Source organism: Microtus oregoni, unplaced genomic scaffold (genome assembly GCF_018167655.1).
Source record: "Microtus oregoni isolate MIOR12 unplaced genomic scaffold, Mior012 000037F_ref0000500, whole genome shotgun sequence".
Taxonomy (NCBI): Eukaryota; Metazoa; Chordata; class Mammalia; order Rodentia; family Cricetidae; genus Microtus; species Microtus oregoni.
The window spans coordinates 18,807,791-19,051,583 of record NW_024543096.1 but is presented as its reverse complement, the minus strand read 5'-3'; the positions used below and the strand labels follow the sequence as shown (position 1 = coordinate 19,051,583).

At 39.8% G+C, this 243,793-nt stretch overlaps 1 protein-coding gene and 1 non-coding gene across 4 annotated transcripts; both read left to right on the top strand.

The window, feature by feature from the left end:
• Positions 1 to 17,243: 17,243 nt before the first annotated feature.
• Grb14 (growth factor receptor bound protein 14) lies at positions 17,244 to 115,924 on the top strand. 3 transcript variants are annotated; one of them, XM_041631667.1, is made up of 14 exons: positions 17,244 to 17,582; positions 18,828 to 18,960; positions 78,044 to 78,200; positions 91,391 to 91,512; positions 93,338 to 93,412; positions 95,708 to 95,845; positions 98,825 to 98,935; positions 99,160 to 99,255; positions 105,579 to 105,659; positions 111,388 to 111,504; positions 111,603 to 111,672; positions 111,813 to 111,900; positions 113,889 to 113,982; positions 115,521 to 115,924. In XM_041631667.1, the coding sequence occupies exons 1-14, from the start codon at positions 17,398 to 17,400 to the stop codon at positions 115,665 to 115,667; spliced, it is 1,614 nt and encodes a 537-aa protein (XP_041487601.1). In that variant the 5' UTR covers positions 17,244 to 17,397; the 3' UTR covers positions 115,668 to 115,924. The 3 variants fall into 3 exon arrangements, with proteins under 3 accessions (XP_041487601.1, XP_041487600.1, XP_041487602.1); XM_041631666.1 differs by having other exon boundaries at positions 111,600 to 111,672; positions 115,521 to 115,917; XM_041631668.1 differs by lacking the exons at positions 17,244 to 17,582; positions 18,828 to 18,960 and adding an exon at positions 59,039 to 59,236 and having other exon boundaries at positions 111,600 to 111,672; positions 115,521 to 115,908.
• A 43,652-nt stretch (positions 115,925 to 159,576) lies between these two features.
• Positions 159,577 to 159,684, top strand: LOC121433311. Its single transcript, XR_005972303.1, has one exon. It is a non-coding gene; the product is annotated as a U6 spliceosomal RNA (small nuclear RNA).
• The last annotated feature ends 84,109 nt before the right edge of the window (positions 159,685 to 243,793 follow it).

Here is a 243,793-nt window from a genome sequence, read left to right as displayed (position 1 = left end):
GAATCAAAAAATCTACTAGATGCAAAAATAGACAGAAAAGGAGATAAAAGTCACTATATGAAATATATGAAAGGACAATCACAGTGATATATTTCTTTCTATTCGTAATTACTCTAAATTCATAAATTAAAATTTTAAATGATAAAAACTTGTAAGTTTTAAAATTATCTTCAACATATTTGAAGCATGAATATATCATAAAATTTTTAGATCTAGCTCATCAACAGAAACATTACTTTTTATTGTTATCATATTTGTAATAGGACTACATTGTAATGTGTGTGTTCATTAACTGCTGTCATCTCACATATGACAGTTACATCCAAGTGTGTGCCATCTAACTGTAGGTATGTTTTCTTGAGCCACCGTCACCTGTCTGTTCCCACACCTTACCTATTCTGAGAAGCCTTATGAACTTTCTTCATTTTTTTCCATCCCTCCCCACCTCCATTTCCTTCTTTGGTTATGTAGCTTTCTTTAGCCTAACTTTGAGATTAAAGATTGGTCTTCTGATTGATCAATTGGTCTATCACTTGTTGACTTTTGAATTTTACTCATTGTAGTTTTTCAGTTCTAACTTTTTTTGTGATGGATATCTTTTCCAGAGAGCTCAATTGATCTGAACCTAGTGACTTGTATGGTCTGAGTGTCTCTCAATAGTCCTTACAGTTTATATTCTTAGGTAAGGAGAATCCTGGTGAATCTGATTTGTTTCAGGAACTTCCCAAAACTTTTAAGTTGTTTCCTTTCTGAACTTAAGGACCTTCCAGGTAGGACTGGATGCTTCACTTCCATTAAGAACATCATGTGCCAGGCAGTGGTGGCGCACACCTTTAATCCCAGTACTCGGGAGGCAGAGGCAGGCAGATATTTGTGAGTTTGAGGCCAGCCTGGTCTACAGAGCTAGTTCCAGGACAGGCTCCAAAAGTACAGAGAAACCCTGTCTCAAAACAAACAAACAAACAAACAAACAAACAAAACATTAAGAAATATTCATTAAAACCCTTTGCTCCTTTTTATTTTGTTTTTGCTTAAGCTTTTTATTAGTCTGCTTCTTCTCATTTGCTGTATTAGAAAACAGCTTCTAATCCATCAGCTTACTCTGGGGAGTTGGGGGCTAGGGGTATAATTTTTAAAACACGTAGAAATCTGATTTTTTTAAAAAATTAAATCTACTAATATCACCAACATTACTGAAAACATTAAAAGAATACCATCCAGAATTTTTCTGGGTTAAACTGTCCCCCTTCGATGTGTATTGAAGAGCTAACTCTCGTTACTTGTGAGGGACCTTATTTTGATCTTAGGTCTTTGCAGACACAGTCAACTCCAAATGAGATCATTGAAGTGAGGGTACCATCTAGCTTGTCTGGCATAATAATAGATGAGAAGAGAAGTACACCTCGCAGGAACATCTTGTTAAGACCAAGATTGGAATCAAGCCAAGAGCTATGAATGTCAAGGTTTATTTCTGCCTTTGTCTGAAGAGGAGAGGCAAGAAAGAGATATCACAGTGGGACTAAACTGCTGACAGCTGGAACTCTGATGTCTAGTTGCCAGATTTGTGTGAGAATACATTTCAGTTTTAAGCTTCCCTATTTATGGTACTCTGTTCTTTCAGCTTTATGAAATTAATACCAGAGTTAATAAAGTTACCTATGATTCAATACACTTCCAGGTTAGATTACCCTGTGATTTTGTAAAAGTATTATTATTATTATTATAGCTATACTTTTTTTTCCCTACAATTTTACAAGGTACTTTGGTGCCATTATCAGCATCACTCTCTCCTGAGCTGTGGTTGCAAAAGGTGGCTGCAGAATTCAGCAGCCTCTCAATAAGCATTGTCAGGTGCTTATGACTGGATGAAGCACAATAGGCAAAATTAGGGATAATAATGCCTTTCCTCAAGAAAACACCTTACTAATCGATCTTATACAGTAGTATTAAGGAGATACGATAGCACAGACCGCATACCAACAAGAGACCTGATCAAAGTGGCCATCGAAGGACGGAAATGTCAGCTGATTTGTTTGACAGCTAGTGCATACCAGAATCGAGGTGCAGACTCAAGAATATTTGTCTGTTAACCAACTCTGCACATTCCGTGTTTTCCTACCATCTCCCTCTGTCTGTCTCCTTCCTTTCTTTTGATCTGAAAATAGTAAGCATATTGCTTTGTTTTTCTTTTTTCCTTCCTGTCTTTGTGTGTGTGTGTGTGTGTGTGTGTGTGTGTGTGTGTGTGTGTGTGAGAGAGAGAGAGAGAGAGAGAGAGAGAGAGAGAGAGAGAGAGAGAGAGTCTTGCTGTGTAGCCCAGGTTGGCCTGAAATTCACTATGTAACTGAGGCTGGCCTCAAAAATCTCAACCTTCCTGCCTGACCTTTTTAAGTGCTTGGATTACAAGAATGGACCACAGTGTTTTATTCCTCTGTGGGCTCTGAAGGAGAAATTTTCAGGCCTCTCCTCTGGCTTATAATGGTGCCAACATTCCTTGGTATCCAGCATTCTTGGCTTACTAATTCATCATGGAATTGCCTTCTCAGACTTCACATGGGGTTCTTCTTATGCAACTTTCTCTTTTATTCTTTTAATAATATTATTTCTTAAAATTTTCATGGATAGTTATAGAAAACATATGAAGCATATTGCCTTCATGTCAGGTAACAGTGGACCTCAAAGGTGTGTGCCAGAATCTGGCTCTGGTCCCACTCTGCATTCATGGGAGGCTATATTTCCCAGATGCCTCAGTTATGTGACATTACGAGACTGGTGCTGTGCAATGTGTGAAAACACACATTAGCCAGATGTTCATGCTCCCTTCCCTATCTAAGCACAAAGGAAATCATATGTTCTCGATGCTTGAGGTACAATTGCTGGCACTCTGTGAGCTGGGAGCCCAAGAAACTATGTGGAGCAGGACTTCTGCCATGCCATGTTGGAAAGATAGCTTTGTTTTGCTGACCCCTGGAGACAAAAAGAGTAATGTTGACAATATGTATTTAATCTATATCACTGGTCTAGAATGCATACTCTACAAATATCCTTCTTTCCTTCGACATTGAGAAAGATGGGGAAGTAGAAATAATCTTTAAGTTAATAGTATCAATTTAAGCCACGTATTTCCAGACTGCATATAGGAAATCCTGACAGAACCCAAAAGCTGCAACTGATAGCTGAGAAAGTAAGTTTCTTAAGAGGCACTAGCACAAAGAGCCCTCCATGGTCAGAAAGGCACTCACTAAAGATCATTTTTCTCATTCCTCCAAACCATATTATTCCAGTAAAAAATAGCAGTAGGGCATTATAAAAAAATACCACTCATATAAATGCTAAAAATTTCAGCTTGAGGCTTCAGTACTAATCTGAACACACCTACAGAGAGCTTTGATGGTCTTTAGTTCACATAAAAGACAGTTTGGGAGAGATTAGTCAACAATAGAAGTCTTTATTTTCCCTACAAATTGAGATGAAGGGAGGAAGATGACCGCTCATGGAGTTATAATGCTTTTCAGATGGCAATGCTTCTGCCGAGCACTTAGTAGCTCGTATGTTCAGTGTTGCTAAACTACCTCATTTCTGCTTCCACCCAACACACACTCTTTTAATCCAAATGCCTCAAATCAACAGGCAAGCTATGGATGTGCTTCTAAGCCTACTGAATTTGCCTGAAATACTTTTCTTTCTTATCAGACAAAGCCCTAAATCTATCTCTAGTAATGGTAGATTGGATGAAAATGGCCCTATAGGCTCATTTATTTGGATGCTTGGCCCTCAGTTGATGGAACCATTTGGGAAGGATTAAGATGTGTGGCTTTGTTGGATGAGCTGTGTCACTGAGAGCCAGTTTTGAAGTTTAAAACCCCACCCACCCCCTATCTCTCTCTCTCTCTGCTTCATGGTTGTTTTCCCATGGAACTCTGGAGATATGGAGACGTTTTCACTGTTCTCTGGTTTTTATATTTTTAATCTGAGATGTAAGCACTCTAAGAAACCAAAAATGAGGTCTTTGCACTTCACCTCTGTATCCTCAAAATTCTATGTGACAATTTGTCTTTTGAATGGTGCTTGATCGCTAGCTTATGGTGCTCCTGGGAGGTCAGGGAGCCCTTAGGAGATAAAGGGCACAGGGACATTTTAGATTATTGGATGTGTACTTTGGAAGAGGACTGTGTATCCTATTTCTTCCTGTCCATCTCCAATTCTAAGCTATGAGGATGGCAATTTGCTCCTCACTTTTGCTAGCTAACACCTGCACCACAAACCTGAAAGCAAGTAACTGGCTATCAGCTGAAACTGCCAAAGCCGTGAAGCAAAACATACTTTTTCTTGTTTGTTGACATTTCCTGGGTATTTGTCAGAGTAACAAAAGCTGATTGACGCACTAGGCCACAGTGCTGTAATAAATCAATAATTTATGGCTGATTGGTTTGTAGCTCTATGCATAATGGTGTAAGGATGGGAGGGAAATTAGTGCAGTGTTAGTGGAAGAGCTGGAAACTAAAACAGAAATCGGTCTCTGGTAAAGGGAGTTTCCTTATTTATTACTTAGTTTTGGATATGCTAAGATAGTCAGTACTTTAGCTTAGAATCCCTACAAGGAAAGATTGTGGGTAAAGGTACTAGCTTTGGACTAGTACTAGTTGGACTGCCTAAGGGAAGCAGGGAAGAGTCAGATTGATAGGGATGTATCCGGTTGTGCTCACCATTCAGTTGGTTCATAGTTCTTGTGTGCTAGGCACTGCACTGAGTGCTAGGAGCTAGAGGAGAAGCAGGTAGACTTACCTTCTGCAACTAAATGAGGAGAGGCAATAAACAGTGAGGAACCTGAAGCAATGGAGATGGCTGGAAAGAAAATAAAATGCCAGTGGTCACAGAAGCATAGGAGGGTGGTTGATCATAGGCTCTCTAAAATGTGAGCAGAGTAGAAACTGAAGTGATACCAGGGAGAAAGCTTTGCCCTAACATGAGGGGCGGGGAACATCCCAGCACTGTAGTCTGGGGTGGGCTTTGTATGTTTGTGTTTGAGAACCAGTAAGAGACCAGTGTGACAACAAAGAGAGAAGAGCGCCAGGAGAAGATTGCATGGGGTCTGACTGGACAGTCAACAAATGGCATCTGCACATGGGTTTCACTGAACTGAATCTGCCTCAGCTTGAGCTATGAATTATGGTGGTCTGCACACATTTCATTTCCTCTAACTTTCCCAGCTGGTGGGCTCAGGTCCACACTCTCCTAGACCATGGTTCTAAAGGACCACCATATTTCAAACAGGACACTTTTGTTTCTTTGAGGGGTTGTTTGAGGAAAAACACACCCTGGCTTAAGAGCCATTTCTCAAAAGCGCTCACCATCCTTTCATGTGGCTTCTCTGCCATGGTGTTCTAGCCAGGAAGAAGCTGAGTGAGAGCTTTCAGAAGCTCTTTACATCTTTTGTGGTGTGAATGCCATGGTTAATGGTGATGGCACAGTGGAGATAGCAGCTAGGATCCACAATACTTTAAAGATTTCAAAAGATGTTGAAATTTATTTTAAAACCAGGAGAAAATCTGGACTTTCAGATGGAAGAAACCAGTCACAGCACAATAGCCACCTTCGTGGGAATGCAGAAATAAGCATAAATTCACAGCTCCTCCCCTATTGTGGGATTCTATCCTAATGAACATCTCCAAAGGTAAGAATACCTTAAGACAGACGTGAAAACAGTGAACGTTACATTGTGAACATCATGGCAACAAAGTGCTCTAGAGTGGACACACTCTATAATTTCCCCTTGGGGTTGCTTGCTGCCTGGAGCTAAGACAAGAGAAGTAAACTGAGCCTACTCTCCTCTCCCAGGGAAACATTAAACATTCAGATTTGATGTATGGTTTCTACTAAATGCGTACCCCATTCATACCGTCTTAATGTTGAAAATCTCCTAAGTCAAGGGCCATTAGAAAAGCAAATTACACTGCAATAGCTGAGATGACTGTATGCAATTAATTATTTTCAATTTAAAGTTCATCATAACACCCCTTTTTTAATAATTTAGCCTGAAACGTGGCTTAGAAGATCTCTAAATGTGGCATAGGAACAATTTATTAGAACTGAGACTATTTGTCTAGATTTAGCCAACCTAGATTTATTCAAGATGAGGACACTGGAAAAATAAACCACGTTTGAAGCAACATTGGTAAAAAGAAGTTTGAGAGCCAATGGCAACAAAAAGTAATTTCTACCCAGTCCATTGAAGTGCCTTGGCCTAATCCATATTTACCAACTTCTCTCCTTCTAGCTATTTTCTTCATCTTCTATCATTAACTGAGACAGTGGGACTCCGTCTTGAAGCTAGCAGAAATAACCCCTGCGGGAAGTAATGACTACCTAGATTTCTGACTGCGCCTTCTCTGTATACTTTGAGGCCTCTCCCTCTCTGCCCACAGGTATTCCTGCCTAAGGTTTGTTCAGGTCTTTGCTTCTCAGACCTTTGTGTCTGGTAGTTTCCTCTACTTCATTCTTGCAAATATGGCTTCTCTGCTGAAGGATCCCAAATCAGTAATAGCATGGGACTTCACACTATAGCCCATGTGACAGTCCCAACTACCTCCTGCCCAGGAATCTGGATGTCCCCAATGGTGGGAAGTTAGCCAGTAGGGCTGTATATAACATGACCAAGAAAATAGAGTTTTCAGGCATCCATATATATATATATATATATATATATATATATATATATATATATGAAATCATGTGTGAACCAAGTAGTTTAAATAGAGAGTAAGAATTGAGGTAAAGATAGCCCTTGCTTTCCTTGGCTAAGGAACCTGAAGCGGACACATAAAACCCAACTTATTTCCAGGACTCAGAGCACAACCTAAAATTGACTGGGTCTGACCATTACATAGGACTTTGTGACTGATTTATTAAGCCAGTGTAACAATTCCTTTAGCTATGTTGGACATAAAACAGGATGAGAAACGGACTGTCAATATTGGTCTAACCAGGAGCCCCATGCCATTAGCATGAGCAGAAAATATCCACATATACAGGTCTGTTGTTCTCCTTGGTTCTCTTTGGCATTGTCCTGCTCTGGTTTTGCAACAATAATACACAAGAAGTCAAGGGAAAAAAACAAATTAAATCTGGGGGGATTGTTTTTCTATAGAATACAGGCTTTAGGGGTCTTTGGGGCAGCTATAAGAGGACTATAACAATAACATTGACTTTTCTTATGCAAATATTGCAGATCTTTGAAGGTGCATTTTGTTTTCTTTGAACAATAACATTGACTTTTCTTATGCAAATATTGCAGATCTTTGAAGGTGCATTTTGTTTTCTTTGGAAACAACTTTCTTAGAACTTGAAGCGAAAAGAGGAGAAAGGGAGAAGTATGTGAACAGTTCCCTGGACCACTTCCCTGTTTCCTGGGTCAATCACACTGCTTGATGGCTGTTTTCAGAGGCTGCTGCAGATGTTCAGTTCCTGTAGAATGTTTCCTTAGGGTAATGGTTCTCAACCCATGGGTTGCATCCTTTGGACATCCAAAGACCCTTTTACAGTGGTAGCAAAGTTACAGTTATGTAGTAGAAACAAAAATAATTTTATGGTTGGGGAATCACCACAATATTAGGAACTGTATTAAAGGGTCACAACATTAGGAAGATTCAGAACCAGTGCCTTAAGAGATTGCCATTTCCTGATTATCCTGCCACTAATCTGACTATCTTGTATTTGCTGCCTTTGTCTTTCCCTCTGTGCCTTTTTAAGACATCCATTGAAATACTAAGACTTGGATTTACTGACACTGCTAGTAAAATGAGAGGCACAAATTTGGGAATTAAAAAAAAAAATCAGTGACAAGGGAATTAGACCTAGCCATTGAAAGCAAAAAAAGTCGAGCTGTTGAATAGCTTCATTTTGCATCACCTATTCAACATGCTTGGTATGATCACTGGCATACAGAGGTCTAAGAGCAGGTATGGTTTCCATCGGATAAATACAGGCAAGCTCACATGTGCTGAGCCACACTCATGAAGACTTAGGCTGTGCTCTTAGGAAGGGAGGATAAAGCTGACTCCTGGGCTCCCTGAGGTTTTCTCTTCATCAAAGTGTCTGACAGTTTTGAATTCTCAAATTTCTCCTTCCTACAATATAAGAGCTTTTCAAGCAAGAGAATATCTAATTTACTGGAACAGTCTTGGTGTGAGAAGGACTTAAGGTGCCTAATTGGAGCGGTATAAGACTTTATAACCATGTTACAATTTCTAGATCAATTTGGATGATTTACCGGGGGCTGTAGTAGGAAAGGGATGAAGATTAGTAGGAGTAGGATGAAGTTGCCTAAACAGTGAAGGCGGCTGTCAATTTTTGCACCTACAAGTTGAGCTTTTGATAAGGTTCAAAGGTTACTTAACAGAAGCATTCATGGGAGAGAACCACTTGACAGAAAATAATTAATGGGATTCTCCCAGTAGACAATACACCATTAAAATACAACTGTTGGCTGTAGCAAGGGAAGTCTTTAGAAAGCCAAATACTTAGTCTTAAATTGTGAAGGAGCTGTGAGCTGCTGGTGTTTTCCAAGCTTGATAAAGCAAATACAATTCTTTCTAAAGGAAGCTAGATCCAATTATTTTTTTAAATCTAGGTCTCCAATTATTTTTTAAAACTTATCTTATAAATCAGTGTCAAATAAGGAATAAAAAATAAATTATCAAGTGTTAAAGACAACTTGACAAGAATATAGTTTGTCAGAAAAAGTAGGTATTAGGAAAAACTATATGTATTTTGAGACAGGGCTAGTCTAGAACTTACTGTGTAGATCAGGGCCAGTCCAGTTTGCGATGACTATCGTGCCTCTGCTTCTATATTCTAAAAAGCACTATTATTTTCAAATAGATAAGAGGTAAACTTGAGATTTTCTGCTATTCCTTAAAGATGAAAAACAGAATAAACCAATTTACATGCTGAGTAGGCTTATAATTATATAAGCTTAACTGAAGAAAGATATGTTAGGAAAAATCCCAGCTAGAACAAAGTATAATGTGGGATGTCCTTATGTATATGTGTTGCTTTTATGGGTTACTGAATAAAGCTGTTCTGGCTAATGGTTTGGAGAGTAAAGTCAGGTAAAAAATCTGAACCACAGATAGAAAGAAAGTAGGCAGAGTCAAGGAAAGGCCATGTAACTGCCTAAAAATAAGGATACCGGAACCTTACTGGTAGGCCACAACCTCATGGTGATACATAGATTAATAAAAATGGATTAATTTAAGATTTAAGAGTTATCTAGAAATGTGCCTAAGCTATTGGCCAAACAGTGTTGTAATTAATATAGTTTCTGTGTGATTATTTATGTCTGGGCAATTGAGAAATGAATGAGTGGTCTCCTTTTTACAAAACAGTGCCCACAATCTGGGGCATGCAGCCACACAAGACCTAAAAAAGCTTTTTTTTTTTTTTTTTTTTTTTTAAAGGGCTTCTAGACCCACAAAAATGAGGGCCAAGTGCAGCTTCTTGCTAGCTGCATTTTCTCCTGTGGACTCTGTTTGCTAGAGGCAAGCAGAGGTGTGATTCCTTTAAGAGAAGGCTTCCGGATTCAAAGTTAGCAGCAAAAACTGCAAGGCTGCTGTGCACCGCGCCCCTGTGTCTGCACCTCTGTGTCTGCACCCCTGTGTCTGCGCTCTGTGTGCTGGCACCCAGTTCGCAAGCTTCAGACAAGGAAGCTGGAGGTTAAAATACACAAACACACACAAACAGAGAGACAGCGACACGGGAATACAGGTCAGTGGTAGATATTTAACTCCCACAGGTCCTGGTATTTTTATCTCCAGCACTGAAGGGGAAAGAGAGGTAAAATTGGAGGGAGGGAAGGAAATAAAGCAAAGGAAATAGCATGAGGCAACGAGGGCAACAACAGAACAGAACACACAAATGAGGTCGTCCCTAAAAGGCTCACAAGTTTATCATTATTTTCAATATAATCAGGAAAACAAGACAGAAATCACCAGTATTAACTGTTAGGATTTAGAAATGGGATAGCATACTAAAAACTTCAGATATTGAAAAAGCTTGGGGACGGGGTGCTGGAGAGAAGGCTCAGAGGGGAAGACCGCTTGATACTCTTCTAGAGGACCCAAATTCAGTTCTTAGTACCCACATTGGGCCGCTCACAACCCCATGTAACTTCAGTTCCAAGGGATCTGACACCTTCATCTGGCCTCTGCAGGCACCAACCCAGACATAACATTCACACACATGCACACACATGCACACACACACACACACACACACGCACCCATACACACATACACTTAGATGAAAGTGATAAGTTCTTAGAAAAGACCATTTGTTGGCATAAGAATCAGAATGCATAGCTAATAAATATGTTGAGATATTTATTAAAAGTCTCCTGCAGAGAAAATGGTGAGGTCAGATAGGTTTGTATGTACATTTTTATTAACCATTGATGACACAGTAACTGTGGTAAAAGAAGACAAAAGAACAGTCCCCACGTTTTTGGTCTCCCATTGTTATCCCTCAGGATAACACAAGAATAAGAGAATTCAAGGCTGTTGTCACTCATAAACAGGAATAAATTCTCTCAAACAAAATATCAGAAAACATCAAGTTATATAAAAAAGCATAAATAGTATTTCCTTAAAAGTTTAAATATAATTTACTATTAAAAAGGATGCATGATTTATTCCTTGAATGGAATGAATACCAACTTTGATGAATTTGTTCATATGGAAAGTGCTTTGCAAGAGTCAATGCCCATTTGCTATAAAGGTTCTTTCAAACAGGGAAAGTGAGGAGCCCTCTTCCTTTATCTCATCAGGCCTACCCTTGATAAGTCCATGAAGCCATCACATTCATGTGTATCTTCTTGAGATCAGGAATACGATTATGATCTTTGCTATTGACATTCTGCAGTTTACTCAAAGTCCCAGGCAGTGAATAGAAAAACTAGAAAAAAAGTATAAAGGATGCTAGGGAAAAATTAGAAAGACAAAACGGCCCCTATTCAGACAGGAGTTTGTACAGCGAAACCCTTTAAACATTTTATAGATAAGATTTCAGATTCTATATATAAAGGCAATTATGTAGATAAATACCAGTATACCCTGTTGTGGGATATTTTGATTGTACTCTGATACTTCTGAGACAGCCAATAAATTAAACAAAGACAGTGACTAACCCTCTGAAATTAGCCATAGAGAAGCCAGGAGTTTGGATAGAGAAGATGTAAAGGAGGAAAGGGTGGGGCTACAGTTGGGCACTTTTTTGTTTGTTTGTTTTGTTTTATATGACAAGGAGGACACCTCTCTCGCTGGGTCTCTGGCCAAAAACTAAGTTCAACTGGTGGCTTCTTGGCTTCTCTGACCTAGCAGGCTTTCACTCTCACATCTGACTTCCAAGTCTTTGTTAATAAACAGAATGACAGAGACTTAATTTAAATCTTTATATTGCTGAGATGGTAGAGTCAGGATACAAGACTGGAAGGCCCTCCAGGCCTCAGCCTAAGTGGCTGGCTGTGCACTGGCTGGGGGGCATGGGGCCACAGACGGTAATTAAAATATCAGTAAATGTATTTGCAGCTGTTAAGCTGACAGAAAAACTACAATGCCCAATTCAATTATTTTTCTAATTATAAAAATGATAGAAATAAAAATTTAAAGATGTTATTCAAGATAGGAGAGTAATATTAACTGTCACTGTTTGTGGTGTTTGTGGGTGTGTGGTTGCACAAGCATGTAATTCCAGCTACTCAGGAGGCTGAGGTTGAAGCATCCCACCCATGGGAATACATAATGAATTCTAAGCCAAGTTGATAAGCTTAGTGAGACTGTGCCTCAAAAAAAAAAAAAAAACCAAAAAACAAAAAAAACAACAAAAAAAAAACAAAACCACACACACACAAAACAACAACAACAAAAAACAAACAAAAGAAAGAAAAACAAGAAATAAAAAAACAAAACAAAAGCCAATAAACTCCCCAAAACCCAAACAAACAAGTAAAACGAAAACAAAACAACAATGACAAAAAACACCAAAGAATGAGCAGAGTCAGTCAATAGATAACCATGGATCAGGGAAGGGCTCATGGGGCCCTACTCTTCCCTCCTGAACTACTGACAACTGATGGATTCTGGGGGAGGGACAATTCCTAAGTTATATGTCAGAAGGTGAGCCCACCAGGCTCCAGGCTCCAATGGATAGTTCCAAACCTTTAGTCACACGTAAAGTTCATGTTAAAACCCCCAAATCCCAAGACAAAACAAAACAAAAAGACACAAATATGGGAGAGGCCTGTGGGGAAAAGGTAGGGATTATTGGGGTGGGTAGGAGATAAGAGAGGGTTGGGGGTGAGTAAACAGGAATACACTACACTATATATGTGTGTGAAATTGTCAAAGAATAAACCTAATCAATAATGAAATGTTGGGGTCAGGGACGCAGGTCAAAGAATCCCAAGCTAACACCATTTTTTATATTATTATAATGGGCAAACTCACAGAACAGGAATGAGAAGTCTGACCTCAGGTGTGTAATGTGGAAATGAGAAGGAGAGAGAGAGAGAGAGAGAGAGAGAGAGAGAGAGAGAGAGAGCCAGCCCCCGGGCAAGTTGGAGGTTTTCTCTGGGTACCTAAAAGGTCACGTCTTAACTTGTTCCTATCTCCTAAAGGCTGACAGAGGTTCCCCACCAATGAAACAATGGACAAGGGTGCAGTGATTGAAAGCTTACTTAACAATTGCTACAGCATCTACACAGAAGCCATGGTAATCACTGCAACAAATTAAAGACATACATCAACAGAAGGACTCAATGATTATTTATGTAGGAGCTTGTTCTGGTTAGTGTCTTTTTTTTTTTTTTTTTTTTTGTCAACTTGGCACAAGCTAGAGCCATCTCTCAAAAGCAGAACTTTAGTTGAGAAAAACCTCCATCAGATTGCCTGTAGGCAAGTTTATGGGGGCATTTTCTTGATTTCAGTGCGGACCGTGGCAGGTGAACCTGGGTGATTCCAAAATGCAGGCCGAGCAAGCCATGGAAGCAAGCCAGCAAGCGGTATTTGTGGTTTATATTTCAGTTCCTGTCGCTGAGTTCCTGCCTTGAGTTCCTGCCCTGATTTCCGTCAAGAAGCTGTAAGGTGAAATACCCCTCTCTGCCAAGTTGCTTTTGGTCATGGTGATTATTACAGCAGCAAAAGCCCTAATTAAGGTAGAATTCATTTAAAATTATGATTTCTAACCAAATTGACATATAGATCAAATGCAATCCTATAAAACATTTAAATCTGAAAGAAAGGTTATTCCTTTAGTGATTGTGACTGTTTGTACTGAAAAAAGGAAAAGGAAAAAAGCCTTACCACATCTTCTCGTCCTTACACCAAAATGAAAAACAAAACAAAAACTTCGACACGAGTGTATCGTATTTAAATGCCAAAGCTAAACAATAAATTTCTGAACTACATGGGTGAACTCTCTTTGCAGGATATTAAAAATATAATCATGACAAAGACTAATTTGGCTATATTGTAGTTTATTTTTTAAACTTCTGTTTACTTTGAGATACTGGAGACTCTAAAAGAGTGGCGGCTCACATCCCTTTGTGGGGACCTTTCACAGGGTCATGCACTAGATATCCAGCATCTGAGACATTTGCATTACAATTCATAACAGTAGCAAGCTTACAGTTATGAAGCAGCAATGAAAATAATTTTATTGTTGGGAGGGGGGATCACAACACGAGCACTGTATTAAAGGGTCACAGCGTGAGGAAGATTGAGAACAACTACTCTAAATTTTCAGGCCCAGAGAGAAAGATGTTTTGAAATCTTGGAACCGACAAAGACTTAGTCAACTGAGTTTTTTAAGTGATAAGTTGCTGGGGCCAGAGGGCGGCTCAGTGAGCAAGAGCACTAGCTCTTTTATAGAGTACCCAGGTTCGGTTTCCAATGCCCACATGGCAGCTTGCAACCATCTGTAATTCCAGTTATAGGGAATCTGATGTCCTCTTCTGACCTCCAAGGGCACCAGGCCTACACACGCTGTATGCCAATGCAGACAAAACACTGTATACATAAAAATAAACAATCTATTAAACTTTTTAAAAAACAAATAACCAATGAGAAAAATTTGCAAGAGGTTTCAATTGAATCTAAATGGAAAATATGAACAAGACGTTACATGACTTCAATAGTCATCTTTTAAAGTATAATTGTACCCCCATACTGCATTCATGATAATTTTTTGCTGTGAAAATTCTGATAATATGTCAAGCTGTGATGACAACTGTTGCAATGAATTTGGAGACCAGCATTATTGACAGAAGCTGACCCTCACATTCTATGACCTCAAATGCGATTGATTGCTACACGCACACCTCCCAGAATGTGTGCATGAGCACACCAAGAGTACAAGATGAACTCTGGAGTAATGTGAATTAAAGTGAAAAGCACAGAGAGACCAGATATCTATCTGCATTATTCTAGGTTCATGCATTGTGGTGTTTTCATAGCAAAAGAAGTACAAGCCTTCTGTTACATACAAATATGGAAAAACATCACAAACACATTGTTAGGAAACAGAATCAACGGCGAAACGCCTAACTGATTCTGTCCGTATAAAGGTCAAAACCAGACAACCTAATTGATCATGCCTAGGGGTGGATAGTTACAGAGTTAAAGTAAAACTCAGACCTAGTTACCTTGAAAATCTTACTAGGAGGAGGGATGAGGCAGTTGGAGCCTGGTATGTTTCTCTCTGGGGAGTGTATTGTCTTTCCTTACATAAAGGGGACGGGAGAGTGGGGAGGATGAGATATTTTCTTCAAAATGGAGGTTGGCTATCATTTCTCAGGGTAGGAGGTGAAGGGGGTAGGACAGGAGGGCAGCAGGGAAGAGGAAGCCCCCTGTGTGTGTGAGCGTGTGTGCGTGTGTGCGTGTGCGTGTGTGTGTGTGTGTGTGCGCGTGTGTGTGTGTGTGTGAGCGTGTGTGCGTGTGTGTGTGTGTGCGTGCGTGTGTGTGTGTGTGCAGAGACTGCTGCTTCTGCAAACTGACAGGTTCAAGTCCAAAGAGCCACAGCTCACCCGGATCAACCACCATCCCATCCTCTGGTATCAACATATCTGCGTTATTGTCCCAGAAACCTTTGTCAGTTATGAAGAGGGGAAAAAAAACCCTGTAATAATCCCCCCAACCCCATTTTGTACAAAAATTTCTCTATAGTTCCGGCAGTGCCCTGTAACTTTTATTACACATATCTCTTATTTAGAATAATTTCTTGTCATTTTCCTTTAAATGTGTTTGGATAATTCTTGGTACAAATACTCAAGCTGTTAGTGGTAGTTAATTTGATACAAGACAAAGTATTTAGAGGGGAGCAGAGAAAAATGTAGAGCTCAATAAAAAGAAAAAGAATATTATTCTTAGAGATTTATCCCCTTTTCTCTTTCTCTTTATAAGGCCTTGCAAATTTCTACCCACGGGATTACAGGACCAGAGTCTGAAGGTGGATTCTTCCTTGACTTTTGGTGAGTGTAGACTGAAGACACATTTGCAATCCCATTTGAATCAGCAAAGGCTCCTCCTTCCTTCACATTGAGAAGTTATCCTGGGAAGCCAAATAGAGTTCCCCGGAGGATGGTGGTCTTCCCAGGGATTGAAGACATTTATCATCTTCTCTTTAGTCCTTCCTCCACAAGATAATAATAGAGAGCTCTTTTACAGAGAGAGAGAGAGAGAGAGAGAGAGAGAGAGAGAGAGAGGAGGGGGAGGGGGAGGGAGGGGGGAGGGGGAGTGGGGAGGGAGAGGGAGGGAGGAGGAGGGGGGGAGGGAGAGGGAGAGGGAGAGAGACAGAGACTGTGTGTGTGTACTGGGAGGGGACAGATTTTAGCCATTGATTAACTGTACTGTGACAGTGTTCACACCCTACTACTACTTTTTTTTTTTAGAGAGGAGAAACAGCTGCAAAATTTAAATAAAATTTAAAATTTAGGAGGCAAAATTTAGATAATGATAATGGTAAAGTTTATTTTTTCTTTCTTTAGCTGAAGATATCCACAAACACAAACTTTATTTTGATTTTTTCTGGAAACAGCTTCAATATACATTTTCAGTGCTCTTTGCCAATAAGAGCATTGAAACCCCACACAGATAGGCCAGACCATAATTAAGGTAGTTAGATGTGAGCAAGAAACCTGCTTGGCATACATGGTTGAAAAGTTTTGTTCATGACCTGTGATATTAGTTTTATCCTTCAGGAAAGCCCCTGTTTTGTCCTGGGTTGGCCACTGCCGTCCACGAGTTCTCCTGGAAACCACAGTGGCCACATAGCCATGTCCATTCGTGTCCTTTTTTATTATTATTATTCTTAATTTTGACTTTAGGAAAATGAAGAAATTGGATATTTTCAATTTTTTGACTCAGGTGTTCTCAGTTCTCAGTTGCCAGGCTTTAACCATGAAGCTAGTGACCTCTGCTTGTCACCAGTGTTTGGGGCTGATGTCCCCATGGGGGAGGACACCCAGGCAGGGGACCAAGGGCAGCTCAATTTTCCAGGAGGAATGTTTACTTTGCCATGGGCAGAGGTCGCGAAGGTTAACTTAGTGAAACAGGTGCCAAGGCCAGATGATACCTAATTTGGTCAAGGAACAAAGAGCCTGTACAGGATTCGGAAATCCTCCACAGAGCACAGGGATGTGGGACACTTCTCACCAGTTCAAGGGAGTTTTTCTAAGATAGCAACTCCATTCCTTCACCTTTGCACTCCACTCCATCTCTTGCTGTGAAAGGGGGGATGGTGGGGGACACTGGGGTAAACCTAGCCCTATTACCCGCCTGGCACCCCGGTACTGTGGACTCCGCCTGAGGATCCAACAGTTTAGGTGATCTCCCGCGGCCCTACAGGCATGGAAGGATCTAAGGATCAGTTCTACTCTGACCCCTGCAGGTTGGTTGTCGGGTCCTCGGAGCCCAGAGTGGCACTGGGCCCGTGGGACTCCCGGATTCAGCCTTGTGCTCGCTTGCCCACCTGAGAAGGCGGCGAAGGGGCCTCAGGAGCCAGAGGCCGAGGTCCCCGCGCGGCTGCAAAGTGACACCAGCGCCCCCGAGTGCCCGGGCCACGCGCAGGGCCCGCCAGGCTGGCGCGCCATCCTCCCCGCCCCCCCCCCCCCCCGCACCGCTCCTCCCGGTCCCCACCCTCCACGTTCCCACCCTCCTCCTCCGCCCCCGCCCCTCCCCCGCTCCCCGCCCCACAGTGTCCCAGCCGCCCGGGCCGTGAGCGCAGGCGGCCCTGCCACCGCACCTGCTGGGCGCTCGCTCACTGCTCGCACCCGAGCGCCACTGCTCGCACCCAGCCCTTCCCCACTGTCGTCGCGCGGTCGATGACTCCCCAGACCCCTGGCCGACGACCATGACCACATCCCTGCAAGGTGGGCAGAGCGCTGCCGGCCGGGCGGCCTCCCAGGACTCGCCGCTGGCCGGGCAGGTGTGCCGCGTTGCCCAGGGCAGGGGCGACGCCCATGACCCGGCGCGGGTCCCCGGACTGCACGCGCTGTCGCCCGCCTCCGACGCGACCCGCTTCGGTGCTGCAGACAGGTAGGCAGCTTGCAGGGGGGAGGGGGAGAGGGAGAGGCGTCCGGGTTCACAGTCTGCTGGGGTGAGGAGGCGGCCCAGGGGTGAGTGTGTGCCCAGAACCCAACCAAGTTTTGAAAGTGTCTGAAGACAATTCCCATGGAGTCAGCCCCCGCGGGGTCAGCAGGGTCTCAGGAGCTCCAGGTGCCCTGTTATAAATAGCATCGCGGGTCTGTGGAGAGCCGTCTGTCTCACCTCTGCCCTTTAGTGTGAACCAGGAGGCCACACTCCAGACTGACCACAATCAGCTCCTGGGTGACCCTTTTCATACTACACTATGGGCTTCAAAAACCGAAGCGTGAATGCGTTCACCTCCCACGTAGAGTCTTCCGGGGACCCCGGAGACGCAAAGCAGGATTGACATTTGAGCAGTCTTTATGTTCTACAGGAAAGAGCAGAGGCTTTCAAAGGTTTCCCATCTCCACAGAAATCAGCACCAAGTGCCTTCGGAGTTGTCATACTTTAGGAAAGAAAAAAAAGGCGACAACAGTATAAAAAAAAATCTGTGGCCCTTTGCAGGCATACATGCAAATACCACTCTGGCTTCTTTGTCAGGATTGCAAAGTGCTTTGGCTTCAGCCAAGTTAAAATAACTCACCAGCGGGCCAGCGGACATTCATGCTAACACGTTTTATTGACTTACCTTCCCAGAAGGATTGCCTTGGTGTTCAGTATCTATAAGCACTTGAAAAAACGAACAGACTGTGTGTGGGCAACATTGTGAATGAAATTTGAAGCGAGATGAACCATATCTATATTTAATAAATCATAATTTCCAGCAGTGATGAGTAAAAATTCCTGGGAATGAGTTCATTGGATGTAACTTACAGATTTTGTCAATTTAATAGGCGCCAGGCAGTGGCTCATCCCTCGGGGTAATGTTTGCATAAATCATGACGTGGCCTGTATTGGTGTTCAGGAGAATCCTGAGTGCAGGAAATGGAGTGATCATGCCTAGTGAGGTTTTTTTTTTTCTCTTTTTTTGGCCAGGTATGTGTGTATGTGTCGGGGGGTGCTACAGAATTATTTGTGCTAGTCGGCATATTTTCTCTTGCTCCACAGAGAGATAGAGCTTTCCTGTAACTTGTATGGTGTTAGCATTGTCACAGAGTGGGGCCCATTAGCCTTAACAAACGCTCTCTCCCCTGACAGCAGTTATATTTTACATTCGGTTTTATGTAAATGACGTCCTATGTTCTTTTGGTGTAGGAGAAAAAAGAACGATCTGGATGTTCTGGAAATGCCGTCTATTCCCAACCCCTTTCCTGAGCTGTGCTGTTCTCCGATTACCTCTGTGCTGTCGGCAGGCCTGTTTCCCAGAGCAAACTCAAGGAAGAAGCAGGTATGTGCTTCTCGGTTTGGAAATTGCTAGTGTCTTCAGAGGTGTCAGTCCACGCAGACTTAAAAGAATTTGTCAATAAAGCATCAAGAGAGAATTTGTTTGACTCATGCTACATTACCCTTGCTGAAGAAGTTCTCTTGAGATAACCTTCCTTTTGGGGCCTCAGTTTCCTTAACTGTATAGCGCCAATGTCCAAAGGATTCCTTAGAATCTTGGGGAAGAGTAAGAGAGATGTGCACCGTCCTTGTCGGCTACAGTCATTCACTAGGTAGATGGGACAGTTGTGTGTGCTGACAGGTTATCAATTTCAAATCTCAATGTTAAATTGAAAGAATGGGGCAGTAGTAGTGGGTGGGTAGGGATTGGCTGTTTGTTTGCTTTTAACAATATCTTTCCGCTTACACATTTTATCCTATGCTAACCTCAGTTACCAAGGGAGGGAGCACTGTAAAGAACCTGGCAGGAATGGTGGGATGGTTCAGCAGGTGAAGGGTTTTGCTGCCTAGCCTGAGGATCTGAGTTTCATTCCTGGGACCCATATGCTAGAAGGAGATAACTGAGTCCCAAAAGATTTTCTCATACTTCTCGGTGGATCCTATGGCAAGTACATGTGGATAAACACCACACACACACACACACACACACACACACAGAGAGAGAGAGAGAGAGAGAGAGAGAGAGAGAGAGAGAGAGAGAGAAACACACACATGCATACACACACTACCTTACTGCATAAGGTAATTGAAGTACAGGGGCTGAAAATACTTTCCAGTAAGTTCTACATTTTGGAATCTCCAGTTGCAGAAGATATCTGACTTGGAGGTAAGGATCAGAAAATGAATTTTTATTTTTCTATTTTCTTTCTTGTTTAAGTCTAACTTATACAAATCAGATTGCAATGTCCAAGCATCCAAGAGACGATGCCTCATGATTATACATTTTGGGAGAGAAAAAGCAACACACCCTAGAATTATTCATCTCTTCTCATGGACTTATTCCAGTTTTGAACCAGCAAAATAAAGAACAGCTTCGCTTGACAAAATCCACCTGTTCTTTTACAGGGAAGGAACAATAAAATTCAACATTCAGATAACTGTGGTGAGGGGAGGGAAGGAGGCAGGTAGCCATGTTTCCATCTCTTCTCTTTTCTTTCCCCCTCCTTTTTTTTTTTAAACCTCAGATAGGTTCGGTGATGTAGTTTTTCTTAGGGAAAAGAAGGAAATACTAAGGGAAGCAAGCATATTTTTATTGCAAGGCAGCAATAATGGACATAGCAAGAAATGCGCATGCAGGAGTCTCACAGGTGTGCAAGCATTGTGTGATGTGTGCATGGAGAGGCCACAAGTCAACGTCAAGTGTCTTCCTCAAACTCTCCATTCCTTGTTTTTACATTTATGTATTTATCTCTCTCTCTCCCTCCCTCCCTCCTTTCCTTCCTCCCTCTCTCCGTGTGTGTGTGTGTGTGTGTATGTGTGTGTGTGTGTGTGTGTGTGTGTTTATTTTCATGTGGAGGTCAGAGGACAGATTTCAGGCTTGCTATCTGATTCCACCATGTGGGTCCCAGGGATCAAACCCAGGTCATCAGTCTTGGCAACAAGAACAAGTGCTTTTGTCCACTGATGCATCTTCTACCCCATCCCTTACGCACAAAACCTTTTTCTTTAAGACAATCTTTCTCACTGAACCTGGAACTCAGCAATTTTGCTAGACTGGCTGGCCAATGAGCTCCAAGGAACTAAATGCCTCCAACTGTACAGATGCACACTATCATGTCCAACATTTGGAAATGCTTTTTTGGTGGCTGTCTGGTATATACCAGACAGGGTTGGGACCTGGTGTCAGCTGGGAGAGACTAAGAGGGTCCATTCTCATCAGAGTAAGATTTAAAGTCTGATTGCAAAGCTGCTCATAGCTTTACTGAAATATCCCAGCACATTGAGAGTTTGGGCATGGAGTTAGGGATGACAGATTTTAATGTGTGCTCTGTTGCATTGTTTTATCCTGGGTGAGGAACAATCTCAATGACGTTGGCATACTATTCAACTGGAGGGATTTATCAGACAGTTTCTTCAGTCATGGAAGACCACGCACTTCTCACATTATCCTAGACAGTAGACACCTAAGCAGGTAGAGATGCTCTCCAAGGAGTGATTGGCAAAGCAGGTTGTGGTGTATGGCTGGGGTAGAGGCTGGAAAGAGGCAGAATGGTTGAAAGAGTGACCTGGGAAGACATTCTTTTTAATTTTATGAATAAACATAGGATCCTTCTGTCTAAAAGAAATTCTGATAGAACAGGCTGAGTTCAGAATTGAAAGGGAGAATAGGTATTGGTGTGTTCGTGCTCACGGGTGGTGCAGTTAGTGATGACTTTCAACTAGACAAAATCCAGACTCTGGGCGTACTGCAGGGATTATCTTGATTTGGTCTAATCTGATGTGGGAAGATTTCTTCCTGGAGGTGGGACCATTCTCTGAGCAGGGACACCTGACTGGATAAGATGGAGAAACTGAGTGAGCTGAGCAAGCAGGCATTCATCCATTCATTGCTCTTTCCCGTGGATGCAATGTAATTAACCATCTCAAGCCTTGCTGCTGTGACTTCCCTGGCGATGGCAAACTGTAACCTTGAACTGTGAGCTGAACTAAACCGTTTCCTCTTAAGTTGCTTTCATCATAGTATTTTATCACAGAAAAAGGGAAAGAAACTAAGATTAGAAGAGAAAGAGGGTGCCTAGGTCTCAGACCTGGAAGTGCCTTCGGATCAGGCAGAGGCATTGGCAATGGTTTTTCAAGTTAGGAAGATGGAAAACCAGGGAAAAGGTGACTCGTTGCTCACTTCAGCAGGTTTCCTCTCTGCCCTTGCAGCCTGTGTCTGGCCTGACAGAAAACACTGCACACACACAGGAGGCTGAGCGAATTTATGAGCTAGTGCTGGCTGACTTACTGGTGCCAGTTCCTGAGGGGTGTCCCACCGTCTCTGCCTAGGTCCAGGACTGATAACATTTTGTAGAGAATGTCCCATTGTTGAAGAAGAAGATAGGTTTCCCTTTTCTTCTTTTTTTCTCCTTTTTACCTCTCCAAAACTTTGCATTGAAAATTGATCTTTTATTTTAATTACTTTGTACAATCTCAGTTCTTTGGGATGTGGTACTTTGAGTACTCATGGCTCTCTATATCAGTTATTTCCATAGGCTCAGCACCTTTATCACATACAGGCATGGCCCATCCCCTTACAACACAGTACTTCTGGCCCCAATATCTGCAGCCTTTGGATGAGATGATGTATATGATGGTTTGTGGCTACATTGCCCCTCCCAATATGACTTACGGCTGAAACACAGGAACATGACACCTTTTTATGCATCCTCTTTCATTTGTTAAATCATTCCAGACATGCTGGAAGAAAATTCTGTTCTCTCCCTAGGAAAAAGGAAGAAAGAATCGTTACTTGTTATTTACAAATGAATGTCTAAAAGGTTTGAGAGACTCCAGACTAGAAACGTTAAATTTCATTTGACCTTTCAAAGCCACAGTTAAAATCAGGCCACAAGTGTGCTTCCAAAAAAACATCTCGAGATGCTTCCATGGAGTGTGATTGGTATATTACATTGGTGCCACAAATAGGATGGGCTTTATCTCTTTGGCAAGTAATATGTGCCAAAGCATGTAGTGCTGTGTGATTTCAGTATTATTTTAACACAAGAGCTAGGATGGAAATCTCTTCTTTAGTTTCCACCCTCTTTGTTTTAATGTTAACCACATCAAATCATGAGCCTGTTTCTTTGTGTTTGACAGTAATAGCTATTTAAAGTATTCCTTCCTTTAACATATGTGATCTAGGAAAATTACTTTCATTGAAAATGATTTTCATTATGTAAAGAAATGCCTTTTATAATTTCTGATAGAAATTTGCTAGGAAATTATCCTTTACTGATGGATGCCAAAGACCCATTTGAAGACACTCGGAGAATAGGAAAAAAGGAAGAGATTTTGATCTTCACAGCCAAATCATTTCTTGTGTTGCTTTACAGGCCTTAAATAATTTTTGAGCTTGGACACAGTTTGTGTAGGTTTCTGGATGGTTGACTCCCAGGACTGTATAGGGTAGCTAATGCAGAATAAGGTGCCTGAACATTTTCAAGATTCAACCCAGTGAAAAATTATGTCACTGAATACTGGGGTTTGGAGGGGTGCTTGACATCATCTACTGCCCTACTTTCATTGCCATGTAGATTGTATCTAAGTGATGCTACGTGCTTAAAGGTGATGTAACTAGGATTTGGCAATTGTATTTTTTCAGGACTTGACAGTAGTGTTTTTTCAGGAGGTACAAATCTCCAATGACAGCAAGGACCAAGGATCATGTAACTAGTGTAGGTAATAAATTCTTGTGAATATTCTTAGCTACAGCCTTACCTTCAATACATGACAGCAGGTCCAACTAACCCTGTCTGTTAATATTCATCTAAAGATGTGGAATTTCTTTCTTTTTCCCTTTTTAAAAATATAACTCTATGATTTTCCTATGGCTTTGCTTTTCTAAAATTGATATGAAAAATCAATCAAAGAATTAGTTATATCAAATCATATTTGTTAGTATTGTTAATAACCAACTTTCGTATGCAGTTTATGGTCCTTGGTAAACATCCCAGGAGAGTATTAGAATGTAGTTGGTCATTGTAGGCTGCCTTGTCAATCTAGTATTTAGGAGACTGAGTCAGAAGGATTGTGAGTTCAAGGTCACAAGGTATTTATAGTGCATCCAATAGAATATAATATCTTTATGTGTTCTGTGATAGATATATACGGTTTCTAGTCTGTCCTGCAGCATTTTTCTTTCCCTCCTTCTTTCTCTCCTTACCTTCTCCTCCCTCCCTCTTTCTTTCTTTCTTTCTTTCTTTCTTTCTTTCTTTCTGTTTGTCTTTCTTGAGGCAAGATTTCCATGTAGCCCTGGATGACTCAACACTTGCTATGTAGAAGAGGTTGACATTGAACTCACAGAGTTCCACTTGCCCCTGAGTTCTGAATGCTGGAAGTAGTGTGTGTACCATAACTCTCAGCCCCTGTAGTCTCTTCAAATATAGCTCATAAAAACAAAAATGTCTCCCAAATAATTAAGACATTAGTTTTCCATATTCTTTGCCTTGGATATCTTAAGGAAATTTCCTCTAATGTGTTGATGTTGTTCAAAAGATAACTCTAGACAGAAGTTTCTGTCCCACCCGGCCCCACAGCTGTTCAGTCCCAAAGAAACACACAGAGGCTGATATTAATTAAAAACTGTTTGACCTCCTAGCTTGGGCTTATTATTAACTAACTCTTACAACTTAAATTAACCTATAATCCTTGTCTATGTTTAGCCACATGGTTTGTTACTTTTTATCAGTAAGGCATTCTCATCTTGCTTCCTCTGTGTCTGCGTAGTGACTGCAGCTCTTTGTCTTTCATCTCTTTGCCTTTTGTCTTCCCAGAATTCTCTTAGTCTGGTCATCCTGTTTATTTCCTATTTCCTGCCTGGCTACTGGCCAATCAGCATTTTATTAAACTAATATGAGTGACAAATCTTTATAGTGTGCAAGAGCATTGTCCTACAACATATAACTAGATCTCTGTCTTCCAATTAAAAGTCCTCATGCCATTGTGATGCCAATAATTATACCACTGTATATGCTGTCAAGCCTGTATGTGTGGTCCACAGGATTTATGTATGCTATTCTATATTCACTGCTTTAATATGCATAAAACAGAGAAAGAAAGTCTACCCAAAAGCTCGTAGTTCCCATACTCAGCGGTTATCAAGAGTTTGCTTAGTTTACTTCAGCTATTCCTTTAAAAAAATTTAATTTTGTGGGAATATTTTGGAGTAAATCTAAGGCATTCTATCATTGTAACCCTCTGCCTAGTTTTTATATGTGAGCCCTGAAAAATACATTTAAGAACTATAATCCAAATAGTATTGTTTCCTAACAAAAATAATTCCTTTGTATCATTTGAAAACACTCATAATCAAATTTTCTCAGTTGGAACAACACAAGAAATATTCACATTACATATTGATTATGCTTCAAATGTCTGAAAATTAGCTATTTGGAAGTCTGAATTTATCTTCAGATGAAAACAACATTCTAAATTGTATTTAGGTCCTCCAAGCTATTCTACGAAATTCCATTTAATGTGAAATGAAATGCAATATATATACATTTACAAGAAGAATCATAGAAATAATGTTTGTTTCTATTAGGATGTCAAACAACTCTGTTTCCATCACAGTCCTTTGCTCCTTTTGAACGGTGCTACTTGATGAATATCATTGTTATTTTGGAGAATGTAAGAGTGCACAGATATTGCAGCACTGTTAAAGCAGTCTGTAAGAGCCAAGGTTTCTCAATGGGTCCTCAAAAACCACCATTTGTGGAGAATTTTCACTTCTTGCAGAAGTCCTTGATGAAAAACATCCCTGAAAAGGAGAGGGGAAATGGACTCCTTGTGTGTTTTCTTTGCTGTGTGCACAAAATCATCTGTTCCCTTCTCTACCACTTTTAGCGCCTGTCAAAATGGCTTTGAAAAGCTGTGGAGAAAGCACTTTAGTTGAGAGAAGGTGGGAACATTGCAAATGGACTTTGGTTGGTATCTTAGCCGTGTATTGATACCCTGGAAGAAACAGAGCCTCACATGAACTTTTATACAAAAGTATAAAAGTTCACTGGTCTCATGAGAGACTGGAACTGCAAAGTAGAATGTCAACAAAAACCAGGGCAACCAAGATCTCACTCTTTTCTCTCAAAGACATATCACGTAGCCGGTGCTTCTTGCAACTTCACTTTGTTGTCTTAGCTTCTGTGTTCTTCTTCATCAATGGCTGCCCTTTGGTTCTCTTAGTAGTGATTCAGTATGTCATAACTGACAAGAGTCTTTGTCTGCAGAGATACTATCCTAGCCTATGCAACTCTGAAACAGTTGTAGTCAAGGGGACAGAGGGACCTGTCCACTGCATGCTCATCTAGTGTGTGGGAGGGTCTTCAAGGAAGGAAAGGTTCAGCAGGCATGACAAAGAAAAACAGAGAAAAACCCCAGATGCAAAAAGAGCTTCCTTAGAGTGTGTGACTGAGAGTACACCAAAGCTAACTCTTGATAGGCATGTGTGACAGTGGTGACACTAATCAGCTGACTTTGCCTGTGCTCTTTAGTGTCCAGTGGTTTAACTTCTACATTAAGCCCATTTTCTGCTGATGCCACTCTTCTGAGATGGTCAGATTGTCTTGAGCTTCATGAAGCATGCTGGCCTCTGATGATGGGACTGTCAGCCTAGGTCATCTCCGCCTTGTGGAACTGACCTTCATTTACAATAGAAGCCAGATAGCTCGTTACACTCCAGTTTCCCTAGCCCATCACTCACTTCAGAAAATTCTAATTGGAAGTTTATTTACCGCCAACATTTGGTTCATTTTGAGGGCACATTTTTTAGTTCATCTTGATTTTTCACATTTTAAAGGCTTGGCTTCTGTTTTGATTTTGCCTCAGGGTATAGATTATGTTCTGTCTGGGGAAGGAAAATTGGAGTCATTCACTATTCAGTATAAATGTGTATCTTAATATAATAATTCCTCAGACTTTCATATATTGCTTTGGAGAAAATGCTAATTTATATGGATAAGTAATAAATTCTATTGTGTGAATATACACACTTAATAAGTAGAGATTAACAAACTAAGGAATTACCTTTAAGAAACTTAAAGGGCAGGTAAAAGGAGAACCTTGGAAACAGAGACTCTTGGACCTGGCAAAGGAATAGAAAACAAGACTCTGAGGTAATTTAGAAGCTAAATGAGAGTGAACACAGGAAGAAACTTCCTTGCTTTCATGAAGTCTTATATTTAACAATTTTCAAGCCACAGGGAAAAATGAATGCAAACAAAAGACTCCTTAATCTGCTTACAGTGTCTCCATCCCTAGAGGTCACTAGTGAGTTAGTTTGAGGGTTATCCACATGTGTGATTGCATAGACGAAACACTGTTTGTGTTATTTTGGAATCCTTGTAACTCAAGAGCATTGTGAACTTACAGCATCCTGTGCCTAGCATTGTATCTGTGGGATGATGTGAGTCAGTGTGTTGTGATTGAAAGATGTTAGAGTGGGGACCAACACGCCCACAGTATAATAGCATCCTACTGCTTCTGACAAATGTGGTATCAGATCACTGCCCATGTTTCCCATGCTTTGGCGCTGTGCCATTTTGTTTTGGTTCCAGGGCAGGTGAATCCTATGACTTTTATGTCACTCATGACTCCTGTGTAGTAGACAGAAGATTCATAGGAGGATGTCTTTCTTTTTCTCGCTAGACGCCTTTCTGAGCTTCTTCCATGTTCACTATTGCTAAAGAATACATTTGAGGTGAGATGGGACAAGGGCAACAGTCCCTCCTCCACAGAGAGGGCAAGAATAGGAAGTCCTGGTTCAAGCAAACATGGTATAGCAAGTCAAGTCAACTATCAAAAAGAGAACCAGGAGTCATCACATCTGGGAGGCAAAAGGGTGTGTTGCTGAACCAAGGTACTTAAACTAAGAGCTAAGGATATGAGGTTAGATGTGAACATTTGAGGTTGCCATAGGTCCAGTCTACACTTAGCTTGGGTTAGCTTCTTAAGTGTGCATTGGCTATAGTCCAAGTTCTTCTTCAGAATCCTTATGTTCCACCCTCAAACCCTTCATTTGGTTGTTAAGGACAAAATCGGAGGAGACTACTTTCTGTTCTTAATTACTACTGGCTATACCCTTGAACCAGGCAGACTAGACTCAACACAATTTCCTTTGTCTCTGCCCCTAACACCCTATTTTAAGTTTCCTGCAGAGACCTTAAAAGACCCTGGCTACATTTGACTGTCTTTATTCATTTTTCTATGCATTGGTTACTAGGAACTTATAAGTACAACATGGCTCAAAACAGTCTATTGACCCACGTAAACCAAGCCTAGGAGCTTAAATAAACTCAGTAAACCTTTATGGAAAACCAAACAATACAGATCACATCTCTTCCACTGGATGAAAAGGTTTTGATCAGTTAAAGTCAAGATAGCATCTCTTCCTTTGGCCTATGGTACTGTACACAGTTGATCTGTTCTAGTGGCTCCCTCTCTACATTTGCACTTAGCTCATGAAACTGTGCTTGGAGTCCTGTCTGTGAAGAACTAACTATCAAGCTTATTTCTTCTGCCTCAATGCCCTTGGTGTGTCTGCTTTCTGTGCTTGGAGACCCTCCCCTGACTCTTTATACGCTGTTAGGTTTTGGCATAAGATCCTGCAATTGTTGTGGTCCCTTTGCAGTAGTGTGCATGGCAAAGCTTTCTTTCCTTTATTTTCTCTACCCTGTCAGATTTCTCAGTTTGGGTTTTAACTGCACTTCCATGGTCTGACTTGTCTTTCTATCTGTTTGGTCTATTTATTGTTTTTCCATCCAAATGGATTATCGTCAGTTTATTATTCCTAGGTTCTTTGGCTGAAAATGAATGGAATAAATGGATTCTCAAAGGGTAATACATAATGAAAACAGAATTTTATCAAATTGTGTCTTGTCATAGTTCAACCATAATCAATTAGTTTTATTAAAATTTAAAAGTAACTGCAGTTCTATTAGAGTATTCTATTCACAAAAACAGACTTACATATTAGGACTAATTGGACTTGAGAAGTGTAATAATTTACTTTAGTTCTTAGGACTTTTGTCACCTGTAATGAGATAGTGGAGATATTTCTAATACACATGATTCTCATATAAGTGACAAGTGCCCAGTGGACTATTAGAGTTCCTTCTGTCTTACTTTGTATTCCCAAAATCTGCACAGAAATACTTAAATGCAAATATTATCTGCCTATAATTCTCTCAGCTCAAGACAAATGCTTTATTTGTTGACTTTGATAATTTAATTAATTTGTTTAATTTGAGACAGGGTCTTGCCGTGCAGTTGCAGTTAGCCTACAATTTGTGCTGTTAGACCAGGCACACCTCATGCTCTCAGAGATCTGCTTGCTTCAGCCCCATGAGTGATTGATTACTAAGTATTAGTGTCGCTAGTGACTTATTTAGGCCAGAGTTTGTCACATGACAATAAGAAGACACAGACCCCTTAGATACATGACAATAGGCGACTCAGAGATCTGAGGGAATCAGGTGTTTATTTTCTATATAAACATTACCTCCCTAGTGCTGTGGGACAATGGTCTTATACCCTGTAAAGCTTTGTAATTTGTACTGGATTAATAAAATGCTGATTGACCAGAAACCAGGCAGGAAGTTAGGTGGGGTGACCAGAATAGGAGAATTATGGGAAGAAGAAAGGTTCAGTCTACAGTTGACACGGAGGAAGCCAGACACAGAGGAAGCAAGATGAGAACACCTCATTGTTGAAAGGTACCAAGCCATGTGGCTAACACAGACAAGAATGATGAGCTAATTTAAAATGTAAGAGTTAATAAGAAGCCTGAGCTAATAGACCAACCATTTTATAATTAATGTAGACCTCTGTGTGTTTCTTTGGGGATGAACAGCTGCGGGATTGGGCAGAACAGAAACCTCTGTCAACACTCTAGGAATTTACCATGTTCACAATAGCCTTTCCACTTTGTGCCGAAGATAGCAAATTATGGGGTGCTACCTCTTTGGGGCTCATATCAGATATTCTGCCTATCATATATTTACATTGTGACTCATCACAGTAGCAAAATTACAGTTATAAAATAGCAATGAAATAACTTTTTGGTTGGGGATCATCACACCATGAGGAACTGTATTAAAGGGTGACAACATTAAGAAGGTAGAGAATTACTCTCTAGGGCATCACAAGCCATTTTTATTTTCTTTCTGAGATGGGTTGTCATTGTGTTGCTCATAACAGCCTTGACACACTTCTTTTGCCTCAGTTTTCACAGTGCTGGGGTTATAGGCTTCGGTTATCTTGCCCTGTGTTTAAACCCATCTGTCAAGGGTGCAACATGGTTAGAAAGGAGTCAGGCCAGTTTATTGAGATATGTGAGGGGTATGAAGGGGCTGATGACACTTTTCATTTTCCATTTGCTTATTTTCCAATTTTTGGCTTCAATTGTTTTGTGTCTAGACTGATGGGGGAAGACAAAGCCTCGAGAAGAGTGAAGGGCTCGTCTGTGAAAAACACTAAGTGCTTAAGAAGACTGTTGTCATGGATTTCAATGTATTTTCTACTGTGTTAACTATATACTTATAGGATGTAATGCCAGTTGAGAGAAACTGTGCTTAAAAATACCTGGTGTACTGAGGCAAGACTTCCCGGGAAGCTTTTTGCCGAGCACATTTGAAAACAGTACCTGTACTGGTTAGTTTTGGTCAACTTGGCACAACCAGAGTCAGAGTCACTCAGGAAGAGGGAGCCTCATCTGAAGTGCCTCCATCAGACTGGTTTTAGACATGTGTGGGGTCATTTTCTTGATTGCTGATGGAGGTGGGAGGGCTCAACCCACTGTGAGCAGTGCCTCCCCAGTGTAGGTAGTCCCTGTGTAGGAAAGGACTTCAAGAACTGCAAACTGAAGAAACCACACAGAGCAAGCCAGGAAGCTGTGTTCACCTGTGGTTTCTACTTTAGGCTCTTGCCTTGGCTTTCCTGGATAACTGACCATCACTTAGATGCTAAAATCAACTCCCCGTTTGCCAACTTGCATTTGGTTAGAGTTTTATCTCGGCAATCGAAGGCAAACTAGGACAGCACTGATGGGAATGGGCACTGGAGAGAAGCCAGGCTCTCGGGCAGTTGCAGCAAAGCCTTCAGCCCGTTCCTTAGTTACCCTGGAGGCAGGTGGGGCCTACAGAATTGTTGAGAAATGAGTCACAGCAGCTGGGGTGCTTAAGAAATGCCCGGCTTTGGACTGAGTAGCTCCCTTTAGCAGAGTGCAATGGCTGCTCATGGGAAAAATGAGCACTTCGGTCTGGAATATATGGGATGCTGGATGGTCGTCAGCATCCCATATAGTTAGTGATTGATTCTTCTAAATGAAACATTTTTTTTCCTGCAACTACAAAGATTTGAGGATAAATTGGATAAAGGCTAAAGATTAAAATTTATTGATGATTTTTCAATCTTTGTGCCTATTTCAGCTTTGGGATTAACTATATGCTAACGAATTATATTATGAACTGTTTATTCCAGCTCTGCTCAGTTCCCACCCTATTTTGTCACAAAATATTTAAGTATGTCCCATGCCAGTGGCTGCTAGCGATTTTTGCAGGACACATCATTTGCTTTCATCAAAAGCATAAGAGAAGCTCATTAGGACACTTAATTTAGACATTCCTAATTTGATTTTTATTTAATCACACCCAGAGTTGGAACCCAGAGGGGAAATGTGTACTCACACAGTTTCCAGAGCAGGTCTGTGCACTTCCTAGAATTTCAACATAACAGTCAGAAGTCTTAGTCCCTCATGCTTATTATCATTACTGCTTTGAGTGAAGGATGAGACAGGTTCTCATTTGGGGGGAGGAATTGTGCTTAGACCTTATACACAACCAAGATTGTTCTTGAACTCATGATTCTGCTAACTGCACCTCCTAAGTGCTAGGAATACAATCATGGACCACCATGTCTAACAATCTAGTATTATTTCAAAAATTGACTTTTTTTTTAGCTATTTCTATTATTCACTCTAACCCACCATTTATTTATTTATTTTGTCCTTATTTTTAATGTTTTGCTTCAGAATGATATTGATATCTCCATATAAATGAAGAGTAAAGTTGATTTTTTTTCTGATAGATTATCTTCTGTGAGAGGGGGTTAACTTCCAAGTATATAGTTAGGCACTCTAGTTCTCTCTCCTCTCCTCCTCTTCCTCTTCTCTCCCCTCATCCTTTCTCTTTCAACAGTGTTCTACTGTGTGGCTCAACTAGTTTCTGTCTGATCTTCCTACCTTATCCTGATTGCTGTGATTATAGGCATGTGTGCACTATCACATGTGGTCAACATTATCTCCAAACTGAACACACTAAATCATAAGTCCTATGCTTTTGAAGAAAATATACTTGAAAGCATTCTATGAAAGTAAAAAGCTGGGAAAAAAAAACCATGCAAGAACCTTATGAATGCATTGGTTTTGCCAAGGTATGATAAAATCATCCATTTACTTCCAAAATTTTCTACGTATATTAGTTTGAAAAAATGTGTTTATGTAAAAGAGTATCAGTCACTACTGGTCAATCAGTGTTAATGAGCTATCTAGAAGCTAGAAAATGAACGAATCTAGCCAGTATTAATTTAGGAGGCTTGACTAGTTTGCAGCTGACTGATTGATAGAGAAAGATAATTTTACCTAGGTGAATCCAAAGGTTAACATTTTCTCTAATGAGTTCAGCACTCTCTTTCCTCCTTTTTATCGCTCAGATCTTATTACTGTAACACAATACCTGAGATAATCAATGTAAGAAAGAAAAGGGTGTTGGATCACAGTTAGGACGGGTTCTTTTGGTATCATGGCCTTGAGTCTATGGGGAGTCGCATGTCATGGTGGGGAGTGTGGGGTGGAGCAGAGCTCTTCACCTCCTGGTGGCTGTGAAGTTGCACAGAAAAGGGAAGGGCCCCCGTGCCAGGATCCATTTTAAAGCGCTCCACTGTTTCCTTCCTCCTCACATCTCAAGTTTCTGCCACTTCTCAAGGATGCCACGTGCTGGGGACTAAGTTTTCATCCCCAGGCTTTCGGGAGACATTCACAATCCAAACTGCTGTGTTTGCCCAGCTTAAGCTCTCTTCCGAGTGCTTGCTATCTCCCAGTAGGCCTGTTCACACATGTGTGTTTACACATTGCTTTCACTCATAGGAAGTTCTATAAAGGCATCCATGCTCTTGTATTAATATTTTAAAATTTATTTTACTTTTAATTATGTCTGCATGTATGTATGGAGGGCAGGTGCCTATGGCATACAGGAGAGGATACTGGATTCCCTGTAATTGGAATTACAAGTGGTTGTAAACTACCCTTTATGGGAGCTAAAAATTCTGTTCTTTTACAAGAGCATACCCCTTGCCTTAAGTTTTGTACACCCAGTTTCTAGGAAGTTAAAAAAAATTCCTGGCACTTAGTAGTCTCTCAAATTTTTGCTTAATAAATAGAAAAATGAATGCATGAATGACTGGGGGAGCAAACTGGGAGTTTTCGATTCCTTGGAGTGGGTGAGAGTCTATCTGAGATCATACTGAAAATTTAATATAAATGATAATTTATATAAGAAATTTGGAAATGTTAAGTCTACTTCTTTGTCAGAGAGGGTTCTGCTGTTGAAAGAGGCAGGATGAAATCTTGGGCAGGATAAACATTAGAGTATTGTTTTAGCTCTATGAGCACATTCTAAATTTGGATCCCCCTTGCTCAGGGTAAGTCCTGGTCTTTGTCTCTTGGTCTCCTTGTCAGCATTTACATCCTTCCCAGGACAAGTGTGCCAATTAGAAAGCACACCAACTTTCTGGGACTGAATCTGGTATGCTTTTTTTCAACCCCCATTTACAGTGGAAGATTACTTTCATTCTTAGGAAGGGAGACACGGTCATGAGAGGCTCTGTATTCAGATGAAAGGGCCATTTTGGTGTTATTTAACTGTGTTTTGGCAAGACTCTGGCCAGTGTCTGGTTTCTCTTTAGAGCCATTTTGCATTATATTACAGTCCTGTGCTATGCCAAGGAAATTGAGATCAGTTGGAACCCTCTGTTGGCCATTGGCTTAGACTCTTAGGCACTAGGGACTTGATGACCTCATTTAGTCTGAACCTGCCTTTGTTCCCGAGCATAAGGGCGCCTTTACAAAACCACATGTGCACCTTGAGAAAGATATGGGAGAAAATATCATAAAAAAAGATATTCAGAGAAAAATGGCTTCATGGTGGAAGATATTTGGGTCAACATCAAGTATGGAGTGCATAATACATGATGACAACTTAATTGAGAAAGATGAAGAGGAGGCAGAAAGTTCCTTCAACATGAACTTAGTCAAGTGCAGTTATCCTGGAGACTTATTTGGAGATTTTGGTTTCTTTGACTCTGTGTATGCATCTGTGTGTGAGGGTCAGAGGCCAATTCTGGGTGTCTCCCTCAATCCTTCCTATCTTATTGTACTTGAGATAGGATCTCTTACTGAACTTAGAACTCTGATGGAATAAGGCTAGATGGCAACCATGCCCCAGGGATCCTCCTGTCTCCAATGTTTGGATTTGAGGTGTGTGCTGCTGCTGGCCATAGCTTTTCGATGTGGGCTCTGGGGAGTCAAGCTCAGGTCCTGACTCTTTCTTGTCAGTCACTTTGCTAACTGAACGGTCTCCTCAGCTCTGAAAGATATGGCTTAAAGAAAACTAAAAGAAAGAAAGGCTTACAGAGCTGGCAGCTCTTGATGGGTCTTCTGTTCTCTCAAGCTGAGAAGATTTCCAGGGTGAGGCTTTTTTTGAGTAAACGTCCTCTAGACAGTGGGGCTCCTAATGACTATGTGTACACGTGGTGTGTAAGACACTCGTGGGAGAACAATCATATGAGAAAAAGTTGCATGACAAACATGGAGAATCTTTTTAATGACAATGAAGATGATGATGATGGTGATGAATTTTGGAGACAAGGACTCATTCTGTAGCACTGACTGGCCTGAACTCACAGAGCTATGCCTGCCCCTTCCTCCTAATTTCTGGAATTAAAGGCATGAACTCGCCACACCCAGCCTGAATGAGTAAACTATTTCAATTGAAAATATGAAGAAGAGATTTTTCTTTGAGAACGTGGTTGAGAAAAAGGACGGGTCACATGGATTTTCCGGCACAAATTAAACAGCTCAGTAATATTGCTTTCTCTGAGACGCTAAGGGCTACACAACTATTCTTCTTCTAAGTTGGGTGGGTATGGTGGAGACATTTGCAGGTTTCAATGTTTCTCATTCGAGAAGAGCCTGTTTGCAGCCTCATCTCTTTCTTCTCATTTCTTTGCTGGCCAAAGTTCTTCCTCTAGATTTGTTGTTGTTTTATTAGCATCTGTGTTGTTAGTCTTGATGCTACTGGGTTTTGCAGCATTTGAAGAGTACTTTTTCTTTATGATGACAGGCAGTCATTCTCAGCAGTGTGGCTGAAGACCAGCTGATCCCCCGAGACTGGCTTTTCTGCCTTTATTTTGGTGGCTTTAGAGTTTGCTGCACCTTTCTTTTTGGAGACACCTTCTCGATTTCAGTTGCTTACAGAGCTTGTTGTAGGAATTCGATGTCTGTGCACTTTAGGATTTTATCTTTAAATTTGTTTTCATCGTATGGCCAGTGTGGTCTCATTGGCTTCCATGGCTGCCACTGCAGTATTGTAAGCTGGGGCAAGAACTTCATCCTGAACTGTTTGCTCCAGGTGTTGATTGGTGCAGTTTAGAAACTGCTCAAGCTCAGCTTGTTCCAAACGGAATCATGTGTTTTCTGTTGGGGCTTGCTCCTTCCTCTCTATTTTCCTTCACTGGAAATTGAAGATTTTCAACTCATATTGGCCAATCAAGAGTTCATCTTATCCTCAGCTTCTCTGTTCCTGACTCTTCTTCCCCATCTTATTGGTTACTAAGTCCCCTTGAGAAGACAAGTCTTGAGTCATCCACTTATTTGTAACCTGTCTTCCGCTGCAGTGGCTCAGGCCGCATCATCTTTCTCATGAGCATCTGGAGACTCTTCTCACTAGTTATTCTCTTTTGATCTTCTATTTTTAGAAATACAATGTGCTTAAATTTTGTTCTTGATGTTGCTGCTGAGGTCAAGTTCATGCAACACAATAGCTGTTTTACAATGATTGACTTATTGTCATTTAATACATTGACAATGCCACCATTGTATTCATGTAATTTCCAGACCTTTTCATCACTGGAAAGAAACACTATCCCTATGAAACTGTCAGTTCATCTCTTCCTCCCTCTCAGTCGCTGACAGGCATTCATCTGTGCTTTGTACCTATGACTTTACAAATTCTGGACGTTTTATAAAAATGGACTTCTACCCCCTGTGACCCTTTGAGCCTGTTTCTTACAGCCAGCCTGTTTTTGTTTAAATGTAATTCCCAGTTTGTAGAGATGTAATTAGTTTCCCTTTTTAAGAATGAAGAGATTGTCATTCTACTCCTTACTGCTCATTTCTTAATTCTCCGTCTTCTTTGTTCCCTTCTTTCTAATTTGAGGGAAGCACTGTTCAAGGTCGGTAGACATCATCCTTTCCCTTTCAGAAGAATACCCTCCCATATACCATATATTAGTTCCTTCCCTCTCTTCCCAGAGCTTTGGAAACTTTTGCTTATCATGACCACCTTTCTTTACAGAAATAATAGTTTTGAAAGCAAGTCCAATTATAATATTCATTTCTTAATTTTTTTTCATGGATCCTTCATCACTGTTCAAGTACTGATTTCAGTGGGGTCCTTGGGGTGCCAGGGCTGGGCCCACTGTCTAATTCTGTTTCCAACCTGTTCTTGTTTGTATTGTGTGCTGTGGCCACAATGAACCTCTTTGGTGTCCTACTGCCCAACTTCTCTGATAAAGGTAATGAAATTCAGCTACACCTTGACACATGGGGCAAAGGTCAAGGCTTCAACATGACGCCGATGCTTAATCTTTCTCTGTCCCTTTATCTTTAATCTCTAAATAGCTAGTGTGAAGAGCATCTCTGTGAAGGTCAGCTCAGAGAACTTTCTCTTTCCCTGATAGATGGTTATGAGCTGCCCTGATTGGACACCATCCACCTGGTCAGCCACATGGCTCTATCAGTCTATTTACTTAGCAATGTTCCATGACCTGGGAAGCTTTCCCAGGCTACAGGAGTCATGGCTGCCTTTGACATCAATATATTCCTGGGTTCTAACCTTGTACCTGGACACACTCTGCAAATACTTGTTGAATGAGCAGGAGGTTCATAAAGCTCAACAGTGAGTTGGATTTGTTCCAGGATCTGTGATATATATATTCTATTTAGATGTGTGTGTGCATGTGTGTGTGGCTTGGCCAGAAGATAATCTCAAATGCTGTCTTCTGATCAGCTGTGGAAGCCAACCGTGTTTCCTAAGACAGGGCTCTCTGATTCAGTCAGGTAGTCCTGCTGGCCTGTGAACCTCAGAGATCTATCTCCACCCAGGGCCCCATTGCCAGGATTACAAGCAAGTATCTTGCTTTTTTTTTTTTTTTTTGTGGGCTCCAGGAATCAAACTGCTGGTTTCTATGCATGCTGGCAAGCTCCTACCCTCTCTTCCTGTTATTTTTCCCATGGAGTATGTATATTGTCTTTAAGAAATGTAAAAAATTCTTTTTTTTTTTTGCTGTTTCAAGAAATGTCAGAAACCTTTGTCATTGTTTTGCACTGCGTAGGATTTTGAACAAATTTTCAGAGACCAGAAGAGAAACTGGATCATTGTAAGATCAGGATGTATTTTTACTGTGTGTGTGGCTGTGTTCTGGAGTTTAATTTTTATTTAGAGATCATAGTCTTAGATTTAATTAAAATTTATGTCAGGAAAAGAATCCTACTGAGTGCCCTAGGGACAAAACAGGTGGACTGGAGAGGACAGATCCCAGGGCTTCTGCAGAGAGGGTGACAATCTGGCAGTGGACCTGTCTTGTTAATCTACGGTAGTGACTAACAAGCCACGCACATCGTCATTGGAATAAATGTCGCTCTATAAGTATGACAGAGTATAATACTGTTTGTAAAATTAGGAAGCCATTCAGGCACTTAGACTGTGAATCGAATCTTATTTAGCGAAGAAGGTGATAGTCTTTTACTTCTGGATATAACTAGTCTTCCACAGGTTGTTTATATGTGATACTTCATGGTGGCAGTAGCAATCTCTCGCCCAGATCATTAAGTACAGGGTCCTCTGTGTCTCTAGACTGAGGCAGTAGGAGTCTGAACAGGTACCTGCCAGAAGAATCCTCTCTCTCCGATGCAGCTTAACTGTAGGCAACTTTTGAAGGGATCTTGCAGCTACACTGAAGGCTTAGAACAGCTCTTCCCCTTCCAGGAAGCGTTGGGCAGTCTGCCACCCTCACGGGAGGAAGTGGTTCTTTCTCACCATATGCTTGTGACAGATTTGTGCATCTGTAAGTTTTCTACGGACAGTTCTTGCCGAAATCTCTTTACTTTGTCTTAAACTGATTAGCTTTTGCTTGGATTTTAAGGGAGGTCGCCTTTAAAATGAAAGTATATTTACCATTGAATAGGGAACTTGTGTGGCAGAAGGAAGTTGTCTCTGCTCCATGCCTGCTGAGCTCACAGGGGGGCGCTGTGTGAATATGCTTTGGCCTAGGCAGTTCCAGACACACACAGCAGAGGTGACAATGCTTTAAAAATGACACAGGGAGGCTACTGCCTGATTTGATTTGATTATTTTATTCTTCAGAGTAAACTTTCCTAGATCACATTATTAGTTCATTTTGGGATTATTAGAGCAATATAATTTGTTAAAACAAATGGTCTGTTGAATAAAGGATTATGTGAAGTTCTTGTAAGGCAATTACTTGAAGAAAAGTATTTAAAATGTTATATTTGGGAAATTCTCATTCGTGTCATGGTCTCACATTGTATTATGAACACTGGCCCCAGACAGTGTCTCTTTTAGGCTGAGTGTGTGTGTGTGTTTTAATTGTGAGAGTTTAAATTTTGATATGCTAATGGCCTAGTTGAGTATGAAACGATAATTGTCAGATTTCTCCTACAGATGTGTAGTTTATTTGAATAAGCGTTGCGTAGTGTTTTTGCCCGAGAACTAACATGTATCATTAGGCTGTATCATGTCAGCATTATCCTTTCTTCTAAACCTACTGTCTACGCAGACATTTTGTGTATAACTTAGCAGTATCCTTTCTGTAACATCATTCCATAGATGATTTTAAAACATAAATTCTCTGTTAATTATAATGAACCGAAAGGTCTTGAGCTAAGTAGATTAGAAAATGAATACCTTTTTACATCATTCTCTTTTCAATCTGTGAATCCTTTGGTTCTCAGTGTGTTGGATGAGGACGGGGCTGCTCCATATTCGTTGATAGTCTCTGCAGCCCCTGTGAAACTTTGGACCGAGGAACAAATGTTAGTGCCTGTGTCCACACCTAGATGCAGGCTATTGTAGAGTAAGGATGATTAGGGACCCTCTCTTAAACCTCCAGGTGAGGGGAGGAGCCTTAATCTCCTCTGGAATCTTGGAGGGTTCTAATTACCTAGCCTGTAAACCGGATGTACCAGTGTGAGTTTGAAGCTTTGAGGGGCTGTCAGCTTCCTTTCTACTCATTGGAACACTCTCAGGAACTCTGTGTTGCCTTTTCTGAGCCCTGGCTGTACCACACACTCCATGCTGGAGAGTCCAGAGGATCATTAACTTTGCCTGTTGTGGCTGGAGAGCGAAGCTACAGCAATATGGGACACCTGCAGAGTAACTGCCACTTCGGGAAGAACTTCGCCAGTCTCAGACAGGTCACCAAGCAGAATTCATCATAGGCGTAACTAGCCCAGTCATTTTATTTTTCTTGTAAGCTATTGTGCAAAGATACCTTCCAGTGTTTGCTTTATTTGACATGCAGCTAGAGAAAGCTAATCAAGAGCAAACACACAAATAACACATGCCCATGGTATGTGTGCTCGTATATAAACAACTGCAGGCGTTTACATTCTAGACATCCCTTTGGAAACTTTGGATGCACTTTCCCATAGAAGCATTCAGAATTGAATTTCGCAAGTATTATTCTTAAAATACAACACTAGAAATGATCTCTGTCTTTCTCAGTACTCAAGGGGGGAATGCCTTCTGAAGTGCACTTCAGTATCCAAACGCGTGGTCAAGCAGCAGGAAGGAAAGTTCTTGGTGCTCTGTGTGGAGAAGTGTGCTCGACTTCATGATGAAGGAACACACAGCATCATGGTTCAGTTCTTAATCAGATTAATTTCATTGCTTCAAGTAAGCTCCTGGCACATCTCCCTCCCTCTTTGTTTTCAGTCTTATAAGGACTCTTTTCCTTGTGTTCGTTTCTTTCTTCTCTTTCTGTCATCTTCCTCCTAAGAGAAATCGAATGAAGCCTATCTTGTCTCTGTGTTGTGTCTTTTAGAGAGAAAACTGTTTCTCTTTGTCTTTTTTTTATTCTTTCTTCCCTCCTACCCCTTTTCCTCTCACCTCTCTCATTTCCTCTCTCCCCATCCTCTCCTCTCCTTTCTCTTTTTTCCTTTCTCTTTTTTCCTTTCTTCCCACCTTCCCTTTATCTTTTCCTTCTGCTCCTTTTCTCACCTTCTCACTTCCTCCTTACTCAATCCAGTTTGTTTGTAGCCCTGGGAATTGTTAGTTGATATAGTCTACTAGATTCCCTCAATTTACTTTTAGATTTAGGGAATGTGAGGGGTATCACTATATATTTTCACTTACAACAAATTAAGATAAATAATTTAAGGACAAAGGCAAAAAACAAATTGTGTGTGTGTGTGTGTGTGTGTATGTGTGTGTGTATGTGTGTGTGTATACTATTGAGGATGGAACATAGGCTTTTCCTCACACTAAACAAACATCCTTCCACTGGGCTGTACCTCCAGCTCATTGCTTAAACAAATTCTAGGAATCTCTACTAGATTAGAAACTTTTAAGAGGGACTATAATTAGTTCATCATTATAATCACTAACACTTAGCAATGCCAAGTAAAGTGAGCAAAGATTGGGGCTATGGCTTCTGTGTGCAACTGTATATCCGTGACACAAAAGGATGAGTGCACCAGATGGGCATTAGCTTGGCATCTCACAAGCACGTGCAGGCTGGCATGTTTCTAGCCCTGGTGCTGTATGCAGCTAGAGCACACAAGGGTCTAAAGTTAAATTTTGTACTTGGTGTTCCCCTTTACTTCCCTTTCCACTTGCCTTGGTTCGAGGATGCTACTTAGTTCTCTTGTTAAAACATCCTCAGACCCTGGAACTGTGAATCGCTACAGGTCGGTTGTCAGCTCGTTAATGTCAAGGGAAAACTGGACATTAAGCACTCATCAGAATAAGGCGTAAAGGAAGAGTTTACATGTGATTCTGAAGACTAAGGACTCCATAGAGGGATCCTTTTCTTCCGACAGTTTCTTTGGAATAACAAACCACAGTTTTTTTTTCTCAAGCAAAGTAGTGTACACTGTGACAGTTCCAGGTTTTTGCCAAGGATAAGATAATGATTGTTGGAATAGTTCAAGGTAAGTTTTGAGTTTTATGTTGCCTTGAGCCTGATTAAAGTGTAAAAATAAGATTCTAAGGAGTCCCAAGTAAAGAATAAATCATTCCACAAAGTGTTATCTTCCTTTGCAGTTATCAGGGATTTCACTTTAGCCATTCTAAAGTATTTGCTATTTTTATCTTCTTAGACTAAATATACTTCAAATAATTCCTCAAGTCACCTAGAAGGGAAGTGCAGCTATGAGAGAATCCTACATACTAATTTTAAGAGACATTTAGAATATGCAAGAAAATATATGTCAAGGATTTTAGTTTTATTTCCCCTGGTCTCATTTTAAAGAAAATTTGCATTTCAATGACACAAGGGGTATTCATTACTTTCTTTACATGTCATTTGAGTTTGGGGATTGCTCACATTTTTATTACAGCACAAATTAGATAGGAGCTAAGAATTTAAAAGATGAAATTACTCTGGGGTACCTTGGCATATGTTTGTTACACATCCAAGGCGAAGTTTATGTTCTTCGAGACGTGGCAGAATCTCTTACCTCTGAGAAAAGCTAATTTGTATTTTTTACATAGAGTGAAATACAGGACATTGAAAATCGCAGGTTCATATCTAGATATAAATGTAGAATATGCAATCCATGGTTATTCCCCACCCCGCCCCACCAGACACATTCCAATAAGACAATTTTTCTACAGCATTGCTATAGCTTCTAGTGCTAACCACTGCTCAAGTGATCTTAGATTCTGTCTATCTCTTCTTTCCTAAGATACAGCTCCATATTCTCTCTGGATTCTTAATTTTTAGGGTACCATTGTCTGGGAATTCTTGGTTTCTTAGAGTTCTTTTGCTGTGATAAAGATAATGACAAAAAGCAACTTGTTGGGGGAAAGGGTTTATTTCATCTTACACTTCCAGGGATAGCAACAGTTCATCATGGGAAGAACTCAAGGCAGGAATTTGGAGGCAGAAACCAAGGCAGAAGCCATAGAGGAATGGTGTTTATTGACTCTTGAATTGCTCAGTTTGCTTTCCTAACTCCAAGACCACCAGTCCATGGATGGCACTATTCACAGTAGCCTGGGCCCCTCTACATGTAACCTGATGGAGGCATTGTCTCATTTGAGGTTCACTGTCCCTTGATAAGCCTAAGGTTGTGTTAAATTTGCAAAAAACAACAACAACAAACAACCAAAAAACCAACCAGAACACTTGGATTACTTCTTATGACCCATCCAGTGGAATCCAAGGTTTTTGTTGCTTGCCAGGCCTCTGTGATATGAACTATAATAGCCTACCCCTGCATGCTATCTTATTTTATCCATATCTGTCTTGCCCCTTCAGACATAGTTTACCATCCCAGAATGAATAATTAGCCTTCCTGAAGAGCGTGTCCTAATAGCTTCAAGGAAAATGGACCACATTCTCTGTGGTATCCATTGAATTTGTTTTTCAGAGTATCTATAATATCTGTGCCCTTAATATCTATATCTGTGCTCCTCTGAATGAGCAGATCATCAAAGTAGTGAGCTTGTATCTCAGTCATATATAGCACTCAAGTGTCTATGGAATAAGAGTAGGCTTTCCAAACTGAAAATCTGTAATATCTGTCTGACGCTGCAAACACTGATTTATTATAAACTCCTTCTTGGGACCTGGAGGATCTGTTCATGTCTCTCTTGCTTCACTGGTGTATCTAATGGATGTGTTCTTTCTGCTGTGTGCAGACCCTGAGCCGAGCTATGGTGAATGGAACTGACATAGACCTATTAAAGTGCCCAATACTCAAATGTGGTGGCTGAGGAATAAAATTATTTTCATGGAGACCCATTACCTGAGGCCTGGCATGGACTAATTCTGGTGTTTAATATGCAGTAGTACCATGCATCCCCCATTTTAATTTTCGTAAATTTCCCTTTGCCATAGAAGTTTCAAGGAAAGTTTTTAGTGGTTAAGTTAAAACATGTACACTATATTCAGAGGAAAAAAACAAAGCTATACAATCCCTTATGAGGAAATAGATTGCTTCTTCCCATCCTGGATGATGGCTAATTCAATTAGTGTTCCTGGAGGTAGTCAGAATATATATGAACTCGGAGGCATCGGGTCCCTTGAGGTACTTAACATGCATTGTTTAGTGTTCTTGGGTAAACAATCCCACTCAATTCTGATGCCTGACAAAGAAAAACACAGTGGAAAGATACATCTAACAAAAGGCAAGCAAGTTAGCTTTTCAAGTTAGCCCTGATGTTTAGTTGGACTTCATGTTGAAAGCCAGCAGACACATTCTGTGCTTCCACACCAATGGTATGCAGATGGCACTTACTCCACTTATATCCTGCTGTACCATGAAAATTAAATATAATATAGTCCTGTGTACACATACAATCTTTTTATCACTTATCTCCTGCTGTACTATGAAAATTATTAAATATAATATACTTGGTGTAGGAGGTCCTTCTGTCTATGTGTTGCTTTCATTGGTTGAATAAAGAAACTGCCTTGGCCTTTTGATAGGGCAGAAATTAAGTAGGCAGAGTAGACAGAACTGAATGCTGGGAAGAAGGACAGACAGGCAGACACCATGAATCTCCTGCCTGAGACAGACGGTAAGCTACAGTCACATGGTGATACACAGATTTAAAAGAAATGGGTAAATCAAGATGTGAGAGTTAGCCAATAAGAGAGGCTAAAGCTATGGGCCAGGGAGTAATTTAATTAATACAATTTCTGTGTGGTTATTTCGGGTGTAAGCTAACCGGTGCCAGGGCGATTATAGGGGTTCACGTCACACCTGACTGGGAATGTTTCACTCATTATCTATATAATCTATATCTGATGTTGGATTGTGTGTTACCAAGTTCCTGGATTTGTTAGACGTTGAACCTGGGTCCTAGCATCTATAACCAGCTATGCCTGACCTCTGTCCTCAATCAGCCAAGGAAAGAGATGCATCGTAGTGAAAGAGTAGAGAAAGATTTATTTAGTATAGCTACATTAAGAAGAATAAATAAAGAGACACTCCTTCCCAGGTCTGTCTTCAAAACCATGACATGAGATTCCCATGGGCTTTGAGTTCTTGGGCAGCTTCAATGGTATGTGCATGCCATTTGTCTTTCTGTAACTCCATTAATATAAGCGTACACATATCATTCATACTGCATAGAACATTGTGATCGTACAGCTTTTACTAGGAAATCTTTCTGTTTTCCTAAGGTTAAAAGTTGTGTTGTTGTTATATCTGTTTCTTTTCCTCTCAGCTGATCACCAAATCCTCCCAAGGAAACTGATTAAATTCGACACAACCTTCCAAAGGGCGCGGTGCAGGCATCTGTCAGCCCCTTCTCCCTCCCAGAATCTCTCTCCAAATGCCCTGTCCTATTCTGCTCCTCTCCCCTCTCCAGCACTGCTCAGTGCAGTCTGCCTGCTTTGCTCCCCTTAGAATCCCCTTTTCTCTTTCATGTCTTAGATTCCTCATTTTGAGTCTCAGGATTTCTTCCCTTTTCTTTTTTGGTGTTGGGGTATCTTGCTGAGAGGAGATGAGAAGTAATTTATTTAAAATTTTTTTTTGCATGTTTATCAGTTGTGAAGTCAGCGGTAGCTTTGCTTGAGTTTAGAATGATAATCATTTTCACCCCATTGGAGGTATTTTCTTCTTTTATTCCTTTTTTATTAAAAGGTTGTTCTGAGATGTCTCCTTGGGACCTGGACTTTCCTCTTAGGGTTATCTATTTATCAGTGCTACTAGGTGGCTCAGCGTGAGACTTGCTCAGGAATTCATTGTGTTGGGAACGCTATGACCTTTTTAACCTGGAGTTTGTTTTTCTGTTTTTCTGGTGTTTCTCTGCAGCATATTTCTACCCTCTGTTTTGTTTCTTTCCTTCTCATTTTTGAAATTGCATAGATAAGATGTTGGGCCTCTTGACTTAATATAACTACTTTTTACCTTAATCTCTCTTTTTTTTTTTCTGTTTTGTAGGTATTGGTTTACGTTTTCACTCTGAGATAAAGTTTTTGTTTTCAGCAATTATATCTCCAATATCTAAGAAAACAATTTTCTTATTTCCGAGTATGGTCTTCTATTTATATAATCTCTTGTATTATTTCTGCCAGTTCCCTCAGGATTAGCTCTGGTGTCTTTGAAGTTACCTCTGTCCCATTTATTGGTTTCGGTCAGTTACTGTGGTCCTTTACTTCTTGGGTGAAGATATCAGAAACATGACTACCCATTTTATTTTACCCATAAAGCAATGACCAGTTTTCTCAGTTTGGGGGCCAGTATCCTCTAACAGAGGCAATAGGAGTAGGCCAGAGTCATAGGCCAGACTGACCTCCAGAGCACAGAGTTCTTTTGAGAGATCTCTCTACTTCATGAAAGTCAGATCTTTTACTTCACTGCACAAGAGAATTTCAAAATGACCTGGTTTGAAACAGAGAGTTTATCAGAAAGAATACCAAGCATGCCTGCTAGGACTCCCAGAAAGTAGACACTATATTAGAGAAAGCAGTGGGCTCAGAAAATTGGTTCAGAGATTCCCAAGGATTGACAACTTAGCTGCCTGTACCTTTGCAGATCAGCAGTCCTGGGGCTTAGCAGAGGCTGGCTTTCTCTGCCTGTTCTCTGAGGATTACAAAACAACTGGAGTTCTTGTTGAACCTGGTGGGACCTTTGGCTTCTTCTGTTTGATTGTGAGACAGGGCTTTGCTGTGGCTCCCAGCTATTCCTGGTCTAACACGCTCAACCTCCTAGGATCTCCCTATTTAGCCTTGGTTGGCTTTGAACTCACAAAGATCCGCCTGCCTCTGCTCCCCAAGTGCCAAGGGCTGGGATTAAAGAAGTGCACAACCATACCTGGCCCAGCATGCTGTTTCTTTTTCTTTTTGGTTTATTTTATTTTATTTGATGTGTATGGGTGCTTTACCTGTATATATGTCTAGGTACCATGTGCATGTTTGGTGCTCTTGGAGGCCAAAAGAGGGTGCTAGACCTTTCGGATGTGGAGTTAGAAATGGTTGTGAGCTGCCCTCTGAGTGCTGGGAATCAAACTCAGGTACTGAGGAAGAACAGCCAGTGCTCTTGACTACTGAGCCATCTCTCTGGCCCATGGCACAACTTCTTTAATTTTCAAAGTAAAGACAGCTGTGGCACCCTGGGCCCGAAGCTCTGAATGAGGAGATGTTCTCGGTTGGAGGAGTCATAGGGGAATAGAAATTTTTCTCTGGGGCCTTGAAGCTTTGGAAGGCTTTCTCACCTAGTGGACAATTTAGCGGCATGTTAGAACAGGGGTTGGAATCCCAGGTGTTATGATGGCATGGGAGGTAAAAATGCACGTATCGTTGTCTGTTGTGTGCGTCCTCCATCCTAATCTTTCTTAGAAATTTGGTGGTAGAAAGGAATTTGTAATTGCCGGGGTATCTCACTGCAGGGTTGGTAGAAAGTCTCAATTGAATATGAAGAAAGCTGCTCCTATGCATTCCTCACTTCAATGAGCTTTTTATTAGCACTGAAAGCAATTTCTCAGTGTCGATACACATTCATTAGGCTCAGGAATCTTGCTGCGTTAAGAGACTATGCAATTGATATAGGATTACAGCCATGTACTGAGTGCTACTCCACAGGCGGTGTAGCTAGTTTTGAAATAAATCAAGAGAAAGTTTGCAAGTATGGATTAGAAAATGGGACTGGTACAGTTGTACACTTAGAACACTAAATCAAAGTAATGGCGATGCTGTTTTGTGTTTATGCAAAGAATGTGTTTGGATCTTGTCTGTAGAACCGACTGCGAGCCTAGCCACATAGAGATGTCACAGTAGATTGGAAAAGGCTGGTCTTACCCAGTGTTTACAGCTTGCTAGATGCTCTCTCGAGAGGTGACTGAATGTCACTTTTACAATTTTTTGATGTAATGAACAATCATCTGGTTGCTTCTCTTCTCTCCAAACTGTTGGAATTGCTTTATTTTAGGGGGACTTAAAGTTAGTGGTTTATTAATTTGTTTATTGTTTATCAGAAGACACATATTTGGATAAAGACAGGCCCATTCAAGCTAATCGCTGGGAATGGGCTTTGGTTCTGGTGACAGTATTACTACCCAGCAACTCTGGAATAGGTAATTGAGCCTTAGAGGTTAGTAAGCAACTTTTATTTTGCTTACTGAATTGGTGATTGATCTTAGTGCCTGAAGAGTATCTGCTTTAGAGAAAACACACATAGTTGTGGTGAGCTAATTCTGGGAAAGAGATAAGGGATCTATTGGGAGAGAAGGTGTTGAGAATCAGAAGTTTTTCTAGGGACCTTGCAGAGCTCGGAGTTTGCAATAAGAAACATTAGCATGCCTCTGCAGAGGAACACGACGGGGTGAACATGTGATCTCTCCCAATGTCCTCTGTTGAAATCTGTACTTGGAATGGGATGGAGACAGGAGGTGAGGACTGTGGGGGATCAGTAGGTGAGAAGGTCGGAGGGAGGGTAGAATCCTCACAAATGGAATTAGAGTCCTATAGAGGTGAGTGAAGACTCAGGAAAAAGATGGAGATTCCTGTGGAACCCGGAAGTGGCAGCGCCTTCAGTTTGGAGGCTTTGCCTTTTGCCTCCAAAACCCTGAGAGAAACATTTTTATTGCCAAGTAAATGGTTACAATGCAAACTGATTAAGAGAAAAACTTCGTTAGATTAAGAATGCAGACCCTGTGAAATCTTTCTGTGGATCTTCAGTGTGTTCACTTTCTCTAGAACAGTATTTCTTCAAAGCATTAGTATAGTTGTGGTTTGAACCCAATACTTCACAGCAGAGCAATTTCTGGTTAGTAAAATTTAATAACCATATACCTCGGTGAATGGTAATTGAATACTAATCATCCATTTTAGCTTTGTGATTGCATGCCTGAGTGATGGGAAGGCTCTGTGTACTGTGATGAGTACATTGAACATACAGAAACTGTGAATCTTCTCCATCAGTCTTCATGTATCATGTGCTGGACTGAGAGTCATGACTACTACCACCTAAATGTTATCCAAAAGAAGTCCTTTTATGATTTTACTTCATAAGGAAAGAGTCTTGAATATTTAAACAGAATATATTGTTTTTTAAAAAATAACTTGCAGCAAGCTGAGCATTCAAAAATTATTGCATTGATTTTAGAGTCTTTTTACTAAAAATAGTTTGCAATTTTGCCTCATTTATAACATACAATAGTAGCCTTTACTTTGTTATTGATCTGTCAAATAGAAAAGGATGTCCAAAAAATAAAAAAAACCCAAAAAGATAGGTGCATTTGAAACAATTTTGTGTGAAGCTTTGCTTGATGAAACTTGAATAATATCTGAGACAACCACTTTTGAAGAATTTCACTCATTTCCTGGCATCTAGATCTTCCGGCATATTTCAGGTCAGGCTCATTATCACGAAATCATATCTCCTCAATATTTGAACTGGAAGTCTAAACGTCGCATAATCTCCCACAATTACTGTCAAGAACACTTTTTTCTCTATACCTTCATAGAGCTCTATAATAATGTCCACATTTGCTTCTGCCATGCTTCCTCTGTGTCCACTGGCAGAAGCAGCCTAGTAGACCAGATGGTCTGCTGATTTGAGGAGAGCCATTCCTTGGCCCTTGTTTAATTCAGGAGTTTATTACAGTCTGCCTAGGAGCATCTAATGAGAGAGCATAAGGACGCTGCTGAGAAGACTAGGTACTCTGGCAACATTTCTGCATTTTCTGCCCACCCTTGGCTGGGCATTGATTTTAATGGCCTTATCTTAGTAAAGACCACTAAATGAATCATTTGAGCAATTAAAAAAGCATTTTTTTCCACATGACATGATATTTTAGAGATGTGCCTGTAGGTGTAAAACCCATGACTTATAATTTTAGAAGCAGACTCTTCTTTTAACTAGTTATGTTGAAAAGGAATCACCACTTGCATTTGGTTTAATTTTCAGGTCTAAGATTTGAGAAATGTCACTCGTAGGCTCATGAGTTTGAATACTTGATCCCTAGCTGGTGGCACTGCCTGAGGAGGTTGTGGAATCTTTGAGAGGAGTTTAGCTGCCAATCACAGCTGCAGGTCACTAAGTTCAGTCCTTAATGGTTCTAACCAAACCCCAATTCTAGGGCTCTCTGATCCCTGGCACCCTGAGATATGTTGAGGAGCTTCATGCTGCTGCTGCCGTTGACTGTGTCGCCCCAGTCCTGTATCTCTCTACCCCGAAGAGGCAAATGACACCCTCCTTCTTTAAGTTGTTTTTTTAATCAGGCATTATTTATAGCTTTGGAAGAAAATAACTAATAGAACCGCCATGCCCGTGTTGTAGGAAAGAATGAGCAGGGGATCCAAAAGAGTACAAGGTTCTCTTCTGCCATCAAAGATTCTTTATCCACCAAATTCATGGGAGGGGCTAGTTTTTACTTCTGTGAGAAACGTTTTATAGCTGTTCTGTTATTCTCTCCAATTGGTCCTGATATCTAGAATAAACATTTCTTTTGGGAAGTAAGCCTAAGCCTTACTTTTTCTGGTCTTTCAAATAAAAATAAGCAGAGATTTTTTTTTCCCCTGTTGAATATTTTGTTTAAACTAATTAAAAGATACTAACAGACTCCCATTTCCCCTTCCCCTTTCACTGATAATGGTACAATTTATTAGTTCATAGTAAGAGACCTAGCTTATACAGCCAATACAATACTTTATGACAACTTTTATATTAAAGACAATAACCATGGAGACATAGCGAAACCCATTGGGGAATATAGTATTCCAATAAACTAATTTATTATTGCTATGATTAGCTAAAAGACACTTCCCTTACGTGGAGACAGACAAACTGACTTGAGAAGTTATCCTCCAAAATGATGACTACCTGAAACAGTGTCTGAAACAGAATGAGTATTCATTAGTGAGGTGCTGCTTCTTTATAAAGGGTGCCTTTGCGTGACGATTCCTTTCATTTCATTTCGCTGAGTATACAAGTCTATGTTCAAAATAATTTTGCTCTCAGAGCTCTGAAGTTATGAATCTCTTGTCATGTGATACCCAATTCTGTAGATTAAAAAAACCTTGCAATGTGGGTTCCATTATTTTTAAGGTTTATTTTTTTGCTTTATTTACTGATTTTTAAACCTTTCTATGGAGGCCTTGTGGTTTTCACTGGTTGGGATTATGATATTGTCCTTCAGTAGTCTAAAAGTTATTTTTTTTTTAGAAGACTCCAAACAGATTCCTGCTTTGTCCTTGGTAAACTCATTTAAACTCAAGCCTATAGTCTTTCAGCTCAGACAACAAGATGTGTTTTGTTATTTTTCTTTTCTGTTTTCCTCTTCTGGGTCCAAAATTTGCTAAGCGTTATGCTCACCAGTCTTGTGGTTTTGAGAGCATTAACTTCTAACATCTTTGATTGTCAATTGTATCATCATAAAGTGGAAATTAAAATCCCTGGGAGGAGGGGGTCAGGACTCAATATGTCAATCATCCTTACCCTTTCAGATGCTGTGTAGCTCTGAGCCTATCCTTTTGATCAAAGGACCCAAGTCTAAATATAGACCTCAGGCTCCTACAGTGCTGTCTAGGCTGTTTTTAGCATGAAGGTTATTGGACACGACCCAGGTTTTCAAGGTAGCACTTACTCATTCATGAAAGCCCTTTGAACAGTGGGCTATGGGACAAATCCAGAGGTCAGTTCCATGGAAAGGATCAAAGTGTGTGTGCAAATGGGAGAAAAACATTAACTGATGAGGTTACCCTCAGAGCTTGTTTTAAGGTAGGTATCCATAAAATAAACAGTGGGCTTTATGATAATCTCACATAGCTTCAGCTAACGTTTACAGAGGCACAGCTGTGGTCATTTCCCATTCCTTCTTAGAGTCTTCCTTAGATCCTCATTGTTGATAAGGCTAATATGCCTCCTCGGCTTAGTCTTCAAGCTGTGCAGAAGACTGGCTTTACTGAAATGTCCCAATTTTGTTTCCCCTATACCCAATATGGACAAGTTCAACAGAACCGCCATATATGGGTTGCCCATGTATGCTTCAGCATTGCCAGGGTATAAATTTTATTTTTTAAAAAATTGGTTCTCTATAGAGCCCTCCAGTAAAACTCAGTGTACTGCTTTGTTTCCTAGATCTAACCCCCACATTTACCTTTCTCTGAGATTTCTACCTCTTACTTCTTCCAAGGAGATTGTTCTCTTACCATCTGGCTCAGAGGCCTCTTCCCCCACCAAAGCTCTTGCCAGTCTCTGTAACTTCCATATTCTGCTTCTCTTTGTGGGCCAGAGCTGAAAAGTTACTTGTGTGTTTCTTATGACACATAGTTTACTGCATCAAGGTGATTTTTATCTGGAGGGAGGAAAACGCATCTCCTGAATATACCCCCCTTTTTTAAAAAAAAAAAATTTACCATGACAGGTGTTGGCTTATACTTTTAATCCCAGGCCTCAGGAAGCAGAGACAGGAGGATCTCTGTGAGTTTGAGGCCAGTCTGGTCTACAAGAGCTAGTTCCAGCACAGCCTCTAAAGCTACAGAAAAAAAAAACCTTTCTCGAAAAATGAAAAAATAAGAAAGAAAAAATTACTTTGAAGATTAATATAGAGCAGTTCAACCTGCTTTATTATGTTTCTTTCATATTATTATTTTATGAATATTATTATGAAAGAATATTATTATTTTTTCATAAAATGTTTCATGAGAATTATTCTTTCAAGGGTAGTAAGCTGAATGCACCAAAATATGTAAGGGATGGATTTTTCCATCACTTTTTCTTTCTTTTCATTTTTTGAGGCAAGGTTTTTCTATTGTAGCTTTGGAGACTGTCCTGGAACTTGTTCTATGGATCAGGCTGGCCTTAAACTCACAGAGATCTGCCTTCCTCTGCTTCCTGAGTGATGGGATTAAAGACATGCATCACCACCACCTGGCTTTCCCATACCTCTTAGATCTTAACAATCAGATCTTTCTTGATTATTATCCAAAGAGTTTATCTTTAGGAGGATGAAGAAGGAGGCTAAAAGTAAAATCTCACACTAGCTCAGAATTGGGTGTAATAAAGGGTTATTTATTTAGGGGTATACTCACAGATTACAATCCTCTGCATGAATGGGGAACAGAAACCGAATCATGCTCCCAGAAGAGAGGCCAGACCCATGCTTTACATCAACATATATAGTATACGAGGCCACGCACATGTAAACATAAAGGCTACTACTGGCTTTAGGAATTCCTACAGCACCTCCTCCTTTTGTTTAAAGAAGAGAGTTTTAAGCCTAATACAAAATTATACACAATAAGAACAAATACCAGGTATAAAAATTAGAATTACAACCAGCATAAACAATATCAAGCAAGAAACATGATAAATGTTTCAAAAATTATTATATCCTAATGAGTTTAAGTCTTGTATAATAAATAACTTGGCCAAGTTATGAGAGGAAAGTAACTACAATTATCTAGTCTTGAACTCCATTGAAGACCCGAGAAGGAAAATATTATTACTTGAGTAAGCAGAAAGTGCAATCAAGCAGCTTCCAAAATGTGCAACAAATGACAGAGACAACTGGCTACCTGGGCAATCACCCAAAGTCTTATTTGCAACTTTGGAGCAACCATCTTTGGCTAAGGACTAGAGTAACTGACAGACCATTGTCAGAGACAGGAAAATTTTCAAAACTCTCTTACTCTGTCTTGACAAGATTTGACTGTCTTCTTTTTTGTATCCTGCTTGTCCTGTCCAGACATCATGCATTTTGTCAGTGGTCAATGCATAGGCAGTTCTTGCCCAAGGCCAGTTTTGCCAAGAAGAAAACAAAGTCCAAGTAGAATGTCTTTGGTGCTCAACATTCTCTAGGGAATAGATTGGTGTTGCCAGGAGCAATCGTGTCTCACGTCAACAGAACCTTAAATTATTTAAATGCCATATTCTACAACTCTTTGAAGTGGTTGAAGATTACCTATCTATGCAGAATACAATCTCTATGTATCTAAAGAACCTGATTAATCTAACTATAAGTATGACAAACATGGATGACTATTGAGCTATAATTCTTAATACTTATATAACTTAAAGTCTAAGTTTTATTATTTAGAATATCAAACAATCTTTAAACAACTGTGCAACAAATGAGGACAATGACCTCAAAATGTAAACAATGTATAAATATCTTGATCAGAGGTAGAGTTGTATATTGCAATATAATAAATAAATCTGAAAATTTTATCAATATACAAAATGTCTTAAGCAGAGGTAGAAGCATGCATGAATACACTATTACAAAATAAATTTGCCTAAGTATACAAATATTATAGACCAAAATAGGAACATATTCAATATAATTTAAGTTTGTATCAATATAAAGGAATCTAAACCAATGTAAATTGCCTATAAATAATAACTCACAATTTCTATTACTCACTATTATTATTAGCTCACACTAATCTATTATCCCATCTAATTTTCTTTCTTTTTTTTCAAAGAGATCCCTGAGCCTACATAATTTCCCTCCCAACCCCTAACCCTATACCAATTATAATCAGCCCCTAATTGATGTCCCTAACCGTGAGGACAAACTTTGTTGGGAGAGGGGACATTGTCTTTTAGAATTACTTCCAGCTGTCATGGGAGCGATGTTCTTTCTATGGGATCCTGTGAAAGTAAAATGATGGTTAAGTTCCAAGATTATTGTTTTGTATAATTGCAAATAGTCTCTGAGTATTCAGTACAGTTTTTCTGAGATTTTTATTTGGAGTTCTGAATGTTGTAAAAAAAGTGCACCATTTCTGCTATACAAGTTGGAACCATCTGGTTTTAGGGGCCCTTGGGAGTCTCCCTAACCAAGTACTCAAACTTTATGCTAAGATTATATTATCAATTTTTTTCTTATATTAAACTTTTCTGATTATCCTTTACTCTTGTTCTTATTTGCTTCTGTGAAGATTTGTCTTTTAAATCTTTCAGTTTTGGAGTTGGGACATGTGCCATGGTGTGCACATGAAAGTCAGTGGGCAGCTTGTAGTTCATCCTTTCTCTCTACCTTCTGGGTTCTGGGGTCAATCTTAGTGCCAATCTTGGAGGCAATCATATTTACTCACTGAGCCGTCCTGTCAGTCCAGTTCTTACATCTGAAAGGACTTTTTTAAAATAAACAAGTAGGTAATTTTTCTTCTCACTTTGGCTGACTTTTATCTCTGTCACCTCTTTGCCTGCAATTGCAATTTTCTTGGGGGAATTTAATATACTGAAATTGGATCTTCATTTTACTACTGTTTTTCCAGCCAATGTGCTGACACTTACTTGGAAATCTTGGAAGAGGATCTTTGTGTTGCCTTTACTGCATTTCCGTTATGTTAAGTCCTTACTTCAGGCCCTGGGATTATTTTTGGTGTGTGGTTCCAGGATCTTTACCCTGGGGTCACGAGATGGTTGAGGACTACCTCCTTTCAGCTTTCTTCCCTCCTCTTTCTCAAGTGCTTTTCAGTCTCTCCTGAGTTTCTGGACATATCCTGTCACTTCTCATGTGAAAGCGATGGCTCTAATTCTGTTTTTTTTTTTTTAATAAATGCAACTCCAGGGATATTTTAGTTTTAGAAATTGTTTTAGTTTCCTTTCTCCATAAAGCATCATTTTTATCCCATCCCAGAAAAAAAGGATAAAATGTCTTCTTTCCCAGCAAAGATATTATTCCCTCTCCTCTCTGCCCCTTCTTCATTCTGTTCTCTTCATATCACTTGAAGTTCTGAGGGGATGGAAAGAAAGGTAAGTACTTGTTTCACACACTCAGCTTAAATTTCTTAATAATATCCTTAAAAGAAATTACAAATGAAGGTGTTTCATCAAGATATTCATGTCAGCTGGGCGGTGCTGGCACTCGAAAGGCAGAGGCAGGCAGATCTCACTGAGTTTGAGGTAGCCTGGTCTACAAGAGCTAGATCCAGTACTGAAGCTACAGAGAAACCCTATCTTGAGAAAAACAAAAGTTCGCCTTTTTCCTCATCTGGTTATTCTCTGTACTTTATATCCTTAATCTTCCTAAACAGCATTCCTAAATAAAATATTGATCCTCCACATTAAGATAAAAACTATACCATAATGTATATGTTTATTCTGCAGATGATAGTCATACTCTTCAGTGGCATAGCATGGATATTCTATCTGCCTTGCCACATTTTTTCCAGACTTTCTTTGAATAACTGTGTAGATTTTCCTCTAGGATTTACCTTTATTCTTAAATTCTTTATCATTTGGGCAAATTCTCTAATCTTATATTATGTTTTCTTTATTTTACATTCAATTACAATTGTTTAAGTTTGTGTGTGTGTGTGCGGCCACTTAATCCACCTTGAGACAATACCCCCTTGACAGGCTGAGATAATGGATCTAGGAACAACTTTTGGTAGAACAGGCGGGGAAATTTTCAAATAATTGAATGAAGTGCACACTGTGATTCCCATCATCACTAGGGCTTATGTATAAGTCACTCGATTTCTTTTAAGAAGACATTTGCTGTGAGTAGTTAATCTGATGAGATATTCTAGGTGTTCTCCAAGAAAGGAAACAGCTGTTGGAGTGAAGAGGGGAAAGCCCTGTGGGTAGCACTGGGCTCACGGGTGTGAAGCAACAGCATGTGGCAGGCCTGAGAAGCAGCGGGTCTTAGAAGGATGGATGGTGACAGAGACAGAAGTTCTGTTTTTTTCACATAGAGGTAGAGGCTGTGCACGCTGGCTGCTGTAATAAGCTGCTTCTGAAACTCGTGTTTGCAGAACACTGTGCAGATCTAGCGTTCATGCCAATAGCCGTGCCAAGAATGTCATAAAAGAAAGATATGTGGCCGGGTGGGATGGTCCACGCCTTTACTCTCAGCACTCTCGTGGTAAATGCAAATGGATCTCTGTGAGTTTGAGGCCAGCCTGATCAGCATCAACATAGTGAGTTCCAGGCCAATCCGAGCTAAGAAATGAGACACTGTCTTTGTAGCTTTCTTAGGCAGAATTGCCTACAAACTGTGAAAGAATTTATGTTATTAAACCAATGCAATACTAAGCTCAGACCAAAACACAAGCAATGGATATAAAAATGCACAAAGCAATAACTGCTATGACTTAGAAGGAAAGATGACCCCCTGGCAGAGTGACATTTGATGTGGGTCTTTGAGAGAGATGATGTACCTGGAGATTCAATAATTTCCCTCAGGTGGGTAGCTCAGTAGCACCGTGTGTAAGGATAGATGAAGGGGTAGGGAAAACTTGGTTGGCTAAGAGGTTCATGTAAGACTTGGTAAAAAAAAAAAAGCATTTTTTTCTCCTTATACCCACCCCTTTGAATAATACAGTACACTTTGTAGATCGTAATAATTACACTTGAGCAATGAACTATCTGTCAAATGATTTAAAACCTGTAGAGGGTTGATATGTTGGATGTTGGTTGGTAAACTCAAGATCTGGATTCTGTCTTGATACAATGAAGTCCTTTTTATGGCTTTGCACACTCAGTGGAGTAATGCAAAGCAATGCTAGTTTGAGGTCACCCAGAATAAACTCGATACATTCTCATAGATCCCCATTAGTTCTCAAGCTCTGAGCTCTTTTCTATTAATAATTTCCGAAGAAAAGTGTGGCTTCTTCCTTGGAGTCTGCTTTATCCTAATGTGCAGTTTCTTCTCCCATGGTGCAACCCGGTATTGGACATTTAATAGCCATTAGTCTTGCCAGCTACAGAGTGTGATGCTTTAATTTAAAAGCTGATGTCTGTATTTTACTGAGTCAATGATGTATTTTATTTAGTAATATACCTAATGTCTAATAATGTGGGCACACAGTGGGTTATTTTCTTAATTGATAGAGTGAAATAAATGATTTTGGTTTTGGTGAAACACCAAGAAGATATTTAAGACTAAGATAATACTTTATAATATTTATGTTGAAATTGGGGCTACAGTAAAGTAAAATATTATGAATAATGTTCTTGAAATTATGTAGGTATTAAAGATTTTGTCAATATTGGCTCCGGATGATACCAGAATTTTATTTATCTTTTATTTCATAGATGGTAGCCCCATCTCTGCAGTCATTTTCTTTAAGATCACCTGCACACACACATACATACACACACACACACACACACACACACACATATACACACACTCACACACACCCACACACTCCACACGTGGACATCATGAAGGTCTGAAGCGAGTAAGCTAGATGGTTCAACAGGTAAGGGTGCTTCCTGCCAGGCCTGTTATTTGGAGTTTGATTATTTCTGGACCTGCCCAATCAGTTGCAGAGGACAACTGACGTCTACAAGCTGTACTCTGGCCTCTACACATGTGTGGTGGCATACGTGTGATCACAGATATGCACAATAAATACACGTCATAGAATTAGAGGGGATATTTAAGAGGAAGAAGGTTCTAGTCTGGCAGAGTGGGAGACAGAGAGAGGAATAAGGTGAAAATGTCGATGTAGGTTTAGCAGAATGTAAATATTATTGTGGAATCATTGCTTCACGTAATGAATATATGCTGACAACTTTTCTCAGGATAAACCTAACTGAACAATGATCAGGCTGATGTCCCCCATCCGGACCTGTCTGATATTACCTACCTTAAGCACACCTACTGTCCCTGCTCCCAGACACTAAGCTGAGGGCACACTGGGCTTTGGAATTCAGAGTGGGGAGTCTGGATGGGCAGTGCCGCTCTCTCTTGAGAAAAAGGAGCTCAGTTTGTGCAGAAATCAGACTCTGCGGGGACAGCGAGGTGCTCCTCGGGAAGAAGCAGTTTGCGCAGTGAAACGGGAAGTGTGTGTCTGGGTAGTCCTGCTGCCCCCGCGTTGCCCTGTGATGCGACAGCCTGTCATTCCCTAGAGAAGACAATGTGCCTTCATGGCTGAGGGCAGTGCACACTCAGTCTGTGGGCACTGCCGACAAGCACTCAGGGTTCAGCAGACTTTGTCAATGACTGACTTCCCAGCTGGGAAAGCTGATCAGTTTTTACCTACAACTTTTTGGGACATTTTTGAGTGTTTCTTTCCTTCTTAATTGGAAACTTCCTTGTTAAGCATTATTCTTTTTGTTTTGTCTCGTTTCACTTGTGAACTTCCTCTAACCCCTGATTTTATTCTAATTTTTATTAGAATAAAAATTATAGGTATTCTAAGAAAAGTGAAAAGTTTTTCAAGGTTTAAGATAGCTTTAGGAGCAGCCATTTTTAAGTTTTTTTTTTAAGATTCCGAAGTGTGCTAAATTGTGCAAACCTCTGCGTACCCTAAACATGTGTGAAGATCGGACCAGATATCATGAATTTTCCTTTTTCTATTCCACATTATTTCTACTGATTGCTAGACTTGTGTCTGGTAGGTAATATTCAACAGGATATGACCTTGAGAATGGCCAGAAGTTTCATAGTTGAAGCATTTCTGTTGTTTGGGCTATGATCTGTATCGCTTATATTAAAACTAGCCTTAAAACTTAGGGCATAAATTAAAATACTTTGCTAGTTTTCAGCCAGAGTTTTTTTTTTTCTTAGCCTCATAGCTGATGCTGCAGTTGGAGCATTTATTAGTTTTGTGAGTAGCGTAAGTAAATTTGGTTCACTTACATAGTTATATACCTCAACGTTTCTAACTAATGTATGTAAACAATGTAAAGAGTTTTCGTATCGCCTCACGTTGAAATGCTTTGGTGAAACAGCTGTTTAGTCAACAAAGATGGCATTGAGTTGCACTGTTTTGGAAAAAAAAAATGTGAAGGGAACTAGATGCCTGTTAATCTGGGGCTCTTTAAATATCATAAACAAAAGTATCCGAATGAGTCTCCAAGGACAAAGGCGGGGTTCTGGGAGCTGTGATTGGCTACTGCCCTGTCCTGTCCGCTGCCATCCTTAATTGGCTTTGGGTAGACTGGGCTCACAGGGGCAGGGTGACATTTACTACTCCCCTAGAGCTCCTCTCCCTGAGCCTTGAGATTCCCGAGGAGTTACCATCAAGGACTCCTTTCATTTTGTCTCTGAGCACTCAGAGAGGACCATACTCGAAGGGCAAGCATGAGTCTGGGTGCTAGAAGAGTCACTCTGCCTGCAATAACACCACTAGTTCTACAGAAGAGGGTAGGTGGCTTATTTGGCTTTCTCCACCCTTGCCATTTTTCTGCCTGCCTTTATTTTTCGGTTACTGTGTATTTACTGCCAACTTCGAGCCTTACATAACTGTGAGAGAAGACTAGAATGCATTGAGACTACGGGTACTTAAAAAGACATATTATTGGAATTAACCCCGGTGGGGGGAAATGCTGCCAGGACATCACTGTGGTAAAAATACCTCTATACAAAAGCCGCTGGTCTCAGTTACGGTCTGTTGTGATTTAGAGATTACATACAGTGAGCGTTCCCCCTTTTGTTCTTCCCTTCTGTAACTTCAGGCATCTCTGCCCTTAGTTCAACAGGAAATATGCTCGCTGTTGGGGTCTGTGCTTGTGAAGTGACAGCTTCTTTGTTTGCCTGAGATTCGTAATGCACCCACCTCTTCATTGTGGGGAGGGTGGTGTAGCATTTCATGCATTGTCTTCATGTGTCTACCCATTTCTGTGGGGTTTCTGTTTGCTCACGAAAGTTTCCAATAAATTCTCCTAGGAAAGGGCTTTCTATTAATTATTAATACAGTGAAACCCATGTGTGAAAATATTAGTGTTTTTAAAAAGATTCCTTTTGTGTCTTACTTGGGACATTTCATATTGCAAGACTGTATCTGTCCCATGTGATGGAGTCACAGCAGGCTTCTCTTGCCAGCACACCAAGATCCTCCAAACAACTTACAGGGTCACCGTCGTGGTGTAGAGAGTGAAGGCATGGCAACTTCCCTGAATGGTTGTAGTGGCATAAGAAAGCCTAACTTTCCTTTCTCCACTCAGCTTTTTTAAAAGTTAACTGTTAACTATTAGTGCATTCCATTAAGCCAAAGGTCGTGTTTTAACTTACGTGAAACAGGATAGATTGAAAAGCAAAACAAAACAAACTAAAAAATCTTTTTAAGAAAGTTATTTTTTATTGCTTTTAATTTTTAGCTCTCAGCTTATTTTTTTTCAGCTGTTCAACTCCTAGTTACTAAGTCCATTATTCTCGTCATTGGCATAGCTGCATTACAATTTTGCCAATATGTGTAATTTTACTTGATGGCTTTCTTTCCTCTTAAGCAAATTTAATTAAAACCTTTTCCTTTAAGCTTGACTCTTCGTTTTGGCTTAGATTTCATTGCAGTGTGGGTTGGTTTTTTTTTGAGGGTTATGCATGTAGGAAAAGTATATGAATCTGCATGCAATCCATGCTCTGTTAGAGTTTTTCTGCCCAGTTAGTATTACTATATCGGCTCACCATAACTCCATTGCGTGCATATTCTTTGGCCATTAATTGGATTGGTTGCCTGTTGTCTGGAGTCCCTTTCTAGCTGAGCTGTGTTGGTCTATCACATCAGGTCACATTCTGTAGATAAATGGCATCTGCAGGAGGATTTGGGGCTGTTGTTCTGGGACCCTAACGTGTTGCCTTGGTTCTAGTTAGCACTTGAAGTTGTCTATTTTGTTGTTGTCACACTGGATGAAACCGTGGGAAAGGGTGCCGTCATGTCATCTGAGCACTAGCAAAGGCAGAATTGGTAAGAACAAAGCTTGGCTGGAAAGCAGCAACAGCACAGTTGGCTGAAGAGAAAACATGGTGGCTCTGGACAGCCTCACGTTCTTCTGCTTTCTTACTGAGAATTTCTTATCAGATTGTCCTCATAATAACTGTGTGCATCAAAATTCCCAAAGGCCGGCTCTGTGCATGCGTACTGATACAAGGTGGCACACCCTTAATTTTCTCAACATATTTAGGCCATTTAACCCCCCAAAGATCTATTTGCCTACCCGATTGGTTTGATGACCTCAGAGTTTTTTGCCTTTTTAATTTTAGAAAATTCTTCTTTTTCAGACTAAAAGACACCCACCTGCTATGGTCACACAGTTTCTAAGTTTTCTTCTTCTTCTCTGAAGATATGAAAATCTTCCATGCCTGTCATTTTTCATATGCCATTAAATTTAAAGTGATTTTGCACTTAGCATGTGGTTCATTAAGTCACCATTTGGTCCTCAGCACTCACTACCTTCCTCCCCAGCAGATCTGACAAATAAGCACAAGCACGCTAGAATATTGTCAGGGAGTGAAATTTCTCCTCTTTCCCAGAAGGCTCTGTGCACACATTTTTCTTAGAGCTGCTCACCCTGGATGAGTGGTCCTTGCCAGACAATTGAGCAGCTGGAATCCCTATCATTTCAAAAGCCAGGAACATTTCTGAAAAGCCCTTGAGGAGGGGGTCCTTATCAGCCAATGTGTCCTTCTGCTGTGGCCCTGGGATTCTCTTGGAGTGATTAGAGGCTGAATTTGAAACATAATCCTTTATTCAGTACAGGGCCTGTTTATCTCTGAGAGTGGTCTGGTAAATTCTGAGTAGTAGAAGGAAGAGAAAATTTCGACTTCCTCTAATTCTATAAGGATTTGAGTTCATGGATTTCAGAAAATCCGAATTTTAATGATGAAAATGTTTCATCAGACCTCTGACTGACTCTCACCTCAGCATTTTTTTTTTTTAAGATTGACTACTAGGTGGTGGCTTCCCCCTTTTCCCAACTCCTCCTCCTTCATTTGCTCCTACTTTTTTTTGTCTCTTTTTTCAAAATGAGAAGACTGAGTCTCTTGGATGTTTAATACTTTATACAAGGTCACCCAGAAGGTCAATGACAAAGCTAGAAATAGAATTGAGGCTTTGTAACTTCCGTGGTGCTTTTCCGAGATGTGCGGTTATGTCCTGAAACCAACCTGTAAGTGAAATTGCCGTATGGTGTGTACTGTTACCATCGTCCTCAATTCTGGGTTGAGGGAAGGCAAATCCTTACAGTCATCTACGCCTCTAGCAACTCACATATGTTCTAGTGCAGAGCATATTTTATGTAGAAAGTGGTTGTTATGCCCCTCCCTCCCCTTTTCTTTCTGCGTCTCTCTCTCTCTCTCTCTCTCTCTCTCTCTCTCTCTCTCTCTGTGTGTGTGTGTGTGTGTATGGGAGAGAAGAGACAGAGGGACAGACAGAGATACACACATATGTGCACACACAGGCGGGGGGTGGAGAGGATGAGAGAGAGAGGTTTGGGATATTATACTTGTACTAAGACTTTAGATTGGCATATTAATTAAACCAAGAAAGATAACATTTTAAGGTCACAGAATTAATAGTTGAGTATTTTACTGTATAAAATAAATAAAGCATAAAATGTCTGCAAGATCAGAAGAGCCCATTCCATATTTTAATTCTGCAGCTTGTAGTATTTGATGCCCCCTGCTCGATTAATACTGCTTTTCTGATTATGCTTGCAAATTATCTTGCAGTCACTATGCATCTTACCTTTGCAGGAAGCATTCTTAATAAGCGCACAGCGTCTTAAAGTAGTTTCAGAAATGAAACAGGTGGGGAAAACCCAATTTTTACAATATACTTTTTCTTAAGACCCAAGGCATCTGTAAGTGGGTTTTCTGTTTTAATACAAAATAGTGTCTTATTATGTTCTAACCATATTTCTCACACAGTGGGTCATTGCTGTAATTCCAAATCATCATATTACTGTTTTTCCCAGAAAGTTTTGAGCAGATTCAAACCTGCTCAGTGAGCATGTGCTCCAGGTCTGGCTGACCACAGAACTGCCCAGTTTCCCAGGAGCCTGCAAGGGAGCCATTTCCTTCGTCCACATGAGATGATGTTAACCCCAAGGGCTCCGTGCTCCAGTTCCCAGGGTTGCCTCTCTAGACCCCGGTGCCTCCTGCCTTCTTTCCCAAATGCTGTTGTCTAAGTCTTTACCCAAACTGAAGACTTATTCCAGTCCTCAAAAAGTGCGCTGCTTTTCTCTTTGGTGTCTTAATTCTAAATGAAAGGGCATGCCTTTGTTACTCAGCAACCATGTCCTGCGACATTATTTTACTGTTGTCTATTATCATACTCAAATCTTTGTTGCCTTCATGTGTATTTATCCAAGGCTCCTAAACTTTTGAGATTTGGCTTTTTATTCTCTGTGTGCTTTGTTATTATTTATTTATTTATTTATTTGTTTCTTTCAGTATTTGTTCTTCAGATTTCTTTATTTTTTTTATCAATTCAAATTAAATATTTTATTTTGCAGTTCTAATTTAACACTTTGGTACTAATGTGCAAAATTTAACTTTATGTAACCAGAAAGGTACAGAGACATGGCTCGAACAGGGAAGTGATTTGTTTTCTTACACTTTGCTGTAAAGATCAGTCCACAGCTCATCCAGCAGTACCGCGATGTCCTCAGGCAACCAAATTCTCTCTTGCTGAGTATATGCTCCCTGATGTGGGTCCCTTTCCCTTTTATGGAGTGATAAATGTGAATCCCCAGGCGTCCAGTTCACAGCTTTGGCACGGAGGATGGATGCACAGGGCAGACAGGCGGACAGGCTAACAGGCCAGTGCTAGCTCGTGTTAACGTGACACTCAAGAACAAACCAGAGTTTAGGCTTACTGGCTGCTCCTAGACCTTGTTGGGTAACCGCACACAAAGCACCATGGGAAAGCAGGCTTGGAGCTCAATGTGCTCCTCTCCTCACCAGCATCAGCACTGATAATTTCATACATATCTACTGTGTTTATATCATTTTCCTCCCTCCTCTCCTCTAGTCCTTTATATTATATATCACCCCTGTTCCTTCTCAAATTCATAGTATGTTTTTCCTTGATTATTATTGTTTTACACACACACACATACACATGTACACAAGTGCAGAGAAAGATAGAGAGAGATGTACACACATATACACACATAAATAAATATGTATATAGAACCTAAGGAGTCAATTAGTGATACTTTTGTATAGGGCTGACCACTTGGTATTGGATAATCATTTAGGAATCCTCCCTCTTTCTTCCAGAAGTCACTAATTGTCTGTAGCTCTTCATCTAGGGATGGGGACCCATGAGATTTCCCCCATCTACGTTGGCTTGTTAACTGATGATGCTATTGTGGTCTTGTTTAGGAAATCACATTGTTGAGATGTTTATGGGTGCAGCTTCCCCTTTTCTATAGAAATGACTGTCTCACAGCAGAAGTCCTGGTTCTTTGGCTTTTACAGTCTTTCTGATCTCTCTTCTCTGATGATCCTGCGCCTTGGATCCAGGAGTTGTGTTGTAGATTATCAGTTGTGGTTGTACGCCACCACAGGCAATGTGCAGATTTCAATGCAATACTATCAAAATACCTATACCATTCTTTACAGAAATGCAAAACCATCCTAAAGTTCATACATAGCCAAAAAGACTCCAAAGCAACTCTGGACAAAAAGAATAATGCTGGAGAGATGACCATTTCATATTTTAAGTTGTGTTACAGAGCCAGCATTACATTGGCACAAAACAGATATGAAAATAAATGGAAAAAAATAGAAGATCCATACATGAATATGTGTAACTTATATCTGACAATGGTGCTGGGAAAACTGAGTATCAATATGTAGAAGGATGAAATTAGACCCACATCTGTTGTCCAGCACAAAAATAAGCTTCAAACGGATCATGATATAAAACCCCAAACAATGAAACTTCTAGAAGAAAACATGGGCAACATCCCCAAGGCATAGGGATAGGACAGGGGTTTTAGAATAGATCTCCATTTTCCTAACAATGAAGGCGTCCATCAGGATTCTTTGGAGAGGAACAAATGAAGGGTGGCCTTGAAGCCCAGCTAGCCATCCCAACCACAAGTGCCTCCTCTGTCCTTGGCGTTCAGCAAATATTTGTTATGATAGCATGTACCAAGTTTGGTGGTGTGTTTTGGAGGACATTGGTTCTGTGCTTGTGCATGGGTGGTAGGCAGGCTAATTGGGGAGACGGCTGATACCCTGAGTGACCAGGGCCATGGATGTCTACAGGTGGTGTTTTGGTTTAGGTGGAGTCTTGCTTGGCGGGTACAGTCATAATTATTCCAACTTTTTAAATCTTATTTCTGCTCACCCTTGATTTTCTTTCTGCTCATGTCATTTCTATCAGGGTAACTTGACTTTGTCCTGAACTCAGGAGGGTGGCACCCGGAGCACTGTTTGGGTTATATTTACACAGAGTGTTCTCTTCCTTGAGAAATAAGGTTTCAGTAAACATGCCTTCGTGGACATTGTGTGTTTTAGAGGCAGAAAGCCTGGCACCTGAACTCAGCACTCTCCTTAACCCGTGGAGCGACCTTAGGTCTATCCTTTCTTACATGAGAGCCAGTTTCTCTGTGTGGCTCACAGTGCTGGGTTTACATGGACACATGGTGCCCATGACAAAGACAAATACTTAGAAGAACTAACACATAGTAGAAGGCCCACAAATGTGCATCACTTCCCTGACCCAAGCAAAGGCAGGAGCTGCGTTTTATGTTTGTTTGTTAGATTGGTTTTGGTCTGCTGTCATTGTAGTTGCTGAGAGACAGTTCCCCTATGTAGCCTGGAATAGCTTCAACCGCAAGTTCTCTCCCACAGCCTCCTGAAAGCTGAGAGGACAGATATGCATCACTGTGCTTGGTTTCAAAATATCATGTTTTGTTAGCTTCATAAGCAGTATAAGTTATACCTAAAAACTTTGATGCTATCAGGAATTTAAATTTCCTTCTACAGAGGTTACCTAGAACTTTTTGTTGTAGCAAATGAATTCAATAAAAACGTATTGTCCTTGGTATCATGCCACCTGGGCCAGAAGAATGACATACTTTGCCAATTCTGTTCCCACTGCTGACTTTCTGTAACTGTATTTATGAACTTCTGCAGAACTTAAAAAAAAAATGAATTGCTGGTACACAGACTTCATATGTATCTCCCTCTCATCTAACTTTTCTGGACACATAACTTGAAACACCACAAGATCTGCAGTTCGATTTTTCTTCTTGTCAGGGGTTATTAGTCAGGAACTTACAGACTGTGTGCTTGTGCAAGTCAGAGTTGTATGACGGCCAAAATGTTGGCAATGTTTGTAGCCTAACTGTGTGGCAGTGGGCCTGTGTAACCTTTGATCATGACATGGGCAGCAGAGGTACAGTGTTATTCTATACAGGCAGAACACACTTAATCTGAAAATCCCAAATGTGAAATACTCCTAAATTTAAAGCAAAACTAATGTGCACCAAAGGCACTGACTAGAATTGTGAAGTGCAGATGAAGCATGAAAGATTCACGTGTATACAGAGGATTCTTACTTTAGGATAGCACATTGTGGATGCACAAATGCTCCGAAATGAAAGGGAAAGAAAAGAAAAGAAAAGAAGAAAGAACGAAAGAAAGAAAGAAAGAAAGAAAAGAAAAGAAAAGAAGAAAGAAAGAAAGAAAGAAAGAAAGAAAAGAAAGTTGATACATTTTCCACTCAAGCACTTGAAACAAGCGCTATCAAATGGCAGTTACCATTATTTGTGTAAACATGGTTTTTGTGAAAACAAGATACTGGGATTTCTCAACATCAAAACAATGTTGGGATTTCTCAATGTTGTTTCTCTTTATCATTCTTAGAGTTTTATCCCTTAGGGTGAAAAACCACAGGCCAGGGTCTATTCATCATCTTTATCCATCTACAACTTGGTGCTTTTGGTGAGTTAGAAGACTCCCTGCCTTCCCCATAGACCAGGAGAAACCAAAGCAACTGTGATCCACTTAGCGCCAAGTCATTTTCTTTAGCCTTTGTAAGACCCTAACAAGGTTGGTCGCCAAACCTGTTCTGCTTGAAGAAGGTTGGTTTGGAGGAAGGTCATCCCCAAAGCTCCCATTAATAAATGACAGGGGGCCGGGTTTTAAGCTTGGCCTCTCTTCCCAGACAGAAAACTGTCACAGAACAACCTGGACACACATGCTGCACAGCAAGCTTCATGTAACAGCTGAGAAATGCATACTGCATGGCCTGGCTCTGCGAAACAGCCTGGGCACACACATTGTACACCTCTGCTCTGCACAACATCCTAGGTGCACACAGTGCATGGCCTTGCTTCACACAACAGCCTGGCCACACACTGCATGGCTCCGTTCCACTCAACAGCTTCTCCTCTTACCTGTTCTCTTCACATGGGACAAGTCTCACCTCTTTTGCCAATCTACTTTTTGCCCTCTGATGACTGCTCCTCACTGCGGCCTCAGTCTTACAAGCCAGTGACTAAACTAGCTTGTCAGAGTACCCGAGAATGCACTTAGGGATGGAAGGGTTTCTTGAGACTTAATCACTGTAGACTCACTTTGCTTTAAGCATTACAACACTACTGCTAATACACAATACATAACCTTGAGCGCTGTTAGCTCTTTGTACATTTTAAGGTATGAGATGAGGAGTCTACGATATAGAAGATGATCAGTTGATCCTTTCCGGTTTGACCCAGATCAAATTGCAGTATCTCTAACACTGTAGGCACCTGGGCTGTAACTCCATGGGAACAGGCACGGAGCCTCACGTTATTTTGTAAACCACAATGCCTGGTCCATGCCTGGCACAGAAGGCTGATTAAAAATAGCTGGGGTGATGGACAGTCTCAGACTCCTTCTTGGGGCAGTCTGAAGGGTTGGCTCTCTTGGCTGTGCCCCAGCCCCATGAGCCAGAATTTAAAAATAATAATCTCGTGTTGGCAAGGAAATAAGTAGGACTTTTGGTAATTTCAGATACTACCTCCCTGCCCCCAGAAAATAGAAAGATTTCCACCCTGCAGGGCATTAAGAATGCTTAGTCTTCAGACAGTTCCAAAAGAGAAATGGAAAAATCATGTTGGCAATAATCCCATTGTCAGAAAGTGATTATCGACTCATTGCTCTGTTTTACATCATAAGAACTCAGAAGACAATTTCCCTCCCTCCCTCTTCCGCCCTCTTTCTCTGGTTGTAATTTTCAAGATATATATATTTCTTTTATTATTCATTTATTTAGTTTTATGTCTGTTTATTTATTGTGTGTGTTTAGGGTGGAACATGGGTATCCTTCCTGGGGTCAGAGAATAGCTGTGGGAGCCAGTCCTCTTCTTCTGCCCTCTGGGTCAGTATTTTATTTAGGTAGCTGACTTGGCAGCAAGCTGAGCCATCACTCCAGACAGAAATCTATTTGGGGGCAGCAGGGTGTCTGTGTTTGTACCAACTCAAAATAACGACTCCCTCTACTGGCTGTTTCTAGATTTGCATACTTTCTGACCAAAGATTTCTGACCAAAGCAAAAAAATGAAAAGGCAGACAACTCTTTGACCTTTCTTTCTTCCTTCCTTCCTTCCTTCCTTCCTTCCTTCCCTCCCTCCCTCCCTCCCTCCCTCCCTTCTTTCTTTCTTTCTTTCTTTCTTTCTTTCTTTCTTTCTTTCTTTCTTTTCATACCTTTTACATGAGTTTAAATGTTTAACAAAAGCCAGAATTACAGCATGTATATAATTTGATTGTCCCTAGAATTGTCACAGCATGGGAATGTTAGGATCTGAAAAGTAATTTTTTGGGGGGTGCTATTTTAGGTCTATCGAGTAACACGTAAATATCACAGAAAGACTGTATGTAGCATATATAATTGACTACTTGGCACTATATATTACATGAAAATATTATTTCATATATCTCCAGTTAAAATACTATATACCTTTTGTGGTAAGCTTCATGTGAGTTTCTGAGACATTAAATTGTAAACAATATTTTAAAAATCAGTGAAAGCCAACAATTCCTAACAGTGCATGGACTGACACCACATGTCTCAATAAGTGTGATATGGTTGAACGTGTCATGTTTTCTCTCCCCTTGTAGTCCCTTTCTCCCTGTGATTTCTTTCCTCTCTACTCTTCTCCATTTGTCCATTTTACTCTTAGTGTGAACTGACTTTGAACTTTTCACTTAGACACTTAGTGGTTATTCTGGGAATAAATGGTTCTTTAAAAATTAAAAGGAGATAGTTGGATAATACTGTGCCCAGCATAAGCTTGAGCAGTATGTTCCTCCCTTAAGTATGAGTAAGTGTTAGCACTTGAGGTTTGTGCCTTGCAGAGAAAAGTTAGTCCTAATGAATTTCATGTGTTTTAATGTTGAAGGAGGCTGCTTGGTTTTTCTGGGTGCTTAGCCCCGAAATAATCACACAGAAACTGTACTAATTAAATCACCACTTAGTTTATTAGCTCTGGCTTCTTATTGGCTAACTCTTATATATTAATTTAACCCATTTCTATTAATCTGTGTTTTGCCACATGGTTGTGGCTTACTGGCTAAAGCTCCAGCATCTGTCTCTGGCAGGGTTCCATGGCTTCTAACTCCTTCTTTCTCCCAGCATTTAGTTTAGTTTTCCCCGCCTACCTCTATTCCCTGAGCAGGCCCAAGACAGTTCTTTATTAACCAATGGTATTTACAGAGGGCAATCCACATCACTTTAAAGCACTGACTATTCAGAGACATTGTCATGAATGAAGTCGTTGGGTACTTAGTGTGGGATTTGTAACTTAACTCTCTATAGCACACTTTAGATTCAAATGCACAGAAATGTAGTGTGTGTGTGTGTGTGTGTGTGTGTGTGTGTGTGTTGTGTTCATATGTATGTGGGAGTAGCTTAGGGTGAAAGACTAGTTGTGAGCCAGGTCTCATGTGTGGCAATCTGAAATCTCTTTCTAGGTCAACTTTAAGACATCTCCACTACTGAGGCAACATAGGGCCGTTTTTGCCCGATGCAGGAAGGTGAACTAATTCGGTACATTCTAAGTCTTCCCCAGTGCATCTGGGTCTGTTTGCAAAACTAGATCCCTGGTTCTGCAGGTCCTTGAGTCTTGAGTTGGTTGTCGTTGACTAGGCACTCCCTGTAACTGTCTAAATGAAGCAAAAGAAAAAGCAAATGGCTGCTAAGCCAGTGCTCCTTCACAGGAAACTCATTGACCCTCCATCTTGAGGTGGGCTTGAGCATAAAAGATTAGCAGGGAACTTAAACACCCCGTGTCAGTAGAGCCTTGAGAGACCTGCCTACTCAAACTAGATCTTCCAAATGTGATAAAGAGAAGATCTGTAGCAGATCCTCTTTATCAGCTCAACCCTTTCCACCACCATGAGACTACTCAACAGTCTATTCTCTTGCCACTACTGTGCAATACTATACAACACTTGTATTTTTACAAATTATTTCTACATTCCCTTTTTTTTCCATTTTTTTATTGAGAAAAGGAGAAAAAAAAACAAGTTTCCACCTCCTCCCAGCCTCCCATTTCCCTCCCCCTCCTCCCACCCTTCTCCCCCTCCTCCCACCCTTCTCCCCCTCCTCCCACCCTTCTCCCCCTCCCCCCATTCCTCTCCCCCTCCCTCTCCAGTCCAAAGAGCAGTCAGGGTTCCCTGTCCTGTGGTAAGTCCTAGGTCCTCCCCTCTCCGTCCATTCCTAGGAAGGTGAACATCCAAACTGGCTAGGCTCCCACAAAGCCAGCACATTACGTAGGTTCAAAACCCCGTGCCATTGTCCTTGGCTTCTCATCAGCCCTCACTGTTCGCCATGCTCTGAGAGTCCCTGCTAGTTTTGAGAGGCGCCTTGTAATTTGGGTGTTATAGAAATTATCCTCAATTGTAGTGGCACCAAAAGAAACAGGTAGGTGCCCAGCAGATCTAGGTGAGGTCACCCTCCCCTCCGTGGTCTGTCGGCAAGGGTGAAGCTCCACTAGTCATGTGAAGGCAGCCCTGGTGTCTGCACTTTGGACTGTTTTCTGCAAAATTATTATTACTATTATTATATTTGCTTTTTTCTTTCTCAGTACCTTTTCTCATAATATCTTCTCCAACCCCATTTTTCTCCATGTGTTTTAACTTTTCACACACCCCCAAATGTGACAATACACTACTGTCCTCCCTTGCTTGGCCTTTGTTCAGCTGAGAAATGCCATGAAAACTTGCTAATATTTTCTCTTTGGTCTCTGTGTGTGGTTTCAAACTTGAGGGTTCAATACTGCTCCTGTGGAATCCCTCATGCCTCACACAGGGCCACCGACAATGGCTTCATTCACCATGGAATAGCTGTGATAACTGTTTCAATTGTCCACTATGAGCTCTGTGCTCCACTAGCTGCTAGGGCCATCATAGGAGGCAGCTGTAACATTGATGTCATGTGGCATTCTGAGTAGCAAGGGCTTTTGATGCTGATGGCATAGGTACACCAGACATGGGACAGACACTCTGTCCCTAAACTGAAAAGGTCATTGAAACCTCTCTCATAGAAATAATGGCGTGTCTGGATTTTAGAGAAGAAAAGTAGGTTGGAGGGAGAGATGGTTTGTGTAGTGCCAGTGGTATCTGCGCTATTGCAAAGGTTCTGTGTTCTAGAAAGTGCTCTGCTCTTGAAAATAAAGGAGGGGGGAAGGGTCGTTGGGGTGGGGGCTGCACAGGGCCCTGTCTGTCAGTTCCTGAAGGTCAATATTAGTGACATTTACCTGTTTTGAAGTGCACTAACTAATTAAAAATTCACAGCTTGTGCTCAGGTATAATGCTTATTAAATATTTCTCTCAAATGTAAGACTTTATTATGTGTTTCCTCCAAACCATGTCCTCCTTTGCTCTCAGTATTTCACACCTAGGGAAAGAGTACAGTAGAGACATAGAAAGGAACAGCGCTTCCTGAATATCAGGGGCTTTTGGAGCAGAGCCGTTTTAGAGATTCAATGTTTGAAAAGCAGATTTGGATGAATTCATTATTTCCATTCCCTTAAGCAAACACACAGGCTTGTTTAATTCAAAACTCCTACACTGTCTCCTCTTATCTCGGGCCACAGCATTCCTTATTTAGAAGAATGTGAAGATTCAAGGCTTCTCTGACCTTGCTATAAAAAATGTTCGTATAATTTAAATACATTTCCCGATCTGTTAAAAAACAACAAGAAATCACTTATCACATGTCCCACCATTGCTAAAGCCAGTCGGTTGCTATTCTCTGGATCCAAGCAGGATTTCTTTCTTTTGGTGTACAATTTCCAGTGATATTAGTCTTCTCATCCTATTTTCTTCACATTATAAATCAAGCTGGGAATTTGGGTCACTTAACTAGAAATGAATAATATCCTTTTATTAAATAGCATGATTATATAAACTTCAGTCCCTTTTAGCTTTTAGGCTGTAGAGGAAACAGGATACTAATATTATGTTCTAAGGGACCTGAAGAACAGTGTGCTGTTTGTTTTCCCACGATCCTTAACAGTGCAAGCTTGAGTTTTACACACACCAGGCCTGTGGCTTCTGTGAGGAGTCGATTTCTTTTTCTTGGATAGGAAGGTTTTAGTGTAATAATGCTTTATGCAAGAGACCTAACTCTGCTTGAGAGCTGAGGCTTAGGTTATCTTTTCTGTCTTCACATGTTTAAAGGCGATAAATAGACACTGAACAGAGTTTTCAACTGCCCTTCTGCACTAGTAACAGGACAAATGTTGTCTTACTGCATGGGTTCCAGAGACCCCAGGGTTATGCTGCAGGAGAATGCCAACTTAGGTAAAACGGCACCCAACTCTCTCTCTCTCTCTCTCTCTCTCTCTCTCTCTCTCTCTCTCTCTCACACACACACACACACACACACTCCACAAATATATACATGCATACACACAACAACATATGCCCCACAGGTACACAAACACACACACACATACACAAACACACACACGTGCACATGCATGTACACACACACTCCACAAACATAGACATGCATACACACAACAACATATGCCCCACAGGTACACACACATACACAAACACACACTACATACCTTACACATACACACTATACATATACCACTCAAACATGCACACAGGTTTAATCATACCATCCATATACACATGTGCATATACATACAACACACACATACACACACATAAATACATATACACAGAAGTAAAGATTTGAAAAACAGCAGCAGTTTTTTTTCCAAAATCTGGCTTTGAAATAGAATTCAAACCAAAGTATTGTTTCTTTTCAATACATATTGTTTTTTGAAATCAATAACACTTATTCCGTGAATTTCAGTTGCCTTCTGACCCAAGTTCATGAAAAGTTTCTTTTGGCTTTGCTTCTGAAATTTAATTTAGTAGTACTTACATGCTAGTAACAGATGTATTTGATAGGCATAATAAAATAATGAGGCTCTCAGGTCATATGTCTCAATTCTTTACAATCCTGATCATTTGTGACAGTGGAGGAAAGCAATGGTGTCCTGGGTGGGTGGATAAACTGTCTGCTTCCCAGCCTTCTTTTCTGCCCTGTGCTTTTCTTGCCCTCGGTTACCATCGTGCATACCTTCTGAGTGTCTCCAGCTTTTGCATTTCCGTAGCTTCCGTGAAATGTAAGGTGGAAATGGAAAATAAGAAGCAGGCCTCTCTAGCACCAGGTGATGAGAGTTTGCTGTAAGAAAATACACAGGGCAGTCAGGAAGCTGCAGGGGTCTTTGCAGCTCACCCATCCTTCTCCAGGCACCCTGCCTGGGTTCTTGGCTCAGGGACACACCATTGCTCCACTGAATCCGGTTATGCTCATGTGACTGTTGGCAGGGGCTTCTTTCAGAGTCTGGTCAAATACACTGTAGGCACAGCAGCGTGGGCACAGTGGGTGTGTCCGGTAGAAAGTCAGCCCTGGTCTAGTCCAGACCCAGATGTAGGAGGCATGCCCTACAAGCAACAGCCTACCAAGATGATAACACAGCACCGTGAAACTCCACACAAGTCGCCAGACAGGGAATTTCTAAGAGACAGATGATGATGGGAAAGGAAGTTTAGCAACAATCCTGATACTCCATGGCCGCCTCGTTGGCTTTGCAACTCCGGTCTGCCATATTGAATCAGTTCCAACCTGGAATTGTTTTTTTCCCACTGAAAAGTTGTGTGTACCAAGAACGTTCCTCAGCAAAGATTTTTTTGAGTAATTATAATTACTGTGGTGGAAAATAGTTTTAAAATGAATGCCAAGAAGGTATATTGAATGTTGACTGTGTGTAGAATGCGGGTAGCCGTTGCTGTGGATGCTGGCTGCATCTGCTTGACAGAGTTTGATTAAGCCAGGATGACCTAAGGCAGCTCACTGGGATACAAATGTAAATAGTGAATAAAGAGAAACTGCCCTGGGGGTGGGGGCTTGCTAGTACAGGTGGGTAGGATACTTCATGAAGTCCTGAACAGTCAAGACAGTCTTCTGAAGAGGAGTTCATTTGATTTCAGGTGAAATATAAGTAGGAATTTCCCAAAATAAACATGGGGGGGGGCGATGTAGAGCACAGACGTGAGTTCCAGGTGGAGCATCACATGATACAGGAAAGACAGCTTATAGGCCTATGTCATGTTTTCTATCCCCTAGGATCACAGAGTGACCCATTCCGTAAAACCTTGATTGCTACCAAGAGATCCTCTTCCCTACTCTGATCACCCCCCAAAGGCCAGAGCAGAGGTCATCCTACCACTCTGGGATTAGGGTTTCAGCATACGAATTGTGTTGGGCACAAACATTCAGCATATTGCCATGTGACTTCTTCTATTTGGGTTGCATCTACCACTGTGTTTCTGACCAGTAGCAGCTCTGGTCTACATCTCAACACCTACAGCACTGAAGGAAAGAGATCCCATACTGTGATTGTTAAACAGATATCTGTATGAGTTCTGCTGGCTCTTACACACTGGCCTTTCTGGTTCATTTCCATATCCCTGGCTTTCCCAGTTTTGGGGTTCCACCAAATCCAGCCTCAGAACTTAAGTAGAGTGTGTCTGAGCTGGAGAAGGAGTAGCCACAATTGAAAAGATAGTTGATCACGGTGATGGGGAAGCGGGTGGGGGGGGGGGTTAAAAAGGAATGACAGTTATAAAAAGAGGGAGAGGAGGCTGGGAGCCAAGGCTAAGGAAGCTTGTTGTATGCTGTAAATGTTTTAAACCCCACCTTTCAGACTGGCTTCAGACTCACTCTGTAGCCAAGGCTGGGCTTGGATTCTGAATTACCCTGTCTCTGTTTCTCAAGTACTGCAATTACAGCCATGTGCCACCATGCCTGACTCGAAATATTCTTATATAATTTCTTTGGGTAATGTTTTCAAGATTGCCCAAACAACAGTCTGTTCTATGGAGGTATTTTTATTTCCTTTTATTGTTGATAACTCAGGTCATTAAAATTAGGAAGAATGTTTTGTTGGCCTAAAAGTCACTTTCGAAAGTTAGCAAAACAACTTTTTAAAAATATTTTTGCTGAAGTGAAATTGCTGAGTCAAAGGAATGAACCTTTTAATACTTTCGATAAATATCCTCCCATTAATACACAGAAGGATTTTTCACCTTAGGTCACCTCTCCATTGTAAGAGAGAATTTACCTCATTGTAATACAATAAAGGCTGCTTTAAAGACTGAACAGGACGTGCCTCAGCGCAGTAGGTAGCGCGCCAGTCTCATAAAGACTGAACAGGGATATTTTTCTCTATTGCCTTTGCTTGACTTTCTGGCCATGTGTAAATGCTGGTGTTCCTATGATAGGCTTGTTTTCTGGACTGCATATTCTCGTTCTCACTCTGGTCTGTGCACACAGCTCCGCAATGGCTCCATTGCCATGTGTATGCTTGTCTGATTACTAGCTTCATACAGATAATTCTTGATACTGGGGAGTCTCGTGCAGAGCACAGCTTGGTGAATGCCGAGTGGCTCCTTTGTAGGAACTTCTAACTCTGTGTCATTTCAGCTGGACATTGGATGCTCTAGTTGTTCACTCCTAAGTCACAGAGTTAACAGAACATACACTTGCTTCTTACTCACAAGGATACTCCTAGTGGAGAATTGTCCTTGAAGTCATTTGGAGACAAGAATTCCTTCTGTCCATGACCTTAGTCTCCTCAAGGCTGTGCAGTTGTTTTTATTCTGTGGGAGGGTGCTGAAAGACAATCAGGACATGTGGTAGAATTTTATGGGACAGATCTAGAGGCTCACTGTTCCACAGGCTTGCGTTCTGCTGACTAAAACTCAATTCCATGGCCACATGGACTGCAGGAGAGAAAGGGAGTGTTAAAGGGACATGTGAATACCTAGTGAGCCCTTGCCCAAACTGCTGTACTTGAAACGCCAATGTCTGTCTAGATATAGTCTGTTGTATTCTGGGTTTTATGACTATGTCTCAGTGTAGAGCACCCAAATTCCTTGGATTGTTTGCAAAATTTATATATGGAAAGAAAAATGTAGAATACTGATAAGAAGCTCATAGCTTTCAATAGACCTGAGGGTGAGAAAAATGCCAGACTAGCCATCAAGCGGAACTTAGTTTAGACAATGGAGAAAAGAGAGATGTTGAATAATATGGCTTGGTGCCTGGGTGTGGATGCATGAAGGAAGATGAAATACACAAGGAATTTTATGGGGGCTTATGCTCAGTTGGCAAGTTTGATGACTTACAAGAATGACATTTGTTTGAATGGAATATTTTAATGAAGGGCTGCATATAGCAAGGAACTGCCTATATATTTGAGCGTCATATATCTGATAAGGCTGCTATCTCTTTCCTACAACTCAACATCAGAAAGTAATAAGAGTGAGAAATGAGTGACACTGTTTCCCTGCAGTCTAATGGTCAGGTGACAGGGCTGTGAGAAGCCCTGAGCACTGAGATGTATAAATCAGAAACACTATAGGGTGCCATCTCCCAGGGACCAGAGGACGTCACTCTGGAGATGATGTAGCAGAAAGGAGAAAAGCTTCCATTTGGATGCAGGAAGAAGGGCATATTAGTCATTATAAGAAATGGCAGAGATGTTTCTAAGGAAATTCAACAGAGAACTACCACGTGACCCGGTGCACAAGTGTAGGCACTCAAAGGAACTGAAATTGCTATCTGTTATAGGCATTTGTAGCTTCATGCTCATTGTAAAGTTATTAATGATGCCACAGTATAGAAACCACCTGTGTCCCCACAGTGGAAAGATGTATATAGAAGCTGTAGTGTTTATGTGTATATGCGATCATAATGGACCTTTTAGAAGGAGGAGATCCTGAGTCAAGCATAGTAACTTTTGCCCATTATCTCAGCATTTGAAAGTCTGAGGCAAAAGGACCACTGATAATTTCAGGCTAGCCTGAGTTAAATAGTTTGAGGTCAACCCAGGCTATATAGTAAGACTTTCTGTCAAAAGAAAATAAATAATTCTATTTGCCTCATGTCTTAACCTGGAGGACGGTTTGTTAAGTGAAATCACAGACATAGGACAATATTTTATAATATTATTTACTTGTGGAAGTACTGAAGAAAAAATATCAAATCTATAGCTATACAAGACAAGGCAATTGGCACTGGGTTCAAGGGTGGGCAGGTATATGCAAATCAGCAGATATCTGGGAAGAGAAAGTCTTCAGCTTGTAAAGTCCAACATGTGTGTGGACTAGTGTCATGTGGGGTGTGGCAGAGCAGGTGATCTTAGCTCTCTGGCATTAAGCAGAGTGTGGATAACTGGGGCATGATTGACATATTAGTTTGCTTCCATGGTAACCATTTTATTAGTTAAGCCAACCTCATGCTGAATATCTGAGATAGAAAGGATCACCATGGAAACAGAAGCTTTGGTATGTTTGAAGAATTATTCAGGTTGTGATCATTGGCATGGTAAGATTCATGTAAATGTGAGTGGCCCCATTACATGGGCTGGGCCCTGGATTCTGTACCCAAAAGGAAGTGAGCTGGGCGTGAACATCCATCTCTCTCTGCTTCCTGACTGCAGATGCCCTGTGGCCAGGTGCTTCAAGCTCCGGTCACCATGACAACCCACCAAGATGGCGCAAATTTCTTGTGACTATGAACCGAAAATCAACCCATCATTCTTTCAGTTTCTTTTCTCAGGGGTTTTGTCATGGAAAAGGAACCAAGACACTAAGCAGGGTTCCCTGAGCTCTTTCTCTTGTTTCTTACAAACACAGGTGATTAAAGTCTTCAGCGAGGATGAGACCAGCCGGGCGTTAGAAGTGCCCAGCGACATCACCGCCCGAGATGTTTGCCAGCTGTTGATCCTGAAGAACCACTATGTGGATGACAACAGCTGGACCCTTTTTGAGCACCTGGCTCACACCGGTGTAGGTAAGAATATGAGATTACTGTCTAATAGTGTCCCTTCTGGATACACAACCACCAGATGGCAAAAATTTTCTTCCTGTAGACAAAACCAGATAACTAGGTGTTAAGTAGTCTTTCTCTTTCATTTGGTGCCATGGATGGTGGACAAAGAAAGCACAGAATAGGAACAAAGGTAGAAATGGTGTGAATTTGTCACCCTCTTTAGTTAAATCATGATGGAGCTACATCAATTGTGGAACCACGAGATGGAGTTAAATTTCACTGTCAAATCTCATAATAATGCAGGAAAATCTCTCAAGAAGTTAGCAGAAAAAGATTTTGTTTGGTTGCTTGAGTGTTGGTATACACTCTAGATTTTTCTTGAAGACTTAAAAATGTAATCAAAACTTAAAATAGTATCTTTTCTCAAATATTTAATGGGATACTTCTCTGGGTTGTGGATTGTGCAGAGAGTTTTAGGGTCTTCTTCTTCTTCTTCTTTTTTTTTTTACCAAAAAAATGCACCGCTCATGGTTCATTTTTATAACACCCCTCAAAATTTTGACAAATGTACTCAATCAACTATGGCTGAAGACTTTTAGCTACCTAATAGATCTTTTGTTACAGTCAAGAAACTATTTTAATTTTCTGTCCCTGGAAGAATAGATGAAGAAAGTGTGGAATATATACACATTAGAGTACTACGCTGTGGTAAAAAACAATGACTTCTCGAATTTTGCATGCAAATGGATGGAAATAGAAAACACTATCCTGAGTGAGGTAACCCAGACCCAAAAAGATGAACATGGGATGTACTCACTCATAATTGGTTTCTAGCCATAAATAAAGGTCACGGAGTCTATAATTGGTGATCCTAAAGAAGCTAAATAAGAAGTTGAATCCAAAGAAAAACATATAGTTATCCTCCTGGCTATGGGAAGTAGGGTCTTCTTTTAATGAAATACAAACAATTGATTGCCCTCTAGAGTGAGAACAGGGTTTGGCAGTAATTTTATTTTCTACTTTCTTATTCTTGTAGGTGTTTAGGTGGCAAAGCCTGCTTTTGTCTTTAAGTAGATGAGAAAGGAAGGGGTGAGTCCTGGCACGCTGTTTCATGCGTTCCACTGTGCACTGCTTTCACATGGTTGCTGTTACAAGTTACCATGAACTCGTTTGCTTATAACAGGGCTGTTTACTGTCCCACACGCCTGGAGGTGTGAAGTCAATGCCTTTGGTTGAAGTCAAGGCTTGCACGATTCCTTTGAAGGCTCTAAGATAGAATTTTCGCCTTTTTTCTTCTTTTCAGTTCTCATAGCTACCAACATTCCTTGGATCAAAGATGCATCTCTCTGATCAGCCTCTGGTCTGAGAGCCTACCTCTCTTCTGTCGCTATCAAGCCCCCTGTTATTGTCCCAGCCATGTTTAGAGCCTCCCTCTTCATCTACAGCAGTACCATCATTTTAGAATCCTTACTTAATCACACCTGCAAAGTCTTATGTTTATATCTGATGGCAGGTGTTCAATGTGCCACACACATTGCTTCTCTTTTTGCCATATAAATGTTACTGAGCAATCATCAAAATCATTTCTTATAACTTACTATTGACAGCCAAATTACTTCAAGTGATTTATTAAAAGAACTGTCGAGGACTTTTTTATATTCATCATGACAGTCATTCACTTCTGGAATGACTGTATAATTCTTTACCTTTGTTTCATTTGTTCTGAAAAATATGGTGATGACAACAGAATTATTTGGTGGACGTGCTTTAAAAGAATTCTCGAGTTGGGAGATGTCTCCGTTACTAAAGTGTTTGAGGTGCAAACTTGGGGTTCTGACTATGATTCAGGCACCACTTTGAAAGTCAGATGTGGTTACTTGAGTAAGAGATTACTATACAACACCCTGGCACAGATAGACAGACTCTGACAGAAAGGCAGGCAGGTAGGCATGCACACAGTACGCATGCATGTGTACACACACACACACACACACTTCTGAAAGTGGTGTTGGTACTGTTTACCTGCTTAGAAAGTGTTGGTAGACCTTCTCTTGGTCAAGACAGTTGTGGAATGTCTGAATTTCAAAGGAAGAAGAATATGCTTGAAGCCTCTCTGGGAACGATCAGCCGCTTGACTGCTGAGAATTTTAAGTGGCTAAATAATTGAAAGTAAATGTCCTCACTAGGTTTTAAGTCTTTGAATTGTTCAATGGCAGGATATAGTATGACATGGTTCTGATAATGCAGTTTTACAGACATTAAGATTAAAAGGTCTCTGTAGCAATACACTTCCATAGACACGGCTCTGTACTTCCCTTGACAGCCACTGGATGTCACTACAGTTCCCCAGATGAAGCCATTTGCTGTCTCAGTAAGCGGAGCTGCCTCTCTCTCTCTCTCTCTCTCTCTCTCTCTCTCTCTCTCTCTCTCTCTCTCTCTCTCTGTGTGTGTGTGTGTTGGGTGTGGCTTCAGTTCCAACTCTTCTGGAACTTAATGGGATCCATGTTTGTCTTGTTCCCATTTGGATTCCTAATTGAAGCTGTGGTACAGGGCAGTGGCAATTAACACTATACCTCGAGCACAAACCTACACTCTTCAGGAAGAGGGATTAATTGTGTTTTAGTATCATTGCTACAGCAGCGTAGATTTCCATTGTGAATACTACCGTGGAGTGGCTTTAATAAGCAGAATGAATGACCGGAGGCTTTTAATGAAACCAGTTTTACACGCGCAGGCCTGTCCACACCATCTCTCAAAGCCAAGAGGAGTTGCACATTGCCGGGAGCTTGCAGCTACCTGCTCCTAAGCTGCAACTGCAGGTTTTTTTTTCCTTTTGTTTTAAACAGAAGAGGTTCCGTGTTTTTTTCCCTGTTGTCTAGAGCCAGTATGGAGTGAGTCTTTCTGTGCTGGGTATAACTTAGCAGATTTTAGAGTTGTGACCACCCTTGTCACCGTCAGGAACCTCAGTGGAGCCCTTAGGACGTGTTCTGTGCAGAGAATCATGTGCCCTGACCTCCTGTGCTCTCAGATGCAGTATCTTGGTGGCATGGTCAGTCCCTAAGCCAGAAAATATTTTACCAGGAAACAGTAGGAATTGTCTATAAGTAAAACTGCCTCTTGGTTCTTTGGCAGGTCCCCAGAACTGCCTGAGATCCCACTGTTTTCCCCTTCAGGCATTATGGTAGCCTCACAGCTGGCCCTCTACCCCTTGGGTACCAACTTCATCCATCTGGGCAAGAGCCCGAGGCTTGTAGTTTTACCCACAGTCATTTGTAGGACCGGGATTGCCTGCCTACACCTCGGGTGCTCAGCCTGTGTCTCACGCCTCCCTCCTCTACCTGCAAAGTCATGGACACGCTGCCCTTGTTGCTGCTTGATTTCCTTGTCATGCTATTAGGATCCTTAGGTACTTACTTTATCTGGCTACCTGCTTGGTCACCTGGACTGTTATTTTTAGTGCCTTTAGCATTTTCTCACAGAATATGCATGCCAACAAGGTAAATGTGGTATTTTCTTTAGCAGTTGACCAGACTGATGGCAGCTCCCCTAGTGTCACAAACTAGGAGGGAAAGCGAGATAAGGTCATTACCACCATACACTCAGTCTTGTGTGGTATAGTCATCCTCTGTGTCTGAGAGGGGGCAGGTTGTCACAACTGCTTTTTCCTTGTATGCCCAGCTGGAAGTACATTCCTTTTCTGGCCTCCATGGGAACACACACTCTCTCTCTTTTTCTCTCTCTCTCTACCTCCCTCCTCTCCCTCCCTCTCCTGCTCCCTTCCTCCACATATATATGTGTGTGTCACCCTCATAAGTAAAAACTTAACCTTGAAATGACTCATTTTGACAAATATAATATTATGATGACACTTGAATAAAACATGTCCAAATGCATTATTTTCTAAATGTTATGAGAAATGTTTACATGTATAACCTTATGTCCACCTGGGGGAAAAGCCAAGGAGGAATGCTTTCTGATTATCTCTGGTTGGTAGAATTAGTGATGCATTGTGGTGACCAATAGTGTGTGACATCTTCCCTAAAAACTTAGCACAGACACGTGGAGTAGCACAGATGCGTGGAGTAGCACAGACACCTGGAGTAGCACAGACACCTAGAGTATCAAGCAGGGTTAAATACCCATCTTCTTAGCTGCTGTACCATTTTTTTTTTATAACCGTCTTCCTAATGACCCTATCGTTAAAATTAGATAGAACTTTTGTGAGATAAGGGATTCTGGCTGTGCATTCATCTTTGCATCCCACGGTCAAAGACAAATAAATGTGTTTTGAGTGCACTTGCTCTGAATTGTAAGGTGTTTATATCCAGTTATTCAAAGTATTGTCTTATGAAGTCCAGTGAGGAGAGAGACTTGGAAAACATTCCATAGAGTTCCCATGCTCAGATGGATATTTAGTCCATCTCCCAAGGATGTGCCTGGTGACATGCAGTCCATGGAGGCTGTTTATGAGCATGTCCGATCTGCATGCTTTCCCAGTGGACTGGAGCAAGCATAGACACAAGCCTTTGCAGGACAAGAAGTCTTTCTGTGAGTTAAAGTTGCCATCGCGAATCTGAGGTAATGCATAGGTTATTTTGATCTGATGGAAAATGAATTTAACGATCTGTAAGCCTTCAAGGTAAAGTGTCATCATTTCTCCGTGACTTTTCTTGGGGCCTTAATCTGATTGGCAGTTGTCTGGGAGCTCTTGGTGGTGTTAAATAGCATTCTCAGACTAAGGAGCTCTTTAGAAATTGAGCTCCGGTTTATTTTTTGCTTCTCGTGTTCAGGTTTTGTTTTGCTTGGTCTGAGGCTGTTCATTTTGATCTGGAAATAAGATTGGCAAAATATAGGTGGCTTCAACTCAGCTCTGGGAAATACAAGGGACATTTATTTGTTGCCTGGAGTTTTCTGTAACAATGGTGTAGGAAGAACTGTTTTCCAGGTGCATTAGAAGAAAAAGCTACTTTGTTTCTCCTCTTATCAAGCGATGAGAAGAGCAGGGCTTTGCCTTCTATTTGAGCCGAGCGCAGTGCTTTTAGTGGATTCAGGGAACAAATCCAGGCAGAAGGTCACAGGTGAGCACTCCCATTCTCGGTGGATTGAAGTTTCTTAAAAGACTTTGAACTTAAATCAACACTTTCAGAGGAAACTTCTCTTTTCTTTGTTTTCTCTCAAAGAAAAAGTTCTTGAAAATTAAGCAGAAAACAGAATTATCTGGTAACTTTTTTTCTAACAGCAAGACCCTGCAAATACATTAAAAGCAAAAATAAAATTTGAAACAATATGCAGTTTTCATTTTTTGTTGCTGTTGTTGTAAACATTATTAAGACTCCTCGAAGCTTTTCTTCCCATTTCTCATTCTTACTCGTTGTTTTGAAGTAATTTAAGGAGGCCTTCCTGGTATTCTTTACTTATGTATGAGTGATGTTTGATGACCACAATTCACTTTCTGATGTCTGAAAAGAAACTTCAGAAAGCTTATTTGAAAGAGGCTTAACCAGTTCTTCCTTAGGCATCTAAGGGCAGGCAATATGGCCTTGGTGAATAAAATGATTTTAAAAAAACAAAACAAAACAAAAAAAGCATGTGTCCATGTTGATTGTTTTTGTGTGACTCTGATCAAGTGCCCAACTAAACTACCTCAAGCAGGAGGCCTTTTATCTTGGCTCACAGTTCTGGGGGGCATCCATTCACTTGCTCCCACATTTCCGTGCTGTAATTATCAGACCATCATGGTTACTGGGGCGTGTGGAGAACAAAGGGGCCAGAGGCAAAAGGACCCCAAGGACTTGTTTCCTAACGTTGTATCCCACCTACTAACACCCTCAGAGTCTCCCGGAATAACACCACTGGCTGTTCAACGCATGAACCAGTGGGGATCATTTCATAATTTGAACTAAAGTTGCAGCTGGAAAGTTTTAGTAACATTTAACAGAGTATCTAGGTCGATTTTATGAAGTTAAAACAAACAGACAAATAAGCAAACAAACAAGGTCTTTAAAATAATAGAGATGGATTTACACAAATGGCACCTACGGTTCTTTCTTGAGTGGCAATTCAAAGGCTGGAGTTCATTCTCATTTTGAACACAGTATCAAAGAGCTATGTTTTGGAGAATTTTTTGCATTAAAAAATATAGGGGGGCTGGAGAGATGGCTCAGCGGTTAAGAGCACTGCCTGCTCTTCCAAAGGTCCTGAGTTCAATTCCCAGCAACCACATGGTGGCTCACAACCATCTGTAATGAGGTCTGGTGTCTTCTTCTGGCCTGCAGGCATACATACAAACTGAATATTGTATACATAATAAGTAAATAAATATTTAAAAAAATATAGGGAACTGAGAAGGAGTAGTTAGCTGGCTAAAACTTGCTTGTATTTAAAGTATATTGAAAGGAGGACAATTATGAGGAGAATTCATCTGGTGCCAAGGGAGCTGCTGTTTTTCTCCTTATAACCAGGTCTTGGTAGCATGGTTTATGGCAGTGCCTAGGCTTTTACACTGGTGTTCTGCAGCTTTTCACTCCCTCTACACATTACCTGTCTGTCGTCTTCTCAGAAAGATCTGCCCCAGCATTGTGTCTCTTCCTGTTGAACGTTATGCCTACGAACGCTTGTATTTAGTGAGCCACCTCGCTAAAAGCAAACAAGTCACAACAAGCTGTGTTTAGTTGGTCATCAGCTGTCCCTGCTAGGGTCATTTAGATCTCTGTAGCTGTGGCTCCTGGAGGAATGAAATCAGCTGGAGGATGGAATACCTACGTGCCTCCAAATCGAGACCATGATGATGGCTGTGTAAGGAATATCTAATATGATGTAATTTTTCAAAGCCACATTCCGTGCGAAGACAACTTTAAGTTCATTGTCAGACTTGTAGATGATGAGGTAGAAAACATAGTTGTGTTCAGCCCTGTGGACCTTTACTGGATTTATGTATTATCTGAATTATCCATAGATGAGAGACAGAGTATTGCTTTAAATGAGTAGAGCAGATGTATTTTGCTTTCTTAAATAGAGCCTAGGATTTCATAGCCTTTTGAAAGCATGTTTCTTCTTAATATTGTGAGGATATTCTTCTGACCTTACTGTTTGCATTTTTTTTCAAACATTCAGTACTGGAGATCTGTGGAATTTCCTGAAGTACTCCATTGCTTATTTTCCCTTTCCAGATCTGTATCCTGGCTCTGCTGTGTGTGTGTGTGTGTGTGTGTGTGTGTGTGTGTGTGTGTGTGATGTCAACAAAGCACTAGACTGCATTCTACTTGGTAACTACACACACCACACTGTTTTTTTTTATTTTTATTTTTTTATTTTCTTATTCATTGTGACTTTACAAATACAGCTTGATTTTTTCCAAACCATTTTATATTTAATTTTGAACTCCTCCCAGACTCAAATGATCTAAATTACTTTTATGGAAGGTGAAGATTGGATAACTTGAAATTTAGCTGTTACTTTTATTCTCCTTACATTCAGAACATGATTGTTTATTTTCGATAGATTAGCAAATATGGACACATTCCAAAATCAGAAGAAATAGATTATTAAAGCAATAGGAAATAAGAGAGTAACTTATACTTTTCCTGGTTATAGAATTAGGACTTGCGGAGGTGGCTGTGTAAGCACCAATGGGAGCTTCCGTGTAGGCTGAAGCAGTGTCTTGCAGGAGAAAGGCCATCAGTTTGGGTCAGATGCAAGGGCTCAGCCAACCTGGACAGCTTGGGTTAGCTTTAAAACAGAAACATAACTTGCCCATTAGGTTATCATAATCATTTCATAACAGATTACCACGAACTTGGTGAACTATAAACTGCAGAAGTGTATTTCCACAATTCTGGGGGGTACTGCTGATGTTTCTTGGCTTGTTGCCACATCACTAAATCTTTAATTTGTATTTCAATTCTCTTTGTTTTCTATTTCAAATCCCTTTCTGTGTTTTGAAGGATGCTTACAGATAGATTGAGAGACTAACTCTTTATTCCTCAACTCAGTATGTTTGTTGTTGAATGTCTGCAAAGGCTTGTCCTTGGTAGGATAACATTTACAGATTCCAGGAGTTAGGCTCTGGTATCTTTAGGGACATAATTCAACCTATTTAGGGCATTATACACCTGAAATGTATCAATGGCATGCTCACACACTGAGCCACGCAGAGATGCAATCTCTTCCTGTAACTGGAATAGATTTTAGACTCTGCTTCTCCGGATATCAGAAAAACAGAGAATTTAACCTCATGGTTTTTGTTGGCAGTCCAGATTGTGCTGTTGGGGTCAATAATTCAAGTTCTGCGGTGAGCTGCCTTTGGTTTGAAATGTTTATATTCGACCATTGAGACCCCTTTTACCTTTCCAGCATCCTGGTGGGAGACATCATTCTCGGCCAAGGTGTTTATCTTACCCTTGCGTCACTGTCTTCTCCATGTTCTGGAAGCTCCTGCTTGTCTCATTCTTCCTTTATGAAAAACACAAGGCCTTTTTTATTCATTTATTTATTTATTTATTTATTTATTTAGATTTTTCAGCTCTCCCACCTTCCTTCTGAATACATAACACTCATCCTGGTATGCTGTAAGGTTGGCATTGCCACCAACATCTGCTTCTATTTGATGCATGGGTTCTTGAGGACTAAAAAATTAAGTCTATGGTTTTAGTCACTCTTCACATTACAGCTTATAGGGACCATGGCACCCTGAAAGTGCTTCTGTTCCTGAAGGGGAGCAGATAGAGTCCTTGGTTCCTACATGACCCAGGGTCTGACTTGGCTCTCTCTCTCCTTCATTATTCCCTTACCTGTAACTCCCTTTGCAGATAAGGTTGGATCCTTGTCTGAGGCAGCAGAGGACCATGCTAGACGGGATTCTTCCTAAGCAATTTGATCTGCCAAAGATTGATTACATATATCTTGAAGTTTAACCATCAAGAAAATGGCTGTCTGTTGCTTTGTCGTCTCTGTGTTGATATACCTTCAAGGCGGGGCATAAACTTCTTCCTTATTGTTAGAGACAGGCAACTGTACAAAGAAACACAGATCACTAAAAGCCAGGACACAGCTATCATTATTGAATTTCTTCTCTTGGCGGTTGCAAAGAATATAGGTATACACTCTGTGTGCAACATGTGCACCCATTTTAGCTTAGAGGCATGAGCTAGATTTGTGGGAAGATAAACGGAAGTTAGTACTCAGAGATTGCTAAAATGCCGCTCTGCGCTGCAGGCCATTGATCTCTCGGCCGCACTAGCGTGGTCTAAGTCTTCCAAGTTCCTTCTTACTAATTGCAGTCCTTCCAAGATTAGACTGAAAATTGCAGTGGCCTTTTTATGCACACATTTGGAGTCTTTCCTTGGTTCCCACTGCTTAGATCTTCAGATGCATGCAGATTCCTCCCACCTTTTACAAAGCCCACAGCCACTATGTCAGTCTAATCTCTATCATCTAATCTAGCCTGCCCAGGTTAACTCCAATCAACTTCCTAAGTGGACTTCATGTTTTCAGTCCTTGGAATTGTTAAAAATCCACTTTACAGTCAATGGTGAGTGTGATGCTGCTATAACAGTCCAAACCTGTTGTTTCATGTTGTTCCTCTGTTCATTGTACTGTCTCCCGTAAGTCCTTATCCTGGAGGGTGGGGTTCAACACCCCTCTCTCTACGCCTCTAGAATCTCTTCTCCTGGTTCTGTCCTGTCACTCATTCAGCATTACTTATGCCCACCGCCTTGCTGTGCATCACACATCCCAGCCTCATCCTCACCCCGGGCGCAGCCTTCTTACTCTTCAGTGTGTGCTTGGCTCTGGCCTTCTTGTTGGCATCTTTGCTGGAAGATCACCCTCACCACAGGCCCTTCTCTGTAAAGCCACTGGAAATGAGACCTTTCCCTTGCTCTCAGCACATTCTGTCTTCTCTGTGCCATCCTTTCTTGTCGAGTTTATTGCCATCTTTAAAGGGCTTACATTTTATTTATTGTCTGTGCTTTCCTATTAGGGGCTTCACCAGGGCAGTCCTTCTCTTCTGGTTTTGTCCATTTCAAACCCTCCAGATCCTAAGAGGAGCATCTGACTCTTGCAGGCCTTTGGTAACAATTTGAATGGATAGATGGATGGATAAGGTGTCCTTGCCAGCTCTTACAGTTTCATTTCATGAGAAGTATAAATTCATAAGTCTTTTGGGCAGTTATCTTATGGGCAGTGGTTGAGGGTTGACTGCTATGACACCAGTGCATCATAGATACAAAGAGTAACTGGAGGTTTGGGGACTAGCAAAGAGATTCTGTGAGAAAAGATGGGGGCCCACTGGCATGGTGGCATCGGGAATGGGCTGTGGTGGTTTGTTGTTTCTGAGGAGGATGTGGAGAGAGCACAATGGACAGCTGGGACTATTAGGAGTGAAGGACACAGAGTGGGAGGCAGAAAAACATGCTGAAGGGATTTTTAGTTTGACGTTTCTTTGAGAGAGTATGGCAAAATGAGATGATATTAACATTCACGAAAATAATATTTGAAGAAGAACAAGTACTTCTAGGTTTGAAAGGAAGATAATTGTAAGGGTAGTGAAGCACACTATTAAATTGTGGAAGAACAGCATAAATATAATTTAGCATCTTAGCCAATGTAACTATGCAGTTCAGTGGGTGTATACGCCACATAAGCTCTGTAGACCCGCACCTGCCTGTAGGATGCTCTCTTCCCACCCTGAAACGCTTTACTAGTTAAGCAGTAATTCTCTATTTCTCCTTCCCGCCAGCTCTGGAAACTCCTATTTGTTTCTCTGTTACTTTACATTGGAGTATTTTTGGTACCTTTATGGGGTTTTTTATGGGGTGTTTGTCTTTTTTTGTTGTTGTTGTTATTTTTGTTTTTTTTCTCCGTTGCATTGGAGCCTGTCCAGGAACTTGCTCTTGTAGACCAGGCTGGCCTTGAACTCACAGACTTCTGTCTGCCTCTGCCTCCGAGTGCTGAGATTAAAGGTGTGTGCCACCACCTCCTGGCAGTGTTTTTGTGTCTGTCTGATTTCATTTAGTACAGAGTCTTTTTTTAAAAAAGATTTATTTATTTTAGTACAGAGTCTTTAGGGTTTATCATGTTTAGAATACATCATACCTTCATTTCTTTTCTTTTCTTTTTTTTTTTTTTTTGATTTTTCTAGACAGGGTTTCTCCGTAGCTTTTTTTGGTTCCTGTCCTGGAACTAGCTCTTGTAGACCAGGCTGGCCTCGAACTCACAGAGATCTGCCTGCCTCTGCCTCCAGAGTGCTGGGATTAAAGGCGTGCGCCACCACCGCCCGGCTACCTTCTTTTCTTTTAAGACTGATTTTCTATCTTGTTCATTTGTTATTTATTTTATATCTATTTATCTATATCTATTGATTTTAAGGCTGATTTTCTATCTTGTTTATTCATTTTCTATTTTATATCTATTTATCTATATCTATTTTCTATTGTGTTAATTATGTCCTCCACGGGCATGGTATTGTTTTTACCTTCTTTAGGCACAAATATCTTCTGGAAGTTTAACTTTCATTTCTGCAGGACTTAGAGCCAGATGTGAAATTGGGGGTGTCACTGAGTCATGATTCTGATCTATTGTTTTAAAAAAATGATGGTGTGGACCTTGGCTCTTGGCAAATGTTTTTTAAGGGAGTGGAGAATCTCAGCAGTGGGGAGGGCAATTTTAGGCAGAGATTCACTTTGGGGAACTCTATGGAAGTGTCAAAAGGAGCCACTTCATTTGGAGAAGAAAGGAAAGAATGAGGCCAAAGCCTGGGTTCTGGAAACGGAAGCAATGAAAGGAACAAGCCAGTGGGATGGCAACAATGGTATCTGATCCACCTAAGGCCGGAATTTGGCTTGCCCATGAGCAGTTACTACAACTCATCGGTATACATTGAGACGAATTCCTTTAAGAGAACAGGTTTCTGTTTAAGTGTGTTTGCTTACAAGGGTTCCTATAATATGGCCCAGATCATGTCTGAGTGTTGAACCTCTGAGACGTTGCTGCTTCTTTTCAAAGAGGTCCTAGGAACATTTAAAGAACAGAGGAGTCCATATTCCCTTTTTAGCTATTCTAGGCTTTCTCTTCCATATCGGCAATTTCATAATTAAAATTTCCTGACTTTTTGTTGGAGACTGAGCTACACCAAGAAAGGGGAGTTCAACCCATGGGGGCAGCTTCGTGCCTTTTCATACACGGCCTGTTCCCGAGTAGCATCTACAGAAATGAGCAGAATTGTGACCTCACTCAGTTGCTTCATGCACTCCCCACTCACCTTCCATCTCCATTATTCCTGGCTACATGGATGAATTTTCCTCACTCGGAACCTTATGTGAAAGGACTCATGCAATATACATCTTCTTTCACTTTTGAGATTTCTGTGGGATTATTGTAGAATATAGTTTTAGTGTGCTCTTAAAAATCATTTTTATGTCTCCATATATGGGTGTATAGGTAGTCTCCAGTTTGGGATGTTATGAATAATAGAAATACCATCACAGTTTACATTACAATAGATGCTATGCTGATTATGTTTGACTTTTTTAAAGTTACCACTGCTTGGTTCATTTGATATTTTTTCTTTTCTACTAAGTACTTTCCTACTTTAATTATCTTCTTTGTTAATACAGGATCTATTTTCCTTGAATTAGTTTTGAGAGTCTAAAGTGCCACAAGGAATTGAGCTTCACAAAAAATTGTATCCACACGAGTGGAAATTTCCCTTTAAAGCAACTGTTTTAAATTTTTCAGCTACCTAGAATATGAGTCTTAAAATGCACAGTGAACCTGTCAAAATTCTTCATCTCTTAATGAGGTGAATTGTTCAAACCTGGAGCAAATATTTTAATTTTGGCACCATGATGAGTTAAAGAAAGAATAGCTCTCATGTCTTAATACAGATTTGTCATCAAACTTATACTGCAATTTACATAGCAATAGAAGGAGACTGAGAATTAGCAGAAATGGCATTTGTGATATTCTATGTAATTTTCTTTTTAGATGACTGTGTTGGCACAAAAGTCAATATAATAATTCAGAATTGAAAAGAAATCTTGCCAGTGTAGGTATTTAAGAACTTAGACAAAACTTGCTGCTTAATAATGCATTGTGGGTCCTACATAATTTACTCTGTATGTTTGTGTGCTGATGTAGCTGGGTGTATCTCCATGTTTGTCTGCTGAACTATCTCTGTGTCTATCAACCCTCTCATTGAAACATTCTTACAGAAAGAACAATAGAAGACCATGAGCTGGTGGTTGAAGTGCTGTCTCACTGGGGGATGGAAGAAGACAATAAGCTGTATCTTAGAAAAAATTATGCCAAATATGAGTTTTTTAAGAACCCAATGGTGAGTGGACTCTCCATTAACAGTGGCAGAGTGAAATGAGTCAATTAAACTTTATGTGCAGCAGAGCATTATTCGGAGTAAGATAGAGCTAGTTACTTTGGATTTGCGCTCTGGTTACTTATTCTGGCAATGGTGAGCTAACGTGATGCACGGTCGTTTTCATTCACAGGTAAAAAGCTGCAGCATTTTTGACAAAATCTGAATCGAAGTGAATTTGGTTATTTAATTGCAAACTATTGGGAAAACCAATTGGGAGATACTTTCTTAAGACACAAAGCCAAAGAAATCCTGTATTTGCTTTAGAAAATGAATTGTTACAGGTCCCCACGTGTCTTCCAGAACATTACAGTTTAGAACAATTCATAGAATTAAGGGAAGTAAGGCCTTCTCTAAATTAAATTGGTGATTGTTACAAGCACTGTAGCCTTACCAGATACTTAAGACTGATCTATCTCTTTCTTCAAATTACTTCATTTCCAGCGTAGTAACTTCTGAACTAAGTAGAAATGAGATAGAGAACAGCGCATTACCTAGTAAACACTGTGTTCATTACAGTTCTCTTTAAAAGAAAGTAAGTGCATGTCATCCTAATGAAGTCTGCGGATTCAGAGAAGTCAGAATCGCCTCTGGGCTCATTATTTTAAATTGTTTTTGTCTCTGCAGCTGTGGTGTATTTTTATACTAAGTTTTGGATAATTGGATTGAAACAATCCTTTATGAAAAATATATGATACACACCATAATAGAATATTTTCAAACCCTGGAAGACCTCTTATGTTCTCTTTTATTGTAACTTATTAATAGAAACATAATGGGTTGATCTTTGACAAAGAAAACGAGAGTTCTAATAACGATGAAATGAAATTAGATTCAAAAGAAAAGTATTTTCTTGTGGGAGTCTTTATTAAGGCACTCATTTAAAGGTTATATTGAAGGAAATATGGCTTAGAGTACAATTTTCATTTTATTTATTTTTATTTAAATAAAACTTGACATTCATTTTTCTAGATCTGAGTAGTGGTTCTTAACTTGGGGGTGATGTAACAATCTATAGGGGCTTTTTTGTTTGTTTGTTTGTTTTGTTTTTTATCCACGCAGCACGGGTGAGGGTAGAAAGCTGGGTGTTAACCATCCCTAACCCACAGGTCAGCCCCAACAAGCGCTGAAGTTTTCGACCATGGTATTAGTAGACGGCCGTTGACTAACCCGCTCTTGAAGTAAATAGAGTAGAATATATGTTTCCAAACTTTTCTTATCATGAAATTTACCTCGGGGAGCCCCAGGACTTATTTAAAACACAGACTTCGAGACCTGTCCAAATCTACTGAATCAGAAAAGTCAAGAATGAAGCGCTGGGATTTTCTATTTTAAACAACTTCTAGGGGTGGATTTTATGATTACACTAGTCGGGAGAAAGAGTGGGAAGAAATGAGTGGCCTTTTAGCCTTCCAGGTGAGTCCTCGCTGTTTTGTGTTCTGGCCTATGACTTTTGACAAAGCCTTTGCCCCTTACATCTTGACTTTGTGAAATGGGTCAGACCTTCCAGTATCTGGTAGGGTGATTGCGGAACTGAAGGAATAGATTAGAGCAAATTCAATATAAACTCAAGGACTAGGATTTCTCCATTAGTGTGATTGGGGTATCAGCTGATCTGAGGACGCACTGCCACCTGGGTTCTTTAAGAGGCCATTTCTTTAGGTTCAGGAATGGCATTTTTCAAATCATTTTGTGGGAATTTTAGACATGCTGGTTTTAAGATGTTTTGCCATCATGGCATCTTTCCTGGCAAAGGGTTGGGACTGATTTAACTTCTGTCTTTGGTCAGTATTTCTTTCCAGAGCACATGGTGTCTTTTGCAACTGAGACCAATGGTGAAAGATCCCCTACACAAATGCTGCAGGTAAAATGTTTTCCTTGAAATATGTAAGAACACCAAAATGGAAACCTTGCTTTCCTAACTTCCTAAATTTTTGCCAGATTTTGAAATGTTATAGCCTGCAAGATTCACATTTTTCCCTGAAGATAAAAAGGAAAAAAAAACCTGAATAAATAATTTGCTAAATAATAAATTAGCATTGCCCATCCTCATGGTAAAGAATTTTCAAAATTAAAAAAAAGTTTTCTGTGAAAGAAAACTTGCATGCGATTTATACTTAAAAATGAGCATCTGTCAAAAAATGTGCATCTTCTCAGTAAGCTGCAGACATTTGACTGGTATTTGAGAGAAAATGCACAGCAGTTAAATGAATAGAAGAGAAGGGGTGTGCAATGCATTCATTCCATAAGCCAGCACTTGCGGTGCTGTGAGGGAAACACATGCATCAATCCTAAAACATCCTTAGCATCTCCAGAAAGTTGACCTTATGACCACTGGGCTTATTTCTGTTACCCTGTCTGTGGCTTGGAAGGGTTGTTTACTCAGGCATTGTGTTTACAGTCAACTCTTTGGGTAATGTTATTTCCAAGAGATTAAGAGATCTGGCAGCTACGGTTGTTTTTCACAGGTTCATTAGTGCTGTTTAAGCCAAACCTGGGTATTCACAAATTCAATTAATAGTAATGGTCTCTGGTCCAGTGTTTATAGCCTGCCTTTTGATATATTAGGCAGGGGCATTTAGCACACTTTTCTTTTCTGCGGATTTTTAAATAGGGGTGTTTTATTTTTATCCTTAAGGATATTCAATAAATATTGTTAGAGAAATTTTTTTTCTACAAACAGCTTATATGCTGCAGGGTCTCATGGAGGCACCCCTTGGAATAGTAGCGGGGAACCCCAAAGCTTTGCCTGCGGATTCTTCATTGATTTGTGTGATGTGGTGGTGGGAATGAGTTTTTCTTCCACTTCGTTTCCTAAATTGTCCTCTCCCATGATTCTTTTGCCTCAATGTTAAATTATAATAAAAAGGAAAATCACAGGCTTTAGAATCAGATAGTCCAGTGCACGCCCTGACCTCTCTTCTCCACTGAGGCAATGTTTCTACTTTTTAAAAGGTTTCTTCTCTTTCTAGCGTGACCCCTATGACTCTTCTTTAAAAATTTAATTGGTTTGGTTTAATAACTTGGAAAGCACTCAAACTTAAAAAAAAGAAAAACCTAGTTCCCTGTTTTGCATATCAATTAATTAATGGCTCATTGCATCAAAAAATTTTAGTGATTTACTTAAAAATGTAAATATCTCCTATCAGCATTTCCCTGAATGTATTGCAGGCCTTTAGGGTATATTACACCATTCCAGTTAACGATTTCCGCTATTTTAAATTTTCCTATTTTTGCGTCTGTGTGTACTCATAGGGATTTCTGTTTCCATTTAGGAGTCGCTAATGCATTTTCACTGTCTTAATAAGGACACAGCATAGCCACTCATGGCTCTTCTTTGCCTTTTCCCCAGTATCACATGCCCACTGCCTAAACCAATTACTGCTTTGTAACCAACTGGTCCAAATCTGAACATTTTGCCAGTCATTTTGTGGGGCATGAGCTGGGTAAGAGTTTGCTGGTTGGCTCGGTTCTGTAGCTGTTGGACTCAGTGGCTAGAGGCTGAGCATCCCCTTCAAAGCCAACTTTCCACTCTGTCTCTCCACGTGGTGTCTCATTCTCCAGGGCTTTCCCACTTTCATTAGACTTCTTGCCCATGGGGGTCTCAAGTAACCCATCTTTCTCTCTCTCTCTCTCTCTCTCTCTCTCTCTCTCTCTCTTTTTTCTGACAGCTGGTTTCCATGAATCAATTCGTGGAAGCCATCAAGCTAGAACTAGGCAGGCAAACTTGTCTCAGCTGTCTGAGTAAAGAGTGAAGTCAGGATAGTGAACCTACAGAATATTGCATTGCATAATATCTTTTAAAGACAAAATACTTATTTGGGAATCTATAAGTAGAAAAGATGAAACGTATCAGGACGTAATTCTCCAGATAATGCCCAGTTTTGTGTAGACATTCAAATAATTTGTGATTTGGGTTTTTATCTGATTATTGATTACTCTGAGTGTATATTTTCTGAAGACCCCTAATGTGGAACTTGTGCCAGTTATTGATGGAGTTCTATGAAGCATGCATTGTAATCTCTGTACAGTACAAACACCATTGCTACAGTTAAATTTTGTGTGCTCATATCTGACAGGTTTTTACCTGTTTTTACTATTTTTACTATTGCCATCATTGCTCCCATAATATTATGAATGCATCTAATGTGTTTTCCAGGTGTTTTTAAGTTCAAGCACATATCCCGAAATCCATGGCTTTCTACATGCAAAAGAACAAGGAAAGAAGTCTTGGAAAAAAGTTTACTTTTTTCTGAGGAGATCTGGTTTATACTTTTCTACTAAAGGTACATCAAAGGTAAGCCAGTATCTGCGGTATGTTATGAACTATCTATTAGCTCTAAGATATCAAGTTTGACTTCGTTATGGCAGTTTCTTTCTTAGTTGATGTCCAGAGTTGGAAATTTATCTGAATCCTAGTCATCTGCTAAAATACTTTTTAAAAGTCTTTGAACTTACTTTCCACTGATTTTATCTGTCCTGTAGCATTTGTGGAGCCTGGTTGCTCTTATTCCCATATCAAAGGCATTATTTCCTCCCACTACAAACCAATTTTCTGGTTCTCCTTACTCAGCTGAGGTTTCCGATTTTGAAGTCCAATAGAATTTTCAGTTTTTCTTTAAAAAAAAAATATTCATTTTATTTTATACATGCATTGTGCTGTGCGCCTGAGCATATGTCTGTTCACCACATGTATGCAGGGTCCTGTAGTGGTCAGAAGCGTCTGGAGCTGGAGTTAGAGGCAATTGTGTGCCATCACTTAGGAGCTGGGAACTGAACCCAGGCCCTCTACAAGAGCAGTAAATACTATCAACCACGGAAACATCTCTCCAGCCCCTACACCAGTTTATACAACTGGTCTCCAGAGGCAGGCAAAATAAATAAATAAATAAATAAAATAAATAATTACCTATTATAAGACTTGGGGAAATAATATTTTAAATGTTGGCTGTCAATTGATATCATAATATTCTTCTAGTCTACATAGGAGGCAGGCAAAAATAGCTCAGTGAGTAAAGGCATTCACTGCTAAACCTAGCAAACTGAGTTCGAGGTTGTTTGAACTCACATGTGGGAAGGAGAGAACTGACTCCCACAAGTTTTCCTTTGAAATCTCCACAAGAGCGCGCGCGCGCACACGCACGCGCACACACACACACACACACACACACACACACACACACACACACACGATAATATAATTTATGTATGGAGAAAATTCTAAATTCACCAACTTAAAAATATCGATGGAAATAAGAGAACTTCAGTCGTTTTTTAGACCTTAATATTTATGTTATCCGATGTACTACATGGTATGTCTACCTAGTAAAGAAAATGTTTCTCATTTTTGTTCCTTATTTTTCTTATGAGGGTGTCTTGGTTGAATACTTTCACTTCCAAGGAAGGTTGCATGGGACTTACTAATCACTACCATAAAACTTGGCGATATGGCTGGGAATTACATGTTAGTGAAAGCCCTAAGTACCATCTTTCGTTCTTTTTCCTTACATAAGCATACCAATAGATTTTGATAACTACATCTACATAGCCTTTTAGTATGCATTTTTATTATCGAATTAGGTTCTGTCAATGATAATATATATTCCAAAATATCACAACAGTAAGAAAACCTTTCTATTTCAATTCCTCATTTTATTTTATTTTTTATTAAAGAAGATGTATAGCAAGTCTTTTCTGTCCCACCTGCCAGAACCCAAATAACCAAATGAAGACTGTTATTAATCATGATAGTTGGCTGATAGCTTAGGCTTGTTTCTAACTAGTTCTTTTAATTTAAATTAAGCCACGTCTTTTAATCTACAATCTTTTATGTGGCTTGGTTACCCTTACTTTGTAAAGCCCATGTTGCTTGTTCTGCAACTCTGGCATCTCCTACAATCTTGTTACAGTATCCTCTGTGCCTGGAAATCCTGCCTAACTATTTGGCCATTCAGCTTTTTGTTAAATCAATTCAAGTGACACATCTTCACAGTGTACAAAAAGATTATTCCATAACAAAGGTTTTCTTCCAAAAAATATTTTCAGGCCCGGCATGGTGGTACATACCTTTAATTCTAGAACATTGAGAGGATCTTAGTAAGTTCAAGGCCAGCCTGAACTACATACTGAGTTCCAGGATAGCCAGGACTATATAGAGAGACCGTTTCAAAACCCAAAATAAATAAATAATTAAAAATTTTCTGCTTTATTCTCCAAAGAAGTACACTTTTTAGATTAAAATGCTTAGGAATAGTGATACACAATGACATCTTTTGAGTTGGGATAGCTTACTGGCAAATGACAATGAAATGTATTCCAGTTCACACTGCTGAGTGTATTTGTGTGTGTGTGTGTGTGTGTGTGTGTGTGTGTGCGTGCTTGCGTGGTGCGTGTGCTGTTGCTAAACACTGTGCATACGAGACCACCTGGGATCTTGTTAAAATGCAGATATTGATTCAGCGGGCCCCACATGGGCCCTGGGATTTTGCATTTCTAACATGCTCCCGGGAGGAACAGGTCCTGGGGTTCAGTGACCACACCGCTAGTAGCAAGGTTCTGGAGAACAAATGCATTCGGGCCAGTTTTGATTATTGAGTCCACCTCAGAATTAAGCACTTCTCCAAGTTATTAACCTATCGCGGGATGATGTGACCTAGTGATTTCCCATGGCCAGCTCAAATCTCTCGGATTTTCCAGAGGAGAAATAGCCGCTCACGATTTCCCTTTGCCCTGACAGTCAGACACATTCCATCCCAGGTAATTTCCCTCAGCTCGTCTGTGCGGACGCCGCTTCTTTTGTGGAACAAGATGGCCAAGGCCTGTTGCCAGACAGCACATGGATGTGAGGGATGATCCTGTCTGCAAGAAGCAGAGGTTTTCTTTTCCTTTCCCCATTTTCTTCTCAAGAAGCCAAGTTTCCTCCTGTAGTAGAACCTCCGAGATGCAGGAAACACTTTTAAAAGCATTTGAGGTTTTCTCTTTTCTCTGTTAGCTTGATACTATGGTTAACGGTTAACGAGACTAGGAAACTTAAAATGGGAATTTGTCTGTTAATAAAACAAATTGCCATTTGCCAATTGAAATGAAATTGTTTGCAGCTCCTGGTTATTTAAGGAAGTGGCAACTCCCTTCCTTTTGTTTCTATGACGTTGCACTGGCATATTGTTTGAGGTGACTTTCTCTTGCCCAAGTTATAAATCGTGTAACAGGAAAAATACAGAAGCTATTGTGAAACCATTTACATCTATTTCAACATTCACATGTATGTTTCTTAAAGGAACCACGACATTTGCAGTTTTTCAGCGAATTCAGCACTAGTAATGTTTACATGTCACTGGCGGGCAAAAAAAAGCACGGAGCACCGACTGCCTATGGATTCTGCTTTAAGGTACAGGTTTAATGTTTTGGTAGATGGTTAAAGAAAGCCTCAGTTTTTTAGGTAAGCTTGGGCGTCTTTTGGTTTCTGGTTTCTTTCTTCCTTTTTTTTTTTTTTTAAAAAAAAAGAAAAGACAGAGTTCTCTTATGACTAGGAGAATTTTAGTGACTTTTATTTCAACAGGTGTTACCTTCAAGATTTGCATTAACAATAAACCATGTGCTGTGGCCTTCTAGCCTCACAAAGCAGGAGGGCCCCGGGACCTGAAAATGCTCTGTGCGGAGGAAGAGCAGAGCAGGATGTGCTGGGTGACCGCCATTAGATTGCTAAAGGTAATCTCTCTGGAGGGTCGGGGGCCTAGCCAGTGCTCTGAGAAGTGTCATGTTTGAAGACACCTCCCTTTCCATGTGGGAAGAGGCTGTGCTCGTCTGTGTGACTGGTGGAGAAGGAAGAGATGTAATCACGCCCAGATGTGATCACTCTTGAGAGATGACCACACAGCAGAGAGCGTGGCTCTAACCACTGTGTCTTCGGTGTGTGAAATAAGTGTCCTGTTTCTAGAAACGACTTGTCTCTACTGTTGTGAGCTTTATCTGGATAGCCTGAGTGGCTGGATGATGTGTCTCCTGTATACAACTTGGTCTGCATTAGTAAAACGGCCCCAGATCCATAGGGATCGGGTGTCATGCTAGGTGAAGGGAAAGTTTGATTTTATAGTTTTCAATGTTTTTATTGAGTTCAAATTTGTCATTTTACCTTATTATGAAGCATTTCTGTTTGACACATTCAGCATGTTGTGCAACCATAGCTTTTATGTAGGCTCAAAAGCAGATAGTGGTCTCAATAAGTAGATTCTCTCAGGCCCTGGTAGCCACTGATTCGAGCTGTTCTTTTGAATGTACCCTGGGAATGGAATGATGTATGTACTCCTCCACGTTGGCATGTGTTTATCCACTGATGGACATTTGTGTTCTTTCTATATTTTGATGGGTGGTGTGTTTGTTATCCTAACAAACACAAGAGAGTCAGAGACACAAGAGCCTCTGGGACAGGCTGACTGGCTGTTCTAGTCAGTCTAACGAGCTTTGGGTTCAAAGTGAGATGATATCTCAAAAAATAAAATGGAAAATGATTGAGGAAGACACAAGACATGAACCCCTGGCTTCCAAAAACTTAGTCTACATACAAAACCACACACACACACACACAAACATGCACATACACAAAAGCAGTATAGGAGACATCCTTTTGCTTTATGAAAAATACTCTAGATACATAAAAATTTATACCAAGTCTGAGGCTTGTAACAGAGGCTCGTTGCTCTGTATTGTGCTGTATCCTGGCTAAGTGTCAGCTCTTTCCGTTCCCGTCAATTAGAACTCTGCCAGCTTCACTCTCGCTTAGTTTGGTGCCTGTCTGCCCCTCCATGGGACAGGCAAATGTTGAGGTGACCCATGCCCTACCCCTCGGCCAGAGTTAAATGCTTTCTAAAGACCCCCAACAGCACCGAGGCACTGCCAGGATCAGGGACAATACATCTTTGAAGAAAACTGTCTTATTAGTAGGTAGCCGGCTTTTCAATGCTGATAAATAAAAGGTGGCCAAGCAGCGTGTTTCTTGTGAAAGTGTTGGTTTGAGGTTACTATCTGTTCTCTGAAATGAATGGGTCTAGGAATTAAGCTCCTCTACTTTTCTTTGTGAAGATATTGTTGGCTTGGAGTTAAATTTCATTAGGTCCCATTAATGTCCATCAAACTTTAAATTAAAAATTTTTTTTAAGAAGTTGAGAAATAATTGGATAATAGAGTCAGCATGGAGGAGTTTAAATGAGAATGGGTTTATATTCATGTTAAAATCAAAATCTTGAGAACAGTAATTCTCCTCTTTGACATTTTTTTTTCCTAATTACCAAATATATTCGCTTTGTGGGAATTACTTTAGGGAAATAGTTTAGTAAAAAGAAGCTGTTATGGAATTCATCCTGTGGCTAAGATTTGGTTCCTTGATTCTGTTTTCTATTCAGTCTCCATATTGGTCATGACCCCCCACCCTCTCGTTTTTCTATTACTTCAGGAAACAATTTAATGCATGTGATCGTCAAGGCAGAGGTTTCTAAGTATTGTGCTGGCAGACAAGTGTGTCATCAGCTCGCACTTGCCCTGTGGAGGCAACACAAGGCACAAGGAACTGGCCTAGGCAGGCTCAGGGAGTAAAAGTAGGTGATCCAGGCTGGTCTGCAGGAGATCTGCAGCTAGATTTTAAGGAAGACTCCAAGCCAGGGAGGGAGGCCCTACACTCTGGCTTTAGAATGTGAGGTTGAAACCTGGTTAAGGCTTCCCAAGCCAAAGAGGTAGCTGTCCTTTGTCTGGTGGTTGGACTGCTCCCAATGTTGGTCATTCTTCAAAGTGGAACAGACACACAATGATGATCTTCACCTGGAGTTGATGGTGTATTTTGCTTCTCAAAACTGATGCCCTTACATTCCATGCCTCACTACATCTTCTTTTTTTGAGTCTTTCTGCTGCACAGCATTGCTGGCTCAGATGCGGCAAGAGCTGCTTGCTGGTGATGATTGATGTGTAGAAAGCTGGGCTAGAATACGGTGCTAGAACCTACCAGAGGTTTCTTAGCTGTCCATGCAATGGCAGCGTTTGAAGAGTATGCCGAAATAATTATATCAGTAAAGTTGGCCATCTCATTAGTTTTTTTTTTTACTTTAGCACAGTGAAAAATTCAAGGGGAAAGCAACCAGGTACATTTTTAAATGAATTTTTAAAAATTTCATTTTACATTCCAATCACAGTTCTTCCTCCCATCCCTCCTCCCATTCTTCCTCACCTTCTCTCCCCTCTCCCAACTCACCACCCATCCACTCTTCCAAAGGCTAAGGGCTCCCATGGGGAGTCAAGAAAGCCTGGCCCATTAAGTTGAGGGAGGACCAAGCCCCATTCCCCTGCATTAAGGCTTAGTATGGCATCTCACCATAGGGAATGGGCTTCAACAAGCTAGCTCATGCACCAGGGATAGATCCTGGTCCAACTTCTAAAGGCCCCTCAGATAGACCAAACTATACAACTCTCTCCCTCATGCAGAAGGCCTAGTTTGGTGTCTGGGAGACGCCATAGCTGTTGTTCTAGAATTCATGAGTTCCCACAAGCTTTGTTCAGCTGTCTCTGTAGATTTCTCCTTTATGATCTTGACCTCCCTGGCTCATATATTCCCTCCTCCCTCTCTTCAACTGGATTCCCAGGACTCAGCCTGGTGCTTGGTTGTGGATCTCTGCCTCTGTTTCCATAAATTATGGAATGAAAGCTCTATGATGACAGTTGGGATATTCACCTATCTGATTACAAGGGAAGGTCAATTCAGCCACCTTCTCCACTATTGCTAGGAGTCTTAGCTGGGATCATCCTTGTAGATTCCTAGGAATTTCCCTAGCCCCGGGTTTCTCCCTAACCCCATAGTGGCTCTCTCCAAGATATCTCTTTCATTACCTTCATTCCTCTCCTCCCAACTGAACCATCCCATTTCCTCACGTTCTCATGCCCCATTCCTTCTGCTTTAGTGCCCCCTCACCCCCAGTTTATGTAGGAGATCTCATCTAATTCCTCTTCCCAGGGGGATCCATGCGTCCCTCTCAGGGTCCTCCTTGTTATTGTTACCTAGCTTCTCTGGAACTGTTGGTTGTGATCTGGTTATCTTTTGCTTTACATCTGGTATCCACTTATGAGTGAGAACATACCTTCTTTGTCCTTCTGAGTCTGGGTTATCTCACTCAGGATGCTTTTTTTCTAGTTGTTTGCAAATTCCATGATGTCATTGTTTTTTATAGTTAAGTAGTACACCATTTGTAGTAATAGGAGCGGTGGGGCTGCATCCCCAGCACCCCGGCTGCCTGGCTAGCTTATTCCCCTAAATAACAACACACAAATTGTATTCATTTAAACACTACTTGGCCCTTTAGCTCTAGCCCTTACTGGCTAATTCTGATATCTCGATCAACCCATCTCTAATAATCTGTGAGCACAGGTATTACCGGGAAGATTCTAGCCTACGTCCATCCTGGGTTGGAGCTTCATCGCATGTGCCTGGGAGAGCGGAGCATGGCGTCTCTGCTCCAGAGAGCAGAGCTGTCGAGTCTGAGCTCACTTCCTCTTCCTCCCAGCATTCTGTTCTGTTTACTCCTCCCACCTATGTTTTAACCTATGAGGGCCAGCCAAGCAGTTTCTTTATTTTTTAACCAATGACCTTCCTCCATCAGCCATTGTATAAATGTACCACATTTTCTTCATCAACTTTTCTGTTGAGGGGCATCTAAGTTGTTTCCAGGTTCTAGTTATTATGGATAATGTTGCCATGAACATAGCTGAGCAAGTGTCTTCATGGTATGATTGAGCATCCTTTGGGTATATAAACCCAAGAGTGGTATCACTGGGTCTTGAGGTAGACTGATTCTAAATTCTGAGAAACTGCCATACTGATTTCCAAAGTGACTATACAAGTTTGCACTCCCACAAGCAACAGAGGAGTGTTCCCCTTACTCCACATCTTCTACAACATAAGCTGTCCTCCAGATTCTTATGCAGACATCTCCAGAGTGAGTTTGCTCACAGCAGTTTGTATGCTTGTTTCTCGAATATATGATCCTGGCTTACTTTCCCACAGTAGCGTTTTAGTTAATTCTCCATGATACTGTTTCCTGAAAGTAAAGGCACTACCGTTATTTACATTTGGAAAATTGAAACTCTGTGTTGGAAATCTAATTCATTCCCCAGTTCTTTGATGCATGAAGTCAAAAATAAATATTGTAAGAATACTTAAAGAAAAAGTGGCCTGGGAGATACTCCACCTGATGGAGTGATTTTTTTTTTTAAGTGGGAGGACCTGAATCACTAGAGTGATGGAATTCCTGGAACCCATGTGAAAGGAAGGCTGGCTTGAGGGTAGGCATTTGTAAGTTCACCACTGGTCAGCCAGCCCTGCCTACCTGGCAAGTTCTTGGATAGAATGTGGGTTTTTTTTTCTAAAAAGAGGAGGAAGAGAAGGAGGAGGAAGAGGAGGAAGAGGAGGAAGATATAACTGAACTGAGGAATTACAACTAAGGTTGATCCCTGGACTACACACACACACCTAGCCACTCTAGGTCTGTGGATTTTAGCTTGATTTTCCTTTAGTTAACATCTAATATCCACTTACAAGTAAGCACATAACAAATGTGTCTTTCTGGGTCTGTGTTACCTTACTATGGATGATTTTTTTTCTAATTCCATCTATTTACCCCCAAATTTTATGATGTCATTTTTTTAACAGCTGAGTAACATTCCATTGTATAAATGTATCACATTTTCTTTATCCATTCTCCATTTGAGGGGGCATTTGGGCTGTTTCCAGTTTCTGACTCTTATAAATAAAGCCACTTTGAAGGTACCTGAGCAAGTGTCCCTGTGGTAGGATGAAGTGTCCGATGGGTATATGCCCAAGAGTGTCATAGCTGAATCTTGAGGTAGATCTATTCCCAATTTTCTGATGAACCACCATATTAATTTCTATAGTGGCTGAACAAGTTTGCATCCTCACCAGCAATGGAAGAGTGAATCCCACAGAAGAAGGGGAGAAAGAATTGTGGGAACCAGGGGGATGGAGGATATTTGGAGAACATAGCCTGAAGAATTAGGGCTCACAGGGTTCACAGAGACGTGGGAATCACAGAGCCTGCTTGGGTCTGTGCTAGGTCCCCTACACATATGTTATGGTTGTTGTCTTGGTATTTTGGGACGACTCCTAACAGTACCAGTGAGGGTGTTTCTACTGTTTTGTCTGCTCTTGGGACTTTTTTTTCCTATTAGGTTGCCTTGTTCAGTCCTAATATGAGGGTTTGTGCCTAATCTTACTGTAACTTGTTAAGTATGTTCAGTTGATATCTCTGGAAGGCTCTCTCTCTCTCTCTTCCCCTCCTCCTTACCCCCCCCCCCAGGGCAAATGGAAATGGAGTGGATCTGGGGGAGAGGGGAGGTGGTGGGGATCTGGGAGGAATGGTGGGATGGAAAACTGCATTCAGGATGTATTGTACGAGAAGAGAACGTCCAAATCAGGAGCAGAAGGAGACGGAGCACGAGCAAGGAACTCAGGACCACGAGGGGTGCACCCACACACTGAGACAATGGGGATGTTCTTTCGGGAACTCACCAAGGCCAGCTGGCCTGGATCTGAAAAAGCATGGGATAAAACCGGACTCGTTGAACATAGCGGACAATGAGGACTACTGAGAGCTCAAGAACAATGGCAATGGGCTTTTGATCCTACTGCACCTACTGGCTTTGTGGGAGCCTAGGCAGTTTGGATGCTCACCTTACTAGACCTGGATGGATGTGGGGGTTCCTTGGACTTCCCACAGGGCAGGGAACCCTGATAGCTCTTTGGGCTGACAAGGGAGGGGGACTTGATTGGGGGAGGGGGAGGGAAATGGGATGCGGTGGCGGGGAAGAGACAGAAATCTTTAATAAATAAATAAATTAAAAAAAAGAAAGTATGGGGCCTAAAAAATTGTAAAAAAAATTAAAAGGAAATGTGTATTGATAATATATAGCTATGAATGGGTTGACAGTCAGTCAGTTGATATCCTGAGAGCATGTTTTCTTGTGTGTCTGTTCTGCAGTATGGAATGCAGCTGTACCAGAATTACATGCACCCATACCAAGGTAGAAGTGGCTGCAGTTCTCAGAGCATACCACCCATGGTAAGGACCAAGGTTTCAAATCTTGACTTCATAATTATATCGTCTAGTACTTCATTACACTAAACATATAATGTTTACATTTTGACTTTTGTTCTCAAATAGAGTAATTCTCTTGCAACATTTTCATGTAATGTTATAAAGAAGTCTATCTACCTATCTATGTTCAGTCTCTGTAATAAAAAACACAGAATATATAAGAAGCATTCAATGAAAGCCAATAATTTTATTGTTAAAGTAAAAACAATGGAAAGGATTATGTGAGGCATTCAGGATCACTATGACATCTGAGATAAGATCATAATAAGATAATTTATAGAATATTTTTCTTGGCTATGTGGATTATGCCTCAGTAACCATTGATTTGAGTTGTAGATTTATTGATGTCTTTCAATATTAATTTAGTATTGTTATAGACAAATAACATACCGTTATTAAAATATTTGAAGGTACATTATGAATACTCAAGCTCATCTTCATCCTGATATTTTAATAATAATATTTTTTATGTTCTAGGCTATTAAAAAGTCACCTGCTTTCCAGGAAACCATAAAACTGGTCGAAATCTAGGTCATCCATGACATTTGCACAGAACTGCTTCCCCAGCTTCGCCTTGATGTTCATTCGTAGACACACGTCTTGTACTTTCTCGGAACTTAGTTTTAATTCCCTATCCATTAACACAAAACATTTATTTCTGAATGTAAAGTTTCTGCTCTGTTCTTTTTGCTGTACTCCTTGGTATTTGAGTGCATTCAAAATTCAGGTGTATGTGCCTGCATTACAAATTAGTTAATGTGCGTTTCTGAAATCTGTGTCTCCACTGAGGTTAACATACATTCTTCATGGCTGTGACCAAGGAAGGTCCGTGTGTCTCACTGCTCAGCTAGCAGATGCAATGTTCTGCTCTAGGAATCAGGCATGAAATGATGCTGGCTACGGAGTCTGATAGAACTGCAGAGAAAAGGCCCTCAAATTTTGTAGTTATGTTCCTTTAAGTGGTCGAAAAATAACTTTTCATTTTTGAAACATACCCTTATAAGCCTTAAAATAAGGAACTAAGGAAGATAATGAATCTTATAAAAGCAATCTCTTTAAGGTGGGTGTTTTTATACTTTGCCAGCTTACTTTTATCTTTCAATCCCTCGCATATAAAAAAAAACATTGAATTTTATTATCTTAATCTTCTAAATCTCTCCAAATTTCTTTTAGAGTCTGAAGTTATTATGATGAATTTATTAACAGCATCTAAGCATTTGGAAGCAATTATTGTTTAATGGCCTTTTAATCATAAAAAATATTATAATCAAACTCCTTTCCATGCCCATCTCTGTCATTAGCATCCAAACATGGGGTCAACTCTTACCTTTAGAAACTGTTTAATATGGGAAATGCTGGCAGTCAAGGTGTGTGTGTGTGTGTGTGTGTGTGTGTGTGAGAGAGAGAGAGAGAGAGAGAGAGAGAGAGAGAGAGAGAGAGAGATTTCAGTTATAGTGTAACTTGATTATTATGTATAGGAAGACAAACTCCATTGTGACTCTTGCTGGGTCTGGAGACTGAAGAGGAGAAGCAGTTTAAGTGTGTGTATGGGAGAGACCTGTCCCTGGGGTGGCGGTGATGATCCGAAAGGGCAGTGTTTATGACTTTTATCTATGTAGTTCATGATTTATGTGCTAGAGACTTGGAAGCAGTGGGAGACGTTTTGCTTATCCTGGCGTCTGTGCAGGATCTCACTTTTCTAGGTTATTATGGAAGAATTAGAGGCTTAATAGAAGCCACACACCTACCTTAGCTGCTTCTCATTCAGGGACTACTTAATAGGATGTCACATATAAAAGACAGGATACCCAGTTACACATTTAAAGGCATATTCCATAATTTTTTCAACATATACACTTTGAGAAATGATGAAAGCAGTTCATACACCATACGGACCACCATAACTGCATACAGCTACCCCTCATTGACTTTGAGATGGGAATCAGCTGCAGTCATTTCAGGAGGCTGGATATACCTGGTTTTTCACAGGGCAAAGTACAGATTCTTGTGAAAGAAGGGCCTGTTGATAGAGTCCTAGCTGGAACGGGGAGACAGGGGAAATCAACCAGAGTTCCCTCTTTTCTCCACTTTTGACCTAACCTATATATTCTAAACTCAAGTTCTTTCCTGTGCCTCCTATTTGTGTCAGTAAAAGAACCGTAGACAAGACACAGCATGTCAGTTACCCTTTTTACCAGAAACTATCTACATGACTTTGGCTAGTCTCTGGCTTCTTACTGTGCAAAGGTAAAGGGATTATGGAATAGTCTAGGAGGACAACGTGTCTCTACTGTCCTGTGGCTCTGTAGGGATGAGATGAGGTGACAATATAGGAGAAATTCTGTGCCCTTTTTGTAATGAGGGGCTGTGGATTTATTCAGCTCCTTCGAATGGGATGGTGTGCCTTGTAGCTAAACTCATAAAGAGACACGGTGTGCCAAGGGCACTAATAGTGGGTGGATCAGATTTCAGTGTGGGTTGGAAAACCCAACCTAGTCCCAGGCCCTTTCTTGTTCAGAAAGAAGGCAAAGGCTGTTATAATCATGGACTGTTTCCTGGGGAATGTCTCATCCATCTCCTAAGAAGAATGGGGGAGAAAAGGAGGCATATAATTGAGAAATCCAACCAGTTTTGAACGTTATCAGCATTGCTTTCCTATGTGAAGAAAATCGAGCTGAAAATGACCTTTCCAGGCTGTCAAATTCAGCTTCCTTTCTATTTCTTTGTCCACTAAAGGTAAACTATTAATTTTTCATCCACCACCTGCCATTCAGTAGAAAACATTTGCTGTATTACTGTTTTCCCACAGTGTAGTTACCATAGCGAATAAAAATGTTCTTTGCTTGTTGTGCAATCTCCTTACATTTGCCAGGTAATTATGAACATGGGATCTTATTTTACATCCTTGTCTGCCATTTGTGGGGAAGAAAAGAAGAAGAAGAAGAAGAAGAAGAAGAAGAAGAAGAAGAAGAAGAGGAAAGAAAGAAAACATAGAGCAACGAATTGTGTTTATGTCTCTTTCCTAACATCATTTTTATGTTATCAGGCACTAGAGAGTGCAGAACCATCTTGGCATGTGGAGGTAGAGATATTATAGGGATCAAGCTATCATTAGGATCGAGGCCAGTTACTCTGTGTTGGGGCAGGTGGATGATTTTCATTAAGGTCGGCAAAGCAAAGGCATATCCGACTGGTCCACAGCCCGGCACAGAAGATCACGGGGTGAGAAGGGCAAACTAAAGTGTGACAGCAAATAGAGATTACAGAGACAGCATCTGCTGGAAAGAGCAGCCGTCAGTAATAAAAACTCCCCGCAACAGACAGGGGATTGCATGCGGGTCTCAGGAAGAGAGGTGAGCCGTAATAAGGCTGCAACTTCTCTCATGTTTTGAAGAGAAAATAGCAGATTCTAATAAGTAGGGGTCTGTGATGCAGTGATAAAGGAGCCCTGAATTCTTCCTTGTGGATAAAATTTTGTGTGAAGTCCACATGTGACTGTGGGCTGTTGACTGAATCCTCGGGGAGGTAAGAAACGGCACTCTCTGAAGGTTCCCACGTGTGGCATGGCTTCATTTCACCACCATCACGACACTCTGGGTTCATTCTTTTAATAATTAGTGGAGATTAATAATAAGTGTCTTTCTTTCATGCTGTTTTCTTTGGGAAAGTCTTATGTTATTTCCCTGGCTTATGAAAACAGCAAGACTCCTAAACTAGAGACTTTGAAAATTCTGTTTTCTAGATTCTTGACTTTGTGGGGTGATAAACTTTTTAAGAGATGTATTGCCAAATAACACCCTAAAGGAAACTAGGTCCAGGCATTGATTGTTTTCAGAGAATTGAAAACAAAAGAATAAGCATCATAATAAAATAAACAACCAAATCAAAAATTGATGGTCTTCTCGCTTATTTAAAGCAGTCTTCATTTTGTGACACTGTCTGTGGTTCAGGCTCATGTGTGTAGTTTCCGTTTTTTCCATGGGTCTCCCCAAAAGAGGGATACAGATGATGTGTTGAACACAGACATTTGAATATTATGGAAATGTCTGAATTAATATCCCACAAAATTTTGCTTCCTAAATTTAAATTAGAGTTGGTGCCAGAAATTTTCAAAATAGATGTCCAAGTTTGTTCCTCCATAAAACACTAGTACTTTTATTCAGCAACTATGATACATTTTAGAATTATAACAAACAATGAAAAAAAGTAAGTTTCTCAGGATTTTTAAATTCCTGACATGGTATTCTTTAGGTTTGAGGGACTATAAATTACTATTCCCTAGAATTCTTAGAAACTTTGAAATTGTGTCTATTTCAAGGGTACTTTTATACAATCTCTGTACTATTATATTTGGATAACTAAATTCATTTTTATAGAATATATACATCAAAAATTAATAATAAAAACATGAATACTAATTCTAAGTAGATGTTTGCCAACTTAAAGTATACCTTTTGTAGATATGTGTTTTATAAAGAGTGAGTCCAGGCTGGAGAGATAGCTCAGGAGCTAAGAGCACTGATTGCTGGACCTGGGTTTGATTCTCAGCACCCACATGGATAAATCTTCTATAACTCCAGTTCTGTGGAATTCAATCTCTTCTTTTAGCTTCCCTGGGCACTACATGTGCAGACATATATGAAGAAAAAACACACAAAATAAAAGGCTATTTCATAAGTAGTTGAATTTGACATTTAAATGCTTATTGACAAAAAATCTTAGAAGGATGAACTAATAGATCATTTTAACATAATAGTTATGCCTCGCTCAATAGGTATTTTGTCATCTTCCTGGAAAGATGAAGTGCTAGTTTATTTCAAAGTTTTTCTAAATCCATCCATGCAGTATTCACTTAGTTATCTTGACAATTACCCAGTAGCTCACTGGATTGATGAATATTAGACCACCATCTTCACTTATACACAATTTAACTTTTAAATTTCTGATTAACCACATTCAGAATCCTGTAGGAGGCACAGTCTAGAGAAAGCATTGGAAAACCATGAATTGTTAAATAGGCAGGTCTTTTTTCTTCAAAGGAAGAAAATGACTGATGTCTGGTCACCTAGAAGACCAGAGTGGACGTTGTCTAACAATCTGGTGATCATTTGCTATTCTGTGGAGCAAGCCTTCTGGACTCTCCCAATATCCTGAACATTGTTTAGGCCCTCATCCTGAGCTTAATCTCCCAGTGAATAGAACCCATCCTTATGAAGAAGGTCCCATGAACTTTATTAGTAGATAAAATTTATCTACCAACAGACTCCATCCTTATGCTTGTTGAATCCTTCCTCCCTAGGCCCTTACCCTGAGCACTGTCTATCAGTCAATAGAATGGATGCTCATCGTAAAGGTCACAGGTGCTTTGCTACTTTGCAAGGGAGTTCCTATATAACTATGCCTAAAGCTTTGTTAAGATAATTGTCACATGGAAACCTCTCTTCAAAGAATTGCTGTGCTTAAATGTGTAAGGGAAATAAACTGTGAAGTCAGACTCTGGAAGTTTTGACCCAGCGCCTGCTAAAGACACGTGTGGAATCTGCACCTGGCATGGATCATTTCCCTGTTGACCGTGACCTTTGCAGGGTCCCTGACCGAGTGGACACATATGAACAGAAAAACACTGAAGGGTAGTTGGTAAGGTATACATTGATAGCTCAAAAGTTTTTGTTCTATTGTTTGAATCTTTCAGAGAAGCATATCGGAGAACTCCCTAGTAGCAATGGACTTCTCGGGTCAGAAGAGCAGAGTCATAGACAACCCCACGGAAGCGCTTTCCGTTGCCGTTGAGGAAGGGCTCGCTTGGAGGGTAATGCTCTCTTCGTTGTTCTCATATGTTTATGATTTGAGTCATTTTAGAAGATTAGAAGTTGAGATTTTATTTTCGTTCCTTTTTATGCTCAGAAGAAAGGATGTTTACGCCTGGGGAATCACGGCAGCCCCACGGCCCCCTCGCAGAGCTCGGCTGTGAACATGGGTATGTCTCCTCTCAGTGTTCGTCAGCCAGTGGAGGGAAAACTGGATGGATGGTCCTTCAGATTCAGTCCCATGGGACAGGATGGGCAGTGCGTGTAATGAGATCAGGGTCATTTCAGACAAACCTTTGTCTTCCTTCAGCTATCCATCGGTCCCAGCCATGGTTTCATCACAGAATTTCTCGAGACGAAGCTCAGCAACTGATTATCCGGCAGGGGCCTGTGGACGGGTAAGTTTGATATTTGCAGTTTGAGAGATAATGTTTGGATTTTTTCCCTCTATGAAAATGATAACTCGGCACATACTAAGAAATTTTAATTTTGACTCATCACAAATGAGAGGCCCTTTTGTTCCATAAGCATGGTTGTCACTCTGTTATAGCAGTGTTTAATGTTTGTGTGTAAATAATTTATTCTTGACCAATCAGCATTAATATGCATTTTTCATGAATGCTATCATCTCAAATACTAGTGGATGAATGGTGGCATCTAAATCTCTTGAGGTGTCAGCATTTTGTTTTGTAAATATAATAGATATAATCTAAAATATATTTTATAGCATGATGTTTTCATAAATCAGGTTTCTTGATATGTTGCAAAATATATTAATTAAAATTTTTCTTATATATTTTGAATTCTTTCCCCATTTTTTGTTCTTTTTATGCCTTTATTGCCATTTCTCTAAAATAGAATGTGCCTATAAAATTGCTTTTTGGCAATAACCCTTATTATTTTTAATGAGTATAAAAGAAGAAGCTAAATGAATTATCCAACATTTATAATAAGGATTTTATGTTTCACTTAGTATATTTCATTCACTTAGTATAATTTTAGCCGTCTTTCTTTCTCAAATGCACAGCAAATTGGAAGGTGGGGTTTGTATTTGAAGAGGAAAGAAAGCAGCATCCATTTAAGCAAGTAGTGATGGATCTTTTGTCTGCAAAAGTTGGCTCAGGATGTTGACAATATTTAGTTTTTTGATACTGGCATTTAGATAAAGATGCACAGATGCACATCTTAGATTCTAAGAAGAGATATGATTATGTTTCTATATGTCCTAGCGTAGCCCCTGGGGTTCTAAATGTGATGAGCTGCAGAGTTATACAGAGAAGAGACCAAGAAAAAAAATAATAAGCACTTACCTAAGTGTTCTAGAAGATTACAATTCCATTAATTTTTGAATCCAGTATTTGTAAATTAAATGGTATAATTGAATAAAGAATAATATTGAATATGTTTCTTTAATCTTTTTTTTCTTTTTTTCTATTTGGAAAGATGTGTTAATGCCAAGTATACCACTAGGTGGTAGTGCTGATCTTCTTGGGGAAGAGAATTAGAGCTGACTTTACCACTGAAATGCCCTCTGCCCAGTCCCCCAGTGATGTAATTTCTGAGTCTCACACAGTACACAGGAAATGGATGCTTTCCTCAGACATTGGCTGCCACTTGGCCCAGGCACAGTGAGAGTAGTATTGGAGTCAGCGTAGGGACATTTACACAGGGTGCCTCCCAACAATTAATACAAAACTAGATTTGCTCAGCGCTGCCAGGAAATACGAATCCCTGCCTGGTAGTCTTTTTTCCTTAGGCCATTAGGCCACATCTTGCCTGTCTAGCCTGACATTATAAAGGTTTTATGCTGGCCTCTTCAAGGTTAAAGTGCAAGTTGTTTGGTGTTTCTTTTACTTAAAACATCTTTACCTAAACATTTCGGAAACAATTCCGAGATTAATTTGTTAGAATATATTCATTACTTAGTACTTGTGTGTGTGCTGGTAGAAACAGGAGGGCCCACTGCAGGAGAAGGGTAAAAAACTATTTGATTCCAAATAATTACCTCCTTTCAGGGGCCTGTCAGGACCCGTCAGTTAAAATAGCAATGTCCATCCTTTGTGATGGATAGCTGTGTGGGAGTACCTAGGTTCCCAGTGAGAATAGGGCATCATAGTCATTACTGATGCCATTTTAAAGTTACATTGACAGTCACAATCATGCAGCCTGCCAAAGGGTTGTGTATCTACCCTACTACACTCCATTAGTATAATGACAGTTTAGCACTCTTGTTTTCTAAGTTGCATGGTCTTTCTCATTGGTCAACCAGTAAAGGAGGCCCCGAATCTCCCATTTATATGTGTGCTTTCCTGCATTTGAACACGGTGTATTTCTATGAAATCTGAGTGTGAAGAAAGACACAGTGAAATTCCTTCTCTCTCTTTAGAGTTTTCTTGGTACGGGACAGTCAGAGTAACCCCAGAACTTTTGTACTGTCAATGAGTCATGGACAAAAGATCAAACACTTTCAAATCATACCCGTAAGTAACTGTAGTCACAGTCGCATGCCCTGCAATCCATTGGAGATGCACAGATGCATGTATTGGAGATGTTCTTAATGCATACGCTTTGGGAAACTTTGGTTGTCTTTTGTTCCTCTTTGCAAATATAATTTGGAAGCTTGTGTTTTGACTAGAGTTAAGTTTGGCAGAAATGGTTTTATGAGCCTGAATTAATATAAGAAATACAGGAATTGTAAAAAATTAAATTTCCCTCTGTTCCACAAAATGTGATTTAGCAATACTGTGTAACCCTCATGCCACACATTGTTAAAGGCCACTAAAAAGTCCTTCTTCTGAAGGCCACTAACAGATTATTTTACAAAACAGTGCTTGAAAGCCCCTGCTTCCTTCTTCCTCTCAAATATATATACTTTTTTATGTTAACTTCTTCTTTTTTTATTTATTTATTAAAGATTTCTGTCTCTTCCCCGCCACCGCCTCCCATCTCCCTCCCCCTCCCTCAACCAAGTCCCCCTCCCTCGTCAGCCCAAAGAGCAATCAGGGTTCCCTGCCCTGTGGGAAGTCCAGAATTCTACCAGCGATGTTAACTCTTTTTAACAGTGACGAAATCAAAGGTGTTGTATAGCTAGTGGATATACAAATTATTCTTAGAACATTAAGAAAATCCTTTGTTATAGTCTGCTTTGGTGTTCCTCTTGTGTTGCTGATGCATATACACATGTGTGCATGTGTGTGGTGTGCACACTGGGAGCCCCCGAAACAGCAGAGATGTAATTCATCCTCACAAAGGTATTTCTTATGTTGCCAGAATGCTGGTGGTTCCTCCTGAGTCTCTTCTTTCTGAATTTTTCCAGTAGTTGCCTAAAGTGTCCTCCCTGCTTCTTTGATTATTTTTTATTATGTGATCAGCAACCCCAGCAAATATGAAGAGGTTTGTGCCCCAAAGCATGACTAAAAACCAGTCCACAAATCAAATCACAATCCCGGAGAACCTAGACAACAATGAGTACCCTAAGAGAGACATACATAGATATAATCTACATGGGTAGTAGAAAAAGACAAGATCTCCTAAGTAAATTGGGAGCATGGGGACCTTGGGAGAGGGTTGAAGGGGAGGGGGGAGGCAGAGAGGGGAGCAGAGAAAAATGTAGAGCTCAATAAAAATCAATTGAAAAACCGCAAAAACTCTAAATGGAAACAGATGTTTTGTGCTTAGTAAAGACTACAGAATCCTCACTGCTGATAGGCAATTGTTGTGCTATCCTAAATATGCTGAACACTGGGAGAATTAGGAGAGAAAGAACTAGACTGCTTAATAAAAGAATAGATAGCTCCTTTTAAATGCAAGAAATATTACCAGGCAAAGTGACCACGGGGCTATTTTTATTGTCCTTAGTTTTATAGACTTGTTGATTTAGGCTTATGAAAACATAGTGTGCAGAGAACTATATTTGCAGTTCTGGGCGGTTTATCCCCTCCTTTGTTTTGTTTTTAAAATATTTGCTTGTTTGCTTATTGCTGTTCCTTTCACTTGCTTGTTGCTTGTCCTATTGAAGGTGGAAGATGATGGTGAGTTGTTCCACACCCTGGATGATGGCCACACAAGATTTACAGATCTCATCCAGCTGGTGGAGTTCTACCAGCTCAACAAGGGAGTCCTTCCTTGCAAGTTGAAACATTACTGTACTAGGATGGCCCTTTAGCCAAACTGTATGTGACTCAAAAAAAAAATGGAAGAAAAAGGATACAAGAGAAGAATGTTTAAGGAGAAAAATAAAAAATAGGCTGAAAATAAACCATGGTGAAAAAAATTGAGTTACAAGAATGGTCATGCATTGAAACTTAGTGAAGACTTGGATTGGTATTATACTCATTACTTAAAATTTATTAGTTAAAATTAAACCTTAGTAAAAAAAATACTTGCTTGTGTTTTGTGTGATTATACATTCCTATAGTATTTTGTTAAACATGTAACTTTAAGGAACAAATTGTCTTTGTTTACTTTTTTACCACCAGTATTCTCACCATGAAGTATGAAAGAGCAATGGGGGTAGGTGTACAGATTGGGGACACATGCTTCCCCTGAGCGCTGATGAGCCAAAGACTTGACAGGCATGAGCTCAAGGTCTGACTGTGCCATGAAGTGAGACCCTGTCTTAAAGAACAAGGCTTTGGATGTAGCCACGTGGTTCTGCCATTGCTTGAAGTCCTGGGTGTGATTCCTCAGCACAGCCAAAAGGGAAAACCAAAAACTGATTCAGAATGTTTCTTTACACACTGCATTTCAGCTATGCTACCTTAACAATATTAATAATATAATAAAAGCTTGAGTTATCAATTAAATGGAGCTACCTATAACTAGGCTTATATAGTTATAAACTATTTTAATGTAGATATACTCCTGAGTTTAAAATAGTCAAAGCAGGGAAAAATCCAATTCATATTGTTAAGTGGGCTGAATTATTTTTTGGAAAATTGTTTTTTGAGATAATTCATAATGTTTTAAAATCTCTAGTTATACAGTCTCTCCCAGTAATAAACCCTTAGTTGTAGATTATTAATTTTTTTTCATTTATTAAATTCATTCATTCATTCACTCATTTTTTGGTAGAGAGATTTATCTTTAAGGAAATAATCAAAACATAGAAAAGGTTAGGATAATTAACATGTGCTTCAAGACTTATAATCTATGATTTTGTGCCTGGTCACCACTATATTTCACATTTCTCTCATGGTCTGGTTTGCACCATACTTTAGATCCTTTTACTAATAGATCAGTTTCCCAACAGAGCAGGTGAAATTCAAGGTTTCAATTGAAAGATCCAAACAGTTAAACCTGTTTTCTTTGCTTTGTGTGTTTTCCTTTTAGCTCCTCACTGTGGTAGCTAATCAAGTTGCAAACTTGAAACACTGAGATACTAACCTCTCTCATCATCTTGGAGACCTTCCAGAAAGAAGCCACTACCTCCTCCTCTTCCTTTTCTCTGCCCTTCCTCCTTCGGCTCCTCCTCTTTTTCCTTCCTTCCTTCCTTCCTTCCTTCCTTCCTTTCTTCTATGACTCTTTTTTTCCTTTTGGGGGATAGTAATAGTTGTTCTTAAAAAAGGACTAGAAACAAAACACCAGCAAACTTTGATATATCTTTTTTTTTTGTTTTTAAACTGACCTTTGTAAGAACTTTGTGGGAAAGTTAAAGATTTCTTAAAAAATATTTCAGAAGTGCATACTTTATCTTAGATAACAGTGCTGTATTTTGGTAACAGAGCATGGTAAATATTCCCAAGATGCTAATAAAAATCAGTCATCACTGAGATGTAATTATTGTTCAACTTACTTTAATATTGTAAGCTTAACTCCTGAAGTACTGAAACATAGGCCATTTGTGTGTTGTAAAATCCTGGTCTGCTCTCTCTGAAGGCTTAAAGATACAGGATCTTTAACTGTATCAGTCCCTCTTCATCTTCCAGAACAGGTCTGAGTAGATCTGATTTATTTCTAATTCATGAAACACACTTTGTGTTTTGAGTTAGAATACATTTTATCATTTTTACACAGTCCAGATAGATAATATCATAAACTAGGCTGCTCGCATAAATCCTAATCCTAATCAATTGACCCATTTGTGTTTGTCTTTGTTATTTATGTCTCTGACTCTATTTATAATCTAGAGTTATTATAAATCAAAGAAAATTATTGAGGGAAGCTTGGTGAAGGGAAGTCATTAGTTTTTATTCCTTTTGAAAATGTGTGTGTGTGTGTGAGAGAGAGAATTTAATGTAATATTAAGTCTGGTGATGTCAGACTCATTCAATTGCTAGAGGATTTCAATGTATTCCTCAGAAAATATGAATTACCTTTAGGTTATTTTCCACTTTGATTTAACTCTGTTCACTCAGTTTGCACAGTTTGGATAAGGGTGAGGAAGAATCAGTTGCTTTCTTCTCTGTGTGTTAACATGTTGCAGTGTGTTCCACTCTCTTAGAGAGGAGGGGATGGGGTGCAAACACCTGTTCTCCATTCTTTCTCTTCCCCTGATACTTAAGGATAAGAGTATTATCAAAAAATATTTAAATATCCCAGAAAACAAGATTAAAAAGTGTTAGGAGTGTTTTGTTTAAAATTAATTGCTCATTTGTGCCAGAGTATAGGCCTTGTCTTGTTGAGGAGACTAGATAGGTGTTCGGGTTTAGTGTTCTTTCAGAGGGCTTACCATTAGTTAATCAGAATCCTCTAAGGCCTCTGACTTTTGAACAATGATAATTGCAGACATTTTATTTGTATGTTTAGTCCTCAGGTTATAGTGTCTGGGAGGAGGAAGGATTGTTATCGGCAAAGTTACAGAGCAGTTCCCAGAGCTGGCCTCACTATTAAGAAAGATGTTCTCTCCATTGACAGACATTTGTAAGCCCCAAGGTGTTCTGGATACACCCAGTGGCTGGCTGAAGCTTATGGACATCTGTCATGGGATGCCTTGAAATATATGTACAATTGTATAATGTGTATAAATAGACTTGGAGCTAATTGTGTAGATACATACTTCTGTATTCTTCTACATCTAGATGACCTCATTGCAAACCCTGATGAGAAGTTTCTTTCTGTGTCTACTTCCGGAACAGTGTTTTGTGTTTTTCATGTAAATCTTTGAGTTTCTATCTTGTGTTCTCTGGAAGCTCAGTAGGTGACTCAGAGCTCTACTTATACTCCCAGAAGGGCAGAATAATCTTCTTGAATGCCGGGCCCCTCTAACCTTTGTTGAACATTCATCGACAGCTCCATGCCTGCTCTGGGATGTATCATTTTTGCCCATCTTGGCTCTTGCTTTGCCCATCTGTGATGTTTAGGAATGTTCCTTGGGTTATAACTTTGATTTTTGCATAAAAGAAAGGCCAGACTCTTGCTCTTGGCTGAGCATGTAAAAAAATAATCACCTTAAAAATATTGCAGAAGTTTCTCAAGTATGTTTCTCTCCAGTACAAATGCACATTTGTGTAGCTGTAATGCCATGTGATCGAGTCTTCATCTTGCCAGTTGCCTTACTAAGTTCACAAAATTCCCAGCTTTCTAATTCAACCTCACTCAATACAGAGGCAGTTAAGATGACAGCTTGGGTTTTACATTATATGGGTTTGAATTCCAAACCATTTTCTGTAAGTACATAGCCCTAGCCAAATAAGGTTTTTAACTCTTTAGAGTACTCCACCATGGCTACCCTCATTATCATCCTTATCTTCACCATCACCTTTTAAATTGCCTTGACTCTTAATTAAAATCACTCATGCCAGACAGTGGTGATGGACACCTTGAATCCTGGTACTTGGGAGGCAGAGGCAGGCAGATCTCTATGAGTTCAAGGCCAGCCTATTCTACAGAGTGCTTTTCAGGACAGTCAAGGCTACACAGAGAACCCTGTCCAGAAAAACACGCACACAAACAAAAATCATTCACGAAAAATGTTTAGCAACTTGTCAAGAATCTCAACGAAGAATTTATATTGCATTATTGACTGTACATTTCGGTCCCCTGCCTGCCAGAGACATCCCTCTTCTGTGTAGTGGCATTGCTTTGTTGCCCATTCTTTGCGCTTCATGCCATGAACAATGTGCTTCGTATGGTGCGCCTCTACGTTTGGTCTAGGCCTCCCTTTCAAGGCTGTATCTTGGAAGTAGCCAGGAGCACTGCTGCTGGTCCTGCCCCTAACTTCTGTAGAGCCAGTGAGGACGGCCAGACTATGTTTGTACCAGATCCTACAGAACATCCCTAATTGTTTTCACCTGCTATGTAGGACAATGAAAATGAATTTGCTATTCTCAATTGTTGAATCTTCTTCTTTCCTAGTAATGGAAAATACAATAAAAAATATGGAAGGATGAAAACTCATTTTGGGGATATTGAATTGACACTATCGGGGGGGGGGGAGAAGGAATGCCAGGGTAGGTGGGAAGTTGAAAGAACTCTTCCTAGGTGATTTTTTTCAACACTGAGAAATTAGGAAACTGCATACAATCGTCCACCGTGAGACAAAGTAGGATTTGCTTTAGTTAAGTGAGACCACTGTAAGGTAGTTCAGTATTTTTTATTCCATTTTATAAAACTTATTAGTCATTGTAAGTAGGATTTATCCCTTTATTCATCTTTGCATCTCTTTTAAGCATCTCCATTAATTGTGATGGCTGATGAACGTGCATGGCAGAAGCCTGAATAGTCCTTCAGGGAAAAAAAGAAGTTGAGAATTACCTTCTCTACTTAGGCTGTGGTCTTTGTCATTGAGAGGACCCAGAAAATTTCCATTCCAAGGACCTGCTTTCTAGATGTGGTCTCCTCTCCCCATCTTGCACCCCTGTTCCTCTGATACCTTTCCTTGGTTTCTCATAGAAAATTGCTTAGCCTTTCGACTGTCTTGCTCTTGTGTGTCTTATCTTCTTGGTACTTTTTGAACTTGTTCTTCACTCCATGACACAATTACGAACTTCAATTTTTTAAAATGGTGCTTTCATGTAAGTTCCAGAACCCTGTGCATTAGCTGAAATCATCTGTGAAGCTCCTGAAGAACTGGGATTTTAGTCGCTGGATTTATAGAGAGAATGCAGCTGCCGCTCATTCGTTAACTAATATCAAGATTGTTGAAGGTGTCACCCAGTTCTTCCCCACACTCACCAGTCCCCAGAAGTTGTAAGATGTGCGCTTAAAACAAGTCAGAAGAAAGGAAACTGTTGGGACTAATTGAGTCCTGGCCTTGAACTCTCTCAGGAATCCCTGTCTAGAGCCTTCTAATTGAAGCGACTGAAAGCTATGCTTTGCCTAGAGGATCAGAGGATGGGATTTTCACCTGTTGGCCATACGCCTCCAAGGTGCTATTAAAGAAGGACTTTTTGTTACCAGTGTTGGAAGGCCTGTGTGTTGGTCTGTCTCTGGGTGTGTATTCTCAACCTCCAGCCCCTCGCCCGAAGCTCGCGAACTGGGTTCTAGCGCACAGAGCACAGACGGGGGCCGCGGTTTGCGGCAGAAACATCTTTGTGAGTAAAACATTAGACAACATTGGCAAAATCTAATCATTCAGAGTTATGACTCATAGATGGCACACTACTACAAATACTGGTGTTGACAGTGAGAATGCCCTGCGCATCATGCCTTAGCATTTCATGCTAGTTACCCCTCATCTAGCTAAGGTCAATTCATTTTGGGCACGTGACTTGTTTTTGCAAGTAGTCATAAGTGATTACTATCTTATATGTGCTTTGCGCACTGCCCGAAAGATTTGGGAAATGGCTTTAGAAGATTCTGCATGCATGTCTATGTGTATTTTATGTGTGCAATTGTTTGTGTGTGTGTGTGTGTGTATGTACATACAGGTGTGTTCATGCATTTGGAAGCCAGAAGCCAATGTTAGGTTGTCTCCTGCAGTAGCTGTCCACCTCATGTGTCGACAAGGACTGCCACTGAACATAAAGCTCACTGATTTAGTTAGATTTGCTGGTTATTGAACTTCCAGAATCTTTCTGCCTCTACCCCACCTCCCCTCCACGCTTCTAGTCCTGGATCATAGAAACAGGCGATCACACTGACTTTTTATGTAGGTTCTTGAGACTGGGACTCAGATACCCACGCTTCTGCAGCAAATATTTGATCGACTTTGCCATCTCCCCTACCCCTGTAATAAGTTTTGATTGATATGGTGGTGAGGTTTTAGGAAATTGACAGTATAAATATATAATTTCTGAAGAATTTAGTTCCTCTGATGAAGTTGAATCTATGAATGTGTGAACTTCTAATATTGGAACACTGAGGACAATACTGTCAACATTCATGCAATGCTTCTCGAGGTGTACTTTGTGAATTAAATACACGAGAAATTCTCAGAGTTTCTACTATAGATAGGCAATGGTGCCACCAAATTTCTAGTGGCAATAAGCCTTCCAGTTCATTGTTCTTTACTTGAGAGTCAAACTAAACTTTAGACTCAGTTCTAAACTTTGAGAATATTAATTTACTTGATGTCTTCTGGCTCATTGGTTTTTATCCTAATTAGAGTAGCAGGGAAATTCAGCAAATTCCTGGCACCGTGAGATGACAATCTTGATGTCTATTGTGAAACACTAAAACACGCTTTATCTGCTCACTTAGTTTTTCTTATTTTAACTCAGAACAGTAAGAAATTTTATCAGCTCATTTTACACCAGGTGGTTACCACCTATGAGTGATTTACAAGATTTTGAATTCATCCATTTGGGGCACTAAAGGCAATGGAGAGATAGGGAATATGATTTGGACAATTCTCTTTTACCCTCTGTAGTAAGGAGCCGGAGAATCCATGCAATGCTAGAGGACAGCCAGTAGGTGGCAACAGTGCGCCACAGATTTGCAGAACCAGTGTTTTTCCCTAGGTTCTCTCAGGATTAACTGGCTGGTGGTCTTGTACCTCATACCATCCAATATGTTTTTCCCCTCCCTTATAAATTATTGACTGACTCCGTGCCAATTAGTTCTACCAGTTGGTAGGTTTGTTATCAAGTTAAGCTTCAAGACAAGAACCTGGACTCGAACGATTAAAAATTTAGAAGCAGTTGATTACATATGCAGCTGGTCTGTGAAGTTACTTCTTGAAACTATTATATTGTTTTTTAATACTAATGATTTGTCTAATTAATAAAAAAGGCTTGAAAGGGTGTATGATAAAGTGAGGCTTTTGAGAGAATGAGGATAAATGTCAAGAAGTAAGTACGTTGTTAGGATATGTACACTGTGCACAATAGATACAGCTATTTTAAGAAATGATTCACTTCTCAGAAAATTCTGTATTCTAGAATGTCACAATGGTTATGGAAATTTCATGTCCAACAGATGAATGATCTGAGAGCTAATTAGATAGATTTTGTAAATGATATATTTTTTGCTTGAATTAAAAACATTGGTGACTGTTGTGGATTTTGCAACTGGAAGGTCTGCTGTGCTGCCAGCAGCAAGGCACAGAGGCTCCCGTCACACGAGAGCACTGTCGAGACTCCAGCCCCTGGCTTACAATGGAGCTCTATTTTAGTTGACAATAGAGTTAAGATATGTCCCTAAGCAACTCTGATTGCCAGCTTTTAGGTTTTAAAAATGTATGCATGCATCTCTAGGTCTTGACTGCTCTCTGCTGTGGGCAAGAGTTAAGATTCAGCCCCGATCTTGCCACTGTCACTAGCAAACAAGCCACTGAAACCTCTTGCACTTTTCACCCTCCCCTGTGTCACTGAACACATTAAACAAGGGGAGGGATAGCTAGTCGTGGACTCCTTTGCTCCATGTTCTGTCCCATCACTGGTTCTTTGATTAGGTAATTCCCATTGTAAAAAAAAAATCCTGTAAGGGTAGTTGTGCAGTTTTGACACTGCAGAGAAGAAAACAGAAGGGCTGAAGCTTGCTTTCAAGTCATGGGGCGTGTGATTCAGTAACCTTAGCTTTCAAAAGGGTGCTCTTCAGCACATAATGCTGTTGCTGGGCTTTCGAAGGCCCAGGCATCGCATTGAATACACTCCATGGGTAGCACATTCACGAAGGGCTGGAAGTGCATGCCTCAATGTGAGCACCATTGATACCCAAGTTTGATATTACTGGACAGAAAGTATCTGTCAACCCTCTTCCAGTGTCCTTTGAAGTGGGCCCTTCATGTCTGTGCTGATCTGTAGGATTAAACCTAGTAACCCACACTTGAGACACTGTGGAGACAGGGCCGTGAGGAACATTAATGCTTATTGGCTAACTTGTGGAGCATGATTAGAAGACAGGAGAAAATGTTCTCAGTCTTAAAGATGGGAAAAAACCATCAACAGTAAATAGGTGTGATTAATTCTCTCCAGGTTAGCCTGAGTTCTAGTGTTGACTACCTCGTCTCATGCTAATGCATGGATGTGCAGTTGTGTGCAGTGGCATATTAACCCCAACGCTGCTGCAGAGGGAGATGTACAGGCCCACCGAAACCAAGGAAAGACGACCGCTTTCACAGCTAAAGGGATTGCTAGGTTATTCGTAACTCTGTGTTCTAATCACACAATACGATTTGATTTGTGGTAAAGCACTATGGGTAAATAATATGGCAACTATTAAATGATGTTAAATCTTAGGAACCAAGATGTTTTACTTACCAAAAATGTATTGGTAGCATAATTTGTTTTCTATTCTTTAATAATTTAGGATTTGCTTGTATAGTGAAAGGATTTTTTTTTTAAAGTTACATATTTTGTAGTTACTCAAACGTAGTTGCTCAAATTTTCAATGGCCTGATGGTGGTTATCTCTACTTATCTTTTCTTTAACAACCTGGTCTATAAAGTCTTTGAATAGGGGAATCTTGCCACTAGACACTCCAGTGGGCTAGGATTTGTGGGAGCCAGCGTGTGCTGGGGAGAGGAATAAGAAGATCATATGTCTCCGCCCCAGAAAGACTCGGGGCCAAGCCTGCTTATTAACTCTGTGACTTGAGATGAGCAACGTTTCCTTTCACAAAAAGAATTGCCATATGAATCCAGATTAAACACACAAAGCAGAAGGTCTAGGTTGTAGAATAAAATCTTTCAATAAATATTATTTTTGATGTCTTTTTCTTTCTCTTTTGAATACAACAGCCATTCCTTAAGTTCAAAGGATAAATGACCACTATGGTAACCATGTGTCTTTTAAAGCCATGTAAGGATTATTATGTCCAGTCTCACTATGTTTTTTTCAGTGCCATGTATTCTAATTTGTTCCTACTTTTTTTTTTTTAAAGGCAGCTGTAGTAGGAGAGCATTTGCCTTGCATGCATGAGCCTTGGTGTGTGTTCAGCACCAATACCACACTCAAGATAGAATGCAAATCATAACTCGCTTGAGTTCTCTGCAACACTCTGGGCTAGGCTTTTGTGGGTTGCTGTGTTTGTTCTGGGTAGGTTCCTCCCCTGCCCTCTTTTTGAATCCATTCCCCTAGACGTAGACATTTTTCTCACCCAGGGTCTCCTTTGCTATTCATCGTCTGACTGTACTTCAGTGAGCTACAGAAAAGGCACATTTTCACTGAAACCATCCAAGAAAAAAGACAAGTTAGATTTATACGGCAAACTGTTCTCTCAGAGGCTTACATTCCTAAGAACACATTCAAGTGTACTTTGTCAAATTAGTGTGTGTTTGGAAGAGCCTGGATGGTTCTCTTGGACAGGCATTGCATTTCATGTTCTGCTGTCGGGTCTGGCCATGCTGTCTGCCAGGATAGGCAGGCAAATATGGTCTGATTTGAATAATAGATATGTCTCCCACCAAAAGATACAAAAACAGAACAGAATCTTTCCTCAACACTTAAAAATAATTTTGATGGCTGGAGAGATGGCTTGGTGATTAAGAGCATGGGTTGCTCTTGCACAGGATCCAGGTTCAATTTCCAGCACCTATGTGGTGGCTAACAACTGTCTGTGAATATAATTTCAGAGGATGTGGCACACTCTTTGGCCTTGACACATGACATGTACATGGTGCCCATACTTAGGCAAAACACTCAGACACATGAAATAGATATAAATAAAAACTAAGAATTATTTTTGATTATTTCTTCTTTCCTTTGCTAGCATGTTAGCAATATATGAAAATAATCTTCAATTTGTGTATAAGGTAGCTACTGAAGCTGTTTTATTCTAACTCTGACACACCTATTTAACATTTAGTGATCACATCCTATGTCCCAGCAATTGTCATGTGGTGAGAAACTGAAGTATAAAAAAGACAAGGTCTTTGTCCTCAAAGAACTCACAAGCAAGGAAGCCATAAAGCTATGAACAGGTAATTATGAAAATATGCTGTCTAGATAGAGAACAAAATCGCATATACGATGACTCTAATTGGGTAACTTCACCCTGCATTTACTGTTATTGTTTTCAAAAATACATGTTCTCATCTTGTATCTTTTCCTCAAAGATTTTAATGGAAGTGTTCAAAATATTTTATCTCCCCTCATACTATTGTTTCCTACCATTCAAGTTCATAAAATCTTAATTTCCATGTTCCAGAATAAAAATTTTAATATACATATATACACACAAACGTATATACTTCTGATTTTTGAATTGTATTCATAAGCCTCCTTTCTATGCACAAATTTTCCTTTTAGATTTCAATATATGACAATATTTATAGAAAGATTCTATGGCATATACTTACTATTTTATAACAGTAATAGTATGGACAATGTCAGTGAATAGCCACACAGACTACAGCATTTTATATTTCCATATCACTTGATACTTTTCAAAATATATTTTTTAATATCTGAGTCTTTGGATACATGTTTCCCAGAAGAAATGGACCATGTTTCTTACAGACAAAAAGGGGTAGAGTCTATGGCTCCCTCTTTAACACAAAGAAAATTCCAAATGTTTACGTGATCCTTGACTTGTCAGAGATTGCAGATGCACTTCAGATACGGTTGGCTGATTGTATAAATGAGTTTTTCCACTTTTATAGTTATATCAACAGACATTTCGTTAAATTATACTTAAAGATTTGATGAGATAGGTACTGGAGAAAGGAAGTCAGCTCAAATTTCATTGTCACGTTCTGATTAGTCTAGGTGTGGCGGAGTCTGAGAGGGTGGTCTTAATCAGCGCAATCATTTGCAGGAAGTAATGAAACTTAATAAAAAATAATTCCAAGAGACCTCGTTAAGCTGGAACATTATTATCAAACAGATATATGTGTGGAAGACTGTACCAATAAATTTCGGAGCTGTGGACACATAACCACATAAAGAAATGAAGGTCAGTGAAGAGGAACCACTTCTCTTGTACTGGGAGAAAGTGTGCTTCCTGGTTTTGTTTTATTTCTCTGCTAAAAAGAAGAAGAGGTGCTTTTGGTTTTCCACCCTGGCGTGTTTGAAAAATCCAGTATGTCTGCATGCACTGCGTGAAACACAAATACATTCTAAAAAAATGTATTGGATTATTTCTGCTACCCAAGTTTAAGATCTAGCTGACCACAGCAGTCTCCTGAAGTTTGGGGGTCTTGATACCCTAATAACAGTGCTTTGGATTATAGTCATGAATAGCGATGTAGGATTACTTAATCCAGAGAGTTTGCTTTTGAATGCAGAATTTAGTAAACACTCAGTATTGTTGCAGTGTTGAGCTTAATACAGCTAAAGCCAACAGGTGAATATGCTTGAGAACAGGTTATGTTAGTTTTACAATTAACAACAAATTTAAAGTTCTTCCTTTGACATGAGATAAAGAAACAGATGTGCTTGGTTGGATTTGCTTGTTACAGAACACGTATACACACTGGCATGAAATTGCTGTAGACTTAAAAATAACCGGCTTGCAACTTTCACACTGGAAACTGCCAGCACAGATGACTACAGCTTGGCTGGGCCAGGAGAAAACCAAATCCATTACAGAACACAGGGGATTAATGAATTTTGTAAAGAGACCGAATCAGATGAATTTTAGGTATAATTGTACAAACCCAGGCATCAATGAAGATAAACATTATATAATCCCCTTAAAGATATTTTTTAAATCTGTGTAAAATATCTCAAGAATTTGAAAAATTTTTATTTTTATTTTTTTGGATTTTTCAAGACAGGGTTTCTCGGTAGCTTTTGGTTCCTGTCCTGGAACTAGCTCTTGTAGACCAGGCTGGCCTCGAGCTCACAGAGATCTGCCTGCCTCTGCTTCTCGAGTGCTGGGATTAAAGGCGTGCACCACCACCGCCCGGCTCAAATTTTTATTTCTTATACTGAATCCAATGAAGACTTAGAAGAGCAAGAAGGAGTTACCTTTATTTGATTTTTGTATTTTCCTTTTAGGCATAAGAAGTTAGGAAAGGCCTGACTCCTGCTTGCTGATTGCAGCCTTGAACGGAATTATTTGAGAAGAAAAGTCTGATAATCCTTGAGCCATTTTTGGGTCGGGACACCTTGCATGTTCCCACTCTGGTTCTGCACTAACAACTGCTTTAAAGCTATTCTTTCCCCTAATTCTTGCCTGACAGTCAAATGTTGGTTTTATTCATGTATGCCTTTAGGAAGAGATTTAATAGTCTGCTCTTGTTTTGTGGTTTCTCTTCTCTCTTTCACCTGTGCAGTCCATGTTCTCTCTGGAAGCCTTCTCAAGCCTCCTGTCTTGCACCTTGGCCCTAGGCAGACATCGCCAGTGGCCATTAATGTTGAATTTCTCTCCTGCCAGGTGATGTGGGAGTGTCATATATCAATCTGCTGATTTCATTGGTTAAGCAATAAAGAAACTGCTTGGCCCTCATAGGTTAAAACATAGGTGGGAGGAGTAAACAGAACGGAATGCTGGGAGGAAGAGGAAGTGAGCTCAGAGACGCCATGCTCCCCTCTCTGGGCAGATGCACGCAATGAAGCAAGCTGTCAAGTCAGACATGCTGAATCATTCCCGGTAAGACCGGGGCTACACAGATTATTAGAGATGGGTTGATCAGGATATCAGAATTAGCCAGTAAGGGCTAGAGCTAAAGGGCCAAGCAGTGTTTAAATGAATGCAATTTGTGTGTTGTTATTTCGGGCATAAGCTAGCAGGCGGCCAGGGTGCTGGGGACGCAGCCCCGCCGCTCCTATTACAACAGCCAGGTTCATGGCAGATTGATCTCTAGCCCTGGGAACAAAGCCGTGTGCCACCACACCCTGCTCAGAAGCCATTTCTGCGATTGTTTACCATTTCACTGCTTACATCCCTGTTTCTGTGTCTGGATTCTTATTCGTGTCCATCATTCAAGTTGTGTTTTATACTCTCTAAGCACATGGCGTTCCCTACTAGGACTTTATATAAAGCAAGATCTTCGCTGGTGAAGCAAATATGTACCTTTCTCTTCTTCCAGAATTAGTTTTGAAATGCTGTCCTCTTCTGTGGATTTAAGAATCAGTTTGTCAGAATCTTTGAGGCTGGAGCGGTGGCTCAGTGTTTAAGAAGACGGGCTGCTTTTCCAGCGCACCAATGAGATTCCCAGAACATATAAAGCTGCTTACAACAGCCTGGAGCTCCAGCCTCAAGGGATCTGATGCCCTCTTCTGTTCTCTACAGGCACCACTTTCCGTGCGTGTGCAGACGTACATGCAGGCGCACTATCCATATGCATAAAAATAAAGAATTTAAAAAGAAGAATCAGTTTGTCAATATATGGAATCCCCCACTGTGCATTTGAGTCCAGTTGTGCCGAGTTTACAAATGCCCATGGCGTTTTCCCTTGTCCACGTTCCATTCGTACATTGGACAAAAGAACCAGTGCCTTTAATGCTAAAGCAACAAATAGCGTGTATATATCACTTTCAGATCTAATGGGACTCTCAAGAAATGTGAACCTGTGCTGGAGAGGTACGTTAGCAAGGAGAGCAGGTGGTGTTTAAAAACAGGAAAGAATTTGGAGGGAATTCAATTTAAAAAAAAAATGGAGAATGAGCAAAAAAAGAATCATAACCATGGCAGAGAATGAAATGAAATTTTATCAGGTATGTGTAGGGTGGGAGGGGGCGTTAGGGAGACATCCCAGGAGAGAGGATGCTAGCTGTATTGTTTGATGGCAGTGCTCTGAAATTGGAAACTTTTGAGTGTGTTTCAAAGTGGCAACCTTTTCCCGCAAATAACAAATAAATTAGTTTCACGAGCCATTGCCAAGTTCAAGCTCTAGAATCCGCCTGTGTAAATGGTCGGTGCCAATGCCTTCTTGTCCATCCCCACTCTCCTCTGCCAGCTTCACTGCTGATTGGGTACTGATGGATGGCATTGTTCTGTTCCACGGTGGCACTTTATAAATAACAGAATGTGTGATTCCTACGTTCACAGAAATTGGACCTTATGGAAACAGACGATTTCCCTAAGAGCAAGGCTTTGGATGAATATAGGCAATTTGATCTATCTCTAATAAATGTGTCAACACGGAATTAAAACAAGATATATATGAGTTTAGATTGAGTAGGAACGTTTTGGGTATAGAGCAAATTTGCTATTTAAATGCACTCGTGCAGCCATAAGTGAACAAAACTAAATAAAAATAAAAATAAATTGATACTAGAGAAAATGTCAAGCACGTTTTGCATGTTTGTTTGGCAAACTTCTCTATTTGGCATTAACCAGCATTCATATTTTATTTCCCAAATGTCCCTCCTTACGATTGTTTCTGAAGGACACTTACGTTCTACTCACAGACATGTTTGTACACTATACTATAACAAAACTGACAGTATTGTGGTAAGAAAAAAATGTAACAAAGAGAAATTTGATCAAAATAAAATAAAGGGAGGGTGGCTCACAGCTTCAAGGTTATCTTCTAAGGGGCTACGGACTCGATGACTTGGAATGTTAAGTCAGCTATTTACATTAGCTAATTAAGAGTTCTGCAGTGAAAGTGCCAGTGGCCAGCTAGATTAAAAAGACTCAAGGAAATCTCGCAGAGACGCTTTCCAGCAGAGAACAGGAGTTACAGGTCTCGGGAATTACGCGAGCTGCAAAGAGTGACCATACTGTCTTGTCACATCCTGCCATTGTGCCAAGGACACCACCAAGTGCAAATTCTCTTTTGATTTGAAGGTTACCCACTAGATCATTTTGATGTCATCGTACTGAGTTCCTCTACTCCATCATGAAACAACACCTTCTCCCTCACCATGTGAAGCACCCACAATCACTACTAATCTTAGCTCTCTGAAGATTCCCTTCTGTGTCACACTCTTTCCCTGATGTGCCTTTGCAAGTTCTCCTTCAGTTCAGAATGCCATTTTCCCTCCTACCCAGTCCACACAAGTAACTTCCTACATTTTCTTCGTGATAGTGTACGCCTTTAACCCCGTTACTCGGGAGGCAGAGGCAGGTGGGTCTCTGTGAGTTTGAGGCCAGCCTGTTTTTCAGAGTGAGTTTCAGATCAGCCAGGGTTACTCAGAGAAAACCTGTCTCTGAAGACAAAAAAAAAAAGGCAAAGCAAAATAAAAGGAAAGAGAGAGAGAGACAGATAGACAGACAGAAAAATAAGAACTAGTGACATTTGTTGCGTGTCTATTGCATGCCATGCACTGGCCTAGGCAATGACAGGACTCTGCTCATGAAGTCCTCATACTGAACTGGTACAGTACATTTTATCATTCCTGTTTGGAAGGTGGGAAAACTGAGATGATAGGAGAGTAAGTAAATTTTCTGAGATCCAGATGACAATATTGTATTTCAGCCCAGATGGACGCCCGTGGAACACTGTGATCTGTGTTACATTGACGCTACAGGACTGTAGCTCTATCCTTTCTGAGCATGTACCATGTCACTATCCAGACCCTGTCCTATAGTGACTATAAATAGATTCCACTTTTTATCTCCCCCATCTCTCACAAGATTCTTAAAGGCAACTAGGAATACTATATAGAATTCAGATTTTGGTTCATAATTAGACAGACCTGCATATAAAATCCCAGCTATCGTACATATTTATAATATAACCTTGACCAATTACTTCACCGCTCAAGGCTCAGTTTGTCTTATCTGCAAAATGGAGATAATAATAGTTGCATTATCATCATGTCATTTGAGAAGCATTAAGTACATTACTAGTACAGAAATTAGCTGTGATAAAATTATTATTTGTACCCTCTAAGTTTAGTGTGGAGCAAGTGGTAGATATGTATTTGTTCCTCAAAACAGGATATGAACGAACAGAGAAAAGACAGATTGTACTATAAATCGGCAAGATATTGACACATTTGTTTCATGAGCTTTGAAACTTTAGCCTCTGGTATTGAGAAGTAAACCTTCTTTAACTGTGTTGTCCTGAAGCATAGGGTCCTCCCGTACCCTCCAAAGATGCCTTTGTCGACTTAGCTGACACATTAAAGCAAGCGGCCAAGGATATTATTTAGGACACAGAAAGTGGATTTTTTTTTCATGTAGTGGTGTTTTCTGAGCTGAAGGACGGGTGGACATTGAGAGAATTGAGTCCTTTTAATAGTTCTTCAAGCAGATGGAAGGAGCTATTGTAGACGAGCGATCTGAGCCATAGGGTTACTGTGTGACCTTCAAGGTTTCATTCTAGTTTACCCTTCAGAACAGGAAAACAAAACTACAAAACTCTGGCTTTCCTTCATCACTGTCCCGTGTGTGTATGTACTATGTCTGAGTGTGCACAAGTGGGGACCCACATCATCTTTGTCAATAAGACCCCGGAAAATCAGCTGGGCTCTACAGGGGAGGTAGGCAATGGCTTGTCTGAAATTTCAGTCTTTAAACATATGCCCTTACAGTTAGAAACCTAAACAAATAAAAAAAACGTGAAACAAGGGAGAAAGAGAGAGAAAATAGAGAGCAAAGAGATGACTTCTATAAAAGATGAAAAGTTCCATGATGTTCATTTTTGTATCCACTGTCAGAGCAGGAGAGATTCACCAAAGTCCCCAGCCTCGACTGACCTCTGCACTTAGAAGTGGTGATGAACATAAGAATGGTGTGACCAAATGCCAAGACAGGAGAGGAAGCCCTGATGGAATTTACTGAGAAATTTGGGGAAGATTCCATTTATAAGGAAATTTTTTCTTAGGTGCAACATAACATTAGTGAGTTGCTGAAAGACACCTACGAATCTCCATCTTCAAGTGTTCTCTACTTCTCAGCCAGGAGAACCTCTGCGGATGACTGTGGGACTTGCTCTATCATTTCTTCACCAGTGATCTGCAAGGTTACCCTGGATCCAGGCCTCACTTCCCTTTTCAATCCATTTTAGGCGTGAGCATTTTGTGGGACCGGGTTCTCTCAGTGAACCCGGATCTCATTGATTCAGCTGGGCTTGCTGGCCAATTAGCTTTACGAATCGTCCTGTCTCTGTATCCCTAAGCTGGGACTACAGATGCTTGCTGTTGTGCCTGGCTTTTATGTGTGGCATGAAGAACTGAACTCAAATCTCATGCTTATGTGGCATGTTCTTTACGGACCATGCCATCTCCCTACATCGTTAAATTAATTTGTAGTTGTAGTATAATAATGATGCTATCAGTGTGTGTGTTAGGGGGAGATCTTAAGAGAGGGTATACACCAACCAGCTTGAGTGGGCCTGACCTAGGTCCTCTGGACAATTGCTGCAGTTGGGTAGCTTGATCCTCTTGTGGGATTCCTGACAGTATGAGTATGACAGTATGAGAGACAACTCCACTGCCTGCTTTTTCTACCCTTCCCTACTACTGGGTTGCCTAGTTCAGCCTTAATAGGAGAATAGGTGCCCAGTCTCACTAGAACTTGACATGTCATGACTGGCAGATATACATGGGAGGCCTGACCTTTTCTGAAGAGAAGGGAGAAGTGGGTGGGGGGGGGAGTTAAGGGGAAGGACTGGGAGGAGAGGAGGGTGGAAAATCTGTGATCGGGCTGTACAAAATAAATTAATTATTAAAAAGAGAGGGTTTATAGTATAACGTGGGAGATGTGAAGAGGAAGAGGGAATATTGTGAAAGAGGTAGGTTTAATAGGGAGAGGGTTGGAGAATAGGGATGGGTGGGAGTATCGATAGCTACCACTAAAAATCGTTGTTAAATCTATATGAAAATCCAATCATATATATACATATGTGCATACATATTTATAGGTATATATTTATATAAAAGCACTTATTTGAAGTTATATACACAGGGGTTGCTGCCTCTCCTAGAAGCCACAGGTTGCAAGATGTGGGATACCCTCCTTAAACCTATTGGTCAACCATGTTCTGGAGATTCCCCAGCAAAACAGATTATTGTCATTGCTCTTTGTTGCCCATCGAAACTTTGCGACATGACCTTATTGCTGAAGAAACTCTGGACACTAGACATGGAGAGATCAAGTTGGTACCGCTTATGGTTGCTCCTTTAGCTTAGGCTCTGGGGTGTAAGGAGGACCTTAGCTTCTTTTGAAACCTCTGTGTAGCCAGTACTTACCTTACTACCTAGAACACACAGTGTTGGGTAAGTGCTCAGCCGCACCTGACAGGTGAAAGAAGGAGTGGATGAACTGTGGCGGCTCTGGTGGAGTTCTATTAGGAGAATCAGTCACTTGGATTGGAGCCCCCAGCCAATAGCTTTGTGCGTTTATGAGGGTCATCCATTAATGGCTCAGTTAATGGCGGAGTGTGAAGCCAATTTACAGAAGGGCTGCAAATGACAGTGTGTCTGGATTCTGCTGAAGGTGAGGACTAATTGAATATTTAATGTGCTTTTGTTATGTGTAAGGGACTCTGGGGGAATCCAGATTTGAGCATGATGTGACATCTTTCCTGTAAATCTTGTAATTTAGATGTGAAGTAGTCCTGTAAACAGGTAAGCTTAGGTGGGTGCGGAAGACCGACCTGCACCCTATACTAACTGTTGTTTTGCTACCGTGTGATGTAAGTGTGGTGTGGGGGCATTGATGCCACCTGGGGTTTCCGAATTACATTGGGAAGTCTGTGATTTCACCGTCTCTCCTTTAGCCTCTTCCCTAGAAGCAATGGGCGCTATGTATTCTTGTCAACATGCTGTTTCCAACATCTTACTTGGAACTGGTGAAGTTGTCTATTATTTACTTATCAAGTCAGGGAAACATTGCTGATTTCCTCCAGAGGGTCAAGAACTGGGTCAGCTGTGCCAGGCAGAGGAGAGTGTGGAGGAGTCTCATTGTCCTATCCTGTCCCTGAGAAAACAGATGGTGGGAAAGGATGACGTCAGAGTGGAAAGTGGGAAGGGAGAAACACTGGCCAGGGAGTCACTTTGCGTAGGTAGAGGAGGAGTGGCTTCTCGGAGGAAGGTGGCATGGGTCTCAAGCTTCAAGGATGCATATGAGCTGGAGGAAGTGTCCACCCTTGGAAGAGGGGTACAAGGGAAGGCACAAGGTAGGGCAGGGCTGTGTGTCTAAGAACTAGGGAGGCAGTGTGCTGGAGACCTCTGGAAAAGGGAAGGGAGGAGGTTAGACAGGCAGAGCAGCTAGGACTACGGGCTGTGTACAGCAAGGAACAAGGAGCACTTGAAGAGTTAGAAGCACCACACGGACAAGTCCTTGAATGAAACTCAAAACAAGGGACAGGGGAGATGGCTCAGCACAGAAATCTGACAACCCGAGATATCTCCAGAACTCAAGCAAAGACGGAAGGGAAGACCTGTCATAAAGTTATTCTCTGACCATCCCTGTGTTCTCACCGCCCCCATACTGTGTATTTACACACAACGATAAGATTAAACAACAATTGAGGTGATCTGATTTTTATTGTTAAAGGATTATTAATATTAGTGAGAAGAGGTCATCCTCTCATCTGAAAATGTCCCCAGAATACGTTAAAATGGAATTCTTTTAATGATGGTCTTAAGAGGTAGGTCCTTTTGAGACGTGATTAACTTAGGATCCTGACTGTCACGGATGGACAAGTGTTGAGAACTGGCAGGAGGAAGCTATCATAGACTTCCTTTTGCTATTTGGCTGTAGGATATCCATGGTATGTGAAGAAGAGATTGAACTTGGTGACACCTGTGTTTCCTAGCCCCCCAAAGTTGGAAATAGATCTCTGATTTTTAATAGACCTCATATAGTCTTAACCACCTTTGGGATTGCTACTAGGTTCCACTTCCCGTTTATGGCAAGTTCCAGCCAAAGCTTACCCCAGTGATGGTGCTGAGCGGCTGGGTTTTATCAACAATGTTCCTGGGTTTTCTATAGGGATGGAATGGCCATATTTTTCAGAATTGATTTGTTCATTCATTTTCAATTTCCTTTTCATGATTAGTTAAATCAAAATCAAATGTTTAGGGTCCTTTTAACCTGCTCACCTCAAACCCAGTTTCTCTTTTTGAGCAGATCTGTAATTTCCCAAAGTGGTGCGTGGCTGTGGCGGATCACACTTATCCGGAAGAAGCAGGTTCGGCTGGGGGTTCATGCTTCAGTCCGTTTTTCTTATCTTCCTCAAATGGCCGAAGTTAACTGATTTGAAAGGGCCTCATTTTAAATTACATTCATTCAGTGAAAACAGAAATTAACACTTAGAGACATCTATATGCTAATGATTGTAGCTCAGGGAATTCACTTCTAACCTTTCGAAAAGGCACTGGTAAGGAACCATTTCACTAGAAAGCAACTTAGGAAAACTGGTAGATTAATTAAATACCATAAAATTTCTTTTTTTTTAAAAAATCTTTATTTCATTTATCATGTATGCCATTACTTTTTTTTCTTCCTTTTTAAATGTGAGCTACAGTGATTCAGAGTGTACCGCTATACCGTGTTATTTAGCAGATTGTTCAGCCTGAATATTACAGAGCCCAGGGTGGGAAGGGCGGGCAAGCATGTTGGAAAACAGGGGAGGAACAAAAGATGAAAAGAAAGGAAGTCATATCCTCATGGCCACTCCTCGTTTCTGTTTAACATGGTTCAGATTTTTGGAACGTCCTGCCCTGTTTGGGGGAAGCCTTCCTTAGGAGAGGGTCCTAGTGAGTAGAGGTAGGGACAAGACACCCCTGAGTCCCGCTAGCCGGAGCCCCTGTGCCATGATAATACCACACAGTTACCCAAGCAAAGGCCTGCGGCAGTTCAGGGCTTCTCTCCCTCCCTCCTCTGTGTTTGCTGACCTCCATGTGCTTTCATTCACTCCTTCACACCTGCTAAAATCAGGGAGAAGCAGCTTTTCTCAGTCATCCCTTCCCTGAGGAGGCAGATTCTGTTAAGGGTTCTGGAGGACGTTTTGTTGAGGCAGATAGAGTTGGAGGCCCTATCGTAAAGCAGCACAGCCCCTTCATGGGGTCGACTCATGAAGTCCAAGCAGCTTAATGCCATCCTTACCCTCAGAAGGTTGCTCCCGTCTTCAGAGTCAGCCGACCAGAGATGCACATTTGGGGCCACAGAGGAGCTCTGTGCTATGACCTACTCTGGGATCTGATTTCACCTAGTTAGGGTAGCAGGGGTTTTATTTCAGTTTTTACATCCCTCATTTCCCTACCTGGAAAATGGGCGCAGGAACACTTGGAAAGATTAAATGAGAAAATGCCTGTGAAGTTTTTGGTATAATGATGGGCACAGAGTAAACACTCCGTGGCAAGTAGTGTCTAAAAGGATGAGATTAAGTTGAAGAAGCAAACAGTCTTCCTGCAAACCTTATTTTTCTACAACCTGTAGCCTCAAAAGTGGTTTGCTATCACCAGGGCACCCTGTCAGTGAAGGAGCTAGGGTATGTTTGTTTTTATTTCTCTCCTTGTTTTTAATAATTGTAAGATCTGATGTATTTAACACTTATTTGTAAACCAAACCCTTTCACCACAAATTAGGAACTTGCCCATCATCTTGGAAGGCTTCCTTGTGTCTTTCTTTAGTCCTCTTTGATTCCTGTAACCATTTCTAGTACCCCATTCCCAGACACCTAGGAATCTGCTTTTGGTCTTCACAGTGAGTTTGCATGGTCTAGGATCTGATATAAAGGACACCACACATGGGCATGATCTCATGTAGTTTTGCCTTGACCTACTTTCTTTCGCTTAGTATGACCATTTGTAGTTATAAGAGAAATATTTTGGCTTCAGCAAATAGTTTTGTTGTACATACTAACAATTTATTGCTGCCTCTTCTGGGTAGTAGTTACTATATATAAAAATCACTATTTTTTCAAATATCAATTGTCCAATTGATGGATTTTTGGGTTATTTTCTGTTTTGGGGAGGAACCCTTTGCTCTACTCACTTTTGGTAGTGGCATTTTTGATTTCTTTCAGAGAAATATCTAAATGGAATATTGAGATTATATGGGAGTGGGTGTTTAAGTTGTTAAGATGTCTTTCAAAGACTTCTTCCGGATTGCAGTTTTCTTCTGCAGCACACGAGATTTATGGTTAGTCACAATTCTCAACAATACCAGGATGCTTGGTTTCAGCTATCCTAAGAATGTTTTGAAATGACATCATGTTTTCCTTTTTAATTTCCCTAAATCTGACCACGCCCCTTTTCTCTATCATCACGTCCTGTTTGATGGTCTGACTATGCAAATACTTAGCCCCTCCCTTTTAATTCAGAATACTTGTCTCACTGTTATGGAATATGTTTTACTATTATCGATTTTAAGTAATAACAGAAATTCCCTGTATTACCAAAAAGAAGTATCTAAAATTTGTTCATATGTTTGGGCTAAAAATCTTTTATCGGATATGTGATTTGTAAATATTTTCACCCCATCTGTGTCTGTGTTTTCATTCTCTTTATGGTATCTTTTGAGCAACCAGTCTTAACTTGGATAAGGTTCAATTTATCAATTTTATCTTTCATGAATCTTTCCCTAACTCTATCATAAATTTTATCCATTTATCTCTGTGTATGTGTGTGTGTGAGGGGGTGTCTTATAGATTTCCATTTGATGTGTAGATTTATGATGTGTTGATTAGGGATATTCAATTACACTAGTGCTATCCTTGGAAAATCCTATTTTTTTCTTCTTCTGAATTTTCTTTGCATCTGACCACCAAAATCTACTTCTCATTCAGGCGAGGATCTATTTCTGGACTTTTATCCAATTTGCTTTGTTACTGAATCTGTCTATTTTTAAGGCCAGGTGTAACTTGAAAACAATTTAATTTTGAGACAAATTGTTGAGCTCCATTCCATCGTCCCCTACCCTGATCTCTCCACGGAGCTCAACCAGAGAATTCAGTACAACATTCTTTTTACTTGAACAAAGTGAAGTTTTTCTGTGATTATGACCCCTTTTCTCATTTCTCCACTTTCAATTTCCTCTGGTTTGTATTTGCTTTGAGAGGACAGTGGCTACCTTACAAAGATCTTTCTGTGCGCTGCTCTCTGCTGCATGCAAACCTATGCTGACCAGTGTACGCCATCATCACGGAGGGAGGAGTCGTATGGACAGCTGCCAGGAAGGAAGGAAAACATCAATCAACCCTCTCAGAAGGAATCTTGCTAATAAATGTGTCGATTTTCAAATTATGCCCAGTTTTTCCTCTGTCCTTTGCTAGATACACAGAGGGAACTGTTCACTTCTGCCTCAGACATGACATCAGGGGTTCTCGAAAGCAGAAGCAGGTCACAAATCCCAGGGCAAGATCCAGTTGAGCCTGCTTGAGAGCAGGGCTTTCTCAGGCAGGATTCTACTGTAAATCCCAGCTGTCAAACTGACTGACAGAGACAGCTCGGACAAGGAAAGATGCAGCCTAAGGGAGGAGTCCAGGGAGAGTGTGTGCTGCAAACTGGAAGGCTGGAAAGCGGTTATCAGCCCTTTAATAGGTCTAAGCTGATTGGCGAGCTCCTTGTTGATTCTAATGAGGCTATTTTTATACTGATAACTATATTATTCCCAGCAATTGTCATGGTTACACAGACAAAAGGAGAAGGCGAATGGTAAACTTTCTGAATAAAGGAGATGGCACGAATTGGAATCATTTAATCGCTTATTCTAACAACAAAAACAGGCCCTGTCTGTGCTGAGCTAATGAACTCTGGTTATCCCTGAGGCTCTACCCCTCCGTGGACACCCGTCTCCTTATCTTTAAAAATGAGGGGTAGGACAAAGTCAATGATTTCCTAGGTCCCCTTTATGTTGAAAATTCCATGATTTTGTGGTTATCCCATCTATTTCTTCATCACTGAAGCTTTTCCATCTATTTTATGTGAGAAGGAAACAAAGAGAACTTTACTTGGAAAAATTGAAATTTTATATTATTGAGTCCCAAACTTGATTTTGAGACAGGAAAAGAGGGTGGATCTTTGACTGAAAAAATTAATACTGGTTTCAACTTTTAATTGGTGTTTTGAGTGCTGATGGCCTAATCTGGTTTGTAGGGTCACGGGCTGTGCTCACAACACTGGGAAGTGAAGACAGGCACACGCTAAGAGCACACTGACTTGTCAGCCTCATAGAAACAGCAAACCTCTGATTCAGTGAGGGACCTTTTATCCAGGCAGGAAGCTGGGGAGCTATGGAGGAAGACACCCGATGTACCTCTCTGCTATCCAGATATATGCCTGTATGCACTCGGACCTTCCTAGTCACATGCATGTCCCACATATGTGTGCCACATATCCCCAAAACGAAATTGCAAACAAACAGCAACAAATAAAGTTCTGAGTCTCAGGGAACTAAATGCCCATGCAACAAGCTTTTGACCTGGACTTTGAATCCTGGTGCACCTGATATCTAATGCCTGTATCACTTCCTCTCCACCAGAGATGGTAGCAGACTTCATCCCTCTGTTACTGCAAGTCGCTGAGTTCTTTTCCCAGAGTTCCGTAGTGCCTCTCACTGTTTGCGCACTAGCATGGGTTTTCAATGTTCCCACACTTGGCCAAGCATCTGCAGGTCGAGCTATTGGCATGCCCTAGAATTGCTGGAGGAGAAATGAAGGGGAAGGGGAAGGACAACTTGGTAGGGCCTGCATTATTTGAGGGAATATCTCTCAGAGAGACTTGGAGATGAGCCAGTTATGACAGTTAAGTTGTGTAGATGAATACAACTTAGACAAGTGGGCAGAACACAAACCAGTGTTTAAAACTGAGCATAAGATTCGAAGGTAACCAACGAGCAAATTTTTTTTTTTTTTTAAGGCTCAGACACTTTGTTTTTTCAGGCCATGTTGGCAATGGGCCGATGGAATACGAGTAGATCGTTTAAGCTGGTTCAAAGCCCTTTTGCATTTACACCGCTTGAACAATCTCTCTGTGTTTCATTAGTTGCCAATAAGTTATCTCTTTGTTTCTGCACTCAGTTTTATGGATTCTATGGCTGTAGCGATGAGAGCGCAGGGAAACCATGTAATGACAGAGAGAAGCACTCACTGGGGGAAAGAGAAAACACTTTGAAGCTGTGGGGCACCCAGGCTGCATCTGGGCACAATGCCAGCTCCTCTGCAGCTGAAGAACTTGCCACAGAAACAGCTGGCGATGGCTACAATTCACCTGCAATAAAGACAACGGATACAGGACCACTCAGCACACTAATCAATGATTTAATAATTGTGTCAATGAAACAGATTATTCAATTGGCTCAGGGGCACAGGAATTCCCTCTGCTGTTATATTCAGGCTTTTGGAATGGCCTACCCTTCTGCACTAGACTTGCACATTTTCCTCAACTACTTTTATTTTAAGACCCTTCTGGTTACAGCTTTTATACGAAAATATATTGGAACATCATATGGCCCCTAGACCAGTGTTTATTGACATTTATGGAGGTGCTAGAATTTCTCCCTGAGTGAATAGAGCCTTTCCCACTCTGTCTGTCTAGGTTTGTGGAATCTCTCCCTGGACACAGCATTATCCCCTTGGGGGCCATAGGATGTCTTCTCCGTAAAGAAGACAGTTTTCTGAGAGCCATCACACTTTTCTATGACTGCACAGTTGTGCCGGAAAGAGTATATGATAGACTCCATCGTATTCTGGCTTTTGCTCACCTCTTGTTTTCTCTGCATTATTGTAAGTTGGTTTAAGCCAGCCAATATTTCCTCTAATCTTAAGAACTTCTCACTGAGATTTTGGGGTAACATCCCCTCTCCCCACTTACTGGTGGTCAAATACACATATGTAATAAGGCACAACTCTTCCTGGCTCTCTGTTGGATTGTAGCAATCACTGATCTAATTCCTTAGTCCTTTGTAGGTTCCTTGAATGACCCCTTAGATTACAGGTGTGGAACCAGGATAAGGCATGCCAGAATAAACTCTGAGAAGAGGAAGTGGACTTGGGTTCCCACTCAAAACTAAGAAACAATCTTCAGCTGATACCCCTTGGCAAAGGAAAGATTAGTTTTCTTCAATGAAATCTCACTGGGTCTACTAACCACACTTCTGGTTAGGGTGAATGCCTAGGAATAGATGGTTGACAAAAAATTAAAACAAAAGTCAAAAAGGAAGAAAAGATGCTCAATTTTTTTTTTGTACTTTTGTAGACTTTTGCACCATATTGTTTTGTTTGGACACTGTGTGTCTGTGCATGTCTTACTGGCTTGTATATATTGGTCTCTGTTTTCTCATTTTTTTTTTAAGTTTTGCTTATTGTTTTGTTAAGTAGAGAAAGAGAAAGGGTGTAGGGGTGGGTGGGGTGAGAGGGAGGATCTGGGAGGAGTTAGGGGAGGGGAAAGGTATTCTCAAAATATATTGAACTAAAAGAATTTTTAATTAAAAAAAAATAAGTAAATGGAAAAGATTTGGTCCCACAGCCCTGGGACCAGTCTGTCCTGCCCAGTGTGCTGGTGATGCTCTTTGGAATTTGGTACTTTTTGTCAGGTATTTTCAAATGTAGTACCTGCTTATTTGAAACCCAATGGAAAAATCGTACTCAGCATACCGATACATACAAAGGAGGTAGGAAAAAAGTTTATGTACGGAAATATATTTGTTTATATTATCTTATCTTACAGCGTCCCTTTGTTTACTTTCCATAGTGCTGGTTCATTTCGGAGCCCGATTATTAAGGGTCTGACCTTTGAGAAGACGACGGTTCTTCTAAGAGTGTATGCATTTTGGTAGGCTTGACTAAGGCCTAGACAATGACTCGAAGGACTGAGTCAATAATGGGATGATTTCAGGCAATGTGACAGGTATTGGGGGGGGATATGCTTTTGGTCAGAGGACCTGCCTGTCTCCCTTCAAATTTCATAGAATAGACAGTTGTCTACTCCATAAGCAAATGGACTATATCCTTTTCTACTTTTTTCCCCTTCAGAATTTTGACACGAGCTGTGCAGTGGCAAGCAGGTACTGACTGGTAGTATCCATTATGTATGGGGGCCAATTTTATTAAGGATCTTGGAAATCCCTCCCTGGGTGGCATATTTAGAAAGTACTATTGGCATCCCGTCCCTCCATGTTACCAGTGAGTGACATGTCAATGTCTTGATGCCTCATCTTAATTATTCACTCTCTGTCATTTCCAGAGCCTTGCGCTGGCTCTCGTCTGTGCTGACACATGGAATATAGCAAAGAGCATTTGTGGATTATAAATATAAGCACAAGATCAGAGAGGAAAAGTTAGCTCTATAAAATTACACATATGTATAGAAGCACATACGTGGGTAAAGATGAGGTACTTATTATAAGAACATGCTGGTATCCAGCAGAGGAGGTATGAGTCTATCTCAGTCACCTCAGTGACTTTTTATCTTGATCACCCCTCAGGGAAATGTTGGATTATTTAAATGATACCATTAATATTTATATAATGTTTTCTATTGTACAATTTGCAGAGTGCTCTTCTGAGGCTAGAATAAGGTGACAGATAGGAAAATAAAGTTGGGAAATTAGAGGTTGGAGGATGAATTTTCTACTAATTATGACTATGATTCTTTTCATGCTGTTGTTTGGATAGGAGTTGGATTTTCAGTGTTACTACTAAAATGGCAGTCGTGAACAAAGTACAGTCACTGGGAGGAAGGGAGAATGACTTGGGAGCCAAGGAGCGCGGATTATATTACCAGCCCTGCTGATAACAAACTGAGTGCATTGGGCAAATCTTTCATCTCACGGAGTCTTTGAGAGATCATCTATAAAATGAAGTTGGTAAATCTATTCCGATGTTCAGAAATTAGTAGAGTTTTAACGTATATGACATCTCTTATTTGGAATTTTTCCATGATTAACTATTTCGTTCAATGATGACAAAATGCTTTAGTTTAATCCCCATAATATCGTAGGTTGTAAAGAATTGGGGAAGTTGAAAGATTTTCCCGAAATGTGCTCCGTGTCAGCAGCCTCCTGACAGGATATTATAAAGACTAGTTCAAGGCAGGAAAAAAAGGATATAAATAAAAGTAAAAGCTGAGGAGAAACATTTGCTGTTAATGATATTTTCATTCATTCTGATTTGCATAATCCCAACGTAGTACATAAAACTTCCCCTTTCTTTTAATTTCCTCCCCCTCTTCCTCTCTGGCTACCTCTTTCTCTCCCTCTGTTTCTTCCTTTATGCTTCCTTTTCTTCCTTCCATCCTTCTTAGTCTGATTCCTTTCTGAGAAATGCAGAACCATCAGTCCCAAATGCTAATTTATAATGGCAAACTCTATCAGTTGCTAGCAACTTCCAAGGAACCTATCTTATGCCCCCTCATTATTTGTGGATGATGAAGAGATGGGACAGAAATAAACTGTAATGCATTTTCATTTTCCTTCTATGCTACAGCATTCCTAAACAATGTGTCCATCCTTTGTATTCAAATTATATCAACCCCTGGGTTTTCCTCTGACATGGTGTTATTTTAGCAAACACTTTGAAAGCTTTATTAACTCCCTATTTAAAAATCGCCTTCACAAATTAAATGAATCAGCTGTAGCTGTAGGGAAAACAAATAGGTTTATATAGTATACTTCCCAAAATCTTAGTGGTAAGGTGACAATTGAACAGGTTCTATCTTCAAATAGGTTGGGGACCAGCATCAGGGGTGAGGAGTAAAGAAGTGCAAAAGCCTTGAAGTGCTTCTTGCATAGTAGAACACTGTTAGGCACAGCAAGGGGAGTAATCCCTCTGAAGTCACAGGATGTGAAGGCAGGGGAGGCGATGCTGAAGATGATGAGGGGCGGGCAGAGTTTGCAGGACTTCCTAGGCAGTTGTGTGGAGTGGGGAACACTGGAAGGTTTGTGCAGAGGAGAGAGAGACTTGGAGCAGTGGTGCTGCAGCATCAGCAAGTCATGTCTAGTGACGTGTGTGGCGAGCTGATTAGAGACAATTTGAATGATGCAGATGGCAGACAGTGCTTTGGAATGAGATGACAGACATGAGACTTAGTCTGTAGACATTTTGAACTGGCTAAGGAGAGAGAAACAGGGAGGAAGAGAGGGAGGGAGGGAGGGAAGAAGGAAGGAGGAAGAAAGAGGTATTGCAGCTGGAGAAACTGAAACTGTCCTATTGACTGTAATGGGAAAATGGGGACTTTGTCTAAGAGAGTAGTTTTCCAATTCTGCATGGCAAAGAAAGTATTTTTTTTTTAAAACTTTTAGCTCTTAGTGTACTCGTATTGACTAATTCCTCTCATTCACACTCAAATTTAAGAAAGGAAATTGAGAAGCAGATAAAAGTCCAGGGTGAGGCCATTTTCTCCAGTTCATTTAACATTCAGGTAATATATACTGTAACCTCTTATACATTAAAAGCACTCTGCTAGGTGCTGCAAAAAGTAGGAAAATGATCAAATGAGAATTATGCTATTAGCACACATATAATTTAATAGTGGCACCTGAAGTGTGATTCATTACGGTAGACGGAGTGCCGTGATGCTGGGGCTTATGGAAAAGTGGTTATGAAGGGGTAACATGTGCTAGCCTTAAAAAGCAGGCTGGCATTTTACATTCTAGGATAAACAGCTACATCATCAAAGCTAAGGAGGCTGTGGAAGGCGGAAGGCACCTTCTTATTTGTTAATAACTTTGTGAAATTGTTGAAAGTGACCTGAAAGAACAATTGAGAACAGCCTTTGTGAAAACCTGGGAGAATTAATCCCTGAGACTCTTTCAATGTAATGCATTTCTTCACCTTGTGGGTTTGGAGAAGGAACTTGCTGTTTTCTTTGCTTAGGAGCCTTGAGAAAATAATTCCATGGTTGGAAAATTCTGATCAGTCAGTCCAGGTCCTCAGTTCAAGATTCAATTTGTACGAAATCTAAGTTTAAGATTATATTTAATTAGAGGAGCTCGGTTTCTTGTCAAACTTCCGGTCTTAACCCTGTAAACAAATAAGACGGTGGTGGTGGGGCCCGACGTCGGCTGAGCTCAGTGTTAGGTGCGTGGCTGTAGTTAAGTGGACATAGCAAAAGAAATCAAAGCAATTGCTCTCAGTCTTGCGGGTTCTATAATGTAATTTGGAAGATAAACACAAGGACAAATGCATGCAGTTCCACAGCGGGATCAAAATACTACCCACCCGTACCGGAGTCTCAGAATGTGAGCTCAGGGTAAGGTGCTGAATTGCGTTCGGGAATAATCAAGGCTAGCTGCGTCCTCAGAGAGGCAAGCCTTAAGACACTGACTCAGAAAAAGCACAGGCAATCCATTGATATCGACGCTCAAAAGCGGCGATTTCCTGAGCTAAATGGCTGAGACTGTCTAAAGATGCCGATGGTCCTTGATTTCCAGCATTAATCTGCACGGACAAATTTTTGCTTCAGTCGCCTGAAGTCTGCTGGGTTTTCCTCTCCTGACGGCTGACATCTGTCTAAGAGCTGAGTGGTGACAGTGTCTTTTTGGATAGGCTTTTCCATTGACAGTCATAAAATCTCTGTTTGGAAATCACTGAGTGCTGCCAGCACAGAATGGACATTCTAACATGACAAGAAGTTACAAGGAAAATGCGGGATCCTGTGCACACAGACCTCCACTCCCAGAGTGTGGAGAGCTGCTTGTCAGTCTCTGTACCTCTGGACGAGGGCTTCCTTGACGACTGAGGGTCCCCCCCTTTTTTTTTCTCAATGAGGGGCTTAAGCCCTTGGCATCTCTGCATGCAAGATACCCTATAACACCCCGTGTGCATTCAATACAGCAACACAAGACAATCACATTTTCCTGGGTCCTCTTTGTAGGTCTTGCCTCCAGAAGCCACCCGTTTGCAGTGGTAAACATCTGAGGTAAAACGGCAAAGGTCACACACTCACGTGCATGGAGGAGGAAGGCTGGGCTGACTTCTGGGGGCACATTGAGGGAGGCTGGAGAGAACATGTCAGTGCCCAGTGTTACCTGAGCGCAGCACATTGAAATATCACATAAGTGATGCATAGCATTTAATGAGTCGGGACTGAAAACTTTAATTAGCTTGTAGGGCTTTTTATTATTTTATTTTTTTTTTGTTCATTATATTTCCTGCTCAGTCTCTGTGGATGTTCTGCATTTTCATCATCAAATGACTGGCTGGCTATTTTTGTCAAACAAGAAGCCTGAAACCATCAAGTCTGAGTGTGGAGACAGTCTGCCCGCTCTGTCAACAGGATGAAAGGGAGGCTCGGGCTTTTTTAATTACAAGGATAACATGTTCGCTCATCTAATAATGAAGATGGTTAGCAATTTTAAATTTTAATAATCAATTACTGAAAGTAATTCTCCATTAAACCACAAGAGAGCCATTAAATCTCAAAAGATGGAGCGTGCCGCATGTAACAGTAGCAAGTTTTCTATTTTTAAATATCATTAGGGAATATCTGATTGTTTCATTTCTCTGCATTTCTTTTACCTTTCTCCTCGTGCACACCGTCTCATTTTCCGCAGGAAGACAGCACACGGTCTTATAAATAATAAAAGAAAACCCTTGCAAGGCTTGATCCAGGGGTGTAAAATATGTGCTAAGAATGTAATTTATTTCAGTCTGGCATATTTGGACGGAATAATCATAAAGGTGACTAATTAATATTATACTACAAGGTGGGCAAAGCAGTGCAGTGGGCTACTCGAGGCTCCTTTAACCTCTGGAGACCTGTGCCCGAGCCTTCAAGGACTCACGACCACTGAAAAGGCTTTTGAGGGAGGACAGAGGGGGCCCCCAGATGTATTCCGCTGGATGTGAAGAGCCCTGTCCAAATCCTACAGCCACCCTGAATCAGTCCCTGCTCTCAAGTGACAAGAGAAAAAAAGCCGAGTCCTAGATGGATATGGCAATGGGACAAACTTGTATGTTGGAGGAGAGCTTCCAGGATGCTTCAGCTGCTGGAGCCCTAGCCTGCTTTAACAGTTTACTTTCGTTTCACACACACACACACACACACACACACACACACACACACACCCTGACACCATTTACTCAGCATATTTCTTAGTGTTTAGGTAAGATGCTGGGTGGAGTTATCAGAAAATAACAATAGGCACAAAGCTCCCTTAGAAACAGCTGATTCCACTTTGAAAAGTATTTGTGATTTAGTCCAAAGGCATTTGATTGGTTGGCAGACAATGGGTAGCTCTCAGGAAACTGGAGAGGTACCATTCTTAATATCCCACTCATTTGCTCATCTTTGGGACTCAGGATACTCAGTTGCTTCTAGTGGTACCCTAGATGGGCTCTAACCAGCTTTTACTTGATAATCTTTCAGACGGTAGTATCTCTAAATATCTGAACTCTTCTGGTCTTTTTAATGATTGCTTCCCTTGCAGGGGAATTAAGGCAGGCAGTGTGGCAAGTCTTCAAAGAGGGGTGTGTGTTGGTGGGAGCAGAAGTAGGTAAGGATGACATTATGGCATGTAAAACTAAGATTCCGCTCTTTTCTCCTGTTTATAGGAAAGCTGAAGTTTCTGGATGCTGCGGGATTTCCATTTCTCTCTCATTCTGCTACTTGAAATGTAATTGTTAGACATCACCAAGGAGATACTGAATTGCTGGAGATGAAGGACCTGTACTCAACAGTGCCTAATTCTGATCTGTGGCCATCTGAATAACTGACATAGGGAGGTTAAAAAGAAATTGTTAGTTTTAATCCTGAAGTTAATTTCAAAAGCTTGGTCATGATGGCAAGTTCACGTTTGTGTGTGACTGTGCACAGCTGGAACCGTACATCAGGGATGTGCTTCACCCAGGTTGGGATGACTCCTCCATGTTTGTGTATGACTGTGCACAGTTGGAACCATGTGCCCCTGATGTACTTCATTCAGGTTGGGATGACTCTTCCATGTTTGTGTGTGACTGTGTGCAGCTGGAACCGTATGTCAGGGATGTGCTTCACCTAGGTTGGGATGACGCCTCCATGTTTGTGTGTGACTGTGCACAGCTGGAACCGTGTGTCAGGGATGTGCTTCACGCAGGTTGGGATGACGCCTCTATGTTTGTGTGTGACTGTGTGCAACTGGAACCTATGTGCCCACGGTGTACTTCATTCAGGTTGGAAGGATCCAATACTGGAGCTCACGTAGACAGATTTCAGAAACCGGAAATCTGCTAATGCAGTGAACAGAATCCACGTGATTGAGTTGGGTTTCACTTAGGTAATAACTTTGTTCCTTCTTGCGTTTCCTTTTCTACCCCCAACTTCTACAGAAATACTTTCAAAGCGATGCATAAGAAGAAAACTATACTTCTGTATTTTTCAAGTCTTCACTTAAAGATGTACTCTTGATACAGATTCTGTAGCAGTCCGTCTGGAGATAGGTGTGTTAATTCTATAACAGGTATCAAAATAAAGTGACACAGAGCGTGGAGAATCTTGTTTCATGCTGACTGCTAGCTTTGTTTAGGCTGTTTTATGTTAGTCCCTGGGGTGCATGTAGGTAGCTAAGCAACATGCATTGGGCTATTTTGTTAGAGAGTCAGGTTGTGAATCTCTTTCCCTTGGAATCTTCATTATAGCAGAATGGGAAAGTCAACTCTCAGAAGCTTCCCTATGGAATGTCTGATATTTCACAGACACTTCAGAGGAAGAACAATGCCAAGTCCTCATGGTTCTTGGGAGGTACTTGGGTTACTCAGAATTACTTCCTATGGAGAAGGCAGGAAAGTCATCATCCTGGGGGACTGTTCCAGGAATTCCCTCTTACTTGTTGAGTAGTAAAAACAGAATAAAGACAAAGTTTTAGTGAGGCATCATCTAACCCCAAGAGAAGGGTGAGAAGGTAGTCTTTCTGGGATGCTCATGGGTAGAATCCTAGACACTTGGGCGATGCTCTCTGATGAGAATCTGAATGGAGATAATGGAGATAATGGATGCTGACTGAGGTAGCAATCAGCATCACCTTAAACAGAGGAATTCTGAATCTCACTTTGAGGATTGCCGCATTGTGAAATGATAAGTAGGGGAGGCAACGAGTCTACAAAGAGGCACCAAACAGAATATCTGATAGGATGGGGTTAGGGTTTTGAAATTGTACTGTGCTGTGTTGGAGTCCCAGCTCAGTCCTCTGTTCCTAGGGAGGAGCTGTGTGGGATGCTTACCCTTTCAACCTCAAGTTTCTCATGGGTCAAATGAAGACAATAGGGCGGGGATTCTCAGTTTGCATACATCCCATGTTGGATTGGATAACTCTTTGTTTGGGGCTGCCAAGTGCTCCAAGAGTTTTTATCATTGTCCCTAGCATGTATTTCTTATGTGCCCCACCCCACCCCAGTCATTTTATGTTCTGACAACCTCAAATGTTCCCTGGAGAAAATGACATTCATTGAAGACCACTGCAATCATGTTTTGGAAGGAATAATAAGGCTCCATGTGAAGCACTTAGGATTATAGTTCCCATATAATGTTCCTCAGTAATTAATTACATACGTTTACCTGCTGGTAAAAATGTGAACAATATTTTATTTAGATGTTAAATAAGGTAGATGGGAGATTATGTCGCTCACTGTCAATGTATGAACATCCTTAGCTGGGATTTTCAGGTAGCCTTACTCTGCTTTGATTAGAAGAGGAAATGGGGTTTGAGGAAAGCCTTCTTTGCTGCTTTGCATGTGTTCTCTGCCTCAGCTCCCGAGGACTATGAGCCACAGCTCACCTTGCAGAGGCCTTGCATAACCTCAGCTGCATGATTAATTGATTAAACACTGCAGCGTTCACAGCATATTCTTTCAGACGAATCACGACTTCCCTCCCCATCAAGTTGGTGTTGCCTAGCTGTCCACAGCATTCTCTTAGGAAAACATTCATGGCATGCCCATGTGGGCTCCTAGTAAAAGTTCATTTATACTGCGTCTGCACCACACAGTGTTTGCTTGTTTGGTTGACATTATCTGAATAGGAATGATGGTTTTCATTTCTGTGAGCCATGTATGCCTTAATATCTTACCTTGTTTGCTACTATTCAACTGCACAAAGAACACAATGACTTGGAAGGCAATTCTAGCCTCTCTTTCAATCCAGTAATTAAAAGGCAAACTGCACTACATAGTACATGGAGTTTGGCTTTCCATAAAATTCCCACCAATTCTTCAGCAAGGGCAAACTTCAAGATACCAATGAGAACAGGCATGGCTAACCAAGGCAATTTCTTCCTGCATTAATTGCAAACTCTTCAAGAATCTTCAAAGCTTTATTTATTTGGCTTCGGACTGAACTGTTGCATTTTGCAGAAAGCAATGTTAGCTGTTGCACAAGGAAGATTAAATTTTAATATAAGACCCAACTGACACTATTAAAATGAGTGAGGGAATATTTATGTTTCATACTTTAAAAATCAAAAGATGCATGAGCATACGTGTGTGTATATATGCATATATATATTTTTTTATTTTAAATCTTTTGGTTAGGAATCTATCTTTCAATTTAGATTAGAAATATTTGTCATTATCATCCCAAGTGGCATAACTTCATTTAAACCATATGTGTGTATATTCCATGACGTCTAATTAACTGAGTGATTTTGTACTGGTTTGTACACTGTTTAATATTTCAATGATATTTTAAATTCTTTCCAAAGAGATGGTTGTTTCATGGCCATCATAGACTGTCTGTGACTTTTGTTTTCTTCAAACATTCTACTAAGGAGTTTTAATTGTGTAACGACTTTGTGCTGGACCACTCAATGTTTATGTTTTTCAACCAGCTAAGAACAAGGTTTTTTGAAGGAATTCTTTGAGTGTTAAAAATTATATGATGGTCTGTGTAATAATAGATAACACAACCAGAATAGCTGCTAATATAGAAAAGTGCACATGTTTAGTCCAGAGTCATTTTGCAGACAAGAAACTAAATGCATAAGTAATGCACTTGGCATAATCTCAATGATCAAGTTAGTTCAGTATTTGATAATCTTTCCTCCATTAGTTAAAGTATTGCTAGTAAGAAGTATCGCCAATAAGAAGAGCACTTTAGATTCTCATGGAGCAGCAAGGTAGATAACACTCATTACTAAAGGGCCAAGAAGTACTGGAGCAGCAATAGATAGCATGTTAGACTGAAGCTCATGCTGAGAGGTTTGTCCCTAGGTATCAGAGTCTAATTTGCCATGCTCTACCTGGGAAAATATGATGAAGAATGGATCCTATGCTTTATTTACTCATACAGAAAATGGGTCTAGTCATTTTAGCTATGCCAAGGGACTTAACAGACCTGGTATATTTTACAAGGCATAAAAACAATCCTACTAAATGTTATCTGACATTACCGACACATTAGACTCTCAGAGTTGAAATAAAATTCATTTATTATTTAACCCATTATAATTTACAAATAATATGTGGATAGTATATTATATATTTGACAGGGTGTTTTAAGAGTGTGTATCTTTCTATTCTGTTTTGTCAAGGTCCACAGGAAAATTTAATTTTATTGGTAAATTACTTAGAAAAGGTAATTCTTCTGTGTTTTCAGTTGAGATGATTTTAACGTCATAGATACTTTTGTTTTCATTTCCAAGAGAGATCTCATGACCTTCATTTTAAAATTAACTGTCAATGTCCCTAAAATTTCTTATCATTTTAGCAATATATCTTTTCAAAGAACTTTTGTTTTAGACAGCGAAATGATGAAAAATAATACTGAAGACAGCTTCAAGTTTTTATTATTACATAACCCAATATTTTTATAGCTATCTAAATCTACAGATTGAATAGAATATAAAATGCAGATGAGAACACAGTATGTTTTTCTTTTTACAATTTTATTTGTTTTAATTTCAGCTTACATCCCCTTTGTCTAATGACTGAAGAGATTATATTTCTGGAAATGAATTATATACATTTAAAGGACATTTCCTTTTATCTGAAATCAAACTAGCACAAATGCTTCTCCTTTGATCATGAGCAGATTTGAAGTGTGGCTCTGGCAGGGCAAACTCCAAGTACCTACTCTACATAAATTAATCTCTGAAAGGAAAATGTATTATGCTTATAATTGAAGTTATCATTGCTAATACCACCATTAATGCTGATTGAATCTTAAATTTGTGTTGGGATCATTTATTTGAGGACACTATATCTCTTAAAAATTCATGTCAAGTACACACTATGTAGACTAATCTAGAGTCTTGAAGCTATTTCTTAGGCATTGGCAAACTAGAGAAGGACAGGTTATGAATCTAGACAAAAATAAAAGCCTATACTTTATGACTGGAGGGGGTGATTTACTCACAATTTAGCTTAAGGTTTTTAAAAATATTCATTTTCATTTTACTAAACCAAAAATTCTCATTTTAAAGCATTTCTTCTTTGCTTCCTCTGCTAAGTTCTTGAACAAAGTAACATTTCTGGTTTTCCCATTTCTTCATATTCTTTGCCCTGTTTCTTCACAGCTTTCCCTGCACAGAGAGTGGACATTACCCTCTACCCAATTTCTATTTTTGTAAGTTTGTCAGGAGGAACCCTCTTGAGACCTCCCCTTTCTCCTCTAACTATATCCAGTCATTCTCCAGGTATTGTTCCCTATATGAAGGCACTGACAGAGACCACTTCCATTGTCTTAGTGTAAACAGCACCTGTACAGTCCTGAGGCAGAACCATGTATAACTGGCACTTAATTTAGACAAAGATATACATACTCGATGATTTTTTTAGTAAAATCTAAATTATTTCCCTTTTTAAAAATTTGCTCATATCGAAGTTAGATATATCTTTGAGTAATGCAAATATAATTATATTTTGATCTTGTTTACTGTCTTTAATGGTTTTGAAAACCCAAGATAAGGTCCATATTCCTGCTTGAGCTGTTCTCTGTTGAGCTTTTCTGTATCTCTTTTATTGTGCAATTTTGCTTGTCTTCTGGTTTTTTTGTGAGTGTTGTTTTCTGTACAAGAATTATCTCCACTGCCTCTTTGCTTGGCTTCTTCCAGTTCATTGTTTAGCTTTCTCTAACACCTGGGCACCAGTAGCTCATGCAATATAAGCTCACTCTTGCTTTCCTGGATCTTGCATTCAGTACCTTCCATAGTGGTAAAGGCTCTGTGCTTTTGATGGAACCTTGGACTTCCGGTGGGAAAGCATGAGGTGTGCTCAATGTGTGTTTTGGGCAAGGTGCACACTTATTCAAGTTAGTTACAGTTTGCACACATCAAAGATGAAGATAATGATAGGAAGTGGTAAACTTGGCAGACACCTCTGAAGCAGGACTCACTGGCAGGCTACCCTTGTTCAGACTTTCTCTCACCAAACATTCTTTAATCTGTGTCTAATTTCTGTCGTGTGGGAAGGGAGCATCATTGTTTTGTCCTTGCAGAGAACTTTACTTGGATGATACATGGGGACAAGAGTGAAAGGAGGATCAAGTGGAGCCATCTTTCCAGCCACATAGCTAATTCACATATCTAAGACTAGATTTAGAAAATTACAGAGTAAGAGGCAGAAGTTGGTGGTGCACTTCAGCAAGGCACTGTCGTTGGATAAGAAAGGCAACACAAAGTTCGAAAGAAAATTGTCCTGCTTTTTTTTTTCTTTCTGGGAGTTCATATTTTATTCGCTCAGCAGATTGGGGCCTTGAGTTTGCCAGGCTCAATTTATAGGGATTTATTGTTAAGGCTAAACCTGACAGTTAGAGAGGAAACGATTGTCTCATGGGAATATAAAAGTAGTACACAGAGCATGCTGACTTTGCTGAGAGACCTTTAAAGACATCTAAGGGACTTTTATGGATGTACATTTTTGTATTCTCTTAATGACTCTCCAAGGTATCAAAGTTCCTTGTTTGTTTTTGCCTTCTCCATTTTGTTCTCCCAACTAATCGGAGTGCTTGTTTTGTACTCTCTATTTCCTTTTTGCATAAGTTCTTACTTATTCAATACATCTATTCTGAGTGAAAACTGTCCATAGCAATGTATGGAAGTATTGTCCTGAGGGTTCCTTGAAGTCCCAGGTTCCCCTTTCCTGCCGATTGTTCATTGTCTTCTTTCTTACATCATCTGAAAGGGCTCTGACCTCTTCTCTGGCTTCTATCAGAGCTCTCCCCTGCATCCCATCTTCATGGGAGACCAGTGGTCTCTGTGGCTCAGAGAACTGGGAAGTGAACTTAAGAAGACAGAATGAATGTGAGAATGTCCACATAACGTGCTTGCTTTTAACAGTGGGTTCCTGGCACCCTACCAACCTCACTACAAAGCATGTCCCCTGATTATTTCAACCCTGATGTCTCAGGCTAACGGAGAAGCCTTTTGGTCACTATGAAAATTTAAAAGTAGTCCTTAAATTCTATTAACTACAAAAACCATTAATGGATATTTCATTGAAAGTCCAACCAAAAGACAATCCAGAATCATGTCTATTTTTACGATGACTGTTTGCTTATATCTTAGGTTGTATTTAAAGAGAAAGTACCCCAAATCTTAAATGCTTTGAGATTATTTCCAAACTATGCCCATCCAAAACTTAAATTATAAATATAGGATTTTTCTTGTACTTGACATCATTTAAAAAAAGACTTAAGACATGAAGGTATGACTCCGTGGATAAAATATTCACTTTGCAAATATTTAGACTGAAGCTCAGATCCCCCACAGCTAAAGGAAAAGTCAGGTAGGCATGGCATCTGCCTATAATCCCAGCACTTAAGAGGCACATACAGACCATCTTCACAGCAAGCTGACTAGGCAGACTAACTGAATTGGTGAACTCTGGGTGCAGTGAGAGACGCTGCCTCAACAGACAAATTGCTCCTCCATAGGAGAAACATTGAGGACGACCCTGAAGTCAACTTCACTCCTCCACTTTCAAATGCACACAGGTGTACTTACACACACATGCTCCCCTCCATTTGCAAACCTGTATAGAGAATACACACGTGCATCCACACCACATGTACATACACAGGTAAAATAAGAAGGGATCTTGAGGAAGACCTTCAAGTAAACCGGGTCTATTATAAGGAGATAGCTGTTTGATGGATAGGGAGGCAATCCAATTACAGCGCAGCATCGCCTACCATCAGGCTCTTGCTGTCCTCCTTTCAGCACTGTTTTTCCTTCAGTACCAAGGCACTTATTGCCTGGGACCCCAAGATTCCCCACTCTGGGAATTATTGGTTACTGTGAGGCCAGAGGTGCCTTTAGGAACAATGGGAACGGAAACCTTAGTATTTCCAAGCTGTCATTCTCCTGTCACAGCTCTGTTTAAAAGGGTTTGGGGTTCTCCTTTCATTACATATGCATAAGTTCCATTAGTGTTAATCACATGCTCCATTTTAGAGCTGTTTTGGCCCCTCCGGTTAAATGGGCGTTTAAGCAGTTTTTAATGCATTATATGTACTTATTTTTTAAACGAGTATTATATGCCCAATTGACTGGAATGAATACAAAGTCCATCAGGTGAATACGGATTTATAATTGTTTTTTAAAGCATGTATTATTTACTCAACCAACCATGACAGCCCCTTTGGAGTCATTCCAGCTGAGAGGGAAATACATGTATGTGTCAATACCAAATAAACCCCCGTGAAACCTTCTCGCAGGCTTCTCCCTGCTAAGCTTCAAGCTTATCTGGCTAATGATTTTCTTTCAACCTCTCTCTCCTTCACAAACAAATTCTCAAAACCTTGTCCACTATTTTTAGCTTGCATCATCATTGTCTGTAAACCAGCAGAAACTTCCACAGTGCCTCATTTGATCCAAATGTCTTCATCAAGATCTTCAGGTACACTACGTACATAACGTTAAGACCTAATGTGGAAGAAGAGGGATCTACTTCTGTCAAGCTTGACATAACCAACCGACATGAATAGTAAATATCAATAAATGATTGAATGTTATAAATTAACTGAATTGTCTAAAATTTACAAAAACTAGGAAGACCCAAAAGAAGTTAATATGTATTTTTCTTTTCAGATACAAGTTCTGTTTTGCTCATCTAGATATAGTTAGGTTTCTTTTCTTCCTTATTTGTGCTTATAAGGTTATGATAAATTTATTGTCTGAGCCTTCTGTATTTTTATTGTCTTTATTTTTAAAGTATAGTAACACATCAACTGTATATTAGTATATGGGAATTTGTTTGATATTTTTAAATTAAGATAGATGCATCATGTAATATTTGGCAATGTATTCATACCTAAACCAAATGAAAGATGGATGATGTGGTCCTAATTTAACTCACAGGTTCTGTGGTAGAGTTGAGTCCAGATTTACTTTGAGAAGAAAATGTGTTGCTTATTGTCCCCAAAGTACAGCATATGGAACTTCAGTGTTTAACTGGATGGAATGTTCAGATTTCCAAAGGACTTCACAAAGACCTTTCCACTTTTAGCCTTTCAAAAATAAACATGAAAAAATGATAGTATTCTCTGACCTGGTCAAGGAAACATCAATCCAGTGGTGGATACATGAGAAGATTCTTCTGTGCCTTCACTGTTATCAGACACTGGTGTTGGGGAATATTATTTTAAGGTGTGTAACTTTTGTTTATCCTGCATTTGTTTAACTCCATGAAGCTGTGATTCTTTGCCTGTCTAAAACACCTGATGGTCCTAATTAAGAGCTGAACGGCCAATAGCGAGGCAGGAGTAAGGATAGGTGGGGCTGGCAGGCAGAGAGGAAAAATAGGAGAAGCCTGGAAGAAGAAGAGAAAGCAACAAGAAAACAAAGGAGGATATCAGGGCCCAGCCCCCCAGCCCCCCAGCCCCCCACTCAGCCAGCCACAGGATAGGAGTGAAAGTAAGATATACAGAAGTAAGAAAGGGAAAAAGTCCAGAGGCAAAAGGTAGTTGGGATAATTTAAGTTAGAAAAGCTGGAAAGACACAAGTCAAGGCCAGGCATTCGTAACTAAGAATAAGCCTCCATGTGAGTGATTGATTTGGAAGCTGGGTGATGGGACCCTCAAAAGACCAAAAAGTCAAAAGAGTAAAAAGGAAAGCCAAAACAAAACAACAAAGCCTGCACACTGGTGGTGGTGTCAGCCTTTTCTGGGAGGTGTGCTTGCAGCCTGGGGTTCTTGCCTGAGAGTTTGTCCATGTGGAAGGACCCTGAGCTCAGGTATGACTACCAGATGCTGCTAGATGTATCCCAGACTCTGGTTTTTCATTGCCCTTACATATCTGCTATGAAAGGAGGTTCTAATAGCGTGGATCAGAGAGTAGGCAGTGACAGGTGAAATACTGTTTCTTTATGGGAATGAACAGACATTCACCTTCATAAAATGTGTCTCTGAGAAGTCATAGAGCTAGGACTCCATACTGAATTGTTTTGGTGATCTTAGGCATTGAAGATAGGGATTGGCACATGCCAGGCACAGTCTCCATCTCTCCAGGCTGAAATTCCTACTACTGGGAAATTGTCATCCTGGACATGTTTTATACCTGTATTGCTCAACTGTAGATTATTATTATTGTCTGTCGGTGGTGGAGGCCATTTAACCACCACACATGTACGTTTCCTTCTTTTATTGAACTTCCTCGTCTTTCGTTCCATACACCTTGTAATTCTCCGCCGTCATCTTCCTTCTACGAATACTGACTGCAAGTTTGTTGCTTCTTTCTGTCAGAATTTGGCTCTGAGTAGAAAGCTCAAGTCTTTACAACAGCCATAGTTTAGTAAGAGCCATATCTATATATAAATATATAAAATAAAATACTCTAATTTAATAAAGGTAGTTGGGTTTTGACAGTGGCTTGAATTGGTAAAACTTTGTTTGATGTAGACATGTCTACGTATGTGTTAACCTTTAGCTTAGCTGGACTTTTTCTTAAATTGAAGGAAGAAATTTCCTTGCAGAATCAAAAGTATCCCATTAAAATTATTAGAATTCTTCAGTGCCCTTCTCAGGGAGTAGATTGATTAAATATATTCATTTTAAAGAATATAAAATATACAGTTAATAAATTCCATAAAATAAAAATATTACGTGCACATGCATGCATGCACGCACACACACACACACACACACACATACACACACACACGCTCAGCAGTAAGCCACATTTTAAGTTGGACAGTACTGTTCATAGCATTGCAGAATCTGACCAAGAGCATAATTTACAAAAGAATAAAATAATATTTTATGATACTGTAAAAAGACTATAAAAGTGTTAGCATGGCATTTTCCTCCTCATTTTCATTTTAAGAGATTTTCAGAATTACTCAAAGTGCAGATCTGGAGATGAACAGAACCTGCCATCAATCTTAAACCACATTCCAGCTGCATACTTTGTATTTTTTTCCACCAGCATGCTTTTCCTACTGTTTTATAAACAACTTAATTCCATTTCTATGTTTTTGTCCCATAGTGCAATGCCCTTTGTGAACGGGCACCATACAAATTTCCACAGAGTAATCACACCGATTAACTGACCTAGTTCATTAATTAACACACTCGAAGAACTCTAAGAAGTTTACCAGGGAGGTGAGTACTGATGTGACATCGACGGTGACATTTCCTTTTTGGTTGTTGCTTTTCTTGTATTTTTAAAATTTGTTTTCTATCCCCTGGTTATTTACCTCCTTGAACAGTGATATTGCCGAAACGTTGTATTAGGCAAAAGCAGCTTCTACATTCAGTGATCTCTAAAAGTACGCAAGCATTTCACTAATTGGAATAATCGTTAGGATTTACCGACTCTTGCATTGGGAAGGTGGTGGGCAGCTGAAGGCCCTTCCTCTCCGATGCCTTCCATGCAGCTATTGACATGAAAATAATTAAGTGAAAAGCACCAACACTTAACAGTGTGGCGATTGCATTTCGTAAAAATACAGAGAAAATTGTGACTTTTAAATGTTGATTGCTACTAACAGTTGGAGCTTCTATTCTCTTTGATGCAGATAGAACAGGGATTTCATAAGAACTTCCTCGCAATGGACAGGAACAAACAAATAAAGCCTTGCTATCTATTGTGTGCTTTGCAAATAAACAAACAAACAAGTGCTCGCTTCGGCAGCACATATTCTAAAATTGGAACAATACAAAGAAGATTAGCATGGCCCCTACGCAAGGATGATAAAAAAAATAAAATGATAAATGCATGTTTCTCCCAACTTGCTTTTTAAAGAACATGTACTTGTGATCCATCTATCCTATGCTGCTTTTTATTATAGCTAAAGAGAGATCTTTTTAAAAACTTGCTTTATTCTTACATATTTCTCAATGCTCATTTTGTTAAAATATCTCAAACTCCATCAATTTGATTCAAAGTAAAAGAAACCATCCTGGCATGGCAGAGATATCTTCAGAAAATCATTTTGTTCCTAGAAGTTAGAACGTTCATTCTGGTTTTCAAGCACGACGGAGAGCAGGTGCATTTAAGGAGTCAAAGCATTCTGCCTTGCCCTGGCTCTGGCTCTCAGAAGCCCCCGCTGTCCACACTGCAGCGAGACTGGTCGCATGCCTGGTTCAAAGCTGGCCTACACACAAGCTGGAAGGGCTGTGTGAAGAGATGCAGATCTGTCTGCTCTCCCACATACCACCACATACACACACACCCTGGTTCAGCAATGCTGAGAAGAGCCGGCGAGAGGTCTTAAAGCCGATGCTGCCTTACAGACTCACAGGCTGGCAGACAGTCATGTCTTCAGGCTGCAAACGGTTCACCCGATGTTTAGTTTCACGTGGATTAGAGAAAGCAGAAGGACTCCCTACATCTCTATTGGTTAAATAAACATTCTGTCAAATTTTGTAACTGAAGCAGGCCCATGAATATGATCCTAAAAAGGGGCTAACCCTGGCTTATCTTGCATATCCCATTTGGCAGGTGCTTTCAAGGTTTCTCTGCATGACATAGTGCACTGCTGGGAAGAATCTACTGTGATACAGATACCAGGCTCCGGGTATGCTTATTGATGGCGACACCGTCTAATCAAAGAGGGAACATAATTAAGTGCCGAGGCTCAAAGTGTCTTTGAAGTCAGAATTCTGCTGATTTTTTTTTTATTTTATGTGATTGCTTACAAATTAGTTCTCTATTTGCTCTTAAAGAATACACTTAAACACTCAATCAATGAATAACCTACAGCAGTTTGTTGTAGATCCAATAATGGGAATGGTGCACTGTAGCAGGATAGTCAGATATACCCATAGGGAGTGTCAGTGGTCAAAATGTTTCCATTGCCAGAAGGTGCTCTGAGAATGGTCTGGAAATTCGATACAGCATTGACCCTGCATTGGAGTCAGGATCCACAGTCAGTTTCCCAACTGTATGGGAAGTTTTAAAAAAGAACGATTTAAAAAATACATACATTTTAAGAATATATTTCCAACTATATTTTTTTTTAAAAAATTAATTTTAATTGCATTAGTTCAAATGAACTACACAGCAACACGTAATTATTTTATTATATGTGAAGTGTCTCTAAAATTGTTCTATTTTCAAAGTAGTTTTATCAATTGTATTAGCTCATAGCTATTGATGTTGATTTTTTTCAAAAAAGTTATCAGTGTATTAGAAACAGGATAAGTGGTTAGATGGCTATGTAAACAGACTACAGCAGTTTACGAAATGCCATGTAAGTCTGTTTGCTTTGTACTTTGTTCCCGAGAACTGCCAGCTTATTTTTGTTAAAACACACATCAATTTCACAGTGCATAGCTCTTAGGTCCTTTCATTTGTATCGTAATTCCAAATCACTTGGAGATGACAACTTTGTTAGCCTACCGTTGGAATAAGACTCAAAATTAGAATGTCCAGCATTAAAAAACAACACAAATTGGAATATTCTCAGCTTGGGGAAGTGGACATTTCTTGTGACTTTTATACTCACTGTCTCAGGTATTACAAAATTACAAACACACATTAAAATGGCAGCATAGCAGATAAACTGTGATGCTGTCTTTGGGCATGCTAGGTTTTGTATTGTAAAATGATTTCATTTGAAGAATACATGTTATGGTATTTACTATGGTAAATGTTATACTTATGTGTATAATGCCTCGAAAGACACGCATGCTCATAGAAAGATGTAATTCAGTGGTGAATGTATATGAGACATAAATTTCCTTTGCTTTGAGATGCCAATGCTGAAATATCAGTTTGACATTTATAATAATTTGGTCTAATAATGTGGAAAAATAGAAGCGTTTGCAAGGATGCTGAGCATAAAAGTCTCTGATATGCTTTTTTGCATAGCTTCTTGTTGATTTTTATTTGCTTATTTTAATTAATTAATTTTTAGACAGGGTCTAGACTCAACTCAAATTTCTCAGCCCCAGACATCTGATGGTTTTTTACGCTCAATTTTTGTATGTTAGGTTTCAATAATGCCTGCAAACAGTAATAAAGTAAATAGTAAATTTTTCCACTTTGGTTGACAGGCTTTTTTTTTTTTTATGTAGGAGCTACTTCTCAGGGAAGTTGCACTAAGGCTCATGGCTTATTAATTAATATATAAGTTTATGAAGACCTATGCATAAGCTCTCTATATGTAAATAGTGTTTATCTATCTGTAGTAAAATAGATGCTGGTATAACAAGAGTTTACCAATAAATACAGGAATGAGGTAACTTCACTATCCTATTGGGCTTTTTCTCCCCCCTTGGACTTTCTTCTTTTTGAAGATAGACTATGCTGTACTATAAAATAATGTAGCTGATTGTGATCTGCCCAGGAAAATTGTGGATCTTAGCTCTAAACGCAGTAAGGCTTGCACACGGTGAACTCATCCATACTGGACATACGCGAAGTGCCTGGAGTTGGGGTAGGCACCTCATTAGATGTGTGAAAGCAGCTAAGTCTATTCTGCATTCTATATTCATCGCGAGGATTCTAATATTTTGTGCCTTTTTATGTAGGAAGACGACATTTTCTAATTTGGCCAAACCAGCTGGGAAATTAGAGTGTACCTTAAAAAATAACACAAGGTACAGGACAAAATTTGCATAAGGACTGAGCTCAAGAGAGTTTAAGGACCAAAAAGTACAAGAAAGAAATTTACTTGTTGATTAGCTCATAATTGTAACCTGGCAGTAATGGCCCTAACGCTGAATTTTCAGTTAAAATTATCCAGGCTCCAAGAGGAGAGGGCTTGACTTTATCTTGCTTAGAGTTGTTTATCCAGCTCCGAGCACACAATAGGTACCCTGTAAACATGCACTACCTTCCTGCATAAAGAGGCGTACTTCTCTTCATTTCCATCTTTGCAGAGACGCTAGTTGATTAAGCATTAATTTAAAAGCCTTGTCATTCCTGTTTCTCAGTACTGGGCATTGCATGTAGGGTCTTGCTAGTACAAGACATGCACTGTAGCACCCAGCCACAGCCTCTTACCTTTCAAAAGGCTTTGTTTTGAGACAGAGTCTTGCTAGATTACTTAAGTAGGGTTTGAGGCAATCCTTCTACTTTGGGGATTACAGGGTTGCACCACTAGGTCTGGCTATGGTATGTTGTAAATGCAGACAAAGTGAATGAATTCTCTGATTACTACTCTTCTTTCTAAGACAGAAAGTAAAGATTTAGGTTCCTTAGATTGAGGAGCCCCTACTCTACATTTCTTCCAATCCACTCAACCTTGCACAATACTCCCACCTTGCCAGTGGGACTTATGCAAACTTAAGGTTTTAATATGTGGATATTGATTTTAAAGTAATTTTTTACATTACTAATTAATAATAAATAATTCTTTGTTTGAAACAAAGGCCATCACCATTTTAAATGCAAAAATATATTCAGATGGAACATTAGAAATCACCTTTTTACCTAGAAATTACTGCTTTCTCTGTTTCCACTGACTGTAAATACTTGCCAAAAAAAAAAAATTAAAAGAAGCAAAAGAAAATAACCTGTTTTCCTCCCCACACACTTTCCCCCCTTTTCTGAAAGCCGAAAGCATTTTGTTTCCTAGAGTTCTATAAAGTTCAACACATAAAAGGTTAGGAGCTGGGCTTTTTTTCTGTCGTATACATCTTTGAAAAATTGGTTTATGAAGAGTCATACATCATGTAGGAAGACGTATGGGAATAGTTAAAGATTAAGGTAAATAGACAAATTGAACTGCTTTAAATCATTTTCCTGGTTCCAGCGTTATGAAAGAGCTTATGAACAAAAGCTGACGTTTAGCGATCACAATAGGCTTCTCCTATACGTTGTAGACACTGGTAAAGACTTTACTGTCAGGGAGTGTCGCATCACCAATACTTACATCAATTTGATTGGTGTCCAGATCTCAAAAATGTTACCTTGTCAAACCATAACCTTTTCCAAGTCTTTCATTTGTCATTGTTTTGTAGATTATATCATTTATTTTACATTACCTGTATCAGAAAGCATGAATCATGGATTATGAGATTTTTTTTATTACATATTGGTTTGTTTTTGTTTTTCAAAATAAAATTAATACTGCAAGGCATTTATGTTCAAAAAGGACTAATCAAATATTTTGGAAGCAAGTTGAATTTCATGTAACTTTACCTAGAGAGACCTTTGGTTGCTTTTTGTTTTTTATTTTTAAATCTTTCAGAACCATCAGAAGAACATTTTTTTAATAAATTGAGTAAATATATTGAACTTTTCAGGATATCTGAAGCGCTAGTAGCCTGTGGAGAGAGGCTGGCTGCTGGGCTTGAAGGAAGGTCCCAGGCACACGCACAGTGGCATGGTGGCAAACCCTTCCTTTTCTGGAAATGGCCCAGGGATCTTTAATGTCCCCACAGAAGGGGAAAGTTATGCCATTTTGTGGTCTCATTTGAGAGACCCCTACATGGTAACTGCATGGAACTCACTTAATCTGCGCAGAGAGGAGGTGGCTTTGTAGCCTCCATACCCGCCAATCTAAGAAATTCTGTGACTCTACGCCTTCAGAGTCATCCCGTCCTTACAAATAATAAAAATAACCAAGCCTATGATCATCAGGTTGATGCAGATAAGAACCCATTAACTTTTCATCATTATCACAGCTGGGGTATCAAAGTGCAGATGTCCGTGGGGTGAGCTGGCTTCCCCTGGTGTCAGCGCCAAGGTAGATGAAGCTCTTTTACATACCTCTTTGTTGGTTTGCCTTTGTTAGTGTACATGCTTGATTTCAGAGTCACTGATGGTAAAAAATGTCATTTAAGATAACTGTAAGTGTTTGCTCCCGGATATGTATGCCTGACTTCTCAGGCATCCAGCTAACAGCGTTGGCTGCATTCTCAGAATTCAGAGTGGTAGGAAAAAAGAGAAACCCCTAGGAAATATTGATCAAGTATTTTTCAGCTTTTTATACAATTTTGTGTGAGACAATGTAGAATTGTTGGCCCTGCCTAGAGACTAACCATTTATAAACACACAATGTTTTGTTACCTTCTGAATTTTTGCTAGAAAGACATATGAAAAATATCTTGTAGACTTTGGGGGACACCTCGGGATGCAGATATAGGAACTGTTTCTCCTTAGGAAATTTGGGGGTAAAGTAGAAAAAATATATTTTGATGAAATTCTAGCATTTTGATGGAAAGTATATCTCTCCTGGATCAGGTACCTATTGCCATTCTGTCTTTATTATATCCTCTTTATGTCTACGCACAAGACCTCCAGTCTGGTGGCTTTGGTTCACTAGACAGCTGAATTTTATTTCCTTTTTTTTTGAACAGATGATCTAAATAGCTTTTAAATTATGAATACAGTTTATGGTTGTATGAAGTCTCAGTATAAATCTGTGGTTTCTGATTCCTTCATTGTACAATTAGTCCACCAACCCAGAAAGATACATTCATCAATTAAGATGGAATATACTTCTTCCCTGTGCCTGCTGTTTTCCACTGTGAGATTCTGCTTTTTAAATTCAGCTAAATCCTGGGCATTATGTGTTTTCTTCCTTATTCTTGTGCTTTCTTTTTTCTTGGGAGGTCAGACTTATTTTAGTCCAGTGTAGTAAGTTTGCTAGGGGCTTTATTTGGGAAATGAAGGAACCCAGTTGCGAAAATAAAAGGCATTAAAGCATCATTTGATAAGCTGCCCTTTAGTTGCCATTACAATTGGTTCTTAATTAAGGCATATTAGATTCATTAAACATTTGGATGTAGAGATAAATTTTTTTTCATCCACTGTTACTGGAAACAATGTAAATTCCACACTCCTTGTACATTATGGAATCAAGTGGGCAATGACCTTCCTCCTTAGGATGCTGTCATTGGTTAAGATTTTCCTAGGTATTACAGAAATTCAGACAATGAAAATAAATCCCGAAATATCCATAAAATTTGACAATGTATCACTGGAGAAATACTATAATAAAATTAATGCTCAATTATAACTTTAAAAAAATCGTAGATCACTTAACAATTCTCTGGTATGGTTGGTCACAGGATGATATTAAAACACTTCTAAGTTTAAGAGCGCATTTAGGTCATTTGTGATGTTAGATATACTTTTTAAAAAGTTCCTTAATGTTGGCTGTAAAGCAAGTGTCAATGAGCTTGAAAGCACATAGGGCTGATCTGCCCTCTGCCTCCCTATAATGCTGAAAAACTGTGGGCACTAGAGGGCGCCCTTAGCACTGATACTAGCAACGAGGCAGCTAACCTTGCTCTCTAAATCAGTACTATCAAGATTCAAAAAGGCTTGCAATGAAACACTATATTGTTATTAGTCTGTGACACTGGTCTCTACGATTGTCATCATCACAACTTCCAAAACAAGTCACCAAAAACAGTAATTCAAGCTAAGGCATCACAGCTTGACAATCTGTTGGTATATCAAGTTTCCTTCCTCCTTTGAATCCCGGCTCCCTCTGCGTGCGCAGGTTGAAGATGCCTTTCTATCAATGATAGGGAAAATGGGTGCATGCGGCAATTAATACGCTTGTTTGAATTTAAACCCACGTTCACAAAAGATCACATTTTATGTGTGCAGACAGGCTGTAGATCGTGGTGTCTGTGAGAGACCAGGGTGTGTTCGAGGATACTTGCAAAGGATTCTTACATTAAAAACACATTGTTTTATATGAAAACGGAAGGATCCGGGCCCCTCCTCCAGCCCCCATAGTTATTTATAAAGGCGTCATTGGTAGTTGCCTTCCGTAGACCTTCCCCGCAGGCATGATCAGACTCAAGCAGGCAGCTATTTCTCCTTAATTTTCCACAGCAAGGCAGTAATGCTTATGATTATTGTGCAGTCAGGAAAAGTTTAGTTTCATCAAGTGACATGTAGTGATACAATTAGTTACTTAAGCGCGTCTCGTGGAATCTTCCACCGTGGAACCCGGTTTGTCAGCGGCAGCTACATATTAGCATCTCATATTCAACGCCAGAGCCCAGCTACCTTGTGGACAGAAAGCACAGCTGTCAGCTCTCAACACGAGCTGAGTGATCACTCTCAATTGTAATCGATTGTGTAAGTACTGAACACAAACCCCCAGGCAATTGAAGAAAATAGGATGATGAAGGACTGCAAACTAATATGTTACACATCTTCATTGATTAGACATTGATTAACCATTATTTTCCTGAATGACAAACAGCCGGTGGTAAAGTAACTGAGGCCTGTGATTTATTCACATCTCAGACACAGATGAGTTCTTTATTCAGCTGATTGTGAGCTAATCCTGAAGCAGGAGGCAGCCACAGTTTGACAAACCAGGCTGCTGCTCGCTTTTTCCCTCTTGCTTCTGTCCTCCCTGGCAGGCTTCCTAGGTTTCTGGTTTATTTCTATTAGAAATGAATTTAACTAGACTGCCCAAATTTCAAAATACAGAACATGTTCATGAGTGGTATAACTGCATCTAAAGGGAAGATCATTTTATAGACTTGGTATTTACAAGCATATTGATCAGTGTTTATTGAACTTTTAATTTAATTCTCTCTTCTCTTCGGTGCCTTATTGGCAATTACATACAATTTTAGAATAAGCTGAGTTAGAGTCTGTGTCTGTGGCTTATTTTTCTTCCATGAGTCCAATTGCTTTAGAACTATGTGGGTGTATTGAAATGTGACTTATAGAGGCAACAATTTTATAATTTGAATAATTTGGGTTCGTGTAAAACAGATATTAAGGACAACCCTGGGTTTATGTAAGAAAATCTTCCAGCAGTATAGTGAAATTATTTAAATTTATTTCAGTAGCCCCCATGGGAAGACGATCTTGACTTTCAGGAAAATGAAAAAAGTAAACAGGACATGCATTAGATTTTTATGGAGACTAGTGTACAGTTTTTTTCTAGCATTTTCTGTACATTTTGAATATTTGTGGGAGATATTAGTTATAAGCAGATAATTAAGATGCACCGACATTCTGTAACATAATGGTCACGATAAAGGGATAATTTGCTTCTACATTGGATTTTATTGTAAATTAGCATTAATTAATGTTCACTTAAGTGTTACAGATATGTGTTAAAGCTAGCTCATCACCAAAGGCGTCACCATGTAAGAGTTGTTCTGAGAAACTATGTGAACTAATATTAATAACCATAATTCCAGTTTCAAAGAAAGAGAGAAGTTCCTGTGTCCAGGTTTATGAGTCATTTTTAACATTTATGTGATTTGGAAAAAAAGAAATTAGCAAGCCAGGTCATTTAAATTAATACAGAGAGACAGTCAACACTATCCCTATTAATGAGTTGTTAGAAATGTAATTGGGAAATTACAATCTTTTGCCTTTTAATGTAAATTAAACACTAGGGGAATAAATTTTATCTGTTCTATATGGACATGGACAACTTTATAATACATACGTGACTATGATTTTCTTCAGATGACTTCTGTTTGTCTCACCGAAGTGTGTGAGTCTGTGTGCATGCATATTCATACCAGCCTCTAGATTAAATATCTGACTTCAGCAATTGCACGTGTGTGAAATGTGTGCATTCTCCTTCTCCTTTTAACAACTGTGACACCTGAACATGGAATTTATTTAGTTATTCAAGAAACCCAGCTGGACTTCCAAGAAAATTGAGGTCTATTTTAGCAGAGGAAGACTATCCAGAGAACACACATGGCTCCAACTTTTCCAAAGAAACCCACCATCAGCTCGGCTCACCCAGTCACCCTTAGTTGAAAGCAAATCAGTGGGCAGACACTAATGATAAATCACCGGCTCGGTGTTACTTTTGAGGGCTGATGTGAGTTCCCCCTTTAGCTCTGCTCAGTGCTCAGAACTGAAGGAAGGGAGTGCTGATTGGCCAGTGGAGCATGAAGAAAGAACAAATGAAAAACCATTCAATGGCCCTATCCCAGAGGGAGACTGGGACCCCAGAAAGATGCCTAATAGTGTGCTGTTTCCTTGTCCGTCTGCAGGCTGAGGGGAGCACCTCGGCAGGGGTTCCGTGCAAATGGAAAAGTCAGAAACCTGTTGTGTTACAGAGGCGCCAAAGATGGGAGATTTCTACAGCAGTTTCCTCCTTTGGGAAGAAAAGGCACCTCCTTGGTGGTAGCTGTCTTCCTCTATGTACGTGTTTGTGTGTGTATGTGCACGTGTGTACATGGATGCGCATATGTGCACCTGAGTATATACACACATATGCACATGCACTTCCCTGCTTGGCTTCTTCAGGCATATTTAATATCTTTTAAATTTTTAAATGAAAATGTAGCTGTCAATTTTAAACTAATTTGGATGGACAGCAATAAAATGCAAACCTCACTTCAAATTAGAATTTTCAGTGAGGATTTCTAATGGAAAGTAATTGCTGACAATAGGAAATGACAAATTACTAATTACTTAGTTCAATTAGACTTTTGTGCCTTTGGTCCTAAGTGGCAAGCATACAGCAAATCTTGCACTTTTATAACAATTAATGACACTAAAACTATTTAAACTGCCAACAGATGTGAGTTAGAAGACACGGGTAGAAACTTACTGAATTTACACACTATCCCAACTCTATAGCAAGTAAATGGTGTTTGAATTTTTATGCTGCAATTAAATATTACTGGTACGGTGCAATTGTCACAGAACAGGGCAAAATACAGCTGTGTGGAAGCTGTGCACTCTTCACGCACCCTTTCTCCATCCTGGCAACGTTGCTCTTTGATGGCGTCTTGAAGTATGGTTGTCTCCCTTCTCCGTGTTTGTGCTTGGGCATCCTTGTTAGACAGAAGGTCTCCTGCAGTCTGTTTTGTCTGCTTTACTGTCTGTTCTGTTCATCTTTAGCTTCCTTGTGCCCTGATTTGAATTCACATATTCTCTCTACCCTTTTTTTCCTCTAAGACTAATTCAGGTGCTGCTATCTGAAAAGATTTTGTCTGAAAAACTAGGTGGTCTCTGTGCTGACGATCACTGGTTAGAGAAAGCAGGTGGCTTAATTCGGCGTTCTCAGTGTTGTTTTTTATTTAATTTCTTCGTGTTTTTTTTAATTATTTAGGTAATTTTGAGTTTATAAATGTGGGGTTAGAAATATTCCCAGTTATAGTCAGGAAGATTTTTGCTTCTTTTACAGATCAGAGGCGAATAGAAAACTGCAGATACATTTGGAATTCAGAAGAGGGAGGGGGAACCAATTAAGTTTGAGATGATCAATTTCCCTACTAAGGTTTAAATATATTCATGCTGTTTACAAATCATGTATAAAAGTTATTTTTTTCCTGTGCAATGAAAGCAACAATGCAAATCAGTTTTGAGGCAAATTCACCTGTTATCTTGTGTTTACAGTGTAAAGAATATGCTTTTGGGCAAGTAATCCAGCCATAAAAATAAATAGGGAGAGTGTAAGAGGAAAGCATAACGCATAACATCAATTAAGACTGGAACAATTAAGATTTTCAGATCATCGCAAATCTCAGAAGAAGTGAGTCAAGTGTAGAAATCCAAACTGGCTCTTCCTCCCCAGGATTTTCCTCTGGGAATATTATGTTTGTGATATTCCCTGCATGTCACCAAACTCAAACATTAGGCACTTGAATACTTTCCCCAGTATTTGGAAAAGATCATTAGCACCTCATTCAAATTAAATATATATTTTTTCTCATACTTACAGCTTGCAGTTTGAGATGGCATGCATTGAGAGCAGTATCAGTACTATGAGTTAATATATTGGGTGAACAGATGAATTTTTTTTTTTTTGCTCAGTTCTCTGGAAGACAAGGGGAAATCTAAATGTCTTGTTTTATCAAATGGATGCTAGAAATTGGGGGGGGGGGTCTCCAAGACTTAAGAAGAAACAGATTACGATTACAAGAGCTTTCTCCAGGAAGCTTGCTTGATTTAGGCCGCTTTTCCTCTGGCATCTTAGCTTTTGAGCTGTTGTCTAGAAGCAACATGGTAAGCTAGAAACAAATAACCAGGACTGGTTGTTGGGCAAACTGTTGTTTCTCTATGGCTGTAGTTTTCTTTTCTCAGGAGTCCTGTGAACTTTAAGGGCTACAAATCTAACAGAGAGCATACTAGATAATAGAGGAGAAAGAAAAAGCGTAGGCAGGGGGTAGGAAGCCTGGGCAGGGACAGAGGAAAGAAAGACTTTCACAAATCACAAGAAAAAATGGAACTGGCATTGTGCCTAAAAAAAAAAAAAAAGATAACATGGAAGAGAGGCGATAGCAGTGATAGACTAAGCTGGTCTATTTAGAACAAGAATGGAAGGAAGAAAGACCCGCTAATTAGAAGAGAGGGAAAGGAAGACAAAGGGGAGGGGAAGAGGTGATGGGGAGAGGGGACAGGTGCAAAAGAAATGTCAGGGAAGAACCAGAAAGGAAAGGGACTGGAGAAACCGGTGAGACACACACTGCAAAGGCACAGTATTCCTTGAGTCTCTGTGCACCTTAGCTCATTGTGCTTTGCTTGCTTAAGATGCTCAAGGAACGAATGACTGCTTCCTGCATTCTATCTACATAGTTGAGATGAAAAGTGACATACACTGTTTTGTTAATCTACATTTCCCTCCCTCATTTACTTAAAACAATTATGACACATACCATCTATATTCCATGTTTCAGGAATCATAAAATTTACATGTACCTACTTCTTTAAGATTTGTGTTACATGTTTGATTTAACCATGTTCTGTGATTAGTGGAAAATTCGAGAAGCTTTTGAAGCTCAGGCAGTTTTAAGTGCACTTATATTTTGTGCAGGCAAGTATGTGGAGTTACACAAAATTCTGGAGAGAATTGTGCAGTCTATGCTCTGCTAACTTGGTGCATTAATATATAAACACACACATCTAGGTATTATCATCATGTACATAAAATACACTATATCTGACTGTATTTCAGCTGAGGAGGGAAAAGCTTCATTCTGGCACTGGCTGATACTGTTCTACAGTTGGGGAAGTTTCTTTCTATAAATACTTTATTGTTTTTTATTGAGTTATACATTTTTTCCCACTCCTGTTCCTTCCTTCCTTCTCTTCTTCCACCCTCCTCCCTGTTTCCCACACTCGCAATTTACTTTGGAGATCTTATCTTTTTCTCCTTCCTAGGCTGATCCATGTATTGCTCTCTTAAAGTCTTCTTTGTTGTCTAAGTTCTCTGGGGTTGTGGACTGTAGGCTGATTATTCTTTGCTTTATGTCTAAAAGCATTCTTGCTAGGTCTTTCTTTTCTCCTGCCTCATTTCTCTTTCTGGGATTAAAAGCTACGATGTCTATCATAGGTTTATATGGTTGACTTAAATGTTTGGAATCTGAAGTGTTCCCCCCATAGGCTCATGTTTTGTAAACTTAGTCCCCAAGTGACAGTGCTGCTTTGGTTGGTTCTGGAAACTTTGGGCATGGAGACTAGCGAGAGGAAATTGCCATAGGGGGAGATCCCTGGGGATTTTTAACACAGACCTCTTTCTGCTGTTCTCTGCTTCCCAGTCCTCCGTGAGGTGAACAGGTTATCCTCTGCGATATATGATACTCCCATGCCCATAATCTTCTATTCCTGCACAACGGGCCAAATGATTATGGACTGAACTGTCAGAAGTCATGAGTCAAAATAAACCCTTCCTTCCTTAAATCATAAGCGATTTTGGTCACAATGATACAAAAATAAGTAAACTGGTAGACTGCCTGCGAGGTAGGTTAGCTGTTACTCAAAATGGGAGCCTGTGACTTTGCGGGATAAATCAACCATGTGTAGGAGTGCCCTAGAAGACTGAGTAATTTGCATCATTTCCTGGGCCAACTGCCTTAGTGTTGGTTAGCAATAGTTCTTGATCTTACTCCTTGGAGCTAAAGTAAAGCTTTTCTTTAGACGTTGTAGTGATGTCCGGATCAATTCTGTGATATGGCTCAACCTGACCTGTCCTCTGGACAGTTGCTCCTGTTTAAGAAGCTCTACTGTATCTGTTGTCTAAGATGACGTCACTGTTCAATGAATGCCTATCATTTCTCTGCAAGGTTGAGAGTAACACAGAAAGGATCAAGACAGCTGCCAAATTCCCAGCATTTATTTTTTAGTATTTTATTCTGGACAGCTTTATTTTATGGATACCCAAGACAAAGAAGAAAAAGTTAAGAGGTGTGTGTGTGTGTGTGTGTGTGTGTGTGTGTGAGAGAGAGAGAGAGAGAGAGAGAGAGAGAGAGAGAGAAAGAAGAGAGAAGAGAGAGAGAGACTAAGCACAGCCTTGACTCACAGGGAATATTATATACAGATGTATGCATTATCTACCATTTGTCTATGATACATCCACATAAAATGTGTTTTCAAATATACTTCCACATTTCTTTATAAAATTAGTAAGGCTACTTCAGATTCCCTATAGGAATTTACTGAAATAATGATCAGTTCTGGGAGAGTTGGTCTACAAAAGGTGATGCACATTGATAATCGTGTTCAAAGTCTTTACTCCCCATTAATGTCTACTGAGAGTTAGAAAAATATACTGTCACCATTGTGCAGATATCTTAGAAGACAAGTGCATGGACTTATTATAAAGATAACAAATATAATTTGAAATCACCATTGCTTTTAAATGCTTTTCTAGAAGATTTCACAGATTCTTCAGGTGCCTGGCCGTCAAAGTTACCCTTGTGAGAGAACACTGAGTTATCAGCTTACAGTCATGGTGTATTATTGTTCATTTTGCTGAAGAGAACAAATATAGATTATAACTTGATTTATTTCACTTCAAACAAATGGCAGGACATCAGGTGTTTGTAATAAAAAGTATACACAATTGAATAATAAAAAATAAGTGGGACTAATATGAGGAAAAGATGAAAAAGGAAGGGAAAGAAAAGAGGAACAAGGAGGGAGGGATAAAAACCAAGTGACAACATGACCAGCAATGACAATTTAGATCATTGAAATAGCTTGGTATTATTTGAAAGATAAATGTATTAATATAAAAGTAATATTTAAACACAAATGATGGTCCTTAAATATAAACATAATTTGATTATGAAATTATTCAGGTTATTTGAACAAAAGATTTCACTGAAGATTTTTTCTGACCTCGATTTTAGCCATTAAAATTGAATGGTTTAAAGTTGTATCAGTGTTCTTAAAATCAGGAACAGAAAAAAAATCCTGACAGACAGAAATTCATATTTAAAACACCTTTCTGGATACGAATGGCAACTGAGGAAGACTGAAAAAATGAATTAGTGGGTCATGAGAGTCAAGCACAGAATGATGCATAGCTTCTGTGGGTCAATTCAGGCCCCTGGGTAAAAGGTAAGTTAGAAATATTAGATACACACACACAATAGATAATGTCTGTATTTAAGGAAAACAAAACAGGATCTTTTGTCTTAAATATACAGAGGGAAATTCTGAAACAAAAATTATCCATCTACCATGTAAACTTTCAGAGTTATATGTGGAGGTTTTAAATATAAGAACACTGGATCAAATTCAGGAAATCATTCTATGTACAACTAAGCCTTCTGTGACATGTTTATGGTTGTGGGTATGATCTTAAGGTTTTTTGCGTTGCAACATATTACACAATATAGATCAGAGGTAGGACTATAAATATAACTTTATGGGCCAATAGCATAGAGTAAAGGCTCCTTGAAACAGTGAAGATAGAGGAACTATCTATTAAGAGAATGTGTATGGTCAGAACACAGATATCATGGTCTCTGGAACCCTTCAACAATTACAGGTTAGACAGGAGATGCGGAACTGACAATGAAGACAAGAGTGACTGTACAGAGGGCAGTGAACACGTGGTAGAAGTTATTTCTAGAAAGTTCAGTGAATCATAGGGTCAGAAAAGAGGAAATACAACTGGCCTAATAAGGCTAGTAGTTCAAATTGAGAACTTATAATGGACCATAGAGTTTTACCTACATAAAAGTTGTTTGTGTGGCCTTACCATAGATGGGATAGTATGGGTCTGTGTTGATGTCCACAGACTGTGTCATCACTGGGGGCCATATGGATGCCTGTGGTCTGGGTCCATACCTGAGTCCATAATGATGTCCAGCCCCACACTGCCCCCTCAGCAGGAGAGTTCTCCCCCATCAGGGGAGCTGACCCCAGGGGTATGGGCAGAGTAGAGCTGGCCTCGAAATTCTACAGCCGTAGGAGAACTTCCCATTCCCCTCTGCTGGCCATGGCAACAGGAGAGCTGACTTTGAGGGTGTTGCCGTGGGTGCAGGAGAGCTGACCCTAATCCTTGTCTTGCTGGCAGTGGGGAGGTGGTCCTGGTGGATTCCCAGACTGACCAACTCAGTAACCACCCAGGCCCATATTCAGGGCTTTGAGATGACCACCCCAAACCAACATTTACTCCATCTATGACCTGCTGTTACTATTGACCCATAGATGCAAGATATCTATGACTTGGGCAATAGCAGGGTATTCAAGGGGAGTCTTGGTGAGGGTCCAGTATTGATGATGTAGCAGAAGCCAGAGGCCTTGAATCAGACCAACAACTCATTGTAATAAACATTTGCAAGTAAAGCTATTTGGACAAAAGGGTATAGTGTGTGACATATCATACATAGCTCTCAAGGCCATTATGACAAATGAATATGTGATGGAAAGGTAGAGGAGCAAAGTGTTTTCTATTTTATTTATTTATATTTTAATTTCCTTTGCACGGGGAGACTATCAGGGTGGAGGGTAGACATGGAAGAACTGGGAAATGAGTGGGATTGGGGTGCATCATGTGAATTTTCCAAAGAATCGATAAACATGATGTTAATACAAAGTTATGGTTTGAAGGTCTATATCCACTCATAATGTGTACTTTATAGTCCTAACCTCCCTGGTAGCTGTGAACATGGGGATGTATGTACATATATGTATGTGGTACCAGCAGAGGGCATACAAGAGTATCATATCCCTTGAAGCTAGAGTTACAAGTGTCTGTGAACTGTCCAATATGGAGGCTGGGATCCAAACTCCAGTCCTCGACATAGGGAAACAAGCGCTCATGGCCACTGAATGATGGCTCTAACCCAGGAAATTGAGCCTTTGAAAAGGTCATTAGGTCTTGAGGGTAGAGCCCTCCTAGATGACTTTAGTGTTCTTATTAAAGAAGATAGAAGATTGACCCACTGTTTTTACCATTTGAGAACACCGCACACCAGCAGTACTCTGTCAAGCAGGATAGAGGCAGTGTGTCCTCAGTCCCTGTGGGCACTGGTGTGTGAGAAATGGAGTTTTTTAATTATGGGGAAATGGATCCTGTGTAAAATGTTTTCTGAAAAGCCTGGAAGAAGGCAGCTTGGGAGCCAGTGAATTTACGTGGATGGTTTTTATCCTCATGAGATTTACTATGAAAGAGGGAGGTGAAGATGACGGTGAATATAAACAATGCCTTTTATTTATTGAATATGCTAAAATTTGTGTAAACGTGAAAGAGTCAGTTAAGAATGCAAGAACTCACATGGGAAAAGAAGAAATTTCCAGTACAAATTTTTGAATGGGGGCCCTAAGGTAGACGTGTAGGTAAAGGGGTCAGTCATGTTAAGAGGTAATTCTCCATATATTTCTAGAATCTCTGTTTGTCCTGAGAGCCGCCACTTATTGCCCTTTTGCACAGAACTATTTTTCAGGAATGTTTGAATAGTAGAGAACGTCTGATATTAGATAGTATCTGCCTCCCTTTAGAGAGAAGACAGGTTTGCTTACTGTTCAGTATAATAAAGAAAATGTCTCCCTCTGAGGGAAGGTCAGGGAAGTTTGCTTTTACCTCCTATTATAAAATATTCAGGTCCCTGACATTCAAAATTCCTCTCATGAAATGTAACCTACTTCATACACTGATGTCACTTGGTCCTTAAAAGACTTCCTAAAGGGAATAGGGCCTGAGGAAGTCATGTTAGTGTGAACAAAAGAACTGATTATGTAGGGGGCATGTAACTCCCTTTGTGTGTCTGTCATCTCTTTCATAATTGGAAACAAGGTCATTATAAGATAGCAAAGATAGAAGAGAACTTTTTCATGTACTGATATATGATAAGGAGAAAGAATGCGAGTCAGCCTATGAAGTGGAACACAGTGTTAGGTGGTACTAAGGACCACTCGCATGTTGGTGCAAAGTGACACCAGTGAGTGTGGCTGTGAGTAGTCCAGCTGGAGTTGTTTGTAGATTCAAGCATAGCTTGGCTGTAGAGGGTGAAAGATGAGTAACGGAAGTCAGGAGAAGCACAGTAAGTCAGGAGCCTAGTGAGAGAAGGGTGGCATTGGTGGTGGCTTTTCTAGCAGCCCAAGAAGGAAGTGAAGGTACAATTGGCACTCAGTGGATGATGGGAGAATTGACTGATTGTGGATTTCATTATTAAAGTCATAAAAGAATGTAGAGCTGACGATATCTGAAGTGTCTTCTGAAGTTTGAAACTTTAATAACATTTTGATTGTTCTAATCATTTTGCTTAAGATTGGATGATACTTTCCATGTTCTAAAAGTGAGAAATTTATTTAAAAGATACTGAATTCAGCTGTGTCTTATTTTATATTATATATTTCCTGACATATATAATATGTCAGGAGAGAACGCTGTCTTCAGATGCTGATGAGCATGGCAATCTTTCAATTGCATATACATTTCCTTTCGAGTGTTCAAAAAGCTCTTAACATATTCTTGAGTCTTGATATTCATTTCAAAAAATTCTTTAGAAAATGTATGCCATGCAGATCAATGACTGGCAAATATTTTTGATGGTACATGCCATAAAATAAAATGCTTTTATTTATATCTTAATGTATGTTACATTATGTATAAATTATGTACTTGCATTAAAAATGTAACCAACTATGACCATTATAGATGTATTATGAACCTTAGCCAGCCATAGGAATTCAAGTGGAACAAGGAGTTGCATACACCTTAGTGTGATACATTTTTTCTCATTGGATTTTGATACATGTCTTTTAGACAATATTAACATCATCATGGCCCATCATATTTAAGTGAATGTCACATGACTGTTTTAGCTCTGATGAAATTGTCATTGTCTTCTAACTCCCAAGTGTCTGGTGCCAAAGGACAAACAGCACCAGCGCTAACTCAGTTGTACCTGTGTCCAGAGAAATGCTTTTCATTTTCATTTGTGGGTTCCTTTGCAAGAGTCTTTTAAAATTTTCGTTTTCACATGGGGTGAGTGAATTTCATTAAAGCTCCCAATCTGCTAAACGGCCGCACTTAAATTACAACAGTTCCAACAGGAGCAAAGGCCACTTGTCCTATTGAACTCTGTTGCATGGGGATGTCATGATGAACTAGACAGCACGTGATGGGCTCCCATTTGGGCTCAGTGAGGACATCCCTGCCAATTTGCATATTGCATATTGGAATAGTTTCAATGCTTTATTACTTACAACATGAAAACTCTAAAGGAATTTGTAATATATTATTTCTTGACCTAAGCGACTTCTTCTGTGCCCCCAAACGTGGTCTCTGTTGGCCTTTCTGCCAGTTCTGTGGGTGAGAATATGGCTTCCTTGTTGGCGTTGTGCTTGCCACACCTGTCACCTGTCCTAGGAGCTGATATAAATTACATGCTTAGCAACTGCCTTGTTAGTAAGTGCATCAATATTCTCCCTTGATAGAAATTAGGCATCCATATCTGGTATTTGATACATCTCTGTATTCTATCATTTCATTCTATGATAGTTAAAATTGCATCCTCATACTTAGCATTGTCCTCAAGTAGAGTACGGCTGAAACCTATCTCATGTAGGACTTGCATGTTAACTTATGATCAAAGGCCATTTTAAAATGGTCTTCTGGTTACCCTCCTACTGATTTTGGTTATAATTACAATGTACACTCAGCACATATATGGAATCACATTTGTGCTAAAAACAAAATTCCATTACAAAACCTAACTCTGTTTACCTATTTTGATTATAAGGATCAGGATACATTTTTTTTTTTTTTTTTACTAATTCCTCTATCCTCAGCCCTGCCCCTTTCCTGTTTTAGAGCTACCTGGAAGATGGGCAATCAGGAGTTGACAGTATTCTTTCTGGCACAACTTTTCTTCACAGGAAATAATTGTATTTACATCAACCTTGTCTGGTGCACACTGTTGCTGTCAGGACTGTTGTGCTGAGATCCTTCATGTCCCTAAACAGGATTCCTCAGCATGGGTCTCCTATTATTTGTGATCGCTAAAGAGGCGAGCCTTTCTCCCAGACTCACTCTCTGACTAGCTTTGCCATGGTCCTCACACTTCTGATTTAATACCTACAGACATTTTATTCTGTCTGTCTCTAAGAGAAAATGTTTATTGCTCTAGATAATTTTGAAAATAGACATTAAGTCTTAAAGTCGTTGATAGAGGAGAAAGGGAATGAGAACGCAGGATGTGTACCAAAGATACTGATTCTTTTGTACCTCAGGCTACTCCCCATCCCCACCATCCCCGCCCCCCCCACTTTCCTGTTCTGTTAGAGAAATGACTTCTTACCTCCCATGTGTTCCCTCCTGATCAGCGGACAGACTTTGTACAAGTAGTTTCTGTCTTGTTTGTCCTGTGCTTCCTGCCATTGATGACAACCGGGGGCTTGTCTGTCAGCACACACATAGGGCGAATGCGGCAGTACCTTTCCGGTACACTTTCGTTGCTTACAGAAAAAATAAATTTCCTCTTACTTTGTCAGAGTTGTGAAAACTACTTAAATCTGGCAGGGCTACCACCTGGGCTTCAGAAGGAGTTTGTATTTCACCACTACTTGTCATCTGACCATGCTCTTTTAGAGAGAGCAACTAATAGGGGTGGCAGAGGGAGGGTACGAATGTGAGACAGGTTCTTCACATAGCTTCACTTGACGGTTCGTGGGGGTCATGCTCACCTATGATCCTCAAGCTCTGGAATCTTGGTTATTTTATAGCGCTTTTAGTGTATTCTCTACTCCCAAGCAAGAATACTGCTTTCAACAGACTGTGAGATATAGACTCACGGAGTAGACACAACTTTGTTTTGTAAAGTGAAGAGAACTTTTAAATTTTCTGTTGCCATGGTAGTTTGTTGAGGTAGGAGGACTGTAAAACCCAAATTCATAGGTCATTAATAATAGTAGCAGAAGCTTAATCATGATCACTGCTTTTCAGAGTTAAATTTAGTGTTTTGCTTCTGCTTTCAAGAGCAACATGTTGGCTTTGCTGTTTGGGAAATGAAGAAAAGATGGAAATTTCCTCTTTCACCAGATAGTTGTGTTCTCATGAAGTTTGTGGAACAGGAGTTTCAGGTTGTGCATCCCCTGCGCCGTGTCTTTGGAAAGTAAGACTTTATGTACAATTTCTATGTCTCTGTTCCATTTTAGTGTTTAAAAAAAAACTTAGAAATCTGTTATTGAAAAATTCATATTATTTCTTGTAAGTATAGTTAATGTTTTACTTTTATTTGAAAAATTTGCCTTAATTGCATATTCATTTATGTGGAAGTAAACCCCTCAATATCAATTTCTTTTAAAATATATTACTCTCTGCTTTTCATTTCTTTCTTCCTTTCATTTATACTAAATTGCATTTTATTCCTCCTACTCCAAGCTGTTGAGTAAAATTCTAAGTTTGTGGACTTTATTTTTCTTATTAAGTAAAGAAGGTATTTCAGGAATATTGATACTCTTACCACAGATGGAATTGGACTCTTCCTCCTCTGTCACCTGGCCTCTCTTATGCCAGAAGTCCTCAACCTATGGGCCCTGACCCATTTGGGCGTGGGGGCCAAATGACCCTTTCACAGTAGCTGCCTAAAACCATTGGAAAATACAGATATTCACATTACAATCCACAACAGTAGCAAGATTACAGTTAGGAAGCAGCAACGAGGCCGGGCGGTGGTGGCCCTCTAGAGGAATCACAGCGCCCTCTTGTGTGAGAGTTGCTTTCCAGTGCCTTCTCGCACCATAGCAAACCCAAGCAATAACACTGTGCACACAGATCTTCAGGTCAACTGTTAATGTTACTTTCAGCTGAAATTCTACTTCTGGAGTGCAGGGGTCCCAGGTCTGCCAGGTTGGCTCTGGACCTGAACAGGATCAAGGTCCTTGAGGTCCTTGTGTCCGATTTGTGGCTGGGAGCTTCTACTTTGAAAGAGTGTCAAAGCCACTTTTCCTACACTTCACATGGCTGCTAATTTACCTCAGGCAATGTCGGAAGTCCACGCCTCCAAATTTATCACTTTACTACTACTTAAAAAAATTAGTTTAGTTTGCAAATAGTAAAATCCTTCCTAATTGGTATGTGGGTTTGTGAGATTTCATAAGCTGAAAATTGTGTAGCCTCCCTCGCTATCATGAACTATCTATAGTTTATGAAATTCCCAAGAATGGACTTTAGCTTATTCCTTGTTAACCCTGTACCCCAATAAGCTACTGGCCCGTTTTCTATATTGTTTTTCTCTGCATTCTTTGGAGCTTCTAGAGTAGAAGAATCCCATATTTTCACCCATTTGCATCTGTCCCCCAGCTTCCCAATGCCTTGGAGAGTTCACATTGCTGCATGTTTCAGTGACGCACTTTTCTTGGAACCGAGGACATTTCCATGACGAGTTGAAGGATATTTGCGCTGTTTTAAGTGACTAAGAATGGATCTGTGGTCATGATTTCTGACAGCACTTTGAGTGAGTATAGTTTTAATTTCTCTTGGAGAGAGGCACTTAATGCAATGCTGCTGTATAATAACAATAATTTGTGTACAACTGTGGACATTATGCAAATTCCAATTCCCCTGGACTAAGCTTCGTGTAGAGACCTTTAACTTGTCTCTGTAAGAGTAGAAATGAACAGATGCATAACCTGCTCCCCTCCCATCACAGCCTAAAGCTTCCACACTTGTGCATATATTGCTTGAAGCTACTTCTATCGAAGTCACCAGTGACCCTTATGGTGCTAGATTCATGAATAGTAGTTCCATTTTTATCTTAACACTACTCTTTTGTGCATCTGTTTACAGTTCCTTTTTGTTTATCTTGCTATAGCCAGAATAGTGAACGCAGCCAAATTTGGTTATTCCACAACAATCAGAGCGGCATCTTTACCTCCCCAAATTTTAAATTTTGAAAATTTGAGATTTACAGAAAGTTTAAGGATTGTGACGACAACACTCATAAATTTCTTATTTATTTTTCAATTTTTATCTTTTTTTGACATTTGGTCTCCTTTTCCCTCTAAATATACATAACGGTATTTACACAGCTCAACAATTATCTCCTTTTTTTGTAATATCCTAAATGTGTGATAATTTAACTTCATCTATTTAGATACATAATTCACTTTGTTCTATTTTGCTTCTGTGTTGCCATAATGAAACACTAACAAAAAGATAACTTGAGGAAGGAACCTGGAGGAAGTAACTCAGTCAGCAAAGGCCTCTTAAAGATTTGCTTGTCTGCCTGTCTTAGGGGGCCCAAGTCCACCTACCTAGGGCAGGCTGGCACTACTCATTGTGAGCTGGTCCTTCTGGCCTCAAGTAGAAATCAAAAAATGCCCCTCAAGGATGTTCAAAGGTCAATGTGATAGAAACAACTTATCAATTGAGATTGAGGTTCCTTCTTCTCAGGTGAACCATGTACCCATGCCACACTTTGAGTTAACCATAGTGTGAGGTGAGGCCCAAGGCTCATGTCCATTCATATCCAAAATTTCCATCTCCATATGTTGACAACATCTCTTATATCTGAAATTGCTCATTAACTTTGTTTGTAATCAATTGGTCATATTTGTATTAGTTTATTTCTACTTATTTTTCTATGTGTTCATTATAACTTACTATTGTCAGTCTTAACTATTATAGCTAATAACTGTATTAACTTACATTCTCACACCATGAATTTTCTAAACTTTTTTTTTTAAAATAACCTTTTCTGTGTTAAGTGATTTTAGATTTCAGAATTGTTGTGGGCATAATGCAGATGTTCCCATAGACTCAGTTTTTCTTATCTTAGTCTCAGAAAATAGTATGCGACCTTTGCTATAGTTAGTAAAAAAAAAATTGACATATTGTCATTAAACACAAAATTTTATTATTAAATGTACATTTATTCTGATTCCCCAGATTTTTCTTTATGTCATTGCTTTCTGCTGCAGGATCCCATTCTGGAAACCACATAACATTAAGCTATAAGTGACAATTCTTCAGACTGTCTTTTGCCAATGACCTTGACAGTGTTGAGCAGCACACGTCAGCTGATGTGGAGAATGTATCTTTTTTTAAGATTAGTCTAACGTTGTTCTCATGACCAGATTGAAGGCACATGTTGTTAGGAGAAGAACACAGAGAACATTGAGTTTGTCCACAATTCTGCCTTCTGTCTATTCCTTCTTTGGCCCTTCCTTTACATGTTGTTGTGCTGAATACTGAACCCAGGTATGAGTACATGCTAGAAAAGCACTCTACACCTGACCTGCAAGCTCTGTTTTTCTTTCCCATCACGAATTTGGCATTGTATTTATGAATTTGTTGCTAACTGAAGAGCGAGAAGATTTTATTTCTGTTTTTTATTTCCTCTTTTTTCTTTTTTTTTTTAAAAAAATTATACCTAAGTTCAAAAGCTGGAGAACGCTTTAGTGGCAGGTGTAAGACCTGATATATTATTTAGATACACACACCTAATTCTTTCAGTGGTATATTTACTTTGTATTAAAAAAATTAAAAGATTTACTTTTACATTTAATTATGTATGTGCTTGTCTATTCGTTTGGGTGAGGTGGCCCTGGAATTGGAGTCTCAGATGGTTGTGAGCTAACCTACATGAATGGAGGAAGCTGAATTCATACCCTCTGTAAGAGCAATGCATGCTCTTCACTACTGAGCAATCTCTCCAGCCCCACTTCTTAATTATCAAAAAAGCTACTTGGAGTTCCTATATTCCTTTACCCAGTATGTATACTTTTTAAGTGATTGCCCCCAAATGAAGCATTTTTAATGACATTTGCTCGATATATGCTTCTACAACTGCCAAGAACTTAATTATTCTGGATTTTTGACATTGTATGTTGGGAAGTTAATATATTTCCTGGTTGGTTCTAAATCCTTCCCCCCACCCACATACTTTGACAGTTTTCTTCATAGAAATCATGTTAGAATTTATTCTTTTAAAATATGCAACCATATTTAATACATCATAGTTATTTTGAGCCTTAAGTTTTTCTCATTTCATTAACATAGGAAAGGTACAAAATTACTCACGACTAAATCTCAGACTCTTATTCACTTGCAGGGTTGCCACTCAAATTACAGTGTGTCCTGGAGTGATTTCGGCTCCCTCATGTATGTTTTGTTCTTTACTTAACCCATGAATAGGAACTGAGTTACCCTCCTCTGTCCCTGCCTATAATACACAAAGACAATGAAGTTATGAAATAATATTTTGTGCAGATATTTAAAAAGGAAGAAAAAGGAAATGTGTGTGACAGTTTATTATTTAGATTATTTTAAATTATTTTTCCATTTAATATATTTTGGTCATGTTTTCCCCTTCAATTCCTCCCAAAACCTCTCCATGTTCATACCCACCAAACTTCATGTTCTCATTCTCTATCTCTCTTTCTCTCAAACAAGACATTCCGAAATCAAAAATCAAAACAAACAAAAACATCAGTGAAAGAAAATGTGCCAAAATAAAATAAAACAGACTGAAACAAGCTCACCAAAGCATCATGGAGTTCATTTTGTATTGACTACTACTTGTGGGCGTGTTATTCCTTTGGTGAACACTGCTTTTCCCTTTCCTAACAAGTATCGATTACAAATGCCGTCTTGGTTTGCAGTGGGACTTTGTGTCCATTTCCTCTTTTTAGTGCTGGGATTTTTCCTGGTTTGTGCTTGTTGGTCTTGCGCATGCTGCCTCTGTCTCTGTGAGCTCATGTTATCAGTCATACTGTGTTGCTCAGCCATCATCAGAGAATCTTCTTGTAGAGAACGGGGATTAACACAGAGACAAATAACTGGACAAGATACAGAGACAGACTTTGGAGCGCTTAGTCCTAAACGGATGTCTTTGTCAAATCTGTCCCCTTGGGGCTCAGGGATCTAATAGAAGAGGTGGTGAAACGATTGTAAGAGCTAAACACTTTTAGAAATCTTGTCAAGTACATTGTCCTAGCTCCTCTCTGTTGTTAGGACAGGCTTATTGTACTTTATAACTCCAGGTCAAAGTCCCTCATTGCAGGAAATCAAGGCAGGAATCCAAGGCAAGAACTTGAAGGCAGGCTTGCTTCCTAGCCCACACAACATGGCCTCCAACAAAGGACCTCACTGAACAGTCAAAGAGGTACAGCAGAAACCGTAGAGGATACTGCTTACTGGCTCATAGATATTCTTTTGTTCAGCTTGCTTTCTGTAGTTGGCACTATCTGCTTAGAGAATAGTGCCATCCAGAGTGGGTGAGGCTGCCCCATGTCAATAACAATTAAGATAGCATCCCATAGACCTCTGGACCAATCTCATCTAGGAAATTCTTCAATTGAGGCTTTCTTCTCATGTGTTCAGCCTGTGTCAAGTTGACAGTGAAACCTTACCAGGTCAAACAGGCTACCATTTAAACAACCAAGACTCCGGCACCATTGTCTGGAAGTGATTCCCTATGCCCATTTGGGTTTCCTTTTGAGCTCTCAGTATTGAAACTGAACACACCTTTTATTTTTGGTAACAATCAGTCCATGTTTGCAGCCAAATATTTTTCTCAGAAAGATCCACTTATCTGTCTCATTTTACAGTATTATTGTTTTCAGTCCTAAGTATTGAGTTCTTTTAAAAATTCTGTAAACTTTGAATTAGTTTGTAATCTATTCCCATTGACAGCCTGCACTACCTTCAAAATGACTCTTCTTCACCTCGGGTACTCTGTGAACCCAGAATAATGCACTAAAAATTTCAGAAGCCCAATATTTTTAAAGAGAGTACAGAGTTTGTCTAAGAAGGCTTTTTGTCCTTAGTCATTTTGTCCAGATGAAAGGACTCATGAAACGTCGACTTTGGTCTCTCTGAGGTTGAGAAAAGGGTTTTACACTTTCACCTTCTACTTCATCTTTTTCTCCAACTCATGCGTTATGGTGCACGCCATGAATTTGATCTTTTCTCTGAGGCTATTTCTTACTGGTAGCCGTTTTTGTTGGTTAGGAAAGACTCTGTCCTGAGTCCTTCCTATTTTTTCTACATTATGTTCCAAAACAGAAGGATTTTCCCCTTTATTTGGTCTCTTTAGCTTTCTTTTTTTTTGTGTGTCACTAGCAGATAGAAGAATTTGCACCTGGAAATCTCCTTCTTAAGATTTTAGAAACCACACAGTTCTTCTTCTATTGCATTTGAGCTATAGACAATAGTTGTCAGCTGGTCTCTATCTATAATTTGATTGGCCTTTTTATTGGCTTCTAACATTTTCTCATATATTTAACGCCCAAGAGTCTCCTGAAATCGTTCATGGATTAACCCATGTTTCTGTCAGCTCAGCCTGTCTCATAGTTACAGCAAGGCACTGGTGCTTAGAATCTTTGCTATCATACACATTTGCTTCCCCCTACCAAACGCTACCCTGGTTATGTGTTACAAAATAAATCCTTCCAAAACTCAGAAGCTTAGAGTCATAGGTGATTTGCTACATCCCAGGATCTTGTATGGGCTTAGCTTGCCTATAACTCTCCTTATAAGGTTGAATGATACTATTTGATAGGATTTAGCTGGTAGATGAGATGGATGGGAAAGTTAGGATTACTTTGCAAACACATCTGGTGCCTAAGCAGAGGTTGCTGGCTGGCTGGATCCTTCTTAGGATCTTGGCCATAGGGCCTATTTGTTAGCATTCAGGTCTCAGAGAAGAGGGACTCAAATGACAAGTGTGGAGGCTGAAAAATGCAGGTCCATTTTCACCTTGTCTGAAGGCCAGAGAGTTTGGGGACTAACAGGCTTAATTGCACCTTCTAACTAGGGAAGTGTTTGCCTGGCCCTTTCTGAAGTTAAGATAGCATGGAGCCATCCTGATGGCAGGTGGTCAGGATATGCATATGCAGATGTGATTCTGCTCCTTTTGTAACTATGAGGTCACCCAGGGGAAGGGTGGTCTTCAGTGTACTGACTTATAGTTTCTGACTTGGGGCACCTTGCTACCTAAACAACAGAATGCTAGTGACTGGATGTCTCAGAGTTGACAGTTTACATTGGGCATAAAATTTGTGGAAAAATAAACGTGGGTGATTTCAGGGTCTGAGGAATCCTTGAAATACCCTCCCAACACTGTCTTATGTTTTCTATCTTATTATTTTTATGTGTCTATATTTCTTCAATTCCCACGCCCCTATCCTGGTAAGAAGTATTTTTGTTGAGGTCTGTCCTGGACAGACAGACAAGTTGAAAGTGCTCTGAGAGACAAGGACTAAATGAAGCAGTCTTCTGAGGCTTTGGAGGAGAAACTGATCTGGGGATATTTTCAGAATATCCTAACATCCCAGAACCACCCAGATTCAAGTTAGTGACTGTCTGGGTACTCCCCTGTGAGGAGAGACTTGAGGAAGGTATTGTTGGCCATTTCCTTATAAATCATCTCCTACTCTACTCAGCAAACTGAAACAAATGGTCCCCTAACCATCAGCAGAATTGTCTTGTAGTATATGGAAACATTTCTAAGCCTTGGCATTTGGTAAGCCATGAGGAGTCACTTTGTTAGGTAAAATATTCCTCTCTAAAAATTGAAACAAGCCCTAAACAAAATCTAGCTTTATTCCTTGGGAAAATATGCCACTAACACCAAAAGAACAGAGGCTTTCTATTAATATCAGGTCTAACATTTATTCCTTTTATAATATCAGCCAAGCATCTTGATTCCATGGTTGTAAAATAGGATATTATCCCTATGATATTTACATAATTTAGTCTAAATTGGGATAGTTAAGCAAGTGTTAAGAGTTGAATTAGCATATCAAGATTGGAAGAGGCAACCCAGTATCAGGAAAAGGGTGCCATAGGGAGGCAAAAGAGTCTGGGTCTGCTCCGGCTCTCACTGTTGGGAATCCCACAAGAACACCAGGCTACTCAGTCATAATATATATGCAGAAGACCTAGGTCAGACCCGTATAGATTCCTGGTCACTGCAAACCCCCATGAGTCCCAGGGGATTGATGCTGTAGGCCCCTTGCTTGTAAGATGTCCCTGACCAATCTGGTTCCTCTGAGCCTTCCTCCTTCACAGGACCCCCTGAGTTCTGCCTCATGTTTGGCTGTGGGAATCTGCATCTGCTCCAATCAGTTGCTGGATGAAGTGTCTTTGATTTCTTTGATGAGGATTCTGCCTCCTTCTGATCCGAGAACACTGCAGGTAGCCCAAGCTGTGGGTCAAAGGTTTTATGGCTGGGTTGGTGTCCCAGTTCCTCCACTTGAGTCCTTCCCTGGCTACAGAAGATGACGAGTTCAGGCTCCCTATCCTCCCTTCCTTGGAGTCTTTGCTAGGATCACTTTCATAGATGGCATGGGGTTTCCATTGCACTAGGTTTCCACCTTGTCACGGAAATGCCCCCCAAATGCAGTCATTTCTCCTAGTGTTTTCTTCCCTCCAACTTGTTCCCTCCTGTTCCCAAACCCTCCCACCCCCAATGCACTCCAAAAATCTATTCTGTTTCCCTTCCTAGAGAGATCCTTGTGTCCCCCCCTTAAGACCTTTTGTTCCTTAGTCTGGGTCTGCAGACAGTAGCATGATTATCTTTTAATTCACAGCTCATATATACTTATAAGTGAGAACATAACTATTTTTGTCTTTCTGGGTCTGAGTTACCTCACTCAGGATGATTTTTTTCAAGTTCCTAGTTTTATACGGTTGATGTCACTGGGAGGCCTGTTCTTTTATGAATGGAGATGGAGGAAGGGTGGTTCTGTGGGAAAGGGGACATGGGTGTGAGAGCCTGGGGGGAGGGAGACAACTGCCATCAAGATGTAATATATGAGAGAATTTAAAATATTAATTGAATTAGAATGTATACTACTAAGATTGGAGCTATTTTGGATAAAGTAGGACCCATTTGCCCTTCTATTTCTCAATGTTTGCGTGAAGTCAGGTGGAATAACTTAGTAGGTAAAAACACTGCTACTCCAAGATTAGAATCCGAATTTAGCTACGGGCATCCACGTAAAAAGCTGGGATTGGGCTCGTGTGTGCCCAGAAACTGTGTGTGTGAAGGGGTGAATGTTGGGGTTCAGATGGTCTGCAGTTGTTTGCAAAAGCACAAACCCTGATACGACCCTGTGATCTCAGAAAACGGCAGGCATGAGATAAAGACGAGGATGAACATTCTCTGGGGCAAAACAAGGCCACAGGGCAGGGAAGTGTGGAAGGAAAAACTGTGATAAAGGGGTCACAGATAGTGTTTGATCAAGCTCTGCTTCAGTACTATATCCAGGAACTAGTTCAACAGAATATAATCAGCAATGGCAAAAATATTGCCCATTATTGAAGTGAACCCAGAATCCTGCTTCTTGTTTACCACTGCCTTCCTTTCTAAGTCCCTGTGATGGTCAAGGCTGTGCTGGCCGTGGCAGGTGGAGACAAGAGAAATGCTCTCTTTTCTGACTGCATGCTTCATATGATATTTAAAAACCATGGTGTAAATTCTTCCCCTCCAGGGTCTGATGCATCCGAGCCATTGGTAATTTGATGCTTTGTTAGTTTAGTACTATGTGGAGTTTGCTTAAAATTGTTATTTCCCTTACATCTACAGTGTACGTTTATAGCTGTGTATCTCAAATGTTTTCCTGAAGATAACAAACAAACAAACAAACAAAACAAATAAACAACAACAACCACCACAACAAACTATCAGTCATGCTTGTCTATGGGCACCACTCCAAATGGAAGAAACCACAGCTTTGCACATACTGCAGACAACAAATTGTTAATGATGCTGAGAATCATTAGTGTCACACAATATCAAGACTAAGAGGCACAAGCACTCACTCTCTGTGGCCCTGTTTTCAAGTGTAGAATTGAATTGGTTTTTTCCCCCCACAGGAAATAATAGTCAAAGAAATATTCCACACTGTGTGGTTTCATGGCTGTATTTGTTACAGAGTCTGTTGTTTTCATAAATTCCTTGCTGGTAATTTTAATTATAAGGATCACTTATTTAAAAGTAGTTATGCTATGTACGAGCTGGGGTTCGCTGTTTCCATTGTGAAGAGAGAGAGCTTGCAGGAGCCAGGGTGGAAAAGGTTTGGTTTGGCTATTCCTAACTTACATTTTTTTTTTTGTATGCCTGTTGTGGATTTGTACCTACCAGAGTCAAGACAATATTCTCTTCATTATTTTTTAACTACAGCTTAAGAATCTCTGCCAATGTAGTCAGAAAGAGTAAATAATAGGTGGTAGTGTATAAATTGGGAAGGGTTTTTTCTTATGTATCTATGAGATACATATTCATACAGAGACAAAGAGAGAGATGAGAGAGAGGCTAAGGCAAAGAGACAGAGACAAAGAAATAAGGAGAGAAAAAGAGAAGAAAAAGGGAAAAGGAGAAATGAAGGAAAGGAGAGGGAGAGAGGAAGGGGAAAGCAGAGGTATGGAGGGAGATGGAGAGAGGTAGGTAAATCTGGCACAAAGTTAATATGCAGGGTGTACAGATGTTCACAGACCTGTTTTTATTTATTAGGATTGCAAGATGTGCACAGCATTGCAGCAATATTTTTCTAAGCATGCAGAGTATATAATAAAAATAGGCTTAGTCTTTGCCCTATAACAGATACCGATCCTACAGTAAAATATACAAAATATAAAGTTGACAAAGCAATATCATAACATCTAAAACAACCTCTTTCCCAAAAAGAATCTGAAAGGTGATTAAAGATGCCCTAACTATAACAGACTTCAGAGAGGGAGGTTTGGAAGAACACATGTGAATTTGCCAGCCAGAGAGGGAGGAGATTTATGTATGAGACCAAGTTTGTAAAAGGCCTGATGCAGGTATGGAAGGCCGAGCTCATGCCCAGGAGGAAAAGTTTTTAAATGGATCAATGTGCTCCAGGTTGGGATGAGAGATTGAAGTAGAAGATTCATAAAGAGTTCCTGCATCCCGGTTACTACACTCTTCAAACATCTCCACGAGAGTTTGTTAGACAACAATAACAGAATCATCCTGCATTGAGACTGCTGTGCCCTGAACGCTGTGCTTACTAAGACATGTTGGGACTGGCTGCAAATGTGACTAAGTGATAAGAGTGTTTTCCTAACATGCACACACCCGGTGGGTGAAATCCCCAGTGCAACATAAAACCAGACATTGCAGTTCCCACCTGTTCTCTTAGCTCTTGAGAGGTTGCAGCAACACAGAAGGCTCAGAAGTTCAAGGTCATCCTTGGCTACCCAGTGACGTTGTGACAAAGTCTGTCCCAGAAACATACACAATAAAATGGAAGACGAAGTAACATTAGGCTCACAGCTTCTAGTGGTATTTGCCCAATCACAGTTCTTACTCTCAAGACTCATGTTTGCCCCCCATGGTCACAAAGCCCAAGAGTAGACACACCAGAGACCTTAGTGTCCCTCCTACTCAGTGAGCAGCACCCTGTGACCCACCTCCTGCCATTGTCCGAAATCAAGGAGGAGCCGTGGATATTACCACACATGTTCGTGTCATTAGCATTCAGCTTTGGTCGGTTGCTTTATGATGAGATAGCACCCGCGTTTCCAGGATGCTCCATTAAATTTCTTCCTAACGCCCGAATCTCTCCATGATAGCGGGCAGATAAGATGCCCTTGTCCTCAGCGTCCTTCATTGTTCAGTCTAACCTGGTTCTCGGGTGGCTCCATTCACCCATTCAGAAGCCTTCTTTTGCTAATCTTTGTAGATTATTTCTCCATTTTTTTTGAAGACTGGGTAGTTGGCTCTTATATGTTTCCTGCAGTCCTTTCATTTCACTGAATTTTAAATATTTCAGCCAATTTGAAGAGTTCATAATGATGAATAAGATTAAGCTTGGAGCTTAACCTTTTGAAACTGGGTGACGCGTTAACTCGGCTGGAACGCTGGTTAATTTAACAGCAGGAGTTGAATTAACTTGTCACAGCTCTGCCATTGTTAAATTTCCTGCTCCTGATCCGTGTCCCAGTCTCGCAGAGCTTGGTTGTACTGGGACCAGAGGATGAGTCTGGGTGAAGAATAAGGGGGAAATGGAAACAGAGAGATGCCGTGTCTCTTAGAAGGCAAGAGGTGATCATACAAAGAGGAGGGTGCTTTATTTAGCTCAGAAGGATGGCAATGTGGAGAAGGAGGGACATGAAAACTGAAAGTCAATGAGAGGGTGGAAGGTGTAAGAACTGGGTGACTAATGAAGATAAAGAGGTACCAAAGAGAAAGAAGACACAGTCAGTCGTGGTATGGCTTTATTTCTAAGGATGCATGGCATTTGGCATGTTGTAAGTTCTTAACGCTGGGAGGAATGTGGCATAGAATAACCACAAATTTCTGCTTTAAAATACCCTAAGCACTGGTAAAAGTGAAAAGAAAAAAGAACCACGAAAAAGAGATTGAACCACGGGAGTAATTTCCAAAGCGATCTCAATGCATGAGACATTACTGTAAACTTTTCTGAGCAGTTTTACTTGGCATATCGTATTTGTAGTACTTTTTTTCTTTTAATTGTTGTTGTCTGACAGTTTGGATTGCTGCAATTTTGGAGAGGTGCAGATGGAAAAGAAGAGAACGGGGGAAAGAAAGTCAATCAGGAGACAGCGAGAGCCAAGTCACACAGGGGCAAGGGCGAGAACACACAACTTCCCTTTGTCTTAAGGACATTTGTTTCAGGAGGCGAGAGAAAGCAGAGCAGGGGAACAGGTATGGTTGAGGATCAGTCTCTCTCACACACAGTAACTACCCTTGCCCGGCTGGGCTGTTCTGTGCATGGGTTTCTTGCTCCCTGAATACCTCTCAAATATGCATTATCTCAGGTTTGCTATTCACTCTCATATAGAAAACTGTGTGCAGTCAGGTAAGCTGTTTGGCCTTTGGGGCAGAGGCCTAATGACACCAGAAATGCAGGCAAAATAAGCAGTCTTCTAAGCACCAGCCACTTTGAGGCCCATCAACGGGGATCGCCCAGAGCCCGTCTCCTTTTCAACCTTAACTTAGCACTGAAAAGACATTTTCTTTTCTATTTGTATGATTTTTGTGCCAGGGCTCACGTTATCCCACTGATACTCTAACAGGTTTTCAATTTCTAAGGTAGCTGCCGGCGAAGGCGGCTAGCTGTACAGGGGCCTAACCAGTGTTCAGTGGCTGGATCTCAGACGGATTACCAAGGATTCCCCGGCCTTCGACTTCTGTCCCAAATTACTTTAAGGTATAGAGAGGAGAACGCTGGGTTTGTCTCATGGATCAAGACAGGGAAGCAAGGAGGAGAGAGGTGAAAAGGATAAGGAGGAAGCTAGAGGACAAAGGTAAGGTTGTCAAAAGGTATAAGAAGAAAAAAAGAACGAGGAATTCCTTTCTGTTTAGTTTAAGTTTGGAAACTAAACTCCCAAGGCTTTGGCTTCGCTGTTTCTGTTTTGTTTTTACTGTGTGGATGCTTGAACCCAGGGCCTTGCACTGTCTTTGTTAAACCACCGAGTCACACCCCCAGTCCTTCAAAGTCTTTGAGATTCATCAACTCTGAAAGTGACTATGTCTTAGATCCAGTTGGCTAGAAAAGCCACAGAAAAGCATGGCAGTCCATGGAAGGTTTTGGAAATGAGGACGGCTCAGTCTCATCCACTATCCATCACGTTTTTCTCATGGAGGATAATGTTTGCTTTTCTCCACACCTTAAAACAGAGATTGTATTTCCAGTGAACACTGGGCAGAATTGGAAGTGCAGATTGGCACAGTGACTTAAGCTGTGGTGGTTACAGCTGTCTCTCTCGCTCTCATTGTTTAAAACAAAGATAAAATTTAAAAACAATATTCCACCGTCCCCAAAGACATACAAGCCCGAGAATAAAAAATAGTGTATAGTTTGAGCTGGACAGGCACCCTTATAAGGATAGTTTATCAGCAGTTGCATGGATTACAAATTCGACAGACTACCCTGGTGGAAAGTCTAAGGGTGAGCTTGAGAATAATGATTCTCAGTATTCCTTGGTATTGTCCATGTTTGACATTGGCTCAGCAATGAAATTGAATGGGGGGAAAAGTTAAAATGTGTGTGTGTATGGCAAGAAGTATGGCTCAAGAATTTCCTGAGATCCACAAGATTTATCATCTCACTGAGTTTCAACCTATTGTTTATAGACAAGTGCACAGAAGTACACTCCAGGCACGAAGGATCCCAACAATTTATTCCCCTATATCTCCCAGGGCAAAAGAGATTTCTCCCAGACACCCAGGCCACAGAATCATCACCCTCCATAACATCCCACTGTCTACGTTTCAGAACAGAGCTTAAGGGTACCACAGAAGTCCTTTCTCTGACGTTCTCTGAAGGTGGTCAGACCTCACCCCGACTTTCACCCATTTGACAAAAGGAGGTAAAGCATCACATCTAATCTCTCCATAGAGTTGATGCCAAAGATGTCACAGGAGGGATATTCAGCTGTTTGCACTATGCTTATAGGGGCAGGTCCTCAAGTAGTACTGACTTTTAGTCAGGCTAGACAGTGGCACATGCATCTTGTAGGCTCCTGTTAAAGAGGTGCCATAGAGCCATTGCAATGAAAGTAAGCCTCAAGGGCTCTCTAGCTTTGGCTGTGTGTGGTGGATGAGACATCTGTCTAGTGCTTGAGGACTGAGGCAGAAGGTGAGAGAGTTCCAGGCTGGCCTGGAATTCATGGCAAACAAAATGGGGAGGGGATGGGAGAAGAATAAATTTAAAATAAGGAAAAGGAATATTTTCTGGGTTTCTCATGTAAGCTGTTGGCTAACGGGAGGAGGATCTGGATGTTGTGACTCATCTAGGGAGAACGTCTAAGCTCCAAGTCAAATGACCATCCAGGCACCTTGCTGTTACTTTATGCGTTTGTAATTTCCATATGACTCTCTACTCTCATTTCTCAGCCAAGTTCTATTTATTGTTATAGCAACAATCAGGGCTGTAATAGGAGAACAATTCTACATAGAGTGTAGATAAAATATGTAGACTCTGGTAACAGTGAGGTCTACTTAGCCACACCTCATTTTTCAGTGGGCAGGAACTCGCGTGTGGGTTGACATTAGTACTCCCAGTTGTGTTGTTGCTTATGCCTCACCAGCCCTTTGAGAAGACTGCAGAATAAAGGGCTGCAGAGAGGGCATGTTGCGGAAGTCAGCAGGACTGGCCAGGGTGACTGTGGGCACTGGAGAGAGGTTCCTGTGCTTCCTCACAAACACGACCATACTACAACTCTCAAATACGAACGGCGTTTCTTCTCTAGCCAGCCCCTTCAGTCGTATTTCTGTTGTACAAACTTCCTTTTGAGGCATTAGTGAACTTGATGGAACCTAGAGTGATGGGGATTCTGGGACAACTTGAGTCCCGCTGGTTTGCTGGTTCCTTCGTACCCGGAGGTGTCACTGAATGTCACTCAGACGCTCACAGCAGGGCCACAGCTGATCAATAATTTCCAGGACTGTCAGAGGCAAAACCCAGGGAATGTCACCCAGCCAGTTAGAAATAGCACCCTGACAAGAAAATTCCAGGGCAGTCAAGAGATAAATTGTAACATTTGGTTATATTACTATGTGCTAAGACTCCTTCTTGACAGGAGACATTTGGTTCCCATTTTAAGGCTGTGGAGGGCTTTAACTAAACATAGAGGCAGGAGTGTGATGATCGAGGGTTTCTAACAGCTACATTAAGAAATTGAAGTTGTCAAATCTACCCATGAGAGGAAGAGCAACCATCCAGATATATACTAAAATGTTCCATTAGAAAACTATTTTAAATGCTCTAAGCCTGGTAAAGCCACCCACCCCTCCTTCAGGAAATGGAAGCGGCGCTTTGATTTCTGAATGATGTTTCTAGCTCTCAGCCAGGTAAGTCTCTTTTTCAATGTAGCACAATTCTATTATTCTCAGTTTATTTAATTAAAATTTTATTTTGTGCTAAGGGAAATTTTGCCTGCATGCATACCTGTGCCTCACACATGTGCTTGGTGCCTATAGAGGCTGAAGTTGGCATTGTATATCCTAAAATGGGTTACAGATGGTTATGGGCACCATTTAATGCTGAGAACTGAACTCAGGTCCTTTTCACAAGCAGTGAGTATTCTTGAATACTAAGCCATCTCTCCAGCTCCAGTTTAGTTTATTTTGAAGTATTAATAGTAACTCCAATTAGATAGTAAATTCCAACACTTATAATTCCAACAGTTCATTCATTAATTTAAAGAAAATCTTGATAGAGTGATTGTTCAGAAGCTACTGTGTTGTGGAGTTTGTATAATATTTAAAATACTTAGGAGTCTGGTGGTAAGGAAACACAAAATGAATTCTTCTCCATTATACTGCTCACAGAAACCCTGGAGGACCTATACACTGTTATAAACATCCCCCCAACAAAGGCACCTATTGGTGACTGTAAAAGGCATTGAAAGGTGAGTAGAAAGGAAACCTGAATTTTTAGACTCCATATTTGATTTATACATTAGAAAATTGAAATCCAGACCTCATAAGTAGTCCTGTAGGTTATGAATGGTTGAGATAGATGTTGAAAAGGGATCTACCTGGCTCGAAAGTTCCTACATTGTGCACCAGATCTATACAGCACTGTTTTCTGGGCAGTGATGAAAATAGTTGACATTTACGTAGCTTGAACTTAGGATGTTTTGAAGCAATGAAGATTATCATTGTTCCTAGCCTCACTTATTTTATCTGTAAAGTTTCCATACTGGTGTAAAGAGCAAGCGATACCAGATACAAAAAATTACTACTGTAGAATGAGTTGGATGTCTTAGAGGGCAGAGACACTTATTGCCAAGCCCAAAGTCCTGAGTTTCATCCCTTCAAGCCACATGGTGGAAGGAGAGAACTGATTCCTTCAGGTCGTCCTCAAACTTTCTCGTCCACGTTATGGTATATGCATACACAGAAAAATAAATTAGTAAATAAATAAATGTTAAAATAACTACTAATATAGCCTCTGTTGATCTTGATTGTCTTTACAATCATCACTATCCACAACTAGAACTGGATGTGACATATAAAATTAGTTTGATTAAGGACCCTTCAAACAGACACAAGAAAAAGACTGGCCAGCACTTTAAAGGAATCTGACTCTATACGAAAGAGAGGATAAGTACAATGCCCTAGTCCAGAGCCAAAGTGTTTATTTAAAAATGGTAGAGACTTTGAGCAGGACTCCCTGGATAGGACAGGCGGGGGTGGGGTGGGGTGAAGAAGTGCCATAGACAATGTTGTTCATTTACTCAACAAACATATAATTAGTGCCACTTTATACCAAGCAAGGTAGTGGGTGCTGGATTGACAAGATTTATAAATCCTGCTTCCTGCACTCAGGGAGCCCACAGTTAATGAGGCATGACGTAATGTACCAAAGCTCTTTAGATGGCAACGTATTGTAAAATAGAGCCATGTGCAAGGGATGGTGGTGGCAGTGAACAAGTAGCTCGCATTGCCTGGTAAGCCCAGGGAAGCTTTCTCTAAAAGGTGTGGTTTAAAACTCCACTTCCCTTAGGAACTGGTCTGAATTTCAGAGGATTACAGCCCCAGAGTCTCCACACTGAATTGAAGGATCAATGTACTTAGCAAAGAAATTCCTTTAGTTATAGGATGGGGCAAAGCATGGAGAGGCAGAAATATCTGAAAAAAAAAAACAATCAAAATAAAACCCTTTTTATATCACCAAAGAGAAGGATAGGGCTGACTGTGGATGGACTTGGAAACAATAACAATGATGGGTACTGTGTCAAAAGCAAAAGAAGAGACATAGTAAATATATTTATAAGCCTGAGTGTTGTCAGAGATAATTGTGTCTTTGATGTGTACACAGAGAGATGAAGAGCCATGCAAAATGTCAGCTTGAGTGACTTAATTATTCCCAGCATAGAGAATTCTAAGATGTCAAGAAATAGAGCAGACTGGTAAAACTGAATAGTTTATAAGCAATTTCTGGATTGAGCCTGTTTTATTTTTGAATAGTGTCTAGAGGGATATTGTCTACAAAGATGCAACAGAAGATGAAAATGAGATTTTTTTAATTTAGTTTATTTATTTTCAGTTTGCCAAGAAAAGGGAACTTTAAACAACTACCCTATATAAGAAAGTACACATTGCTGCTTGAAATGGACTTATGTTTATTCCCTGGTCTATCGTCCAAGGCTAGTATCAATAAGTTCCTCAAACAATGTACACCATTATTTCTTTTCTATGAGTAGGAAAGCATTGGTCAGTTGCTCAGTCTTCAAGAAGTGTTTTCTCTTCAGTCATCTCAGTTGTTGTACTGAAACATCCATGGTATATACGGTATATAGGCATCATGGGCATGGCTTCCTAGATTCTAGTCTGATTTCTTTTTTCTTTTTCTTTTTTTCTCTTTTCCCTTCCTTCCTTCCTTCCTTCTTTCCTTTCCTTTCCTTTCTTTCTTTTTTTTTTTGAGACAGTGTTTCTCCGTAGCTTTGGGGTCTTTTTTGGAACTCTGTAGATGAGGCTGGCCTCAAATTCACAGAAATCCACCTGCCTCTGCCTCCTGAGTGCTGGGATTAATGGTATGTTTCACCACTGCCCAGCTTCTAATTTGATTTTTAATTAGTCAATATTAGCGATAACAGGACCTTTGGAAGAGAGAAAGGCGCCTTACTTTTCATTGATGGGAAGATATTCTTAAAACAAACATAAAGTAATTGTTAGTATCTTCTTTTTAATCCCCTATTTCATTGAAAGAGATTACATTATCCCTAAAATAACATGAAATAAAAAGCCAGGTTGGTAAACAAAGATCTGAAAATCTGTATTCATTGTTTTGAATGATGGACCATGGCATGTACAAAGAATTTTAACTTTTGTTTAATGGGAATGTCAGTTTTCCTGGCTGTGCCTTGGAGAGGCATAAGCATTTAAAATTGTTGAGATCAAGAATGCATTCATACCTGGGGATATCTGCAACTCAGGGCCAAATGATAAAGGACACTGGCTAGCCACAAAACAATTTTAAATTCCAGTCCTTGTGTTCTACAGAGTTTTGGAATTTTGTGGATGTTATCTCTTCAGAGTATCCTTAGTTATCTCAGCAAGGATGGTGCTGAGGATGAACTAAAATGAGGTACATTTTCAAAGTCCTGAGCCTGGCACATGGCCTGTAAGTGATTGGTAATACCTACTACCAGGGTTGAGATTGTGAATTCCATTCTCCTGAGCCAACTTTGAGAGTTCAATCCAAACAAAACATCCCAGGATTCTGGGCGGGAGATTTAGTTTCTTCCCAGAGGTTTATATGCCACTAGAGACATCAACAGCCTTAGCTAGTCCCTTTAACTAACTCAGAACAGTGTTTTGCCCACTCCTCAAACTTCAGATGATTGACTGCCTTTTAAAAGATGATCCATTTGCCCATGTGCTCAGAGCTGCCTGGAGAAAGCAGGACAGCTGAGAGGAATGTGGTTCCAGTATTAGGGATTTCCTGGATGGCTGATTCTAGCCAGAGCCTGTGGAAGAATGGCTGTGAGAACATGAGGGCTGCTTTCACTACTGTCTGCTTCTTTGCCTTAGCTCGCGGTGAAATGAGAACAGATATTGTAGTGCCCGTGCCTCTATAGGTTGGTATGCGAGTCTCGGACAAAGGCCTTGAGATTTAAAAATACATGCACACAGACACAGACAGAGACGTGGGGACATGGGAAACCCTTGATACAAGAATGCCAATTTTATTGTGCTCAGGGGAAGCTTGTATAAGGCTCTGGCCACGCCCCAGCTCTCAGGATCTTTCAGTCGCAGGCCCACCAGAAATAACTCTCCTGTCATCAAGCTCTTGTGCTCAGAGCAGCGGCAGGCATAGGTAAGCAAGTTGTTTTGCTCAGTTCACTCCAGCAGTCAAAGGGTCTGTGGCAGGCAAAGAAAGTCAAGGAGCCAGGGGTCTGCAGCCCTCAACAGGTATGAATTTATAGCTTCAGTTCCTACTGTGGGATTTTAACTCTGCATTTTTGTGCCTACAGTGAAAAGTTTACTCACAAAAACTGAAGTTCTAAATACAGCCTTGTAAAAGGAAGGCCCACTTGTTTGTTCTGCTGCCTAGTTCCTGGCCACCCTGCTCGCATAGCCCCGAAATAACCACACAGACAGACACTAATTAATTCACTGCTTGGCCTATTAGCTCTAGCATCTTATTGGCTAACTCTTACATCTTAATTTAACCATTTTTAGTAATCTGTGTATCACCACGCAGGCAGTGGCTTACCGGGAATTATTTGGCATGTCTGACTCTGGCAGCTCCATGGTGTCTCTCTGTCTCCATCCTTCTTTCTCCCAGCACTCAGTTCTGTCTTCCCTGCCTACCTATGTTCTGCCCTATCATCATGCCAAGGCAGTTTCTTTATTCATTAATGGCAATGACAGCACACAGAGGGGATTCCCACATTACAGCTTATTATTTCCAATTTGCTTATTTTATGGATAAAATAGAACTACTTAGACTTAAGATGACTGGTAAATATGATGCAAGTTTCTTTTCTTTCTTCAAAACCTTAACCATGCATGAGAAGACTTTAACTTAGCTACAGTCTGGCTGGTCAGTACCAAGTAAAAGCCTATAATTCCTGTGGGGCAATAATATGTGAACAGCTGTCCCTATTTCCTATTGTTCAGACATTGCCTTTTGCCATGATTGACTATAGTTATTCCGCTGACTTAATTTCTCTCTCTCCACAGTGTAGGGAGAGCAGGTGCCCTGGGGGCTGCAAGGGTTATCTTAAAAATCCCATCCAAAGCCAATCTTCTGCACTTGGAATAATGCAAACATTGGGAACATTTCTGTCAGGCAGGTTTTGTCAGGGGCCTGTCTGAAGGGAGCCATACCTTTAGGCTCTCAGACCCGGTTTGGAGACTGATTAGTCAGGGAAACTCAGGGTCCGTTCAGAATCTGTATCATCTCTTAATTCATATTAATTATGGCATTGAAGAGAGCCAAACTTGAAAAATCTATTACCACAAAGAAAAAGTGAGTTAAGGAGTGATCTCAGAATGAGAAAGCCTCTTACTGGTCCCTAAGAATTTGGTTTACAAAGAAAAAAAGTGGACGTTGTGTAGCAATTTCCAAGATTTTACATTTCTTTTTTCCATTGAGGAATGGAAATTAAAGTAACGATATGACCGTCATTTGAAATTAATTTCAAAAGCCTACTCACTTTACTACTTGAAGATCAAAACCTACATTTTTCTGACATTCTTTTGATACTAATTACCATTACAGCTTAATTGACTCTCATCTGTGGAAGGACACACACACACACACACACACACACACACACACACACACACAGAGAGAGAGAGAGAGAGAGAGAGAGAGAGAGCACTTCAGGGCAATGCTGTCTTTTATACACAATACATATATGTATACACATAAATTTATACTCTGAATATTGTGGAAATATACATATATTTCTATAATATACACACAGAAACATGAAGATATATCATTATTTAACAAAAAGCTATGAAATAACCAGGTCTTAGAAAGCCTAGAATTTATTTGGAAATATTATAATTATTTTACAAAACAATATACTAGAGACAGCATGAGGGTGAGTTGAAGAATTCTGGAATTTTCCATAAGACACCTTGCTACTGTTGAAGACCCTTGTAAATCAGGAACAGAAGCTATTCTTCCAGCTTTCCTCTCTCTTCCTTTTTATTCTTTGCATTTAAAAAAAAACCACTGTTTTATTGCGGGATAATACAGCAAGAAGATTCATCGTAAGGGTTTCCTAACAACGTTGGTGGTGTTGATGAATAGTTGCAATTAATACATTCCCTTAATTAGTCTGATACCCAGAAGATGCACCTGGCAGGTCATTTTAATACTACAATTGATTTATAGCTGCTAGAAATGATTTTACCGGCTATCTTCAGAGAGTACAATTAGAGTAGATTTCATTTTTTTATGCATTTTCACTGAGGAATAAACATAAAAGGTCTATGTAATTCAGAACAAAGCAGCTATAATGTACTAATGGTTTATGGATTTTATTAATATTCAGCTAACATTAGAGGCAATTTTAGGAGTGAGCAACCTATTTTCTTTATGAAGTATTCAGTTTTTTTAGTATCTGAGTGCTTTGTTTAAAAAATAAACCTGGATATAATCTCATGAGTGGCTTCTATTTTTTCAGGAAAAATATAAAATATAAATTTTAGATGCCATTTACTGATAGCATATACAGGCACTCACATATGCTATATTTGCTTTATAAATACATATAACATTACAAATAAGTCATTAGGCATTCATGTGCCTTAAATCATGCTTCCATTAATATAATTGTTGAGCTAATGGGTGAACTCTGTTAGTAATGGAGGGAGCTGCTTTTTGTGGTTGAACAGGTAACAGAATATTTTAAGTACCTGATTATATATCTGGCTTTCATTTTGTTTATCTAGGATATTAATTTTACTAATCGGGAATCTTTATTCTTCTCCTACCATTCATATCATGGGACCAATTTGTTTGTTTAGCTTAAGGTATTAGGACAATGAGAAATCAGTGCCACAGACAAAGCCTGGAGTTCACTGAAGAGTATTAATGGCTAAATACACCATTTCTACAATTAATATAAACTCTACTTAAAAACAGTGTGCAATGACTTTCTAAGAATCAGTGATGTAAGAAATAAAGCAGGAACTCATTTAAATTATATCCTATAGCTATATCTAGATCATTACTTGTAATGAAGTAAGTTAAAAGTGTGGTGGATTCATGAGAGATGAACAAATGATTTCTCTCAATGTGTAATCACATAGTCATTTGGAGAAAAAAAATGAGAATTCACCTACTGGTTCACAAAGGAAAATCAGAAGCTGTTAAATCATAGGGAGGAAAGTTGAGGGGACCGTAAAAGGATCCATAGTAGCATTAAGTGTTTCAGGTTTTGACCTGAAGTTGACATCTTGGTCCAAGCCATCCAGAACTACTCAGTATCTCTAATGTCCAAGCATCTCTTCTTTGCAGGAATCAAGACCTTTAGAATTCCCATCAGCTCTTCTCATTTTGCTTTATTTCAGTACTTCATAGGCTGGTAAAATCATGTGGTCTTTCTTTCAGGCTTCTTCACACCACACATTTCCAAGAAGCTGAGCAACGATCAGAATTGGAGTTCAGGGTCAGGGATTGCTATTCTTTAAGAGTCTCCGTCCACATAGAAGATAGTTTATGCAACCTTCGAGCACATTTTGTTAGAATCAAACTTATTGGATGCCATTTTAGAGATAGAGATTAATTCAAAATTAGAGTTCAATTTGTCTAGAACCATTAAGGCAATCCAACCTGTAGAAATGCTTAAGATCTCTGAGTCTATACATTTTGCAAATTATAAGTATAAAAATTGGTGTCAGTTTACCAACCAATACAGTAACCCACAGTGGTTTTAATATGCTCTAGAGCAGTGATTCTCAATCTGTGGCTCAGGCCCCTTTGGTTGTCACATATCAGATATCCTGCATATTAGATGTTTATATATGATTCATAACAGTAGCAAAATTACCATTATGAAGTAGCAAGAAAATAATTTTATTTATTTTATTTATGTGAGGAACTGGATTAAAGGGTCACAGCATTAGGAAGGTTGAGAACCACTCAGTGTGTGGTAGAATGTGTTAACACCTAAAGGATGCTGCCTGATGGAAACCCTGAAGACTTGGGCATTTCTTAGCAGTCATTCTCACCTAACAGCTCAAGAATGATGATACCTGTTGGCTCCAAGTGACACTCAAGGCATTGCCACTTCTAAATGACCATGATGGGAACTTCAAGGGAGCATTTTACTGACCCCCCCCCCCACTCTATGGAGGAGAATATGTAACTATAAAGGCTTAGAGAGCAGAGCTAGTTCTGAAACCAATTTATGATGCTTAGACGTCATCATCTGCCTCAGGGAGTATCGTCCTACATTGCTAGGTAGTTTTTGTTTATTTCTATTCTTGGCCAGTGAACATTTGCAAATGAACTTCTTTCCTGTTTTCTTTCATTTGTTATGTTTTATAAATTATATTCTGCTTTGGTTTTCATGCAGCAGGAGTTTTAGTGCTGACCAGGATCATTGACAGCCATCTGTGCCTGGCCCCAGGCATGGACTTCCCCAGGAAATGTCTACACACCTGTTTGAAGCACAGTTTTAAGTTCCTAATATTATTTGACAACTTTTCTTTAAATCAAAGAGCAGTAAAAAGTTAGCTTTGAATCCAGCTTGAGAGTGGTTTTTCTTATAATTTACCAGGCAGCTCCCCTTTTACAATATATGTAATATTCACTATGGAAACAAATCTCATTTACTACATTCTATTTTCCATTTCTGGTTTAAACCATTAAACTCTTCATTAAGAGTCAGCTGTCCTTGCTGCTGCTTCTCCTTCTTATGAAAACATCATTGTTACTTCTCTCTGCACTGTGTCTACATCTATGACAAAATCAATTTAAAGGTGGAAGGAAGGATTTAAGTGCACAGTTTGAAGGGGTTTCAATACTAGGTAGAGAGCAGCATTGTGGTGGTAAGTGATCTGGTTGAAGCTTGTACACATCATGACTGTGGACCAGGAAATACAGAATGAAATGAAAAATAAAACAGGCTAAACAGGCTACAGCCCTGAAGGACTCAACTTGAGTGTTCCACTTGCCTCACTCACTTGTTTCCTATAGCTTCCAAAATCCATGCCAAGAGCCCCAGAACAGGTGTTCAAGCTTGAGTCTGTTGAAGATATTTCATGTTCAGGCTGTAACACTTGCCCTATTGACCTCATGTTTCTCATAATGTAAAATTCCTTCAGTCCAACTTTGACAGTCCCCCAAAATCTTTACAGTCCTGACATTGGTGAAAAGCCCAAAGTCGTTTCTGAGACCAGAGACAAACTCTTCTGAACAATTGGGAAGAATGTTACCTATCCTAATTAACAGAGACAGTTTTCCAATTCTAAACTGGAGGAAAAGAAGCATGTGGAGGAGAAATCAGAGCCAAGAGGGACTGGAACTCAGCAGGGCCCATATTAAAGTACGTATTCTTTATCCAGCACCTGGAGCATGTAGCGGCATGGTGTGAACTCCAACAAGCTCGGGCAGCTCAATCCACAGAGTCCACACGGACTCTCTCTTTGGACAGTTCCACTCAAATTTCTGTAGCTTTCCTCAACAGCCATTCACATTTCTGGTATTGCCGACATCTGGGAGTCTCCACTGCAGTTTAGGCGACATTCCCCTCCCCCCACCCAGTGCAAGATCCCTGGGCTCTTAGGACTCTGTGCAGCCTCTGGAGCAGATTCCTAACACTTTGCTACAAACAGACAGGCTTCATTAGTTTCTACCTGTTAGTCTGGTATAAGTGTCTATAGTGCAACCTTGGTTGCAAATGTTCTCTCTTATACATGCCTGCAAATTAGTGCCATATCAGATGATAGTATCTTCTGCTGATAACTCTAGATATAGCTGTACATTCTTGGACCACTGCTGCTGCTTCCTTTGAATGTCTGAGCAGCTGTCCCAGGAGAAGCACTTGCCCAGAATCATCACTTTGCTTTTAAATAAAAGAATCAGATTTTTGCCGGGCGGTGGTGGCGCATGCCTTTAATCCCAGCACTCGGGAGGCAGAGGCAGGCGGATCTCTGGGAGCTCGAGGCCAGCCTGGTCTACAAGAGCTAGTTCCGGGACGGGCACCAAAGCTACAGAGAAACCTTGTCTCAAAAAACCAAAAAAAAAAAAAAAAAAAAAAAAAAAAAAAAAAAAAAATCAGATTTTTACCTGGAACCAGAGGTGAGTGGAGTCTAGTCATCAAGGCCCCCTTTCTGTTGTTTCTGTGGTTTTTATTTAATAGAGGCAGTATTTAATAATTGCAGAGTCTTTACCTGTGCCCTCCTTGTCTTAGGGTTACTATTGCTGTGCTGAAACACCACGACCAAAGCAACTTGGGGAGGACAGGGTTTTTTCAGCTCATGCTTCCACATCACAGCTCATCAAAGGATGTCAGGACAGGAACTCAAAACAGGGCAGGAACTGGATGCAGAGATCATGGGGGAATGCTGCTTACTGGCTTGCTCCTTGTGGCTTGCTCAGTCTATTTTCTTATAGAACCCAGCACCATTAGCCCAGGGGTGGCCCCACCTACAATGGCCTTCTCCCATCAACACTAATTAAGAAAATGCTTGTGAAACTTGCCTACAGTCAGACCTTATGGAGGCACTGTCTTAATTGAAGTTCCCGCCTCTCAACTGACTTTAGCTTATGTCAGCTTCGCAGAAGATGACCTAGCACAGACCTGTTACATCCTTACTAAACTCTGTGTTCTTCACATAATTTTGCTCTGCTTTTTATTCTAAACTCTCACTGTCAACCTGGGCTTAAAACAGCACCCACTAATAACCATGCCTCAACCTGTCCACAATGCTGTCTTGAAGTTTACTTTACCAGATAAATTAGTCCATCACCTTTGAATTCATTCCCGCTGCAGCTTTCAGGACCCAGGAAAAAAAAATAGCCACGTTCTTTTTTCTGAAATGTGTCACAAATGGCTTCTAGACAAAAACAAACAAACAAACAAACAAACAGATAAATAAATCTAAATTACCAAGTCTTTCTTCCCCCTCAGAAACTGCAAGAGTTCAGTATTTATTGCACACATGCCCATCAGCATTCTGGCCTTCCGAGTTCCTGACAGAACAGCCCATCAAAGTGGTAACAGAACTCTAAAGCTTCTTCAGGCTACAGCCCCAAACTCTTCCTTATCCGTTCTTTAAACCAAAGGGCCAGGAACGACACAGTCAGGATTATTGCATCCATACTCCTTATCCTCTGGTATCATTTTTCTGTGCCAGTTAATTTTCTTGTCAATGTAACAAAAATATCTTATAGAAACAACTTAAGGGCAAAAAGAATTATTTCTGGCCCCAGGTTTCAGGGAATTTCCACTCACCAAGGTGAGGAAGGCATGATGAAGTTTCCCTATTGGGTAATCTCATGGGCAGAGCTCCATGACTCTTAACTAGATGCAGATGCAGAATCAGGACTGCTCTGCAGCCTTCCAATTCCTGCTCCTAGTGATAAACTCCCATCAGCAAGGCTTCACCATGTCCCAAAACAATGCCATGTCTGGGGACCAGGTATTCAAATGTATCTATGTGTGGACTAAGGAGCAGGGATGCCAGAATCAATCCATGGAGATGATCCAAAAAATAATGAAAATGAAAATGTAATCAATATGTGGTTTGTACATGCTTTTCACAAGTAGCAAATCAGTCACGATCACTTTCGAGAAAGAATGTTTTCTTACTCTGGCCGAGATCCCTAAGGATTACACCCAACCAAAGCCCAGTGTGGTGATTTAACTGCAGTGCCCTTGATAGGCTTAGGCAATTCTGTGCTTGGCCAGCAGTTGGTGATGCCCTTTGGGGAGGATTAGGAAAAGTGTCTTTGTTAGAGAAGGCAAATCACTGAGCCTGGGCTTTGAGGTTTTAAAGTCTCATGCCATTCCTCCTTGTTCAAAATGTGAGCCCTCAGCTCTCTGCTCTTATTGGTGTGCCTTCGATCTGCCATCATGGCCTCTAAACTTCTGGAACTGTAAGGCAAAATAAACTGTTCCTCCTGTAAGTTACCTTGGCTGTGGAGTTTGGATCACAGCGATAGAGAGCTAATTAAAAACAGTATGCATCCGGCTGTGTCATGGATTGCTGTGGGACTTAGACGAATCCCAGACCCTGGGACCAGGGTCATCCTGATGACTTGCGAGTTTGTAGGAGATTGAAATTCCAATCTCATCTCTAACTTCTGAATCGGAAGTTGCATTGGAACAAGATCCAAGAGTTGTCTGTGCACTCATTAAAGTTTGAAAGGGACTAGTGTATGCCCCAGGACCATTATTTGTAATTGTTTGTGACATTTGTTCTATTGGGCTCACGATAAAGAATTTTAAGTTAGGACACCACCTCCACCCCAAGTCTCTTTGTCAATTGCAGAGTTGAATGGAGCAATACAATAAAATGACCCTTTAATTCAGTCTTATGGTCACTGCTCCTTGAATATTCAAATCTTATATGTTTAAATCTGCATTAAATAAGCTGAATCATGAGTTTCTGCTTCAGTTTGAAAAGACTATCCAGTAGTACCCACACCTTAGCTTTCTTTCCCTTTCAGATTTCTGAATGACTAAATAGCTATCTTTAATAACTAGAATCAAAAAATGACTTCAAGGGCTGGAGAGATGGCTCAGTGGTTAAGAGCACTGTCTGTTCTTCCAAAGGTCCCGAGTTCAATTCCCGGCAACCACATGGTGGTTCACAACCATCTGTAATGAGGTCTGGTGCCCTCTTCTGGCCTGCAGGCATACACACAGACAGAATATTGTATCCATAATGAATAAATAAATATTTAAAAAATGACTTCAATTAATTTTTAAAATGTAGAGAAGACATTGTTTTGAGAAATTCCGCCAATTGCTAATTATGGTGTTCAACCCAGATTCTGGATTTGATAGTTTGCCGCCTTCTCATTCTCTGTATAACCAACTTTTTTCTGTAGCAAAGTATGTGTCAGCTTTATGTTCAGAAAATCATATTTTTCAAGGTATAACGCATAGATTCTCGTTCATACATTTAAATGAAACTATAAAAAAACTGTTAAAACATCCCAAAGTATCTTAAAATATTCTACGTACTTTTCTGTATTATTAAATTTTGTTTTATCGTGAATATGATTTTTGTAGAAGGGTTGCCACAGGGTTTTGTTAAATGTTCACAAGTATTTCAGAAGTATCAATGGATGGGTGAGGAACCCGTATTGACCCAAAAGCAGTTCTCACTTCAAGGGGGAATAAGAGGTTTTTTTTTTTTTTTTTGTTTGTTTGTTTTTTTTTTTCCTAGAGCCAAATGTGAACACTCATGGCCCTACAACATAGATTCATGTTTTTCTCAAATATTATGTTTCACTGTATTATGTTACTAACTACATATGGTTTTTATTACTAGGCTAACAAAGAAAACCCTAAATCCAAGTAATCCCCAAATATGCTGTTCGATGCCACAGATAGGCAGGTCAGTGCAAAGCAGGGGGCACTTCCTATGCCTTCCAAAGGCTATCTGATGGTGTTCTTTTTAGTTTTTGGTTTGATGAAAGCTAGTGCTATGTTAAGGATATGTTGTTGGGTATTGATAGTCACACAGATGTTAGGTCAGACATAGGTACGAACAATGTGGGACAGGAAATAGACAAAGATAATTTGGTTTTGGTATATTGCATTGGTCTTGAGGTCCAGTTACTTGGACTTATAGAATCTTTAACAATGGCACTACATCTCTTTTTTTTCTCGCCCTCTCTTCTCGGAAGTACCCTTAATTTGCATTTTGAGATGCAGTCATCCACAGCAATTGTTTCTAGTGGTTAATTTGTATCTCTGCAATCAAGTCAAATTAATGAATTATAACAGTCTTCAACATTGCCCTCCATCCAACATACTGGCATTTTGTATAAGAATCATTTAACTAAAGTTTTTGAAAACTTAAATGTATTGTTTATGTATAATTCCAAAGATAAGGTTACTTGAGTATTAAAGGCATCTATAAATGTCTTTAGCATTTGATGGGACAAGTTGTTTTTTTCATTGAATAGCTCAGTTTCCACTAAAACATAGAGACTATATATATATATATATATATATATATATATATATATATATATATATTGGTTTTTCGAGACAGGGTTTCTCTGTGGCTTTGGAGACTGTCCTGGAACTAGCTCTGTAGACCAGGCTGGTCTCGAAAACATAGAGACCATAAAATTAAGAGGCTTTAAATATTTTTAAGTTTGGATTCTTAATAAATTTCATTCTTGGTGACAGAATAAAGACAATAAGCCCTGGTTGCTTGAGATGGGATAGTTCAGAAGCCTTTAGACTCTTTAGAAGTGTCTGGAAGATTCCGTGTTTAGAAGTCAACCTGAAAAACATATGTCTTTGCAATCACAGAACAATCTGAAATACATTGTGCAATATATATTTTTCTCACAGTACAGCATATCCCAGTAAAATACCACCTTCATATAATATATTCATATTTATCATCTTTTGTGGTTTTCTCTGTTGCATTTAGAGGTCGTTACTCATATTAAAACAAAGTAAAAAAAAAAACAAGACACTCAATGGCCTGCCCATGTGCCTATAAACAGTGAAGGCCTAACCCAGGCTTTGACCCTTAGTTAAGAGAGTGCAAACCTCAAGTACTTTCTATTCAACAGAGCTATACACATTAGCACAAATAGCTGACAAGTTGGATTCCGTTGTTAAGGAAAGAGACAATATTGTATGATGATCAAGAGGTCAAGCCCTTGACATTGTGTGTTCAAAACCTGCCTCTGCCACTTATTAGATTGGACCACTCGAGCTCTCTGCTGGTTCTTGGTAAATGTGGCTGTTTTAAGTCTACCCCATAAGATTAGTTTGAAGTTCCAAAGAGTAGCTGTGGGAAAAACAGCCACAAGAGACCTCACAAAAGCAAGTGATGAGTAAATGCAAACTATCTATTGAGTTCACATTAAACCTAGAGTGCTTTAGGGATTTCAGGTGCACTACTAATTTCTATAAACACCACCAGGAAACATGTTCCAAAGTTCCATTTCTGTAGAAGAAGAAACCAAAACCCAGCAAAAACGAGGAATATGTAAGGATAAGTTATGAATCTGAGATTTTTAACTCAACCCTCATAGTTTGAAGCCATTTCTCTCTATTATATTTCCATCAACATCATAGCTTATGGTTGATAAGAATGGAGAATTTTAATGAATTATTCTCTCAAATTGCAGGTAAATAATGAGGATTCTTGGGGGCTAGTGAATCTTATCCCTCTGGCCACTTTAAATGTACATTCTCATTTCAAAAACATGTATGTGGATGTATGTTATTTCCGTGTTAGGGTGTGCAGACACACGTTTATGTGTGTCTGTGGAGACTGGAGGAGGACCGTGGGTGCTTCCGTCAATCACGTGTCACCTTTGTTTTGTGCTTGTTTTGTTTTTGTTGTTTTGAGACAGTGTCTCTTCCTGAGCCTGGAGCTTGCTCGTGGGCAGGAGTAGCCAATGATTTAGCTCCTGTGGGCTGTTGTGTTCTGTCTCTCCAGCGCTGAGATCACAGATGTGTACTACTGTGTTTGGATTTCCACATGTGCACCAGGCAGGAGAGTCCATTCTCCATGCTTGTCTGACAAGCTCTCTATTTGTTGAGCTCCTTGTCAGGCCGTTGTTTGGTTTTATAATAGCTCTATAAAATAATAGGTTAAAAAATTATCCTGTTAGACTAAAATGTTACTAAAAATTAGTTTATGAAATAAAAATCACGAGTAGTGTCTCTTTTCATGGAAAGTTAAATATGTAAAAATGTAAAGCTGGATAGAAATTATATGGGTGTCTTTAGGAATTGATCCTAATATGTTTATATTTAATAGACAGGATTTCATTACTTCAGTTACTTCTTTTCTTCTGAGACATTCTGTATAATAGCTATCGGTATTTAGAACAGCTATTTTGAATAACTGGCATTTTCCTGCCATAACACTGAAACTGATCATTATTTGCTTCTAATTAATGTAGGACATCTTGGGGTGTCTGAGTTCACTGGAGCCTTTATTGGTTCTTGGTGAGCTTAGAGAGGGAGCAGAGGGTCCTGCAAACCTTGACATCCACCAACGCTGCTCTGAACCAGGAGTTCTTCAGTTCTTGTCTCAAAATAAAATTCAGTGATCATAGAGGCTGAGTTTTAGAAAGAAGTTTATTATAGGTTTAAAAGAAAGAGGGCAGAGCTCCTGCATAGCAGGGCAGTGCCCAGGATGCAGAGCATTGGGGTACCAGTCTGGAGGATTTTTAACAGACTATGACAAAAATTGGGATGAAGAGTGGGGAAGGGAAGGATCTGGTGGCCAGGGGCCAGGGGCCTCTTTTCAGGGCCTCAGATGTAGCTTTCCGACAAGAGTAAGAGATAACAGTAGAACAGGAATAAGAACTCTGCTGTCATTCCAGGTGTTGAGCAAAGATATTCATGGAATTGTTGCTTTGGGGTTCCTACCCCTCACGAACAGTGTCTATATGCTGTTTTCATCATAGTGGTGTTCCTTGAATAATTATCCCCCGTGTATGGACACAGAATTCTATCTGCTAACCATGAAATGTCTTTTCTTTTTAAGTATGTCAAACCACTTCAAAGATACGCCAGAAAAAAAGCTAATGTTTTTATTATAAGAAGCAACAAAGAGATTGACATAAAGGCATAAAAGCTTCATGGGTTGGAATTGGCAAACTGTGGCCTGGCAAATCAATACCAGCCAACTTAGCTACAACCCAGAAGAGCTATGACTTCCCAGGAGTGGCCCCTAGGCTCTGTGAGTTAATTCAAGGAACTGGATCTAGTTACAACTAATTGTCGCCTATCAAAAAGTAGATGTTATTCCGTCTTATACTGAAACTTGCTACTACTTAGCCAAGTGGACCAAACTTTAATAGAGAAAACAACTGGCCTACACTTTCACCAAGAAGTTGTCCTTTTCATTTGGGATTGAGGCATGTTTCCTTTATTGCAAAGGGCAGTTCATATTGAGGCTGTCATTTATATTGATGTTCTTTTTTCAAAATGACACCTCCATGTAATTTTTTTCTGCAGAAAAATTGGACTTCAGTGTTCAGGGTCATTGGTAAGAGATCTTTCACTGATTCAAAATTCATTTAAAATTTTTTAGGAAGAAGGGGGGAAAGTAAACAACAAAAACAGTTCAGGAAAAGGAATATGTTCTCAACATGGAAAACTCGGTATGGTTTAAATGGGCTTACCAAACAGAAAACACTATTTTTCCTTTCTTTTTTCCATTGGCAATTTAATAACAGCACATGGGGAGACTTTTCTGTAGAATTTTGTGAGCACTTACAATTACCATAGAACAGAGTGCAGTTTATTTGCTCCCCTCAAAAGCAGAGATGATTTTTATTGACCAATCTTTGATCTGAGAGATTAAAGAAAATACTGCATGAACAGCAAGAAGGATAACACCCCGGGTGTCAATAGGCATCACTCGTATCGGAAATGAAAGGGAATCACTCCATTGGGAGAAGGAGTAATTTAGCATTCTTTCTGGGAACTCGAGACTCCTCTTTCTTTCTTTCTTTCTTTCTTTCTTTCTTTCTTTCTTTCTCCTTATTGTTGTTTTTGGGAAAAGAATCAACTATGAGTAGGTTTCCTGTGACTTAATCCCATGGCCACATGTGAGGTCATCTGGAGGGCACTGTGCTCACCAACATAATTCTGTAAGAAGCTTTTTAGCCGAAATGGTCTGGCTGTCCCATTCACACACCCTTGATTGAAATGTTCCTGGCAGACTTTTGGAATGCAGTTGAAAGGCTTAGTGACTCAATATTTTAACAGTGAATACATTTCCAATCTCATAGAAAGTTGCCACTAACTACTGCAGAGGTTACATCTCTCAGCTTTCCCCTGAAATTGTGAATGAAGTGGAATTCCAGTTTAGCTGAGTGAGGGGAAATCAGAATATGATCAATTCACACTGCCATTTTTTTTGCCATTTTAATGCACTTTTCCTCACTGGAAAACTATTCTGCCTGCCATCTTTGAAATGATAGTCTGTCAGAGTAGTTACCTTCTTTGCCCTTATTTTCATAAGAGAGAAGGATGCTTTCCCTTTTACTTTTACTATGTGCCAGGGAATGAGAGTTGGATGTGTAACATCTGACATGATTGTGGCTGGGGATAATGCCGAACGTTCACCGCTTACAGAATATTTACCAAGACTCTCGAGGCCCGACAAAAATGTTCAAGCTGTGCCTTTTCATTCATCTCAGAGACTACCAAAGAAATGACTAGTTGTATCTCATTCAATTTGCTAAAGTCCTGTGTAAGGGTTGGGCAATTTATTTTGAATTTGTGTTGAGTTATTTGTATCAAAGTTCTTATTTGCAAATTGAAAAGCCTATTTCTTTTCTCCTGGAAAAAAAAATTTGGATATGAAAATACTCTCATCCCAATGTCAGCCACTATGTCTATCCCATTCTTGTCTTCTAAGAGTCTAAAGGAGACTTAGCATAGCAATTACATCAACAATCGGAAAGTTTAGAATGACTTCCCACCTTCTCATCTCAAGGCACCAATCCACATTCCTTAGCAGAGGCCTACAAGGAGATTCTGTATGCCATTCCCACTCCTCCTGTGATCATTTTATTCTACCCTAAGATTAGCATAATAATAAGCATGCTTCTCCTCTGCAGAGGGTAAAATCACATTTTCACAATATTTGCAGGGGTGCTGTTGCCTGCTGACGTGGTGGGTTGTGAGTTCTTGCTTTATAGCATCCTCAATTTTACTCCTACTAATCTAAGTCGTCCTAATACCACTCACTATTCTGTTTCTGGGACACACCCAGCGGAGCACAGTTGTCTTGTAGTCTCCTTCCCAGAGCTCTCCCGTTGGCTGCAATGAAGAAGTTTGTGTAAAGCTGTGCTCTGTTAAACATTATTATTTTGCTAAAGTTGATTACTGTTTCAGAATGAACGCTAATGTGAAATGTTAAATATTCCAGGGGACTGAAGTTTCCTCTGAACTAAGCATTGATTTGTACTTGAACTGATGCAGTTAATTCAACTCCTTCCAGATGAAAGAAATTTAGGAAGTTTATGTATTGAAGAGGGAACCTGAGCAACATTTTATAAAAGTGACAGAAGATTTTCATTCCCTTCCCCCCTTTCCCTCTTCTCCCTTCCATATCTCTCCCTGTATTAGATGTGCAAGAATATTTAGATGTTTTTGTGAATGGCTGTTTATGTGTATACAGATGTGTGTGTGTGTGCGCGCGCGCATTTGGAGACCAGAGGTCAGTTTTCAGTATCATTCCTCAAGTGCCTTCCACCTTGATTCTCTCTCTCTCTCTCTCTCTCTCTCTCTCTCTCCATGCATGCATGTGTTGTGCGGTGTACATACATATGTGTATGGGTATTTATTCATACATGTGCATGTGGAATCCAGAGAATGACGTCATGTGTCTTGCTCCATTGCTTTCTGTCTTAGTGCCTAGAAACAAGGTCTCTCACCGAACGCAAAACACTGTTGTAGCTAGGATGGCAGAACACAGAGCTTCCTGGATCTGCTATTTCTGTTCTTCCATTCTGTTTCTTTCTTTCTTTTTTATTATTACTTAAAAAAATACCAATACAAATTCCCACTTCCTCCCCTCCTCCTAGTCTCCTCCCTCTCCCTCCCTCCACAGACCCCCTTCTGAGTGCTGGTAAGCTAAAGAAAAGCAATATAGCAACTAAAACTACAAGAGAATGGCTGATGCCTTTTGGGGCCTTGCTGTGTAAGGGAATTTTCCTTAACTAAAATATCATTTGATCTTTAAGAAAGTGTTTGATCACAAGGCTAGGAATATTAGTATAATAGGATATGAATGTACCGATTTTATGTAAACCATATAGTTATTAAACAAGCTAAGAAAGAAATAATTAAGTAATTAAGTGCCTCGAAAGATAAATATTCAACCTCATTTGGAAGCAAATTAGATTCAAAACACATATAATTATAGAATATGCATGTGATGTTGGAAGCATAGCATCAAAGATGGCTTCCAACAATAGATTTATAATTTATGTTTTTATTTTATTATTTCATTCATTGTTCTGATGTTCACATTTTCACTTTTTCAGATATTCTATGCATAAAAGGAAGGGACTGGATAAAGTAGCATTAGGTTTGGGTGGTAGTTACTTGTATTCTAAAAAAGACCAAATGGACTGATTTTATATATTCGTGCATATATATTGATTCCTTAAAACCCACACTCAGTTATTTAAATTGGATTTTAGTTAGGGAGCTAAAAGCATAAGAAAGCATCTTTTAGAAATGGATTTCCAGCACCTTTTCTGCCCACAGGTATTGTGATGGGTATTGGTTCATATCTGTGTTCTGCTCCTTAGTAGCTGTTAAGATATCTTTCTGGATATCTTGTCTTTTTCTGTTACCCCTGTGATCTCCTGAGTAAATTGGGAGCAGGGGGACCTTGAGAGAGGGTTGAAGTGAGGGAAGAGGCAGGGAGGGGAGCAGAAAAAATGTAGAGCTCAATAAAAATCTATAAAAAAGATATCTTTCTGATTGTCTATTTTCTCTTCTAGGAGTCAATTCCAAGTCCTCCCACACGCTAGACAAATTTTCTACTGCTGGGCTATACCTTCAGGCCAATAGTCATTAGTATTGAGCAAGCCATTTAGCCCCTTTCCTTCATTACTTTTGTAAAAACCAGAATGGATGCTGCTGCCTAATAAAGATATTATTATTAAGATTAAATGAAATAAGGGATGACTATGCTTACCATACAGACTTTGACAGTACATAGCCATTATTTTAAATATTGTGTTTATAAACTGTAAAGATAGGATAATGTCTATGTTGTGCTGAGGTCATGGACCAGTAGGTTTGGCTTGCACTTAGGAAGATTCAAGAGAGGTTAGCAAGTGAAAGGAGAGGCGGGGATTCTTCTCTGATAGCTAGGGGCAAAATCCTGATCCTGTGCAGCCTCATCATGCAGAATCCACCCTGTACCTTGGCTGTCGATGAGAGCTGCGCTATCCAAGTCAGATTCCTCTCGGTTGACTTTGGCATCCTCATAGAAGTTAAATGCTGTGCTGTTGTGCAGAGGATTCCGAGTTGTTTGAAGATTTGATTATTCTTTATCTACTTTTCTTTCTTTCAAAGTCAACATTCCACATCATTAGATAAAAATTGACAGTCATATTATTTCTTGATCCACATCCCGTAGGGACTCTTGTAAGGATCCAACCCTCCACCTTAATCTTAGTCTGTACATCCCTTGCTCTAGCATGCTATATTTTAAATTCAAACCTGTATTTTGAGCTAGGTGTTTCTTAACCTTGGCATTTTACAAAGAAAAAGTAAAAAATAAATTGAGTTTTTTTTAGAGGTGCAATTGTGGCATTTTCACAAACAGCCAGGTCTCTTTGATAAGAACATAAAAACTACCTTCCTCAGAAGAGTCAGAAAAACTCCCTGCATTTTACCACATTAAGAAAATGAAAGAAAGTGTTTGTACCTTTCACTGAAATAAGCGACATAAAAAAAAAAAAAACAAAAAAAACGAGTCCTGTAGTCAACTGGCTCCTTGTTAAAACTTTCCCATTTATTTCTCTTTAAACTACTTGATTTTTCCATTTTGAGTACAGGTGGTACATAAATACATGAAATAACACATTACAGATATGAAAATTCGGCTTTAATACACGTATCTTCAGATTATCTCCATTCTCATACAGATTTTGGCACAAATAGGCGTTATGTAGATTATATTTCTTTTAATTTAAGATATATTAAGAAAAAAAACACTTTATTTTTAATGAGAAATTCTGAATTTGGGAAATAATACCCCAGGACAAGCAGAGCCTCTAAAAGATGAAGGCTTCCCTTTCATCTAACAGACCCCAGAAATGCATTTTATTCATTTTTCTCTGCTTCTGAATGATACCAGATGAAGTTAAATTTGCTAGTGGTTAAATCTTACTTTGTGGCTGTAATTCTCTCTTGCTTGTGATAGAAGACTTTATGGTATAAATTTCAACAAATCAGTAAGTTGGAAACAAAACTATTTTTTAAACTTTCTGATAGGCTAGTTCATAATGATGTGTGCGCTAAAGTCATGCATAGTCAAGGTTTTCTGCACATAGCACAATGGAGATCTCACAGTAACTACGTGGAGGTAAGAGAAACTTCCTAGGTCAAGGGCCAGTCTGCCCTTCCCTCACTTCAACCCCCAGCTATATCTTCTGAAATCCCAGGGTACCTGTATTTATGGCCAACTGCCTGTGCATTCAAGGGTTCTCGCTACTTTCTTCAGCTCAATAATTCACCAGGATGGTTTATAGGACATAAACATTATTTAATTGATGATTATACTTTTTATTATAAAGAATGCCAGATGAAGCCATATGGAACGGTATTTAGGAATGCTCAAATATGAGGCCCCGTGAGCTTAGGAAGAGGCATCATCCGGTACACCAGTGTGTGTCACTTACCTGAACAACTACCCAATCTTAATAGTGCAGGGTTTTTATTTGGATTTCACTATGTAGAGCAAATTGACTAAATCATTGATCATTTTGTTGAACTCAGTCTAGCCTCTCCTCTCTCCCCGACAAAGAGACCCACAGTCTACTAACCCTACTAACAGTTATTGTTTTGTGCATGGCCAGCTATCATCTTGAAAGTATATTTAAAGGCTCACTTAGAGCCGCTTTGTCTCCATAAACCTATATGTGATATCCCAGGTCCATCATGAGTAACAAACACAACCCATGCCAGGAATTGAAGAACTAAGCCCAGATAAATTCTTTATTATACAATATTTTAAAATTGAGAATTGTAGCTTACGTTATATACAATTGATATAATGTATTAAACAAAACATTTTGTCAACCAGCATACTTTTGTGTTAGTACACCTTTACTGTGCAGTGTAGTTGATATTTTTTTCTTTTCTTTTCTTTTCTTTTTTTTCTTTTCTTTTCTTCTCTTCTTTTTTTCTCTTTGAAGGCCCGTTACCCAGTTCCCAAATAAATACACAGAGACTTAGTTTTCCTTATGAATGTCTGGCTTTAGCTTGGCTTGATTCTAGCCAGCTTTTCTAACTTAAATTATCCCATTTCTCTTTAACTGTGTTTTGCCTCTAGGCTTTTACCTTTCTACATTCTGTATTTCTTTTGTTTCCTTCTTACACCGTGGATGGCTCTGTGGCTGGGTGACTGGCTGCCCCAGAGTCCTCTCCTCCCTTTCTCACTCCTTGCTATCTTCCCTAGATTTCTCCTCCTATTTATTTTCTCTGGCCACCAGCCCCAACTATTTTTCTCTCCTGCCTTCCTATTGGCCGTCCAGCTATTAGAACAATCAGGTGTTTCAGCCAGGTAAAGTAACACAGCTTTACAAAATTAAACAAATGAAGCATAAAAGAATAGAACACATCTTTGCATCATTAAACAAATATTCTATAGCATAAACAAATATAACACATTTTAACAAATATTCCACAACAATGCTGTCATAATACTTCTGAGAAAATCAACTTAAGAAAGGCAGACCATTTTTTTGTTCAGAGTTTAGAGGTTTCAGTCCATGCTAGTTTGGCTCCATTGCTATTTTTGTCTGTGACAAGGCAGAAACCTCCTGACAGAAGGGCATGGTAGAGGAAATTGCTTATTGCAGTCCGGAAACACAGAGGGACAGAAAGAGGGACTCTGGGGTAAGCTTTGTCTTTCAAAGGCATATACCTAATGGCGTACGTCCTCCAACTGGGATCTGCTTCCCGTAGACCATTCTGTTCTGAATTTACCAATGGTTTAATCCATCAGTGAGGCATATTCATTTTCCAATCGCTTTTCAGTGATGCCACTAATGGAAGACCAAGGCTTCAAAACAAGAAACTTTGGGGACATTTTATATCCAAATCCTATGTCCTTTTTACAGGAAAAATTCAGAGCCATCTTCCTGAGGTAAACCCAATGAGCTTGCTTCATTCTGGCAGATGCTGTTACTCCAGGTAAAGAGTGTCCTTTCCCATGCTTCTCTCCTAGAAAACTGCATCCTAACTACACCCTTATGATTTCTTCAGTCACTCCAGAGTTACCTTATAAGAAGTCCTTCCAATTGAATTCACCTGGGGTCAACACTTTACTTTTAATGAGTTTTACAATAGTGTGAATTGTTGGTCACATGTGATCATCATAATTTTTTTCTTTTCCCTACCTCCTGAAGCCATGTATACCCTGAGTTCTCAGAAACTGAGATTAACAAAATTTAGAGTGTGGAAGCTTAACGATGACTGAAGATAAATATTCTAGGTAAGATGCAGGAAGTTCTGGGTCTAGTCTATATCCTATGCTTTCAGTTTCTTTTTCAAGTTGCAGCACAATGGGTTTGTTCAGTCTGGCATTGTTCTCCATCCTTACCTACAGGGATATTCAAGATACACAGGGCAGTCAAGTTTCCAAGGACCACACGTTATAGAGAGAGGAGAGAGATAAAATGAAACGCACATACATACACAAGCGACTTTCAGATATTGAGAAGGATGCGAGGAAGGCAAGGGAGACTGTGGGCAGGGGTGGGTTCAGTGTGAATGGCCAAAAAAGGCTTCCTTATGGATTTGATAGGTTGAGCAAGATGATACGAAGAATTCAGCCCTGCAGTGAGCTGGGGTAGGGCACTGCAAGTGGGAACGTGGAGGAGCAGTTTCCAAGGCCAAACTGAATTTGGTATACTTGAAGATAAAAAAAAAAAAAGAGCCAGAGAACCTCAAGACAAGACCAAGACACAGAGAGGGAGAGAAATTTGAAAGGAGGTTGCAGATGATCAAGAGACAGGTTTGATTCTGAGCTTATTAGACATTGTAAAAATTGAAAAACACGGGAGCAGAAAATGACCCTATAGCTCAATAGTGAACACTAACCAAGGATGAAATAGTGACTCATTCTTCTTTAGTCCTGTTTTCTACACATGTAACACAGACCAGGAACACCTACATAGTTCTGTGACTTGTTTTTTTGTCCTCTAACAATATACCATAAAAACTTCCACTTGAATGCATATTATTCTATAATGTGATATTGATGGCAATAGAATATTTCTTTATGTTTTGTGATGAGTATTTATTCTGTCTACTCTTTTTGAAAATTCAAAATACTTTTGATTTAGTGATTATCCTTGGTGTCAACGTAAAACACATTTATGATTGTCTTCTCTAATTGAATTCTTAAAGCACAAAATTACTAGTTTCAATAGTGTAAATACTTCAACTATTTTTGACATGTTTACTCCCAGTAATATTTGTGTACCTACCTTGTACATGATTAAATTCATTGAGCCGGCTTAGTGCTCACTACGTAGAATATGTAGCCTTGATCTCACAGAGGTCTACTGGGGCCTAAGCCTTCTTTGCCCTTGAATTAAAGGAGTGCACCACCACACTCAGCACTCACCAAACAGCTAAAAGTTAAAATCCTCTTTGTCACTTTAATGAGTAAAACCTGTTATTTTGAGAGGGGAATTTTGTAATGGGGACAGCCTTACTTGAATTTCCTATTCCAGGCGATTCCTCTTGTTGAGAGGGCGGAATCACTTAGCATGTGAGACTCTGTTCTGCTGTGCTAGACCAAGTGTATTCAGAGGAGAGAAGAGAGAACCATGGCAAAGAATTTCTAGGGTGGAAAAGGGAAGGAAGCGTGTGTGAAATCAAATGAGTGTCACCAAATCACCCACTTCCCTAACTTACCCCAGGGAGAATGTACCATATTGGTTCCACCTGAAAAGTCTCAGAAGGGAATCCATGAAAGAACCAACTGCTGCCGAGGGTAGTAGAAGTCTCACATAGGCGTCAACTTCAACAAAAAATTTAAAAACCGTGTGCCAGCTTCAAGATGGCACTTTCAAGCTCTCTTTACCGTCCTCAATGGAGCACCTTCACACAGTAAGTGCAACAGAGACAAAGAGGAAGCCTTGCAACTGTCAGAGAGAGAAAAGAGGACTCGGAGATGAAATGTTAACATAAGAAGTGGGAATGGCTTGTCATCGTCGCAAGCTGGCTCTTTGGGGTTCACTTTCCTATGGCGCGTGAACTGTAGTGTGGTACCCTAGCAAGAAAGTCTCAGTAAAATTAGAACCATCATTTAAAAAGAGCAGAGAGGGAGGGCGTGGAGAGGGAGGGAGCGCGAGTTCTTTCTTTTGTGTGTGCAATAAGAAGCTTAGCAAAAGTAGAAAAAAAAATGCTTTATGTGGATGCGAGTTTTCATGGCAGTCTCAAGCCGGCACGCTGTTGCCTTTATTGTGCACTAAGCTACTTTAGCAAGCCAAAGATAATGGAGAGACAGAGAATGCGGGAAACAACAGTCAGGCGGGGCTGGAGGAGACCTTTTGACAGGGAATGTTTGGTAACTAAAGCAGCAATACATGTGTCCTTTGTGTTTTCACATATTGTGCTCCTCATAAGAAAAGGCAAGGATATGTGAGTTTCTCCAACAGCTGAATTCTTGTCATTCTTTTGAAATATTAACTTTTGCATATAAAATAATGTCATGTTTCATGCTTAGGTCAGGAAAGACATATACATATTTAAGAGAAAAATAGTGCATCTGGAGTGTGTTAAAACATTAATCATCGAAGGAAGTTTCTTTCCAATATATTATATTTGAAAAAATAAAAAGGATTTGTTTATTTGGGGAAAGAAGTGCCAATCAATTTCCTTGCTCTCTTAGTTTTGCAAAGGTGTACAGCTATCTCAGTGATGGAATGACTTGAGGGACGATGTTAAACTATGTGCTATTCTACTCCAACTGTCAGGTTGAATATTGCTCAAGCTTTTAGGGTTATGTTTTCTTCCTACTCAAGTTAGACTCCACATTAGCACAGAAAGTAAGCTTTTACGGAAGCAATGGTTATGCACCCCCACCATGCTGCATGAAATGAAAATCTGTCTGCTGTCTCCATAGACTGTTATTCCATTTGGGTCCATCCCAATCAACAAATCTTTCATGATGTACCTTTCCAAAATTATGGGAAGCTGTCACAATTCAATTCTACATGTCAGGGACTGTCAGGTTCTTCCTCACATCCTGTGGGGCTTTGGACTGTCTGATCAGCACAGAGCAAAAGAAAAACCCTTCAAATCAACTTGAGACTCAATGGCACTCTACAGTGTTGACTTCTTTCGAATGTTAGTTTTCTCCTTAGGAATCTTGCCCTAGCTCAAGGGGAAGCTCTGAAATCTTAGGTGATGATGTGGTACTATTTGTGAAGATGCTTTGTGCTTTTTCATGCACATAGCAATAGGTCAAGTCCAAGTTTTAAAACATATTTCTTTTACTGAAAATAAATTGTCTCCATACAAAATATTCCGTTATAGTTTCTCCTCTGTTAACTCCTCCCAGATCCTCTCCGCTTCCTCACTCACTCAAATACATGCGTGCACACACACAATACAAATGGCTATCTAAAACAATAGTATCAATAATAAAATAAATAAGGTGAGAGAAAAATAAACAAACCAAATAAAAAGCACTAGAAACACATACAGATGCACAGCCACACGACATAGAGAAAATCCATTAAAAAAAACCCACAATCAGAAACTATGATGTTTAAGCAAAAGTTCTATAAGGTAAAGAAACAAAAATGCTCTGACAAAGAATTATGAGACAAAAAAACCCTCCAAAAATACCACTGAGTTTATTTTATGTTGGCCATCCGTCAATTGCTAGGCATAGGAACAGCTTTTAAGTGTGGTTTGTATAGCCTGTGAGTCTCCATTGGAGAAAGCTAGTTTTTCCTTTGGGAGAAGTTATCAGTAGTAGATAACTTCTGATCAAGGGATGGGGACTCGTATCCACTCCTCCTCTCTGTGCTTGGACCCCACCTGGCCCAGACCTGTGCAGGCTCTGTCCATGCTGCTCCAATCTTTGTGATTTCATATGTGTGTTAGTCCCATTGCGTCTTGAAGGCCTTGTTTTCTCTGTGCTTTCCATTCCACCGGTTCTTTTTTTTTTTCTTTTTCTTCCCTCCCCCTCCTCCCACCCTTCTCCCCCTCCCCCCACTCCTCTCCCCCTCCCTCTCCAGTCCAAAGAGCAGTCAGGGTTCCCTGCCCTGTGGTAAGTCCTAGGTCCTCCCCTCTCCGTCCATTCCTAGGAAGGTGAACATCCAAACTGGCTAGGCTCCCACAAAGCCAGCACATTACGTAGGTTCAAAACCCCGTGCCATTGTCCTTGGCTTCTCATCAGCCCTCATTGTTCGCCATGCTCAGAGAATCCAGTTTTATCCCATGCTTTTTCAATCACAGTCCAGCTGGCCTTGGTGAGCTCCCAATAGATCAGCTCCACTGTCCCCTCGTGGTCCCGACTTCTTTGCTCATGTTCTCCCTCCTTCTGCTCCTCATTGGGACCTTGGGAGCTCAGTCCAGTGCTCCAGTGTGGGTCTCTGTCTCTATCTCCATCCATCACCAGATGAAGGTTCTATGATGATATGCAAGATATTCGTCAGTATTGCTATAGGATAGGGTCATTTCAGGTTCCCTATCCTCAGCTGCCCAAGGAACTAACAGGGGACCTCGGCTTGGGCATCTGGGAGCCACTCTAGTCTCTTGCCAACTCTAAGGTGGCTCCCTTAACTAAGAATTGTGCTTCCGTGCTCCCCTATCTAACCTTCCTTTATCCCAATCCTCCTTTTTCCCCAAGTTCCCCTCATTCTCCCCTTCTCCCTTTTCTCTCCCCATCTCTCCTTACCCCCCATCCCACCCCACCCCCACGATCTCAATTTTCTCCCTGGCAATTTTGTCTACTTCCCATAGCCAAGAGGACAACTATATGTTTTTCCTTTGGTTCACCTTCTTACTTAGCTTCTTTGGGATCACCAATTGTAGACTCCGTGACCCTTGTTTATGGCTAGAAACCAATTATGAGTGAGTACATCCCATATTCATCTTTTTGGGTCTGGGTTACCTCACTCAGGATAGTGTTTTCTATTTCCATCCATTTACATATCATCTTACACCTGTCAGAATGGCTAAAATAAAAAACTCCAATGATAGCCTTTGCTGGAGAGGCTGTGGAGGAAGGGGTACCCTCATCCATTGCTGGTGGGAATGCAATCTTGTGCAACCACTTTGGAAATCGGTGTTTCGGTTTCTCAGGAAATTCGGGATCAACCTACCCCTGGACCCAGCAATACCACTCCTGGGAATATACCCAAGAGATGCCCTATCATATGACAAGAGCATTTGTTCAACTATGTTCATAGCAGTATTATTTGTAATAGCCAGAACCTGGAAACAACCTAGATGCCCTTCAATGGAAGAATGGATGAAGAAAGTGTGGAATATCTACACATTAGAGTACTACGCTGTGGTAAAAAACAATGACTTCTCAAATTTTGCATTCCACTGGTTCTTACAATCTTTCTCCTCCCTTTTCTGCAGAGTTCTCAGAATCAGAGGGAAGGGATTTGATGGCGACCTCTCATTTAGGAGTGAGTGTTCTATGGTCTCACATGCTCTGTATGTTGTCTGGCTGTAAGTCTTTGCATTTGTTCCCATCTCTTGCAGGAGGGAGCTTCTCTGGTGATGGCTGATTAAGAAATTGATCTATAAGTATAAAATAATGTTTGCAGAAGTTATTGCTTATGATCCTTTAGCAGAACAGTAGTATTTGGTTTCCCCTAGGTCCGTGGCCTATTTAGTCTCAGGTTCTGAGCCACTGGGCAATGTTGGTGATGTATTCCATTTTACAAAGCGTGTCTTAACTACAATCAGATGACTGGTTACTCTCACGACTTTTGTGTCAATATTGTACCAGCCTATCTTGAAGGTGGATCACCATTGTAGACTGCAGGATTTATAGTTAGGTTGACATTTACTTTTCTCCTCTGGCAACATGCAGTGTACCTCCCTGTACTGCAGTAATATTTTGTTTAACAAGTAAAAATTGCCTGAAGATCAGAGTGCAGAGCTAAGCCACTACAGGCCAAGCAGCAGTACCATACAACTATAATCCAAGCACTTGGGGGATGGATGGATCTCTGTTAGTTCAAGGCCACCCTGGGCTACCCCAAATTGATCCAATCTAAAAGACAATCTGAGCTCATACAAAGGTGATCCCAGTACTTGGTTGGGATTACATGCCTTTAATCTTAGCACTAGGGAGGTGTAGACAGAAGTGATATGGCTGGGTGGAGAGAAGAATATAAGGCAGGAGGAGACAAGAACTCAATGCAGTCTCAGGAGCAGTGCAGCCTGAGGCAGGCAGTCTGAGGACAGGATCACCCCTTTTGCGTGAGCACTGGTAGAGCTAAGAATTCTCTACTGGCAGGCCGATCTGCCTCTTTGATCCTTCAGCTCTCACCCTCGATAGCTGACTCTGAGATTTTATTATTAAAACCAATTAGAATTTGTGCTATACTGTATCCTAACATTAATCATTCCAGGTAAACTTTTTGGGAGGCACCAGCTTAACTTCTCCAAGTTCAGTGAGAGATGTAGGTCTTGTCTTCAGCAACAGAAACAATCAAACTCAGGACTGAAATCAATAAAATAGAAACAGCAACAGTAGCAACAAACAATAAAAAAAAATCAATGAAACAAAGAGTTGGTTCTTTGAGAAAATCAGTAAGATTGATATACCCTTAGCCAAATTAGCTAAAAGACATAGAAAGAATACCCAAATTGATAAAGTTAGAGTTGAAAAGGAAGTGATAGCAACAGACACTGAGAAAATCCAGAGAATCATAAGGGTATACTTTAAAAATCTGTACCAAATTGGAAAAATCTAAAAGAAATGGATATATTTCTTGATTTATAGCACCAATTTCTTAACTTTTCCAATCTTTTCCTTTGAGATCATAGTTGGTTGTTCATTATGCTTTTAATTTTAAAAAAAGCAAAATTATGCAAATGGCTTAGAACAGTTTCTGGCATATGGAATTCAATGTGAACTGACCATTGCCTTCGTCAATATTTACAGTTGTTAGTGTTCCTTTGGAGCTTACAGGCAGGTGCCCAAGGTTGCTGCCATTTTTGCTACATGTTACACGGCTGCTATATAATATTCACATCTATGGTTCCCAGGAACTGCTTCTAATTCCAAACCCTTAATATACTCTCAATAGTTTGCTACAAAATACTTAACTATTACATACTAGAATAAGGAAATATGTATTTGCTCATTGTGTATTACAGAGGATAGGAAGTAAATGTACTTTATTCCCTAGGAAATTATGAACTAGTTGATATTTTGTTGAAGAATGATTGATATTCAAAAAAACTAAAAATTATAATTTTAGAAGAGTAAGGTGTTCTAAATATCGTTAAGTGTGTAAAGTTCCTTATTTTATGAAAAATACTTGGATGCACTTGTATTCTACTACATTGTTCTCTGTGATGTGGAATATCTTATTTAGTTTCAGAAAGGCACTGCACCTTCTCCAGATAGGAATAGCTTGAGAAACCAGGGATGGTAGAGAGAGGGAATGGAGTCAATTGTGGACCAGTCTGACTAAAGCATAAGCCGTGAGCATGAATAAATGATGAAAATTAATCATAGTTGGATATTTGTTTGGATCATTTTATATCTCTTTCTATACCTTATCATATTAATTATTGCATAAAGTATGCTTTTGTCACTTTCATTTTATATTTCAATTTTATATATATTCATTTATATATTTCATTTTTATTTTACAACTAAATATCACTGAAACTCTTTATACTACTTTTGATTATGGCTATATTGACATTCATTAGAATATAGTGAAAATAATGAATGATAAAACTTGATATGACACTTGTTTTCGTAGATATGAATGTTCAAATAAACTATAGTTTTTTTTTTTTAAATAAAGCAGCACTTAAAAACTACAGCTGAATATTTAGTTCCAAAGCAGTAGGCATATCAACTCTCTTTTATTCCCTTCCATTTTTCCTTATAGAAGTGTTTGGATGACTAACTATTACAAATCCTACCCTAAAAACATCATAGACAAAATGATTTTCAAAGGTTAAAGGCATCCATGTGGAAGCCAGATTTGTTACATAGGTTAAATCTCACCATGGTGCCATTTGGGGTTTTGACAAAGTTATACATTTGGGGGTGAAAAATAGACTTGAAAATACCAAGGAAGACTCATAATACGGAAGGGTCATATAAGACATGTCAGTATTAAAAATAGCAAACAGGTTCACAAAACATTTCTGTAACCATCTTATTTTTCAACAACCAGCATATTTCTTAGTACATAACAGGCATGCAATCAAGTGACTTTTGAAAGACTAGATAAATCAATAAAGTTGGGAGTGTAATTTCCCAAAATGCGTTCCAAAGAACAGACTGTTTTCTCTCCTCAGAATGTCTATCAGTTTACTGTCTTGGAAATCAACGGTATTGATGCTAATGGAGACACACGAATGTTGTACATAAATCAGGACAGGCTGAAGTTTGCTAAACTGTGAAATTTGTACTGGGATGTTGTAAATCTATTCTGCAGTTTGGTGAATGATCTCTGGTGATTAATCCAAAACAGATCTCCCACATGGAAGACATTATAGAGACCATATAACACAATTTATATATTTAACAATAAACATCATTGTAAAAAAATACCCCAAACTTTCATATAAAATATACACCCAAATCAGTCAGATCCAAAGTCAATACATCTAGTTAGAAAAGCCATTCTGATATGTAGAGATATTCACTGGACTTTATACTTTTTTGTTGAGTATATGTATTTATATATTTATCTACCTCCCAAAATAAGAAGTCCATGGCAGAACGAGAACTAGAAAACAATTGCTATGACATTCTCTTCTAGAACAAGTGTCCATTGCCTGCATTCGCACATGCTAATCCCATAACATTTAGCCTTTTTCCTGTTCTTGTACATATCATACTGTATCTACACATGCATCAAATATTCTCCTTCATTTAAAGAACCTAGGCAGTAACATATACATGGATGTAAACCACCCATTAGTTCTAAACATAAAGAGGGTGTAGCTCAGTGAAGAGCTCACTTGACATCAGTGAATGCCTTTCAACAGAAGCCACATTTCTTGACTCTCATGTTGCATGTCATATGCTTCGCTGTTGCCATGCCTTATATACAAATGATGAAAAGTTGTCATTTCACACGTTTAGCAAGTGTCCCCTGAAATGAACTTAAGCACTACAGAATTCCCACTGAATCCTGATGCTGATGAACCAAGCCTATTTACCTCAATTCTATTAGTCATGTTGACCCATTTTAAGTAGTTCAACTAAAATTTTAATTGTTGCTCCAACATCTTAAGGCTGACTAGAATTATCTAGTTCTTATTTTCTGAGGGAAACCATGCACCAGTCAGTTATCTTTTCAGTATAAGAAATAAAATGTTGGTTGAGATTTGGGAGACTGCATCGTACGTATAATTTTCATTGAAACTGCTTTTGTTGTTGTTTTTATTTGTTTAGTCACTGTAATGAAATATTCCACAGAAACAATTCAAAAGAGAAAAAATTACTGGGCTCACTGTTTAAAGGATTCAGTTTATAGTTATCTAGCTTTAGAACCTGGGAAAAGCAATATGGTGCAGGATTGTGTGGTAGGAGCTTCTTCAAGGCAGACTGGCACCAGAGACCAGAGCAATAAACAGGCACTTGAGAGATGGTTCAGAACTTAGAGTGGAGAATGTTTACTAATTTTCCTATCACTCATGCTTGCTGACTCACAATCACCTTAACTTAGCTCTAGGGGACCCCCCACCCTCTTCTGGCCTCCACTGGGATGTACATACATATATGTGCACACAGATTTCCATTCACACAGACACAAGTAAAATCTTCTTTAAAAAAAACTCAAACAGTTAACCTTCAAATGAAAAAATGAAAGAAAGTTCAGGGAAAAATGGCCAGTGGCCTACTTTTTACAGTTAGGTCCACCTCCTAATGTTCCCCAGTTATCCAAACAGTACCACCAGCTGGGGACCAAGCATTCAAAATTTGAACTTGGGTAAGACATTGACTCTTTAAAAAGCTACACAACTCATTATGAACTGAAGTTCAATCTTCCTGAGTCCATTCCAGAGTCCTTGGTCCATATTTCACTTTTATGTGTATTTCTAGTCTTATGCTAAGCCTTATTTTAAGTTTCTCCATTTTTATTGGGCTCAAATTCCAATTTGATATTAGCTTGATTTTTAATGTACATCATTTTAAACCTCACCTGCAAAGTTGGGCCTTTTCAGCAGAGACTTGAATGAGTGATTGAATGAATGATAGGGTTGTGATAATCATTGCATCTGTTACAGTGAATGTCATCTTTTTATTTTGTCATGGTTTCAGGATGCTAGTGAATCTTTCTGTTCAGGCAAAAACAGTCCTGTGCCTCAGAGGTTAATCAATCATTTCTTGCCAAGCTATTAAACTGGCAATTATATTTGAAAGTATTTCTGCATCATATTATGTTCCTGCCTTCATGTGATGTCCAACTTGAATTAACACGACAGGAACAGGTGCTAAATGACTGTGCCCAAGCCACTTGTGTCCCATTTTCCACTTCATTTCATGAACTGTGTTAGACCATGAGAACATTCGTTACCCAGCTCCAAGTGGCACCATATGTCTTCAAATTCATTGGCTATAGACTTGTGATCAACTTACTACTCCACCAGATCACCCCAGTGCTTTTGTAAAATTTAAATGGACAGAGATATACAGGGCAATAAAAGACCGAGTTATAAGGATACATAATGTGACATGTAAGTTTTTAAGAGAATTAGTTTTTCATTAGTATCGCTTGGAGAATAAGCAATTATTTTTATTGGTTGAGATAAAAAATTTACAATGTATATCTATTGGTTTAATGCAATGGACTAAAATTTGAGGTGTCTGAGCAAAATGTTAAATTCAGTTAGAGTTCAAACAATATTTTATTAGAGAGAGATATATTGTTCCAAAATAATAACATGCCAGTATGCTATCCTATGGTAACAGCAGAAGTGTCTTCTGCATTTTACCAAAAATTAAAGTAGACTATGAAGCCGTTGAGTTGACAGGCAATGTTCCCTCAATTATGTTTGGTGTGAAATAATCTCTTTGTACACTGTGAAGATGTGTCACTTGGATTGGCGTAGTAAAAAACCTGAATGGTTAATAGCTAGGCAAGATTTTCAGGTCATAAAGGATGCTGGGAAGAAGAGGAGAAATCAAGAGATACACTGCAGGCAGGATGTGCAGGACATGTGGCTGTAAACAGATGAAAAGGAAATGGGTTAATTTAAGTTACAAGAGCTAGTTAGAAACAAGCCTAAGCTAGAGTTGAGCTTTCATTACTAATAAGAAATCTCTGTGTGATTATTTGGGAGTTGGCAGGTGGGACACAAAAATCTGTTTACGTATGTTCTTCAACCCAGTAATGGTTAATAAATTCTGTGAACTTCTGAATTGGTCTTTTAAAGGTATTTCTGCTTATATTCATAAATTGACTCCCTGCAGTGAGTTGTGGCATTTATGACCTCAAGCCGAGAGAAGGAGTGAATACTCTCAAAATAGAGGTTGCTCGTAGGGAATTTATGTCTTAGGCTGCATTACTAATTTCCAGACATTCTGGCTTATTTGACCTCTGATTTAAAGGTAACATTGGCTTTGTATTCTAATTTTTTTTTAGTTGCTAGAAATGGTGATTTTCATAAAATAAGTTTGAATGAAACTTTATATTTATATTAGTGAAGAAGTAGGAATCATGATTAAGAAAATAAAAATAAAGATACAAACATAATAAAACACATGAAACTATCTGAAAATTGTCATTTTCAGAACTTTGATGACTATAGAGCTGATTCTCTCCTTTTGTTACTGGGGAAAGCAAAGCTCACAAGACTCACTTGGCTAGTTTTCTGAAACCTGCACCTGCAGTGCCTGCTCCCTGCTAGGCGGTTAGGGATGCTAAGCGGAAGGTGTTCTGCTCCTGCTTCTGGTGGTGGCACGGTTCCCTGGGTGGCTGTTTCTCTACTTGAGAGACACTGGAAACACCAAATCACAACAAGAAACTCTGGTCTGTAAACCAGAGAAAGCACTACACGTGGGTGATTTCTTGATGATGTGGCTGGGAGAATTGTGCCAGGGGAGTCTGTAGCTCATCATTGCAGCCTCTCAGGAATGTTCTTCCTGTTTCTAGGAGAGTAGAGAAGACAATGAGAGCAGCATACACATGTTCTGCATGTTTTTCCTTATTTGTAGGCAATTTTTTTTTCCAGAAGAGGACATTAGATGGATGCTTCCAACTCAGACACAGTATTTTATCTTTAAATATTATAGATAAGTACAATTTATTTTTTATTATCCAGATAAGCTTAAAATAATTAGATCATGTCTCAGTGATGGCATATCAACTTTTATTGTTTGCTCTTAGAAAAGAGAAGACAACCTGTGAATTACAGCTTTAGTAATCCTTCTACAGAACACACTCACATTGACTACATTTTTAAAATTATTCTGCTCAAAGTTAGGCCCACTTTAGTACAGAATTTGCTTTATTTTGTTTTCTAATTTGCTAGAATTTTATTTTTATCTAATTGCCTACTTTTTAATATTACCTTCTTCCCCTAATCTTTATATTGACTCGGTTGCGAGTGTTTACATACATTAGGTACTCATAGACAATTCTCATATTCCCTTAGTTAGTCAAGCGAGTGTGCATTATTTATTCTTTTAATATTTCCTCTAGAGTAAATACTGCGGTTCCTTAATTATTCCTGTTGATTTCCTCTGAACTTCCTGCAGTATGTCTCTCCTTTTTCTCATAATGAGATCCCCAAACTGGATGCATTTTCTTGCTTCAGTCTCCCCTGAATCTCATAGAGGGGACTCTTTTCCTCTGCTCACAAAACATTTTTTTAAATGTTTTTGCATATGCAGTCCAGGAATAACAATGACCTTTCTATCAAATTTCGGTATACATCTCCTCACAATCACCTTTAGAAAATAAAAAAAAAATGTTTCAGAAACGTAAACTCATCCTTCACCTTGTGACTGCAGGTGATGTGTAGACGTGGGAAATCTCTCCAGTTCTTTGAGGTCCGGACTTTCAAATTAGTGCCGTTCTGTTTCATGGTGATCCAACACACCCTAATCAGGTAGAGCAGTACGTCCACTTCTGGGGAGTTCTCAGCCTTCGATTGCTTCATAATTGATGAAATGTCATGGCGGAGGCACACTGGCAAACTGAAGGCTTGCTGAGGAGACGTGGGGAATTCGCTGATGTGGAAGGAGGACCTGTTCTTTGGTTTCACCTCTTCTGGGTTTCAATTATGTGAGTTCTTTCTATGATTTTCCCTCGTCATTTACAACAGTGCTTCCATTTCCTTGAAATTGCATTCTAGAATGTTGTGCAGCTCCTTGAGTCTGTGTAGTCCTCTTGGTCACGTGACACACTTGGCAGATGGCAGTTAAAATCTCCTCAAGTGAGTTCTGCCCCTTCCCCCAAGTTTAGGACCCTGATCATTATCTGATCATAATGCATATGTATCTGTGCCCATCTCACCCTTCCACATTTTTTGAAAATTAAATTCTACTCACTGTAAAATTTGCTTCTGGGTTCAACTTTACCATTCTGGTATAGACCACTAGAATTGTTTTGATACCTAATTTGTTATTTCTTAATTGTCATCAGGCACATTGAAATGTTTTGAACTGTGCTTAAATTAAAAATAAATTATCATATATCCACTGTGCAAATCAGGGGCTTTATTAGGATGTTTTCACACAAGTATGCCATGTACTCTTTCAGCATCTCCCTCATTTTCATCTTTTGTGTCCCTTCCTACTTCTGCTGCATCCTCCTCTTTTTGGTAGTGAATAATGTGCACCAAACACAGACGTGTAGGTACTTCTGTAGGATGCTGTCTTAGATCCTTTGCTGTGTTCCCAGGAGTATTATAGTTGGATCGTGTGAAAGCGCCCTTTTTATTATTTTGAAGAGCATTCATACTGATTTTTATTATTGTGACTATAATAATTCTAGAGTCTGCTCTTACATCTGCTGTGTAGAAGCATTTATTTGGCCATATTATGCCTTCCCTTACATTATCAGACAGTTCTTTATGTATCTCCTCGTTACTTCCCCTTCAGAATTTCAAGCTCCTTGAGTATAAGAACTGTGTTTTCACATTCTTATTTTCTGGCACGAAACAATTGATGGACAGTTTCCACATCATCCATAATGTTTAGGGACAATGGAAATGTCAGCAGTCATGAGAGTGAAGTGCTCAATTATGCTCTCCCAAACTTCACACGCTGAGGTCCTAGCCTGTAGTACCTCACAATGTGACCTCGTTTGGAGATTGTACCATTTCAGGTATGATGAGTTAAGATGTGATCATGGTACTACAGAATGGGTCTCAGGTTCAAGGCAATAGTATTTTCAGTTTTTAAAGACAATTTAGACAAAGAAGCATACATAGACATGCTAGACAAGAGATTTGGAAGATCCTTCTGTCTGGCGGGACTTCAAAATCTCAGCCTTCTAAAGTGGAAGCTCATGAGTTTTGGTTATAAAAGCCATTCTTTTCCTAGTGCTGTGTTCACTCTACCCACTTAGTTTATGCAATGATAAAAAATAATTATTTATTAAAAATCCACACTTAGAAATCCTGAAACAGTAATATATTTTATTCTGTTTTAAAATTATGTTTTTATTGCCTTAAGTCGGACATTTGGAAAGAACCGAATTCTCTTGCATGTGTCTCTGGATGTGGTGTGTTGTGAATGCTGCGCTGAAGACAATAATCCTCTCTCTAGTCACAATAGACAGTTTCGAAAGTAGAGCCTCTGCTTCCTGGCCTTGACATGGACATTTTTTCCTCGGAGATTTGTCTCTCGTGTTGACATAGATTTGCTGTGCATGATGAAGTGATAAAAATCAATGAAACAGCATGTGACTGCTCCAAAGCCAAAGGACTCTATATTTCACTTCTTGCTTTGATACCTTAAGCCACCAAACTAGTGCTATTAAGATGGAACTATTTTTAAAAACTATTTCATTCTACAACAGCTTAGAGATTGCACTCAGAAATGTACGTGATGTATTTCCAGAAATACTACTTTCACGGAAAAAAATTTAAAAAATTTGACCACAAATCCTAAAACTCTACCCTCCTTACTGAGTGCTCCTGGCCACAAGATACACCAACATTTTAGCTTATGGGCCACAAAGCACTGGGCTTCTGTTTGCCCTTCCCATGAAAATAGCCTTTGCTCTAAGGCCAATGGGTTTATTATTTTTCTCACTTTTCTCATATTTTAAGAACAATAATTATTTAAAGTGAGCCTTCAGTTTCTAAAGTCAATTTTAAAAATGCCTAAATATTAAGTATTGTAGCAGCTTGTGGTTACTTGTGGCTACTAAAGTTCCCAACAGAGCTTAAGACTATAGAGCCACACTATCTGATGCTCTTAGAGAATATGTCTTGTGGAGAACCTGGACCAGAAAGTGCAGAAAAGCCACAGGAGAGTCTCAGATGTTCTGCAAGGAGCACGCAAAGTACCTAAATGGTTAGGAATTTGGAACCTGCTGAGTGAGTGTGAAAGCTTGCTGAGAACTCTGCATTTAGTAGTTTGTGAGGTAGATCATCATCGGAGAAGTTTGTGAGAGGGATTTCATAAGGTGGTGTTACTATTGCTCTCATCATCCCTGTTTGTTCATTCAGAAGAAAATAAGAAAACTTGCCTTTCCATCGTATGATGAATAAAGCATGATTAGAATAAAAGAGGCTTGATATGAACCAGCTTCTACAATTCTTTCATCATTATTATTCCTTCATAATAATTATTTATGTGTTTTGAGAGATGGGTTTATTCAAAACTGATCATAAAGAAAGCAAACAATAAAAAAGATAAAATACTAATTATCAGGTTATAGCAAACTACTACCAAGATTTCTTGTGTAATATGGGAAATAATCTATGCTTCAAGTACTGTCTCTTGAGTATTTTAGTGTTTTTTGGAACAACTTGATTATAGACTTTGAGAATGAACACATGGGATCTCTCAACTGCGTAATGCAGCTGCTACAAAATCGTAGCTGTATTGATTTCTGGTGAATATTTAGTATTGTCCTTTTAGAATTTGCTATTTTTCCCTTTTGTATGTATGAATATTAACATACTTTTAATGAAGAAAGACAGTCATAATAGGTGCAATATTTGAATAAAGTACTGGAAGAGTAACAGACACATCAAGATATCATAAAATATAAATTACAAGACAGTTTATAAAAGAATGAAAAGCAAAGAAAGGACACACAATGCATCATATTTCAAGTCTGTATTTGAGGGGCTGGGAGATGACTCAGTATAAGAGTGTCGGGTGCTCTTCCAGGGGTCCAGGGGTCCAGGGGTTCAGGGGTCCAGGGGTCCGTTCCCAGCACCCATATGGTAGCTCACAACTGTCTGCAATTCCAGTTACAAGGTCTCCAGTTTGCTCTCCGTTCTCCTCAAGTACCAGACATGGACGTGGTGTACAGATATACAGGCAAGCAAAACAGGCATATACATAATCATGAAGAAGTATTTTTTTAAAAACTCAGTAAAATAAATACGAGTTACATTCTTCTCTTCCTACTTGAAGGCTGCAAAACAGGTATGGAAAAGTCAGGCTGCTTGTCCAAGTTGAGAAATAAGAGTTGCCTTTGAGTTAATATTTTTCATTCTGTATTTCATGCTAACACCACAGCATGATACCATTCAAAAAATACACAAGCACCTAGGGCGAGAGGACCTGAATAATGGCCCTTACTTCATTCTGCTTCTCCTGTGTCTGTAAAGCCCAAACACAAGTCATCATTTCCTCCTGGCTTCAGTGGAGTTGTTTCATAGGTTTGTAACACCTTTATCAAACAAAAGCTGCGAAACAAGGAATGGTTCAGGGCATATTCTTTGTTGTACCTTTTCTTCCATAGAGATTTTAAAACATTTACATACCTATACATTCGCATATCTCTCTATATATCTATAAATATATATCTCTATATATAAATATATGCACACATATACATATATAAGTATATATGTACCTCTCTATATATACACACAGGGAAGTCGTGAGAGTAATACAGTAGTTTAATTTTGTACTTTGAGAGAGAATCTTGTTTGGTAGCACAAACTTGCCTTGAACTTGCTTGCTTCTCCTTCTTCAGCTTCCTTAATGCTGTGATTAGAGATTGTCCTTAATCAAGCAGCATGCCTGGTTGATTACCGACTACTTAATATGGACTTTTATCGGGTATCTGCTAATTTTAAGCAGGAATGACTTTATGTCATCTTTATTTAGGTCTATGTATATAGAAATATTTTAAATTCTAGGTTCAAAATCATCTTTCTTTTCTTTTAAAAATGCTAAGCTTTGTCCTTCATGTATAAAAAGTTAAGAAATCTGCTCCTTTTCCTGAAGGTGCTAGGCAGGGTATGTCTATACATTGAATGTCATCATTAGCAAGTAGCAATATATGTCCATTGAGGTCTAAGGTGTTGGGTGAACCCATAATGATTTGTCTCTTGTAATAAAACCTTGTAAGGAAGAAGTTGCTGCTGAGTGCCTCACTAGTGTCGGCGCACACATCTGAAATTGCTCCATCCTTCACTCATACTCGTGGTCAGAGGACATTGCTAGCTGCCATCTCTCAATTGCAGTTCAAAGAGAGGAGAGCGATGGATAACGGCAGCTGAGAGCCACATCGCTTTAGTTTTGAAATCAGTGGCGTTAAAGCTGTTTTGGAGGCCTCACTCAACCAACCGCTTGCTGCTTGAGTTTCAATGGTTCCTTTATGCAGTCAATGGCCAAATAATGTGCCATATTTGTTTCACTTCTAACTCAACTTATCCAGGACGTAGTTATAGCCCTGCCTCCCTCAGGCACGTTGTGTGGGAGAACTGGGATTCTGTTAGCATAAAAGAGGGGTCTGGCTTTCAAAGGACATGTAAATTTAGATTTAGACTTCTATTACTTGACTTATTATTTTTAAAGTTATCTTATTTGACCAACAACTTTTAGAGATGACAAGACTGGAATTCTTCCCCATCTATTTGAGTATCTTCTATAGTGATAGTATTCCCTATTTTCAGAAAGTTCTGGATTCATATAATGTATTTTAAGTCTCAATCTTGGAGAGAATTCTAGCACATTCAAAGCATTCGCTTATGTGTGTTCATCTTAACTGGAAGAGGCATTAGCTGAGTGTCTGCTTTAGCTTCAGGTTGTTTGTAGACGTTCACTATTTTCTAGCTCTGGAGTTTCTTTGGAAAAGTCTGAGGAGATATTGCTTTTCATTGTTATTATACCAATCTTCATTTTACCTTCGTTTCTATACCTTACTTACTTTAAAAACAGTATTAAGACATTTAACAAGATATCTCTCTTGGTTTCGAGTTTATTCTACATTTTTCCTCCAATAATCATGAGTGAATGCATCCTTTGGGCACAAACCCTTTTTCTTTTAATATAATTTCAATTTTTTCTTAATCGTCATTTATTTTAATTTTTATTTAAATAATCTCACTTCTCATTCTTGGGGTAGCAATTAAATATATGGATGATAGCCTTGGTCTGCTTTTGAAGTTGACATTTTTATTCTGAATTCCTCATGTTAGGAAGTCTTTCAGATTGACATAAGATTTATGGAATGTCCATCCTAGGGCATATGGATGAATCAAGTAGGATTTAATGCTTTCTAGGGTGCTTGGAAATGAAGTGAACGATTGATTGGGGATGATTCAAAAAAATGATCAAACTGAGATGTGTGTCTCTGAAACATGCTCTCTCATCTGAATATAAAGATAATTGGTAATATTCCCAAAGCATCTTGGTGGTTTTGAATTAGTAGGAATGAGACTAAACAACAAATTAGCTCATCATTAACTTCAAAGATAGCCAAAAATCAAAGGGATATGCATAAAAGCCTAGTCTGGGTCTTTGTAGGAAAACATCTCATACAAAACAAACAACTTCTCAGTCTGAGGATTATATAATATGAATATGGCACATTGTTCTTATATTTGAATTCCGTGTTTGAGTTCCCTTCCCCCATCCACACACTAACAAACAAGGTCTGGAGAAAATGAAACAGAAGGAAAAACATCTGAACTTGTACTTCCATATCTAGTTCAAATGTCCCAGGGCTGGGAGCCATCTTCAACAGTCAATTATATATGCTCTTTGTGAATATATATTTCATTTTCCTTATATTTCCTTTTCTTGTTTTCTATGCATATTTTTTATTATTTATTTTTTTATTAAAAATTTCTGCCTCCTCCCTGCCTCCCATTTCCCTCCCCTCCCTCTCCAGTCCAAAGAGCAGTAGGGTTCTCTGCCCTGTGAGAAGTCTAAGGTCATCCCCCTCCATCCAGGTTTAAGAAGGTAAACATCCAAACAGACTAGGCTCCCACAAAGCCAGAACATGAAGTAGGAACAAAACTCAGTGCCATTGTCCTTGGCTTCTCATCAGCCCTCATTGTCCGCCACGTTCAGAGAGTCCAGTTTGATAGCATGTTTTTCAGTCCCAGTCCAGCTGGCCTATATTTTTGTTAATTTTCCTTTATCTTCACTGAGGCATTTGAACTTTCATGAGCTGTGCACATTCATTTGTGGATTCTTTTATTTGTTTGTTTTTCTACATTTGTTCCAGTTTTATTTCCTGTTTCATCAAAAATAATTTATTTAATTAACATTTGAGAATTCATAGTAATTTGTTATTATATATTATTTGTTATTAATAGATTATATATTATTACGTAATTATATAGGCAAAATAGCAAGATAATAATAGTTTGGTGGATATCTCCAATAATTTTCTAATGCTTAGGAAATACAGCAATCTTCAAATAAGATTTGAAAACCTAAATAAAATTTAACTAAACATATTCTTAGAGTCACTGAAGTAATTAAAGAATTTGATTCCACAGGTAGAATCTTTTTGTTTGTTTATTTGTTTTGTTTTTATTTTGGCTGTCCTGGAATTCATTCTGTAGACCAGGCTGGCTTCAAATTCAAAGAGAGCCACATGCTTCTGCCACCCAAGTGCTGATATTAAAGAGGTGTGCCATAGAGTTAGATTTTAAAAGATAGAAGAAAAAAATTATGGCTTCATATTAAGAAACTAGAACATGTTTTATTAATGACAGTGGTCAAAAAACTATAAAATAATTTGAAAATGTTAAAAAAAGCTGTTATATAGAGTTATATGCTTATCTGGAATGTCCTAAAAAGTGAAATCAATAGTAATATATTAATAATAATAATGATCATGATGATGACTTGTATTATTCATGACAGTGCTTTAAATGTGTATATATGGTTTCTCTCTATTCTTGAATTTTCCTTTAAGAGGACCCACTGATAGTTATTATGAAGGAGCATGGATACATTACAAGTTAGCAAGACTAAAATCATCATAAGGCCTCTCTGCCAGCTCACCAATAGGAGGATCTTTGATTCTAACTAATATATGGTTGAAACATTTTCATCCCTTCTTATACAGATACCATGGGGGAAGAGAAGCAGAGGAGTGGATTCCACAATCTTTAGAGAATGTTATTTCTAGAGGCTTGTATTTAAAAGGAGCTGTAAAATCATGGAACCCCTAACAGTCTCGGGCAGTTTAGGGGGCATCAAAATCCTATGTATAGACTTGCAGATATTCAACTCATAGAAATGTATGAATCACATTAAAGAATATAAGCATTGACTTTGTAACCATACATTAAAAAGTTTCCATCTGGTCAATTTCAAGTGACCCAAATCCTGTCTGTTTTAGAAGAGGCCTCCTGAACGAGCTGTGTTATCAGCACAGAACTGGCAGACACACAAACACAGGAGAGCTTTGTATGGTCAGCCTGGAGTGATTTATGGGGCAAACGTTACTTATAGTGTGAACGACCATAGAAGTTTATAGTGTCTAGGCTCTTATAATTCACTGTGCAACCTGATTTATATGTTAATAACCATTGCACACTTAAGGACACAATAGAAACTAATTTACTCAACAAAACGGTAAGGGCACCTCTCCCTTTATTCACTGCCCATTGAAGCATTTTTTTCCTGATATTGTATCAAGCATCTACACTTCACAGGACTGTCAAATGCTTCCGTGAGCATCATATCAGCAAAGTGAAGGATGAGCCACATCTAAGCATTTCAAGTGAATGAGAACCTCCCTTCTTATGAAACTACCAATGAATCTGAACACAATTTTTGTCCCTTACACAGTGAACACATTCAAAAGCACACTCAAAACATTATTATATAATTTTTTCAAATACATGTTCAGGGTTTGCTTTGTATAAAACCTGTATGTACAGGGCATTCATTAGCAACAATCTTTGCTGCTGGCTTTGTATAGATTTGTTGGTTAGGTCTCATGAACCTGTTTTTCCTCGCTTGTTTGTGTCTCCATAAATTGGCAATGAAACTATCATCACTTTCCATTTCATTTTTATTTTTTTGCGTTTCTACAGACAAGTTTGCACCTACCTCAGCATCTCCTTCAGAGGGAATCTCTTACAGCAGAAGGTCATATTTATATGCACTATCCTTATAAGCCTTAAAACATCAGAAATTTGTCTTATGTATCTTGTTACATAGCTGATAATTGGAAATGACAATAATTGAACTCAGATGTGAATGCTTTATTCAGCACTGAATTATTTGATTTGACATTGGCTGAAATAGCCTTAATCAGCTCCATAGATTTCTAATCTCTCCTGTCCTTCATCTGTGCTTCCCCCTTCTTTGAAGAAACTTTTCATTTTAGTTTTACATCTGTTACTGTTTTTTATATATGTATATATATATATAATTTAAAGATTTTTTGCAATGTATTTTAATCATGGTTCCCCCCCCTTCAACTTTTCGTAGATCTTCCACTCCCCATGGCCCTACTCACCCAACTTCATGTTCATTCGCCCCCTTAATAAAAAAAGAAACAAAATCCCGCCAAAACAAAAACATGAACATCAAAACAGAAAACCAGTAGGATCAAACAACTGCCCAACAAAATAAAATGAAACAGAAAGCCCCCCTGTACATACCCAGTGCCACCACCACCTCCACCAGCAGCGAGAAATGCAACAACAAAAATGGAATTTATTTGTGTTGTACAAGCATTTCTAGGTTCGGAACCTCTCCTAAAGTATAGTTGATACACTCAGAGACGGTCCCCTGGGGAAAGATCACCCAAATATCAGACTATGTATTGCCCAGGCTATGAATTACTCTCCACATCAATGGTAAGTCCCTTTTGCTGAAGACAACTCTTACTTGTGAAACTGAACATGCAGAAGGAGAGCTGGTGCCCAGTTTGGAGCTCTACTCCTATTGACTAGCATTCTTGGTGCTGGAAGGATCTATATATGCTACCAGAGGAGAAAGGGAATCACCAATACCATATAGATACAAACTCTTGTTTTAACATGATTGTGTTTTTATAAACAAAACAAAAAATCTGTTTCTTATCATTTTCTTGGGATTCAGCAGGCACCAGATCAGTGCCTAGAGTTTGACCAATTCTAGCTAATTGGTTTCCTTTACCTAACTCTCCTAGTTAAAGAAATATCAGAATATGCAATATTTCCTTCAAATGGCTATGGGGACTTTATTCTTATGTACAGTGTTGTATATGAATTACAAGCTAGGAATCATTTAGATGAAGAAAAACAAAATAAAGCAAAACAAAGCAACTTATTTACCCTCAAAAGAATTTACAGTCAACTGGATGAGCTCTCCTTAGAATCAAGTTTTGCTTTTCATCTCGTTCTATATTCTTCAGTTAGAGCGATTGTTTTAAAATGTCAGCACGCACAGCTATCTATTCCAATTGACTTGTTCTATTACACATGAGTATTAGTATACTCACTAGTTATATTGACCATATTAACCAATAATATACTCAAATATAACTCACTATATTTGTCTTTCTCATGTTGGGAGTTTTGAACCCCCAGATCCTGAATTTCTTGTTTTCCCCTGATCTGAGTGCCTACAGCTGCTCTGAGCACGAGACCCTCAGGAATTCCTGATGGCAGGGGAATGGTTTCTGGTGTGTTTGGCTGGGGCGTGGCTATCCCTATATAAGCTGCCCCTGAACACAATAAAGGGGGTATTCTTGGGACATTCCTGTTTCAAGGATGACCCATGTCTCTGTCTGTGAGTCTTTGTGTGTTTCAATCTCCAGCCACTTGCCCGGTTCACGAACTGTATGGTAACGCAGTCGGGCGTGGTGCACCCCATTCTCATATCACCAAAATATCCCTCCCCATATCAGTTTCCTACAGGTAAACTATTTCAAGGAAAGTCATTATAAATCATGATGCTGATTAGTATAGGAGTCTGAAAGTCATACCGATCATCTTGCTCTTAGGCAACATACAAGAAAGACTTATTTGTATATGTAAAGATAGATCTTTCTTTAGTTCATGTATTTGATTCATAATCTGTCATGAATTTGGATTGAGCCACCATCATCCACTGCCAGGATTAATACCATGACTTCCTAATTGCAGGCTTCAGTTCTGGTTTGAGTCACCAGAGTTCTCACATCATACTATGGGTAGTCTGTCTTAAAGAGACTGTATCACTTCATTGCTTGAAGTCCTGCAATACTCTGCTGTTCTTCAGATGCCAACACTGTAGTGCCTGGCAGTCAGCTAGCTCACCAAGGCTACCTTCACCCTTCTCATCCTCGAACTTGTGATTCTCCTGCCTCTGCCTCCTTCAGCAGATCAACTCAAGTCACACTTTAGTTTGTGACTTGAAGTTGATTCTCATTCCTCTCAGAGGCTTCGTAAGACATTTTCTCTACATCCTAAGTTATGTGAATTCCTCAGCTCTCATGTATTTCATTTAATTCCTCAGAAAAACTTTCTTGTTATGCTTTCTCGTAGTTTTTTTTCCTGTTATAGTACTTTAAACTATTTAATATTAGTGCATTGATGTGTACATTTTTGATAGCCTAAGGAATGAGGAGATATATTTTTCCTAAGGATAACAGTAAGATTCATCACAAACAGGGATGTCATACAAGAAATGAAAGTATTTGAGGAAGACATGGCAGAAACTCAGATGCAGGCAAAGAAAGGCGAAAGAAATGAATAAATGCATGACCTAAAACATTTCATCTTATTCTCTTTTCAAAAAGTGTGTTGATTATTTATTATTATTAATCATCTGTATGTGTGCCTGTATGTGTGCATTT

What these genes read in the sequence shown, in the direction of transcription:
- Grb14 (XM_041631666.1), top strand. Translation starts at nt 17,398, where the DNA reads ATGACCACATCCCTGCAAGGTGGGCAGAGCGCTGCCGGCCGGGCGGCC. An exon ending in CCCCTACACAAATGCTGCAG is followed by an intron (nt 93,413 to 95,707) that starts GTAAAATGTTTT and finishes TGTGTTTTCCAG; the next exon opens with GTGTTTTTAAGTTCAAGCAC. An exon ending in CCGCCATTAGATTGCTAAAG is followed by an intron (nt 99,256 to 105,578) that starts GTAATCTCTCTG and finishes TCTGTTCTGCAG; the next exon opens with TATGGAATGCAGCTGTACCA.